General features: G+C 36.8%; 12 protein-coding genes and 2 long non-coding RNA genes across 29 annotated transcripts; 10 read left to right on the top strand and 4 right to left on the bottom strand.

Annotated features, from left to right (window-relative positions):
- The first annotated feature begins 3,995 nt into the window (after positions 1-3,995).
- Positions 3,996-26,706, top strand: tasor2 (transcription activation suppressor family member 2). 5 transcript variants are annotated; one of them, XM_048211245.1, is made up of 23 exons: positions 3,996-4,738; positions 6,110-6,258; positions 6,343-6,438; positions 6,541-6,613; positions 11,130-11,221; positions 11,333-11,470; positions 11,556-11,683; positions 11,830-11,843; positions 12,055-12,154; positions 12,305-12,399; positions 12,514-12,614; positions 12,702-12,774; positions 13,927-13,998; positions 14,126-15,013; positions 15,113-16,369; positions 16,732-17,494; positions 19,049-19,484; positions 19,782-23,585; positions 23,672-23,794; positions 24,428-24,581; positions 24,686-24,791; positions 25,019-25,200; positions 26,328-26,706. In XM_048211245.1, exons 1-23 carry the CDS (start codon positions 4,699-4,701, stop codon positions 26,423-26,425), a joined length of 8,982 nt encoding a protein of 2,993 aa, XP_048067202.1. In that variant the 5' UTR covers positions 3,996-4,698; the 3' UTR covers positions 26,426-26,706. The 5 variants fall into 5 exon arrangements, with proteins under 5 accessions (XP_048067202.1, XP_048067204.1, XP_048067205.1 ...); XM_048211247.1 differs by having other exon boundaries at positions 14,126-15,871; positions 15,971-16,369; XM_048211248.1 differs by having other exon boundaries at positions 14,126-16,369; positions 17,146-17,494.
- A 2,566-nt stretch (positions 26,707-29,272) lies between these two features.
- On the top strand, positions 29,273-37,599 carry plekha2 (pleckstrin homology domain containing A2). The gene is made up of 12 exons (XM_048211249.1): positions 29,273-30,089; positions 30,611-30,772; positions 30,933-30,989; positions 31,073-31,121; positions 31,193-31,290; positions 32,840-32,971; positions 33,054-33,170; positions 33,347-33,415; positions 33,504-33,574; positions 34,089-34,152; positions 34,623-34,700; positions 35,733-37,599. The coding sequence occupies exons 2-12, from the start codon at positions 30,632-30,634 to the stop codon at positions 36,018-36,020; spliced, it is 1,164 nt and encodes a 387-aa protein (XP_048067206.1). The 5' UTR covers positions 29,273-30,089; positions 30,611-30,631; the 3' UTR covers positions 36,021-37,599.
- A 2,430-nt stretch (positions 37,600-40,029) lies between these two features.
- On the top strand, positions 40,030-49,053 carry asb13b (ankyrin repeat and SOCS box containing 13b). The gene is made up of 6 exons (XM_048208724.1): positions 40,030-40,229; positions 42,370-42,569; positions 42,650-42,800; positions 45,392-45,526; positions 47,497-47,688; positions 48,049-49,053. The coding sequence occupies exons 1-6, from the start codon at positions 40,178-40,180 to the stop codon at positions 48,189-48,191; spliced, it is 873 nt and encodes a 290-aa protein (XP_048064681.1). The 5' UTR covers positions 40,030-40,177; the 3' UTR covers positions 48,192-49,053.
- A 2,203-nt stretch (positions 49,054-51,256) lies between these two features.
- Positions 51,257-58,874, top strand: nras (NRAS proto-oncogene, GTPase). The gene is made up of 5 exons (XM_048208725.1): positions 51,257-51,539; positions 53,715-53,846; positions 55,686-55,864; positions 56,974-57,130; positions 57,303-58,874. Exons 2-5 carry the CDS (start codon positions 53,736-53,738, stop codon positions 57,420-57,422), a joined length of 567 nt encoding a protein of 188 aa, XP_048064682.1. The 5' UTR covers positions 51,257-51,539; positions 53,715-53,735; the 3' UTR covers positions 57,423-58,874.
- A 418-nt stretch (positions 58,875-59,292) lies between these two features.
- On the top strand, positions 59,293-76,569 carry ampd1. Of its 3 annotated transcripts, XM_048208721.1 has the most exons (17): positions 59,303-59,447; positions 61,047-61,055; positions 62,288-62,293; positions 64,222-64,387; positions 65,597-65,702; positions 66,184-66,349; positions 66,698-66,917; positions 68,762-68,891; positions 68,995-69,189; positions 69,479-69,610; positions 69,690-69,853; positions 69,920-70,046; positions 71,291-71,454; positions 72,499-72,619; positions 72,761-72,934; positions 73,041-73,151; positions 76,072-76,569. In XM_048208721.1, the coding sequence occupies exons 1-17, from the start codon at positions 59,426-59,428 to the stop codon at positions 76,225-76,227; spliced, it is 2,169 nt and encodes a 722-aa protein (XP_048064678.1). In that variant the 5' UTR covers positions 59,303-59,425; the 3' UTR covers positions 76,228-76,569. The 3 variants fall into 3 exon arrangements, with proteins under 3 accessions (XP_048064679.1, XP_048064678.1, XP_048064680.1); XM_048208722.1 differs by lacking the exon at positions 61,047-61,055 and having other exon boundaries at positions 59,293-59,447; XM_048208723.1 differs by lacking the exons at positions 61,047-61,055; positions 62,288-62,293 and having other exon boundaries at positions 59,328-59,447.
- A 1,212-nt stretch (positions 76,570-77,781) lies between these two features.
- On the top strand, positions 77,782-113,703 carry dennd2c (DENN/MADD domain containing 2C). Of its 2 annotated transcripts, none has more exons than XM_048209086.1 (19): positions 77,782-78,371; positions 81,230-82,268; positions 85,304-85,428; positions 86,754-86,866; positions 87,436-87,603; positions 92,213-92,285; positions 92,368-92,412; positions 92,531-92,718; positions 93,134-93,243; positions 93,598-93,667; positions 93,881-93,958; positions 94,061-94,201; positions 95,090-95,238; positions 95,333-95,510; positions 97,474-97,515; positions 99,207-99,315; positions 112,458-112,700; positions 112,795-112,881; positions 112,985-113,703. In XM_048209086.1, exons 2-19 carry the CDS (start codon positions 81,400-81,402, stop codon positions 113,014-113,016), a joined length of 2,820 nt encoding a protein of 939 aa, XP_048065043.1. In that variant the 5' UTR covers positions 77,782-78,371; positions 81,230-81,399; the 3' UTR covers positions 113,017-113,703. The 2 variants fall into 2 exon arrangements, with proteins under 2 accessions (XP_048065043.1, XP_048065044.1); XM_048209087.1 differs by having other exon boundaries at positions 77,782-78,375.
- LOC125279424 lies at positions 102,185-106,290 on the bottom strand. Its single transcript, XR_007187383.1, has 5 exons — positions 106,005-106,290; positions 104,958-105,061; positions 104,454-104,553; positions 104,021-104,186; positions 102,185-102,459 (listed from the first exon to the last, which is right to left on the bottom strand). It is a non-coding gene; the product is annotated as an uncharacterized LOC125279424 (long non-coding RNA).
- A 2,723-nt stretch (positions 113,704-116,426) lies between the features above and the next one.
- On the top strand, positions 116,427-120,199 carry bcas2 (BCAS2 pre-mRNA processing factor). Its single transcript, XM_048211236.1, has 7 exons — positions 116,427-116,589; positions 116,810-116,902; positions 116,983-117,053; positions 117,457-117,618; positions 119,292-119,342; positions 119,472-119,552; positions 119,653-120,199. Exons 1-7 carry the CDS (start codon positions 116,497-116,499, stop codon positions 119,777-119,779), a joined length of 678 nt encoding a protein of 225 aa, XP_048067193.1. The 5' UTR covers positions 116,427-116,496; the 3' UTR covers positions 119,780-120,199.
- A 2,823-nt stretch (positions 120,200-123,022) lies between these two features.
- Positions 123,023-152,631, top strand: trim33 (tripartite motif containing 33). Of its 4 annotated transcripts, none has more exons than XM_048211230.1 (20): positions 123,023-123,624; positions 128,997-129,115; positions 129,447-129,594; positions 129,987-130,119; positions 131,132-131,248; positions 131,459-131,573; positions 137,589-137,735; positions 137,996-138,113; positions 138,932-139,251; positions 139,609-139,782; positions 141,029-141,238; positions 141,657-141,783; positions 143,448-143,511; positions 143,698-143,848; positions 144,388-144,755; positions 145,773-145,896; positions 147,147-147,221; positions 148,715-148,867; positions 151,632-151,682; positions 151,884-152,631. In XM_048211230.1, the coding sequence occupies exons 1-20, from the start codon at positions 123,084-123,086 to the stop codon at positions 152,100-152,102; spliced, it is 3,474 nt and encodes a 1,157-aa protein (XP_048067187.1). In that variant the 5' UTR covers positions 123,023-123,083; the 3' UTR covers positions 152,103-152,631. The 4 variants fall into 4 exon arrangements, with proteins under 4 accessions (XP_048067187.1, XP_048067186.1, XP_048067189.1 ...); XM_048211229.1 differs by having other exon boundaries at positions 143,448-143,526; XM_048211232.1 differs by lacking the exon at positions 151,632-151,682.
- Positions 145,514-187,952, bottom strand: LOC125280593. Of its 5 annotated transcripts, none has more exons than XR_007187662.1 (6): positions 187,489-187,952; positions 186,354-186,414; positions 185,309-185,484; positions 147,898-148,014; positions 147,124-147,287; positions 145,514-145,906 (listed from the first exon to the last, which is right to left on the bottom strand). It is a non-coding gene; the product is annotated as an uncharacterized LOC125280593 (long non-coding RNA). The 5 variants fall into 5 exon arrangements; XR_007187663.1 differs by having other exon boundaries at positions 147,928-148,014; positions 187,489-187,950; XR_007187661.1 differs by lacking the exon at positions 147,898-148,014 and having other exon boundaries at positions 187,489-187,937.
- Positions 153,150-161,164, top strand: slc66a1 (solute carrier family 66 member 1). Its single transcript, XM_048211234.1, is given in 10 exon segments — positions 153,150-153,294; positions 154,561-154,626; positions 154,797-154,877; positions 154,880-154,967; positions 156,149-156,278; positions 156,438-156,525; positions 156,840-157,000; positions 158,179-158,271; positions 159,649-159,834; positions 160,417-161,164. Coding segments are annotated over 8 exon segments (912 nt in total). The 5' UTR covers positions 153,150-153,294; positions 154,561-154,626; positions 154,797-154,798; the 3' UTR covers positions 160,504-161,164.
- Positions 166,419-185,689, top strand: nr1h5 (nuclear receptor subfamily 1, group H, member 5). Its single transcript, XM_048211233.1, has 11 exons — positions 166,419-166,575; positions 175,150-175,288; positions 177,798-178,151; positions 180,989-181,129; positions 181,304-181,446; positions 181,565-181,660; positions 181,747-181,831; positions 181,909-182,025; positions 184,575-184,670; positions 184,808-184,921; positions 185,267-185,689. The coding sequence occupies exons 2-11, from the start codon at positions 175,192-175,194 to the stop codon at positions 185,476-185,478; spliced, it is 1,455 nt and encodes a 484-aa protein (XP_048067190.1). The 5' UTR covers positions 166,419-166,575; positions 175,150-175,191; the 3' UTR covers positions 185,479-185,689.
- Positions 187,953-189,568: 1,616 nt separating the features above from the next.
- On the bottom strand, positions 189,569-209,841 carry brpf3b (bromodomain and PHD finger containing, 3b). 2 transcript variants are annotated; one of them, XM_048209198.1, is made up of 13 exons: positions 209,473-209,839; positions 204,843-206,379; positions 201,185-201,341; positions 200,631-200,762; positions 199,089-199,217; positions 198,218-198,530; positions 197,690-197,971; positions 194,430-195,005; positions 193,518-193,596; positions 193,327-193,421; positions 193,157-193,245; positions 191,100-191,254; positions 189,569-190,954 (listed from the first exon to the last, which is right to left on the bottom strand). In XM_048209198.1, the coding sequence occupies exons 2-13, from the start codon at positions 206,342-206,344 to the stop codon at positions 190,771-190,773; spliced, it is 3,693 nt and encodes a 1,230-aa protein (XP_048065155.1). In that variant the 5' UTR covers positions 206,345-206,379; positions 209,473-209,839; the 3' UTR covers positions 189,569-190,770. The 2 variants fall into 2 exon arrangements, with proteins under 2 accessions (XP_048065155.1, XP_048065156.1); XM_048209199.1 differs by lacking the exons at positions 189,569-190,954; positions 191,100-191,254; positions 193,157-193,245; positions 193,327-193,421; positions 193,518-193,596 and adding an exon at positions 193,603-193,778 and having other exon boundaries at positions 209,473-209,841.
- A 4,059-nt stretch (positions 209,842-213,900) lies between these two features.
- mapk13 (mitogen-activated protein kinase 13) lies at positions 213,901-231,444 on the bottom strand. The gene is made up of 12 exons (XM_048209592.1): positions 231,060-231,444; positions 226,025-226,154; positions 225,557-225,615; positions 225,237-225,342; positions 223,989-224,018; positions 222,272-222,319; positions 222,070-222,184; positions 220,233-220,304; positions 218,268-218,347; positions 217,930-218,008; positions 214,459-214,632; positions 213,901-214,363 (listed from the first exon to the last, which is right to left on the bottom strand). Exons 1-12 carry the CDS (start codon positions 231,170-231,172, stop codon positions 214,284-214,286), a joined length of 1,086 nt encoding a protein of 361 aa, XP_048065549.1. The 5' UTR covers positions 231,173-231,444; the 3' UTR covers positions 213,901-214,283.
- Positions 231,445-257,397: the final 25,953 nt, after the last annotated feature.

Here is a 257,397-nt window from a genome sequence, read left to right as displayed (position 1 = left end):
AGGTCAGGAGTCAAAGACCTCTGCAGAAGCACTTGGCCTGCTTCATCCGTGTGGTGAAAGGTTTACTCGCAAGGGTCGTGCTGTTGTTCTTCCCTCGTCAGGTCAGAAACTCAGAACAAGGGTCTGTTCACTCGGGAAAACTTTTATTCCCTCTTGTTGGGGAAGGGATTACTAATCCCCACCTTTCCTGATGTGGTGATGTGATTGGGTCACAGCATTCCAGGTGTCCGTCCCTTAACACGCCCACCTTTCATCCTGTGAAACTTGTTGTATTGTTCCAAAATACACAGTTAAATAAGACAATGTCTTTAGGACCTTGGAAATGCTTTATTTCTTTTTCGGACCTTTCTCAGAGTCCTTGTGGCATTGTTCTGAACTCGTAGAGTTCAAACTTGATGTGAATTGGTTGAAGTATCACACTTCTGTCTCAGTGGGTGTAGTTGCATTGGCTTTTATTCCAGGTGTGGTTTCTACTGTGTGTACACAGTTTCCTGGATGAGTACAAGGACACATAGGACATGTTCCTTACAGTATTCCTGTCCATTTTTGGTGATTTCAAGCCAATATGTTTAGAAAATGTCTTCCTTTCTGAGCATTTCTTTGTTCTTTCTGTGCTCTAGCCAGAACCGGTTTGGCAGCCCTAGGAGTCCATGGTCATTCGCACCTCAGGCATGGAAGCCTGAGGTGAACAAAGGCAACTCGTGATGAGATTAGCCTATCGTCAATGGGCCGTTGAGGTCATCTTTCCTGTCTTCCACCTTTGGCAGTCCTGATTACAATAGTCATTTACTTGTCGTTGAGGGTCCTATCACATTCTTTTGATTAATCAAAGAGGGACAAAAGAATGTCTGTTGTGAAGCTATGGTGCCATCATGTCTGTTGTTCACTACAGGAATCATTCATAATTAATGGTCATTAAAATGTTGTAGGCTATTCCTAGATTCTGATGAACTGACATTAAATTAACACAACCTGTATAAATAAATGCTGTAAAATAATTATTGTTAGTTCATGAATGATAGGGGAGAGTGGGGTAAGATGAGCCAGTGGGTAAGTTGACTCATCCCCTGTATCTTGGCAACAGTACGCTTTTACTGTCATGTGATTGTGACCATATATTTTGGAACCACCCATCATTTCTGCCAGACTGTGAAAAGGAGAAGCACATGGGAGGAGTGGAAGTCGCTTATTTACTTTAAAAACTGTTTTTGGCTTGTCAAAGTAAAATTTTAACATAACAGATGGCTGTAATGGCTGTTTCATCAAAGCTAATTTGTCCAGGTCTAAAAATATTTGTGATGCATATTGGTGATTTAGCAATGTATAAAACCATGCAAGTCATTTAGCTAAATTTCAATGTAATATTATGCAACTGGTTTAGCTTATCTTTATTTTCGAGTTTATTTGATAGGAATAGTGTACAAGTACACCAAATCCTTCTCTGATACGAACCAGAGGAAGTTTAATCATATATATCTTTTCACCTGTTGTGTCTAATGGCCTAACATTGGTCGACATTGCAGAAAAACTACCATGTCAAGAACCTTTTGACTAAAATGTTTATTAATTTCAGTGACATTTATTTATTCTTATTTAGTTTTTATTTAATTTTATTCAACAAACTCTCTGTTTAGTATGTTTATGGAAAGGTTACAACTTTGGTGTTCAACATGCTTCAGAAATGCAAACAATTAAAGATATTGAAATTTCAACATCATCTGGGCAGCATTTCCCAAAGGCATCGTAAGCTTAAGTTGATCGTAGCTCCATTGAAACCAGTGGAGCTACGATCAAATTAGGCTTACGATGCTTTTGGGAAACGCTACCCTGGTTGGTTTTATGTTGTTTAAGTTAGCTTTAAAAAAAAAAAAATGAATATTTGTAAAAGGAAATTTGATTATAAAATTAGTTTTTAAAATAGGTACATTATCTTTCAAATTTCACATGGGTTTGATTCAGATTCAGTTAGATGGTCAGTTTACACCCACCTACTGACTCGGCTCAACTTACCCCTAACCTGGGGTAAATTGAGCCAGAGGAACACTTTTTTTATAAGAAGCCATATTTTTAGAACCCTTTGTCATAGATGTATTCTGATCATTTAAAATGACAGTAAACATCCTAAAATTACTTTAAATACTTTCATTGTACTTCTGCCTCATTTTCCCTAATCTTGAGAACCACATAAGTAAAAAATGGCTCATCTTACCCCACTCTCCCCCTACCTTGTAATTAATGTTAATAAATTGAGCCCTGTTACAAAGTATTACTTTTCCCCAATTATATATACAGTCAAACCAAAAATTATTCAGACACATTTTTCATATTGGATAAAAGGTCTAATTCATATCACCATTGTAAAATTTTAACTAAATATGGGTTATTAAGTTGGGAAAATATGATTACATTTGCAGATATATAAAATTTTGCATGGTATGGCCCCACCTCCACTTAATGAATTTATTAACCAAAATTTTGACTCATCTACTGGAGGGGACTGTATAATACCTCATAGAAGAAGTGCTTTTGGGCAGTCAGTATTTTCTTATAGAGCAGTACATACTTGGAATACTATACCCATAGAACTAAGAAATATTACATCTCTTGCTTCTTTCTCTAAAATGATAAAAGGGTGGTTGTTGGATAATCAAATATGTCTTCATAAATAGTGGTTTCTTGTTTGCTTCTGGTTTTGTATGTATTTTTTTATTTTTTATTTTTGGTGTGTGTGTGTTTACCATCAACCTGCCAGGGACTGCAGATGAAAATAAAATCTGGCACATTTACATAGGAGACTTGTTTCTTGTAATATATATATATATATATATATATATATATATATATATATATATATATATTATTTTTTATATTAGTGGGTGCAAAACACTATTGTTCATTTATGTTAGTGAGGATAGCAAAATAAACTAAACTGTGACATATTATACCCAAAAATTATTCATGCAGTGGACAACAGTAAAACTGATAAACATTTGGAACCAAAAATTATTCAGACACTTTGATCTGACCATGTTTTGCTTAAGTGTTTTCTGACATAATTAACATTCATTTTTTTCTGACACAGTTTAACTCTGAGATGTTGTCATATTTTATTACCATTTTTTAAACTGAAATGTTCAAGGTGTCTGAATAAATTTTGGTTTGACTGTATCAGGGATGCAAACAGGTAAGTGGGGAAAAAAGGTGAGAACATTGCATGGGGTGGGGGCATGCTTTTTTAAAAAAATATTTGCTTTACATGCTCATTTGTCGTTACTTTAAGGGATTTTTATTTATTTTTAATACCGTATATATCCAAAACTGTAATGCAGGATATTTAAGACAATATTGGCTGATTAGATGGCAATACTCAGCTAAACTGCAAACTGTTTGCCCTCTCTCTTCACCATTCCCACATCTCAGACCTCAAATACATAACATATTCCCCTTTAAAGACATCAGTTTTTAAAGTAAGAGTAAAGGAAACAATGTACAGTACTTATTGAAACAACCAAGTACCCTTGTAACCAAGGGCGTAGGTTTGGTTTCAACTTTGGGGGGGTTGAAAGTTGGTATGGTTGTATTATATTGAGGGGGGGTTGTAACTGATGGCTTTGAATATTGGGGGGGTTACCTCCCCCCATCCCCCCATAACCTACGCCCCTGCTTGTAACACCCCCCACCCCATAAAAACACTTTCTCATTGGATCTATGCAAATCCCATAAGTGACCTATTTTGATCTAAAAAGGTGAGTTGTCACTGAAAGGTGAGGAGTTTGCATCTATGCTGTATATATAATTTTATGACCTCAAATTAATATATATATATATTTCTACTTTAAAATAAGTTGATTCATAGTTCATTGTTCATCGAAGTTTGGCAGACAAAGCAGGACAACACAGTTTTGTTTTGCTCTAATTCACTCAGTGAACATTTCGTCCAGAACTGAATGTTCTTTTCGGCGCAAGATAGGAGTTCAGGAATGCAGAAAACGGAAGAGCTCCACCTAGAGGCCGGAAGAGTTACCGTGGCTTTTTAGAGCAAGAACTGTTGTTTGTGTACTTCAAGCTACTGATGTCTACTCATTCTCGATATATATATCCACAGACACCGTCCTTTTAATGTTTAAATCGACATTCAGAGTTAAATCCGCGTATAATTAGCATCGAACGTCGTCGTTTCAATTCGCTTGTGTTGGGACTACTAGCGACGCCAAACGGAACTGCACGAGGGACACAAGATGGACGCAAACTTTTGACTTTCTGTTTCTATTTCGTTTCGCCTTTACTCGCACGAGAAACGCTTGTCTAGATATTGCCGCATCCCTCGAGTCGACAGCGCGTGCTGTCGAGTGAATTATTATCATTCCAGTCAGAAGTCGGTTAAAATCAGGCCTTCAGACCAACTCGCTGGCAGCCATTCGTTTTCACAGCCCAACCTTTGCTGTCTTTATGTGGATTCGCTTCCTGGTTGCAACACAGTCACACAGTCCAAGTCCTTCAAAACGCATTTCAGCCTGAGAGACTATTCGTCGAACTTATTAATTATCCTTAAAGCTTTCAATAAACATTTCATGACTATTTTACCGAAAAGACCGTATCTTTTTATTCGTTTACGTGGAATGTCGTGAGCCACCGAGTACTAGAAATATCTAATATATCGAGTCCAAAGCGAAAACCTGGGATCTATGCCTCGTCTTCATGGAGAATGTGACTACACGATCAACACAAGGTAACTGGGGTTAGTGGACTCGTCTACACGTTTAGTTTCTGTTTTGACGTCAATAGTGTTGGTATAATTTATGCAACAAACATCTGTTTATACGTTTTTATAGGCCTATATCCATTCAAAACCCACTCTTATTATTATTATTTTTTTGGTGCTATTTTTGTTTGTGTTGTTAGCCAAAGAAACTGTGCTTTTCTTTATTTCTGAGTTTCAGTTATGGGAATTTAAATATAGCAACACCTTTGCAGCACTTGTGTAAAATTTTTAAACCACTGTCCTATTCTGGTTGAAGACACGGGTACTGGTTTGGTTGGTTGCCCTTAACTCTAAACCAGTTCTGCAGTCGAGTCAGCATGGGCCTGGTAAATCTACACGTGATAGTCTTACCTTTGCTCCATGCTTTTTGAATAAGGGATCACTACAATCATGTTTTTAGTTCACTGCTTTGCAATGTCATCTATTAGACCTGGCCTATATTTATTTATTATATGTGCCCATTATTATAGATATTTGTGCATGATTTAGCTATAATATGTAAGGTCTTCTTATTCTGTGTTTTGAGATTTGCAAATGTAAATTATGACATAATTTGACAAAAATTAAAGACAAATAAGGCTTATATACAGCGTTGGTTATGAATCCCACTCCTCCATTTGTGTTGAGTTTGAAATATCCATCAAATATTAGGTGGTCTAAAATGATTAATAGCTGGTTGAGAGTTGTCATGTTTCAAAAACCAGCTTTACCACCTTAAATTGGTATGATTTAAGGTGGTATGATTATGATTTTTATGATTTGATGTAGTAGTGGATAACAGGCTTTTTGCTGGTCCATGATGATCTACTGGTACCAGCTTAGACCAACTAAAACCCAGCTACAATTTTAAGCTGTATTTTCCAATTAGAAATGATGGAAATCCATCATGTTTAGATGACAGACTGCATAATTTAATGAATTCATTTTTGTCAATATGGTTATTTGGTACATTTGGGAGATTAGTGTGGTAACACAACAACTGTTACAGAAGTATTGCACAATAATCACATAATGAACGTGTTCAGCAGAAGAGTTGCGTAATGTCTTTTCTTTAATGCAGAATATGTTTTATTTGGTTGTTTTAGATTGAGAGTTTGTTCAACCAGTTTTTGAACCTGTTGTATCTTTTACCAAGCCATTTGTTCACAAAATGAGTTCTCTACCAGAGTTATTGCTTTTACTAAATGTTAATCTCAAAATATGCTCAATGACCTTCAAATGCTTTGAAAACATGCTCTCTAGTTGCCATTTTAAAACCTTCAGTTTTGTTTGTTGTTGAAAAGACTGAATGTTTTCAAAAATTGTGACACAGTTAGTATAAATTAGACATGTGTCCTGTCTTACCAGGTCTTCTGGAGCCTGTGCATCCAGGCTCAGTAACCTTTAACGAGAGTATTCTAGCTCCACTTCGTAACAACTATTTGTATGAGGAATCAAAAGAATGTTTCACGTACAACTCTGCCCATTTGATCAACAATGACGCTTTACAAAAAAGGGTAAGTTTTATACTGTTTTGTACTTAATATACAATGATTTAGTGAGATTTGTGTCATGTTATAACGATTTGTTTTTCCCAATAGTATGCTGCCTTTCGGTCCGAGAAACGGGAAAAAGGTTATTCTGAACAGGAACTTGAAGAGACATTTGGCTTCCTGTTGCTTGATGATGCAAACAGGGTAAGAAGTACAAAACTCAATGAGCTTATTGAATCAGCCAGATTTCAAAACTGTACTCTGTGTGTCGTCAAACCCATTAATTCAACATTTTTTTTCCCACAGGCAAGGAAAGTTGGTGAAAAAGGCTTGTTGGTTGGAAAAGCAAAATGCACTACTCTTGGAGACCCGTTGAAAGGTAAAGAAAGTAGCCATTGCATTATTTGGTGATCATTTCAGCATAACAACCTGATGTGTTTACTTGCATGCACAAGATAATATTTCACATGTGACTGCAACAAGATCAGCCAAGGGGAGGTTCTGAAGCCTTCATTCTTGCCTGACAGGACTTGATTTGTATGTGCTATTGTCGATGACAGTTACTTGGATGATTTTCATTGGACTGATTCAGTGAATGTCCTATAATGCAGATTCAGTAGTGGCCAAAAGTGATGTCCAGAGAGGATATTTGTTTTTAATGACTCTACAACTTGGTTAAGTTGTTTATCTGACAAAATTACAGGTTTTATTTAACTATGCAACAAAAAAAAAATGCATTAAAAAAGGCTCACAGGAAAAGCATACATTGATATACATAATTAATATTTTGTTGGTTCTCTCCTGTTTTTGCACGTTCATAATTTCTTTGTATGACAGCTTGGCCAAAAATGGTCTGCACAATTTGGCATGTTTCATTGCTTTATTACAAATAAAACAATTGACTCCACACTGTAAACTCGAATAAGTTGGGCTAACTCAAAAAAATTGAGGTAATCAGTTACATAAAATTTGAGTTATGATGTTCCCAATTTTAAGTAAGCAGAACTATCAAGTTTTGAGTTTGTTGTACTCATGCATGTTAATTGCTTCTAACTTGAAGTACTGAGTTAGCTAACTCATACATTTTGATAGCAATTAACATAAAATATTTAGTTAATTTACTTTGAGTTCTTGCATGCTAGAACACAAATTCTTTTTTAGCATTTACTCTCCCATTCAAGTGCCATGGGCAAAGCATGCTGGAAAATAGAAATCCCAGCCCAGTTTCAGTTCAACTTGTAACTTCAGATAACCGTATATCACAGTTTTTAGTTTAATTTTTTAGAAATAGTGTTAATTAAATACTGTTACAACTATTACTCTAAATAACTTTGCTTGAAATCAGGTTCCTAAATATGATACAGTAACCAAAGCTCAATGCTAAGGTTATATTTCTACTTGTCCGGTCGAGCTCTGCTAACAATAGTATACGACAGATTGTTAAAACATTGCCTTTTAATAATAATAGTGTTCAGGAGAACTGCATATTTTCAAGTCCATAGTCTATTATCCTACATATGAAAGGAAAAGTGAAAGTATGAATTGAACTTCTACTTAAGAGATGTAATGAATCTATAGAAAGGGAAAGTGAAGGTTAGCCTTTACCCAGGCCTTCCCACTAGTGTATGATATCAAATAGCCTAGTTACTGAAGTATTTACTGCAGTCTAAATTAAACATTTGACTCCCTTCTCAAATTTACTTGAGGCTACGGGGCTATTATAAACTACTGGTGGAAGATTTTATCATGATATGGAGAAGTGAATCACATTTCTAGCTAAGGAAACTGTCACAGTCCCATGGTGGGTGTATCATGGCTTGAGGATGAGCAAATAATTATTAAGGAGTAATGCATTTTGTATTGCACAAGTACATTTAAGCTGGAAGATCTGAGTGTTTGGTGGACAACAATATCACAATGCAATATGGGTCATACAGAACTACTACAGCTACTAATAATAGACATAATCTTGGATTATTATTGACTTAAAGCAGGTTTGAGAAGACAAATGGGCCATTTGTTTAACCATATAGTGAAATTCAACACACATTCTTAGTCAATTTAATTTAGGCCTTCAGATGATTAAGGGTTTTCATATTTCATTTTATTACTATTTTTATGTATGGTGTGACTGGTAAGTTAGGCCAAGTTTATGTGGTTATTTGTGCTACTTCTGGTTCCTGAGAGGGGAAAGTCTTGAAATACACACAGCTTAGAAAGTGTAAAAGCAATGTCTCTCTTTACAAATGTTAAGCAACGAAATAAAGAGTAAAGTTTGTGATATTTATTGACTGTAAGTTGTTGTTGTATTGTATTATTTTTTGTTTATGCAAACATATTTTAGGGCCCAGCAAATGTTGGTGTGTTGTCAGGGATTTAGTCTCAGCTTTTTATATCACTGACAGTCTGTTCGCTGACATTCTGATGTACACAAGAATATCGAGAACTTGCTGTAATGTGCTTTGCTGGCTTTTACTCAACTTCTGGCACGCACCTTTGTCAACCAGCCTGGAAAAAAAGTCATGCTTTCAGGGTCATGCTTACATAGGCTGATACAGTTTGTTAAAGAAATCTTTGCTGGATTTACCATAGTTTCTCAATAAATCTTTGAAAAATACTTGTTTTTAAGCATTTTAGTAGCAAGTTAACTGGATATCACTTCGTAGAACAGTTTATTCTACTTTTCTGAATTGTTATTATTGTCTATACCAGATTTTATGCTGTTGGACAAAAGCCTGGCTGTGTGAGACTAGGACTTGTTGGCTTAATAATTAGCAGTACTAGAGAGATTAAACTTGTTCACTGTAGTTGAACATGTTGAGGCAATCAGATCTTTCTAAGAAGTCCTTGCACGACACCTTTTTCTCATCTACAAAAATGCAGAAAAACTAGTTTTTCCAGTTTTTGACGGTCTGTTAATTGCATGTGTTGGGTAGGAAAAACATTTCTCAAGAGTTTCTGAGTTACACCTTCAACTAAGAGATGTTTGTTTTTTTGTTTGAGTTTATATTCAGACAGTAGTTTTTGTAACATACAGTGGGTACGGAAAGTATTCAGACCCCCTTAAATTTTTCACTCTTTGTTATATTGCAGCCATTTGCTAAAATCATTTAAGTTCATTTTTTTCCTCATTAATGTGCACACAGCACCCCATATTGACAGAAAAACACAGAATTGTTGACATTATTGCAGATTTATTAAAAAAGAAAAATTGAAATATCACATGGTCCTAAGTATTCAGACCCTTTGCTCAGTAGAAGCACCCTTTTGATCTAATACAGCCATGAGTCTTTTTTGGGAAAGATGCAACAAGTTTTCACACCTGGATTTGGGGATCCTCTGCCATTCCTCCTTGCAGATCCTCTCCAGTTCTGTCAGGTTGGATGGTAAACATTGGTGGACAGACATTTTTAGGTCTCTCCAGAGATGCTCAATTGGGTTTAAGTCAGGGCTCTGGCTGGGTCGTTCAAGAACAGTCACAGAGTTGTTGTGAAGCCACTTCTTCGTTATTTTAGCTGTGTGCTTAGGGTAATTGTCTTGTTGGAAGGTAAACCTTCAGCCCAGTCTGAGTTCCTGAGCACTCTGGAGAAGGTTTTCGTCCAGGATATCCCTGTACTTTGCCGCATTCATCTTTCCCTCGATTGCAACCAGTCATCCTGTCCCTGCAGCTGAAAAACACCCCCACAGCATGATGCTGCCACCACCATGCTTCACTGTTGGAAGGTGACAGGTGATGAGCAGTGCCTGGTTTTCTCCACACATACCGCTTTGAACTTTTTGGCCTTAATTCTATCATGGTCTCATCAGACCAGAGAATCTTATTTCTCACCATCTTGGAGTCCTTCAGGTGTTTTTTAGCAAACTCCATGCAGGCTTTCATGTGTCTTGCACTGAGGAGAGGCTTCCGTCGGGCCACTCTGCCATAAAGCCCCGACTGGTGGAGGGCTGCAGTGATGATTGACTTTCTACAACTTTCTCCCATCTCCAGACTGCATCTCTGGAGCTCAGCCACAGTGATCTTTGGGTTCTTCTTTACCTCTTTCACCAAGGCTCTTCTCCCCCGATAGCTCAGTTTGGCCGGACGGCCAGCTCTAGGAAGGGTTCTGGTCGTCCCAAACGTCTTCCATTTAAGGATTATGGAGGCCACTGTGCTCTTAGGAACCTTAAGTGCAGCAAAACATTTTTTGTAACCTTGGCCAGATCTGTGCCTTGCCACAATTCTGTCTCTGAGCTCTTCAGGCAGTTCCTTTGACCTCATGATTCTCATTTGCTCTGACATGCACTGTGAGCTGTAAGGTCTTATATAGACAGGTGTGTGGCTTTCCTAATCAAGTCCAATCAATATAATCAAACACAGCTGGACTCAAATGAAGGTGTAGAACCATCTCAAGGATGATCAGAAGAAATGGACAGCACCTGAGTTAAATATATGAGTGTCACAGCAACGGGTCTGAATACTTAGGACCATGTGATATTTCAGTTTTTCTTTTTTCTTTAATAAATCTGCAAAAATGTCAACAATTCTGTGTTTTTCTGTCAATATGGGGTGCTGTGTGTACAATAATGAGGAAAAAAATGAACTTAAATGATTTTAGCAAATGGCTGCAATATAACAAAGAGTGAAAAATTTAAGGGGTCTGAATACTTTCCGTACCCACTGTAAATGCCTCTTTGAGGGCTGTTTTTTCAGTTTTTTAACCCATAGTTTATATTTAACACCATTTAAATCTAAACCCTTTATATGTTTCTTTACGTCAGGCCTTGTATATAGCTATTGTCTTTAGAAATGTGTGTCAAATGCAGCTGCAGTGAATTGATTGTTGTGGAGTTGTTTTCTGTTATTGGTTGAGGCGATTGTCATCACATTATATTTCTGTTTTTTGCACTTAAATTAGGTGTCTATATCTCAAAATACTCAGACTGTCTTGACCTGAAGCGCTGGTACGATGGCAAGACTGGCTACATTGTCCTTTTGAAGCTGACCAAGGTACACATTTAACAAAAAATTGTTATTCTTCCACCCAAATTCTGTTGCTTAGTGCTGATTTATCGTAATGCACCACATGCAAACATATTTTCTTATATTTTTTAACATCAGGGGAGAGTGAAAGAAGTTACAGACAACTACACCCAGAATTTTACTCCTCCAACACCTGGCTTTGACTGCCATGTATCAGATCAGCTTGGTGCTGTGTCTTCAACTACTAGTTCTTTCTTGGCTTATGAGCGAACACAGGTGATGCAGCTCTCAAAAGAAACGGTTTCCTTCCTTCCTTCCTTAGTATCAAACTGTATATCAACAAAGTTGGTTTGTCTTGCAGTACTATATGTATGAACTCCGTGATGGAAGCAGTAAAGCAGAATCATGTCCAAGACATGCTTGTCCATTTGCCATCGTGGCATTTTCATATGGGAAGATGAGTACCACGTCAGAGTTGGAGCAAAAGAGGTTTATCACTTTTCTCTTTGAGATTTTATATACATTTTTATGACTAAACAACTTTTTCTGAATTTTATTAAACCAGACATTAAGTTTTACTTATGATGATGATTTTGGCAACTAATGATCTGTTTTCTTTACTGTTTCTTTTCAAGCCAAGACAAAACAGGTAAGAATTATGGATTGTTTTGCATGTTTTTTTTCTCTTTATGTGGTGAAATTGCAAATATGGCAAATAGCGATTGTTTTATTCAAAATCTTATCCATTGTCTTTCTTTCATTTGTTTTATAGCATTTTAAACTTGACTGTTCCATGTTTTGAATAATATTCAGTGTATTTAAAGTGTGTAATTACGAATAAGTGGTATCTTGTATTGTAGTATTTCATTACCAACCATGGATTGGCCAATTCAAGATTGAATCCACTGTCTATGATGTTGGTCTTCAGTCTGCGAGTGGAGCCTGGTTCCCAGCAAAACTGTATGTTTTATGCAAGGACCCTCTTGCTCAGATTCTATAAACCAGATTTCAATTGATAATGCACCAAAAAAAACATCAAAGGTGGATTATTTAGAAATACTATACATCTTCTTATAAGCTATAGGACTGAAATGCAAACTGTATTTTCAGGCCAAAGACAGTTCAAATTGACCATGCAATTGGTGTGTCTGAACTGAAGAGGACCTTGCCGCGGGAAATCTTTGAAACTTGCATTGTGGGTGAAGGTGTGTTTAAAATTTCATTTTGGTAATTGACATTATCACCCATTTTGGTGCTAAAACTGTAAATGAGCACTTGGGCAACACCTTTAAATTTTTTTCCCCTACATCTCTCCACAGTTTGCATAGATGGCAGATGTTTCAACTTGTATGATGTTGTCTCCTCTAAGGCAAAAAATGATCTTGCTCAGATAGCCCACGAGCTAAAGGAAAAAGACATGGTAAATATGGAGAAGAGGGAAATATTTAATCAAAAATCACTTAAATTTCTAAACGAATCTTGTCTTATGATCTTTTCCATTGACCAGGCTCTTGTTATACCACTGGAAGATTCTGGTTTCCTTATACTGTTACATTCTTCACACCTCTTCTCTTATGAAGGTAAGACGTTGCCCAGTGGAGTGCAACTCCAATTCCAATCAAATTAATTTTTAACACCAACATATAAACCTTTAAAGTCAAACCTGCCATGAGCTCTGAGGTTGTTAATCAGTGTTAAAAAGCTGCTTTTAATACTGTAGGTCTGTACATTTAAACATATTTAACAGCACAAATCCTGGTAAAGTACTACATTACCAAAAATCCTAAATGTACACTTGGTTATATCTGATTATTTAGCAATAAACTTTGAAAAATATTATTTTCTGTACTTACAATAGCACATATAAATGAATATTGTTATATTTTCCATTTTAATTTGATTGTCATTCACAATACTTCATGGGATTGAGTTAATTTCTTCATTAGACGTTAAATGCTAGTGCTGCCCTCAACTAAAGATTTTTCTAGTCGACTGAGATGGCAGAAAGTGCGTTCTGTTTGTTTTATTTATTTTACAAAACCACAACTTTTGTTATTGTGAGTTTACACACACAAAAGTAGACTCTTTACAGTTTTGGATGATGTATTACTCTTGTGCAAGTGATTGCGCCAGTGCCTCCACTTCATGCAGTAAGTGCGCTGATATTTTAGCTTCTACACTCCTCACAAACTTAAATATGCGTTTAATAATAGCACACATTTATCTAGGTTAATGTTAGAGTGAGCAGCCATGTAAAGTTGTTACTACTTACATGTTTCAAATGACAAACCATATTTGAGGTTGATGGATGATAGGCGAACATTTGGATTTCCTGCCCGAAATACTGTAATTACCACAAGGACCCGCTGTCCCTCACTGGCTTCACCACTTCCTGAGGTTTTTTTCTGCAACTAACAGACTACAAAAAATTTGGTTTATTAAGCCTCCTCTTGTCGACTAACAATTAGTCAACTATTAGGGGGCAGCCCTATTAAGTACATAGTGTTGTACCTTTATCTTTTGCTATTTTTTTTTTTTTTGCTTCAAATCTATGTTTGTAATGTTGTGATTTATCTTAAAGCTGGTAAGTTTGGCTCTTGTCTCACTGCTCTTTTAATCTCTATGGATAAAACAAACAATGAAAAATACACCTGGAGCCAACTTAAAAAGTGGACAGAAAATCTATCTTGATGCTGTTTATCTTGTGAAAACACAATTTCTTTTATTTGTAGATGCAAAGTCGGGTAAGGCAGCTGCACTTCAAGGCATGTTTATATTCCCAGACTCAAGAACTGTGCCAAGAGGTAACGAGAAGAAGAATAATTTGACTTATTCATTTTTTTTTTTTAAATCGGTGTACTTTTATGTATCTGTTCATTTGCAAGTCTTGCACATCTTAAAAGCATCTCTTTTGTGTGATTTTATGTTTAGATGCCAAGTCGGACCTGACAAATACTAAAGTGTCATCAGAAATAATGCAAGTCATTCCAGCACTCAACTATGCAGAAACAGAGATGGGAAAATGTCCTCCAAACCAGCAGGGGTGCTCTAAAAGTTCTTTAGAGAAGTGTTTGCAAGAATATGGCACTCTTTTTCACCCAGGACTGTTGGATGTTCCCACAAGGGAAGCCAGTATGTTTCCAGACCAATTTGATGTGCCTGGTGGTTTTACTCTGATATCACCTAAATGGTCACAGGAGACTGGCACTCGGTTAAAATCCTATTTTGATGAGCCTTGTGGCTTTACAATTCCAGTAGTGAGAGCACTGGAGTTACTCACTACTGGTCGACAGCAGCGTGGTGATGATCATGACGATGATGTCTATTATTGTATATCATCACCTGAGGAGGTCCCACAGACTGATGCCCCTGTTGAAAGTGAGACCTCTCACAGGACTGTTGAAAAAGTTGAGAACCAAAAAGATGCAAACAAGCATTTGTCTACAGAGCAGCCTCAACCTGCTTTGCCAGATGGCCTTGGAAAACTTGGAACAGCTGTAGTTACAGTAGCTGACAGTGTGTTGGAGGATCCAACTTCCACAGTGTCACCCAAATTGGGTGATGTCCCTACAGAGAATTGTGTAAGTATTGACACTGATGTTGATAAAACATCTCAAGGGAGTACTAAAGGAGATGCTGATGGAGTCTGTGTAGATTTATCCACAAAAGAGTCTCCCATCCACACAAGCAGTACACCATTAATCACATCAACAGAAGAAGGTGGTACTGCTGGGAGGATGGAGGATAATATACATCCTGAGAAAACAATGGCTGATCCTGCCAAGAAAGTAAATCGGAGGTCCTTTTCAAGGCGTAAAGGTAGGAAGCGCAAAATTCATTGGAGAACCATGAAGATCAAAAAAGGAGTTAAAAAAAAGGTTGATTTACCAACCTCAAGTTTGCCTCTCGTTTTGCCAGTGAACTCCACAGATGACTCTACAAAAGAGCAGACTCAGTCTGAGACCATGCATGCTGATGACATCAATCAGAGGCCACATTCAACTAGAAGGGGCAAGGGGCGCAGGCAAAGGAGAGTGAATCGAAATCTGAGTGAAGCCAAACAAACACAAGAACCTTTAAGTGTGTCAACAGAAACTATACATGATCAAAGTATAAAAAATGAAACGAGTCCTTCAAAAAGAGACTGGCGGTCTCTTCCAAGGCGTAAAAGATTATGGAATACTGATGCCAGTCTGAAGCGTTCTTTGAGATCAGCTGCTGCAAAGATTGATGAGACTATAGTGAACGCACAGGCTGATACCACAAAACAAAGTTTGTCTAGCGCACCCAAGAGGAAGATGGAAGGATTTAGCTTGAGGGAACGATATGGTCTAAAAACCATAATCACAACCTGTGGCAGAGTTTTTGTCCCGCATGGTTCAGATGTTGATGTACAATCTGCAAACAAGAGACAAAGTGAGAAAATGCATGTTGAGATGAGCATGGACACAAATGCAGAAACAATTTCTCCTGTGGAAAACAAATCCACAGAAATAGTGGAAAGTAAGGGAGAATCTCCCTCGATGGTGATGGAAGAATTACCCTGTAAAAATCCAGTGGGCAGTGATGGCGAAGACTTGTCGCACAGTCCTTCAAGTGAAATGCCAAGTGCTCTCTTGTCAGCATTAAATATATTGAGAAAACTTCAAAAAAACAACCCATTAGAAATTGACAAAAGTAAGGATTTATGTTCAGAAAAGTCCATGGATGCTACATCAAATGAGAATGTAGGCTTCCAACAAACTAACAAAGATCATCCTGTTACTGTTCAAACAGATGCAACTTCCAGTCCTCCCAGAGAATCTGACCAATCCATGCTCTCGGACCCTAAAGTATCCTCCCTTGACAAAATCAAAAAGAAAACAAAACATAGTGTGTACAGTGCAATATCTATAAGCAAGTTAAAGACTGTACTCAGAAGGGGAAAGAGGGCGAAATCTCCTTCCCCTGGTAATGGTGCAAAATCTGAGCCAGATAAGGCAGAGCCAGAATCAAAAATAAGAAAATTGGACACCGTTGTGGATCTGAAATGTGATATTATCAAGAATGAGTCGAAAGACAAAGGATCACAGCCCATGAATGATAAGGAACAACATGCGCCAACGAAACCTGTGGAGATAACCAAACAACCTGTGTCTTGGAGAGGTCTTATTCACAAGGCCTCAAAAGAAAATGGTAAGAGAATTTTTAGTTTATATATTCTGTTATTAAACAAAAGTTCACATAGCAAGAGTGAGAAAGTGTCCAGAAAGAGCTCTGTGTATATTTGCTACCAGTTTCAAACCTCAATCCTTTGTGAATGTTTCATTTTCTGTAGTAGCCATTAAAATAGACTGGCTTGAGACATGATTATGCTGGTGTATTAAAATTGGCCCCATGTGTTCTTCCTTCTCCAACTTTTTTCTTCTGTCTGCATGTCATTCTGCTTCTGAGGGCTACTGTCATACTTCCTCTTATTCTTTTGCAAGTCTGCATTACTATGAGCCTTTGCTACTGCTATTTTATGCTTTGTCTTTGTTTTTGTCTATTTCTTACAGGGTCCCTCAATTTTGACACATCAGCACCTTTTGAAATAGCTAAACACACTGACCAGCAGCTCATATCATCGCTTGGGGATAGGGTAGGAAGGAGAAGAATTAGCGTTGATGGCAAAGCCAGCGCAGAGAGTGTGAGCATGGGTGCATCTCTGCCCTCAGATGCATTGAGTTTACTGGCTGACTTGGCCCTCGGTTCAAGTAATGATAAAGTGTTATCGAACTTAGAAGCCAAACCTGGACAGGAGGCTAGCGGCTCCCCACAGTCAGTCCTTCATGCTCTTCTTCGTTGTCCATCCACCAGATTTAAATTACCCCCCAGGTCTCCTTTCCCAGAAGGTCTTTTAGTGACTGGGGAACTGATTTTGGAAATATCAAAAGAGCATTCTTACTCACAGCCCACCTCTCTGCTGTCAGGTTTGTCAGGTCCACCCCCCCAGGTTTCTTCTCCATCTGGATGTGTAGATTCACCTCTGTCATTGAAGACTGGGCTTCATCTGAACCTACCCAAAGATGGAGCAGCCTCCTGTCATCAAGAGGAAGGAGGCAAAACAGAATGGAAGCATCTGATTTCTGCAGATAAGCCAATGTCATCGATTCCCAAGACAAAAGCGCGGAAATCAAGATTTTTACGAAACAGACGCATAATTGAAAAGGAGGGAAAGATCCAAGTGATAAGGATTTGGGAAGAAGATTATGATTTTAAATTTGACAGCAAATTCACCAATGACAGTATAGACAAAACTGTCACACGAGCACTTCATGGGTAAGTACCTCTTCTTGTTGTAGTGAAAATGTAATATTGTTTTTATGTTGATTTGTGGTGACAAACCATTCACACAAGAAAAAAATCTGAACATTGCTTTTAGTTAAGTTTCTGATTAGTGACAATATTAGGAATAGTTCACCTAAAATTAGAAATGCAAACTCAAAAATAAGTTAGTTTTTTTACTGCAACAAGCTAGAAATTATACAGCTATAATGTAACTATATATTCATATACACACTTTTGCTATAAAAAAAAATGAAAACAATTACTGATTGGTATGTAGTTGTCAACATGCTCTTACTGATTCTATCAAGACTATTACAAGTAGGGATGTCCTGATTTTTGTGCCCACAATCCAGAGTAATATTGATACCGAGTCTGTGTAGATTTATTTATCGTTTATATATATATGTAAACCTAAAATGACGGTGCGTTCCAAACGGGATATATCGCCCTCCGAAGGGCACTTCAGAGTGAAAACAATCATGGCCGCCATAATGAAGGGTGCTCGACGTGCTCAAAACTGGCCACTTCAAAGGGCCCTTTGGAATGAAGGATTTCGAAGGGTACAACTGATGGACACTTCGGGCCCCCATGATCCTTTGCACAGGGAAGTTGTTTTGCATCACAGAATGGGTAGGCTCGGAGTTTGATTTCGGCTATAAATGTATGTATAGTATTTTTCTATACTACTGTAATATTTATACGAGTTAGATTTGGCACATTATTATGGTCAAAACGACATCGTACTTCAACAAAAATACTTTACAGCTCCCTTCATCAGTCCATTCAAATGTTTCAAATACATAGACACAGTATACATTATATTTAACGTAAAAAGCCTTGGTGTGATTAACCAAAAATAAATAAAGAAATAAACTACCGTTAAACAAAAGGCGCAGCTTGCACAATCTAGCTACTCATTGTTTCTTGGGGGGTCAACCAGCATACAAAATGTGCAATGAAGGTGCCTCCTTGATTGTCTCATTAAGATGACGCAGAAGTTCGTTCCAAAAAAAGAGTTTTTTTGACCCCTACACCCTTCATCCCTTCGAAGCTCTCACTCCGGAGGGAAAACCCTTTGAAGGGATTAGGGCATAGGGATCAGCCCTTCCGAATGGAACGCAGGGCTCTTCAGCCTACTGTTCTTGCGCATTTTAGCTTCTTTTCCTTTTAATGGCGGTTGGAAAACCAACTTAAGGGTGCATACCGCCACCTACTGTACGACACCTGCGTGACAGCTGACGTAAAATAAAAGATCAGGCTCAGATCAGGCTTCAGTTTAAAAAAAATGCTTAATTGGCTGGATAACATTTTTATCTAGGTGGTGACAAAATTGCAAAACCAATGTAAAATATTTCAGAAGACCAAACGTCTGAGTTTGGCACAAAAAATATATGCCACATACTTAAAATATGCTGAACAATTTTTGTTGTCATAATTTGAGTTTTACAGCAGTTTTTGTGGTAATCATTTGAGTCATCATAACCCATATATAGGCATTCCAAAAAGGCTCCGTTAACAATTTTTTTTCTTACCTAATATTGACAGGAAATGGAACTTCAGCATTGAAGACACCTTTGAGGATGTCCATATCATTTTTCACATGTGGATTGGTCTTTTCTATAGTAAACACACTTCCAGGTTATTTCATCTTGAAAATAGTACTGCACTTCCAAAGGGGAAGGACGTTGAAAAGGTTCATCTGGACATTAACGCCATTCAAAATGCTGTGTCATTGCTCAATGTTGAGTTGAGCTCGAAAGAGGACTCGTCTAGGTCTGTGCCTCTTTCAACAGAGGTTTTGGATCTTTCTGTGAAAAATGGCGAGCCTGTGAATCTCTGTTCAATCTCAAATCAAAGCAGAATAAAAGACACTGCATCACATCCTGGTGGAATATCACCAACTTGTAAGCATGAAACGGCACCAAGCCATTCACCTTCTGGGAGAAGTCTCTCCCTTAATCCAAAAGTTACAACAATGATGGTAATGTACTCAATTTTACATGATTACAATTGCACTGTATTTATCTCTGAGCTTTTAGTTGCATAGTTGTTAACCTCTAAAATGTATAGAATTTCTTTAAACAATTTTTTAAAAATATATTTTTAAGAAAATTCATTATTGTTGGCTTTTAGCCTTCAGTTACTTGTCATGTTTATATGTTTATAAGAAATTTATTCTTTTGGACATTCTCTGTGATATTCTCAGTAATATTTTAGATTTTTGCTTCTTGTACAGTGATTTAATATTGATTTATTGATTTTCATTTCTCTGATACAGAGTTATAGATCTACTGTGGACATACCAGTGGAAAATTCAGTGCCTGACAGTGACACTGAAACTGATGATGAAAATGAAATCACCACTGACTGCTCATATTCTCAGCTCTTGGAAAGAAATAGTGCATACAACCAGTTGTGTGAGCAAGCATCAAATATGAGAATAGGTATTCGGTTACTACTGCCAAAGGTCAGAAATGTTACAAATACTGAAGCATCCACAAGAGTGCCCACTGTTGATCTGAAAAAGATTGGTGTGTTCCATCAAGTACTTAGTCCCGTAAAACCGTCAGCATTCTCAAAACCACATCGTCTGATTTTGGGTAGGAAAAGTTTTGATCTGAGTTTAAAAAATGAAACTGGCCATGTAGAACATGCAGTACTGCAAAAGGAGAATGTTTCTGTCAATGCAGAAAGTAAAGAGATTTCGAAAACAAATAGAAGCAAAGATAAGTGCCCAGAAGCAGTGGTTGATGGAAATGTTGACGATACCGGACACGGAGCATCCATTTCGGTACAGGAAAAGAGTGTATCTGTAAGTGAAGAAAGTAAAGAGGTCTCAGATGAAGATAGCCAAGATGGATGTCTTACAATTATGGAAGATGGAAATGTTGAGGAAAACATGACTTCTAAATCACCTAGCCAAGAACAGAGTAGTATTGCTGAGCATAAATGCTCTACTCATGCAAAGGAAGATCTTAAACCTTTAGAAGATCTCAAAGGTCACGCCAACAAGGTAGATGATCTGAGAGATGCTTCACTACATGAGGCTAGTGTTGAAGAGCATAACGAGACTTCTAATGCAAAAAAAGAACTTCAGCCTTTACTAGATGACACAAATCTAGTTGAGCATGCTGATGTGCTAAGCGATATTTCATCAGATGGGACTAGAGTTGAAGAGTATAATGAGACTTCTAATGCAAAGGAAGATCTTAAACCTGTGCATGACCTGAAAGATCAACCAAAAATGGTTGATGAGCTGAGAGACGCCACATCGGATGAGACTAGTGTTGAAGAGCACATTGAGACTTCTCATGCAAAAAAAGAACTGAAACCTTTACTAGATGACACAAATCTAGTTGACCATTTTGATAAGCTGAGCGATACTTCATCAGATGAAACAAGAGTTGTAGAGAATGAGACATCTAATGCGAAAGATCTTAAGCCCGTGCATGACCTGAAAGAACACACAGCTGATGAGCTAATAGATGCTACATCAGATGAGACTAAAGTTGAAAAGTGTAATGAGATTTCTAGTGCAAAAGAAGAGCATGATCCGAAAGATCAGTTAAACTTGATTGATGCATCATCCAATGCGAATGAAGGGAATGACACTAAAGAGCCTGTGGAAGAAGATGAAGGTTATACAGGTGAGGAACTGATGCAAGAAGGTGAAAGTAAGTCAAAGGAATGGAATAACCTGGATGGAGGTGATACTGAACATGAGACGTCCATAGTGATGGTGGACCGCCTAGATGAGATTGTTTCGGGTCTAAAGGATGATATAAACAGTGTTGATATGGAATTCAGTGATGATGATGATGATGATGATGATGACGATGATGATGTGAAGACACAAAAGAGTGAAACACAACCTCAGACACCAGAGGAGGCATACCTTGAAGATTATGCCCTTGAATTAAGCAGTGATTCATGCTCTGATGATGAGCCCATGTCTGTGCAAGAGAAACACACCCCTGTTTCTGATATTGATACTTTGGAAGGAATGCAAGATGAGATTGAAACCAAGACCCTTCAGCAGAGTTTAGTGGTCCAACAAGAAGCTCTTGAAGTATGTCAGAATGAGTTAAAACCAGCAAGTACTGTTGAACCCACCAAATTAGATATTAGTAAATCAGAAAAAGACGATGAAAGAGATTTAGGCCAACAGGATACATCTAAAGTCAGTGCTGAGGTTGATACACTTGTTGATGAGGAGACAAAAAGTCAAGGCTCTTGTGAAGATGAAGTCATCAAAACATACCAAGAATGTGCTTTGCCTCCCAATATCCTGACTGACTCTCGTAATGAAATGGTTGCTCCTCATGCTCTGACAGTTGACAAACCCTCAGAAGTGGAGGTAAACAGCATGTGCTCTACTCCTACGCAAGATGAAATGGCGTGTTTTTCAGAAGTACACGAAGACCTTTACTTTCCTCACAACACTGTTCGTGTTGACATGTTGCCACCTAAAAATTCTGTAACTCCCCACACCCAAGTTTCTACCACAAAGCCATTCTCTGACTTTATAGGACATAATGAAGAAACCCACAATGATGAACTAAGGTGGAAGAGGAACAAATACCCGGGGACAATGGATTTCAAAGATGAATCTGCATTAACTATTAAGTGTTCACCCAGTGAGGACCCTTTCCAGTTAAGGCAAAACAAACTCTGTCCCACCTCCCAACAAAAAGATGACGAGAACAGTAACTTCATAGAGGCTGCAACTCAAAACGACTCTGAACTATTTTACAGAGAAGACAATGTAGACGATTTGCATGGATATTACCAGGGATCTGATGAAGGTTTACAGTGGCCTGATTACCAAACAGAGAAACCAGTTGATCACCAATTGTATCCATGTGAAATCGAATTTAGTGGGGACAATGATCAACCCATTTGTTCCAAGTATATTACATCTGAACACGAGTATTCCTACAGGCACAAAAAGCGTGCAAAGAAAGAGTTGGATAACTATTGTTGGGAAGAAAAGAAATATAAATTAGATCCTCTGTCAGTTACTTTTACTGCTGGATATACCAGGGAACAAAGTCCAAAAAAGAAATCTAGAAAGAGCAAATTCACAGTCTCCCGCCAAATTTCTGCGTGGGATGAGGAAGGCATTGTAGACTACAGCATCCAAAAAACGTCATGCTTTGAAACTTGTTTAAAGCCGACTAGGGAGGTCACTGTTAGTTCCCTTCCACATGTTAAGACAAGCAAACAGCAGTTTGACTGGAGCAGGTATTTCAAAAGGGAGGCGGCTTCCAGTCAGCTATTAGATGTGAGTGAGAGGGATGACAAATTTGACATTCCACCCTCATCTATTGTCACCATTTTGGACCGAAAAGGAAACCGGGTAACATTCAGTAACTCTCCCACCATGAAACCATCTTTCATTGGACTTGAAAACTCTTTAAATGACTGGCAGGAACAACAAAGTATGGCTGATGTGACCCGGTCTGCAGTTGATCTCGAGTACCTTATCTTCTCTAAAAAAATGAATCAGGTTCTCAAAGAGAATAAGAAAGTCAGAGCTCAGAACTCATCCAGTACCACATCACACTGTTGGTCAAATCCTAACCAGGCTACATGTCCCATGACAATTCAGTTTTCAAATCTCAGTGAAGTTGAGAACTCTGTTGAACTTAGTAAAGCACAGTCATCAATTACTGATTTTAAGATTAAAGTGGACATGTCTGACAAGAGAGAGATGATGGAGCCTGCAAGAAACCGCAAACCACACCTTCAAAGACTTTTCTTTGAAAAAGGCAACGAGGTTGAGTTCGCCGGGATTTCGGAAATAACAAAGCAATGCGCTGTTGCATACAAGTCCATGATGAATGATGTCTGCAGCAGGAAGACTCTCCCTCGTCCAGTTGAGGCAAGTGGAAAGGGCATCAAGAGGAAGTACAATCGAGAGAGCGTTGGCCAACATCCTGGATTCTGTGGTCGGATCAAGAAGGACACTTTCAACAATCCTCATGACAATCTAAAGTCATTTGTGCGGCAAGCTTCCAAGACTAAGTACAGGTTCTTTATCCTTGTCACATCAACAGATACCTTCTTTGAAGAAACCAAGGTAAGAAAGTTATGCATAAATAGAATCTTATGAAGTAGTCCAAAACAGTGAGGAAAAATTTTCATGGGAATTTCTATGATTTGTAGCACCTGTTGGAGATTGAAGGCCACATACCGGTTGAGCCAAACGAGTTTAACCTTAGCGACGATTGTCAGTCACCTCTTCTTATTATACTGAGGAATGAGGACATTGCAGAGCACATATGTGAGGTAAGTGAATGAGTGAAGCTCAAAAAATATATTAGATATCACTGTATTTCAGTACCATATTTGCCAATATTAGAGATTTTTTGTTTCCATTTATTTGTTAATTGGTTGAAATTGCATGTTTGATATTGGATATTTAACTGTGCATGCTCATTTCCCCTTTTTTACATTTAGATCACCTTTGTCGTCATCTGACATTCTAAATATAAAGTGAAAGTGAACCTTAAAAAACATCATTTAAAATAATTATTTAATGGCACTACTTAATATAATCTTTAGCAAATCTCTTTTTTCACAGTGTACATTATGTAGTGATGCCTTAGTTCACTTTTAGCATTTATTTATTTTACAGTATAATTACAATATTGATCAATACAGAGAATTAAAAGAATCTTAGTCTTTTCCTGAGATGGAGTTTCACATCTGTTCACATCTCTTTTGGGTTGAATTAGAAGAATGAAATGCCTTTGAATTTTTTTTCCATGTTTGTTTGTTTGTTTGGGTTTTTTTTTTATGTAGTTCAGTCAAACTGATATAAGTAGCAGAAGTTGGGAAAAAAAACTTTGAGCAATTGTTTCAGAAACTCTTTCTCTGTGAACTTGCCTTTTAAAATGGCTGTTTTCCCCATTCAACCAGGTGCCTTGTTTGCTGGAATTAAAGAAGTCGCCCAACGTCCTGTTTGCTGGCATCGACCGACCCGATGACGTGGTGAACCTCGCTCACCAAGAGCTTTTTGAAAAAGGAGGCTTTATAGTGTGTGATGAATTGGCTCTTGACACACTTACTCTAGGTACTGATCAAGTTGCTAGAGAAATTTTGCATGTTGTTTTACTGGAGATGGACTGATATACAGTATGACATTTTCATTGGACTTGTATTTGTTACATTTATAAGATGACATGAAGAAAGTTGTGGGGATTCTGGAGGAGTTAGACAAACAAGGGAAATGGAAATGGTTTCTGCACTATAGAGACAGTCGCAGGCTTCGGGAAAGTGCAAGGTAAGATCACAGCTGTGACTGAAACAATACCAGCTTCTAGTTTCGCCTTGACACCTTTCTACCTCTGAACACTGCCTGATAAAGCAGAATTTAAAGTATTTTTTTATTTAAACATTAGCTACTTTTGTTAGTACTTGCTTACCCAGTTGTGGGCACGGACTAATTCCCACTCTCCTTTAACATATGAAAGGTAAGTCTTATAATCTTACATATAATCTCCTCGACAGGTCCAGTCCTGAGGGCAGTAAGAAGCAGCAGTTTATCGATTTCTGTCAGAAAGCTGGCATAGTCGAGGTCTTGCCCTATCATGAATGTGATGTCATATCACGGGACCGACCGGATTACCTCTTCTGTTTGACTCGTCTCCAGATCCAAAACGCATCCGTACGGTTTCCTGTGTTTATTACCGGTGAGAGTTTTTATTTTTGTTAAAAGTCCTCATGTCTTACAGGTTAGGGCCAGTTCACTTCAGTTCAGTTCACACCAGCCTATTGAACTGCATGATTAAATAAAAATTAAATCACCACAAGCCCATATAAATGTTTTGTAAATCATATTAAATTATTCAAATGTATCAAATATTTTCATATTACTTCTGCACCTTAAAAACATTGTATGTTGAGTATATGATTTATCTGATATATTTGTGCTTTGTACAGTTTTTCAATTTTTTTTCACCATAATCTTCTACATAGCCATCTGTAACAGATGAGCAAACTTTGATTTTAATTACACTGCAAAGTTACCAACTCGTACAGTTAACCTGTATTCTCCTTTCCTCTCTGTCTTGTGGTTACACGTTATGGCTGGAAAGAACTAGTGAAAACTTGTTTCCTTTTATTTTAAGTTCTATTTCTCTTTCTTGGTTCCTGGTTCCATTCTTGCTTTGTAACTGATAGCGAAATCAGACACACTGATCTTTAGCACTTTTTTGGTCCGAAAGCTTCAAAAGTGACATTTTAAAAGGGGAGAGTAGACAACCCTAAAATTATACTTTATATTACTCATTGCTTTAATCGCTGGTTTAGTGATTAAAGCAATGCGTCTCTCCTTAATAATATTCAAAATGTTGATAAATTCAGTCTGGTAATATTGGAAAAATGGCATTATCGCATCACAAGTTTAATTTCCTCTACATTCTCTGGCCTACCATATTAAATATGACTGCTGACTTATCCTGCACCTGATGTCTGAGGCTATTTACCTCTAATTGCACCATTTATTTTCCACTTACTAGTCATAGAGGGAAAAAAGGTAATAATATGTGAAGTTCATTACGTTAAGTATTAGGTATATAGGTATAGTCAAGGCTTTTTCCTTCATTAAATTAAGTTTTTTTTTTTTTTTTTTTTTTTATATTATTTATTTTATACAAATATTATATAATGAAATAAAATGAAAAAAAAAATGAATTGTTTCATTTGTGCATATTGTACTTTAGATTTTTCTGTAAACAATGCATAATATTACCAGATTTAGGGAATATGAGAATATGAAATGATGATTTTTGATGACTTTTGTTCTTTTGCGTTGCAGACACGCCTACTGAATCTTTTGGAACAAATGGGATTTTAACCATGAACATTTACACATTCTCACGGATTCTTTCAAATGATACTTGTTCTGTGTCATAAATGTGTTTTTTGTTTTGTTTTTTTATCAAAATCCAATTTCTTACCATTGGTAAGTACCTTTGTTCATAATTAATTTATTCTTTATCGTAAATGTTAAAGCATATATCTTTGTTATTCATATGTAATTGCTTACAATTTATAAGCTTTCCAGCGAGAACTTTACCGTTTATAACACAGTAAAAATGTACAAATGTAGGTCATGAAAATGTTTTAGTGTGTTTTAACCTGACTGTTTTTTATCTATGAAATTGACTGAAACTCTAATAAATGAGCTGATTTAGTATGGTTGTTCATTATTCAGCTTTGTGTATTTAAAACATATTATATTATTATTTATATATTCATTGTAATCTATTGTGGTAAAAAGCGAAGGAATCACCTGAGGGAAAAGGAGTCAAGGTAAGCTACTTCCTTATAGATTCTGGATTTATTTGTTCTTCAATTAGACTTGTCTCCATCAGTGGTTTTATTTTTCAGATTCAATGCATTAATATTAATATGTAGGGGGAGACCGGAAATTGTTGTAACACAGGGTCAGTTGTAACGCTGTCCAGTTTAACAAGTCAGAAAAGTGCTATGGTGATGTCATCAACATCATACACTCCCATCACCTTTTTTTGTTACATTATATATTTTATAACCGGAAAACAGGAAGGAAATTATTATTTTTTTAAATCAAGATTATTTTTTGCCTAGCAATCATTGTATTATTGATACAATTATTTGATTTGCATAACTTAAATTGGCTGTTTCTCTAGTTTAATTTGATGCTTTGCATTCACATTAACTTCAAACCCATAAGCTAAAACTATGTTATGGTTGTTTGGAGGGAGATAGTTGTAACAGTTAAAAATGTTACAGCTAACCCCTTATATTGACTCCAGTGAGTCCAGTTATCAATCACATCCTCTGTTAAAGTAGGGTAGGCAATTGTGGAGAGGCTAGCTTTGAAAGCATAAGATCTTGATAAGAAATCAGTTCAGTTTCATCATTGCTCAATACTAAAAAAAAAAAAAAAATACAGTTTGCGAAGTTGGGATAACCTGATCAAATATGTAGATGTTTTATGTTTAAGGCTATACATAGCCTGACTTCACTGTATGTGAATATTAGAACAACTGTCTACAAGGGGTGGAGAAAGATGGGACTGTTTTATTCCTCTCAGAAAATGTAAATTTAGTCAGTCCATATTTTCAGTCAAATCTGCAAGGGAATGGAATTCCATCCCGTCAACAATTAGAAGACTGGATACATCTTAAAAAATGGTTTAAACTCTGCACTGCCAACATTAGTACTGTATCTTCATATTTTGATTTTAGATTTCCTTGTATTAATTGCTCTTGTTTATTTGCTTTCTCCTGTCGCTATCTCTCTCACCTCTCAATATTGTTTTAGATAATTTCCTATTATTGTATTTTAGTATGATTTCCATGTGTAATCATGTACTTGTATTTTTTTAAGTATTTATTAATTTTCTCTGTGTGTGTATATATATATATACATATATATATATATATGTATGTGTGTGTGTGCATTTATATAAGATGCTTTGTTTTTAGGGTGACCCATTCTGTCAAGGGTCTACAGATGAAATTTTTTTTTTTTTTTTTTTTTTTTTTTTGGCACATTCACAGCCATGTTTATGAATGTGCATTGCCCCTGTAAACGAATAAACTAACCTTGTATCAAACCACATAACATTACAATAATAATGAAAGTTAACTTACAGAGCTCTTACTTGTACCACCTGACTGCTGCAGATTCAGCATAGATAAGTGTTGACAGAAACGCATGAGGACGTGAACGTCACGGGTTGCCATCTCGTAATTAAAGTTAGGACATAGTGTGTGAACATGGCATAAGCTCGTTGTTGTTTGTGGCGCTCGGTGACTGTCTGTCTACAACTCTGCATAGCCTTATGGAACGTCTGCACGAGCAGAGTGCACGGAGGTATGGAAATGCATATATTAACGGGCAGGTAAGAACATAGGCTATTGCATTTGGACCAAATGCAATGATTGGACGAACATTTTTTTTTTGGTCCTGAAACTTCCACAGAAGATATATGTAGTCTATATGTTTTAATATTTAGACCACTTCTATTACTGTTTGCTATCAGGATGTGAAGAGAGTTTCAACCAGTATAACAAAAAGTGTTTATAATGCAAATTGCCTACCATAGCTTTTGGGCAAAGTCACTTGAGTTTTGTTGTTGTTGCATTCTTTGTGCACATGCAAATCTTGGCGTTTCTCTCCAACGTTTTTTAATGTGATGTCGTAAAATTCACATAAATGGATGTAAACATAACTAATTTGTGGCTACCGTGTATCAAATATTGAGAGATCTAGCACAAACAACCACCGAGTTACTGATGCTCAAACAAAAAGTGTTAGGCTTCTACCATCCCCGGTCTCCCCTAAACAAAATGTGTGATCAAGGAAAACTCTGACTTATTTAAATCGTTATTTTGGCTTGGCACACTTTCAATTGCCTGTAAGACCTTGTACAGGTATCAGATATTGGTAGCTGTGCCAAAGGCAAAGCATTAACAAAACAAGTACAAACCTGTCTATTTTACCAACCAGACAACTGTACAGTCTGAAGAACAGGTATAAGATTTCAATTTTGCCTATAGTGTATTTTGTACAGTCAAAGGCTTTAATTTTCCTTTGCATTTGATAGGGTTGGTGTTTTATTTAAAACCAAATACGACAAGACGTGTTTATCTACATGAACAAATGTTCTTATTAAATATTTTATAAATAAAACATTTGACAAAAGTCTGACAGCTGTTGAAAAAAAGGCTATTTTATTTGGGATTATGCCTCGTTATAAAAAGTTGTGCATATAACATTTTAAAATAGGTGCAAATTTCCGATCGGTATAGTGTAGCCTACCCTACTTTTCAGAGAGCTGCACACTTTATGAAAGGGGTGGGGTGGGGATCGACTGTTCGAGGAATTCTGCATTTTTACAATGTATTTTAAACCTCTAAATGTAAATGTTATTTTCGGAGCGTAATCTGAGGAGATTGATCTCGCGCAACCTAACATTTTTCGTCATCAAAATGCCAATTATCCAAAACACTTTTAAAATAAAGCACCAACAGATTTTGTGACAGCCTATATTAACACTTTATTTACTGGCAGAAATGAATTGCAATGGAAAGCGCTGGAGCAGCGAACTTTTGCTATGAATCCATAAAGTGAACGCCAGGTCAGTCAGATGATTACGCGGTCTGACCAAACTGTAATCTAGCTTTATAATTACTGGAACGTTTGAAAACCTATTAAATGTACTTGTTAAACTATAAAAACATGAACTCAAAAAGAACAATGTATTGTTTCGCACGCCCTCTCTGTTAAACGCTTGCCCATTGCGTCGTTTCTGACACGGCGTCTACTGGGTTCCGCTTTCCGCATGTGAAAAAAAATAAAGATCCACTACCGGATGCGTTTAGTTTTGGTTTAACTCAACTTGCTGTCAACCCGGAAAGAGGCTGCGCTAGAAGCAGAGGGCTCGGCTTTCCGCGCGGAGCTTTCATCAGTTTTCGCGTATAAATGAGCGCGCATTGTGCTTGTATCGTGTTCTAAGTGCGCGCTGAACAATACACACACAGCGGAACGCGGATGAGTCACGAGCCTTTGGGATTCTGGAAGTGAAGTAAGTTGATATTAGGTGTGGCAGTTATGCGCAATACCGACTTCCTCTCCTTGATCTCATACTCGTAATACAGTTTTCCATTGGGAGTTCATGAAAACCTGGTCCAGGTGAAGCACACCTGAATCCACCTGTCATGAACACTCTGAAAACCTGTTTTTGTTCTACTTATGTTGGATTATCAGGATTCCCACGTTCATGGAAAGTCCTGTAAACTTTTATAGTCATTCATTTTTCTAGCTATGCTTAGCTCGACAATTTTTATTTGCTAAAATTACTCTAAGTCCAGTCTCTGTAAAAAGATTAAAAGACTACTAGATTTTTTGGCTAGTAATCACACTGGGAAAAAAAAATCATTGTTCAAAAAGTGTGGGAACCCTGAATCTAGTATTGAGAGAGTAAAGATAAAAATATCCATAATGATCTTTAATGAGTAGTGATGGATACTGGTTTTTTTATTATTATTAGTCTATTTTTGTAAATATTTGTGTGAAATACATATATAGGGATTATCTCTTTTGCAGTCATTTTTGTAGATCTGGGACATGCCTTACCTGGACAGACAAAACCGGACCTGTGGATTCCTGGATATTGAGGAAAATGAGAACAGTGATAGGTTTTACCGGCGTTATTTTATCTTGGATACTCATGAGAATTTTCTCCTATGGTATATGGACAATCCACAGGTATTGCTCTTTGTGTTTAATTGCATCTTTAAACAAGTTTTACATTATGGCATTACAGAGGATCTTCTTATTTACCTACACTCTAAACCTCAAATTTGCATCCTAAAAACTGTAATCCTGTTTTTGCATAACTATTTTTGCCTGTTTCCTTTAAAAACAGAACCTACCTGTGGGAACAGAGGCTGTTGGAAGTTTGCGACTCAGTTACATTTCAAAGGTATCTTATTTTACCGTAATATAAAAAGAAATATAAGACTCTTTTGTTATTACTTATTTAAAATTGATTTCACATGATTGTAGGTTAATGAAGCATCAGTAAAACAGAAACCAAAGGCAGAGTACTGCTTTGGTAAGTACATTATATTTTTTGTTAGTATTTCACAGTATCAATCACTAACCATTGTTTTTTTCCCCTTCCAGTAATAAATGCATTGTCTAGACGGTACTTTCTGAAGGCTAATGATGCTGGGGACTTGAAGGACTGGGTCATTGCTCTGAATAATGCCACCAAAATTACAGTATGTCAAGCTTTTTGTATACTCACTTCACTTCTGTCATTTTTTTGGAGGGGGAGGGGGTATTCTTCATCATGTCTCATTTATATATTCTAAGAAAAGTGACAACCCTGGACTTCAGTTATAGACGGAAGATGAGATTATACATGGCTTAATGCAAAGTCTATATTTGTTTGGCCAGTTTGATTTGAATAAGCTTTATGCATAAATATTAAAGAGGACCCATAATGCCCTTTCTAATAATGCCCAGTCTTGATTTTGGTTTTGGGGTCTACTAGAACAGGTTTTCATGCTTGAATGTTCAAAAAACACACATTATTTTTATATATTTTACACTGTTGCAGCACCTCTCTTCCCAGTCTGTCACTAACACTCTGTTTAGTTCCTGTCTCTATGAAGCCCCTCCTTCCGAAAAGCACAAAGTGCTCTGATTGGTCGGCTGGATCAGTGTGTTATGATTGGTCAACTGCTTTGAGCGTGTCACTTCCCTTAACATAACTGCGAGTTTCAGCACACTACTAACGCAGCTCAACCAGGCCACACCCCTTTTTGTGTATGCCTTGGGTGGGAATTATTTAAAGCTGCAGTCTGTAACTTTTTTTGGTTAAAAATTATCCAAAATCAATTTTTGAGCAAGTACATAACCAGCCAGTGTTTAAAACTATCTTCTTACCTTAGCTCGATTCACAATGGTAAGCTTGTAATAATGTTTTATAATTCAGATGGTACTGGTAGGTTTCCGCAGAAAATTCGAGCATTACTTCACATCTGTTTACATAAAGAAGGAGTCCCAGCTAGTAGGCTATATCACATGTAAGGCGGATCATGTATAGCCTTTTCTCACAGCAGCTCAAATAATTAAACTTATCATTTTGATGGCGGATTGTAATCCAAAAAGGTCCAAATGACAATCATCAGTTGCAACTGGAGATCCACCCGTAGTCAAAAGCAAAAAACTTGCGGATTGCACAGTGGCTACAGAAAACGCTAGTATACACTAAATACACATAGTCACGCAATGCTGATGTTGTTAACATTAACAATTTGAGTATAACAATAATAATAATTTGCAGGGTTTGACATGATCTGAGCTAAGCTGTCGTTAGATTTAATCACCATTGGCAGCACGGTTTATTGTAATGCTTTTTTTCTCAGTCAGAACAAAAGTGTGAAAATTCTTGTTTTGGTCATACTTTCAAGATGTAGAATCTGTGTTTCCGAAGTACAGTATCCACACCGAAGTGGTGACTAACAGCAAACATTAGATTCATCCGCGCTGAGGAGCCGCTCCGATGCACAACCCACGTAAAGATGATAATTCCACAAATAACAGCAATTGCAGGTTTCAAACAGAGATGGCGACAAAGAGGCAAAACCTACACACTGCAGCTTTAAATTAGCAATATTGTGATGTGTATGTTTGGGAGTTCAGAAACAGTGCTTACTCATATAGAGAATAACTCCCTTTGGAGTGACTTTGTGCTTTGTAACTTTGTAAAATGTAAAAAAGCCTAATAGGTCCTGTTTAATCAGTAAATATCTTTTTTTTAAGGTTCCAAAAGTATCACCGGTGGCTCAAAGCTCTGATGTCACGAATGTTTCAAACCCAAGTCAGTCAACATCTCGACAGGCGTATAAAACAGAAATTGTCGGAGGTGTGGTTGTGCACACGCCAGTCCAACAGGTATTTCTGTGTTCTTCTTTATTCATGTTTTTACTTTAGTTGAAAGGAAAATCTATGAACATAAATCTGTTATGTTCCTCAGAGCGATTGTGATGATGTCTTCACGAGTGAACCTGGGTCACATGTCACTTTAAGAAGATGCCAGAGTGTGCGTCCAAATGTCGTGAGGTCTGGCTACTGTGTCAAGCAAGGCAATGTGGTAAGACCAGTGTCTTGTGATTTTGGGTAATCAGTATTTGCTTATGCAGTTCATTTTTCTGATAAATGTAATATTTTGTACAATATGTCCAAAGAAAAATCTGGGCCCTGCAAAACTAGAAACAGGGCTTTAAGTTCATTTTGACATCACCACACTTGAATCAAATGTTCTTTCAGAGGAAAAGCTGGAAGAGGAGGTTTTTTATTTTAGATGGCCAAACTGTGAGCTACTATAAATCTGAAATGGTGAGACGCTGGAATGGAAACTCTTTAACAGAATACAAGTGGTTTATATTTATATCATGAACAGATATGTAAACCTGTCTCTTTTTAGGATAAGGAACCGTTGCGCAGCATTCGATTGCGGGATGTGTTGAAAGTTAACGAGTGTCTTGTGAAATCAGGGTGAGAAATTTTTTTTATTTGGTTGTGGGAGGTGGGGTTTCTTGTTGGTTTTGGTCACAAACCAACAGGTTGTTCACATTTCTGTCATTTCTGTACTGAAGTTTTCAAGCTTTAAAAGGGTGTACGTATATATAGTTTGGGGTCGGAAAGATTTTTTGATGTTTTTGAGACGGTTAACGGTTTATTTTAATATGTTTTAAAATGTAATTTATTCCTGTGATGCAAAACTGAATTTTCAGCATCATTACTCCAGTCTTCAGTGTCACATGATCCTTCAGAAATCATTCTGATATGCTGATTTGATTCTCAAGAAATATTTCTTATTATTATTAATGTTGAAAACTTTTTTTTTTTTTTTGATAAATAGAAAAATCAAAAGTAGAGTATTTATTTGAAATATATATTTTTTGTAACATGCATGTCTTTACTGTGACTTTTGATCAATTTAATGTATCCTTGCTTGATTAAAATATGTATTTTTTTTGTCATTTATTAATTGTGTTGTTTGTTGTAGGGATCTGCTGTCTCGTGATAACCTTTTTGAAATCATCACAAGTACCAGAACCTTCTACATCCAGGTAATTCTAGGCTAAATTGATTTCATAATAATGATCCAGGTGTAAGTGATAAAAGGTATAAAAAAAAAAAATCAAGTTTGTGTAGGTAGACCATATAATGAGAACATGGTTCATCTCATTGACTAGCATCCAAATCTGCAGCTGTGTGTGAATGTATTTTAAGATGAACTGTTTTTTGAATTGTCTCTGCATAAATGCTCTGCCACTCAAGCGAAACATAAATAACTCATTATAAATGCTTTTCAAGTATATGACAGGTGTTTATGTGGCTGCTGTACTGCTGAGGGAATGTTGTAAATGCAAATGGGCTTATGAAGATCTTTAATACTTTAATCCATCCTTTAATCCAAAATTTTAAATAAAAATAAAAAAAACGCAATAAAGTGAAAAAATAAGTTATACATATATATATAAAAGAAACTAAAACATCTTGTCAACCTAACCTGCTCATGTTCTGTGTGTACATGCAGACAGACACTCCAGAAGACATGAAGGGCTGGATCAAGGATATTTCCTCAAAAATTGAAGACTTTAGAGGGCCATCTAAGGTAAAAATCTTCTTGAAGTGTTTTTAAAAAAAACACACTTTATCATCCGATATTAAAATCTAATATCAGGTGATATGGATTAGATCACAGTCATCATTGACGTCACTGATCTTGATCTTTTATATTGTACAAGCAAGACAGTTACAGAAAATCTTTAATTCCCATCATGGGATCAGTTTATGGATTTAGTATTAATTAATTAATTTTGTTTTATTTTTTATTTTGAATAAATGTTATGAATCGTAAACACTTTATTACTAGAAAAAAAATGAAAAATGAACCCATTAACCATGAAAGTATTATGCAGTCATTTAGGACATTTCTCCTTATATTGACCCTTTCTGGCATAAAGTGTTCTTTAAAATTGAGTCAAAAACCCCGTAATAACTAGAAATTGTAATTATTAAATCAAATATTAATACTATATGTGACACTGGACCACAAAACCAGTCATAAGTCGCAGGGTTATATTTGTAGCAATATAGCCAAGAATGCATTGTATGGATCAAAATTATTGATTTTTCTTTTATGCCAAAAATCATTAGGATGTTAAGTAAAGATCATATAACGTGAAGATATTTTGTAAATTTCCTACTGTAACTATATCAAAAATGTATTTTTGTAAGTAATATGCATTGCTAAGGACTTCATTTGGACAACTTTAAAGACAATTTTCTCAATATTTTGATTTTTTTTTTTTTTTTTGCACCCTCAGATTCCAGATTTTCAAATAGTTGTATCTCGTCCAAATATTGTCCTATTGTCATTACAAACCATACATCAATGGAAAGCTTATTTATTCAACTTTCAGATGTTGTATAAATCTCACAAAATTGACCCTTATGACTGGTTTTGTGGTCCCAGGTCATATGTATTTTATGTAAAACGCCTTAACATCAGACCAGCTTCTACAAAATTAACAATTCTAGCTTCATTTTGTAAATAGATTTTCAGTTCTCTCCAAAAAATTTGAACCTTAGAACATTCCTAAAAAAAAAATGCATGAACATGTTGTCTTCTCTTGATTGACAGTTCCGCTCTTCCGGCAAAGTCTTTTCTACGCAGAAGAAGCCTCAGCTTACGAAGTGCTGCTCCACTGTAGATTCGTGGCAACCGTGGACCCCGGTGCCCGATCAGGAGAAGCATTTGATGGAAGAGGGTCAAAGAGAAGGGCCGTACAGCTCTCTCCCCTCACTTTCGCACACAGGCCACCCCTCTCAGTCTATGGCTCGACAGCGACACCATTCCCAGCCTCAATTCACTCCCAGCGACACAGACTTTTCTCACAGTCTTGACCATATCCGCACCACTGACGTTTAGTTGCTTTAATGGATACTGCTGGCCAGCACATGGATAGTGTTATGATTTCAGCCCTTTGTTGTAGAGCTGCACGATTCTGGATAAACTGAGAATCAGGATTGTTTTGTTTCAAATATCGAGATTACAATTCTCCAATGATTCAGAACAGACAACGAAACAAAATAACTTGATTAACTAGAAGTTCTGACAAAATGTTAATTGCTGCAGTCTATTTAAAAATATTTAATTGAATGAATGATTCAATGACTCGCTCATAAAGACTTCACTTGTTTCATTACTGGATGAATCGTGTTTTCTGAATTAATTTCTTGAATGAATGATTCAATTACTGACATTTTTAACAGTCACTTGTCGCCACCTTCTGGTGAAACGACGTAATTGATGCAATCTTTATTTGAAGCATCAAGTTACTTGTAAATGGTGATTCTGATTGCTACCGTAGACATCAGCGTTTATATCCGAACTATAAATTTTTATCCCAGTACTTCTGTGAAAATTTGAATTATTGTAACACAGAAATAATGATACTGTGTGGTTGAAAACACTGACACATGACAGCTGCAGCGTGAACACAGATTTGAATGCTCGATGTGATCGTAGGCCTACTTGGAGATTCGTTGTCATTTAGGAATAAGATTGTGTGGGTGTATGAATCGAAATTGTGATCTTTTAACGATTAATCGTGCAGCTCTACTTTGTTGCTTTTGTTGTTCAGTGGTGCATACAAGTGCTTCGGTCATTGCAATGCTGCTCCCCCACTATAAATGAATAGCTCACCCAAAAATGACAATTCTGTCATTATTTACTCACTCTCATGTCAAGTTCCAACAAGCAATGTATGGCGATTGTGTAACAATTCTTCAAGCAATTGAATTTTGTGTTCTACAGAAAAACAATGACATTCTTTTGGAACAACATGAAGATGAAAAATGAATGTCATTTGGGTGAACAATTCCTTTAAAAGAATGTGTCTTATTGTAGGAATGTAAAATCAGGAAGGATCAGCTGGTGAAAATGTGTTACATTTCATTATTGAATTTCAGCAAAATGTCTTTATTTTCACACTGCTATGGGCACATTTGCTTTTTTTTGATTAGGATCTTGATTTATCTCTTCTTCGTTTTACATCATAAGTTTGTTTTAAATAAAAAATAGGTCTATTTACACTTCTGGATCCAAAGTCCTAGATTTTCAATGTGGTCTCAAACTTTTTGACCCACTTGTACACTTGAAAGCGTTGTTGGTAGGCTATGTCTGGTAGACTTCCGTCCAGTTACCTGAACTTATTTTGAAGACATTTCTGTTGTATTATCACTGATGAAGCCGCTTGAAGGATTGGGGAAACTGACTAGACATTTTGTTGTGAATTTTGAGACTGAAAGCAGAATAATTTCATACTGATTGCTTTGAAACGCCTGAAAATGCTCATACAATTCTTTTGTTGTTGTTGTCTATGTGAATGGTACTAATGTCTAGGTAATGTTTCTGTTGCTCAAAACACATTTTATATGCATCTTTGCTTGATATGCTTTGCACATGAAATAAACCAGCTTGTGAAGGAAAGGAAAATATGCCAAAAGCTTGTTTAGTCTTTCTTTGCTCCAACAGTCCAATGGGTGAACGTTTTCTCTAATTGGTCAGAATTGATGGGTTTCAACCGGTTTCAACAAAGTCCCTTTAAGACAAATCATTTCAATCGGCGGCCATCTTTGAAACGCCTCTCGGGCATTCAAGTGCAGCTCCTATCTCTTTGAATGGGGGAACATCGAGCTTTCGATTAAATTTCATATTTGTAATCACTAATGAATTCTGACAAAAACTGTCTCATAATTTTTGTTTCTAAACGCTCGAATTGTGACAAAAAAAACGGTATTTTCAGACAGGATCAAGCTAATGCGCATGCGCAGTCCTAAATGCGCGTCTCTTGTGCCTCATTTCGGAGGCGCGAGTCTGACTGTTTCTATAGAAACCGGAGCTTCTAACGGCCGCTGCAGTAACGCGATGACATTACCAGTCGGCGATTGGCTCTTATTGAGAAGGCAGGACTTTCTCCCATTCAAAACAATACGAATGATGCGTCTTGTGTTATTCTATAGTCTTTGGTTTCAATCTGCTCCTTGGTCTTAATAAAAATCTGCTATTTCAAGAATGGACGTGTTATTCTATAGTCTTTGGAATGGACTAGTTGCACGAGGCCGCCATTTTGGATTTTCGATCAGTGAACATTTTTAACTGTAGCACAAACAGTTATAGGTAGCCTAAGTTTATTTTTTTACCCGTAGTAAAATACGTTTTCTACGGAAGAGGATTAGGGCCAAGCAATAATAAAAAAATAAAACCATCTCGAAATTAAAGTTGTTAAATTTCGAGAAAAAACACGTCAAATTTTGAGAAAAAAGTCGAAATAAAATGTTGAGAATAAACTCGTTAAATTACGAGAAAAAACTCATTAAATTTTGAGAAAAAGTCGAGATAAAATGTTGAGAATAAACTCGTTAAGTTACGAGAAAAAAACTTGTTACATTTCGAGAAAAAAGTCGAGATAAAATGTTGAGAATAAAGTCATTAAATTGTGAGGGAAAAAGTCGTTAAATTACGAGAACAAATTCGTTAAATTACGAATTTGTTCTCATAATTTAACTACTTTTTTCTCGTAATTTAATGACTTTATTCTCATAATTCAATGAGTTTGTTCTCGTAATTTAACGACTTTTTTCTCGTAATTTAATGACTTTATTCTCAACATTTTATCTCGACTTTTTTCTCGAAATTTAACGAGTTTTTTCTCGTAATGTAACGAGTTTATTCTCAACATTTTATTTCGACTTTTTTTCTCGAAATTTAACGATTTTTTTCTCGAAATTTAACAACTTTAATCTCGAGATGTTTTTTTTTAATTATTATTATTGCTTGGCCCTAATCCTCTTCCGTAGTTTTCTGTTGCTTAGACGAGACAGATTTATGCAACAGATGCTCTTTACTCGTCTCACTTGAACTAAAGAAATGCAGTAATTAATAGAAACGCACAGGGGACATACAAAAACACTGAGAATTATGCATTTAAATTACATTGGCTACTAATAATAGCCTACAGTTAACGATAATAATGTTACCAAATAAAGTTACTAAAGCATGCACTGAGTCCATATCATATTCTCATGTTTATCTCTTCTGAGTATTGATGCTTCGGTTGACAATAGCAAACATTAGATCTTCACGATGGTCCAGTGTTGTTCCACGCAGAAAAAGAAGGCAGTTTTGAGCCATTTAGTCCACCAGCTGTCAGAACAAAATCAGGAGATATTACACACTTGAGTGTTTTGTGTGGATAAAGAGATCCCTGTGGATCACCGCTGAGCCTGAACCACATAATCAACAGGAGTTTAAAAGTCAAAGATCGCGTATCTCCGTGTATCTCGTTGAATTTCCACAAAGCGGTAACGTTACACAATAATATAACAAGGATTTCTTTCGTCTCTGATAGACCACCATATTCTCTTTAATTAAAAAAATCTATTATATCTAGCCAACTTTCATATGTAAGTTTCCTCCAGCACCAAATGCAAGCGTCGCTAAGACCAGAAGGGCACGAGCGGAAGTAACCATGCGCACAGTCGCATCGCCGCAGCTCACCATTAGTCCATTATCTTTCTCTTTCCCTATTCAGTTGATAGTAAATTTTATGTATGGCATTATTATTCAGATGGATTTGATCCATTAGACCGCAGCCCATGTAGACGTGAGTTATCACGTGGTAACTATTACTTTTCTCAGCGCTGGTGAGAATAGACCAATCAAAGACGTGCTTATTCGATAATAATTTTTATTTTCACATTTTATACAGATTGCTGGCGCGGCTGCGCATTTATATGTCAGATACCAATCCTTGCAATTAACTTTTTTAAACTATCACAAGTTTAATGTATAAACATATCCAAAAATCCTTGAGATTTCAATGCGGCTTTTTGAGCCACATTGCGCCCCCTGCACGACAACAACATTATGTCTCCAAGGAAACACATACCACACGATACCACAGCGTCATTGGGTTGGATTGAAAAAAAAGGTCGAGTGTTTGTAAACTATGGCTGACTATACCGTCATGCCTCTTAAATATGTGACGCATGTATTCTTTATTCTCTTATGATAAGGAATAAATGATGGAATTTGAAATAACGCGCACAAGGCCTTCGCTTTTTGGGGATATTGGTAAGTTAACATGCTTGCAAGATGTCTGTTCTCTTATATGATACTTGTTACACTGCAGGTAACCAGCAGTCAGGTGATTATTTGACTCTGCAGGACAGAGTTCACTCTAACTATATGACACATTTTCATATAATTGTGGAGATGAAGGCTCGATGACAAATATCGCTGCCAGAACTGTTGTGTGATCACATGCTGTTTGGCCTTGAATCAGTCACCAATGACAATTAGCAAGTTACCAAAGCCCTGGATCAGTGTGACCTGAGTCAACACGTTGATGAGTCAGTTTCACTGTCCTGTGCATGTCCTTTTTAAATCTTCCTCTTCTGTTCACTGTAATAAATAAATGGTTTTGATACCAGGCTTTTATATGATAATGTCCACAACTTCCTTTTCCAGAATGCTGTAGTTTACCTCCACATATTTTACTTATATTACTATATAAATACTATATTACTTATATTGATATTTTGTAATTCCCTTTTGTGTATAAATTGCACTTTTTACCTACTTAATATTACTGCTGCATTATTTGGAAATCACTTATATCTGCCATAAACGCCTATCTAAAGCTACACTATATTGCCAAAAGTATTGGGACGCCCCTCCAAATCATTGAATTCAGGTGTTCCAATCACTTCCATGGCCACAGGTGTATAAAATCAAGCACCTAGGCATGCAGACTGCTTCTACAAACATTTGTGAAAGAATTGGTCACTCTCAGGAGCTCAGTGAATTCAAGCATGGTACTGTGATAGGTTGCCACCTGTGCAATAAGTCTATTTGTGAAATTTCCTCACTACTAAATACTCCACGGTCAACTGTTAGTGGTATCATAACAAAGTGGAAGTAATTGGGAACAACAGCAACTCGGCCATGAAGTGGTAGGTCATGTAAAATCACGGAGCGGGGTCAGCGCATGCTGAGGTGCACAGTGCGCAGAAGTCGCCAACTTTCTGCAGAGTCAATAGCTACAGACCTCCAAACTTCATGTGGCCTTCAGATTAGCTCAAGAACAGTGTGTAGAGAGATGCAGTGGTGTAAAGTAGGGATGCACAATTATTAATCGCGATTAATCGTGTGCAAAATAAAAGACTGTGTTTACGTAATATGTGTGTGTGTTATGTGTATAATAATTACGTATATATAAATACACACATACATGTATATCTTTAAGAAACATATACATGTATAAATAAATATATATATATATATATATACAATTTATATTATATATAAATATAAATATTTTATATATAAATATAACATTTTTCTTAAATATATACATGTATGTGTGTGTATTTATATATGCATAATTATTATACACATAACACACACACATATTACGTAAACACAGTCTTTTATTTTGCACACGATTAATCGCGATTAATAATTGTGCATCCCTAGTGTAAAGCACGCCGCCACTGGACTCTAGAGCAATGGAGACGTGTTCTCTGGAGTGACCAATCATGCTTCTCTGTCTGGCAATCCAATGGAGGAGTCTGGGTTTGGCGGTTTCCAGGAGAACAGTACTTGCCTGACTGCATTGTGCCAAGTGTAAATTTTGGTGGAGGGGGATTATGGTGTGGGGTTGTTTTTCAGGGGTTGGGCTTGGCCCCTTAGTTCCAGTGAAAGGAACTCTTAATGCTTCAGCATACCAAGACATTTTGGACAATTTCATGCTTCCAACTTTGTGGGAACAGTTTGGGGATGGCCCCTTCCTGTTCCAACATGACTGTGCACCAGTGCACAAAGCAAGGTCCATAAAGACATGGATGAGTGAGTTTGGTGTGGAGGAACTTGACTGGCCTGCTCTGAGTCCTGACCTCAGCCCAATAGAACACCTTTGGAATGAATTAGAGCGGAGACTGTTAGCCAGGCCTTCTCGTCCAACATCACTGCCTGACCTCACAAATGCGCTTCTAGAAGAATGGTCAAAAATGTCCATAAACACACTTTATTGTTCAATCTTCCCAGAAGAGTTGAGGCTGTTATAGCTGCAAAGGGTGGGCCATATTAAACCTTACGGATTAAGACAGTGATGTCATTAAAGTTCATGTACACGTAAAGGCAGACATCCCAAAACGTTTGGCAATATAGTGTATGTTTTGAAATTCTGTCTGTCTCTCCATTTTACCTACAGCACATGGCCTGGGGTTCTGGACTGATCGTTCAGCAGTGCATGAGGCCGCGGCTCAGGGCAGAGCTGTGCAGCTTCAAAAACTGATTGAGAATGGTGCATCTGTCAACATTGTGGCCGTGGACTCCATCACACCCCTCCATGAGGCCTGTATACAGGGCCAAACACAGTGTGTGAAGCTGCTCCTGGAAGCTGGAGCTCATGTAAGGAACTCCTCCATACTGTAGGTCTCATGAATCTGTCAGTGCATCAGTTGTTTATTTGCTGGTGTCATTGTTAACAGGTTGATGCTCGTAACATTGACGGCAGCACTCCGTTGTGTGACGCCTGTGCTGCTGGTAGTCTGGAGTGTGTGAAGTTGCTGTTAGAATATGGAGCCATGGTGAACCCTCCCCTCTTCACCTTCTCACCCCTGCATGAAGCCTGCATGGGCGGTAAGGTGACCTGATGCTCGATTTCACCTAGGGTCAATTATGTATGTTTATTAGGGCTGTCAATAAATACTGCATATATACAGCATACTCATGTAAAGCGATACTATATAACAAATACAGCTATATAGAGTTGGATATATACACTCACTGGCCACTTTATTACACTTTGCTAGTACCCGCTTTTGCCTTCAAAAGTGCCTTAATTCTTCATGGCATAGATTCAACAAGGTGATGGAAACATTCCTCAGAGATTTTGGTCCGTATTGACATGATAGCATCATGCAGTTGCTACAGATTTGTTGGCTGCTTATCTATGATGCGAATCTCCCGTTCCACCACATCTCAAAGGTGCTCTATTGGATTCAGATCTGGTGACTATAGAGGCCATTTGAGTATAGTGAACTCATTGTCATGTGCAAGAAACCAGTTTGAGCTTTGTGACATGACGTGTTATCCAGTGCTTGAAGTGGAAAAAATAAAAGTCCCGGTACTTCCAGTGATCGGTACGTGCAACATGTCGGAAGTGCCGGTACGCAAGGAAAACTGGCAGTATGCTAAAGGTAAAAATAGAGAAGCAATTCAAGCACTGGTGTTATCCTGCTGGAAGTAGCCATCAGTTCACTGTGGTCATAAAGGGATGGACATGGACAGCAACAATACTCAGTTTGGCTGTGGTGTTTAAAGGGTTAGTTCACCCAAAAATGAAAATTCTGTCATTAATTACTCACCCTCATGTCATTCCACACCTGTAAGACCTTCGTTCATCTTCAGAACACAAGATATTTTGATAAAATCTGATGGCTCACTGAGGCCTCTGTCTACAGACAGCATTGCCATTGTAACTCTCAAGAACTCTCGAATACTTTTTGTGTGCCAAAAAACCACAATAACGTCTTTTCAACAATATAGTGATGGGCCGATTTCAAATCACTGCTTCAGAGCTTTACGAATACGATCAGTGATTCAGAGCGCCAAAGTCACGTGATTTCAGCAGTTTAGCCGTTTGATAGAATATCCAAATCCCTTATTTGATTCGTAAAGCTCCGAAGCAGTGCTTTGAAATCGGCCCATCAATAATGTTGTAGTCGTTATTTAGTTTTTTTTGATGCACAAAAATTATTCTCGTCGCTTTATAATATTAAGGTAGAACTACTGAACTCGCATGAACTGATTTAAATATGTTTTTAGTACCTTTATGGATCTTGAGAGTTACAATGGCATTGCTGTCTATAGAGGCCTCACTGAGCCATCGGATTTAATCAAAATATATCTTCATTTGTGTTCAGAAGATGAACGAAGGTCTTACGGGTGTAAAACGACATGAGGGTGAGTAATAAATGACATTATTTTCATTTTTGGGTGAACTAACCCTTTAAATGATGCTCAATTGGTGCTAAGGGGCCCAAAGAGTGTCAAGAAAATATATGGCCTCCAACATTACACCACCAGCAGCCTGAACTGTTGATACAATCTTCTATTGTCCAATTTTGGTGAGCCCGTGTGAATTTTAGCCTCAGTTTCCTGTTCATAGCTGGCAGGAGTGGCACCGGTGTGTCTTCTGCTGCTGTAGCTCATCTGCTTCATGGCTGGACGTGTTGTGCGTTCAGAGATGCTCTTCGGCAGACCTCATTGTAACGAGTGCTTATTTGAGTTACTGTTGCCTTTCTATCAGCTCGAACTAGTCTGGCCATTCTCCTCTGACCTCTGGCATTAAGAGGACATTTTCGCCCACAGAACTGTCACTCAATGGATATTTTCTCTTGTTCAGACCATTGATGGTGAAAATCCCAGTAGATCAGCAGTTTCTGAATTTCTCAGACCAGCCCGTTTGGCATCAAAATCCATGCCACGTTCAAAGTCACTTAAATCACCTTTCCTCCCCATTCTGGTGCTCAGCTTGAACTTCACCAGCTTGTCTTGGCCATGTCTGCATTCCTAAATGCATTTAGTTCCTGCCATGTGATTTGCTGATTGGATATTTGTGTTAACGAGAAGTTGAACACATCTGTTATCTAATAAAGTGGCTGGTGAGTGTCCAACTTGTTCCACATACATACAGTAAACTCACATAAGGCAATATACTATATAGTAAATCTCAACTGCTTGATTGCTTGTACTTTCGCAAAATGTAAACTACATGATCACCCAGCACTAATCTGCTAAATATGACTACAAGTGAATTTATTAAACGCAAATTCGTGAGTACGCCTATCTAATCTTCCAATTAATAACAAGGTATAAAAACCAGCATCTTACCTCTTCCTGTTGTTAGTTCTTTCGGCATCCTTCTTCCTCTCCTTCTCCTCCTTTTTGTACAATTTATGGGGGGGGGCAATCAGAGCTCATGTAAAATATCCTCTCTGAGCCCCTCTGAAGCAGACAGCAAGTCAAATATGTTTACCACTTATGCTGAGATTATGTAGGCACACAAACTTGTGAAGGCATGAAGGAATTATAAACAACGTGTACTGTGAAAAGCAGTCTACAAATAAATTTGACTTGACTTGATATTTTAAGAGAGAATAATAATGAATAGAATTCAAATACAAATTCTTTTAGAATGATTTAAAATGACTTTTTTTGTCTGCCAGGTAACTCTAAATGTGTTCAGCTCATGATTGATGAAGGTGCGTTTATGGAAGCCCATGACTGCCACTTCGGCACTCCTCTGCATGTGGCGTGTGCAAGGCAGCATCTCGACTGCGTCAAGGTTCTGTTGAATGCAGGTGAGTTTCTGCATTTCCATTTGTTTATTTTTTATTAGCTATACTGGTAAAATTTTACAATAAGGTCTCATTTGTTAAAGTCGGCATGAAACAGAAGCTGTGATAGTCTTTTCTTCCATATTGTTACACATATCCGAGTGAAACGGCTTCTCAAACAAGAAAAAATGTAGGGCAGGACTTGATTTTGTCCATGTGGAATTGATTAGATGGTTGTGGTTTGCTATTGGTTGATCTCATGTGAGTGACAGGTTGTCCCACACTCACGCTAATAAACACCTCATCAGAGAAGAGAAGAGATGTAGCTGCAAGAGCGAGGGGAACTTTGAGAGAAATTTAATTTAAAAAAAAATGATATTATGCATGGATAAATCATTTATGATAAATACTGCAATATTCCATAAAAATGGGAACTGTCAGTTTTGATTTCATGGTGACTTTAACATTGGTCAATGCGTTAGCTAACATGAACAATATATTTTACAGTGTTTATTTATCTTTGTTATATAAAATACAATTGCTCATTGCTTTGTTCATGTTAGTTCACAGTGCATTAACTAATGTTAACAGATACATTTGATTCTAAAAATGTATTAGTAAATGTTGAAGTGAACTAAGATGAATAAATGCTGTAGAAGTATTGTTCATTGTGAGTTTAAAGTAGTTAACTAACATGAACAAATTAAACCATATTGTAAAGTGTTTTACTGTGATACTCACTAACTTAAAGGTGCCCTAGAATTAAAAATTGAATTTACCTTGGCATAGTTATATAACAAGAGTTCAGTACATGGAAATGACATACAGTGAGTCTCAAACTCCATTGTTTCCTCCTTCTTATGTAAATCTCATTTGTTTAAAAGACCTCCGAAGAACAGGCGAATCTCAACATAACACCGACTGTTACGTAACAGTCGGGATCATTAATATGTATGCCCCCAATATTTGCATATTCCAGCTCATGTTCAAGGCATTACACAAGGGCAGCCAGTATTAACGTCTGGATCTGTGCACAGCAGAATCATCAGACTAGGTAAGCAAGCAAGGACAATAGCGAAAAATGGCAGATGGAGCAATAATAACTGACATGATCCATGATATCATGATATTTTTAGTGATATTTGTAAATTGTCTTTCTAAATGTTTCGTTAGCATTTTGCTAATGTACTGTTAAATGTGTTAAAGTTACCATCGTTTCTTGCTGTATTCACGGAGACAAGACTGTCGTTATTTTCATTTTTTAAACACTTGCAGTCTGTATGATTCATAAACACAACTTTATAAAACTTTATAAAACACATTCTTTATAAATCTCTCCAACAGTGTGTAATGTTAGCTTTAGCCACGGAGCACTATCAAACTCATTCAGAATCAAATGTAAACATCCAAATAAATACCATACTTGCGTGATTAGACATGCTGCATGATGAACACTTTGTAAAGATCCATTTTGAGGGTTATATTAGCTGTGTGAACTTTGTTTATGCTGTTTAAGGCAAGCGCGAGCTCCGTGGGCGGGGAGCACAAGAATTTAAAGGGGCCGAAGCCTGAATCGGCGCATATTTAATGATGCCCCAAAATAGGCAGGTAAAAAAATGAATAAAAAAATATCTATGGGTTATTTTGAGCTGAAACTTCACAGACACATTCAGGGGACACCTTAGACTTATATTACATCTTTTAAAAAGACATTCTATGGCACCTTTAATCATCATTTACTCACCCTCAAGTTGTTCCAAGGAAACAAGGAACAAAGGAAAATATTTTAAAGAATGTGGGGAAACTGAACAGTTACAGGTTTGGAACAACTTGAGGGTGAATAAATGATGACAGGATTTTCATTTTTGGGTAAACTATCCCTTTAAGGTGAACATAAATCAAATCCCTTGTTCATTTGTTGTAGCACATAATAAAAAATATAATTTTTTGCACATTCTTCCTATGATGTCTGTGTATTCTTTTCATGTTTTTAGGTGCAAATGTAAATGCTGCTAAACTTCATGAGACCGCACTGCATCATGCTGCTAAAGTGAAAAATCTGGAACTAATTGAGCTTTTGGTAGAATTTGGGGGAAATGTTTATGCCAGAGACAACCTCGGCAAAAAGCCCATTCAGTACACCAGAGCCGGCTCAGCATCTGCCCTCTGCCTAGAGTTTTATGAATGTAAGTACTCATTTTATAAGTTTTGGATGTTATGATGATAGAAGGTTTTGTTTTTAAAGGGGCCATATTATGAGACATCAGATTTTCCTTGCTCTTTTGAGATAAAACAGTTGAAACATACTCTAACATTCAGAACTCCATTCAACAATCAAAACTTCCAAGTCCAACCAGACCATTTATTGATACTAAACTGCTAAAATGAAGGGATGTGTGTTTTTCCTTTTGTCACAAGAAAACCTAATATTAAATAATAAAAATGAATAATGTGACTGATTTAATGTCATAGTAAATTGTAATAAACATGTTTTTTATTCGTTTCGCTAAAGCAGAAAACTGACAACTTGTTTTGCCATCTTTCAGCCACACCCCTCAGTCTTCAGCAGTTATGCAGAATTGCTCTCAGAAATGCCCTCGGGAAAAGGGTGCCGGGGGTGTTGACTCAACTGGGCCTCCCAAACCGAATCATCTGTTTCCTGTCTTATTTACCAGCCCCTTCGATCTGACACGCTGCTTCTGTCTAGGTCATCAATAATGAACACAGCAATGACTGTGATTAAGAATAAGGGACTTAGATCATTGCTTTCCAGGAAGGAGATTTCTCATTGAGAAGCGCAGCTACTGTAACAGCTGCACTCAGTATTTGTCATGTATTTGTTGATATTTTTCCCCCTGCAGGGAACCAATAGGGAACCATACCAACCATTGTCACTTGGTATGGATGCAGTGTACTGCCAAAATTCCTAGAATAATTTGACTAGGAAAGAAGCACCTTTCACAAGAAATAAATGTGTCTGTCTTGCATCACATTTTGACTGCCGAAATAAGATTGTTTTCATGCACTTCATCCAACTATAATATTAGTTGTATAATTAACTTTCGTGATTTTATTTGTTATAGATTTGTAAACGCACTGTATATAAATAGTCTTATTTTAATTCAGGTTTTATATGAATTATGCAAATTGTATTTTAGCTAGTTCTTATTTATGTGAAATATACATTGTGCACGTGCTTTATAAATGATTGTTTTCTGATGTACTTTTTTTTTTTTTTGGGAAAATGTTTCGGTTTTACTTCAATTGTGTATATTAGAGAATAATTGTAACAGAAATATTCCATTTATGTTTTACTTAACTGGTGGTAAGAATTGACCAGACTTACTCCTTGCAAAGATAGAATGGTTTTGACTTTCAGCCACTGCTCTAAAGTTTTAATTTTGCTGCAGTTTGTACATTCCAAACAGATCACTTTAAATCACTTTAACTAAAGTTTTAATAATATAATTTGCTTTCTCTCTGCACATCATTTTGCTGAATTAACATTTATTACAGTACCTTCATTTCACATTAAAGTTGTCTTTAAAGTCCCCCTGGAGTCAATATTTTTATCCCTTAAAACTTATCTTTAATCATGAATGATATATTTAAACATATATTCCTGTGAAAAAAGCCTTAAAATAGCTTGAATGTAACTCTACACCCTTGCCTCATTTAATATACGTGGATCAATGAATATGCAAATTAGCCCCGCCTCCACTCGCTCGCGCCAGCTCGGAGAACCACTCGGTCAACTTACTGAGGTAAACGCTGCATGGTATTGTATGTTACAACGTTGGATATATAGTAATTAATATGATTAGCCTTTTGCTAGACTATGTTATCAAACAGCTAATAATGTGTTGCTAATGCTACTCAAACCGTGTTCCTGTTTGCTGTCTCAGAGTCAGACAGCTGCCTTCTAACAATCAGTTTCCTTACAAATGCTTTGAACAACTCAACATCAGTGGAGAAAGACATATAGTTCATTATAACATCGTAATATACACGATTTTTCATATCAACAGAAAACTATACCGGGATAACCTGTTTTCCTTTGAGACTTCCATGCTAGTTTGCTGTTAATGATATGCTAAGCAGGGCTCTCAAGTTTTGAACTGAGTTCAGAGTGAGATTTCGGCGGCGGCAGCGACGGGGGTTTGGGTGGGGATGGGGGTCTGATATGAAAAATGACACAAATTCGTACAAATAAAAAAATATTTATTTAATTCAGCATTTTAGTGTGTATGTGAGTGAGTGAGTGAGAGAGAGATAATGGTAATATAATCATACACATTTTATTTATTTATTTTTCCTCAACATTATAATGTGAAACAATATAAACATGGTAACCATATTCTGACTCTAGGGTACATTATATGTACATTACGTTCTGCGGTGTTTTTCACCATCAGAAATGGTGATGACAACTTGAATAAAAAAATGTTTAAAAACGTCTCTCATTTTCTCAAAATAATCGTAATTTAAAGCTGCTGTCCGCGATTTTTGGCCCTCTAGCGGTTAATAAACAGAACAGCACGCGTCTTGCGGAGGAACATTCTAGCCGGAGCTACTTTTCTCCATGGCGAGTCACGCAGTTACTGTGATACTCTGCGGCGGGTCCTACCAGTCAGGTCTGAAATAGTCTGAATATAAACACTTATTATAAGTGTACCATAATGATTCAGGATAAGACAAAAACACGGTTTGGAAAATGGATTCATGTTGTATATTCTCATTATATAATTTTTGTAAATTTTTAACACAAAAAAAGTTGCGGACTGCAGCTTTAAATACATGAATATTCGTTTTTTTATTAGCCCAAATATTTGAATACAATATTTTGGAAAAATGCCCATCCCTACTAGCTAGGAAAGTTAACGTAAAGTACTCTAGACAAACTGTTAACTAACCTACCAGCTGCCTGGACACAAAGATGACTTACTCATAGGATATGGTCCCATATCAATCACGTTCAGTCTGTAGCCAGATGTCCTCTTCTAACTACTTAAGCGAGCATCTGAATCAGTGAGCGAGCCCGTGAATTACAGAATGTATCGTTGGAATCAGAACGTAAACGTTGTTGTGGCGGGAATATCTAAATTTTACCCGGATACAGCAATTCTATTTTCTGATTGGCTGTCCGGTAGCTATTTTTTTTATTAGATTAACTGGTGCGTGGCAGGGCCTTCTGAACTCTATGGGGAACTCGCTTGATTCCTCTAATAGCGGCGCAACTTGTTGTGCGTTATCCTGAAGATTTCTCTGCGTGAGAAATACAAGGTGTGGCGTGTGAGCGTGTGAATGGGTTGAAATGCGTGTGTCTCATGCCCAATGCGTGAGACTTGAGAGCCCTGGCTAAAGCCTACCTGCAGATTGACATTATTGGCTACAAGGTAGTTTGTGTCGTCAGAAACACCAACGATTTCAAACCACGGGTTTGAGACTCTTTTTTTTTTTTTACTGCAGTTTTTAAGAGAAAATACTCAGCAATGGTGTTGACATATGAATTTGCACATGGTTTGCCTTAAATCATATTTAAAACACCACATAGACATATAAACAACATTATAAACTTGATTTTCACCACAGGGGGTCATTAAACTTTTCAAGTTAAATAAAAGTGCGCAAAATACAACATTTTCATATACGAACATAAACCCTACTGTTGCACTTTTATTATGTTACTTTTAAATATTTACATCATCAGACATGGCAGCCGCAACGGATGGACTTTTATTTTGACATGATTTGTGGAATTCTGAAGCCGGAAGTCGCTCTGAATCGTGAAGTTCTGGGGGAAGCTGCTTGGTCAACTCTTATTCAAAACTTTAGACAGACTTATTTAACTGCTGTTTTTACAAGCTGAATCTATAGTCTCCCAACTAATCCTGTTCGTAGGGTTTACGTCGCTTCCAGACGAGTGTGAAGTGACTTTTAAAGTGCTCCTCATGGCATTATTTTGGGCGAGAGAGCAGTAATTAGCGAAGCCCTGTTGATCAGATCAGCCAGAGGTCGCAGAACTGCAGAGTAAGCGGTGAGTTTCCTTCTCCACGCCTTATAAACCCTCTGCTTCATATTTATGACCATCCTCGAGTCTTTACGTGATTTTCGTGTGTACTGGCACTTGTAAACACAAAATATAAGGGCTTCTTTGTCCGACATAAAGGCTGTGCCTCAAATCCCAGTGAGCTGTCTACATAGACAGCATTTTGGCACATGAAGGATAAATGTAGTCTATGTGTCTTTAATGGGCAGATTTGATTTCTTGTGACTTGTTGTCTGTTTAATAACATGTCAAATGTATACTTAAATGATCTTTTAAGTTTCCTGTATCAGGTATTTACTATTGAGCAACATATTGATCATGTTTTGATGGTTTTGACCTAATTTGATGTTTTATTCCACCACAAACATCTCAATACTGTTAGTTTTAAATCACTATGTTAGTTTGAATATATTAGTATATGTCAAACCACCAGGGAAACATTATTTTTTTGTTATGAAAGCATAAAAGCCACAGCCAGGGTAGTGGGATGGTATGGGACATTCATACCAGTTGAAAGTGCATATTTACATAAAGCAAAACAACATTCAAGTTTAAAATTGCTAATTTAACCTGTGTGACTTTTGAGTACAAAGCAATGAAAGTGAATGGTGACTTCCATTTTGCTTAAATGACTGTGAATATGGTGAGCTGTTTCTTAATGGGGGAAAAAACTATGATTGATATTTGTCCTGAATTAGTATCCTGTCATTTAAAGCCAAAATTGAAATAAATTTTGATCAGTTATGAAATGAAAATGGGCAATTCTTATGTTTTATGAAATATTACAGCATAAATGATTTATCCGTGTACACATGAACACATTCCCTGCTGCTCACAGCTCACTTTACTTCTATAATGTGTATTTGACTTTTATATTATTCAACAAGAAAGAAGCTGTTGGTTAATATTATCCAGTAGCCGCAACAACACAAGTGACGTCAATGGGAAAGGAAAGTTGTTGAAGAGGAAGAGCATGCTATTTAATTTTCAATGAATGATTACAAAGACAAACAAAATTTTTTTCCCCCTTGGAACATGCGCAGATGAATCACAAGTTTTTATTATACGTGTAATTTTTTTGAATTGTTGACAGAAAAATAGATGCTTTGACCTGAAGTCTGTGTCTCAGGTTTAAGTTGAGCAAGTAAAAACGGTTCAGAGGTCAGTGACCTCTGCTCTGCTCTTAGGTTAATTTTTTTCCCTGGCTGTACTCCGAGAATGACTTTGACATTTAGCCATTCTATAAATAGATTGCAGGGGTAATGTTTGCAGACAGGGATGCTTTCTCAGAGAAACGGTTATTACTATCCTGAGGTCAGTGGTCACATGATGGTGGAGAAATCACTGAATAGCTTCCAATATGAGTGATACAAATTTGGGAAAGTATATAATTATATTATTCACTGTGCAATACGCTGTCTAGTGCAAGTCACTCAGACGGCTGTCAAGTGCAGCATGTTACTTTTTTAGGGCAGTTATTTGATGCAGTACTGTTCAATAGTTTGGGTTCAGTAAGATTTTTTCTTAAAAATAAATTCTTTTTATTCAGCAAAGATGCATTAAATTGATCAAAAGTGACAGTGAAGGAATTAATAATGTTACAAAAGAGTTCTATTTCAAATACTTGGAACTTTCTGTTCATAAATCCGTAAAATTAGAAGTTAAATAGGAAGCTTCTTGAATCAGCAAATCGGCATATTAGAATGATTTCTGAATGATCATGTGACTGAATACTGGAGTAATGATGCTGAAAATCCAGCTTTGCAACACAGGAATAAATTAAATATATTCAAATAGAGAACAGATATTTGAAATTGTAGTAATATTTCACAACATTACTGTTTTTACTATATTTTTAATCAAATAAATGCAGACTTTGTTGGCAAAATAGACTTAAAAATATTTTAAAAATCTTACCATCCCCAACCCTTTGAACGGTAGTGTATCTCATTTCTTATTGTCTCTTTTCTCTCTCTCTCTCAAAAAAAAAAAATATATTGCCAAAGCAGTAATTAACCAACACATACACACTAACATACATACAATATGTTTTTAATGATATAGTTACACATATGTTATTAAATATTGATTTGGACATCAGAATGTTTTGTGAATGTTGTGTTATTAATATATGCACGTGCAATCTCTCTGTCTTGATCGCAGGTGGTCTCTCAGGACTGTAAGATGACCGAGTATAAGTTGGTTGTTGTGGGAGCAGGTGGTGTCGGGAAGAGCGCATTAACCATCCAGCTCATTCAGAATCACTTTGTGGATGAATATGACCCCACTATTGAGGTACTCAAAAAAGACCATCTAACCTAATCTTACCTTAAAGGTGCAATAGGACATTTTCAGAGAGGCTAGCAATAGTGAGCTAGCTTTCAAATCATAACATCCCACCCTCCCTTCAGAGGATCTCCAAAGCCACGCCTCCTCCAAAACACATGAAGGCACACACATACACACAGCTGCTCTCGGCAAGAGACTGCGTTAAACTACCTCATGTCTCAAAGCACATAACATTACAATAATAATGAACATAAACAGCGTTTGGATCTGTAAAATGTGGCTGGAACAGGGTGTGGGAGGGTATGTAAAAACGTGCGTTGACAGGCAGGTAGGACATTGTATCATGTCATTCGGACTAAATATAATGAGTGAATGAACATTTTATGGTCCTACGCCTTCCACAGATGATATGTATTTATAAAAATACATTTAGACCATTTAACATAGTGATTGCTGACGGGATATGTGGAGACCAGTATAACAAAAAATGTTTCTGTATAGAATCACCTATTGCACCTTTAAATTATGTCTTTACATACACTACAGTTCAAAAGTTTGGGGTCAGTAAGAATTTTTAAATGTTTTAAATGTTTTTTAACAATTTTAAATATCTGTTGTCTATTTTAATGTATTTTAAAATGTAATTTATTATTGTGATGCAAAGCTGAATTTTCAGCATCATTACTCCAGTCTTCAGTGTCACATGATCCTTCAGAAATCATTCTAATATGCTGATTTGCTGCTCAAGAAACATTTCTTATCAGTGTAGAAAACAGTTGTGCTGCTTAATATTTTTGTGGAAACCATTTTCTCTGGATTCCTTGATGAATCTAAAGTTCAAAAGAACAGCTTTTATTTGAGAGAGAAATCTTTTGTACATTTGATCATTTTAAAGGTCCCGTTCTTCGTGATCCCATGTTTCAAACTTTAGTTAGTGTGTAATGTTGTTGTTAGAGTATAAATAAAATCTGTAAAATTTTAAAGCTCAAAGTTCAATGCCAAGCGAGATATTTTATTTAACAGAAGTCGCCTACATCGAACGGCCAGTTTGGACTACATCCCTCTACTTCCTTCTTTAATGACGTCACTAAAACAGTTTTTTGACTAACCTCCGCCCACAGGAATACACAAGAGTTGCGTTTGTAGAGTGTGTTTGTCGCCATGTCGTCAAAATGCTGTTATTTTCATCCCGCAGTCCAATCACCGGGTCTGATTCCGGCTCAAATTGATAGGGTAAAATTAAAGACATGTTTACAATAACACTGAGCGCATGTATCTCCACGTTATGGTAAGAGGCGTGACTTTTCCGGGTACGGTGCGCTAAGCTGCTGTCGAATCACAACACAGGAACCGCTGGCACAATCAGAACTCGTTACGTATTTCTGAAGGAGGGACTTCATAGAACAAGGAAGTCATCAGCCCGTTTTTATGACAGTGGAAACAGCGGTATACAGATAAGTAAATTATGTGAAAAATACTGTGTTTTTTTTACACGCGAAACATGAACACATGTTATATTGCACACTATAAACACAATCAAAGCTTCAAAAAACCACGAAAAACGGGACCTTTAATGCATCCTTGCTCAATAAAAGTAATAATAGTAATTAAAACAAAACATTTTATTTCCTGACCCCAAGCCTTAGAACAGTAGTGTACTTGACATTTAACGCATGACCATCACCATTTGACATTTCCATTTGTTCTCATGACCTGCGCTGAATACTTAATTAGAATAGGATATATATATATCCATTACACATTATTGTCTAGGTTGATTCATGTAATCGTGAGACTGTCAGGCTCAATGCAAATATATAGTGCTGATCATGTCTGTCCCTGCAGGACTCTTACAGGAAGCAGGTGGTGATTGATGGTGAGACGTGTCTGTTGGACATCCTGGACACTGCAGGTCAGGAAGAGTACAGCGCAATGAGGGACCAGTACATGAGGACAGGAGAGGGTTTCCTCTGTGTCTTCGCTATAAACAACAGCAAATCCTTTGCCGACGTGCATTTGTACAGGTCCGTGAGCTGATGAATATGGTTTCAGTTATATTTTATAAACACTCTGGATTTTAAGTAGCGGTAGATGAACCATATTGAAAGCTTTTAAGTTTAAAGGGGACCTATTATGCAAAATGTACTTTTTATAAGGTTTGAACACAGATGTGTGTCCACAGTGTGTGTAAACAACCAGCCTGTGATGGTAAAAATCCACCCACTCCTTTTTTTTTTATAATCTCCATAAATCATGAACAGTCTCTCCAAATGCGTGATTCCAGATTTTTCCAAATTTTCCTTACTCTTATGTAAGCCCCACCCATGACTGGTATTGATCTGCCCTGTTAGCATATATACCGCCCTGATTGAGCCGCAGCAGTCCGCCATTTCTGTTTACTCGCTGTAGCAGCTGGAGATATACAATGTCTGTGCCAAAAACATTAGAAATGTTCTGTTATTGGATGTACCAATGAACATAATAGTCTCCTTAGACTCCTTAGAATCATTTTACAACGGACTGCTTCACAAACGAGGGTCAGTTCAACACCGGATTCGCACAAATGATTAACATGACGGCACATGCTAGTCGATGAGTTGAATCAACTCCACAGCAACTACATAAATTTATCCACTAACCATTCAGAAATGTCCAGTTTCATTCTAAAAGTTGTATCTTCTTCCTGAGTCTCTCCATCAGTGTCCAACTCTGGTTTGAACAATGTTAGGCTGAACACCGTTACTGACAATCCTCATTTTGGCTGCGTGAGATTCTCCAGCTTTGTTGTTGTTGAACAACTGAAGCTTGAGTTGTTAAAGCTCCAGACTCTTCTGGAAAGGGGGCCAGGAGCAGCAGCTCATTTGCATTTAAAGGGACACACACACAAAAACGGTGTGTTTTTGCTCACACCCAAATAGGGGCAAATTTGACAAGTGATAATAAATATGTGGGGTATTTCACAGACACTTTCTGGGGACACCAGAGACTTGTATTACATCTTGTGAAAAGGAGCATAATAGGTCCCCTTTACATGCCAACAATATTATAAATTATATTTATATATATATATGAAGGAAGGAGAATTTGTAATATGTGGTGTACAATGTCTATAATGATACATGGTACATTTTAGAGAGCAGATCAAGCGCGTGAAGGATTCAGATGATGTTCCCATGGTCCTAGTGGGGAACAAATGTGATTTGGCCAGAACAGTGGACACCAAGCAAGCTCAGGAACTTGCCAGAAGCTACGGCATAGAGTTTGTAGAAACTTCTGCCAAGACCAGACAGGTGGGAAAAGACTGATAATCAGTTCTTGCTTTTCATAATACAAACTTTTGCTTATGTTCACTTCTTTTTCAAGCGATTGCTTTTACTTTAATGCCAAAGCTTAGCATAAAGCTTCACACACAGCATATGTGTTAATGAAATATCCTTTGTCTGTTTTCCTTATGTTTTTCAGGGAGTTGAGGATGCTTTTTACACCCTCGTCCGTGAGATCCGGCATTATCGCATGAAAAAGCTCAACAGCAGAGAAGATAGGAAGCAAGGCTGCCTGGGCGTGTCCTGTGAAGTCATGTGACTGCACTGTCTCCCCCTTTGTTTTTTGTTTTTTTGTTTTGAGCAGTTTCTTGACCAGGCAGCTGGAAGCCTCGTGACCATGTGTGTGCGTGTGTGCAGAGTTCGCCCTCTGCTGGCTGAAAGGGATTAATGCACAACTGGTCATCTTTCCTGTTGGCCTGCTGTAATAGAAAAATGAGGCCATTGGACATTACGTGTTTTCACTGAGGCTCATTTGTCTCATTTAGTACTTGGGTTTTCCCTCTTCCTTTGGAAGAAAAACTTAAACGGGCATTGAGATTGGGCATTGAGTTCTTCTTTCTTCACTTCTGACCCCTTATTGACATTGATTAAAGAAATTCTTCATTGCAGAAGGGTGCATCTCATAAAATCATGCCTAGACCATGTTTCACCACAAAATTTAAAGAATAAATAATTAAGGAATTATATTTTGAAGCTTTTTTTTTTTTACCCATCAAAATCTTATCATAATGCATCTGAAATTTTATTCTTTATTTTTGATTCCCCCCCCCTTTTTTTTTTTTTTCACCCAAGAATGCTTTGATTATAAGAAATGCATATTTCACGGAAGGAAAGGAACTGCATTTTTAAATGTTATTTAAATTGGAATTAATGTAGATAATTACCATATATCTTAAATTGGAAGCTGTTATTTTGAAGGTTTTAGAAATCTCAGCCCTGATGTTTTAAAGGCCTCAGAAGTGAGAAAGTGAAATGTCCTTTAATCTTAATCCGCAGGTTCAATGCTCAGGAATACTGTGAACACAGAAGATCTTCAGAAATGTGTGGGATTATTTCTGTTTATATCTTTCCCTTTTTTTGTAGCCAAAGAGTTTATTTAGCATTTACTTTTACCGTTTTCTGTCGTATACAGTAGTTCCATTCACTCTAGAATATCACCTTTTTCTTTTATTCTCTTTGCTCTCAGATGTTAATTGTATATTTTGACATATAATACATAATGATTAGAATGATTTAGCTTAGATACAGAAAAGTCAATCGGATTTCAACCATGGGGTGTGATGGATTTTACTTAAAGGGCCTTTTGAATCATGGTGCTGCTGGTGTACATGCCAAATCTATGTGCCGCCTTTGTGTCCTATATAGCATGACATCTTTTAGCCCATGTTAAATAATGTCTTAAATCTTCCAGTGAAAGCTGCAAAAATGTTTTTTGTTGGGATTGTAACAGATCAGTGTAAGGTTTGTTGCTGTTATTTTCATGCCTGAAGTCTCTTCTTGAGAGCCAATGAAGGTTTCTCAAGAAGTTAAAGCGATTATTCGTGTTGACTATCATGTTATTTATATGGCATTTGTCTGAAACTGTGCCTGATTTCATCAGTGAAATCTGCAATATGTTCCATTATTCGTACTGCGGTTGTGTTTGGCCTTCTGTCCTCGCTTTAACGGAGGCAGGATGTTTTCTTAAAAATACAAACTAAGTTTGCCATTACATTAACAATCCTTTCTTTTTCAACATTATCAAGACTTGATTTATGATGTATTTTCAGTTTTAGCACAATTTATTAGTGTCACAGACTTTTCTTAATCAGAAAATCATGTGACAATGGACATTTCTTTTTTTGGGGGGGGGGGGGGGGGGGGTATTCATGTGTAACAGATGTTTAATGTGCCTACCATATTACAACACGTTTTACCAGTAAATTAATTGGAAACTGAGCATATTGTGTGTAATTCTCCTACATGTACATGGATGTTCGTTTTTGCTTGTGTATACTTGCATAATATCCTCTTTCCCATGTGTGAGCTTGTCACTTGAAACGGTCTGTCTGTTAAAACTTAAAATAGAGTTGAACACAGAATCTGGAGTGTCAATCCCCTCATGTCCAATGCGGGTACACGGTTCTGGTTACACTGGGCAACCACTGCTTAATATTGCACTGGTGCAGTGTCCAACTGCACACTTCCCCGCTACCGAGGACCAGTGTCGGACCGGCCAGCTTTCTACAGGAAGAGTGATAGTGTCAGAAACCAAAAGGCAACATGCCCAAAGTCGCTGTGCCCGGTGAGTGTACATTCACCACCTGATTCCAACACACATAAGATAAGATTTCATTTGAACATTTCACATATGAAATTCATTTTACATCATAGAAAATGTTAAAATTAGCATTTAATGGCTTATAGATGTGTATGCAAAGTTAATTGAAGAATACAAAAAATGTTGGATAAATTCTGGACACCACCATGGTCTCTGGCGGAAACTGTAATCTAGGAACGGCAGTGTTCGAATAGTTATTTGTGCCGATCAAGTCTTAGAAATTTGTACAACAAATACAGTAAACAAGGTTAGATTTTCCAACAACTGCAGTTGTTTTTTTAAAATCTGGTAGTGGTGGTATTTAAGAGTACTTTGAGGGATTTTAATTCAAAGACTTGAACAACTATCAGGCATTGCATTCTTCAACTGTGTCAATGCCTCTGACATTTTAACAAATGGAAGCAGAATGAAAATAGAGGTGTTAGTGTTTGATACTGTGCCTCATTAACACCTGTGATGAACTCATCTGCACCTTTTAGATATAGACTGAAGTGCAATCTATGAAAATGATGTCAAATAGGCTGTATCTTATTATGCATGCATGCAGGAGCTCTCACTGATGTTTTTTGCAGCTGTGGTAATATGGAAGATTTTTTGGACTCCATCAGCGAGGTTTTGAAGTCTTATGAGTTATGACTTAGTTACAGCTCACAGAGGCTTGCCTAAAAATGCAGTCTAGTCGGTGGATTCTACTGGCTCAAATGTCATGCTGCTGCTTGACATGCCATCACTCACCTAACATTTATTTTTACATCGTCAATGTTCTAGCCAGTACAGTTGTACTCATACATTTACATATACCTGGCACAATCTGCAAAATGTTAATAGTTTTAACTAAAGAGGTAACATAAAACAGCATGTTTTTATCATCCCTTTTATTTTGTTAAAATTATTACCTTAATAACAGATTCTTCAAGGTGTATGTAAACATATAACCACAAGTTTATATGTGCATTAGGAGAGATCCTTTTAAGATATTGAGTTGATTTGAGACTTACATTGTTAGACATGCTGCTTTCCATGTGCATGCTAAGAATAATCAGAATTTGAATTTGCAGACTGTGATAGGATATCAGTCACTCATATCATCAAGTTTAAAAATAGAAACACTATCATTTCGAGACAGCAGGGAAGGCCAAGTACTGGCTGAGCTTCAGTTATTGAGCAGGATAGACAGCAGGCTGTTATAAACACATGGTTAATGAGTTCACACCTAAAAGACCCTTGAGTCTAATACTCTGTTAAACATGTCGTCTCTGATATTAAACATGTTATTTCCGATATTAAAATACTTATGTCTCTGGATGTTATTAAGCTGGACAGGAGAAAGTTATTTGTAGTTGATGGTGTGAGTTTAGGGCAGGACTATCCGTTTGCCTGACCAATGGTGGATTCAGTTTAGTTTATTAAGAAAATAACCCTTTTCCTGATGTCTTCATGTAATGACCTATTGTTTCTGTTGTGGTCACTATGTGTTATTGTCCTTGTGTGTGACCATCATGTTTCCCCTCTTTCCATGAATCCTGTCCCATATCTGATGGGTACATGTTACTAACCCAACAGAGGAGAAGAGTAAGTATGGGGAGGAATCATAGGCGGATGATGGTTTGTGTGTTTGGAAAGAAGGGTGAGCATGACCTGGTAGATATGGGAATCTCAGAACCCATCCCATGGCATATCCAATGGATTTGCCATTAAACTCCAAGTGGATACATGTGTGTGTGATTTTTAAGAAAGTTTTAGAGTAAAGGAATGTGGATTAGGGGAGGTTGAATATTATTTAGTATAAACAAGTTGTTTATTTGTTAAGTGTTTACGATCCATGACATTGACATTGGCTGCAGCCGAAATCACATACTTCCTTATAATATAGTAGGGGAAATACAATATGTGACAAAAGAAGTATGTCTGAATTCACAGAACTCATAAAAGGGTAGGCAAATAGATGAAACTTAAAATTGGTACATACGATGGACACTTTACTCTCCCATGAGTCCACGGGAGAGGATCTGTGAGTGGCAGTGAAGCGACACAACTGATGCTGGTGGGTCATGTGATTAATGACAACACAATAATGACATGTAGTACATCCAGATTGCATTCATACTACACATATTCGTACTATATAGAAGGTACTTTTCAGTGGTTGTGACGTAATTTCTTTTTCTAAATAATTTCGGACACAACCCTTGTGTATTGTGGTCCGGGCCAATGGTGTGGATGCTTTGGGCATCTTACTGAGCTTCAGTTATTAAATATGTGATGAAATTTATTTAATAATTATTGCAATTGTGACGAGAAGGCCCCACAGGATCAATCCATCTATGATTAGAATTACACCAATTAAAAAAAAAATTGTATGATCATGGAAAGTGAACAATAACAAATAAAAGTTTGCCTCTATGTGAGGAGAACAGATAGTGATACACTGTTTGTGAAATGTCAAGCCTTGTTTGAGTTCTTTTGAAGGTGTCTTCACAATCTTGGGATTGTGAAAAAATGAGCATGTTTTTTTTTTTTTTTTATGGTAATTTTGTACTTTTCACTTTACCCCATCCGTCACTGCAAGTTACAAAGGTTCATATTGATGATGTTATTGTAAAATTCGGTTGCCTGCAATACAGAGACATTTTATTTAATATTAGAGAATTGTTTGTTATTCAGGTGGCATGTGTGATCCCTCAAATGTGAGTAAAATGGGAGTTCCGATGTATTACTTACTAACCCAGTCTAACCTATAACCTCCTTTTTCTTTCCAATGTTTTGGATCTTCCTCACCCACTCTGGGGGAAATGAATAATCAGAAGGGAGTAAGTATAAAGGAACCCGTCCAAGATCGACATGTCAAAATGGCAAAACATCTGTCTGTATGTTTTATTCATTTGTTTGTTTAGGTGAATATATACATTGGGGTCCAAAAGTCAATTATATTGAAAATCTGGCATTCATAATGTGACTTTTTATAGTGTCCTTTGTCACATGTAGCTATAGCAATTACTATAATTTGTGCATAATTACATGCAACTAACCCAAAACCTATATTAAGTAAATGTAGTTAATTATTATTAGTCAATACACCTTAAAATAAAGTGTAACTATTTTTTGTTGTAGGAAAATTTAAAAGTAATGCTATAATGTAAAACAAATATATTTAAATTTGCAACACTGATGTTAATTTCTGGGCAGACGGACAGATTTTCTTGCTCGAGTGTCAGAGCAAAAGGTCGACATGCTAAATAATAATAAGTCATGTTATTCAGTTAAACAACAAATTGTTGTGCAGTGCTAATATAATTTGTAATTAATATGTGTATTCAGCTAAAACATTTGCACCTCATTGTAGTTCATCATAGCAAACAAATGAATAAATTGTGTACTTCTGGCTTAGACTGAATCTGTGCATGTTTAATGTAATTATTGAAAGCTTTTAGGGTGTAAGCCTGTTTTCAATTAGACATTTCTAAGTTATGATTTGGGTTGTGCTGTTAGTTTTGTGATTTGTGTCTTGGCTTAATCAATTTGTCATAGTTTTGTTCATCTCTGCATGGGCGAATTTGCTCATTCACTGCTAGGGTCACAGTGACTCAGTAGCTGAATCATTCTGAAAAAGTGTTTTTCTTGTGCCAAAAGCATGTTCTGGTTAAAAAGTTCAATAAATGTGTAAGTTCTTAAAAATGTCTAAAGGACAACAAGTTAGATGCTTTATATAAGTACAAGCTGCTTGTTCACTTATTGTGCCTTATGGCGTTTACCATATAAAAAGTATTTTTTTATAGCCTACTTAAAGGGAAAGTTCACCCAAAAATGAAAATTTAATGTTTATCTGCTTACCCCCAGGGCATCCAGGATGTAGGTGACTTTGTTTCTTCAGTAGAACACAAATGATGATTTTTAACTCCAACCATTGTAGTCTGTCAGTCGTATAATACGTGTCAATGGGAACTTTGTCTATAAGAGTAAAAAAAACATGCACAGACAAATCCAAATTAAACCCTGCAGCTCGTGACGACAAATTGATGTCCTAAGATATGAAACGATCGGTTTGTGCGAGAAACCAAACAGTATTAATATCATTTTTTACCTCTAAAACACCACTATTTCCAACTGCCCTGCACATCCAGTTGGTGAGGTCAGAAAACGCGCTCTGATGCCGAAAGTGATTTCTCGCTCTTTGCCTCAATGAGTGCGAGCCATCACTTCCGTTGTCAGAGCGCGTTCAGACCTCACTAACCGGATGTGCAGGGCAGTTGGACATAGTGGTGTTTTAGAGGTAAAAAATTATATAAATACTGTTTGGTTTCTCGCACAAACCGATCGTTTCGTATCTTAGGACATCAATTTGTCGTCACGAGCTGCAGGGTTTAATTTGGATTTGTCTGTGCATGTTTTTTTTACTCTTATAGACGAAGTTCCCATTGACACGTATTATACGACTGACAGACTACAATGGTTGGAGTTAAAAATCATCATTTGTGTTCTACTGAAGAAACAAAGTCACCTACATCTTGGATGCCCTGGGGGTAAGCAGATAAACATTAAATTTTCATTTTTGGGTGAACTATCCCTTTACATGATGTCCAGACATAACATCATCTCACTTGATGCATCCTAACATCTTTGGGGCTTTTTAGTCATGTTCTCTCTCTCTTTCTTTTTTGCTTTTGTAGACCGCCGTCCCCTTAAATAATGATTTTGCATTAAAACCAATGTGGTGCTTCTTTTTTTTTTTTTTTATCAGAAACGGATGATCGTATGATTGCGATCGCAGAACGTGTATTTGCATCGGAAACCAAAGATGAAGACATCCGTGAGGAGATATCCCTGTTTGATGTGGCTGACGATTGCCCTATCCTCAACGAGGAGCTGGCCCTACATGTAACCGAGGATGATGACATAGAGAAGCGGTCAGTGCAGTTACACAATTATATTAACTTTTTTAAATTAAGTACACTGAAGTCGCAAACAAATGGAAGTAGCAACAGATCTTTTCTTCCATATTGTGATGTGCAACTGAGTATAACAGATTAGCGACTTATATGCATTGGTTGTTGATTTTGAGATGTGGGCATTGCGCTCAAAAATGGGGGTAGATGAACATGAGCGTGCAGGGGCAGGGTTTAAGTGGATTGATTGATTGGAGAAGTCCTGCATACCTCACCAGAGAGAAAAGTCAGTCGTCAGATCAAATTATGACATTTTGATAAAAAAAAAATAAGGGCAAAAACATTTTTTAAATAATGAAATGCAGACATGCATTTAGAAAATAGATTTACATTGTATGCTGACTTTGACTGTGTCCCAATTCAAAGGCTGCATCCTTTGAAGGACTTCAAGACTTAAAACGCCTTCGAAGGTCGCGAAGGTCTTTCTGAGCATTGTTAAATAGAGGTTTTTCTGTAAAATAAAACCACTTTTTCTCATGTAACTCATCATTTAAACACATTTATCAGAAGCACTATTAATTTATTTAAATGTAAAACCTTTATTTACTTAAATTTTATTTTAAAGGTGCCTATTTTCCATTGGCAACCTCTCTGAGGTTCGTCTCGCGCAAGCCATATTGTCGTTTGGGTTTGACGAACCTAGAACAGTAAGCCGCCAACTGTTTAAAATAGGTTTTAAACAAAACGTTTTGACAAAACAAATACCAAAAATGAGATTTAGTGATGTGTACATCTATAACAGAGGGACAAATAATGACAGTACTTACGTTTTGTCGCTGTACTGTCTTGAACTGACAGGACAAGGTTAGAAAAGCAAGCAGTTACTATGGTTACGTCTCGCGCCTCAGGAAAACGCAGGAAAACGCGGGAATACGCGACTTCATTTCGTGAATCTTGAGCGTCTTTTATAAACGCTTTGACTGAATTTGGAGGTTACTGAAATCGTTGTTTGAAAACGCTATTGAAACGTTCATTATATAAAATTATTTTAAAGTCTATTTTTTTCTTGTAGTATATCCTGCAAAACCAGGCTTTCATTGGTGGGTTCAGTCCTTAACTATTTGCTCCTGGAAGTGGTGGTTGATTTAATTTTTAATTTACTTGTTTTTTTTCCTTCTACAAAGTATACTCAGAATTAACCAACCTCATCTTTAACCAATCTCCACACAGTAAGAAGTTTCTCAGCCGCAGTCACCTTCTGCTAGAGGAGAAACCAACTTATTTGGAAGTGCCTCACTTCCAGAGAGTGTCCATCACTGGTGACTATGCTGCTGGGGTATGTTCCAGTTCATAACTTCCAGGAACTGAATGGGATATGCACATGTTATGCAAGTTTTGATTTATACCATACTACCCTTTACCAAGACCATTGCATGTAACTGACCAGCAGAAATAGATCAGCCAAGGGGTCTCTCCATCTGAGCAGGTGGAGCCCCGCCATGGATTTGGTTTCTGATATCTATATCTGACATTTAGAAAGGGGGTTTAAGAGAGTTAAGGAATACATTTTCACCTGTAGTCATCAGTTCTTGACTTATCTAAGAATCAAACTCATATGCCTTGGCCTGGCAGGACATCAGGGAGATGAATGCTTTTAAATATAGTGTTACTCAATCAGCGTAATGCTCTCATAACTGTAGTACATCTGCATTTATGTTAACAGCACTTTGCATATTAGAAATATAGGCATTTCAAACACAATCAGAGCAATGCACTTGGCATTTCACACAATCACACTCTTCCAAACTGTACTGCAGGTGACCATGGACGACTTCGAGCTGGCCTGTAAGGGTCTGTACCGTGCCCTGACCATCAGAGAGAAGTACATGAAGCTGGCTTTCCAGAGATTTCCCAACACTCCATCTGAGTTCTTACGCAAAATTGAAGGAGAGCAGTGGAAACCAGAAGATCAGGTGGTTCCAGGTGATGAATACCAGAATACTTTCTTCCCTATAGTGTCATATATCCAAGTGAAACAACTTCTCAAACAAGACAAAATGTTGATTTTGTCCATTGCGAATTGATTGGATAGTTGGATTGTTGTGGTTTGCTATTGATCTTGTGTGGTTAAACTAGACAGGTTGTCCGTTCTTGCGCTTAGAAACACTTATATTAATAATGACATTAGCTCTGTCATGACAACTCTCTGAGGGTTTGACATAGTAATGAATATGACAATGTTAATGTTTGGTAACTGAACAATGGAAAAACAAGTTGTATTTGTTAAATTCAGTGAAACATAACCACATAACAGTCTCTGTTGTGTTGCAGTCTTTACCCCTCCTCCTAAAGCTGGTGAGGATCCTTTCTGCACAAAGAACTTCCCACCTGACCTTGGCTACGTTGCTCGCATGAAGGATGGCGTTATCTACGTCTACAAAGATGCAGCATCTGCTGATAAACACCAGCCTCTGAACCACCCCGGTCCAGACCTTGCCACTTTCATCGACGACATGAACTTCCTCATTGCCTTGATTGCTCAGGGCCCAACGTGAGTGCACGAAAGCCCTGCATGATGCTTAATATATGACCTCTAGTAGTTCTGTAGTATATTCTCTCATTTTCCATTTAATGTTTGGGGAAAAAAACCAAAGGGCCTTATCATACAATGCAACGACAGGTGCGACGGAAGTGTTTTTTGTTAGTTTCAGCCTGACACAGTTATCATTTTCATGTCCAGCGCCATGTTGTTTAAACAGCAAATGCACCCGTGCCCATTATACTTTGGACACTGTTTGCCCATGGGCATGTTAGTCTGAAAATGAGGTGTATTCAGGCGCGTTGTTGGCGTGTTGTGGTTTTCAGGCAACTGAAATGACTGTGCCATTGACCAACAAAAACCTGGTCTAAAGTCAATGGCGCAGTATTTTTTTGTTATTTAAAGGGCGCATTAGTAATATGCACCTATACGCACCTACACTCTGCGTACACTCTTTCTAGCATGTTTGATACTTCAGGGCATATTGAATTGTGTTTCTGGGAGTGAATTACAGTGCAAAGCATGCCGTTTCCTGTTGTAAGAAAGTGGCGCTATGACTAACTGAATATTGTCATATAGATGTCTTTAGGCCAGGACTCTTATCACACATGTGAAGTTTGGAGCAGATCAGACACTGTATGCCTGAGTTACAACAGCTTCCTCTTTCATGGCGAAACATCAGACTTTGTCGGACCGCCACAGACACGCCCTTCAGTGAAAACTCAAGATCTTTGCAATTTAACATCGCTAAGGCCTTAAGATTAGACTGACCAAATATGATGTTGATCTGGTTAAATCTCTATGAGGAGTTAATCAGTGTAAAACATGTCATTTCCTGTTGCCCACAGGTGGCGCTATGACTAAATGAATATTGCCAAGTAGACGTCTTCAGGCCGGGACTCTAATAAAACGTGACATTTGGGGCAGATTGGACATTGTATGCCCGATTTACAACAGATCGGACATTGTATGCCCGAGTTACAACTTCCTGTTTCATGTTTTTTTTCTTCATTACTTTGAATGTACTCAATCGTTAAACTAGCAAAAGAAGATTCAGACACACCCTAAGTGCACCTGCGCCATGCGTTTCAGACCATGTGGGACCAAAATAGGGCCCAAAGAATTTAATGTGATAAAATGTCAATTGAATGTATAAAGGAGATACATTATTATACCAACATTTCGGCAAAAAAACTTTTGTCAAGGTGTTTTAAAATGTCAGTTGAAATCAATGTTACATATTAAACTATTTGTTTATGATATACACTACTGTTCAAACATTTGGGGTCAGTAAGATTTTTTTAATGTTTTTGAAAAAAAAGTCTCATGCTCACCAAGCCTGCATTCATTTGATCAAAATTACAGTAAAACAGTAATATATTATTATTTAAAATCACTATTGTAATTTACTGTAAAATGTGTATTCTGTGATGGCAAAGCTGAATTTTCAGCATCATTACTTCAGTGTTCAGTGTCACATGATCCTTCAGAAATCATTCTAATATGCTGATTTGTTCAAGAAACATTTATTATTAATATCAATGTTGAAAACAGTTGTGCTGCCTAATATTTTTGTGGAAACCGTGATACATTTTTATTAGGTTTCTTTGAAGAAACTTCATAAGAACAGCATTTATTTGAAACAGATATCTTTTGTAACAATGTAAAAGTCTTTATTGTCACTTTTGATCAATTTAATGCATCCTAGCTGAAATAAATATTAATTTATTGGTAAAAAAAAAAGACCTCAAACATTTGAAAAATAGTGTATAATATTAAACTTAAAATCTAAAGAGAATAAGAATAGTGTGTTTTATTTTGTAAATGCTAATGGATCCTTGTGGTTTTTTCCTCAGAAAGTCGTACACTCATCGTCGTCTGAAGTTCCTCATGTCAAAATTCAATGTACATGAGATGTTAAACGAGATGGAGGAAATGAAAGAGCTGAAGAAAAATCCCCACAGAGACTTTTACAACTGTAGAAAGGTATGACTCAAAACAGCCGTATGTCATTTATACTAAAATAATTTACAATCAAACTGATCAAATTACCTAAAATTTTGACATTGATCTGTTCTCGCTGGTGTAGGTGGATACTCACATCCACGCTGCCGCCTGCATGAACCAGAAGCACCTTCTCCGCTTCATCAAGAAGACCTACCGTGTGGATTCAGATCGGGTGGTGCATGTTTTGAAGGGCAAGGAAGTTACCATGAAGGAGCTTTTTGAATCTCTTCACCTGCACCCCTATGACCTGACTGTAGATTCCCTGGATGTGCATGCTGTAGGTATCACACAACACATCATACAGGTTCTTCAGGGCCTGCTTACCCACAATCACCACAGATGTTCAGGACTAAAAAATAATATGTTGAATCCTTACAGCACTATTCAGTGCTCATTATGCAGTTGTCATGTGCTCTAATTTTAAACCATGACATGGGTTACAAAATCCACCGGGTGTATCCTCAGCTGTTTTGACAGTATTCTTAGCACTTCAAACTGCTCACAAGAGCTGTTATTGTGATGACTGCAAAGTTATTTACAGTTATTCCTTGCTCGACTTCATGCAGGGCAGACAAACCTTCCAGCGTTTTGATAAATTCAATGCCAAGTACAACCCTGTGGGTGCCAGTGAGCTGCGTGATCTTTATCTGAAGACTGAGAACCACATATCTGGAGAGTATTTTGCCACCATTATCAAGGTAAGACTAGGGTGAACCATGGCATTACTCATGTACACGAACAGGAAACCAATCAGCCTTAATCTCTGAAATCTCACAGGAAGTTGCAAGTGACCTGGAGGATGCCAGATACCAGTACGCAGAGCCTCGTCTGTCCATCTATGGCTGTAACCCTAATGAGTGGACTAAGCTTTCTGGCTGGTTCAACAAGCACAGAGTCTTTTCTCCTCAGCTCAAGTGGATGATTCAAGTGCCCAGAATCTAGTACGTTTCACTTCTCACACTCAGTCTTTGTGAAAAGTGTACTAACTCTCTTATTTCTCCCTGTAGCGACATTTTTAGAGCCAGGAACTTTGTGCCACACTTTGGGAAGATGCTGGAAAACATCTTCCTCCCTGTTTTCCAAGCCACCATTGACCCAAACTCCAACCCAGAGCTTAGTGTCTTCTTGAAGCATGTGAGTTAATCTGGCAAATGCAATAATAGAGAATACATGTGCATAGAAACAAGTTCTGTCTCATATATCCAGTATATTCCAAAGTTTGTGGTTGGCAAGATTTTTTTAAAAAGAAATTAATACTTAATTGACGCACTGAGTTGATCAAAAGTGATAGTAAATACATTTATAATTTTACAAAATATTTCTATTTTAAAGGCACATTGTGTAAGATTTTTGGATTAAAATGTCCAAAAACCACTAGAACAATGTAATATATTTTGTTGACTTGTGTAAATTATCCTAAATGATTCCAAGAATGTTTAAATCAAGCAATTTTAACCAGGACATGGACCTGTCCGTGCATCGCCTATCAATGACATCATACCCACGTTACCACATTAATAGTAGTTTTATTTTGTAGAAACCATGGAAACACCAAAGATGCTTTAATATATTATTAGTTTTATTAGACAGGTGAGAAACTGTTTAGATACATTAATCGACAAAAAAATAATCATTGTTAAATGGCTCAACACAGTAAGTCTTGTTTAGATCTCATTTTCTCATTAAATCTTTAACTTATCCATGAATATGATTTCTTCCTGAGTTCAGTCCAGATTCTTTTCCACCGGCTGTAGATGTGAAGACAACACCTCCCATGATTCTGCGAAATCAAGCCGTCATCAAGCTACGCCCTTTGTTTTGAATAAGTGACCTCTAGTGGTGAAAAACTACATATTGTGCCTTTAAATAAATGCTGTTCTTTTGAACTATTCATAGTTTTATTATCAAAATATTCATTATATTCCTCAAATAATCCTGGGAAAATATCATGGTTTCCACATTAAGCAGCACAACTTTTTTCAATACTGATAATAATAAGAAATGTTTCTTGAGCAGCAAATTGTAATACATGCTTCATTGACTCCATCATCATCTTGCTTGTTCTGAATCAGATCTGAAGTAACTAGTAACTCACTATTTGAGTAGTCTTTTCATTGGATACATATGTAATAAATAATTATTAAAATTATTACTTTTACTTCAACTTGAGTAATTATTTCTTTAAGTACTTGTACTTTTACTTGAGTACAGGTTTTTTTTTTACTCCACCAAAGTCTGCAAATCAGCATATTTGAATGATCTCTGAAGGATCACGTGACACTGAAGACTGGAGTAATGATGCTGATAACTGTATTAATATTTCACAATATTACTGTGGTCTGTTAACACCTCCATCCCTGTGTTTTGTCTCTCTGCAGGTGACAGGTTTTGACAGTGTGGATGATGAATCCAAACACAGCGGTCACATGTTCTCCAAAAAGAGCCCCAAGCCGGAGGAGTGGGACATTGAGAAGAACCCCTCATACACTTACTGGATTTACTACATGTATGCAAACATTGCCCGACTCAACCAGCTGCGCAAGTGAGTACTTCAATGACACCAAATGTTTCTATTACAATGAAGTTAGGTGTTTATTTCGATGCCTAACCCAAAAGTATGAAACTTTGGTTTATAATACATCCCACACTGTTTGTCCCATTGACATGACTAATACCTCAAATTTTACAGCTTGCAAGGAGAAGTATGCTATTACTTTTTTGCTTGCTGACAGTTAATATTTAGCAATATATTGATTTGAGCTGCTTTGTAGCTGAATTGAACTCATTCATAATTGATGAACTTTACCCAGTTATTGAACTGAATCAACACTGAACTGACTTCAGCTGAATAGTGAAACTATTATCTTTTTAGAGCTGAATTGAATTCTGTTCACATAATTGATCATTACTTTCCTTTTTATCACTGTAAAACTGCTTTGAAACAATCTGTATTGTATCAACCGCTCTTAAATAAAGGTGACTTGACTAAGCAATTGGAGTCAAAATTTTAACTTAATTATTTTGGACAATAAAATTGGCAAAAAAAAAAAAAATTACATTACAGTTTACATTTTTAAAGTTTGAGTATCTTAAGTAAGATTTTTTAGTATCTTATGCCCACCAAGGCTGCATTTATTGGATCAAAAATACAGTTGAAATAACGGTAATATTGTGAAGTATTATTACAATTTAAAATAACTTTTGAAATTTTGAAATGTAATTTATTCATGTGATGCAAAACTGAATTTTCAGCATCATTACTCCAGTCTTCAGTGTCACGTCATCATTCAGAAATCATTCTAAAATGCTGATTTGCTGCTTAAGAAACATTTCCTATTATTATCAATGTTGAAAACAGTTGCACTGCTTAAACTTTGTGTTTTTTAGGACTCTTTGATGAATGGAAAGTTCAAAAAGAACAGAACATGTGTGGCTTTACTGTCACATTTGATTATTTTAATGCATCCTTGCTGAATAAAAGCATTACTTTTTTTCTTTTTTTTTTTTGTAAAGACAAACTTTTAAATGGTAGTGTTTATATAGCCCAGAGTAACTGTATCTTGTGTGTTTGTGTGTTTCCATCCAGGGAAAGAGGAATGAACACATTCCAGTTCAGACCTCACTGTGGAGAGGCTGGAGCTGTCACTCACCTGCTGGCCTGCTTTATGACTGCAGACAACATCTCTCACGGCCTTAACCTCAAAAAGGTTAATACACCATTTACCCTGACCATTAGGGGGCATCCTTCACCTTACCACTTCATCTTATCCTCATGATTCTCTCTCAGTCTTCGAAAAATAATGATGTTGACACAAACACAACAGTCACTGTCTCCTCATGTCCCACAGAGCCCTGTCCTGCAGTACCTGTATTACCTGGCCCAGGTTCCCATTGCCATGTCCCCACTCAGCAACAACAGTCTGTTCCTAGAATACAACAAGAGCCCTCTGCTGGAGTTCCACAAGAAGGGACTGATGGTCTCCCTGTCCACCGACGACCCCATGCAGTTCCACTACACCAAGGTGTGAGGCTTCTCCCCTTTCCATATGTGCAAACTGCAAATCTTCTCCCTCCACTTCCTTTGATTTGATGATGTCTTTGCGTTTGTCTTATTTCCTGCATCAATAGGAGCCCCTGATGGAGGAGTATGCCATTGCAGCCCAGGTGTTCAAGCTCAGCACCTGTGACATGTGTGAGATTGCCAGGAACAGTGTCCTCCAGAGCGGCCTATCTACTGAGGTGAGGTCACTTGATCCAACACATCACTGAAACACAATCACAATTTTTTTTTTTTTTTTTTTTTAAAGTGAATAGCACATAACTGGCATAATAGCTGTATAAACATGAATATCTGTTCTCTAAACTTGTGTCATTGTTTTCAAATACCTGAGTTTTCACAGTCCACACTACAACGTGAAAGTGGCCTGAAACAAGGCCTGAAACTTTTAAAGGTCCCGTTTTTCGTGTTTTTTTGAAGCTTTGATTGTGTTTATAGTGTGCAATATAACATGTGTTCATGTTTCGCGTGTAAAAAAACAGTATTTTTCACATAATCCAACACATCACTGAAACACAATCACAATTTTTTTTTTTTTTTTTTTTTTTTTTTTTTTTTTATAAATCATATGCATAATTTCACTGATCTAGACACAAGTTTTTTCTGTTAAAATATAGCAACTTTTTCCATTTTTGAACTTATATTGTGATTTAAAAATGTTGATGATATGTCTAATCTTTTCTAAGTAAAAAATAATGTAATTACTATTTATCTATAGTGGTGCTAAAATTAAATACACACACATTAATATATATTAAAAATATATTAAAATAACACTGATTATATATATATATATATATATATATATATATATATATATATATACAAAATTTAATATTATTTATATACTATTATAGTATTTATATTTGGTTGTCATTTTAGTTTAAGTTTTAGTAATTTTGTCAATTTGTAAATTTTATTAGTTTTTAATATTTCTTAATTCAGTTTTAGTCATTTTAGTACTTAATCTTATTTAAATTATTAAATTTATTTATTAAATTTATTTCAAGGCAACATTTTTGTTTTTTAAGTTTTAATATTTATATTTTATTTTTATAACTTCAATTAACAATAACTTTTTTTAAATAGATTTTACTTCAGTTAACAATAACAATATTGTTTTTTTTAAACTTCAAAGCAAGAATATAATTTCCATATATCTTTGGCCCCGTTTACACTAGTGGGTTTTCGTTTTAAAATGGTGTTTTAAAATGGTGTTTTAAAATTAAAACGATCCTCATCCACACTGGCGTTTCCACAGTGTTTCAGAAACGATCTCCGTCTACACTATACGACTGAAACGCACATCACATGACCGTTCATGCATGCGCATACAAGTGTAAACAGTTGCCTCTTCCGCATGTAAGTAACTGCAGTATTAAAAAATGCAGTTTAACTGCACAATGGCTGCTAAAAATGACAACAAAGCCAGCAAAGATTGCAGTTCAGTCTCCATGTTATTGTTTACATGATCGCCAAGGAAACAGAGCAAACTTGTGCTGCCACGCCATCGTTTTCAATAGTCTCTGTTTTGGTCCATTTACACTGACTACATCTACATTAATCTGGATACATCTGAAAATGGCGTTTTCGTTTCAAAACGCTCTCCGTCCACACTAGCGTTTTCAAGCATTTAACAAACAAAAGTTTGTAGTCCACACTGACAGGTCAGTGTGAATTCACCTTACTATGCATGCATAAACCCTAATAAAAGCTCACTAATGTGATACAGACAGAACAAGACATAATAAAGTTATCACACAATTTTTCTGGCAGGATCATTTTATTTAGCAAAATATCTCACCATTCACTGATTCATCCAGGTCGCACTCACTCACCATCATTTTGCCACAGGACAGCAAGTGCAAGTAAATTTTTGCAAGTAATTGCTAATAAATCTTTGCAGGACTGTGTATATGAAGAGTGTGCAAAGTAACATATTTTAGCAACAGTGTTAAAGTGAATAGCACATAACTGGCATAATAGCTGTATAAACATGAATATCTGTTCTCTAAACTTGTGTCATTGTTTTCAAATACCTGAGTTTTCACAGTCCACACTACAACGTGAAAGTGGCCTGAAACAAGGCCTGAAACTTTTAAAGGTCCCGTTTTTCGTGGTTTTTTGAAGCTTCGATTTGATTGTGTGCAATATAACATGTGTTCATGTTTCGCATGTAAAAAAACAGTATTTTTCACATAATTTACTTATCTGTATACCGCTGTTTCCACTGTCATAAAAATGGGCTGATGACTTCCTTGTTCTATGAAGTCCCTCCTTCAGAAATACGTAACGAGTTCTGATTGTGCCAGCGGTTCCTGTGTTGTGATTCGACAGCTCTGAGCGCAGCGTGCCCGGAAAAGTCACACCTCTTACCATAACGTGGAGATGCATGCACTCAATGTTATTGTAAACATGTGCTGCACATAGTTTTACATGTGGATTATAATTTTCTGGAACCAAGTTAAACATAAATTGTAACCATTGATCTCTAAGTACAGCGTCCCTGGGAAGGCCAAACAAAGGTGATTGGACTGCTGGATGAAAATAACAGCGTTTCGACGACATGGCGACAAACACACTCTACAAACGCAACTCTTGTGTATTCCTGTGGGCGGAGGTTAGTCAAAAAACTGTTTTAGTGACGTCATTAAAGAAGGAAGTAGAGGGATGTAGTCCAAACTGGCCGTTCGATGTAGGCGACTTCTGTTAAATAAAATATCTCACTTGGCATTGAATTTTGAGCTTTAAAATTTTACAGATTTTACAACAACATTACACACTAACTAAAGTTTGTAACATGGGATCACGAAGAACGGGACCTTTAAAACTAAAACAGGTTCTGCAGCGTTTTTGAGGGTCGAAAATGCCGGAGTAGTGTGAACAACAGGCGTAACTGTAGCAAAAGTTATGCGCTTTAAAATGAAAACGCAATAGTGTAAACGGGGCCTATAATAATATGGAATTAATCATTCCAAATGATGGAACCACCAGGGTTAAGCAATGTTTTTTTGTTGGAATTTTGGTGTCTAATAATCTATCTATACTTTTCATTCTTAATCATAATCACACGGCAACATAATCTTTTTCTCACACAAACAGGAAAAGACTCACTTCCTTGGTGCCAACTACTTGAAGGACGGTCCAGCGGGCAACGACATCCGCAAAACCAACGTAGCTCAGATTCGCATGGCCTACCGCTATGAGACTCAGTGCTATGAGCTGAACCTCATTAGAGAGGGTGTGATGGGTGAATAAACAAGCATGCATACATGCAAAGTGTTTGTTTTGCACTGTACTTAAATTGTCAGTGACAACAACATTTCTGCTATCATTATTGTGAAGCCCATGTGATAACATCCATGAGACTTATATCTTAATGTGAAATGACACTCCAGAACAGAGTCTTCCTGTACACAGGTGTCTGTCAGCTTGTGCAGTTTGTCTTATGTCTGACCTTTAGGTCTTACTGCAAGTTTGCAGTTTACCAAGTTTACATCCCCTTTGTGCCTTTATTGTATTATGTTTTTTTTTAGTGTTCATGCTTTGGAAAAAAGCCTGTTACAGTTGACTCAATAAACAAAATCTATATTTAAAATATATACTGTTTTGATTTTTGTTCTAAACACTATAAATGTGAATTGAACTGAACACAAAATGGACAATTCTGCCATAACTGACTCAACCTCATGTCGTTTCTCATGTATAAGATGTTATACAGATGCTGGCCTTTTCCACACACTGAGACCAAAGGTTGTCAAGTCTAAAAAGGACATCAAAACCCCCAACTTCTGTAAAAGTAATACCCATTCATTATATTCCAAGTCTTCTCATCTCATACAGAGCTTTGTGTGAGCAACCATTCACCCTCTCATTCCCATCTGTAGCTCTCAAATGTCATTTGGACTTCTGCATATTAAAATTTTTGTGAACCTGACATGAGTACATAACAAAACCAGTGCCATTTGTTGTCATTGTTGCAAAACCAGGCATGACAGGTCACACATCTTAATGTACACTGCCCTCCAAAAGTTTGGAAATGCCCTAGAAAAGTGGGGTTTTGGACAATATCGGCATGAATCCTTTTTAATTTGTGATAATTTTGCACTGATAAGGGACAACACAAACTACGAAAACATATTTTATTATATAAACAGATTATACATAGAAAAAACTTAAATTTTCGATTCATCAAAATATCCAGCATTAGCAGCTATCTGACCTAAACTGGGTTCTAATTGGTTCATTTTATTCTAAACTTAATTGGCAATCAATTGTTGAAGCTATGAAGGTGTGCTGACCCAAAAAACTTTTACAAATCTGGGCCAAGTTTAAACCAGTAACCAGGCATCACAGCTGGCAAAGGGGCATGTATGACTTTGATATATTTATATTGCCATTATTATGTAATCAAAATGAAAATTATTATTGCTGGTCTTCAATGATAATGTCAAGTTACTTTAATCTATTTGCACCAAAAAATGATAAGGATTTATGCTGATATCGTCCAAAACCACACTTTGCTAGGGGTGTTTCCAAACTTTTGGAGGGCAGTGTATAAAGATTGGGGTGCAGTTTGAGAGCTTCTCTGTATGGAAAGATTGCCAGTGAATATAATTTAAATGTTGTTGTTTCTCACACCTGTTGTATGACTTTATATAGTACATAATGTGTATTATTATGATATGTAAATAACTATTTTAAACAGTAAAATAGTTAGTAAAATTATATAAAATAGTATTTTATGTATATATAAGAATTCCCATAACTCAATTATTCAATTCCAATTATTAATTTTCATAGTGCTTTGTCTCTCAATGAAATATTATCAATTCATTTTAACATACAGCATTTGTAACAATAGCCTATTTTTCTCTCAAGTCACTAAACAGTTAAAACAATGGAATCAAAGCATCATTTCCGTTTCAAGTTAAGTTTTGACTCGAATGGAGTTACTAGGAACACACATTGGTCATTTTATGAAGACACTTTTATTGCAGCACCAGTTCGTGATCTGATTCATCCACTCAGAAGGAACCGAAGCTCAGAGGGGGAACTGACAGCACAGGAGGAGGACTACACGAACACATCCACTCTTTAAGGAACACCTATAACAGCTTCTATCGGGAATATAAATAAAACCAGGCGTAACATTGTTGCTAGGAATTATTTGTACTTTGTGACCCGCTGGTAACGCGCGGTGAAAGTGAATGGATACAAAGTTTCTCTCGAGGAAGTTTTTAGCCGACTGGCTAACCAGTCATGAGAAATGAAGACTTCGGGTCCACAACAGAGTTACAGACTCAGTATTTACTCTAAATGAACTCTCGTGAGAACTTTTATTTCGCTTTTTTTTTTAGCTGAGTCGAGCATATGTGTTGTGAAACGGCGGACAAGTTTGCGTAAGTAAGCTGATATTTCTTCATAACAAAAGATCTGAACTGGCTTACATGAACGAGCTCTGGTCGCTGCTTTTAATTATTTTTTATTTAATTGAATTTAATAATATTGTAAAAATTATGTATTGTTTTATTTTCATAAATTTTAAACTCTTTTATTTCAATTAATTAATTTTCATGTATTGTTTATGTTATTTTTCGTGCCTGATTTCAGAGCCTTTAATAATAAATACTCTCTTCCTTTGTTTAATTGTTTTAATCAAGTTTCCTTATAGACACCTTTTTATTTACAGTTATGCCGAAGTCCACCTTTCAAGTAAATATGCTGATAAAAAATTAATGTATTCATATTGGATAAAGTCTTCTGCCTTTCTCATTTCGCCTTTGGGTGAAAATATCTATAGTATTGACACCATAGTTGAGTTATTTATGAATTTCTATAACTCAGTGAGCTGGGCAGTATTTGACAGAATGTTTTGTCATATATAGACATGATTATGTTTAGTTTTGACAGTGAATTCACTCACTTTCCCACCCTCTTAATCAACCCCACCCAGAAGCATGTCCCCTCATGCACAAGCACCTGGGGTGGGTGGATCACCTGTCAAACGTAATATTATAGTTTATTTATGTCTTGATTGTCGACCATTTGAGGACTGGTGTAATACTAGTGTCTGGTTGATTTTGGCATTGTAGGGGTGTTTTGTGTATGTCTGCGGTTGCTGATGACTCTTTTGATCACCAAACCCCAAACACAGAGCTTTGTCGGCGTGCGGTGGCATATCTGGAAGCAGGTGGCTTGGAGAAAAGAGAGAGAGGATTTATTACGCCTCTCAGGTTGTGGGTTTGGTGCTGGGAATGTCATGAGAAGTTCCTCCTCTCATGCATTTGGGAAGTTTAAGTCAGGATGATTGGAGTTAGACGGCTTTCCGCAGACCCTGAAAGTTGTAATTAACCGCTGATTTGGCCCGTCCAAACCTACGCAGACCATCTCCACCATTTCAGATTATGCGTCTGTGACCTTTGTTGTGTTAAAGAGTTAGTTCACCCAAAAATTAAAAGTATCCCAGAATTTACTCTCCCTCAAGCCATCTAGGTGTATATGACTTTCTTCTTTCAGTCAAACACAATCGGAGTTATATAAAAAAAAATTCTGGCTCTTCCAAGCTTTATGAATAGTAACTGATATTTTGAAGCCCATCCATCATAAAAGTAATCCATACGGCTCTAGGGGTTAATAAAGACCTTCTGAATTGAAGCAATGGGTTTTTGTAAGAAAAATATCCATATTTGTAACTTTATAAACTAGAATCTCTGGCTTCTGTATGCAAGTCGATTCTGGCAGAAGAGTGAACTTTGATCTGAACGTGGAAGTGCAGAGGATAGAGCAAAACAAAACACCGGTCACGAATTAGAAGTCTAAAATTAGAATTTTTTTTAAAGAGAAATGAGAAATATAAGAGAAGAGGAGCTTGAGTTTGTTGCCCAGACCTATTTGTTTGAACCGTGAGAGGCGTCTGCTCTCACCTAAGCTTATGTTACACCTATATCCTACGTCATATGCCGGAATTCGTCTCTTGTGAACGCATGGACGGACGTTACCGGAAGCTAGTGATTATAGTCTATAAAGTTAGAAATATGGTTATTTTTCTAACAAAAAGGCATAGCTTTGCTTCAGAATGCCTTTATTAACCCCCTGGAATACTTTTATGATGGATGGATGTGCTTTTTTTGGGCTTCAAAATATGGTTTACCATTCAATCCCATTATAAAGCTTGGAAGAGCCAGAATATTTAACTCCGATTGTGTTTGACTGAAAGAAGAAAGTCATAAACACTTTGGATGACTTGAGGGTGAGTAAACTATGGGATCATTTTCATTTTTGGGTGAACTAAAGTTTCACGCCACAGTAAAACTAACATGGAAATACTACACCAGATTAAATTTGTAAAACCATCATTATTGGAGATTCTGCTGCTCCGATCTTCCTGTGAATCAGGAAACACAGGCCTTCCTGCACACGCTCGCAGACACAAGTGGGTCAGTAGATGTGATGATCCTGTAAGGGGGATGGGATCTGGCTCGAATCATGGAGAGATTCCAGTCCGTACGTTAGATGTAGGTCATCCAGAACAAAGACATCATTTTCGGGTCCGACTGATCAAATGTGGTCAATATACCAAATTATTATGTCGTTCAGTCCCAGTGCCAAGGAATTTCAGCACGTCTCTCATAGCGTAATGTGCAACGTGTCCAAAACACTTTGGCTGCAGATGAGGGCTTGTGTTAGAGCTGCCAGATCCATCCAGGCTACAGTAGACGCAGGAAAGAGGAATTTCAAGTGGCCTCTTTTTGTTGTCAACTTTGTGCATAGAACACCAGCGTTTATTAACGTGCATGAAATTGTGCATATTTTCCTCATTGATGTGTTGACTACTCGTTCTTGTGCCACAAAGAAGGCCCTTCTATTATGTGCACATGGATGTGGAAATACTTGGAATGCCTGTCCTTTTCGTGCCGCGGCTGAAAGAAGCTTTTGGAGAGGAGTGAAATTGAATTGCATTATGCTCAAGTGTGTTAATGCATGGCAGTGCTTTGGACGGGCCCAGCTGGAGAGGCTGGGAGTGGGGGGTGGTGGGTGTTCCTGGGGATGGAGGCCTCTACAATGCTTTGTCCTCTCCCATGTTCCTGTCGTTGTCATTCTCCTCTTTGTTAGGGTTTTTATTTTTGGTTTTGCTGCTGACCTTGACAGTGACTATCTTTGGTTTCCTGCATTTATACAGCATGCAGAGACCATCACCTTTTATGTTTGCAAAATGTGCTTGTCAGTTGTACCCACTTGTGTTTTTTTTCCTTTGCAGTCCCGAAAGTGAAGGAAGAATGGCAGAGGAACTGAAGACATAGCTGTCCTACAGAGGTTCATCGGTGAACTTTATTAACCTATTTGCACCGCAAAGGAAGGGTTTCTTCCTTGATAGTCTTGCTGTTGCAATGCCAGACAGTCCTGCATTGTGACGACATCCTCGTCGTCATGCTGGCTCCTGGAGTGGACCACAAAAAAAGAGTCACAGGAGGACCAGGAGGGAAGACGGCGACGACAGCGGCGGCATGGCCACTCTCGCGAGAGCCTGGCGTCAACATCAAGCAGAAAATTTCCCAATGGGAGGGACTCAGCCAGCAGGAGGATGTCCGGAGTGGGAAAGTTCAGACCCAGCGGACTTTTGCTTCTCGTAGGCTTTCAGGGGATCTCCTTGGAAATGGACTTGACAGCAATGATGGAGGTAATAAAGTGACTGTATCAAAAGCCAAAAGCCTGGGTTTGGATTTCAGAGAAAACCAAATGACTTTTAGACCGGTTACAGGTGAAATCCAGTCTGATTTCCCAAGAAATCACACACATTTGAATAAATTTGTAACATCAACTCCTACAACTAAGCCTTTAAGCACTGTAACCCAAGTCCAAGTGACTAAACCGAATGTTAAAAGCAATAATTCTAAGTCAAATCATTTCCCAGATGTCGAAATTACATCTCTACCTCAGTGTGTAGATGATCCAGAGGCGTTGCTGCCTCCAGGGAACTTTTACACCTCCAGGGGTTTCTGGAAACGACTGGAGGCAGATGAATCTTTCTGGGAGAGAGAGAAAGATTCCTCAATGGTGACTAAGTGTCTTGGTGAAATTGGACCTACTTCCCCTCCACCTAAACCACAGCGTACATTCCAATACAAGGGTGCGAGCAGTCCACCCGGCCAATGGATCCATTTGGAGAACCAGACTCCGTTAGTAGGCAAATCGGATCAAGTCCGGAAGAATGACATCATATTAAAGCCACCCAGCTGTCCACCTCCTCCTTGTCCAATCAACACTTTCAACGGGTTTTCCAGAAACAGAAAGAACAGGTGAACATTTTTCCCTTAGTGCAGATCACATTACACAGTTAATCCCAAACATAAAAAAAAAGAAATGAATGAGGTTTTATATGCAGCATCCAACAATTGTAAGTACTTAAAGGGTTAGTTCACCCAAAAATCTTCGGATTCGGAACACAAATTAAGATATTTTTGATTGAACCCGATGGCTCAGTGAGGCCTGCATTCACAGCAATGACATTTCCTCTCTCAAGATCCATAAAAAACATATTTAAAACAGTTCATGTGAGTTCAGTGGTTCTACCTTAATATTATAAAGCGACGAGAATATTTTTGTGCGCCAAAAAAACAAAATAATTACTTTTCAACAGTATAGTGATGTGCCACGCCAAAGTCACGCCAAAATCACGTGATTTCAGCAGTTTAGCCGTTTGATTGGAGATCCAAGTCACTGATTCGATTCGTAAAGCTCAGAAGTAGTGTTTTGAAATCGGCCCATCACTATATTGTTGAAAAGTCATTATTTTGTTTTTTTGGCTCACAAAAAGTATTCTCGTCACTTTATAATATTAATATTGAACCACTGTACTCACATGAACTGTTTTAAATATGTTTTTAGTACCTTTATGGATCTTGAGAGAGGAAATGTCATTGCTGTGAATGCAGGCTTCACTGAGCCATCGGATTTAATCAAAAATATCTTAATTTGTGTTCCGAAGATGAATGAAGGCCTTACGGGTGTAAAACGACATGTGGGGGAGTAATAAATGACAGAATTTTCATTTTTGGGTGAACTAACACTAGGGCTGGGCGATATATCGCATGCGATTGTCACGCGCATTTCGTCAGTAAAGCCGGTTCCCTGATTGCCGCTAAATCGCCATCACCTGCTTTTAAATGGAGCGGCGTTTAATAGACAGAGCCGTAGATCACTGATAAGCTACGTAATATCGCGTTCATTAGCGAAGACGATTCATCTGCGATAATGAACGCGTTATTGCGTAGCTTATCAGTGAACTACGGCTCTGTCTATTAAATGCCGCTCCATTTAAAAGCAGGTGATGGCGATTTAGCGGCAATCAGGGAACCGGCTTTACTGACGAAATGCGCGTGACAATCGCATGCGATATATCGCCCAGCCCTAACTAACACTTTAAAATCAATTTCTTATTCATGAATATATCTTGTCAGATGTTGCATTTATTATATTTAGGTAATCACTTATTATTAAATATTATAATATTTAAAATATGTTCTAACATTTTTTTTTCATTGAGTCTTTTATTGTTTTTTTTTGTTTTTTTTGGAAGGTTGGTTGCAGGCTCAGTTTCTTGCATAGTACATAAAGTATAAAGAGGAGGGAGGGAGACAAAAATGAAATCCAGAAAAAGTATAAGATCAAAATCATAACTGAGATCTATTCATTTTTATCTTTCATTGCTATGTGCATCCAGAACTCATCCCAAAGTCTCTAACACCATTTATTCTAACTGAGCATAGATTCATATGATGCAGTTTCCACTATTAGTATTTTAATTTTGCTGCACTAGTGCCATCAAATGAGTCATTAAATAACTGGGTTGATAAAAAGGCAAATGCCAGAAACTAGATAATTGAGCACCCCTCTCATGTAATTATATTGTACAAAACAAGTCGATAACCCTTTATAAATAGCGTTTTGCTGGCTTTCAAAACCTGTTAAACCTGGTTACAAATGATATATCCTCACGAACAATAGGTGTTGGCCTAAAACGGTCTCATAACGACATGCCTGATCTTGATTGAATGTTCAAATCACGTGGAATGTTGAAGAGAGGTGTGCTATTTCTTTACTAAATTATCAGATTAAAAAAAAAAACCCAAACTCACATTGAATGTCCCAAGCCAGAATACCATAGAGGCTTACAGTGACAGTTCACCTAAAAAATGACATTTACTCACCCTTATGTCCCTTTTTTTTCTGCGATACACAAAAAAAAATATTTTTAAGAATGTTAGGGTCCAAATCCCATATACTTTTGTAGGAAAGTCTGTTCATTCGGCGGCCATATTTGTAATGCCTCTAGGCAGTTATCTAAGGCATTCAAGGCCAAGTCTTATCTTTTTGAAAGGGGAAATCCTGAAATGTCAAAAACCTCTTTCCGAGCTCACATTTAAAAAACATATTTGAAATCAGCAACAAAACCTGACATTTATGAACCGTTCATAAATGTTGTTTCTTATGTTCAAATTGCGTTAAGAAAGCTTGTATTTCAGGCTGGACCTGCCAATGCAGATGTGCAGTCTTAAGCACGCGTCTCAAGACACTGACAGTTTCTATTGCATTTGGAGCTTCTGAAGGCAGCTGCAGTGATGCAATGACTTTACCGATTGGCGACTGGCTCTTTTATTTACAAGGCGGGGCTTATTCTGCCATATTGCCCATTGCACCAGCCTCAATGACATATGCGCCAACAAATGCGACCTCCGGAGACGCAGCCTTCGAAATGAGATGGATAAAGTCTTTGAAAAAATGCAGAACATATTAGCAATTGCATAGCAATTCCATGGCAACCACTGACAACACTCTAGCATTATTCATGTGTAAACACCACTCACAATTTCCTAAGAAAGTCTAAAATTCATCTTCTTGTAATTGTTTATTTCATTCTCTTGGACAGCTTTGTGTCAGAGGACAGTGAGGAGAGTTTAGCTGTGAGTGTGTGATAGTTGTCTGGCCTCATCCCCAGCTGTGATGTCAGCTGTTCTTTGGCAGAATAGCAGCCCATTGTCCACATTTGGCCTACTTCTGTTTCAGCAAAGACTTTAGAGGTCACGCAAGGGCTTTCTAAACACTCCTATGGTCACGTTGTTGTGTTTACTCCTTCCTCTAATTGTTTTTCTTCTTGATCATTTGGAACCCGATGTCAGTTCCAGCCTTATTATATCATATCTATATCATGTCTATAATTTTAACTTTGTGATATGCATTCTAGTGCATTCCTTTTGGAGACCCAAAACCTCTTGTTATATAACAATACAGGGACTGTTCCTATCACAGACACTCTTGATCCCCTTCTCCACAGGAAGTCGTTTGAGTTTGAAGATGTGGTACGGCTGTCAGCCCAACAGGCCTCTAGAGTAAAGGAGGGCCGCCGTTCGGGTCTTTTCCACGCCCTGTCTGAAGACAGCATCTATGAGGACATCAGCTGTGAGTGATTCTGAGAACGCCAAGACACATGCCGTTGATCAGATATTCTTGTGAAGTATGGTCAAAAAAATGTCTGCATGGAATGAAACTCTCATCTTGATATATTCCGTTTTTCTCATACACTATTATTCAAAAGTTTGGGGTTAGAAAGATTGCAATGAAAGCAAGGATCCATTAAACTGATCAAAAGTGTCAGTAAAGACTTTTATAGTGTTACAAAACATTTCTATTTTAAATAAATGTTTTTGGTGTGGAAAAAACTATTATGATTTCCACAAAAATATTTTTCAACAGAACATCATTTTTCAACATTGATTATAATAATAAATGCATCAAATCAGCATATTAGAATGATTTCTGAAGGATCATGTGACACTGAAGACTGGAGTAATGATGCTGAAAATTCAGCTTTGCATCACATGAATAAATGACATTTTAAAATCTATTAAAATAGACTGTAATAATATTTCACAATATTACTGTTGCTACTGTGTTTTTGATCAAATAAATGCAGCATTGGTGAGCATAAAAGACTTCTTTCAAAAAAATTAAAAAATCTTACTGACCCCAATCTTTAAAATGGTGTTGTACAAGTTTATTTTTAGTGGTGCATTAATTATCATGCTGTGGTTTAGTAGACAACTGACATGAGAAAATCCTCTCAAAATGTTGCAGCTTTAAATTCATTTCCTTGAAAGCATCGACACTACATCCATCCATACACAGTCAGTGGTCTTTTTAGATGGTACGTGTTAGTTTAATTTTTAAAAAATGCATCCAAAGACAGCTGCATTAGACCATCCAGAAGGCTCATAAACACCCTCTAAGAAACAAGCCCTAATTATAGAGGGCTTCCTTAAGACAGACAACCCACCGACTTGTTGTTTTTGAAAACATGTTGTTTGGCACATTCCTAATTGTATTGGAGCCAGTGTAGAGAACACTAAATTTTTTTTTTTTTTTTTTTTGGCATTACATATTCTTTATTTCAATGGTTCACTATAGACAATGTACTAACTATAAGTAACTTTGCAATGACATATCAACTAACTCTCATTAGAGTGTTAGTAGACTGTAGTAGCCTGCTAGTAGACTCTGTTAGGTTAGGGTTCGGGTTAGTAGAATAAGTTGACATGCTGTTGCAAAGTTACTTCTAGTCATTAGAATGTCTGTTGGGGGAGAAGCAAAATAAAGTGTTAGCAGACAGTCTTCTAATACTTTAATGACTGCTAGTTGACATGTAGTTGCAAAGTTATTTAGGAGAATGTCTAAAGTGGACCATCGAAATAAAGTGTAACTATGTTTTTTCAACCAATCTTCTACAGCGGATATGCCAAAAGAGAACCCATATGAAGACATCAAGATTTCTCCCATGTGTTTACCTATAAGACGTCCACGAAACTACACCATGGGACAGAGAGAGAGCCCACACCTCAAGGTGACTGTCATTTTAAATGCATATTAATTTTGTCATATTTCAGTAAATAGTATGTGCACTACCATTCAAAAGTTTGGGGTCAATTAATGTTCTTTTGAACTTTCTATTCATCAAAGAATCCTGAAAAAATGTATCAGTTTCCACAAAAAAATGTTTAGCACTAAATCTGCATATTCCAATGATTTCTGAAGGATCATGTGACACTGAAGACTGGAGTAATGATGCTGAAAATTCATCTTTTTCATCACAGGAATAAATTGCATTTTAAAATATATTAAAATAGACAAATGTTCCTTTAAATTGTAATAATATTTGAGAGTCTTCCTTTTTTTACTGTATTTTTCATTAAATAAATACAGCCTTTTTCTCAAAGCTAATAGACATAGACTGAAAGCTTGAAAGGAGCTTTAATTAGTAAACTCATATTCACTATTTTCAACCTAGCAGCCATTTATTCCCACTGTTTATTTCATCAAGAATGAAATTTTACATTAAAGCCACTGGCTAATTGTGGAACTAAACTGTGTGTTTTCTAATCCACTTCTTCTCTTGTCTGTGATCTTATGCAGCTCTCACCGAAACCCTTCACTCTATTACCTAATGGCGACAGGCTGCATAAAGTGGGACGGGATCGCAAAGAATACGTAACGTCACCTACACGTACCTCCACTACAAACACTCCTAAATCATCAGCAGCCAAACCTGCTACTGCATACAAGATAAACCAACAACCCCCGGTAAACCCACGAGCATAAACATGTGCCTCAGACGTCATTAAACATTACGCAATGTGCCAGTCATCACCTGTTTCTCTGATTGTATGCATGATGTGAACTTTAACCACTCTTTTACATAATAAATTCTTAAGTGTTTTATAAACTGAAGAAGAAGGTGCTGCACCCAAACGCTGATCATTTTTTGATACATAAACTTTTTTTTTTTATATACAAAACCACATTTCTCTAGCCTGTTTTGCCCCAGATGTCAAAATAAAGCAGTGGATATATGAAGAAAGAGAACCAGACATGAAACATGTATAAAAAACATAGTCTGAGAAGAAACGTCAGCTTTGATGCATAAAGAAAGAAGAGGGAAAGAGAGGGAGGAAGTGGTGAGGAGATGGATGGATGGCTACAGGAAATGTTTCCTTTTTGAGCATGAGAGGTTGAGGATTATCATGAAGTGCCTGTGCATCATACTGGACACTGCTGACTAATCAGCTATATTCAGCTTTGTGCCAGTGTGATCCATATTGTTATTTTGGAAAGGCAGAAATCAGCAGGCTGAGGCAGCGTAGATGAAGCTCATGGAGGAATGCTGTTTTAATAATGAGAGCGAGCAGAAAGGGGTGGGTAAGAGCCCTCCTCTCTTCAATAGAAAGCACTCATTCTAACATCAAACAGCATGTGAAAAACGTGGAAGTTGTTCTGTCAGTTGTCCAGTTCTTCTGTAGGTTGTGTTGAGTGGTTTGCGCAGATGTTATCTCATGTGTGAAATATCTGAAGATGCTACCAAAAATTTATTTTAGTATTATTCTACGGGGGGCTGTTGAATGCTTGCATCTGATTGGTTGACGAACGTTCTAAGGTGTGCAGTTATTTTCAGGCAAACGCACAGATAAAGTAGTTCCAGGCAGGTTTTGACCGCATTACAGTTCCATATCACTTCGCCAAATGATTTCAGTTATTTTAAAGGTCCTTCCAGCCTACTACCGCAAAAGAAACAAAACCCACAACGACACTGACCGAGCACATAAATATAGTAAACAATAGGATAAAAACAACAAATTATTTTCATGTTTTTTGCCACAAAATTACGTTTTGTTATATATGGAAAAGCACATTCTCTCTTTCTCCCACTCTCTCTCCCTCTCAAACGCACACACACTCACACAGAAACGTGTTGTCAGCACTGCTGTGATGATTTTGTCATTAAAATAGTTTAGCAACTTCAAAGCTACATGACTGTTTTTCATTAGTGAGGTAATAACAGTGCTGTTCTTGAAGCAGATAAACTTACAGTTTCACTATTAGTAGAGATGCTGCTGCCGAACACTGTTGAAAGATGCACAGACTCAGGTAACTCACACATACTTAATCTCTCTCTCTCTCTCTCTCTCTCTCTCTCTCTAATAACTGCATTAATAACTGCATTAGTCTGTTATCAATGGCTCAAGCCTCTGTTACTAGCTCTAAAATGACGTTTTGGAATTAGCAACGGAGGTGTGGGATGAGATGCATAAGAAATTAGTCCTACACACTCTGCTTCATGTTATTTTCTAATAATTCAACATCCTGTCTTTAATTATTGCTTACTTATTCATATACTATTAAAGTATTTATTAATATTTTGAATAAGCTTATGTTTTAAATTTTCATTTCATTTGAATTTTATTTAAACTTTTAATAATTTTGATTTGTTGTTTTTTTGTTAGTTTTTTTTTTAAATATTTCTATTTAGCTTTATTTTTATTTCAGTTTTATTTTTTAGTAATTTTAGTACTTACTTTTTTTTTTCAGTTAGTTGCCAAGGCAAGATTTTTAACATTTTTGTTTAAGTTTTTCATATCATATTTTTATTTTATTTTATTTTATTTTATTTTATTTTATTTTATTTTATTTTAGCTGTTAGCAATTAACGAAAAACTTTTTTTAATAGTTTTAGTTCTAGTTAACAATAACAACACTGGTTTGGACACATCAATAACAGCAACCCTCTTTACTTGTCTCTTTCACACACTTCCAAAGCTTTTTCCTATTTTCCTCCCATCAAATGTCTATTTGAACTAAAATAAAACTAAATATAAAATAACAGATTCTGTATTTCTTAAACAGCTTCATTCTGAGAGGAACCTACTTCCCGAGTCTGTTTTTTAACCACAGTATTAATTGTTTTTAGTTTAAAGTGATGGCGTTTTAATAAAATTAATATTGATAATGCTATACGATACTATATAGCTAAAGCCCTGCCCCTAGGTATACTTCGTTTTGCAAAGCATACTTCATTCAACTTGGAGTCTTGGACGCATGCACAGTTTTGAGCAATCTTTCGCCACGAGTTATAACCCATGTAAACATCTTTGTATTCTTTCATGAGGGTACTTTCTAACCTCTTCGCACAATCTCTTGTTTATGTAGGCCTCTATCGTCGCTGTAGCTTGCATGTGTTCCGGTCTGTTCTGTTTATGCAGGTTTTCTTCGACTACCTTGTGAATCGACACCCCCAGGCACGGTTATCACCTGGTGGATAAATGAATTACTGCAAAAACAATTAAATGCGCATGTGCGACCTGTGTGTACAAAGTACATCTGATGTTTGTTTGGCATACTTTTCTTCTAACTTATAATTGTCAACATTTGTATGCCACAAATTAAAAAAGTCTAACTTTGACTGGTTGTTAACGAGCTTGAAATTAGAAATTCATGTCACCATGGTGCTTCAGTTCTTGAACTGACACAGAAAAGCTTCATGAACCCATATTCAAGTCTTTTTTTCTTTCTGTGATTAATGGAAGTCATGACTTTTTCAGTTCTATGCTCAATTACATGATCATATTGTTCACTGTTTATACTTGCATTCTGCTACATAGCAACCTAAAATCATCCTTCCGTGACTCTATTTGAAACTCATGTGGAGGTCAAAGCATTGAGTGGTGCTTAAAAAGGCCTTAACCATCTCCACACATGGTGAGCATTATGTTTTTATCTGGGGGGAAGCACCACCACGCTGTTTCCGCTCATCATGGGCAAATGCCACAACTGTGTGCTGTCTCATTGCTCTCACTCTGTGATGTGGGTAGACCGCTGTGGTCTACATGACTATGAATCATAATTAGCATGTCATGTTCTGCTCTGACCAAAAGAGAATAACAGGTCTGACATACACATGTAGATGCAGGTCATTGTGACACATCTAGTCACATGATACTGTTTAAGCATCTTGGTTATACTTTTGTGTATTGTTTGCATGTGTTTTGTATTTTAAGCATTTATTTGCAGGGCTTCCAATGTAATGTGTAAATGTGTTTAACTACTGTTCAAAAGTTTAGGACATTTGTAATGTTGCAAAAGATTTCTATTTCAAATAAATGCTGTTCTTTTTTTTTAAAGAAAGTAATTTTTTTCAACAAAGATGCGTTAAAGGGTTAGTTCACCCAAAAATGAAAATTCTGTCATTTATTACTCACCCTCATGCCGTTCCACACCCGTAAGACCTTCGTTCATCTTCAGAACACAAATTAAGATATTTTTGATGAAATCCGATGGCTCAGTGAGGCCTCCATAGGGAGCAATGACATTTCCTCTCTCAAGATACATAAAGGTACTAAAAACATATTTAAATCGGTTCATGTGAGTACAGTGGTTCAATATTAATATTATAAAGCGACGAGAATATTTTTGGTGCGCCAAAAAAACAAAATAATGACTTTATATAGTGATGGCCGATTTCAAAACACTGCTTCAGGAAGCATCTGAGTGTTATGAATCAGTGTGTCGAATCACCAAAGTCACATGATTTCAGCAGTTTGACACGCGATCCGAATCATGATTCGATACGCTGATTCATTATGTTCCGAAGCTTCCTGAAGCAGTGTTTTGAAATCGTCCATCACAATATAAAGTCATTATTTAGTTTTTTTGGCGCACCAAAAATAATCTTGTCACTTTATAATATTAATATTGAACCGCTGTACTCACATGAACTGATTTGAATATGTTTTTAGTACCTTTATGGATCTTTATAGAGAGGAAATGTCATTGCTCCCTATGCAGTCCTCACTGAGCCATCGTATTTCAACTAAAATATCTTAATTTGTGTTCCGAAGATGAACGAAGGTCTTACGGGTGTGGAACGGCATGAGGGTAAGTAATAAATGATAGAATTTTTCTTTTTGGGTAAACTAACCCTTTAAATTGGTCAAAAGTGACTTTTATAATATTACAAATTATTTAAAAATAATTGCTATTCTTTAGAATACTGAAAAAATGTATCCCGATTTCCACATACATTAAAATATTAAGCAGCACAATGATTTTAAACATTGATAATAATAAGAAATGTTTCTTGAGAATGATTTCTGAAAGATCATGTGACACTGAAGACTGGAGCCATCACAGGAATAAATGACAAATATATTAAAAATAAAACAATTTGTAGCAATATTTAACAATATTTTAGTTCATATTTTTGGTCAAATAAATGCAGCCTTGGTGAGCATAAGAGACTTCTTTCAAAATGTTTTAAAAATATCCCAAACCTTTGAACAGTAGTGTACAAAGTTTTATTTAACCTGGAATATTGTGTACAAAATCATGAGGAATTATTATTTGTGTGTTTCTCATGTAGCTCGTAAACAGGATCCAGGAGATCTTTGATGCCAAAAGAGGAAGGAAACGAGTATGGGCAACGGCAACCAGAGGTGAGAGGATGCATATTTCATATTTACCTGTTTCACCAAGAAAAAAAGTGTACTCAAGCAGTAAATGTGTGTTTTATGGCAGATGAATTGAGTGGAACAGAGAGTGACCCCGAGGAGAGCTCTAAAGGTCAGTGTCTCCCTCAGGCCTCGGCACAGAGAACTGTTGTTTATTCGAGTTTTACTTGTATATCAAACCAGCAGGTTTTATAAACCCATCAATGCTGTTTAAATTTTTTCCCTCATAGATCGCTCCCAGCGCACAGTGTACGTTCAGTCAACGTTAAAACGGCGTCCGGGTTACCGCACTTTAGAGAGGGACTTGATCCAACTTCAACAGCAGCAGCTTTTCCAGCAGTTTGTTGTGGTGTCGCTTAGAAAAGTTTCCCCTGGAAACACATACATCCCTGAGATCACACAACAGTTCCCTACGAAGGTAGAGACCTAATGACAACATTTTGTAAATAGGATGTGTCCGGAAATAATATCGGACAGAGTTTGATTTGAGAATTCCATTTTCTTTTTAAATAATAGTTTTTTTTTTATTTTATTTTTTTATATATGCTTTTTTACATTATATATTATAATTAAAATGTATTTTATATAACATAATCATAATAAAATTTATTTACATTTTAATTATAAATAAATGTTAATTATAATGTATAATTATATATAATATATTTATATATTCAAATTTAAATGCATATTATTATAATAAAATTATTTACATTTTATTTTTAAATAAATATTAATTATAATTATGCAACAAATTTAATATACAAAAAATGCAATTATTATATGTGATTGATTATATAAAATAATATTTTTCTGTCTTTATTTTATTTTAGTTTGAGAAGTCTTCTCGTCTGTCTCGTGAGGCTGAAGATAGATTAAGGGCGATTCCCAAGTTTTGTTTTCCTGACTGTAATGACTGGTGTCCGTCCTCTGACCACAGCAGGTAACATGCTGATATTTTTATTTTCAAATTAGTTAGCAGATTATTTTGTTTGTTATTTTTGGGCTCCCATTTCCTGAGACAATTTGTATTGTATTTTCACTAATTACACTTTATTATTTGCTTCTCTTTTTGTCTGTTAAATAAAAGCTTGCTTTATGGCTATCATTTTTGAACAACAAAAAGGTGTAGTGTCTTGACTCTGGGTCTGGAGATAGGCACATCAACGTCTTCTCTAATTTTTATTGTTGTTTCTATTTTTACTCTATATTATAAAATTGGAAACGTAACAACAGTTTTATGTTAGTTGGCTAACTAATTCACTCTTCTAATATGATCCTTGATTATCACCCACAGTGAAACATTTTCTTTTGTCCTGACGGGGGAGGACGGGAGTCGCTTATTTGGATACTGCCGCAAAATCCTGGTGAGTTTGTAATTGTATGTGGTCATATTAATTCAACAGAAAAATTTATTTCTTTGCCCAAACATGCAAATTCATCAAGTCATTCCAAACCTCACATAAATCATCATGCAGGTTTGGTACTACATGAAGGTGAATAAATAATGTGTAATGAGAGTATATTGTGTATTCTCAATGGTAAATATGCACTTGACCTTTGACCTGTGTGTTCTGCAGCCCAGTGGGAAGGGGAAGAGACTGCCTGAAGTTCACTGCATCATCAGCAGACTGGGCTGCTTCAATCTCTTCTCAAAGGTCAGGGGCATTTCAGAGATCAGATATGAATTTCCTGTTTTATCAGCACTAAACCTTTTAGACAGATGCTGAAGTGTAACTGCCTGAAATGTTTGCGAGTAGATCTTGGAGGAGGTGGAGAGGAGGAGAGAGATTTCTCCTGCCTTGGTTCATCCTTTCATGCACAGCGTCATGGAAGCGCCCTTCCCTGCTCCTGGACGAACCATCACCGTCAAGAGCTTCCTGCCAGGCTCTGGCAATGAGGTAAGGTATTATTTAACTTCGCTAATGCAGAGAATTTTGTACCATTAGTTTGATTTTTCTCTGAAACATTCTCAGAAAATGGAGATTTTTTTTGGTAAAATTTTTAATTCTGTCATTTATTACTCACCCTCATGCCGTTCCACACCCGTAAGACCTTCGTTAATCTTCGGAACACAAATTAAGATATTTTAGTTGAAATCCGATGGCTCAGTGAGGCCTCCATAGGGAGCAATGGACACTTCCTCTCTCAAGATCCATAAAGATACTAAAAACATATTTAAATCGGTTCATGTGAGTACAGTGGTTCAATATTAATATTATAAAGCGTTGAGAATATTTTTGGTGTGCCAAAAAAACAAAATAATGACTTATTTAGTGATGGCCGATTTCAAAACACTGCTTCAGGAAGATTCGGAGCACAGATGAATCAGTGTGTCAAATCTGCTGTTCGGAACGCCAAAGTCACGTGATTTCAGCCGTTGGCAGTTTGACACGCGATCTGAATCATGATTCGACACACTGATTCATATATTCATATATAATATATTATTATATTAATTAATACTGATAAATAATGCAATAATTAATTAATCAATTTTTAATTAATACAGTTTTATTTATAGTTAAAATTATTTTAAAAAATATTTTACAAATAAAAAGGGTTTTTAGGCACTTTACACATTCAAATGTTTTTTTTTTTTCTTGTAAAAAATTTACAAAACAATATACACTCTGTTTTCATATTATTTGATAAAATGTTGTTATAGAATTGTGCCTTTTACATAGGGTTTCTTGACCATTTGAAACTTTTTTAATCACTCATATGTCAAGCTACAGGTTTCTTACTATATTTGGAGAATCACCCATGTGTCTCTGTCGTATGTGTAGGTTCTGACTCTGTGCAGGCCGGTGGACTCTCGTTTGGAGCACGTGGACTTTGAGAGTTTGCTGACATGTCTTAGTGTGACCAGACTCCTGCAGGTCTTCGCTTCTCTGCTGCTGGAGAGGAGGGTGATCTTCATCGCAGACAAACTCAGGTACAGACCGTCAACCCATGCTGAGACCCAAATATACCATTCTGAATGGCAACTAGAATTAAATCCGAACCTAACTCTCTTTGTCTCTGGCCAGTGTCTTATCCCGATGTGCTCACTCTGCCTTGGCACTACTGTACCCCTTCACGTGGCAGCACACGTTCGTACCAGTGCTCCCTGCCAGCATGCTGGACATATGCTGCTCTCCCACTCCTTTTGTAATGGGGGCGCTGTCTCCATCCCTGCCTGAGGTGCTGGATATGCCCATTGAGGAGGTCAGTTGCCATATTTAAAGGGATAATTCAACCAAAAATGAAAATTCTGTCATCATTCCAAACCTGTATGTATTTCTTTCCTCTGAAGATATTTTGAAGAATGTGGGTAGCCAAACAGTTGATGGGCCCCCAAAACTATGGAAGTCAATGGGGTCCATCAGCTGTTTGGTTACCCACATTCTTCAAAATATCTTCTTTTGTGTTCAGTAGAAGAAAGAAATTCATACAGGTTTAGAACGTCACGAGGGTGAGTAAATGATGACAGAATTTTCATTTTTGGGTGAGCTAACCCTTTAAGTCCACTTATAATTCTAATCAAGGTTTTTTTGGCACCAAAAATGGCAAAGATCTTTATGTAAATGATCTGTTATGATTGGCTATGCTTTTGAACACTGAATAAGTGTTGATGTGTAAATATTGGTGATCATGTGTAAATATTGGTGATCAAGGGTTAGTTCACCCAAAAATGAAAATAATGTAATTTATTACTCACCCTCATGTCGTTCCACACCTGTAAGACCTTCGTTCATCTTCAGAACACAAATTAAGATATTTTTGATAAAATCTGATGTCTCAGTGAGGCCTCTATTCATTGAGAGCAAAGTCACCGAACCTCTCAAGATCCATAAAGGTACTAAAAACATATTTAAAACAGTTCATGTGAGTACAATGGTTCAACCTTAATATTATAAAGAGACGAGAATATTTCTGGTGCACCAAAAAAACAAAATAATGACTTTATTCAACAATATGTATATGGGCCGATTTCAAATACTGCTTCATGAAACTTCTGAGCTTTACAAATCTTTTGTTTCGAATCAGTTATTCGGATCGTGTGTCAAACTGCCAAATTGCTGAAATCACATGACTTTGGCGCTCAGAACCACGGATTTGAACAAAATTCGCAAAGCTTCGAATCATCATGAAGCAGTGTTTTGAAATCGCCTATCACCAGATATTGTTGAAAAGTCGTTTTTTTTTTTTTTTTTGGCGCACAAAAAGTATTCTCGTTTCTTTTTAATATTATAGTTGAACCACTGTACTCACATGAACTGTTTTAAATATGTTTTTAGTACCTTTATGGATCTTGAGAGATTCGGTGACTTTACTCTCAATGCAGGCCTCAGTGAGCCATCGGATTTCAACTAAAATATCTTAATTTGTGTTCCGAAGATGAATGAAGGTCTTACGGGTGTGGAACGACATAAGGGTGAGTAATGAGTGACATTATTTTCATTTTTGGGTGAACTAACCCTTTAATGTGTTCATTAGTTTTAGTAATTTGACTGGGTTATGATCTTGAGAGTGTTTAACTTCAGAAGAAAAAAAAACATTTAGTTTTACGTGAACTTTTTTTACTCATCTGGCCTGTGGAAAACAGTCTGCCAGAAAGGGATTTTGTAGGATGCTGTCATGGATATAAGATGCTTCTAAACAACAGAGGAGAGCTCTGAGATTTGATTATGACCATGACCGGAGTTTAATTTAATAACAGTCATGCCTTGAATTGTTTCCATTGTTTAACAGCTTGAAATTCCCCATGCCGGCAATAAAGTACTATTTGACGGAGGTATAATGTATTAAATCATATCTACAAGATGGTCCAAGTTTAGTCTACTCTTTGACTTGGCGACAAAGCAGTACTTGTTTCGCATTTGAGGTGCTATAAGTGTTATAAATAAAAATATTCTTAAATTCAAAACTTTTTAGTGAACACAAGATTGCATTTGTCTTGCTTAAAGAACCTGATGAACTTTGGAAAACTATACAAACTTGCTGTATGAGGTTCCTGTCTGGTCCATCTAGTGACTTTTATGTAATTGTATGCATAGGATATTTTTTCTTATGCTTTATGTTTTGAAAGAGCATTAGAGAGACATACGTTTGTACAAATGGGTTCTTGCATTCTGTTATCATTCTGACTTTCCATCCTTCTTTTTTCGTTTTTGTCTCATTCTTTCAGGTGCTTATTGTGGATTTGTGTGCGGACAAGTTTGTCGTTCAGGTGTGTATGCAGGGTTTAGTTTTCTAATAATACAAGGGTGTGTCCTTTTGAAAGTGTGTTTGTGAGGGTGTGTTCTGAAACTCAAGTCAGGGCCTGAGTAGCAGAACTTTATTGTCAGTCAAAAACATAAATGTGACAGTTTTATTGCTTCTTGTCCATATTTTTCTGTTAACGAATTCAAGTTTATTTTTCCCTCATACACTACCTTTCAAAAGTTTGGAGTTGATAAGATTTTTTGTTTTTGAAAGAAGTCTCTTTTGCTCACCAAGGCTGCATTTGATGGTGAAATATTATTACATTTTAAAATAACTGTTTTCTATTTGAATATATTTAAAAAAAGCAAAGCTGTATTTCAGCAGTCATTACTTCAGTCTTCAGTGAGCATGTTTACATGCACGTTCTTAACCCAGTTATGCTTAATAAGCCGACAATGCATGTGGTCATGTAAATGTGTTAACCCATTTTCCTTTATTGGACACAGCTATGTTTTTGCCCCATTACCCCTGATTTCCCCTGGCAAATAAACACATTAACATGCATTCTGTGGGCTTATTCACTTTAAAAAAAAAATGGTGTAGGGTTTATTTTGAGAAAATGTACTCAAAAATTGCTAGTAAATTTCACAAATAATTACGGTTGTCAAAAGTACCGACTTCGGTACCAAGTTGGTACTGAAATTTTAAAAATGTGATGATACCAGCATTTCCCCCCAGCATTTTGAGCGCTGTTGAGTGGATTCTTAAACACCTCTGATTGGCCAATGTGTTCACACACTCAACAGATATGTCTGTGATTGGCTACAATGATCAACACTTCAAAAACATGTTTCACACGGGAGGTTTGCTTTCAAACTAACTGTGTAAAGTGCTCAGTGAAGAGTGTCAAAGATGTATTCCCTACTAATAATTGAATAAAATGGCAAGAACATTTTGAATTAAACATGAATTTTTGAAGTAGAAAGACTAAAATAGTATTTTCTTGTAAAATGTACTCCAGTCATCTCTTATGTACTACTTCGAAAAATCATTATTTTCAGTGTTGAAGTGCGCATGTGTGATATGTGACAGGAAAGCATCCTTGGATTTAAGCACATCCAGACAGAAGGAGGAGGAAATACATTGCAAACTTAGACTCAAGAAGTTATAAAAAAGTGTTCTCGTTTTATGCAGCTGAAGTAGAAGTGATACAGTTAAAATGCTGCAGCTGTAACTGCATGAGAGGAAAATATGAGTCTGTGAGTTTCCCTCTGACATGTTGGAACACTCTTCGGTTTTTAATGGTTTATTTAACATCACAACCAACATATGAAATACTCAGAGACAGATACATGAATGATTATGCTTTGATTGTGTTTTTTGGTCATAACCAGGAAATGCCTGATGTATCAATAAAGTCTTTTTAAAAAAAAATCTTACTGACCCCAAACTTTTGAACGGTGGTGTACTGTACATCAGACACAGATCATATCTATATTTTTGCATGCATGGAAACAACAGAAATACTTGATTAATTATTATTCATATTTTTTTTTTTTTGGCTTTTAATTTGCACTTTCAGTTTCTAATTGCTGACAAATTTTGTTTTGTGAAATGCAGTCATGGGTGACTCGTCCATCTGGTCCCTATATCAATATTTGTTTCTTTCCTAAATTTGCTCTTACATTCATCTTTCCCTCCCCTCTGTTGTCGTAGCTTGGAGATGAGGACTGTATCTTACCAAGAAAGCTGCAGGCAGCGCTTCAGGAGATACTGGAGAACAGGGAGGAGATACTAGAACAAAACACAAGAGACAGGAAAGGAGGTTAGACTCATCACGCGTGCCGTTGTTCCCTTCACAGCCGAACCCACAGCGTCTGACACAGTTACATTTTAAACTGGTTTCACTCATGTGATTGAAGGTTTGGTCTATTGTCTTATTGTGTCAAATTAGCTGTTCACCTTTTGAAATCTATTGTCTGTTCATTCATGATGTGATGAGCAACCAACCGTTAAACAAGGCCAATGAGGTCAGGAACATAACGACTCGTTTTGTTAAGCTGGCCCAACGGTTAATGGTTACATGGGCTGGTTATACTAAATACTAAAGGACCAATGCAATGCTTGATGAGCAGTTTTCTTTCCTGTGTTGACATATTTCCTATTAAAACAAGAAGTTTTAGGTCTCGTTTTGTTAAATAGCCAATCATTTTAGACATTCTCATTCTAGAGAGCATTTGATTGAAAAACATTTGAATATGAACCAAAAATCCATTCTCAATATTTTAGTTTGTTTTCATAGACGAAAAGGTATACATTTCAGATCTGCTAAAAATTATTTTTAGAAGTACATTAGCATATAAATGGCCTCAAAGCTAATAGAGATGGACCAAAAGCCTTAAAAGCTAAATTTTGGGCTCTTTAAGTATGTTTAAAGATCTGTTTTCATTATGCTTTTTTACATTTTCAACTTTCTCCAGTATGTAATGTTGCTCTTTGAGCATGAAAAATGTCTGCAAAGTTGCAAAGCACAAAGAGAGTTATTCTCTATATCATTAAGTACTGTTTCTGAACTCCCTGAAACACCTTGTTTTGTAGTTTTGAGTTTTCTTCTGGGAACAAACACAATATTGCTCATTTAAATAATTCCTGCCCAAGGCATACACAAAGAAGTGGCGTGGCCTGGTTGACTTGTGTTAGTAGTGTGTTGAAACACAGTTATGGTAAGGTGTGTGACATTTCTAAAAACACGCTGGTAGCGGTTCACCAATCACAACACATTGGTCCAGCTGACCAATCATGTCAAGTCATCTTCATTTAGGCTATATATCGCTTTTTACAATATAGATTGTTTCAAAGCAGCTTCACAGTGATAATAGGGAAATGAATGGACAGAGATTATTTTGGCTTTACAGCAGCTCTAGGAAAAAGTTATTATCGAGCTAAAGTAAGTTTTTGATTGAATCACTTCCGTTGTAAAAATCGTTAATTATTATCTTAAATGACACCTTTTTAACTGAAAACAGAAGACTTTCAATGCGTTCTTGCCATTCATTTACGTGTTTAGTCTATAGACCTTGTGTAGCCCCGCCCCCTTTTCAGCGCTGCGCTCGTTGTCTTTTGACTTCCGGCTTGTATTTCCACAGCGATCTTATGTATTTATGAATGAACTGCTCATTTTAAAATCTTCCCGTTCTACTGACATTTGTTAAGACATCTGATTTAAATATATCAATGCTCATGATAACTTTCATTAACTCTACAACACGTAAATCCACTTCACCAGCTAATTATTCTTCAACAGCGATGCCATAGAAATATACAGAGCTACCGCAAAAACGGAAGTTCAAAGACAATATTCTAAAGATGGCGGCGTGCATGTTTCTCAGGTCTATGGGTGTGTCTCAACAGTGCCCAAGGAAGTCGACCGGAAGTTGAAGTCGGCCGCGTGCTGCCATCTTGTAGCAGAACTTCACTTGCGTTAGCATCCCCATTGACTCCCATTCATTTTGGCGTCACTTTGACAGTGAATAACTTTACATCTGAGGCGTTTAAAGAATCCATTTGTCCATTATTTATTTCCAAAGATACACGACAATGTATAAAGGGCTCCATTACCTTCTATGTTACATTATGGCCCCGTAGAAACAGTTTTTGTAAAAATAGGCTAACGATTGCGTCATAACCACTCGACTCTCTGTCGCACAGTACAGAAATTACCGTATAGACATGAGGAGAAGCTCGCAGACAGTCGGGGAGATTATCTTAATATGGCGTACTGGCGTTACATTTTAAAATACTATACAAACTAATTAATCAGAATACTTACTCCTGCTCACTCACGCCAAAGAACTCCCCGCTCAAGCTCGCCGTCTCTGCAAGATTAACCCCTGCCAACACACCCATGTGGGGCCCATAAGGGTTGGATATGGGCTGGTGAGTGGGCCCCATCTGGGCAGCCCAGATGGGGCCCAGTTAATTTTGTCCGGGGGTTCCATGGTGGCCCCATGTGGGCAAGCCCAGATGGGCTGAAGTTGGGCTTCACATGGGCCCTAGCTAAAACCCACACGGGCAACCCAGGTTTCTCCCATCTGGGGCCCACACTTACCTGTGGGCTGATCATGGGCCCCTGCTATTCTACCTAAGGGTAATAACCATTATTATTATGGGCTAACAAATTCATTTTTGGGGATTTATTTTACTGTCAGCCCATACAGTTCTGTAACCTGTGTTCATATTTTTTTACACAGCCAATTTTACCGGGTCTGGTGGACCCACCACATTATTAGGCTTTTAAATCAACACAGCCATAACAATTCATGTAAAAAATACTTGACAGATGTTTACTTTAGCCATTTACCCCTGTGAGATCGCATTTATGATAGTTTGTTTTTTGTGAGAAACCAAGGAAATTCAATAAAAAAAAAAAAATTGAAAAGATTTTATCATTATTAGTGATTATTTCTTAGAACTTAGTCAGAATAGGTGAAAATGCTTGAAATGTAACAATTTTGTAACTTTGTGTGGGAATAGCAGGTGCAGAAAGACAACACTCCCGCACACAGATGGCCAATGAGTTTGTGTTAGAAAAAATAATAAATAGCATATTTTTTTCTTTTAGCAACCTTTAAAACGGGTCCCAAAGACCCAAACACCTTGGGTTAAATGAGCTACAATAATAACAAGACCAGTAATACAATTAATGACCTTTTTATTTAAGTAAAATTAAGAAAAACATTAAGAAAACTCTCATTAAGAAAACTTTTGCTCAGTGTTCCCTCACTGTTAGAGACAGGATTAGCTACTTTCCACCTCAAATGAACCCGAAGCCTGAAGTCCTTGTTAAGGGGTTGCCTGTTGGGCCTGTCTATTACCCCCCAGTCCCTAGCACCAATGAGCCACTTGGAGACCGCCTTCTCTGCATCTTTACAGGTGATTTGGCTGGTCATGGTGCTTTTCTTTAAGCCTCCTGCAAGAAACAAATATAACAGTCACTTACTTTATATGTGCCAACACAACTCTCAGCCAGGACTGTAAAAACCACTATGTAAAGAAAAGTGCTATATAAATTAAGATTATTATTAGAACTACACACATACTCTTAAACACACAAGTTAGGCAACTTACTTGCAACTCCATACACAGTGGCTACGTTTACATGCACCAATTTTCACCAATCCGAATGAATTGAATCTGATTGCAGATCTGTTTACATGTACTCTAAACATTGTAATCTGATTCAAATATCCGTTTGTATGTGTTTTATATACATTCTGATTAAAACGTTTGCGCACGCACTGTGCGTGTGACGTCATATCAGTCACACATGCGGTAACCCAGGTTGCGTCAACAGACGATTATCATGTATCGACAATAGCAAGAGATATTGTCAACAGCTTCAAATCTTGGCAATATTAAGAGGATTTGGTATTTCCAATTAATGTAGGCCTGTTACATTCTTCTAGTCTTATTATAACTATTAGGTTCAGCTTCTTTTATTATTAAATTAATATTATATGTGCTGTGAGGATAATAAAAGATTAGGCTATTAGCTATCTTTAAAAATGATTTAATATTTTTTTAGGTCTATTATTACAATGAATTATAGCCTATAATTAAAATTATTTAGAGTGTAGGCTATAATACTATTTCCTAACACTGCAGTCATCAATGAAAATTAAGTGCAGCGTTACTTCAAGCACCGACTTAAAAAAAAAAAAAAAACTGTTTAACACGAAATAATAATAGACAAATAAACTGGCGAATAAACAAAGAAGTTACCCAGAACTCAATGTGGCGTGACGTCAGATTCGTATTCTCTATTATTCTCACTTGTTCCACTTGCCTATATGTACAGCCACCAGATAAATAATGGAATAAATTATTTATTTATATACCGTTACCAGCATATTATATTGAAATTCATCTCTGAGAGAATATGCTCCGTTAATGCAGCGTCAGACAGCTCCGTCACTTTTTACTTTCACTTTCTGTGACTTTTTCACCAGCAATAACTCTTGCGCAAAGTTTGCACGTTGCTTCTTTTATGATATCCATTGGCTCCCCTTCTTGTTTTTAAACGGAAAGATTTCCAATATTATGACGAAGGGATACAACTATGCCACTGCCTGTTGGCATCTTTTCAACTCAAGACGTGAACGTGACTTTGTGCACTGCGTAATGCGTGTCAACATTGCACTGTGCATGTGCCCCAGAGTCTTCTGAGAACGAATGAGAAAGTAGTCGGATTCAAGCGTTTACATGGTCATTTTTTGCTGTTGGATTGGATTAGAAAAAGAATAAACCACCCCTTCCAATCCGATCTAAATTTCATTCGGATCAAGCTCAGTCGGATCGATTAAGGTGTTTACATGAACATCTTTTAATTTGATTGAGCTGTCAATCCGATTACAAATGGATTATTTGGGTGCAAGTAAACATAAGCAGTAAATAATGTTTATAAGTTTGGGGTATTGTGACAGCTTTCTAGTATCAGTACAACTTAAAACATTATCCACATGCACACCTACCATTACTTCATACAGTTTTAAGGCCTTGAACTCTCTCTTCCCGTTTCGGCCCACAAAGTTGTACTGCCAGTTGGATGGAGGCCATGGAGGTGTCAGCAGAGATCTGAGGGTGGATGGAGCCGGTGGAGGTGTCGGCACAGATCAGAGGGTGGATGCAGCCGGTGCGCTGTAAAACAAAAAAACAACACAACTTTGAAATGAATAATTTTGTTGTGTTGGTTCAGCAAAAATCCACACTGTAAAAATCTTGTACAACAAAAAAATCTTTTAATACACACATACATATACATACATATTATATATATATAATTTAAATCCTTAAGTACTTCTGTATCCAATAGACATTAAATGTTGAATTGGCTCAACTACAAAAGATTTGGTACAGAATAGTTTTCTCCAGAAAACAAATAATGTCAAGTTGAATCAACCTTACATTTTCTTTTTTTTACAGTGGAGGTGATGACTTGAGGGTGGATGGAGGTGTAGGCCTGATGGGGCTCATCCTCACTGGACAAAATCACTCGCCTAGAAATCTATAATATACAAGCACAATCAATGAGTTTAAGTGTTTTAAAAACAGTTGGTTAAAAAATATATACATAAAAAATATATACAACTCTGGTATCTACACTCTAGATACCAGAGAGACCCTCACATTGATCCTTAACATCTGTTCCAACACCCCATGCTCCCTTCAGGCATGCACACATCCATTTGTATACATCTCTTTTCCCCCCAAAACATGTGATTGTTACTTTTATTAACTGATTACATTTAATATTATTTATTTCTTAATCGTATATCTGTTGTCTACCTCCCTCGTTTTGACAGCTTTGAGCCAAATACACTTAACAAAACTCCCACAAAACATGTCCTTCCTGTGTCATTGGGAAATTTTTCACCATCCATTTAGTAGTAGTAATTCAAATAGCCTCACCTCTTTCTGCGCTTCACCCTTCCCATATTCTCTGTAGAATCGGACTCGGTTGGTACATCTGTGTTCATACTCGACTAATTTTGTGCAGGCAATTTCATACGTTGCTGTGGGAGACATAGTGGCAATTAGTTTCACTCAGAGCAAATTTTACACTTCTAATGACACCCACAACCTACAAACAAAATATATATATTAAATTAATTATTATCAGTAAGTGTATAATATTTAAAACACATTGGAATAAATGAATAAACTTTTAATAGAAATAGAAGATAACTAACTTACTTCTCTTGTTAGAGAAGAGTCAACATTTTTTGAGTGCACACCCACAAAATTGTCCGAATGCGCCATGTGCAACATGGATTGGGTCTTCTGACCTTTTGATTGTGATTAATATGTGAAATATGAGAGAGTTAAGACTGTGCTTATTTTGAAGAAAAAAAAAAGGGGGGGGGGGGCTCTCTGCTCGTTCTCTCCGTCACTCAGTTAACATGCGCTCTATCACAAGCGCAGCAGTCATCTACATCAGTCATAGATCACAATAACTGATCAAAACCAGGCTTTGGCGGGACAAAAATTTGTTTTGTCGGCCGCTAAAAAAAATACACGCAGGAAAACCCTGTTAACGTATGGTGATTTACGGTAGAAATCTAAAGGCACAAGTTGACAAAATATAATGAAATAACCACCTTAATGTGTAATGTTGACATTTGTTTTTTTATTTTGACATTAAAGCTTACATGTTAAGGGAGCAAACTGGCCCAAAATCTCAAAATTGATCACTGCATGAAAAAAACGATGTTTTCACCTGCCGTGTCTCGAAGTGCAGCAGAGTGCACGCACAATATATTTAAGTCAAACACTCAAAACAAGCTCAAATGCTACTGACTTAATAAATTAAAGTCGTCTGTTCTTTAACCAGGTTTAAGCTACATTTGCTAATGCACAAACATTTGCTAAAAGCTATCCTCGTAACTAATACTTTCCAAAAAAGCTTTAGGTTAACATCATGCGGTAAAATCATCCCCAAGTTTATTATACTCTTACCTGCCTTTTGTCCACACGACGACACCGGTGAACTCGAGGATCCTTAACGGACAGCAGACTACTGAAAAGGCGGCAAAGTTGTTGCTGGGCAGATTCTTTCGCTCGGCGATGGGGGTGGAGCTTTCCAGATGTGCGCTGCACAGAGTGCGCACTGCTTACGGTTTGAACATTTTGTGGGGAAACCGTTAGCAAACTTGTCTTTTTGAAACTCGTACAACGTTCTTAAGACAATTGTTTAGCTGCAGTCTGCAATTTGGCGCTCTAGCGATTAATAAACAGAATTCTTCTTGCGGAAGAACACTGCAGCCGGAGCTACTTGTTTATGTCTATGACGAGTCACGCAGGGACTTTGCTCCTCCGCAGCGATTCCTACTTGACCGTCCTGAAATAGTCCCAATATAAACACTTATTATAAATGTATACTGATTCGGGGTAAGACAAAACACGGTTAGGAAAATGGATTGTTAGATGGATGGATTGAAAATGAATGTTGCACATTTTCATTATAAAATTTAAAACACATAGATACTGACAAAACAATCTTAAAACACACAAAAAAGTTACAGACAGCAGCTAATCTAATAAAATTTGTATAAAAAGTGGACCTAGCCCAGAGCCTATATTGTTAAAAATAGCATCCATGTCTGACACAGTCAATTTTGAATGGAGCCCTTTAGCCTATCTACTGCCCATGTGGGGCCCAACAACAACAGCCCACCCTGAGCCCATGCCCAGCCGAAGCCCAACTAGCCCAAGCGAGGCCCATGTGGGCCCCAACTGGACGTGTTTGCAGGGACGATGGCAGTTTGCACGCACAGCTACTAGAAGATTTACATCTGTCAGACAGGTTGCTGACGTCATCAAGCCTAGTGTGAGTCTGCGCGTCAGAAACGGAAGTGCTAAAAATCGCTAAAAATGGGCTTCACTTGACTCAATTGAGTTCCAATGGGGGTCGCTGTGTCCATTTCTTTTACTGTCTATGTGTCTCAATCAGTTCCCTAGCTCCCGAGCTCGTGAATCAGTATATCGTATACACGAATTCGGGCACTGATAAGGACAGTAAAAGATGCTGGTTCACTACACATTGGGACACTTACGACTCTATTTCCGGCGACGTGACAACGTCCTCATTGTACAACATCACTACTGGTATTTATGAACAACAACAGAGCTGATATTTTCTGACATTACTTGTAATGTTATTTAAAGTACATTATGATTAATTATTTCCTTGTTACATATACGTGCAACATTTCAGCCGTGAATAAATTATAAATGTTAGCTAGATTATGTTCATTACCTGTCTAGCGATGTATGTTTATGCTGAAATATAATAAAATAACGGTTTGTATTTTTTAAAAACATCTATCGCGTATCGTCATGTGTAGTGAGTTGGCTCACGTGATTCAAGTTTCGCGCTTCAGAACTTCCGTTAAGGGAGCATAGTGAGCATCGATGCTCCCTGGTTTTCACGGTGCATTGTGGGACTTTTCAGGGAGCGAACGTTTCAGTGCCCTGGAAGGATTCTGCGATTGAGACAGCCCTTAAAATGGCCGACTCCCTGGTCAGTGCCCTGACTACTGAACTAGGGAGCTGATTGAGACACAGGGGCTGCGTCCGAAAACCTAGGTAGCTGTCTTGCTGCCTCGCTGTCTTATAAGAGAATGACTTGTACGGCAGCGTTTGTACATGAAGGTACCTCACGAAACTGATTTCGGACAGACTTCTGAGGCAGCGTAATAGTTAAATGATCTACAGCAGTGTTTCTCAAACTGGGGTACGCGTACCCCTGGGGGTACGTGAGGTGACAAAAGGGGGTACGCGAACAAAATGCGGAGTAGTTAATTTAACTCTACCATACCTTAAATTAATATTAAAACCGAGCATGTATTTCTAACTGGCAAAATGCCGTAAATCCATTACGTTTAATCAAATTACCTCATGTTTTGCAGTCTAAAATGACTGTATCCACACAAGCAGCATGCATATGATAGATTGCGTGCCGAATGCTGCCTTAAATCGCGCTAAATTACTGCCGTTCTCGACAATGCACCTTATGTAAAAGTGGGGATTTAGCACTTGCATTAAGAACAAATATAGACACAGATAGTGAATTTATATCAATTTAAGACTCAAACTGTCTTCAATACAAAAACATACCTTGTGTGAGTTCTTGTATTTAATGTTGATAACGAGGAAGAATGCAATTGTACCCAAATATCCACATGACTGCAAACGTGCATTATTATACAACAGGTCAAAAAACAAAACGTACATTTTAAACACAGTACTGTCAGTATTTACTCTATTTTGCAATGAAAAAAATATTTCTAACGAAAACGAGAGCAGATCTACAACACACGAATACGGCTTTGAACGAATCGTGAGAGTCAATGATTCAATGATTCATTCACAGCCATTCATTACTGAATGAATGACTCGATGACTCACTCATAAAAACAGTGACTTGCTGCCACCTACTGGCAGTTTTAGTTTAATATTTAAAAGTATCACTTTGTTTTACCATCATTGCATATTTCTCTATTAAACATTTTTTATTTAAAACATTATTTATTTTATAAAGTTATTCGTAAACGTAAAAATATGCACTGGAAAATCAATTTAGGGGCAAATATTGTCCCTTAATGGAAAAGGTGTGACTGCAGTCGAAGTGGAAGAGAGGGGGTACGCAGAAGGATGGTAATCCCTTCAGGGGGTACTCCACGCTAAAAAGTTTGAGAACCACTGATCTACAGCAATATAGCGCGAGCTTTGGTGAGAACTAAACAAATATTTAATTATTACAGTAGTAATTTCTCGATAGAAATGATATCAAAATTGAAATATGTTGGTCAAAATCGTACATTTATACACAAACTGAGCAGCAAACGCAACTTTCGGACACCATCTTTATTTTTCTAGCTCGCTCAACTGTCACAGAATGGAAAGCACAGGATTGTGGGATATCAAAGGCAGCTAAGGATACATCTATGCTTCCTTCAAAAATCGATCAGATGAAGATATCTCAGGAAACAGGAAGTGAAGCTAACATTGGATTCGGATGTGCCTTGATGCCTTCCTACCTTGAAATGTATCCTCAGAAGGCAGCATTTTACAGTTTTCGGACGCAGCCAGGGTATATCAGTGCCCAAGGAAGTTGACCGGAAGTTGAAGTCGGCCGCGTGCCGCCATCTTGTAGCAGAACTTCACTTGCGTTAGCATCCCATTGACTCCCATTCATTTTGGCGTCATTTTGACAGCGAATAACTTTACATCTGAGGCGTTTAAAGACTCCATTTGTCCATTATTTATTTCTAAAGATACACGACAATGTATAAAGGGCTCCCTTACCTTCTATGTTACATTATGGCCCCGTAGAAACAGTTTTTGTAAAAATAGGCTAACGATTGCGTCATAACCACTCGACTCTCTGTCGCACAGTAGAGAAATTACCGTACAGACAGGAGGAGAAGCTCACAGGCAATAGTATGCATTCACTTAATATGGCGTACTGGCGTTACATTTTAAAATACTATACAAAATAATTAATCAGAATACTTACTCCTGCTCACTCACGCCAAAGAACTCCCCGCTCAAGCTCGCCGTCTCTGCAAGATTAACGATGGCAGTTTGCACGCACAGCTACCATAGACAGTAAAAGAAATGGACACAGCGACCCCATTGGAACTCAATTGAGACAAGTGAAGCCCATTTTTAGCGATTTTTAGCACTTCCGTTTCTGACGCGCAGACTCAAACTAAGCTTGATGACGTCAGCAACCTGTCTGACAGATGTAAATCTTCTAGTAGCTGTGCGTGAAAACTGCCATCGTTAATCTTGCAGAGACGGCGAGCTTGAGCGGGGAGTTCTTTGGCGTGAGTGAGCAGGAGTAAGTATTCTGATTAATTATTTTGTATAGTATTTTAAAATGTAACGCCAGTACGCCATATTAAGTTAATGCATACTATTGCCTGCGAGCTTCTCCTCCTGTCTGTACGGTAATTTCTCTACTGTGCGACAGAGAGTCGAGTGGTTATGACGCAATCATTAGCCTATTTTTACAAAAACTGTTTCTACGGGGCCATAATGTAACATAGAAGATAATGGAGCCCTTTATACATTGTCGTGTATCTTTAGAAATAAATAATGGACAAATGGAGTCTTTAAACGCCTCCGATGTAAAGTTATTCACTGTCAAAGTGACGCCAAAATGAATGGGAGTCAATGGGATGCTAACGCAAGTGAAGTTCTGCTACAAGATGGCGGCACACGGCCCACTTCAACTTCCGGTCGACTTCCTTGGGCACTGACAGCTACTAGAAGATTTACATCTGTCAGACAGGTTGCTGACGTCATCAAGCTTAGTTTGAGTCTGCGCGTCAGAAACGGAAGTGCTAAAAATCGCTAAAAATGGGCTTCACTTGTCTCAATTGAGTTCCAATGGGCTCGCTGTGTCCATTTCTTTTACTGTCTATGGTCTATAGGTATGCATGTGTGAATGTGTATGTGCGCAGACGCTTAAGCCCCGGGTATACTTCACTTTCCACGTCCGCGCGTCTTTCAAAGTATAGAGGGTATACACGTGACGCCACCGTCGACCGTTAGGACTGCGGTTACGCACGCTGAGTGGCAAAAGACTGAGCAGCAGCAATTGGTTTTCAGCGTGAATGTCGCGAAAAACACATTCAAAACGGGAAAGAGCTTTGCGACTGACTGTACAAATAGATTTGACACAAACCCTGAGGTATATATTTAAAAACTAGAGAAAGCATCAGAAAAAGAAGCAAATGGATCACTGCAAGTCACAGAAACAGCTGGACTCCAGGCAAAGAAACATGGATTTGCAGTTATCATTTTGTGTCGAATTGTTGGATTTTGAGGTAAAATCATACCTTATATATTGTATTGTTATATATTATGTTGACGACTCATCAATTAAATATTTTCCATCTTATATTATGCATAATTGGGTGTTTTAAATAAACAACACTGTCAAAAGCTATACTATAGAACTATATATGTTTTAGGGCTGGACAATATGACGATATAACATTGATATAAGTGATTAAGCAGATTTAAACATAACGATATTGTAGTTATATAAAATATTCTCAGCCAAATTTGCTTTATGTATTTCCCCGGCGTCAAATCAGGCACATATAATGTCAGGAAACACGACTCCTGGCTGCATGTCAATATCCATGGATTAGTTTTATTTGACAAACCTGACTCAAACCTGAGTCCAACCTTTTGGGTAATTCGTTAGTTTTACTTGCGTTTTCGCCGTTTCTCCTATTAATCCAGTTACGCAGCAGGTTCTTTTGCCACTCAGTCCAGCTGAGGGAGCGCGTTTTCGGCGGTAAAGTGACGTCGATGCATACCCTCTATACTAGTGGTTTCCGGGGATCCATGCGATCCATTGTCGTCGTGTCTAGGTGCAGGTCCTTCATCTCATCTGGATACGGCCTGGATCTGGCAGACTACGGTCAACCTCGGAATAAACGGAGAGAGACTAATATTAGCATAGACTGCATTCTTCTTATGATGTAGCGAGTACATCAGGTGTTATGGGAAGTGTTCCTGGTTCCGGCTGACCTAATTTATGCAGAATAACAATTTACATGATTTGAATTTTATAAGTAGATAATGTATTACGTGTATGCCAGTTTAAAGAGACTTGTTTTTAGTCTAGATTTAAATTGACAAGAGTGTGTCTGCTTCCCGAACAATGCTAGGAAGACTGTTCCCAAGTTTAGGTGCTAAAAATGAAAAGTGGTTGATTTTTGATATTCTAGGTATTATAAACTGGCCAGAATCTTTAGATCACAATTGACTTGAAGGACTATAATGTGTTAAGAGCTCGCTCAGGTACTGGGGAGCTAAACCATTTAGTGCTTTTTAAGTAATTAGCAAGATATTAAAATTTATACAATGTTTAATAGGGAGCCAATACAGTGTTGACAGAACCAGGCTAATATGGTCACTTCCAGGTTCTAGTAATAACTCTCGCTGCTGTGTTTTGGACCAGCTGGAGTTTGTTTATTAGGCGTGCGGGGCAACCACCCAGTAAAGCATTACAATAATCTAGCCTTGAGGTCATGAATGCATGAACTAAATGAATCAGAGCACATTGTGCTTTTCGGAAGCAGGGGTTTCATAGAGACAAGAACTAAAGCGTTTCTCAAAAGCAATGTAAGCCTAAGTAGATTGTACTTTACAATAAACTTAGATGAGAAATGCAGCCCAGATCATCACAGACTGGGAAGAGAGGTGCTGCAACATTGTAAAATATGTGAAAAAGTTTTTTTTTTTTTTTTTTTTTTTTAACATTCAAGCATGAAGACCTATTCTAGTAGAGAACAAAAAACAAAATCAAGACTTTAATTATATAATAGTTGCCTTTTACACTATACATTATCTGTGTGTCAAATTGTGATTTTATTCTCCCTACAGACAAGTCGGACCTGAGCACTTTGGTGTCAGAGGCGTTCGTGTGGTTCTTTGTTGAGCTGGTCGGACATTATTCTCTCAACATGAGTGACGTAGGACCCGGTGGGACCCGAGAGCTGCAGAGAGACGCTTTCAGGAAATCTCATCCATCCCGAGGAGTGCGGCAGTTTCTTCAGCTCTTCATGGACACGCAGATGTTCGCTGGTTTCATTCATGACCGAGAGCTCAGAAAGGGAGGCGTTAAAGGTGAGAGAAGGGATATTCCTGGTTAAAGTCATAATTTTTAGGAAGAACTGTTCCTTTTAAGTAATGAGAGGAATGTGTCGTTGTCATTTAACAGGGTTGTTTGAAGTAAGAGCTGCAGATTATCTGGATTCATATCCTGAACCTGAACCAAGTGGAGTCAATAAATTTCTCAAGGGGCTTGGTAAATCTTTTTCTGCTTTTACATTTGTCTTGAATGAAAAGATAAAGAAGGAGAATGACTGACTTATTTTTGCTGTTTTATTCACAAAAATGTTTGTTTGCAGGGAATAAAATGAAATTCTTACAGAAGAAATAGAGAACTGTGTCAGACGCCAAGTATGAGTGGCCACAGCTTTTTTCAGAAGCATGTGATGACTCCACCAGCATGTCAGTTCCTCTCCTGTAGCGAACGCTCGAGGGCGGAGATGAGGTCAAGACTGGAATCGGCTTGATCTGCCATGAAAACTCTTCCCTGTCACAAAAGAGAAAAGGCTGGAAATGAGTTTATAAGCACCAGGAACAAAGACGACTGAATTAGAACAAAGAGGAAAGGGAGGAGTCTGTCATGTTATTGTAATTTTGATAAATAAGGAAAAAAAACTGACTATGAATGCATAAGTACAAGGTTTGGGTTAATGGCCATTTCAGATGTCTTACATATTTTGTCTTTAATGTATTTTTTATTAAACCAGACAATTAGGTAAGCTTATGTTTTAACCTTTTCCAACTGGAATTTTTTTTTTAAGTTTAAAAGAAAATATGATGAAGGATGGCTTATATTCCCATTTAATAATTAATTTATGATTCTTCATATGCACAGAAATCGCTTTTGAAGTTAAATGTCAAACATTTATTTTTTTTTGCCACATATGCTCTTTGTGAAATATCAATGCCGATGTTTGATTTCAGAGGATTTTACATTTTGTACAGTTTGTTTTTTGTAGACAAACAAGACTTTTTGTAACGTTTGAAAATAAAAACAACTTTCAGATGCAGAGGTGGACAGGCAGTGTGAATCAAACAATGTGATCTTGTTGTGGAAATTAGAAATTTGAATGAATGTCTAGAAAATGAGAATGTCCAGAATCCATGGGTTTGAAATATATGGGAAACTTAAAATGAAAGGAGTATATTATTAAAAATAACGAATTATTTTGAATTTGGGGGCTACTTTGAAGAAGCAAAAATAGCTTTAATGTAGTTTTGGCCATTTGTCTGTGACATTACATGAGTGCATTTGTGTTATTTCATAGTTTTAATGACTCTACTATTATTCTCAACCCTTTCACACAAAGAGGTCACTACAGTGGACAGCTATTCAAAAAGCCATTTCTTGCATATGCATGCGTTTTGATTGCACATTTGCACATCAACCACTACAGTAGACTAGTGCATCATCTTATACACTGCCACCATGTGGCAAGCTATTGTATGTGGATTTTTTTTTTCTTTTCCAAACCAAGATGGCTAAAGGCCAGTCAGAAATGCCAAGTTGCACTGAAATATCCATCCATTCCTTCTATCCTAGGAGACTCTTGCAGGAAAAAAAAAAAAAGTTGTAACATTTAAGGAGTTGTATTGATTATAGATTGGGAGGAAATTCTGATTCATCATCTGTCCACTAAATTGGACATTATGCATCACTAGCTATATTTCAGCTACAAATCATACTACTACTTGAAAGTACTTCATCTGCAGTAACTTAGTATGAATGAGAATTAGAATGTAATTTGCAGTCAAAAATAATCTACGTAATGTGTTACATTACTCGTAACATCAAAAAGTAATCTGATTACGTAATGCACGTTACCTGTAATGCCCCCAACGCTGCTCATTTCAGACTGAAAACATCAACAGATCAATGTAGATTTCAGTATGAGGTTTTCTCACAGAGGAGAGCTACAGTAGAAATTTTGAATGAGAATTATCAGCTAATAAGTGTAAATCGACATACTCTCATTTCTACATAGTCTGAGTTGGGTTTCCACAGAGTTGTACCTCCACCAGGCACCAGATTGATGGAATCATCCATCCGCATGTTCATCAAAGACACGCAACGTTCACCTTGTATTATAGGGATAGATCACCCAAAAATGAAAATTCTGTCATTTATTCACCCTCAAGTTGTTCCAAACCTGTATAAATGTATTTCTTCTGCTGAACACAAAGGAAGATATTTTGAAGAATGTTGGTAACCAAACAGTTGATGGGGCCCCATTGACTTCCATAGTCCCACCCACCCCCCATACTATTGAAGTCAATGGGTGAACCTTTTTGGTTGAACTATTCCTGTAGGTTCTTCTCCGTCTGCTGGTCAAACAGGAACAAACTCAATTGCTTTTGCAACAATAGAAGCTGTATTATATTTTTTACTTTATAGATTTCACATGATTTTATATCATTTTATTCATTGGTTTGTTAAATACACAGTATTATAATAATACCGAGTAAATACACTGTATTATGTTTAATAAAGTGTTAAAACCAAAAACGCATTCGAGTGAAGTGACATCTGAAAATCTCTTTGAAAAATTTGTAAATAATAATAATAATAATAATAATAAAAAGTTCAGATCTTGTTTTTCATGCCATAAGAGCAATAAAACACAGAGAAAAAATCTTGACAAAGGTTGTTTTAATAGACCTTTTTCACATTTCTCTCAGAAGCGGAAGTCGTCATAGTTGGGTAAACTTTTATAGCGGTGAATGCAGTGTTGCCAAGTCTGCGGATTTTCTGCAGAATTGGGCTGCTTTTACACTGTTGCCATGGGTTGTTTTTCATGTCCGCAGGTTGAACAGAACCAAAATAATGTGATATTTAGACCCTGGAATGCAAATTTGATCAGGGAGCCCAGCCAAAAATGCTAATTTTAACCCCCAGAAAGGGACCCCCCTTAAATGGGATTGGGCTAGTTTTGGGCTAGTTTTGAGGAGCAATTGGGCGGGTTTTGTTGTGAAAACCTGGCAACCCTGGGTGAATGAGAGGCTTCGATAAATATATAGGCTACACAAATAACAAAAGAAAAACTCCACAATAGTGTTTTCCTAACTTTAAAAAAGAGGAAGAAAATAGATAACGGCAGTCCAAAGGAAGAAAGATGTCATTTTTACCATCACTTCCAAAGCCGTTGTATTAGAAACACCCTCACAGAAGCGTTAACTATTTTTTTTTTTTTTTGTAATTTGATGCAACGGTAATATAATACTAAGTATAGTGTTATAAATGTACATACATTTTTTTTTAATGAAAATATAAAAAACTGCAGGATTTAAGATATTGATGAGCGTTAAAACGCGTCATCAAGTGAAAAGAGTCATGCCACAGTCTATGGGTCATGCTTCACATTCATAAGTGCAAATTTACCAATAAGAAACCAAACTTTATGATTTTGTTGACTGAAATATCTATATTTATTGACAGTATCAGAGACTCTTTGTATACGTATGTATATGTGTGTATATATGTATGTATATGTGAATATATATATTCTATCTATGTTTTGAACTTTTATATTTACTTCCCCCTGGCACCCTGTTTTATTTGTTGTAATTTGTTCTTTTCTTTCTTTTTTTCTCTTCTTCCTTTTGATATTGTTTCATTTCATCCTGTATGTTATTGTTCTTTGAATAAATAAATAAATAAATAAATAAATAAATAAATAAATAAAGTCTATGGGTCAAGCATTAAAGGGTTAACTACGCATATATCCTCCGGTACACAACGGGGCGCTGATGTTCATATGTCATTCGATCCAATCATAATAGAAGCAGAGCGCGAAGCGTGTGTTTGTAAAGGATGGCAGGACCGGCTTCAGTCGCTGGTGATGTTTTTGTTGATGCTCTGCCGTATTTCGACCAGGGTTATGATGCTCCAGGGGTCAGAGAAGCCGTAAGTAGACTGAATATTTACTTTTGTACGTTCTGTCTATTTTAAATTACGATAAATAATAAGTATTTGACCTGCTGCCACAAGGCAGGCAGCTAACGGCTGCATCTGCTTCTGGTTTTTAAATGAGACAGTTTGGCTGTTTAATCTCCTATGTTTCTGAATTACGTAGTGCATTTATCCTCATTAAGGGGGGACATTAATCGGTTTTGATCAATTTCAGGCAGCTGCTTTGGTGGAAGAAGAGACGAGACGATACAGACCAACCAAGAACTATTTGAGTTACTTGCCCACACCAGATTTCTCTACCTTTGAGGTACAAGACGCTTTCTGCTACTGTTTTACCATAATCTACATGTTCACTCCATAATTTTAGTGTTTTGTTGTTTACTTTAGACCGAGATCATGAGGAATGAGTTTGAAAGACTGGCTGCTCGTCAACCCATGGAGCTGCTCAGTATGAAGAGGTTAGTTTACTCAGCAAAACTTCTGTTACAGGTGGTGAAATGTTGTCTTTTTGTGTTCTGCTTGTGTACATAACCTGTTTAAGTTAAAAAAAAGGTAGGAAATTAAATTGCAGGAAATCTAAAGACTTCTTTGGGAGGAGAAACTGCAGTAATATTGATAGTTTAAATCTTAAATATTAAGATAAACATTTCAGTTTTATTTTAAAATGCTATTGTTCATAGCCAATGTCCCACTTAAGTATTACACTAATCATAATCCTGCTATTGTGAGTTATTGCACACATGTAAATAATAGAACTTGAGTGCTATGCAGATAGTTTTGAGTTCACATACAGTAAAGGGCTCATCCAAATATTCCTAAAAAAATGTGTTGTTTGCTGTTCTCACATGTTTGTCTTCTTAGATATGAGCTTCCTGCTCCATCGTCTGGGCAGAAGAATGATATCACAGCATGGCAGGAAAGTGTTAACAACTCCATGGCTCAGCTGGAGCACCAGGCAGTGCGCATTGAGAACCTTGAGCTCATGGCCCAGTATGGAACTAATGCATGGAAGGTGTCCAATGAGTAAGTGAAGAGACTTGAGTCAGTCTATTCAAGATTTAAACTTAGTGAAAGGGTTCGTTCACCCAAAAATGAAATTTCTGTCATTAAGTACTCACCCTCATGTCGTTCCACACCTGTAAGACGTTCGTTCATCTTCAGAACACAAATTAAGATATTTTTTACAAAATCTGAGAAGTTTTTTTTTTTAGTCCTCAACTGAAAGCAACAAAATTACCACATTCAAGGTCCAGAAAATTAGTAAAGACATTGTAAAATAGTCAGCGTGACTACAGTGGTTCAATCTTAATGTTATGAAATGACGAGAATACTTTTTGTACGCAAAAACAAAACAAATTCATAACAAATTATTCAACAAATTCATCTCTCCCCTGTCATTCTGCTACGTTATTTTGTTGCTTTCAAATGAGGGTAAAAAAAATCTCTCGGATTTCATCAAAATACCTTAATGTGTGTTCTGAAGATGAATGAAGGTCTTGTGGGTGTGGAACGACATGATGGTGAGTAATAAATGACGGATTTCATTTTTGGGTGAACTAACTCTTTAAGGTATTTATCTGACAAAATTATTTGGCAAAACTGCAGCTACAGGTTTTATTTCACTATACAAAAAAAAAATGCATAGAAAAACAAAAAGCTCACAGGAAAAAGCATACATTGACTACAACGTAATCGGTTAATTATTATTTAATTGGTTCTCTCTTGTTTTTGCATGTTCATAATGTCTTTGACAGCCTGTCAAAAAAAAAAAATGTCTGTTTCATTGCATTATCAGAAGTAAAACAATTGACTCCAAGCACAACTAAAGAGTACCTGAAAACCATACTTGAGTAAAAGTACAGATACCTCAAATCGAAAATGACTCCACTACAAGTTAAAAGTAACCAATTCCAATTCGACTTGAGTAAAAGTCTTAAAGTATCTGATTTTAACAGTACTTAAGTATTTTACTCATGCTGCACTAGTCCTCAACACCTGAGAGACATGCCGGTGAAAATAAGAAACAGTTGATTTGTAAGATGAGAAATCATGTTTATTTTCTAAAATCAAAATAAAACTGTATTGCAATAAATCAAGGTCGACACAACAACATTTTAAACGTCTACAATCTCTCAAGTCTCAGTTGAGCTCAAGTGCACAAAAAGGTCATAAGTAAACCAATGTCTTTCAAAAAGGTCTTGTCAATATAGCGGATAAATAAAACAATGTTAAGTAAAATTAAATAGTCAAAGTCTACTGAATGTGTAAATAAATCAAACACCTGCGATCAGCAACTACCTGCTAATGCACTCACATTCACGTAAAGTAGCCTTGTTGACAAGTTTTGGGGGAGTAAAGGCAAAACGCACAAGATATAGTACCTTCAATGCCCTTAGATGGTGATAAAATGGTGATAAAATGTTCAAAAATGTAGTCAAGTAGAGAGTAAAAGTTGCCAATATCTTTGATAGTACAAAGTAGCCAAAAAAATACTTAAGTGCAGTAACTAATTACATTTACTCAAATACTTTACACCTCTGGTGAACACTGTTTGCAGTCTCAAGGCTTTGGTTTAAAATGCTATTTAATTCCTCTTTGGTGCAATATTATTGGAAAATGAAAACAATTGTGAGGTTTATTTGTGTATTTGCTGGATTTTATGTCAATCATAATTGGTTGTCTTCTCTGTGAAACAGTAACTTGGCCTTAATGATTGAAAATGCACAAAAGGAACTGCAGAAGGTTAGGTAAGTTGAAGGTCAATGCAATTTCCTTTACATATGGCTGTTGTATATTTTAGCTGTGCACAAACAGTTTAATTAGCTTTTGAAATGAATCCTAATTCCCCACCTAATGTGCTTTTGTTCTCATTCCAGAAAGCAGATACAGGATCTGAACTGGCAGCGCAAAAACGACCAGCTGGCTGGAGGAGCAAAACTGCGAGAACTTGAGTCAAAGTCAGTACATTGTTATGTTCCTATATGAAAACCATTTCCAGAATATGTTATGAGCAAATCTGAATGCAATTAGTTGATGTTTCTGATTCAATTTCCGCAGTTGGGTGTCCCTCGTTAGTAAGAACTATGAGATTGAGCGAGCCATCGTCCAGCTGGAGAATGAAGTGGCACAGATGAAACAGCAACAGGGCGATGAGAACAAAGAGAATATTCGACAGGACTTTTAAATATTGAAAACCGTTCAACAGCGTCTTGAAACTGTGCAGACTTTGCAAAAGCAAATGATCACCAAAGTGTGACATTGTTTTTTTTAATGATCGCTTTGTTCCGTTTTCCTGACGAACAGGGAAATGATTCTTTATAAAACACAAATGAGCAATAGTGTTGTAGTGCAAACAGAGGCTCTGCTGGCTCGTGATTTTGCACCAAAAATAAACAAGAGGTCCATTTTGACTCTGGGAATCATTAACTCACTTTTGTGTTCACTATATACATAAAAATAGTTTGGCTGTAATGTCATTTCTAATCTTTTTTTTTTTTTTGTCTTCTGTATGATTACCTGATGGACATTTAGTTCATCTTAATGGTCATGTTTTACTCTATTTGTAATATTTTTTTTTTAAATACACAATAAAATTACAAAATCATGTCTTGGACTGTTCATTTTCTCGGTCAAGAAGACTCCTCTCTGGCTAAACAGCACACTTTTGGTCTTGATTTGGTCACTTTTCATTCCTGTCTTATGTCATTCATGTTGTTATGCTACATTAACAAACTGTAGATGTAGCTGTAGGGACATGTATTAGACAGAAAATAGAATAGTAAAAAAAAAAAAAAATCTTATGTTGAAGTTTAGCTTAACTTTTGCTTTACCTTGAACGTTTAACTTTTGTTTTGAGTAATTTAAATTTGTTCAAAGTAAGCTACTTGTGTTTTACATTTTTACATTCAACCGTGGTTGTTCAGTTGCAGTTAGTGGTCTGTTTCTGGGTCTTAAGGTATTTTTAATATCTTGCTTAATTGGGTGTTATTTACTCCAAAAATACTTCACACTGCTTATTAGCATGACATAAAAAAAGACTGATTCTAACGTGATTTAAATGAACCTTTGTTGGTTACTATCTCCCCCATCATGCTTGGGACAATAATATTTTAATATTCCATATTTCAGAATCTAAAAAACTTTAACTTGTCTTGCTCATGAAGAAAGCTCCCAACTGATAAATAAAGTTACATCAGTCTCGAAGTAAACTTTCAATTCTAATGTATTAAAGGGATAGAACCTGTATGAGATTCTTTCTTCTGCTGAACACAAGAAATTCTGAAGAATATGGGTAAACAAACAGTTGATGGGCCCCACTGACTTCCACAGAATTAACTGTTTGGTTACCTTTTTTTTCCATCTGCAAAAGACATGATCACGTGATCTCAACATATCTGCCCCCATGAGGCGACCTGCACCATGTAAAATAGAAGAGCTTTTATTTTGTTACTGATGTGACTGGAGACAACATCTCATGAATGATAAAGTAAATGAATTTCTATTCAGTTATTTTTCTGTAAAAAAAATTTAACGAGGAAACAATGACTGAGTGCAGCTTTAACACAAATAGTGAAAGACGCAATAATTGCCTACAAACAGCTCACTTTCGAAAGAGATCAAAGAAAGAGAAAAATATGGTGGCCGAGAGAGCTCAACGTGCTGCAAATGAAGAAAACACATGCAAATAGAAAAAACACCAGCAAATAAAGAAAACATCTTCAACAGTTTGACAACACATGCGCTGCAAAAGTCCACAACACATGCAAATACAGAAATGCACTGCAAATAAGCCTCATAATACACATACGATCATGTTAAGATAAACAAAATATATTGCGTTAAATATATTATTAATAATAAATAATATATTTTTTATTAATTTACTTGATTTTATGTCTGAAATCCCAGTCAATTATTCACTGCAGAAAGTGAAACTAAAAACTCAGCAATGAGAGCTCTACTTCAACATGTTCTGATAACACTATTTAACCTTAATTTATTTCTTAATATTTCTCTTGTGGTCCATACATAGTGAAAAAAATGAGAAGAGATGTAGGTGTTAAACAAATTATTTTTTTTAAATGAGTTGTTAGCTAATCTTATTACAGCGCGTCGGTTATGCATGATGCGCTATAAATTATTGCGGGGCAAATTAAAATATTAATTTAATTCTAAAAGTAGCCTAATCATCATCCTCATCCTCATCATCATCATCATCATCATCATTCAGATCATCACAGAAGGGGCTTGAGATCGCCAGGCCTGGTATGTGCTATTTGCAGCGCATTTCTGTATTTGCATGTGTTGCGGACTTTTGCAGCGCGTTTCTGTATTTGCATGTGCTGCGGACTTTTGCAGCGCATTTCTGTATTTGCATGTGTTGCGGACTTTTGCAGCGCGTTTCTGTATTTGCATGTGCTGCGGACTTTTGCAGCGCGTTTCTGTATTTGCATGTGCTGCGGACTTTTGCAGCGCGTTTCTGTATTTGCATGTGCTGCGGACTTTTGCAACGCGTTTCTGTATTTGCATGTGCTGCGGACTTTTGCAACGCGTTTCTGTATTTGCATGTGCTGCGGACTTTTGCAGTTTAGACTTGAAATGTAAGAAATATTATTATTTTATATTATATTATATTTTATTATATTATATTATAAAAGACTAAGTACCCATGACCCCCCCTCCCAAAAATAATAATAATAAAAAATAATAATAAAACTTTCTGTTTCATCATCAGGTATCTGTGATATAGTTTTTTATTGATTTTCAGAATATAGCCATTGCACAGCATGCGATTAATGCAACTTATAGCAAAAAAGCGACAATATGAAATAGAAATACAGAGTATAGAAACATTTATAAAAAAATTTTTTTTAATAAAAAATATTTTATTGTAATTACAATGTAAATTTACGTATATAATATGAATTGACGCCAAATGCAACCTTATGATATTTCTTTCATTTAGTAATTCACAATATGGATAACGTTACTTTAATTTTTTTTCTTTCTTTTTTTTTATTTTTTATTAATGAAAATAGAACAATTTACAAACAGAGCATAGCACAAGACAGAGCAATACAAAGTGTGATATTAATTAGTAACAGGGGATCCGAAAATAAAATCAATATTTTAAGCATGTTAATGATTTTTTGTTTTTTAACAATTTCAGAGATTTCATATAAAACAATCAAATTCAACTAAAAATACCTTAAATATTGGGGATGAATTTAAGCATTTTTGTTTATGTATATAAAATTAGTAAGTTAACGATGTATTCAAGAGCTTTGTTAACATTGTTTTCATAGTACACAATAATATCCTTTAAAGAGAAACAGTATTTATCCTTTACTAGATTAAAAATAAATAACGTTACTTTAAAAAGTCTAGTTGGTCATTCTCTGTGACGAACATGAGAGCGACGGAATGACGTCAAACACATCGGATTTTCTGAGCGCGTCGAACGTCAGGCGGTTCAAAGAGGAGCAAAGATGGCGGACAACAAAGGCCAAGATTGTACGGAGAGCTCCGCAAATATGGAGGTAGAGGCTTCGGGAACAGAAGATAACGGAGACGGCGGCGCAAAGGACCCCGAAGCGATCATTTTAATCGACGCAGACCCGAAGGAAGGAGCAGACGAGCCCAAGTCTCAAGAGACCGTTCCCGAAGCTCTGACGACATCCAGCGGCAGCGGCGGCGCTACAGACGGAACCCCAAATGCCGAGAGCACTGAACCACCGCCGCCGCCGCCGTCGACGTCCTCGTCAGCGGACAGCACCGCTGCTGGTCCATCACCCGCTGTCGTTAACGAGATGTCGCCTCCTCCAGCAGCATCCTCCGCCTCTTCGACCCCTGCCGCCCCGTTAAACCTACTGGATACGTGTGCTGTGTGTAAACAGAGTCTCCAGAACCGTGACTGTGAACCCAAACTCCTTCCCTGCCTGCACTCCTTCTGCCTCAAGTGCATCCCGCAGCCGGAACGGAAGATCACCGTCCCGGTGCAAGGGCCCCATGGGCAGGACACTCGTATTGGTAAGTTAGGAAAAGGGAAGTGAGCTTTGTCAGTTCTGTCCCCAACAATCCAGAAACAATCCATCGCTGTTTAGCAACTGTTTACACGTGATGATGTGCAGTCACATACATGTGAGATCATCAGGTGCTGTTTGGTGTTTAACCCATGCGTTTGGTTTTTATTTCAATACACTGATAACTGTCAGAACTTAAGTACGGTTCAGCAAATCATGTGAAGTTAGTTGAACACCAGCAGTATTTTCTCTGTGTTCATATGGATGCACAAACCCAGGGGTTTTCAATCTTTTAGATGCCACAGACCCCCAAATATGTGCAAGGGACCCCTATCCTAAAATCTGAAAAGCATTTATATATGTTTATGTGCAAAAAACAAATATATACTGTAGAAAAATTTATATGATAAATATGTATAAAATATTATTTGGAAAATATTTTTCTATTATGTTACATTATTATTTTTTTGTTATGCTCACTATAGTACTATACTGTTAGATGTTTATTTATCTATTCATTCATTTTTTAAATCATTGATTTAATCTTAATTTTTATGTTTATTTTTACTTTATTGTCAATATTTACTATATTGCAAATGGCAGTTGCTTCATTGTTTATTTTGTCTCTCTCTCTCTCTCCCTCTCTATATATATTTATATAATCAAAACAGTCTCGTCTATATACAAGTATATCCAACTGTATTCTCGTACATACTGTATACTCACGTAAAGCAATATATTCTATATAGCAAATCTCGGCTTTGTGATTGTCATCGAAAATATTATTGTCCAGCTCAAATTTGCTAAATGCAACTGTAAGGCATGAAGATATTACTAACATTAACATTATAAGTTTCTGTGAAGCTGCTTCAAAACAATATATCATTTTATATAATTAAAATGTACTTGACTTTACACTGTGTTTTTCTAAAATTTCCACAGATGTCTAGCCCCCCTTTGTGACCTATTTTGAAAACCCCTGCTCTTAACCCACCTTTACATGCTAATGATGGATTCTCTAATGAACTAACCTTTTAAAACAGTCTGTCTCGCCTAAATTCGTTTTGATTTGAGTTATATTGAGTGTATAGATGTTGCAGCCTCTTGCATGCTCTGTCAAATTATGTGACAGGTGTCAATCAAGAGTGATGGGCTCAGTGGACAAGCTCATTTAGTTGCTGATCCAGTTTATTAGTCAAGTGGTCCTGATATTTTGACACATCATTGTCTATGTATTATTGATGATCAGATTTAGTGCTGTCACTATATTTGTGCCACCAGTGAACTAATGTGGTCAAACACGAGGTAACTAGGATTAACTGTCCAGAGGAATTGATAATGCAGGGGTCATGGCTTGTGACCCCAGATCATGTACTCATTCATGCACAATGGTTGTCTTTGACAATACACACTGTCATCCCCAAATGCTGCATTTTTTGCTGGTAAATCAGTCTAGAAGCGCTGCTGTGGTGATCGTTTTTTTTTTTTTTGATGCATAGTTTTTAGCATTGTGTGTTGGAGTGTTTATCTCTGATTATTGATGCAGTGGAGAGCAGATGATCAATCTGAATATTGTTCAGTGCACTTGCTTTGCCATTGAGTCAGTGCAGAGTATTATAATTTCGTTATGCTTGCGTTTCTTGTAATAAGTTAGCACCATGCATTGTAGTTAATAATAAATTAACTAGATTCAGCATTAGCTGCAGCATGTAAAGCTACTTTCTTTTTATTTTGTGTGTGGTTATTCACCCACATCAGCGATCACTGATGCATATTTACCTCTTCACTTCTCTAAACCAACTCTTCACTGTTATCGCAGAATGCCATCAGATCAATATTCTCATATTGCATCAGCGCTCATTACACTGCAGAATATTTTGCTAGGCTTTTTTTTTCTTTTTGCATTGTTAGGTTTGTTAACTACTAGGGTAGACTTTGGTGTCACATTACTTTTTTTAATGCATGATTACAGGCATGAATCCCATGTTTTTCATAGCAAGAATGATTAGACAAGGTTAACTATTACTATCTAACTTAATGGGTTAGTTCATTCAAAAATGAAAATTTTGTCTTTAATTACTCACCCTCATGTCGTTTCACACCCGTAAGACCTACATTCATCTTCAGAACACAAATTAAGATATTTTTGAAAAATCCGATGGATCAGTGAGGCCTGCATCGCCAGCAATAACACTCCCTTTTTCAATGTCCAGAAAGCTAAAAACATATTTAAAACAGTTCATTCTACAGTGGTTCAACATTAATATTATAAAGCTACTAGAATGCTTTTTTTGCGCCAAAAATACCAAAATAGTGACTTTATTTAACAATATCTAGTGATGGGCGATTTCAAAACACTGCTTCATGAAGCTTCGATTGTTTATGAATCATTTGTTTAGAATCAGTGGTTCAGAGCGTGAATCAAACTGTCACGTGAACAATTGAAGTTTCAAAACACTTATGATGTAACGAAGCCTCGTTTACTAAAATCATGGGATTTTGGCGCTATGAACCACTGATTCGAAACAAATGATTCGTAAAGCTTCGAAGCTTCATGAAGCAGTGTTTTGAAATTGCCCATCACTAGATATTGAGGAATAAAGTTGCTATTTTGTTATTTTTGGTGCACAAAAAATATTCTCCTCGCTTTATAATATTAAGGTTGAACCACTGTAGTCACATGAACTGTTTTAAATATGTTTTTAGTAGCTTTATGGGCATTGAAAAAGGGAGTGTTATTGCTGGCAATGCAGGCCTTACTGAGCCATCAGATTTGATCAAAAAATAATTTAATTTGTTTTCCGAAGATGAACGAAGGTCTTACAGGTGTGGAACGACGTGAGGGGGAGTAATAAATGACAGAATATTAATTTTTGGTTGAACTAACCCTTTAAGATTCCCAATTCAGAAGTCTACCTTCTCAAATGTATCCAAAAATTTAAATCCTTCTATGTCAGAATTTAGACTTACTCTGTTGAATATGAAATTCTTTTTTTTTTTTTTTTTTTAATTAACCAATTTTAATAGGCAAAAACAAGTAAATAATCTGTTTTTGCTGGGGGGGTTTGGGTTTTTTTTTTTGCACAAATTGTAATTTTGACAGAATTCCACAAGCTCAGTCATTCAGCCATGTTCAAGTTGTTGTATGGAAAATTATCAATGAAAATTCTGTAATTTTGCACTTTTCTGCAAATTGCAGAGTGTTAGTGTAATTTAGAATTATTCTGCAACAGTCATGTTATTTGCAACCCTGTTTCCCTTCATTAGAATTCCATTCCATTCCATTCGAATTATTCTGCAACAATCATGTTATTTACAACCCTGTTTCCATTCCATTCCAGTCATATTTCATAATTTGCGATCCTCCTCATGTACGAAAATTAAAATAAATCAACTAATTAGTTGATGATCAGAATTTTCTAAAAGTCAAGCACCTAATTTTACTGACATTTGCTGGAAAAAAAAAAAGAGATATTATTAAATATTTATGTAGTTTAATGTTTTGTAAGAGTCAAATCATTTTGCAGTTTTTTTCAAAATAATTGCATTTTAAAGCCCTAAATTTAGAATGTTATTTGGTGGTTTACTCCTTTTTTGGTATCTGTAATTGAAGGGTTTGTTCACTTGCCAGGTTTGTTTTGGGCTTGTCGTAGACATTTAATTAAAGTTCTGAGGGAGGTAACTCAGCGTTTACCAGAGTGACTCATCACAGTAACCCGACTGAGAAAACTACGTGTGACACACTCTGAATCTCAACAAGCACTTTGTTGTATTCAAGCATGTTGTCTAACTAAAGTTGTCAAACTGTTATTCTCAGCTTGACTGTAGCCGTCTGGTCTATTTGCTTTGTTTCCAGGCACTTTTCTTGGCATCAGCAACCCGTTTTTGTAGACATACATAAACCATGTTTATGAATTTTAACGGCTCTTAGCTAGCTAATATTTTTTCAATAATGTAGACTAGTTTGTCAGTACTGTTATGTGAATATTGTGAATTTTGCCAGACTGAATCTTAAAATGTCAGTTGTGTTGTAAAATTTAACGATCTTGGGTTTTATAAGACTTCAAACATAATTTAAATGCATCATAAATATTGAAGAAAGTGGTTTATAACCCTCTGTTTGAATAATAAGGCATTCTGATTGCATTACAGGGCTCTGCATGTGACGTGTTGTGGAATAGATGTGCCTCAGGCAATGCATCAATGGCTCCAGTTAATATCACTACAGAGTAACTCAGCTGTGAGGTGCACTGTGTTTCAGTGCAGTGTTTCTCCAGCTGCTCTCACTAGCCAATCATTTGCAGGGTTTTGCAGCTGGGTGCTTAGGGGAAACCGGCTGAAAGCGGTATGAGCCAGTGCAAACTGGCTCAAACTGGTTTGGACTAGTTCTAGCCATAGCTTTGTAGGGGATTGATGGGCTGTCAGGGAAAAGAGGTGGGGGGTGTTGCATGTGATGGATGGAGGAGGGGCATGTCCAATCACTCAATATGTTTTCAAATTAAATTAAGACGAAATTAAATTAGTTTTATGAATAGATCATTATTTGTGGTGAAATGCTGCTGCATGACGCACACAAAGAGCAGACTATTATTGCAGTTATTGCAGCAGATGGCAATAATAGTTAATAAAACCATATGAATTATTAATTAATCAAAATCCTTTTTGGATTTTAAATGCTTAAGAAGCCGTCATTACTTTGTGTTTATTATGCATGCACCCTCAGTAAGAAATTCAGCGTTCCCTATAGGAAGATTTTTTTCCTTCCTTTCCCATAATGGAATTTAAATGAAGACATTCTCCAGTTTTACGACATCCAGTTGTAAGACTGCAAGTAGTTTTCCTGGTTACATAATTCATGTGTGTATATATATACATCACATGAATGCATACCTTTGATCTTAGGCTGCATGATTTATTTTAGGTAAAAACAGTGATGTCGCTGAAGGAAATCGCCCATTCACATGTTTAAATTTGGTCAATCCAGTCAGTTATGAAAATATCAATGCTCCTTCTCAGTTGTATTTAGGGATGTGTCATAGTAATCAATCAATCTACTAGTCTAACTCCAAGTAGTTCCATTCTGTGTAATATAGTTTATTAAAAAAATTAAAATATCTCCATTTATGGGGAGTAGAACCTGGGTCTCCTCACTGTACTGCTGGACAACAGTTTTTTTTCTTTTCTTCAGTATTATGAACCAAGTTGTTCAGTGTCCTTTTTTTTTTTTTTTTTTTTTTTTTTTTGTCCTGTCATGTCAGTTATAGTCTAGGGCTTCAAGTGAGCACTACTCAAAAATAGATGCATGAATCTCCTGTATCACTCTTCTATTTGTTTCCAGGCTTTGCTAACTCTTTGTTTCTTTTTTATGTTTTTATGCAGTGAACGTCATGCGTTGCTCGGTGTGCCATCAGGAGTACAAACAGATTGACATGGTGGACAATTACTTTGTCAAGGACACTTCAGAGGCCACAAGTACATCAGTGGAAAACTCTACACAGGTCGGTATCAGCTCTGTGATTTTGATTTAACTAGAGCATAACAATCTTTCAATCAGTCCTACTAATTTGGCATTAGTGAATAATTGATTTAAAATGCTTCAAATTAGAATAAACGCTGTTAGCCCATAAATGTATTTTAGAGAGTTACTGAATCGCATTGCTCTTCATTTTGTGAAATCAAATTAAGCAAAAAATTGATTTAGAATCAAATTCGTTGGTATTCACACCCCTATTATCTTGGATGCTATCATTCATCATTGTTTGTGAACCAATACTTCAGTCCTCTAGACATTATTTGAAAAGATGTCATCCTTTATTTGCTCTATAACAGGTTTGTACCAGCTGTGAAGATAATGCCAGCGCCATTGGATTCTGTGTGGAATGTGGGGAGTGGCTCTGTAAAACCTGCATTGAAGCTCATCAAAGGGTCAAATTCACTAAGGACCATAAAATACGCAAAAAAGAGGAAGTATCTCCTGGTATGTGGTGTAGACCAATTCATTTCCATATTCAATTGCTTAGATTTGCAAGGCAGTTGTGATATGATTGTTTTCATTACGCTAGAAGATGCTTTGGTCTAGTGGTCTTGTTGGAGTTGGGATGTTTCACTAACGGTGTGGAGCATCTGTTTTGCACGTTTAGCAGGCTGTCGTAGTACAGTTGCTATGGCAACAGGCAGAGTTTTGAGTGAGTGGCTTGCTCGGCCTGCACTGTTTTCATTAGAGCTAACCCACTTAGTTTCCCTCTTTTCGATTGAGTTTGGCAAGGGGCATATGAGAACATATGGCAGTCATAGACTGAGAGAATAGAGGGTCAGGGGAAGAAATAAACAGCAAAAGATGAATTTGACTTGGGAGGTTCTGTTTTGTAGAATCGGTTGGGACGTCAGGCCAGAGACCTGTCTTCTGTCCAGTGCACAAACAAGAGGCCCTCAAGCTCTTCTGCGAGACATGTGACACTCTAACCTGCAGAGACTGCCAGCTGCTTGAACACAAAGAACACAGGTCAGACGGACCACACTGTTTACAGTAACCATACACCATCATCATCTTCATAATGATCATCTTCATCTGCACTGTATTAAATCAGTTGGCAATATATGAAAGAGTTTTTGAACAAGAAAATCAAATGAAGAGAGAATAAGTACCTAGAACAAAAACATGCCATTAAAGGAATAGGTCAGCCACAGTTTGTGGCTCCAAAAAAGACCTCTAGTTAAAAAACCTATACCAAAATCTATTTAAAATACATTTATTTCATACTAAGTATACTTCAAATCCATTAACATATTTATTGATGCATCACCTAAGACTTACTGATATAAAATTTCAATTAAACTTTATTTGGAGTATTTCTTTATTGCACAATGCACATTTCTAAATATTATGCCAAAAATGTGTTTTAATATCACTATAAATAAGGATTGTTTGATCTTTGTATAATATCAGTCTTTAAATGCAAGATATTTAAAGTGTACCTAAGGTATATCTTTACTTGGACCTCAGGACTACTTGTGCACAATTAAAGTGCATTAAGTATAAAATTAGTTGTTCCAGTTTAGCAGACTTCCCCCCGGTTTCACAGACTAGGCTTAAGCTCGTCCTAGGCTAAAATGCATGTTTGAGCTGTTGTAACTGAAAGTAACTTGTACTGACGGATCTTAAAATATGTCAGTGCCATTGTTTTGTCTCAGTAGCACAAGAGTAATGCTTTTTTCTAGTGAACGTTTAAAAGCTACTTAAATGCCCGAACTGAACTAAGGCTTAATCCTGGCTTAGGCTAAACCCTGTCTGTGAAACTGGGCCTTTAAGTATACCAGTTTAGTATACCAAAAGTCCAATTGCAGGGTATTGTTATTTAGCACATAAATATGTAAATGTATTTGTAGTATACTTGGCACAAAATAAATGTATTTCAAGTACATTTTAGTATATATATTTTTCACTAGGGACAGAAGAACATAAAAGCACCGTATAATATAATCTTCACCTCCACCACCTGTTTTTTTTTTTGCAGGTACCAGTTTCTAGAAGAAGCTTTTCAAAACCAGAAAGGCATAATTGAGACATTCATGACTAAGTTGCAAGAAAAGAGGAACTTTGTGGAGTTCTCTGCATCTCAGGTGCAAAACAGGTAGGACTTCTGTTGCTTTATAGTTTTTATAGTTTTTTTAGGTTTTATAGTTGATGACATTCAAATTCGATTGCCAAGTCTTCTAGATGGTTTTTTTTATTAAAGAAAAGTAGCTGGACATGATTGAATGTTTGGCAGAATTGTATTAATTTATCGTTTCATGAACTACTAAGCCTTTTTAATGTCTTTTGTTCCCTTTTTTCCCTTTAGAATCAAAGAAGTTGCTGAGACGCATAAGAAGGTGGAACATGAGATAAAAATAGCAGTCTTTACTCTCATCAATGAAATCAACAAGAAGGGCAAATCTCTACTGCAGCAGTTGGAGGTAAGTGTACAGGCATCAATAAAGCAATAAAAATGAAATGGTCTGAAATTCCAATTAAAAGATGTTGGTACAAACAGCAGAGATGATCTTAAAATAACTGAGAAAATGGTGGCCGATTATGTTACTGCTTATTTCTGCAGACATACAGTGGGTACGGAAATTATTCAGACCCCCTTACATTTTTCACTCTTTGTTATATTGCAGCCATTTGCTAAAATCATTTAAGTTCATTTTTTTCCTCATTAATGTACACACAGCACCCCATATTGACAGAAAAACACAGAATTGTTGACATTTTTGCAGATTTATTAAAAAAGAAAAACTGAAATATCACATGGTCCGAAGTATTCAGACCCTTTGCTCAGTATTTAGTAGAAGCACCCTTTTGATCTAATACAGCCATGAGTCTTTTTGGGAAAGATGCAACAAGTTTTCACACCTGGATTTGGGGATCCTCTGCCATTCCTCCTTGCAGATCCTCTCCAGTTCTGTCAGGTTGGATGGTAAACGTTGGTGGACAGCCATTTTTAGGTCTCTCCAGAGATGCTCAATTGGGTTTAAGTCGGGGCTCTGGCTGGGCCATTCAAGAACAGTCACGGAGTTGTTGTGAAGCCACTCCTTCCTTATTTTAGCTGTGTGCTTAGGGTCATTGTCTTGTTGGAAGGTAAACCTTCGGCCCAGTCTGAGGTCCTGAGCACTCTGGAGAAGGTTTTCATCCAGGATATCCCTGTACTTGGCCGCATTCATCTTTCCCTCGATTGCAACCAGTCGTCCTGTCCCTGCAGCTGAAAAACACCCCCACAGCATGATGCTGCCACCACCATGCTTCACTGTTGGGACTGTATTGGACAGGTGATGAGCAGTGCCTGGTTTTCTCCACACATACCGCTTAGAATTAAGGCCAAAAAGTTCTATCTTGGTCTCATCAGACCAGAGAATCTTATTTCTCACCATCTTGGAGTCCTTCAGGTGTTTTGTAGCAAACTCCATGCGGGCTTTCATGTGTCTTGCACTGAGGAGAGGCTTCCGTCGGGCCACTCTGCCATAAAGCCCCGACTGGTGGAGGGCTGCAGTGATGGTTAACTTTCTACAACTTTCTCCCATCTCCCGACTGCATCTCTGGAGCTCAGCCACAGTGATCTTTGGGTTCTTCTTTACCTCTCTCACCAAGGCTCTTCTTCCCCAATAGCTCAGTTTGGCCGGACGGCCAGCTTTAGGAAGGGTTCTGGTCGTCCCAAACGTCTTCCATTTAAGGATTATGGAGGCCACTGTGCTCTTAGGTACCTTAAGTGCAGCAGAATTTTTGTAACCTTGGCCAGATCTGTGCCTTGCTCTTCAGGCATTTCCTTTGTGTGGCTTTCCTAATCAAGTCTGATCAGTATAATCAAACACAGCTGGACTCAAATGAAGGTGTAGAACCATCTCAAGGATGATCAGAAGAAATGGACAGCACCTGAGTTAAATATATGAGTGCCACAGCAAAGGGTCAGAATACTTAGGACCATGTGATAGTTCAGTTTTTCTTTTTTAATAAATCTGCAAAAATGTCAACAATTCTGTGTTTTTCTGTCAATATGGGGTGCTGTGTGTACATTAATGAGGAAAAAAAATGATTTTAGCAAATGGCTGCAATATAACAAAGAGTGAAAAATTTAAGGGGGTCTGAATACTTTCCGTACCCACTGTATTCCATCAAGTATCATTGAGAGAAGGAACAATGTGCATTAATGTTATGTACTGTGTAAGCTGGTGCTATCTCATAATGTGTGAACCGAATCAAACGACAAAGACTTGCCAATCAAACTTTACAATAAAACAAGGGGTTTAAACTGCAGGCTTACTATGGCTTTAAAAGAAAATCTAATACAAAAAAAGCCCTTAATATCATCATGCAGTTGCGCAGACACTTCAAATTAGATGAAAGCGTCTGCCAAATTAACAAAGATAGATGTGAAGTTTGTAGATCCAAAGTTCAGTTAATACAACTGCTCAGCTAAAATAACGAGTGTCATGTTTGTGGTGAGTCAGTGTTAATTTTGACAGCAAATCTTGATTTAGTTTTAGTCATAGTCTTTTGACTAAAATCCCATTTAGTTTTAGTCATATTTTAGTCATCTGAATTGTTTTAGTTTTAGTCAACTAAATATTGTAAGATTTTAACTAAACCCATTAGATTTTACTACTGTAGATTCATTATATAGGCTACTCCTGTAGATTCATTATTAGTGATCGACCGATATTGATTTTTTATAACCGATACCGATACCGATTATTTGCATGTTTATGTACCTGATAACCGATATGCAGAACCGATATTTATTTACTGTTATACTTCTGTTTTTGACAATTATTACAACACAAATGATAAATGTATTAACTAAATAATGGTTATGTAGTAAATCAAATGATTATATAATCTAGGGTGTTTAAACGAGATAATCTTGTCAAAAATTTCATGCAGTGGCCGTGCTTGAGGCTTCCTGATCATCAACCCATTCAGGTGCTGAGCAATATGAACGAACTTTTTTTTCGAGACTATATAAAGTTAAACAGCACTTGTCAGTTGGCATTTTATGATCTAAATTTAATCTAACGTTAAATCATGAAATGCCAACTGACAAGTGCTGTTTGACTATAACTTAATCAACCGCGATCGCGCATGGAGATAATAAATAATTAATTTCCGCAAAGCGGTAGGCTATATTTATATGTGTATTAGCGAAATAATTGTTATGTAGTAAATGATAATATAATCTAGGGTGTTTAAACAAGATAATCTTGTCAAAAGTTTCATTCAGTGGCTGTGGTTAAGCCTCCTGATCATCCGTCAGTTGCTAAGCAATATGAACGAACTTTTTCTTCTAGACTAATGGTGAGCAAATACAACAGAGAATTAAATTCAGCGCTTTTATTTTCAACATGCACTCATTCATGTCTGTTTTATTTAATTCATGTAAAGTTACGTCTTTATTGGGGCAGGACATGAATAATTACACTACGTGACTCAATGAGTTCGTCTCAATTGTTTAGAAACAAGCTGCATAAATTAACTATATCAGGAATTTATGTCTCAGATCTCATTTGTGCATGTCTGTTATGTTAAATAAAGTTGATTAATTAAAGCAAACCAAGTAGAACATATACTTTACCTGTGCACTGAGTTGTTGTTGACTGATCTCCTCAGACGCCCGGGCTGCAATGGCGGAAATCTCAAAACGGCCACAAGATGGCGCCGTAAATCGGCGAATCCGATATTACAAAACCGATACCCGATTATGGAAAAATGCTTAAATATCGGGAAAAATATCGGTAAACAGATACATCGGTCGATCACTATTCATTATATAGGCTACTCCTGAAGAAAATATCTGTTAACCTGTTAATATGAATGATAAAAATTTGAACATGCAATACAGACACACATTTAAATGCTGTGACCTAACATTATCTTAAATAAATCTCCTAAAGAAGAACATATGGTGGTCTTTTCAATGAATGATATATTTATTCTTTATAACAACTTGCACACATTATTCTTTCAAGCAGACATATTTATTTGTATAAATTAAATATAATAAATCAAAAGCAGTGAGTGATTTTTCTGTCTTTTGTCGTTTGATTAATATTAAGGGCACAGACAGCAGCATGTTTATTAGGCTGCTGTCACTTTAAGACCGAATGCTGGGATAAAATACACTGATGCACATCCGATATTCTCACAACTATATATGTTTTCTTAAGACATAACTGACTGTGACAAGACTGTTTACTTGAATACTCTCCAAAACGTACATTTTGACATAATGTTGTGTGTATTTGTCTGTTCAGGTGTCAAAAGACACAAAAGAGGGCTCAATTCCATACTTGTGCACTGAGATGCGCTTTCTGTGTGCATGGCTGTGTGCGCACAGAAAACTGTACCTAATAGAGCTCTCTTTTGTGTCGCTTTTTCAGATCTATCCATATGTCTGCTCTTCTCTTTCTCCCAGACGTTTACAGCTTTGAACGTTTTATGAGACATGCAATTCAAATTTGTGCATCTAACACGCAGGACATCAGTTCTGACTGGCTCTCTTCCCAAATCGTCCCTCCCTAACATTTTAGTCTCGTTTTTATTAGTCGTTCTCGTTTTCCTCTGTGAAAAATGTCATTGACGAAAATGACACAAATTATTTGTCAACAAAATTAACACTGGTGAGAGTAAAAAGTATACGAGTGTATATTTAACATGCAGTTAGTGATGCATGTATTGAGACACAAAATCTACTTGCAAGTACTCGTAGCAGATGCTTTGGAGCTGCATGTTAATTCTAGATGTAAACAGTGATTTGTCTCAGCTGACCATTTGTGATCAGATCACCTGAGATGCATGTTAATACCTAGTAGAATAAGGTCATTGTTTTTTTTTTTCTTTCTAGCCACCACACTGTGTGAATCTTATCACATGCCATAAACTTTGCAAATTGCTGTGGGGGAAGCTTTACTGATTGTTTGAATTGGAGCAAAACTGCTAGTGTAAGAAAGAAAGGACACCAGTTTACAAGTGAATGATGCAAGACATAAATACAATCCCCTCCAGGCAAAATTCAACAATGTATCAATATCTGAAGGACAAGGATTGCATGTTTAAGGATGATTTTGGTTTGTGAGAGGCCAAATGTGGAAGTGCTGAATGTCTGAAAGGGGCAGTGCTGTTTATCAGACACCTACAACACTGTGCTTCAGGGCTCAACTCAAATTAGCCCCAATTGACACCTTTGACTGCGATTCACACCAGTCAGTGATGAATCGAGCCCGGCAGATGTCACAGTGTTTAATGGTGTTTCATCTTCAGGGAGTCTTCACTGTTGAAGCCCCTCAAGTCTAGTGAAACTTTAAGCAATAGAGACCATGTTTACACCTGATGTTAACGTGTCCAACTCTGGTGATCCAATCACAAGCGGTGAGCAGGGGACAGATTTCCACCTGGTATTAAGATGCGTTTTGGTCGATCGGATCACAAGTAGACAACAATAAATACAGGGTGTAAAACGTTTTGTGCCTGAAAAAAACCATTTACCCGCCCACAGACCCTCCCCTCAAAGAAATCAGGACAGAAGTGGTTGAAAGTGGACAAAAGAGATGGATTAAAACACCAGGTGTAAACAAGTATGCGTCTCTCTCGTCTACATGTGAGCCGACTGACCAAAACGCATCTTAATACCAGGTGGAAACAGGGCCGTAGTCATCGATACCTGGTATGAAATTTCATGAGCGGGGTCTTCTGACTACATGCATCAGATATTGCAGATGGCCCACATTTCCACTTGAGAACTAAACAATGACAAAACTGGCTACTTGAGTTCTTTGATGCAGTGGTTGTCATTTTTTATGTTTTGTTTTAGATGGATGGGGAATATGAAGTAGCTGGAGGCACTGTGCATTGTGACATAGAAACAGGATGTCCATTTAAATACGTGTCATATTACCACATTGCACATTTCAGTGTAAACCAGTGTTGTGGTTGTTGGAAACTAAATCTTTTATCGATAATTAAAATAAAGCTGAAATAAAATGAACTATAAATAGTAGATGAAAACCTTAAACTTAAAAACAAAAACAAAGATCGCCTGACTGAAATGTGGTAAAATTAATAAAAACGAATTAAAGCTGAATAGAAATATTTAAGATAAACAACATCTAATAAAAATTACAAAAGTGCAAAACAAAATGACTAAAACTTAAACTAAAAATAAAAATAAAACTGAAAATATAAAAATAAAAGCTATTCAAAAAAGGAATACTATAATATAAAAATAATACTAAAATAACATTGTGTAAACTGCTGTATTGACTATAATGGGATCTGGTTGTGTGTTATCTAGTTTTGTTTTGTATTAGTCTAACAAAGTTTTCGACACGTGAGCACATTATCCCTCGGCCTCTCAAGTTTATGGTTTGACACTTGCAAGTCCAGAATTTGTTTCATTTCAGTCATTCTTAATATTCTTCTCTTCCCTCTTCATTCATATAAAGAGTGTGACCAAAGAAAGGAGTATGAAGCTGCTCAGCCAACAGAGGGACATCAGCATCCTGGCCCAGCAGATCATCCATGTGCTTAACTTCACCAACTGGGCCATCAGCAATGGAAGCAGTACAGCCCTTCTCTACAGCAAGAGACTGGTCAGCCGCAACGCTTATTTCTCTCACAAAAACACTGTTTCCTTTTCTTTTAGGTACCATTTTTGCAAATGTGTAATCTGTACTGGCATTACACCAACTGTGATTCCAACAATCACAGTTCTGTCTTTGGAGATTCCATTTATATTTCAAACAAAGCTTGTCAGCTACTTAAATGACAAAAAAGCATTGCTGTTGTAGACTTAGATTCTCTCCTTTGTGTCTTTCCTCATTTGCTTTTTTGGGCTTTCTCAACTCTGTAGATCACGTACCAGCTGCGTTTCATTATGAAGGCCCGTGTGGACCCAGTACCTCAAAGTAATGGAGCAGTCCGCTTCTTCTGCGACCCCACCTTCTGGGCCAAGAATGTGGTTAACCTTGGTATTGACTCAACTTTAACTTAACTTGCAGCTAAAACCTGTTTTTATAGCACACAGAGAAGCCATGTCCAAATTTTAGTGACAAACATGCACAACCAGATTTTAAAATTAAACTTTGTCTGAAAATATCATACTGTTGTTATTTTATTTTGTTTTATTTTTATTTAAATGCACATTGTGTCTGAAAATATCATACTGTTGTTATTTTATTTTTATTTAAATGCACATTGTGTCTGAAATATCATATTGTGGGCATTTTATTTTTTTTATTTAATTTTATGTTATTTTAATTTATTTTATTGTATTGTAAGCTACTCAAATGTCCTAATTGGTCTAATTCCTAATCCAGGGGTCAGTTGCATAAACTTAGTCACTATATTAAGACTGTGTCTTAAGAACTAGTTTGACCGACTTGCAGTTAACCAAGGGGTAATCAATGTTATTTTTCTAATTCAAATTACACCAATCTACCTTTTTATGTAACAGGCTTTAAAAAATTAGGACCACTCTTCAAGAAAAACATTAGTGTCTTAACTTTTAAGACTAGTCTAAGTGGTTTATGCAACCGGCCACTGGTTTAATCTAAGCCCTGTCTGTGAAACTGGGCCTATGTCTGAAATCATAATGTGGTCATTATTTATTTATTTAATTTTGTTTAATTTTGTAAAATTAAACATGTCCTCCAAAATATCATACTGCATTATTTTATTTTTGTTTATTTGGTAAACTCTTCAGAGAGTGACATAAATTCAGACTTGGTGTGAATTAGCATTTACATGCTTCAAGATGCATTGATCCCTGCTTTCCTTTTTCGTTCAGGCAATCTTGTTATTGAAAAAGTGCCACATACTGCTCCTCCACCTGGCATGATGGTCAATCAGCAGATTTCTCCCAGTCACAACCACCCTGGTAAGCACTCAGGACAGATCAACCTGGCCCAACTGAGGTTGCAGCACATGCAGCAGGCTGCGATAGCTCAGAAGCATCAGCACCAACAGCAGCAGCAGCAGCAACAACAACAGCAACAACAACAACAACAACAACAACAACATCAGCAACAAATTCAGCAGCAGATGCGTATCGCCTCACAGATGTCCCAGCATCCCAGACAAGGAGGTCCACCACAGATGATACAGCAGGTAAGTTAGAGATTAGATCTTTCCTGCTTTCCATGTATATCTGGTTTATTCTGGTCTAGGTGGTAGACCAGCATTGTCTTTGGGCGGAAGTTGATGACCAATGAAGTCTTGCTGGTTAAGCTTCGTATTTGTCAGATGACACCAACATTGTTAAAAGTGGTACATCTCTCCTTGAATTTTTTCCTTTCTCCAGAAAGGGAAATTTGTTTTTGAATTAACCTTATGATTGGTTCAGAATATATGTCAGCAGAATTATATTTGGTTTATTCTAATAAATATTTGTTGATTTATTCCTGATTGTACGATTTGTTCATGTAAGTACCAGGACATAATTTCTTCCTCTTTCTCACTTTTTAGCCTCCGAGGCTCATTAGTATGCAGGCCCTCCAGAGGGGTGGGGTTAATGGCTCCTCCCACATGTATCCACCTCATCACCTGCGCATGGTATCAGCGCAGAACCGCATGCCTTCGGCGCAACCCCGACTCAATGGCCAGCCGTATCCCATGATGCAGCCTCAACTTCAAAGACAGGTCAGTGCAGATACTCCAGCATGTCACGTGACAAACCCAAATGTCACACTCTTTTCTTTACTGTTATTGATTTCTATTAGAACAGAAGAAGTGAAAGAAAATTTAAGATGCTTTTTTGGATCTGTTCTGATCGAGTATCTGCAATTATTGTGATCTAGGAGAGTGAGCATTTCTGTTATTGACACCAACAAAGCGTGACATCACACAGTCACTGGCCCACACTGGAGATAGTAGGGAAATAAAATTGCAGGTTTTTAATATTGTCCTCTGTCCTGAGATGGGAAACTTTGCCTGTGACCAATGTTTAGTTATGAAAAAATATTAATTTCTGCATATTAAATAATGGTTGGACTGTGGGTAGAAACTATAACAATTATGTAACCATTATATGGGACAGTGGGACTGATGTTAAACTGATTTATTAAAATGTGTTTGTTTATTATATCAAATATATATTTGTATAATATATATATATTAGGACTGCACGATTTATCACGATTTGGCAAAGGCTTCGATTATTTAATGCGCATACCAAGACATTTTGGACAATTTCATGCTCCCAGCCAGGGAGCCAGGCCTTCTCGCCAACATCACTGCCTGACCTCACAAATGTGCTTCTTGAAGAATGGTAAAAAATTCCCATAAACACACTCCTAAACCTTGTGGAAAGCCTTCCCAGAAGAGTTGAGGCTGTTATAGCTGCAAAGGTTGGGCCAACTCCATATTAAACCCTAGGGATTAAGAATGGGATGTCATTAAAGTTCATGTACACATAAAGGCAGGCGTCCCAAAACCTTTGGCTATATATATATATATATATATATATATATATATATATATTTAAAATAAAATATTAATCTTTAAATAATTTATTAAACTAATAAAATGTTTAATTTTTAACATTAGAGTGTCGTTATTTCAGTAAGTAGTGAGTACTATAAAGTATGGTTTTCTTTAGTATGCAATTATTTCTTGGAGCTGCTAACACATTATTTTTATTCATATTGTAATTATTTTAACATGCAGTGTGTTTAACATGGAGACTGGAGTGTAAAATGCTTTTCAGATGTCAGACTAGATATCATATTTTTTTCTCATTTTTTGCATGAGAGAAAAAAAAAATTGTTGCATTTTACCTATGACTCGTATACATACCATATTCCACATTCAGAAAAGTGAATATGCCTGCTTTGTGAAAGTGTTTTTGCCGTTTTCCAACACCTTTCCCTTTTTCCTCCCCTCATAGCACTCTAATCCTGGGCATGCTGGCCCCTTCCCTGTGGCGTCGCTACACAACATTAGTGCTGCCAACCCCACCAGTCCCACCAGTGCCAGTATGGCCAATGCCCATATTCACCGCGGCCCCACCAGTCCAGTTGTCGGCCCCATAGAGCTCATACCTTCAGTCACCAACCCTGAAAACCTGCCCTGCCTGCCTGAAATCCCTCCCATTCAGGTAACTTTACCGATGCATTTTCTTAAGACTGATTGTCAGATGATTAGATGCTGTTGTGAGATTTAGTGGTTATAGATCTGGCCTGGTAACCCAAAGGTTGTAAGTTCAAACCCCAGAATGCGTGATCATGAGGGCACAAATCTAATAATTGGGTGGAAATGTAATAAAGGACATAAATGTAATAACTTTTGGGCCTAAATGTAATAAAGCATTTAAATGTAATAACTTTTGGGCCCAAATGCAATAAAGGTTCTAAACATAATTACGTTTACGGCACCTAAGGCAACGAGACAAAGACAATCCCTATACTTGGATCTGCTATTATTGTTCTTCATATAACAGATGCTTCATAACCAAAGCTGAATTGTTTTAGAGCTCTTGTGTTGCAATAAACTGACTTTGTTTTCATTATCACCAGCTTGAAGATGCCGGTTCGAGCACACTGGATAACCTCCTCAGTCGATATATTTCTGCTAGTTCGTATCCTGTTGTTGGCCCCACCAATCCCTCACCGGGACCTTCTACACATTCCCCAGGATCATCAGGTACTCCAGCATGTGGCAATTTTTGCAACAGACCTTTGACATGAATTTTTGACACGTTGTTTGGCATCCAAATGTCAGTGTAGATTAGCATACATTTAAATAATGTCATGCAATATTCATGCAGATTAGTATTTTATATGTATAATATTTATATATGCCATACTCTCCGTGCCTTCAGTACCGTATGGCTGAAACTCCCATCCAGCCATACACGCCAACCGGAGGGGCTAAGGCTGTGCTGGCTCTGCTGGCACATTAATGCATGCTCAGTGCCTCTGGCTCCGTATGGCATTATCTCCAGTGCAACCATACGCACCAACCCTGGAGCTAAGGCTGCATTAGCCCCACTGCCAACGTTAATGCGCGCCAAATGGTGTACTACCTCACCACACAACCAATCTCACCAACAACTCTAGCTAGCATATATATATATATGCATTTCACTTCATCATGCTTATTTTATTACCATGATTGTTGTTGTTGTTTTTATTTCAAAAAAGGAAATTAAGCGTATATAGAAAGGCAATAAAATGTGCCTTTCTATAATTTTTTATTTTTTTATACAAAGCCTTAAATGAAATACATTTGTAAATTATTTCTATGATTCAATGTGAATAAGTAAGTTAAGGTCATTAAATGCAATTTCTTATGACACTTAATTGGCATCCATAGTTTCATCGTCATGTCAGCAATAATCATCATCATATATTAAAGTGATAGTTCACCCAAAAATGAAAATCATCCCATGATTTACTCACCCTCAAGCTTTCCTAGGTGTATATGACTATCTTCTTTCAGACAAACACAATCGGAGATATATTTAAAAATATCCTGGCTCTTCCAAGCTTTATGATGGTTGTGAAGGGTGGCCAGATTTTGAAGCCCAAAAAAATGCATCTATCCATCATAAAAATAATCCATATGTCTCCAGGGGGTTAATAAAGGCCTTCTGAAGTGAAGCGATGGGTTTAAATATCCATATTTAAAACTTAAACTAAAATAACTAGCTTCTGGCAGACAGCCGTGCGCATACTGTGCAAGTCGACTTGAGCAACAAGAGTAACCGTGTGCGATGTATGACGCAGGATGTAGGAGTATCGTCAGCTTGGACGCCTCTCGTGGTTTAAACAAATAGGGGCTGGGCAACAAACTCAAGCTCCTCTTCTCTTATATTGAAATCCTCTGACATTTCTCTTTAAAAATGATCCTTTCAGACTTTGTGACCAGTGTTTTGTTTTGTGTTATCATCTGCACTTCCGCATACTCTTCCGCTGCAAATTGGATGCATTCAGCTGTCTGCTGGATGCTAGTTATTATAGTTAATAAAGTTTTAAATATTGATATTTTTCTTAGAAAAACCCATCGCTTCGCTTCAAAAGGCCTTTATTGACCCCCTGGAGCCGTATGGATTATATTTGTGATGGATGGATGCATTTTTTGGGCTTTAAAATCGCACCTCCCTTTCACTACCATTATAAAGCTTGGAAGAGCCGGGATATTTCTAAATATATCTCCAATTGTGTTTGTCTCAAAGAAGACATACACTTTGGATGGCTTATGGGTGAGTAAATCATGGGATAATTTTGATAATTTTTGGGTTTTCATTCCCTATAAGTTGATTTTTAACGTTTTAACATTCTCTCTCCGTGTCTCTTCTTCATTAGGTTTATCTAATTCTCACACTCCAGCTCGTCCGTCCAGCACGTCAAGCACGGGCAGTCGGGGCAGGTCAGCATTCAATGTGTAATTTACCTCAGTCCTTTAATATTTAAAATTGACTTCTTTTTTTTACAGCTGTTAATTATAGCTTAGAACTATATCTGAACAAAGACAATTATATATTTGATTTCAGAATATTGTTGAGACTGCATACAGAATTGTTATGGTGTGTCTTTCGTTTGTTTGTGTGTTTAGTTGTGGGTCAGCCGGTAGACCTGGAACGGGGAATACGACAGTGGATCAGGTGAAGGTCAAACAGGAACCGGGAGTTGAGGAAGAGTGTAGCTATTCTGGAGCAAACGTCAAAACAGAACGCTGTAAAGATGGCAGACGGAGTGCTTGCATGGTATTTATCTTCAGCTTGCAGTTTTCACTCGTCACTTAGTCCCACATGTTTCCATTTGTTTCTTTTCTTTAATCTCCTTGGACTCAAAAAAGCTTGTTTTTGTAAAGAGACCCCATATAGCACAGTTGTTTTTTAAGGTGTTCTTTTTTACAATGTGTTTACAAAAATAAGTACTGAGTAATATTAATAAACAGAATGCACTTTTTATAGGTTTAGAGTAAGGGTTTATTTTAGGGTTAGTTGCTTTTAATAATGTAATTAATTTACTGTTATTACTATAGTAAGTACATGTAACAAGGACACTAAAAAGAGAATATTTAAGATGAAAATTAGCTGAAACGTTAAATTAAATTGTGAATGAAAAGCATGATTTTTCTCTGCAGTATCTAGCTTCATTTTTTGTACATTAATAAAAAAAAGTTTAATGTGTGAAATCTGATCCAAAAAAAAACAAAAAGCTAAACCTGTTCTTTCTGGATCTGATACAGTTTGTTTCATGTTGCACAATATCTGTCTTGTTCTTATTCCTCCTTAACCAGATGAGCAGCCCAGAAGGAAGCTTAACTCCCCCTCTTCCCATCCTCGGCTCTGTGTCCACCGGTTCAGTCCAGGACATTTTAAGAACACTAGGTGAAAATGTTAAATCTGAACCACAGAGCGATCATCTCTCATCCTGTACGAACCCAAACTCCAGCGCACCTCTAACCAATGGGAACACAGGGTCAAATGGAAGTCAGCGGGGAAGCACTGCTAACGCCAACAGCCAGACCACTGTAGGAAAGGAAGACGACCCGAATGAGGACTGGTGCGCGGTGTGTCAGAATGGAGGTGAACTGCTGTGCTGTGATCGCTGTCCTAAAGTCTTCCACATGACCTGCCATATCCCAACACTCAAATCTTCTCCCAGGTAAAGAATGTGGCTTTATTAATACAAATGATGCAACACATTTAGTCTTTAAAATCTTATGACTTTTATTGTATTTTTAGCATTTCTAATCATAAATTTTAATTTTAATTTTTTTTAATTTTATTTTATTTTGTTAATATACCATATTATTGCATTCATAAATTATTTTTATTTTATTTTTGCTTTTTTATTTGATGTAAAAAGTAAGATGCCATCAATAGCACATTATTTTATTTTATTTGTTTTTTTATTTTTTATTTTATGAAGCAAGGGTTGTACCACCAGTGGCAAGTTGTCTTATAATTTTCTAAGGACCTATTTACACCTGGTCACTTTATGCATTTTTTACTGATCTGATGGCTTTTGTTGGATTATTACGTCATTATAATGTGACAAAATCCAAAACATCCAAAATAAAAGCTAGTTTTTGGACTCACGAGGAAGTTTTGAATTCTGAAACGTACAGAATATTTTTATAGTATAATGACCTCTTGTATGTCAAAAGATCAAGGAAAGTTTGATTTCTCAATTCATGACCCCTTTAACTGCCGGTGGGGCCAGCTTTACCTTTGGGTTGGCATGTACGGGGTGTGGTGGAGTCTGAACAAGTCTTTTCAATTCTTTTTTTTTTTTAAATTGTGTTAATTATTTTGTTAGACCTTCAACTAGCACTTAAACTGGGAAAACAAAATGAGTACTGAAATAAATAACTGCAAATGTCATAGAAATAGTATAACAAATGAAAGAGATGAGGGATTTTCAGGCACGTGCATGTTTAGCCAATCATAATAAAAGTAATTTACATAATGTGGTAGATAAATGTTCAGTAGCATAACAGAGAGAGAGAGAGAGAGAGAGAGAGAGCAGAAAATGTTCATGGTGCCAGAAACCTTGACTTATATTTATAAATGGACTTAGTGGTAAAAACCAAATATTTATGATCTGTTCCCTTTAGGTTTTAAGGCTTTAATTCCTGATTTTTGTGTTAATCATGTGTTGTACCCTCTTCTGATGCAGTGGAGATTGGATGTGCACATTCTGCAGAAGTCTCACAAGTCCAGAGATGGAATACAACTCTGATGACGATCCACCCAGTAAGAAGGACAAAAGTGAGACAGCAATGAGTCCAGAGGACCAACGAGTGAGTCACACTGAGAAACAAACACAGTAACAGTCAGAAAATCGGGAACCCTTATTACTTACCCCAGATTCCTTTTGAGGAATCTTGTGTCATTAAAGGTGCCCTAGAACCAGTTTTTACAAGATGTAATATAAGTCTAAGGTGTCCCCTGAATGTGTCTGTGAAGTTTCAGCTCAAAATACCCCATAGATTTTTTTTTAATAAATTTTTTTAACTGCCTATTTTGGGGCATCATTAACTATGCACCGATTCAGGCTGCGGCCCCTTTAAATCTCACGCTTCCTGCCCCCCTGAGCTCTCGACTATAATACTGTGCATTTACAAAGTTCACACAGCTAATATAACCCTCAAAATGGATCTTTATAAAGTGTTCGTCATGCATGCTGCATGCATGCGTCGGATTATGTGAGTATAGTATTTATTTGGATGTTTACATTTGATTATGAATGAGTTTGATAGTGCTCCGTGGCTAACGGGCTAACATTACACACTGTTGGAGAGATTTATAAAGAATGAAGATGTGTTTATGCATGATACAGACTGCAAGTGTTTAAAAATGAAAATAGCGACGGCTCTCTTGTCTCCGTGAGTACAATAAGAAACGATGGTAACTGTAACCACATTTAACAGTACATTAGCAACATGCTAACGAAACGTTTAGAAAGACAATTCACAAATATCACTAAAAATATCATGGATCATGTCAGTTATTATCGCTCCATCTACCATTTTTCGCTATTGTTATTACTTGCTTACCTAGTCTGATGATTCAGCTATTGTATAATTGTATAATAATTGTATAATGCCTTGAACATGAGCTGGCATATGCAAATATTGGGGGCGTACATATTAATGATCCCGACTGTTACGTAACAGTCGGTGTTATGTTGAGATTCGCCTGTTCTTCGGAGGTCTTTTAAACAAATGAGATTTATATCAGAAGGTTGAAACAATGGGAGTTTGAGACTCACTGTGTGTCATTTCCATGTACTGAACTCTTGTTATTTAACTATGCCAAGGTAAATTCAATTTTAATTTATCCCAATACTTCACGACACACTATATAATATGCATGGAAAATGCATACAGTATATTGTGAGATTATATTTGGCTCTAAAATACTAACTTTGCTAAAACATGAACCTGAGTGACCCAGCATTAGATATAATCTATAAACTTTTTTCACCAAAGTCAATGTTTTTGCAGAGTTGCAGATCCTTTAAGTACCTTCTTCTCTCTTCTCTCTGTAGCGATGCGAGCGTCTGCTGCTGCATGTCTTCTGTCATGAGCTCAGTACGGAGTTTCAAGAGCCTGTTCCTACATCGGTGAGTTTCCAGCAAGACCACAATATCCTCATTTCCCATAAAAGCAGACTTTTCTGATGAATTGCTCTTAAAGGGAAAAGCACATGTGTGTAATTAGACCATTGTTCAGTATGATCTGTAGTATTTAATTTGCTGCCTTTCTGCTAGGTCATTAACACTTTTGCAATAAAGCTTATAAAACGGCAACATCACTCACATGCACTTCTGTAGCGACACCAGTCATCAGTTTTCAAACATGTATTGAGCCTCTGGGCCATTTCCTGCTGTTATTTGTCATAGCGGGAATATGATTCTTGCGTAATTACGTTATTGTGTGAATGCAATAATGCATCAGGCTGACGGGTAATAATGTTGTCTTATATACCCCCCTCACTTTGTTCTTACGTGACTACTTCACTTCTTTCTGTAGTCCATAGTTCAGTTCCAAAACAGTTAGCTATCCTGCTGTCTTCATAGGGACCTGCCTTCTAAGGCAACACAATTTATGATGTCATTGTTGTCAGGTTTTATTCCTGATATAAAATGTAATTTAAATGTCACATTGACTACATTTACATGTGCACCAATAATGTGATTTACATGACACGAGCAAACCTCTTTGCTCCCGTTTACATGGAATTTTCATTGTTCTGATCTCTAAGAATTGTGGTTATTTATACCTCTGCTATTCACATACCTCAATGCACAGCACAAATGATGAACTCACATAGGTGTGTTACTGGTCAAACTCTTCCAGCAGTTACTGATTTGTTCGTCGATTCTTTGGTATTGGGCCTCAGTCAGTTGGATGTGCCTAAAATGTTTCAACATTAATATACTGCATTATATTCATCATGTCGCACAGTGTTGCCAATATGAACTCAGTTTCTTCAGCACACCAAAAATGCACATATGCACTTTGGTCAGAGTGGAATAGATGCCATAAAAGTATTTACCTGCGCATTTATTGTGATTTAAAATTGGCATACCACATGTTCTACTGTGATTGTCTTTGCTAGGATTATGAGCTTAATCAAAGTTTTGTTTACATGAGGTAAATTTTAATCGCAATATTGCCTAAAACTCATTATAATCGCATTATGAAGGTGCATGTAAATGTAGTCATTGACAAACAGAAATCAATCTTTCCCCATTTATAATATGAGTTGTACTTGCATGACTGGAAGGCGCTACGAAAATGCCAGCCGAGTGAACTGATTTTCCTTATGAAGGAGACTGTTCAGAATCTAGATATTAGGAAAAGCTGTAATAAGCAGCAAAAACTGAACATTTTAATTAGATGGAACCATTTTCTGTCTATATTCTTGAAATGTTTCTTTTGAATCACTATTTCCCTTAAGAGCTGAGCAATATTATGATATTATGTACTATTATAGTATCTAGTGATTAGTGCTTTTTCATTGGGATGCGCATATGATACCTTGAGTCGATGGGCAGATTATTTGGTTTTGCAACATTATAGTTTTAATGCTGAAGCCTTGATTTCTCTCCAGGTACCAAATTACTATAAAATAATAAAGCATCCAATGGATTTGACCCTGGTAAAGCGGAAACTACAGCGGAAACATCCTCTGCATTACAAGAGCACTAAAGAGTTTGTGTCCGACGTGCGGCTGGTCTTTAGCAATTGTGCCAAATATAATGAGGTGAGTTCGGGGAATGTCCTTAACCTGTTTGGGGGGTGTGATGGGATGTTGCATGTAAGAAATGAGTATTTAGAGAGTATGAAACACACTAAAGCAACACAGCATGAACATGTGATGGGTTGCATGTGTTTACTTCCTCGTATGTTCACCAGTACTAACTGTTAAAGGAATGAATTCAGTCAAGCTGAGCATTAATCAGCAGTGCTTTTCTTTTTTTGGATGTTGAGCTAGTGTTTGTCAAAGGGCTAACACACTTTTTCACTCCATTAAAGGGATGTTTATTTTAATGTTGCAAACAGTGTTTTTGTTTGAGACATTTAATTATTGTTCAGCACTTTTATTTGAACAATAAAAATAAAAATGACAATCAAATGCATGATATGAATGTCAGTTTTGCAGTCGTTCATGCCTTCTGACATTCATTCCAGACCCCATGAAGCAAACTTGACGAGTGTAACTTTATGTATTTCATATTAATACTGAAAGTTTGGGTGGGTCTTGACGAGGGCTGCACGATTTATCACATGATACGAAAAATAACACTGAAATCGTGCTTAAACGGTAATTCTTAGTGCGATTTATGAAATCGCAAAGGCTGCTATTATTATTTTTATGTGCAGCTTGTCAAAGTATGGCTCCAAATGCTAATCCGTCTGAGAGCACTGCGAGTTTGAGTCGCTTATAATGTACATTTGAAAAGGCAACACGCGTCTAACATCTTTCCAGACATGAGAAGCATTTAATAACATCATTTCCAACAAAATACAACATTTAATAACATGTTTTTACTCCAAACTCACTTCATAACGACAGTTGAGCGTCTGTGAGATGATGTGGCTTCTTACACAGAATAAGGCAGTCATGTGTTTATTAGTCATGTTTAATCAAAGCGTTTCAATCTTCTGTTTATTCAGCTACAGCAATAGTATGATGCCCATAGGGATTTCCTGGAATGACATGCGTTATCTACTTCTACGGCAGGGCATATTTGGAGTTTCTGCGCAAGAGCGCCCTCTGGTTTTCAGATGGACAGTGTTTTTAAGTCCTGTCAGTTTAAACATCAAGCACAAGAAGACTGATGTTTTCTCTTCTTTTTGAGCTAAAGTGGACATGTGCATGCAAAATTAAGACAAAATGTCCATCTTGATGAGTATCCTCGTAAGCACAGTAGGTTATGTGTTATAAACAATTGAGAAAGAAAATGGATGGGTATCATTGCATTGGATCCATGCATTCGTCTTAAAGTGACAGCAGCCTAATAAACCTGCCAATGTTAATCAAACAACAAAAGAGAGAGCAAATCAGTTTTTGTAGCTTTAATGAAGATAAATTGTATTTAATTATATTAATTATATTTAATTTGTACAGTAAAGACTATGCAGTGTTATTTTGATTATATGTAGCTGTTTATCTGAAAAACGCAAAGCACTGCTTATTTCATTTGTATCTTTATTCTGTTGTATTTATCTATATATTTTTTTATTACGCAGATGCACTCCACTAAAAAATCATTCCAGTCATCCTAGAATGATTAATTCTTTACAAACAGAGCTATTCAAATCATCTGGTGAAATTGTTTTCATATCACAATATATATTGCAGAAAAACAAAATATCGCAATGTCAGTAGTTTCCAATATTGTGCAGCCCTAATATCGATAACTTGAACTTTAAAGCAAGCATACATGGACTAAAAGCCACAAAACTCTCATTTCCATTTCATGGGGTCTTTAAAGTGTGTATGTAAAGTGTTTAGTGACTGTGAAACTGTAAAATAAAACTAAAACTGGCTCTTCTGCATTTAAAATCACATCCCATGTATACAACTGATTTTTAGTTTTACATCCCTTAGAAAGTCATTTAAGGTGTAATTTTTAGCATTTAGTTGATGTGTTTTGAATGTTGTCACATGAAGTTTGTTATTGAAAGCACGTCAGTTAATTTTACATCTGTAACAGCTGCAATTTTAAATACAGTGGCAATACATTAATAAAATTAAAGGTGTGATTTTTGACACATGAAATTTTTATAGGGATTTTTGTTTCTGTTTCACTAAAGGATGTGTACATTCCTTGTCCACTTTAGCTGATTTAAGTGGATGGATTTTATCTGGGTGTTTGGGTTCCTCACAGTGGCCTCAGAATGCTTAAAGTGCAAAAATGGGGTGTTTTTTTTTTTTTTTTTTGTGGGGAAAAATAACTGTAACTATAGTCAAATCCTCTAAGACACCCATGTTAAAAACTGTAGCACTAACACTGTCATTGTGATTTAATGAGGTTACTGAAATGTTTATTCCTGTCTAAAAACACTGCAAAATGTGGGAGACATTTTACTGTCTTCACAAGACTTGATGACTATGGCGTTCATGTCAAAGAAGCACGTTATTATTAACTATTTTGGGATTTTCTGTAATTTTCCCCTCCAGTTTATCTCCGTTGCATTTAGTTTGGTCTGTCAGCATAACTGGCACCAATTTTCTTTCTTTTTTTTCCTTTTTTTTTTTTTTTTTTTTTTTTTTAAGAGTATTTTAAGGCAAATCCCCTTCTAGTTTTCATGTGTATATATAGAGAGAAAGAGAGGCAATATGCTTAAGCCTTATAACGGAGAAGGCATTTATTATGAGCAAACCGAAAATTGTGCTCCTTGGACATTTTTAAAAACAGATGAGGTTGTGACCTCACTGTGTGTATGTTATAAAATCTTTCTTCCCCCCTTTCTTTTGTATTTTTTTTTTTCTTTTTTTGTGCTGTCGTTGCCCTTTTTAGATGTCTCGAATAATCCAGGTTTATGATGAGGAGAAACAGAGTAATGTTCAGGTAAGGTTTTGTACACCACACCGAAGGGTTCAGCAGTGCTGGCACCCAAAGCAGCCAAAATGGGAGTTTTAACCCTTTCTGTGATTCTCTCCTCCTCCTCCTCCTCCCCTTCCTCCTCCTCACCCGTTCATCCCTGGACCTGCATTCCACCTGCTTTCTCCTCACCTTTCCATACTCTTTCCCCTCTCCTCCCTCTCCTAGGCCGACTCGGAAGTGGCAGAGGCGGGCAAAGCAGTGAGTCTGCGCTTTGAGGAAAAACTGCTGGAGATTTTTCCCGACCAGACGTTCCCGGTAGTTGCGGAGAAGGAGACACGAGTCGAAGCCGATAAAGAGGATTCGGAGGACTCCGACGACGATGTGGTACAACCAAAACGCAAACGTTTAAAAGTGGACGCTGAGAAACTGATGCACATCAAGTGAAGAAACCGAGGAAACTTCTTCAGCGAGAAATAAACTGTCTTCCTCTCAAGCTCAGTCTTATTCTGCTCTCTGAAGGGTGGGATAATACTGGAACTGATGCGATTCAGATGCTTCATTTATTTCATGTTCTCCCCACCCCTGACGATACATTGTACATACTGCGTGAGAACTTTCAAACTTGCATTGTGGCATTGTCATCGGAGGACGAAGAATGAATCGTTGAGTGTCGATGAAGACACTTGTACAGATTTAAATAGTCTTGCTTTGGTCTGATTTAGTAAATGACATTCTTTTCTTTTTTTTTTCTTTCTTAAACTGAGTTATTATTATTATTATTATTATATTTGTAAATCTATTGTGAATGATACTTTATAAATGATACACTCATCTCTCCCTCCCGTTGTATGATAAAGTTTATCATATATGGTCCAGCAGCTTCTTTTGCATGTGTATTTTCTTATTTCTACAGTTCAAATCCCTTCAATAGGGGAAAGTTTGATCTTTATTTTCAATAAAACGGTGACCTCTGTATTGTTTTAAAGTTTAATCACAGTCCCTTTTAGTTCAAAAGCTGCATATTAAATGGGTGTTTGTCTGTTGCACCTGACAAAATTTACATTTTATTTTGCCAAATTAATTCTCAAAACTAGAATGACTTTCCACAAGTGAATGCAATAGAATCACATGACATGCATTCAGACAATTCAACTATATAATGAAGTTAGATTTTAACTGAAAGGTTGAACTGTGTTCTGTGCCAAAGGTATTTGTATAGGTGTTAGATTGTGACACAAAGTAAATTTAATATTTGCAACATTTCAGAATGGTTTGATATTTATGCATTTTCCATTTTCAGTGACTTATTTGGTGAGTCACAGTTGATTTAATCAGTACATAATTGATAACTGTCAGGTTTTATTTGTTCATCGAGACATGTTTCCACTAATGCTCAACCTGTGTGTCTTGTTTCCTGGGCAATAATAGTGAACATTTTCAAAATCTTTAGTCAAAACTATACAGGTAATGGCTTAAAAACCGAAATGACTCCATTGCTTTAGGTTTGATCCTCTTTTTGCGTCACGGTTGAGCGTCATGTTTTGCTGAATGGGCATTTGTGAAGTCGAGCGTGATGATCAGCTGATATGACCGGAGCAGTTTGTGTCTGGAGGTGACGGAGCGTTACTTTGCCAAGGTAAAGAAAACGTTTAAACTGATTTTTTTTAAACCTCTCTCTCTATATTGTTTAGACGCATGAAGCTTTTAGTTTTAAAAATGTACATACGGCTCGAAGCTGTAATCAACAGTGTACTGCTACAAAAACAAAAAAACACCAACTTCACACCGATCTGTGAAAATGTGAGACATGCTGAGGACAATGTTTGAATTCAGTGGGAAAATGACTTTTACAGATGTACTGTTACTTAGGTCAAGCATATTTATTATATGATATTTATCATCAAATCATAGTCAGACTTTAAAGTTTCTTCCTTCATTCAGTGATTGCGAAAATAACAAGCTTCGACTTGCACATTATAGGGTTTGAAATGGCTGAACAATTTGAATGGATTAGTAAAATGAACGAATCTGAATCATTCGAGCTGTTCTTCTGTAACTCAGGAGTAGAAATGATACTAATACATGTTTGCAGCTTGATTACATGACAGTTTATTAAAACATATAGGAACAGCGCTTATTTTAATAATTTATAAAAACGTACAAAATGTTCCACGCAAGATATAATTTGTAGAACAATTTAGAATCGCATAATGTAATTTCAGAATTACATTTATGATTTATATAGATCAGCGGTAATATTTAATTGACCACGTGACGCGTTTACGTCATGACGCAAACTAAAGCTGAATCGTTCTTTTAACCGGATCTCCTAAACGAACTGTTCAAAAGAATCGATTATCAAAAACGAGTCGCACTTGCGCGAGGCGTTTGGTTTTGTGAAACGCACCTCAATCATATACAAATGCAGAAGCGCAACGGTTACAGCTGCGGTCGCAACGGTCACAACCGCAGAACGGAAGTAAGGGGCGGGGCTTAAACAGTCAACAGTTTTCACATGGATTGGATCAATATCAACAATATTTAACAACAATACCTTTAAATAAAGTGACTTTTCTGTTCATTCATGCATATGATATCATAATGTACAATGAGCATTTTTTTTATACAAACATTTTTGCCTCGCCATTCACTTCTTTGGCTGAGGTTCAGTGATCTTAACCGTATACATAATAAATACTTATTTATTTAAATAAATATATTAAATATATTTATTATGTCTATGATCTCAACCCACTAACAACGCAAATAAATAAATAAATAAATAAAAGCCCTCTAGCTTCCGGTTTCTTTACTGCATGATGACGTCGCGCTTCAACCATCCAATCACAGCGCTAAGCGATTACCTCGTTGTTTTGACGACTGGTTTGTTTTCCTTCTCTAGGTGACTGCGGAAAAGATCGACATACTTCTGTTATTCTACCTCAGCGGCCGAAGATCTACACTACAGGTAATGAGCTAGATGTGTTTGTATTTATTAAAGCATTTTAACGTCTTCTGCTTCAGCTCAGTGTTTTAACTGCACTGTACCTTTGTGTTGCTATCAACACATTTGTTTTCATAAGAATGCCGCCTGGGCTGTTTGCTTAATTATATGTTTCATTTCTGCCGTTTTCCAAGTGATGTCGGGTGGGCTTGTGCTCGGTGGAGATGGAAACTTCAGCTCTCTCTGCCCACATGGCATCGATTGGATTTGGAATGGACTGGGGAATGTGCCCAGGATGGCTGGGACGTCGCCAGTGTAGTTCTGGGATTGCTGTCAATAGTTTGCTTCATGGTGTCCTCACTACCGTAAGTACGCCAATTCTTAGAAGAGGATGCTGTTGCTCTGTGGATGCCTTAGTTTTGCCATATTAGAAATAAAGTGTTCATTCAGGCACTATCATATCATACCACTCAAAAAGTTGGTGTCAGTAAGATTTTTTCTTTTAAATTAAATTAATACTTTTATTTAGCAATGATATATTACATTATTCAAAAGTGACAGTAAAGACATTTATAATGTTACAATATATTTCTATTTCAAATAAATCCTGCTCTTTCTATTCATCAAAGGATCCTGAAAAAATGTATCATGGTTTCCACAATAATATTAAGCAGCTGTTTTTTCTTTTTCAACACTGATAATAATAAAATGATCATAAGAAATATTTCTTATTAGAATGATTTCTGAAGGATCATGTGACACTGAAGATGCTGAAAATTCAGCTTTATATCAGGAATAAATTACATTTTAAAAAATATTCAACTAGAAAACAGTTACACTGCCCTCCAAAAGTTTGGAAACACCCCTGGCAAAGTGTGGTTTTGGACGATATCAGCATAAATCCTTATCATTTTTTGCTGCAAATACATTACAGTAACTTGACATTATCATTAAAGACCAGCAATAATAATTTTTATTTTGATTACATAATAATGGCAATATAATCATGTCAAAGTCAGACATGCCCCTTTGCCAGCTGTGATGCCTGGTTTAAACTTGGCCCAGGTTTGTAAAAGTTTTTTTGGGTCAGCACACCTTAATAGCTTCAACAACTGATTGCAAATTAAGTTTAGAATACAATGAACCAATTAGAACCCAGTTTAGGTCAGATAGCTGCTAATGGTGGATATTTTGATGAATCGAAAATTTAAGTTTTTTCTATGTATAATCATAATCTATGTATAATAAATTATCAGTGCAAAATTATCACAAATTAAAAAAGATTCATGCCGATATTGTCCAAAACCCCACTTTTCTAGGGCGTTTCCAAACTTTTGGAGGCCAGTATATTTGAACTGTGTGTACAAATATTTACAGTATTACTGTTTTTACTGCATTTTTCTATCAAATAAATGCAGCTTTGGTGAGCATATTTAAAAAACATTTAAAAAAAAAATCTTACCGACCCCAAACTTTTGAAAGGTAGTGTATAAATGTAAAGTGACATTTTCCACATGATGAGAAATCATCCTGTCTGTTAATGTAGGCAATACTACAGTTCCTGCAAGACAGGAAATATGGACAAAGCTCTGTCTATTTGGTTTCTGTTATTGTGGCTGGCAGGTGATTCGTGTAATCTTATTGGATCGTTCTTGGCAGATCAACTTCCACTACAGGTAAGGAACATTTTTCATTTGTCGATTTGGATCAAATCTCTGCTAAATTAATTAATACGTATATTCGGGAAAATCACCCTAATTGATTCATGATTGATCCTAGTTTTTCTGTAGTTTTAAGTGATGCCTGGTTTTATTATCATCTTGTTTCTCCTTTAGAAATACACTGCAGTTTACTACGTCCTGGCAGACTTGCTAATGCTGTTCATGTACATGTACTATAAACTAAAGAATAAAGCATCTAGGGGTGAGTTGGAAACCATACCTTGTGACTTGTAATGTTGGTTAAATGTATTGTAAGTAATTGGTTGCTTTCAAGGACATACCTTGCTTTAATTCATTTTTATTTAATATAATATTAATATTTATATTTTATTTCAGTTTTATTTAAATTCCCAAAGACGATTTTAATAGCTTTAGTTAACAATAACATCAGTGCTCAAGAACGCCTCTGACAGTATCACTGTATATTCCTCCCTGACCCTCGGCCTTCACAGTCTGTTATGAGAATGTGCTGATGCCTGACACACTGATTCATGGAACTGTCTTTCTCCTCTGTAGACAGTAACAGTGCATTGCTGAATGCAGTTAGCATGCTGTGTCTTCTGGGAATTACATCTCCCCTCCTTAGCCTCCCCGGCTCCACCCTAGAAGATCAGATGCCAGCGGGGTTCAAGGGTCGGGCACTGCTGGCCGTGGAGGGGGACAAAAGTTTGGTGCAGGTGACTAGAGTTCTTTTATCGTTGAGTTGAGTTGCACTTAATTAATAGTGATCGACCGATGTATCTGTTTACCGATATTTTTCCCGATATTTAAGCATTTTTCCATAATCGGGTATCGGTTTTGTAATATCGGATTCGCCGATTTACGGCGCCATCTTGTGGCCGTTTTGAGATTTCCGCCATTGCAGCCCGGGCGTCTGAGGAGATCAGTCAACAACAACTCAGTGCACAGGTAAAGTATATGTTCTACTTGGTTTGCTTTAATTAATCAACTTTATTTAATATAACAAACATGCACAAATGAGATCTGAGACATAAATTCCTGATATAGTTAATTTATGCAGCTTGTTTCTAAACAATTGAGACGAACTCATTGAGTCACGTAGTGTAATTCGTCATGTCCTGCCCCCAAAAAAAAGACGTAACTTTACATGAATTAAATAAAACAGACATGAATGAGTGCATGTTGAAAATAAAAGCGCTGAATTTAATTCTCTATCTGTTGTATTTGCTCACCATTAGTCTAGAAGAAAAAGTTCGTTCATATTGCTTAGCAACTGACGGATGATCAGGAGGCTTAACCACGGCCACTGAATGAAACTTTTGACAAGATTATCTTGTTTAAACACCCTAGATTATATTATCATTTACTACATAACAATTATTTCGCTAATACACATAAATATAGCCTACCGCTTTGTGGAAATTAATTATTTATTATCTCCATGCGCGATCGCGGTTGATTAAGTTATAGTCAAACAGCACTTTGTCAGTTGGCATCCACCAATATGTTATAATCATTTTTGTGCTTTATTTTTTTACCTCAAAGCTTTTATTTTAAAACAAAGACACTTAGTAACAGTGCACTTTAATTTTTTGGACTCAGACCCCTCTATTTATTTGTGTATAAATATAAAGTTTTTTTTTTTTGTATGCAAAGAGGGAGTGATTGTTATAAATAAAATGGTTTGTTCAGCTCATTTGTGTTGTAATAATTGTCAAAAACAGAAATATAACAGTAAATAAATATCGGTTCTGCATATCGGTTATCAGGTACATAAACATGCAAGTAATCGGTATCGGTATCGGTTAAAAAAAATCAATATCGGTCGATCACTATTAATTAATTTACGTGGTTTCAGCATTGGTTTGGGACTTGATGTTTTCGTGTTTTTCAGCCCTTCACCACAAAGGAGATTATAGGTTTTGTCATCGGCTCTTTGTCTTCAGTACTCTATTTATGCTCCAGATTACCACAGATGTACACTAATGTAAGTATTACACTGATGTTGATTCTCACATGATCAATCAAGAACATGTCCAGATCATAATTAAAAGAAAGACATCTCAATTGATTTATAGTTTAATTATAATGAATTTATACTTTTTTTCAAAAAACAAAAATAGGCTTTCTTCTTTTTGCAAAACAATTTAGTATATTTTTAGGACTATTAAAGCAGGGTGAGTCCTCATATTCCTTTCTGTGTCAAGATTTGAGCATTTAGAAACAAAATATGATTTATGAGACAGTTGTTGTCAGATTTCATTGGTGATTTCAAATATGACATTTAATTAAGCTTGGTGAACAGCTTTGGAGAATTTGATATTTCCCCATTCAAAGAGATAGGAGCTGCACTTGAATGCCCAAGAGGCGTTTCAAAGATGGCCGCAGAGTGAAATGACTTGCCTTAAAGGGACTTTGGCCTAACTCTTTCCCTGGCATTGATGAGATTTTCTGTCATTTGTGACTTAATACTTCCTCTCTATTTTTCTGTGAATCTGTGTTTTCACTGTTATACATTAGGGGGCGCTGAACATGATTGCCAATCATTCAACAGCATATAAGCAAAGACTATAGAATTAACACAAGATGCGTCACTCGTATTGTTTTGAATGGGAGTAAGTGCAATGCACAATATGGCGGACTAAGTCCTGCCTCCTAAATAAGAGCCAGTCAATTGGTAAAGTCATTGCGTCACTGCAGCTGCCATTAGAAGCTCCGGTTGCTATAGAAACAGTCAGACGCACGCTTCCTATTGAGACGCACACTTAGGACTGCGCATGCACATTGGCTTGATCCAGCCTGAAAAATGCCATTTTTTTTTGTCATGATTTGAGCATTTAGAAACACAATTTATGAGACAGTTGTTGTCAGATTTCATTGGCGATTTCAAATTTGAAATTTAATCGAAAGCTTGGCAAACGGCTTTGGAGAATTTGATTTTTCTCCATTCAAAGAGACAGGAGCTGCACTTGAATGCCGACTTGTCTTAAAGGGACTTTGATATAAGACAAAACTGCCTAAAGTTACTGAGAAAAATGTTGAACCCATGAAGAGGAATATGAGTCAAACTACTCCATCTATATTTTGATCATAGTTCTGATCCAGATGAAGTCCTTGACAAAAGCACAAAATAATGTACCCACATTCAAGTGTTGATAATCGAATAACTGAATATGATACAAAAATGCTGCCGCTGGCAACTTAACAAACGCTGGCAGCGAAAGTGTTATTTGATGAATGCATTTAGTACAGCTACAGATATTATTCAAACATTTTCATGGTTCATATGCCCTCAGATCTGTAAGTTAAAGATATACATTTGTTGCTTCTTAGTGTAATGTAAATATATCTTGCTGTCTTGCAGTTTCGGAGGAAGTCAACAGAGGGCGTGTCTTTTTTCCTGTTTGCTCTGGTAATTCTGGGAAACACAACGTATGGCATCAGTGTGCTACTGAAGAACCCAGATCCTGGGCAGGGAGAGGCCAGCTACATCGTGCACCACCTCCCCTGGCTCATCGGCAGCCTGGGAACGCTCTCGCTGGACCTTATAGTATCCTTTAAAGCCACATTTACACCACTGAGCTGTTAGTGAGGTGCTGGGAGAGGATCATACAGCTACGAAAAGATGTGAAATGTCTGCATGCATTATAAACATAAGAATATGGAGGACTTAACAGACTCATGAAATGCTGTGAGAATAGTGCCATACAAAAAATCATAATAGTCCTAAAGCAGGCTTTATTTTAATAGCTTATTTTAATATATTAATGTTTTATTTTTATAATATAATAATGGATAAATGTTTTATACAGTGCACCAGGTTTAACTGTGTTGGTTAAATTTCATAAATTGATTAATTGATGAAAGTTTGTTTTGACAACATGCAGTCAAAGGTCACATGCCTCAAAATTGCATACATGTTTGAGCCACTGTATGTTTGACATTCTGGATCACTTGAGGTCACGTATATTGACAAAACTCTGATTGTTGCCAAAGCATCCAACTACATTTCTGAGGTCATGTGACTTCCTTTCATGTGAAGCACATTTGTCAGAATCCCATGAGCACTGAGCCTTGTTTAAATTCATTCAGGAATAATTTTCCAAAATTTTGCCTTAACACTTTTCTTCAGATATCCGTGCAGTTCATGATGTACAGCAAATCTCCTCGGGATTCTGCAGATGGAGATGAAGAGACAGCTGCTCTCCTCCAAAACTGAACTATTTTCATTCCTGCTGTGATTGGATGAAATGCTGGAGATGTTTTTGAGCATCACATTTCCACAGCCACAGCTGACAGACAAAAAAAAAAACTTTTTTTCCCCCTAATAGTTTTAAGATTTTTTTTTTTTTTTTATCAGTAGGTTTTATACCTCACAGTGTCAGTGGTTAAAGATATTTTTGGTCTGATGGTAAATAGTTAACATTCTTAACTGGTTCAATGTTTGGCACCAAAGGGACTTATTAAAACACTTTTGTAATGTTTGTACTGTACTTCAGAATTCACAAAATCTTTTTTTGTTTTTTTACAACTCGTGCAATCATGTAAATTTTCTTTTGTACAGTGGAATAAACGTTGCATTCAGCGGCTCTAGCAGTCTTGACAAAAAAAAAACTGAAAATGGGCCGCTGTCAATCTGTGTACTGTAATGATAGGCTGTTTTCATGTAATCTATTGTAGAAATGTTCTGGTATTGTAAAGATTTTAATCTTTATATTGTGGCCTTTGATTTGATTTTGTACTGCATTGTCCGTCACTTGGTAACTTCTTTTATTGAAGTTCTTATTTTTAAGTCTTATTTGACTTTGTGCCTTTTGTTTTTGTTGTTCTGTATCCCAGCCACAACACTCACTAAAGAATTTTGTTTTTCTGAGGCCAAACTTGCTTGATCTGTTTCTTCTCTTGGTGTGTGGTTCAGGTAACCCTTATGTTATGAGGACAAATTGTCCCCACAAAGATGGCAATATCTGAAATACTTTTCCTTATGGGGACATTTTTTGATCCTAATGAGGAAAAAAGCTTATAAATCATACTAAAAGATGTTTTTTGAAAATGTAAAAATGCAGAAAGTTCTCTGTTATGGGTAGGTTTAGGGTTGGAAAATACAGTATGATAAAGCATTAAGCTACAAGAAGCAGTGGTTCACATTGAATTTAGAGCAGTTTATTAAAAAACCCTTTTAGCTGTTCTAAATTCACTGTAAATTACGCTGTAACAGGGCTGCTTTTATAAACCGGTTATTCCACATACCTGGTAAGGTTTCATAAAATAAACACAGACACAAAAATTTATGCTATTTATAAAAAAAAATATTCTTCCACCAAACAATGTAGTTCTTCAGAAGCTAAATGTTTGCCATGCAACACAGATGCAGTGGCGCAGTAATACTGATGTAATTAGGTCACAGGTGTTTGTAGAGTAATTTACAGTGGTCTCGAATGCAGCTCAACCAATCACAATCAAGAACCAGAATTTTTTTCTAAAAATCATGTCTAAGGAATATCCCCATAAATCAATCTTTACATCTTCATATTTTTCTTTTTTTTGCAAGCAAATAATCAACATAAAACTGCTTTTGCAACTCATTTTGCTTCAGTAATGTGATGAATGAGAAAATGCATAATCTTTCAGGAATTGACTAGATTTTGACAAGTGGGTGTTAAATAAGGAACCGCAGTCAGAGCTGAATGTGAGTTCAGTGGATTGCACATCACAGTTAAAGAAGCATTTCGACGAAAGCCAAAGGTCATGTTCATCTGCTGGAGAATCTTGAGGTATCTCAATGATAATGCTTAGTTCCAAATATATTACATATTGTAGGATAGATTTAAAGTTAATGAAACCTGAGATTTATACGTGACCCATGCTGGCAAAATGATTCAGAATGCACACGGGCTAATTTCAAGCTACAGGCGAAACAAGTGAAAAATGTCAAGTTTGGTCTATTTTGAGGTTTTTACAACAATTAGTTCATTAAGCCCTCGTCTAGCGATCCCAATGCTCCAAATAGCAATTAAACATCTAAAAGTATTTTTATTTGTACGTATTCTGACAGGAGTACCATTCGTTTAACCATGAAAAATGCTGCTTTTCTCTGCTCGCTTCTTGACGACTGACGCTTCCCTCAGCACAAGTTTGGTATCTTTGTGAATATTCATAGCGAATTCTCGATGGCATGAGTCTGACCAATATAATGTGTTTTTCAAACTCATGCTGATGTACACAAAACGATCTAACTCATGCAGACTGACAGATCCAAAGTGTGCGCACAAAGACACCTCAGACAGTGTGCAATCCTGATATACACATATACAGTGGGTACGGAAAGTATTCAGACCCCCTTAAATATTTCACTCTTTCTTATATTGCAGCCATTTGCTAAAATCATTTAAGTTCACTTTTTTTCCTCATTAATGTACACACAGCACCCCATATTGACAGAAAAACACAGAATTGTTGACATTTTTGCAGATTTATTAAAAAAGAAAAACTGAAATATCACATGGTCCTAAGTATTCAGACCCTTTGCTCAGTATTTAGTAGAAGCACCCTTTTGATCTAATACAGCCATGAGTCTTTTTGGGAAAGATTCAACAAGTTTTCACACCTGGATTTGGGGATCCTCTGCCATTCCTCCTTGCAGATCCTCTCCAGTTCTGTCAGGTTGGATGGTAAACATTGGTGGACAGCCATTTTTAGGTCTCTCCAGAGATGCTCAATTGGGTTTAAGTCGGGGCTCTGGCTGGGCCATTCAAGAACAGTCACGGAGTTGTTGTGAAGCCACTCCTTCGTTATTTTAGCTGTGTGCTTAGGGTCATTGTCTTGTTGGAAGGTAAACCTTCGGCCCAGTCTGAGGTCCTGAGCACTCTGGAGAAGGTTTTCGTCCAGGATATCCCTGTACTTGGCCGCATTCATCTTTCCCTCAATTGCAACCAGTCGTCCTGTCCCTGCAGCTGAAAAACACCCCCACAGCATGATGCTGCCACCACCATGCTTCACTGTTGGGACTGTATTGGACAGGTGATGAGCAGTGCCTGGTTTTCTCCACACATACCGCTTAGAATTAAGGCCAAAAAGTTCTATCTTGGTCTCATCAGACCAGAGAATCTTATTTCTCACCATCTTGGAGTCCTTCAGGTGTTTTTTAGCAAACTCCATGCAGGCTTTCATGTGTCTTGCACTGAGGAGAGGCTTCCGTCGGGCCACTCTGCCATAAAGCCCCGACTGGTGGAGGGCTGCAGTGATGGTTGACTTTCTACAACTTTCTCCAATCTCCTGACTGCATCTCTGGAGCTCAGCCACAGTGATCTTTGGGTTCTTCTTTACCTCTCTCACCAAGGCTCTTCTCCCCCGATAGCTCAGTTTGGCCGGATGGCCAGCTCTATGAAGGGTTCTGGTTGTTCCAAACGTCTTCCATTTAAGGATTATGGAGGCCACTGTGCTCTTAAGTGCAGCAGAAATTTTTTTGTAACCTTGGCCAGATCTGTGCCTTGCCACAATTCTGTCTCTGAGCTCTTCAGGCAGTTCCTTTGACCTCATGATTCTCATTTGCTCTGACATGCACTGTGAGCTGTACGGTCTTATATAGACAGGTGTGTGGCTTTCCTAATCAAGTCCAATCAGTATAATCAAACACAGCTGGACTCTAATGAAGGTGTAGAACCATCTCAAGGATGATCAGAAGAAACAGACAGCACCTGAGTTAAATATATGAGTGTAACAGCAAAGGGTCTGAATACTTAGGACCATGTGATATTTCAGTTTTTCTTTTTTAATAAATCTGCAAAAATGTCAACAATTCTGTGTTTTTCTGTCAATATGGGGTGCTGTGTGTACATTAATGAGGAAAAAAATGAACTTATATGATTTTAGCAAATGGCTGCAATGTAACAAAGAGTGAAACATTTAAGAGGGTCTGAATACTTTCCGTACCCACTGTAGCTACACAGAATTACACTATTTCAAAACTTCTGTCTTGGGAGCATTCATACAAACATTATGTCTTAAGTGAACGTTTGGTTAACTGTTGGAAAAAAAAAAAAAAAAAAAACATCTGATGTGTAACATTATATTCAGTAGGTCTTATTATATAGGCTGTCTGCTTCATTAATGTTAATCAAACAATTGTAAAATCATGGAAAAAAGTTGAATATATATATTTTTCCCATAGATATGGGTTTTGTCTTGGTTTGTGCCAAATCTGGTGCTATTACCAGGGATTTTAAGGTATAGTTGTTCGGTGATTTTGTTTTGGAACCTTCAGAAAACTTTAATTTGGTTTTTCTCAAAATTGACTTTGTTGACTCTATTGACTTCAAACAGGTGTAGCTCAGTCATTTTTTTGTCAGATTTCAACAAATCATACATAATTTTTTAATAGAAAAAGTTTTTTTTTTTTTTTTTGCTTATTGCAACTCATTTTGCCAGCACAGGGCACACATTTTTTGTTTGTTATAAATGCAGGATTCAAAAACCTAGTGGGTTACCCTACTATCTTCTAACGCAGTTAAAAAAAGAACCTCATATAATATCCATCAGTGTTATTTTAGGCTTATTTATATACTATTATAGTATTTATTAGTACTTTGAATTTGCTTTTATTTTCCACATTTTCAGTTTTCATTGTAATTTCAGTTTTTAGTTTTAGCAATTTAGCAATGTGTTTTTGTCATTTTTTTAATACTTGAACTTGAGTTAGTTGCTCCAGCAACATTTCTAATATTCATTCATTTATTTTATTTCAGCTTTATTTCAATTAATGAAAATGATTATTAATTATTAACACAGCAGACCAATGTTGTGTAAAATTGAGCTTGCAATGCATTATGGGATTTTTAGTGATATGTGCAGGGTTGCCAAGTTGAACTGGGCTACGTTTAAACTGTTGCCACAGGTTTATTTTTCCCCCTTGGGTTAAAGGATTGACATATTGCATAAATTATATTTGACTGAAATGCTTGTATTGAAATATTTTATCTTCTAGTACCAAAGATAAAACTGTGCTACACGTCACGTTTTGTGAAGGAGTGTCACCAGGATCCTTAATTTGTGCCGTGTTTGTGATCATTACAATATAGTGGTTTTCAGTTTGCATAACAGTGACTGTAAAATATGTATTTTAGGTACGGGAGTGGCATATTTTGAGTTTTGATATTTATGGTATGGTCATTGAGCTACTATTGATTGGCCTTTGGGCTAGTTTTGTTACGAAGACCTGGCAACCTTGAATATGTGTGATGCCTTTGAATTTGGCTAAAAGAAGGTTTTTTTTGTTTGTTTTTTTTTAAAGCTGTGTAATTGTGCCGCCTACCTTTCGGAACAACCTTTGCGTGGCTTTTGTGCTAATGCTTCCTTAAAATCCTGCCTATGCTTTTTTGAGTCTCTGACACATTTTTTCATTTCAGGAAGCTCCTCATTCTACCCCATGGTTCATATCAGCAGCCCTGTTGTTCCTGGAAAAACACGTCTATGTTGTTTTTCCTCATTACAACAGTGGCTGTCATTAGTATCCTGTGAGTTAAGAGCATCAGGGCGGGATCTGCAACCCGCAGAATGTCCCCTCTGCCCCCAGTGAAGGACATGAAGGGCCCACCCATGGAGCAGAAGAGAGGATGGGGTCTCTGTGTGTGTGAGAGAGAGAGAAACAGATAAGGGGGTCTTGAGTTGCGTGCATCCAGCTGAATTGTGTAGTGACACGTGGGAGTGTGTCGGGGTGGTTGTGAAACCCGGGCTGAGCAAGTACGTTCTCGGAGGAGTGGCAGGAAGAACGGAGAGATAGCAAGACCTCATCCATCAGTTAGATGAACTAGGGCTGTTTATAAACACTGGGCTGCTGGGAATGTTCTAATGAGCCCACTGATTCACGTAGTGCATGTCCAGAAATCAGTCATTATTTCACTTAAACAGCTCCTCACTCCCATCACTGCCCTCTCTGATTTTGTTCAACAGGTTCAAACCTTTAGATTTCCTAACTCCTTTCCGTTCCTAACTTTTATGCTGACAGTGAAGTTGATCTTAAAAGCTCTGGTTGCCCTCATCATGGTTGCAGGGCAATGTTAAACTTTCCTTTTTTGTGTATTACCGACTTTCCGTGCCCCCATGTTTAAACTCGCACACATATTGGTATGTGTTTGAATTAATGGTTTGAGTTGGAGGGACGCGCTGTTTGTTTTGCGCATGTGTGTTCCAGTGTGTTTGGCAAGTGTTGGACGTCAGGGGCTGAACTGCTGTCAACATCACAAATGCAAGAGACACATCAAGCTGAGATCCAGCACACGCAACATCAGCACTGGTGAGTACACTAAATCTGATTTCTCTAGATACTGTAAGCGCTACTAGTCGAACAGTTCGTTAAATGCTTAAAATATCAATTCTCGCATATGAATTTCTTCATCGGAATTTGCATGTTTTTAATAATGGATTATTTGGACCGGATCGTAAAGTAAAAGCAGCCAGTAAGTGGCCAGCATACACAAAGTCTGCTTTGTTTAAAATGTATCCCAGGATGCACCTCTTGAAGTTCTTTCCTTATCTAGATAAGGAAGAAGCTCAAATATATAAGTTTTTATTTGTTATTTGACATTTTCTCACATTTGTGTTCATTTCATAGGGTTGATGACTTTCTATTTTTCTAAAATGTGGATATTAGTAATAATAAAACAATGAGTTAATGTATATATCAGGCCTATAGTGGGAGGAATAATTCTGATGAATTAATATATTAGTATTTTATAATTTTTATGTAGTCTACTAATAAAATGCTTGGGGTTGGTATGATTTTTTTGAACGAAATCTCTTATGCTCACCAAGGTTACATTTATTTGATCAAAAATACAGTAAAATCAGTAATACTGTAAAATTTTATTACAATTTAAAAGAACTGTTTTCTATTTGAGTAAATATTAACATGTAATTTATTCCCGTGATGGCAAAGCTGAATTTTCAGTATCGTTACTCCAACTTCAGTGTCACATGATCCTTCAGAAATCATTCTAATAGGCTGGTGATCATGAAACATTTCTTCTTATTATTATCAATGTTGAAAACAGTTGTGCTACTTAATATTTTTTTTCAGGATTCTTTGATGAATAGAATGTTCAAAAGAACAGTGTTTATTTGAAATAGAAATCTTATGTTATAATATAGAAGTTTTTACTGTCATTTTTGGCCAATTAAATGTGTCTTTGCTAAAAAAAAAAAATTCTTTAAAATAAAATCTTACTGATCCTAAACTGTTTAACAGTAGTGTAATGTAGACTTAGCATTAATAACACAAAATATCTCTTTAAGTGAGAAAGATATTTTGTTGAGTTGAACAAAGTTCCATGAATACCTTGAAATTCTGTAAATCAGTTTATACCTTTCCAGCTTCCTTTGCTTAGTAATTGTTCTTCTTTTTTAGTTCACTCTCACACAACAAACATCATTATCTTCAGTTCTTGGGTTTGTTGGGTTAGTGTGAACATGACATTTCTGTTTCCCAACATTATAAATCCAACAGACAACTTAAGAATGTTTGAAATTTTGGCATTTGTTGAGCAGTCATTTAGACATTCTGTTGCATGTTTATTCTGTCTGTGAGTTGCTACACAGAAGTCAACACCACAGACAGAAGTCAATGAGAAGTTGCCATTTGATCAATATACACTGTTTTTAATAGACTAGACTGCTTCAATTGCGTTATCTATGCAGATAGCATTTAGATAGTTGAGTTAACTAGCCTTACGTCAGTCTGTCATGATCACCTACATTCAAAACATTACAAGCACCTCTGGACTTTGGTCCAACACCCCCAAACTGTCCCCACGCAGGGCCGTCTAATCTAAGAGTCCTGTTTCCTGCTTAAATCTGTAAACAGCCTGGCTACAAGCAGATAGCTAACATCAAATAATATACAGATGGATAAATGAAGACATGCTGGCAAAAACAGTGGATGCAGTGCTTTAAGGATGTTTCTAGATGTTTAACATAATTGTTCACCATCTTCTAATGCAAATTGTACTCCCTGTACTCCTTCACACGCAAAACCTTCATCAAAAATATAAAAATAAATTCTTCTATTGCGGGGGTTTTCAAACTGGGGTCCGGGGATGCCCAGGGGGCCACAAGAGAGTGCTAGGGAGTCCGTGGAAAAGTTTAGAGTAAAACAATATAAAAAATAATAAATTTATGAATGCTTTTGATTTATAATAAATTAAAAGTTTTATTTAAATAATACAAAATTTGATACAGAGCCCCTGAAGTGTCATGGTGATGGAAAAAAATATATGATGTGAGGAAAATTATATGTCAATGCTTTTGCATTCACTCGCCAAACATTTGCGTTCCCCTGAGAAACTTTGTGTTCACTCACAAAACATTTGCGTTCCCCTGGTAAACTTTGCGTTCACTCGCCAAACATTTGCGTTCCCCTGAGAAACTTTGCGTTCCCTTGCCAAACATTTGTGTTCCCCTGGTAAAATTTGCGTTCACTCACAAAACATTCGCGTTCCCCTGGTAAACTTTGCGTTCACTCGCCAAACATTTGCGTTCCCCTGAGAAACTTTGCATTCACTCGCCAAACATTTGTGTTCCCCTGGTAAAATTTGCGTTCACTCACAAAACATTCGCTTTCCCCTGGTAAACTTTGTGTTCACTCACCAAACATTTGCGTTCCCCTGAGAAACTTTGCATTCACTCGCCAAACATTTGCGTTCCCCTGAGAAACTTTGCGTTCACTCACCAAACATTTGCGTTCCCCTGAGAAACTTTGCGTTCATTCGCAAAACATTCGCGTTCCCCTGGTAAACTTTGTGTTCACTCACCAAACATTTGCGTTCCCCTGAGAAACTCTGCGTTCCCCTGAGAAACTCTGCATTCACTCGCAAAACATTTGCGTTCCCCTGAGAAACTTTGCATTCACTCGCCAAACATTTGCGTTCCCCTGAGAAACTTTGCGTTCACTCGCCAAACATTTGCGTTCCCCTGAGAAACTTTGCATTCACTCGCCAAACATTTGCGTTCCCCTGAGAAACTTTGCGTTCATTCGCAAAACATTCGCGTTCCCCTGGTAAACTTTGTGTTCACTCACCAAACATTTGCGTTCCCCTGAGAAACTCTGCGTTCCCCTGAGAAACTCTGCATTCACTCGCAAAACATTTGCGTTCCCCTGAGAAACTTTGCATTCACTCGCCAAACATTTGCGTTCCCCTGAGAAACTTTGCGTTCACTCGCCAAACATTTGCGTTCCCCTGAGAAACTTGCGTTCACTCGCCAAACATTTGCGTTCCCCTGAGAAACTTTGCGTTCCCTTGCCAAACATTTGTGTTCCCCTGGTAAATTTGCGTTCACTCACAAAACATTCGCGTTCCCCTGGTAAACTTTGTGTTCACTCACCAAACATTTGCGTTCCCCTGAGAAACTTTGCGTTCACTCGCCAAACATTTGCGTTCCCCTGAGAAACTTTGTGTTCACTCACCAAACATTTGCATTCCCCTGAGAAACTTTGCGTTCACTCGCCAAACATTTGCGTTCCCCTGAGAAACTTTGTGTTCACTCACCAAACATTTGCATTCCCCTGAGAAACTTTGCATTCACTCGCCAAACATTTGCGTTCCCCTGATAAACTTTGCATTCACTCGCCAAACATTTGCGTTCCCCTGGTAAACTTTGCATTCACTCGCCAAACATTTGCGTTCCCCTGATAAACTTTGCATTCACTCGCCAAACATTTGCGTTCCCCTGATAAACTTTGTGTTCACTCACCAAACATTTGCATTCCCCTGAGAAACTTTGCGTTCACTCGCCAAACATTTGCGTTCCCCTGATAAACTTTGCATTCACTCGCCAAACATTTGCGTTCCCCTGATAAACTTTGCATTCACTCGCCAAACATTTGCGTTCCCCTGGTAAACTTTGCATTCACTCGCCAAACATTTGCGTTCCCCTGATAAACTTTGCATTCACTCGCCAAACATTTGCGTTCCCCTGAGAAACTTTGTGTTCACTCACCAAACATTTGCATTCCCCTGAGAAACTTTGCATTCACTCGCCAAACATTTGCGTTCCCCTGATAAACTTTGCATTCACTCGCCAAACATTTGCGTTCCCCTGGTAAACTTTGCATTCACTCACAAAACATTCGCGTTCCCCTGGTAAACTTTGTGTTCACTCACCAAACATTTGCATTCCCCTGAGAAACTTTGCGTTCACTCACCAAACATTTGCGTTCCCCTGAGAAACTTTGTGTTCACTCACCAAACATTTGCGTTCCCCTGGTAAACTTTGCGTTCACTCACCAAACATTCGCGTTCCCCTGGTAAACTTTGCGTTCACTCGCCAAACATTTGCGTTCCCCTGGTAAACTTTGCGTTCACTCACCAAACATTTGCGTTCCCCTGGTAAACTTTGTGTTCACTCGCCAAACATTTGCGTTCCCCTGAGAAACTTTGTGTTCACTCACCAAACATTTGCATTCCCCTGAGAAACTTTGCATTCACTCGCCAAACATTTGCGTTCCCCTGATAAACTTTGCATTCACTCGCCAAACATTTGCGTTCCCCTGGTAAACTTTGCATTCACTCGCCAAACATTTGCGTTCCCCTGATAAACTTTGCATTCACTCGCCAAACATTTGCGTTCCCCTGGTAAACTTTGTGTTCACTCGCCAAACATTTGCGTTCCCCTGAGAAACTTTGCGTTCACTCGCCAAACATTTGCGTTCCCCTGAGAAACTTTGTGTTCACTCACCAAACATTTGCGTTCCCCTGAGAAACTTTGCATTCACTCGCCAAACATTTGCGTTCCCCTGAGAAACTTTGCATTCACTCGCCAAACATTTGCGTTCCCCTGAGAAACTTTAACGTTCCCTTGCCAAACATTTGTGTTCCCCTGGTAAAATTTGCGTTCACTCACCAAACATTTGTGTTCACTCGCCAAACATTTGCGTTCCCCTGAGAAACTTTAACGTTCCCTTGCCAAACATTTGTGTTCCCCTGGTAAAATTTGCGTTCACTCACCAAACATTTGTGTTCCCCTGGTAAAATTTGCGTTCACTCACCAAACATTTGCGTTCCCCTGAGAAACTTTGCGTTCACTCACAAAACATTTGCGTTCCCCTGAGAAGATTAGTATTCTCTAGCAAAATGTTTATGTTCCCTGAAAAAATTTGCATTTGCTCGCAAACAAAAAGTTTCTTAGGGGAATGCAAATGTTTTGTGAGTGAACACAAAGTCTTTCAGGGGAACGTAAATCTCATATTTATATTCTCCCATCTCGTATTTTTTCCCCACCACCATATCCCTTTAGGGGCTCCGTAATTTGATAAATAAAAAGGTTTATTTAAATAAATAAATAAAATAATACATCTAAGTACAGTACTTTAGTAAGTAGAAAAAGAGTAAATGTACGTAACAGAAGCTAAAAATATTTTCGAATAATATTGTACACGCTTATATTTGTTTATATATATATGGAAATATATAGCTGTCTCTCAAATTTTAGGATTGAGGTCTGCAGTATCTAAAAGATTGGAAACCCCTGTTCTGTGGCATCACTGTAAAAAAAAAAAACTTTTTGGAACCCTCATTTTTATGAGTGAACAATTGTTATGACATGCTAAAGGCTTGTTTATTTATATAGTTGCTATTTATGTTCTTGTGAAAACTGTGAAAAATTAATGAGTGTTCAAACTCATTGGAGTTTTGCTCCCTCTAACCTCATCTGGAATGAAACCGTCCATGGGGTTCAAAGAAGTACGTTTTGTTAATCATGCACATTTTTTTAAGTAAAGAACCCACAGTCATTGTGATGGATGGCATGGGAGCGATAGCAAAAATTCCCCTCCCTTGGGTCTCAGAGGCACTAATAGTATCTATATTTCGACACTGCGAAACCGAGGTCAGCCTCTTTGAGATGCTACCACAATAAGGCTGTGGAGGATGTTCTATGTCAGCGCAACAAGGAGGATACGAGAGGGTACGTGTGAGCATCTGTGTCATAATTTAAGGGGTTTTCAGGAAAGCCCACCCCCTTTAAGGGGTATAAAGTATAACGGGTGGGAAGGTTAGAGTCCTGCAGTCCTCAATCTTTTAAATGTCAAAGATTAACTGTATGACAAACAGAGCCGTGGCAAACACGGCATGTATAAACACTCCCTAAAGCTCTAGAGATGAGCTGGATGTCACTCTGTCATTCCTCTTGGGAAACAGAGATTGACCCACATTGCCACAAAGAACACAAAGTTAAAGTGAACAAGAACAAGAAGAATTATTATTCAGAGAACATAGGTGAATATTTGAAAGATATTGAATTGTCACCGATTAATCATATGTATTTTTTTGTTTTTGACATCAGCATTGAAAAGAATTTAGTATGTCACTGGAAACTGAAATATTGAGCATTATAGAGTTTCTGAGAACTCATGAGTCATGCAGGTGATGTTGAACTTTGAATGATTGTTCAAAGCATGTTGAATGCATAGTAAAAAAAAGTGCTTCTGAAATAAAGAAATAAGTTATTTTATATTGGAATATTACACCGATCAAGCATAACATTATGGCCACCTTCCTAATATTGTGTTGGTCCCCCTTTTGCTGCCAAAACAGCCCTGACCTGTCGAGGCATGGACTACACCAGACCCCTGAAGGTGTTCTGTGGTATCTGGCAGCAAGATGTTATCAGCAGATCCTTTAAGTCCTGTAAGTTGTGAGGTGGGCCTCCATGGATTGGACTTGTTTGTTCAGCACATCCCACAGATGATCGATTGGATTGAGATCTGGGGAATTTGGAGGCCAAGTCGTTGTTGTGCTCCTCAAACCATTCCTGAATCAGTTTTGCTTTGTGGCAGGGTGCATTATCCTGCTGAAAGAGTCTACAGCCACCAGGGAATACTGTTTCCATGAAAGGGTGTACATGGTCTGCAACAATGCTTAGGTAGGTGGTACGTGTCAAAGTAACATCCACATGGATGGCAGGACCCAAGGTTTCCCAACAGAACATTGCCCAAAGCATCACACTGCTGGCTTGTCTTCTTCCTATAGTGCATCCTGGTGCCATGTGTTCCCCAGGTGAGCGACGCACACGCACCCGGCCATCCACGTGATGTAAAAGAAAACGTGATTCATCAGACCAGGCCACCTTCTTCCATTGCTCCGTGGTCCAGTTCTGATGCTCACGTGCCCACTGTTGGTGCTTTCAGCGGTGGACAGGGGTCAGCATGGGCTCCCTGACTGGTCTGTGGCTGTGCACCCCCATACACAACAAACTGCGATGCACTGTACGTTCTGACTCCTTTCTATCAGAACCAGCATTAACCTCATGACCCTGTTGCCGGTTTCCCACTGTTCCTTCCTTGGACCATTTTTGATAGATACTGACCACTACAGACCGGGAACACCCCACAATTCGTCTCGCCATCACAATTTGGCCCACGTGAAACTCGCTCAAATCCTTATGCTTGCCCATTTTTGCTGCTTCTACACATCAACTTTGAGGACAAAATGTTCACATGCTGCCTAATAAATCCCACCCACTAACAGGAACCGTGATGAAGAGAGAATCAGTGTTATTCACTTCACCTGTCAGTGGTCATAGTGTTATGCCTGATCGGTGTATTTTACATTATTACTGTTTTTACTGTATTTTTGATCAAATAAATGCAGCCTGGGTGAGCAAAAGAAACTTCTTTTAAAAACATTCAAAAAATCTTACCAACAGCAAAAACTTTTGAAAAGTATAAAGAGAATACGTTAAGTCACTCATTTATATGCAGTGTATCATAGCGCGTAACTAAAAACTGTGCTAAATATTACTATATCTATGTATTGTTGCAGACAATAATCAGCATTGTGAACATTGAGTTATTGCTCAGATCACTTCTATGTTCTAGCAATGGTGTAAAACAAAACTTTCTCTTTCACTTCTCCACCGTCCACATGAACATAAACAATAAGTCCTGTTATATAAATGAAACTGAAAATGTGTCATGTGATTTTGTTGAACTAGTTAGTTCACACAGCTTCTCATATTGCATACTTCTCCATGATCATGCCATTCTTGAAGAAATCTCTAAATGACGACTGTGATTTTGTCAAGAAGGATGTGTTCCTAAATCAACATAATTGACTGGAATATTGTTCCAGGACTAATCTGATTTTTAGTGGATAGGATTCAGCAATGGGCTGAGTTTATCATTTTTTCTTATAGTAGTTCATTTTTAGGGTTGGGTTAGGAATAAGGTTAGGACTATGTTTGCATGCCAGGAAAAGGTGGACCTACTTGGTAGCCTACTTGTTGAAAGCTTATGTATCCAGCTAATACTAAAATGAGTAAAATGAGAAACTCATTTGTAAGTTGTTTTGGATAAAGTGTCTTCTGAATGAATAAGTCAACATAATCCTGCACCAGTTTCTGAGCAAGAAAATTGCTTCCAGTGGATGTGATCAAGTAAGAAGCCAAAACAATTAATAAAAAAAAAAAATAAAAAAAAAATTAAAGTGTGTTGCAGTTCTTCTTTTGAGTTAATGGACAAGGGTTTGAGCCCAGGTCAGCTACAGGCCAAACCTGTTGAGAGCGATTGGGACAGACTACTCTTTGTGAGGCCTTTTCTGTGAAACTCGTGCCAGAGCAGCTGTTTGGACACATGGGCCTCATCTCTTGTCTTATTCTCACAGTCGATGCTCTTCAGATCCTCTCAGAGCCCCAGAGGAGCACAGACGGAGATCTCCGCAGCCTTCACTGTGTTCTGTCATAACCTTTTCGTGACAATGATGATGCCTAAAATAGCTAATCTTTCTCTGGGGTTGGAGCGCTTGCTAAAGAAATGTTTGAAGGCAGTGGATTATGATAATCAAGTAGGGTGAGTGAACATTTTTGTGCTCTTTTATAGATCCAGATATCCTCTGTGAAGAGCAAGAATCCCACTGATCAGATGAGAGAGGGCACAGATTCTGAGATGAGCATGTCAGTCGGTGGCTACCTCTCCGCATCAGACACGTTTGACATCACAGAGCCGCCGCAGTACTACGGTAAGATTACACTTTATTACAGATACCAATATATTTAATCAATATATTTATAGAATTACACACACACACACACATATATATATATATATATATATATATATATATTTAATTTATTTAAATATTGCTAAAGGGACAGTTTACTCAAAAATTTAAAATAAAATGAACACAAAAGATATTTTGAAAAATGTCAGTATGGACCAATGTTGTTTTGGACCCCATTGACTTTCATTGTGTCAGTGTTATTGTTAACTAAAACTATAAAAAATTAAATTGTTTTAAAAGCTAAACGCTGAACTAAAATTGCTAAAACTGAAGTAAATCTAAATAGAAATATTTGAAGAAAACAAAAAATAATAAAAAAAGCTTATAAGAAAATTACTTAAACTAAAATGAAAATGAAAACTGAAAATATAAAAATAAAAGTTAATTCAAAATATGAGTAAATACTATAATAGTATAAAAATAATACTATTTTTTTATGGCATTATAACTGCAATTTAAAAAATACATGTTAAATATGCATCAATCTTTTCATGGGATGGGGCCTCATTTATAAAATGTTGAGTAATTGAAGAGTAGTCAGGAACTCACCACATCTTCAAACAAGTCCAAATGAGGTTATTAGACAAAAAAAATCTTCAAGAGAGTCCGCACACTCTACCAAAGAAGTCGTCATCGAGTGTGAGATAAAAACAAAACTTTACAGTGTACGTTTGGCATTGACAAAGGTCACATCTGACCGAAACGTTTGCTCTTTTTTTCAGTAAGGTTTTGTTTTTATCTCACATTGATGACTTCTTCTTTGGTAGAGTGTGCGGACTCTCTTGAAGTGTTTCACTAAAATGTTGCGTAGAAACCGTCCTACATTTGATCTTACATTCATTTCTCGAATGTGTGTACATGTGACTCAGAGAACGAACATACACACAAAAAAAATAATAATATCGCAAATGAACTGTAAACGTCACCTAATTAATGTCATTAACAAATAAAAGAGCACCAGTAAATGTCTAAATTTCATTTCAATTCAATTCACATTTATTTGTATAGCGCTTTTCACAATACATATAATTTCAAAGCAGCTTTACAGAGAATGCATGTCAATATTACAATTTAAAGAATGCAGTTAGCAAATTCTTTACTTGAGAATGGCGAGCAGCGAGAATTGCTTATATTTCCAAATAGCTGCAGTATTCCGACTCTTTGCTATAAGGAAAAGTGTGTACGTCTGCTTTAAAGACCGTTTTTATAAATATGAATGCTGGCGTGGATTTTAGTGTTCGCACTTGTTCACACAAGTTCAAATCTGTGTGAATGCATGTTTTATAAATGAGGCCCCTGGACACTAGGTAATTTTAGTAGCATTTTAGTGTTGTCCAAATAATTCTAATTTTCCTCTGACTAATCAGGTGAATTTCCCAGACAATTACAGCTGTTATTGTTATTTTGACAAACACCAGGGTTATATGGTTAATTTGAACACTAATAAAAAGGATTTGTAAATTGCATGAGGCATAAACGTTTTAGACAACTATTTAAAATAAACTACATGAATAATTACTTTAAACTGGATGCCATCACTGATGTTGTGTTGGAATATGGTCACGTGACTCATCACGTATTATTCACAGTGGTCTGCCTCCATTAAATGTCATCTGAATGTCCAAATATTATTTCTCAGGCATCACCTTGAGAAACAATTACTGTCTGAATAGTGCTTTGTTCAAGTCTCAGTTTCATTTTGTCATTTAATTCACAGTGTTGTCTTGAAAGCCAGTCAATGCTAGTATTTTGGCAAAGTTTCTCACCGACATGAATGTTTATGAAGAACTCCAGCGGTTTACAAACAGATACGAGCTCCGGAAAGTTATGCTCTAGCTGAAACGGGACATAAAACATCTGTGAGAAAAACAGGATTGAAGGCCAATAAAAAGACCACCGCACAGCAGAAGGATATTTATGAATGACATGGAAAAACAGAGATGGATTTGCTGGAATTGGTTTGATGAAATGAGTTTTACTCAAATATTAAGTTTTTCTCATGTGAAATATTTCTCTTGCTTATTGTCGCTATTAGTTCTGAAGTGTCCGTCAAGATGGGGGAACAATATCTTGTGCAGATGTGCTTCAGAAATGCTGCCAGCTGTGACATGTGATTCCTCTATGGGGGAATTCAAATCTAAAATCCATCTCCATAACCTTCCCTTCTGACAGAAAAAAAAAAAAAAAAAAAAAACATCAGGAAGGCTCCATTCTGTACGGTTATAAAAACCCCATAAGCTACAAAGCAAATAAAAACCATAAACAAAACTGTAACCTCTTCAGCTGCATCCTGTTTCCAGAGACAGAAGAGATTCAAAAGGTCTTGCTCTGGGTTTTTTAAATTGCATCCCAATGGTCTCATAAAAGTAATTCGGTAATTCAACAATCATGCGAAAAAGGAGCATTTTTCTTGTGAAACATTTTCAATAGTTTAATTCATCAAGATGTTCTCCTATCCTTGCTGCAGATGTTCTTGTGGATCCACTGAGCTGCTCTTACCAAGAACCAGATCTACAAAGTCCTCTCTATGGCCAGCAGCCGTTCAGCCCTGTTAATGTGCAGTTCTCCATGTACGGAGCGCCAAACCCTCAAGCGTGCAACCCACCGTACCCCTACAGCCATCAGTGCTCTGAATACATCTGTGAGCCTGAGATGGAGGTCCAAAGCCCAACAAGAGGCAGCATTATTGGTCTTCCAGTGCTGAAAAGGTCCAGGATGGGCCATGGAGCTCGGGTGAAAGGCCAGGATGAGCTGTGTGTGGTGTGTGGAGATAAAGCCTCGGGATATCACTACAATGCCCTCACCTGTGAGGGCTGCAAAGGTTGGCTGTTCAAAAATTGCAGTTCTGAATTTAAGGACAACATTAAAAGGATAGTTCACACAAAAATGAACATTTTATCATCTACTCTCCCTCATGCCATCCCCGATGTGTATGACTTTCTTTCTTTAGATAAACACAAAGAAAGATTATTAGGAAAATAATACTACGATGAAAGGGCCCTCGCACCAGTGCAACCGCCACCTGGTGGCTTTAGAAAAACAGAGCATGGTGGGCAATATGCATTTAAGTATATAAATATAAGAGGACTACTTCAGCAGAGTTGGGTATAACGCGTTACATAGTAACTGTAGTCTCAACACGTTACAGCTCAACACGTGATAAAACTAGGCCTACTTTTATCCTACATGTTATTTTATAAAATAATATTAATAATAATCTTGATGACTTTATTTTGTAATCATACATACCTGCCAGCTTTGTAGTTTAATCGATTGAATGGTTTGTCATGCTTAATATGTGTTCATAATCATTAAATACTATTAAAAAAAACGGCAAACAAAAATAAACATTAACAAGTGTACAATATTTCATATATTTATTAATTTATATTTCATATATTTATAAGTTATTTTTAGTTTGTTAGAATCTCACACTCACAGATGACGTGAATAAGCTACCTATAGATGATTAACGAATATTTTTAAGTCAAGTTGCTGTTTTCATACTTCTGTAATATTTTTCAGTCAATATGAAATTACAGAAAGAACTATGAGTTTCAGTTTGTTGCGTATTTTTGTAGGTTTCAAAGTAACTTTAATGTAAAGTAATTAGTAATCTGATTACTTTTTACATGCAGTAATCAGTAATGTAATCTAATTACAATTTTAATGTAGTAATTTGTAATTTGTAGTGGATTACTTTTTTTGAGTAACTTACCCAACACTGTACTTCAGTCATTTGTATTTGCCACACTTCCTGCTACCAGCTGGTGGCGATATGACTATAACTAAATTTTGCTGTGTAAATTTCTTCAGGCCAGGGCACTTATCAAACATGAAGTTTGAGGCAGATTGGCGTTAATCTCATACTTTAGCACTTAGTCATGTATTACATGATTTAACGTGTTTCTAGTATGTTCGGTAACTTCGTGGCATATTTAAATGTGTTTTAGGGAGTGAATTACAGTGTAAAGCATGCCATTTTCTATTGCCAACAGGTGGCGCTATGAATAATTGAATATTTGCATGTAGATTTCTTCAGGCCAGGACTCTGATCACACATGTGAAGTTTGGCACAGGTTGGACATTATATGCCTGTCTTACAACAGCTTCCTGTTTCATGGCGAAACATCAGACTTTGTCAAGCCGAGAAAAGTTGCAGAGAAAATTCTAAATATCTCACTTCCTGTTGGGTTTTCAGATTTTGCACCCAGTGTAGGTATTGGGCTGTTACATGTGTCTACCGAATTTCATACTTGTATGTGAAACGTAGCGCAAAGGGCGCTTAACTGAAATTTTGTAGGTGCCGCTATCGAGCCATTTTGCCACATCTAATTCTGAAACCCATATCAGATGTAAATTTTCACCACTTCTGATGCGTGTGCAAAGTTTCATGAGATTTCGAGCATGTTTAGGCCTTCAAAAATGTGATTAATTTTGGAGAAGAATAATTGACTAAGCAATTACAATAGTGTCCTCACACCATCTGTGCTCGGGTCCTAAAATACTAATTTTTTGACACGTAATATAAGTGCATTGTGAAGTAACGCTGAAGCACAGAGAACTACAAATTCTCACGTGAGCTTCACAACGCACTTACGCCACACATCCCTCTCATGAATGCCGGATCATGAAGACCGGAAGCAATTATTTACAGTTAAAATATTGTTGTAATATTAGTATTTTTCTAATACACTCCTATCGTTTTGCTTTAGGAGATGGGGTCATATCACTGCGTCAACCAAGCAGCACCCATTCACTTGCATTATATAGACTCAGAGAGGTGGATTGTTTTCCTATAAATATGTTTGTGTTTGTGTTTATCTTAAGAAAGAAAGTCATATACATCGAGAATGGCATGAAATGAGGATGGCAGTAAATGATGAGATAATTTTAATTATTGGGTGAAGTATAATCCTTGATATACTTCTTAAATGTATTTACTAGTGTCTAAAATCCATATTTGAAAGATTCTGTGTAATGGCAATTTTCTTTCGTGTTGACATATTTCGTTTAAAACAGGAAATAGAGAGGGGAATATCAAAAAGCTTTTCCTATTTTTAAATAACTAATAACAATGAAACAAGATTTACTACTTGCTATTGATAGTTGCTTGGATATATATCCCCAAGTCATCAAAATTTCTGGTCTGTTTTCCTGGACAAGAAATTTTAAGGATATAAACTACCATTCAAAAGGTTTAGTAATTTATTTTTTTTTTTTTTTGAAAGAAATGAATACTTTTGTTTGGCAAGGAGGCATTAAATTGATCAAAATACAGTAAAATGTATCACTTTTCCCACAAAAATATTAAACTGTTTTCATCATTGTTTTCAACATTATTATTAATATTAAATGTTTCTTGAGCAGCAAATCAGCATATTAGAATGATTTCTGAAGGATCATGTGACACTGAAGACTGGAGTAATGATGCTGAAAATTCAGCTTTGCCACCACAGATATATATTATATTTTACAATATATTAAAATAGAAAACAGTTCTTTTAAATTGTAAGTATATTCCACAATATTACTGTTTTTGCTGTATTTTTTATCAAATAAATGCAGCCTTTTGAGCACGAGAGATTTTCAAAACCACTGAAAAAAATGTATTGACCCAAAGCGTTTGAACAGTAGTGTATATCTCTCTTGGTTTAGGTTTCTTCAGACGCAGCGTGACTAAAAAAGCTGTGTACCGCTGCAAAAGTGGTGGAAGCTGTGAGATGGACATGTACATGCGGAGAAAGTGTCAGGACTGCAGACTACGCAAATGCAGAGCCGTCGGGATGCTGGCAGAGTGTGAGATTGACGTAAAACCTTCTAGAATGATTTAAATCTTTACGTGTTGCTTTGAGTCAGTAATTTCTGCGAATCAGAGAGTTGCTGCTATGTGGAAAAACAGTCTAATTGGATGTTGAGTTAACATCAAAAAGGGCTGTCAACATTAGCTGATTGCTGATGTCTTTTTGTCAGGCCTGCTTACAGAAGTGCAATGCCAGTCGAAGAGACTGAGGAAGGGCTACAAGAACAAAGGACACAACGGGTCAACGGGAAGAGCTGAAGATGACTACTCTGAAAGCAGAAGCGTCTCGTCCACCAGCAGATTCACCACACGGGTAAAATCTACTTGTTTTATTTAGCTTTTCCAAGCATGAAATTGGAGATTTTGTGAGATTTGAAGTCTGTGTTAAAAATTCAGAACAAGTTTCTTATCTTCAAAAATATTGTTGGCAGGTATCATCTAGTTTCTCCAAAGAGCAGAGGTGCATTCTGAATAGAATTGTTGAGGCTTATCGTAGGTACATAATTCAAGACAACACGCACTGCTCGGTAAGTCAAAGAAGTTTGTTTCTTTTTTTATTAAAAATGAAAGAAGATATACTGCCCATAATAAATAATTCTTTTTCTTTCCCCAGGTGCCTCTGTGGTCAAGTTTAACAAATACAGATCTGACTCCTCCTCAGACGGAGAAGCTTTTGCAATTTTTGAGGAGTGTACCTGGTCAGTTTCCTCTTACTTCTCTCAGATCACACCCCACACGTCTAAAAGCAACTAATTTGTGGTCATCTGCTGTTTAGGGTTTGAGCTTTTGGATAATTCTGACCAGAACACACTTCTGTCCAGTTCTTCAGTTGAAGTCATGTTCCTACTCTTAGCTCAGCAGTTCTCCGAGAACCCCACTAGTGTTAGCACTGGTAATGAATGACATACATTATCACATATTCTGCTTGTTAAGTCTGACGTAACCGCTTTGGGTCCAATCGCTCTATAGCCGCGTTTCCACTGCAGGAACTTTCCCCAGGAACTAGGGGCTTTGGGCTGGTACTCGGTGTGTTTCGACCACAGAAATCAGGGTCTAAATGAAGTTTAAAAGTAAAAATTTCCCCCTCAGAAAGTCCCTGCTCACGAGGTTGTACTTTTTCAAAGTTCAAGAACTTTCGGGGGGTGGGACTTGGGCGCTGAACATGCTGATTGGTTGATTTCTCACTGCATTTTGATTGGTTGACTTTGTTTTATTTCATCCAATTTGGACTGCAGTACTCATTTCAACCACTAGCTGTCAATATTACATACAGCACCTGTAATACGCTCAACAACAACAAGAACATCAAAAGTTACAAAAGGGGTGTAGCAGCGATATCATAGAAGAACCATTTTAGGTTCCCCAAAAGAACCTTACAGTCAACAGGGCCAGTTGCAAAACAGTATCTTAAAGGATTAGTCCACTTTTAAATAAACTTTTGCTGATAATTTACTCACCCCCATGTCATCCAAGATGTCCATGTCTTTCTTTCTTCAGTCAAAAAGAAATTAATGTTTTTGATGAAAACATTCCAGGATTTTTCTCCATATAATGGATTTCAATGGGCACCAAACGGTTCAAGGTCCAAATGACAGTTTCAGTGCAGCTTCAAAGGGCTTTAAACGCTACCAGACGATGAATAAGGGTCTTATCTAGCGAAACGATCGGTCATTTACATTTTTTTTTAAAAAGTTTACGTTTTAGAACCACAAATGCTCACCTTGCTCTGTTCTGTGATGCGCGTTTGTGACGTCACGTAATATGCAATTATGTTGAAAAGGTCACGCTTGACGTAGGCAGAAGTAGCGATTCGGTGTTTACAAGTGCAAATACTAAGTCAAAAAAAGGTAAAACAACAATGTCGGAAGATTTTGAACTTCGAGGAGAAGATGAGTTTTTTTCCTGCCCTACCTTTTTGAACCGGAATACACAGAGGAAGAAATCAGACAGATGGACGAGACTACTGTGGCGACATACACCTCTCAAGCATCGGGCAGACGAAGATCTAACGAGACGTGGTGGTGCACATGTGGCAAATGCCAACCATTGCCAACAGAGGAAGAATCTCAATGCTTCCTCGACTGGAACATTTCAATCCCGCCATTAGAATCAGTCTGTGAGTCAGCTGGTGAGACCCTGTTTCCATCTCGCTGCATTACCGGACAAAATGGATTTCCACCATTACTGAGCAACAGCGTTTTAAGGGGGTCGCACACCAGACGCGAAGCTCAGCGCAGCGCCACGTCTTTAAAATTCGAACGCATTGTTTTCTATGAGTGTACACATGCAGCGCCTGTCCGCGGCGCCCAGCTACAACTCAAAATCCTGCCGCGCCACAGAGCGCCATGTACATTGTTTTACATTAAATGTATATTATATTTCTCTCAAGTTGTCGTTAATGTACATACTGACTTCACCCTGTGCTGCAAGATACATTCGTTTTACACTTTTAGTTTACCAGCTAAAATAAAGTCTAAGAAAGACATGGACATCTTGGATGACATGGGGGTGAGTAAATTATCAGCAAAAGTTTATTTAAAAGTGGACTGATCCTTTAAAGGATTAGTTCACTCCAGAATTAAAAATTGATAATTTACTCACCCCACGTTATCCAAGTTGTTCCTATCTTTCTTTCTTCAGTTGAAAAGAAATTAAGTTTTTTTGAGGAAAACATTCCAGGATTTTTCTCCATATAGTGGACTTCCACGGGGACTTCCACCCTTTGAAGCTGCACTGAAACTGCAATTTGGACCTTCAACCCGTTGTACCCAAGTGAAGTCCACAATATAGAGAAAAATCCTGGAATGTTTTCCTCAGAAACCTTACTTTATTTTCGACTGAAGAACGAAAGACATGGATCTGACATCTTGGATGACATGGGGGTGAGTAAATTATCAGGAAATGTTTAATCTGGAGTGAACTAATCCTTTAAGAACTAGTCTGACCAACTAGCAGTTAGACAAGGGGTAATTAGTCTTATTTTTCTAATTCAAATTAGACCAGTCTATCTTTTTATGTAACTGACTTAGAACCATTTTTTTCTTAGTATTTATAGTGTTCTTAGTGAATATTTTAATAATCTAAACAACCTTTTTCCATTATAAAAAAACTTTTTTGCAATGGAAATGTTCTGTGGATGTAAAAAGTTCTTCAATGAATCATCAATGCTCCTTAGCAAAATTTCAGTTGGCCAGACAGCAATTCATCTTTTATGAATTATTAAAATATTGGTGACCAGGACAACGTTTAAAAGTGAGCAATGAAAGACTGTCGTGTTAATATTATCATTTGAAACAGGGTAGAGGCTTGGACCATTTCAAATATTTGAAATGTCACAACTTACCAAGCAGATTAGATGCATTATTAGTAGTGTTGTTGTTCGTTTCAACAACTCAACACATTATGGATCAATTATGACTCTCTGATGTTTTCTATCACCAGCTTTATACCCAGCAAATTCAAATAACTCAAACCCTGATTGGGCGAAAGCTTTAGAGTCCAAGACTGGGAACAGCCACAGGATACTGACCCACTCAGGTGATCTATAATGCAAAATGATAACCATAGTAGAAAAATCTCTCATTACATGCAGTGACAATGAATTGATGTATCATCATTATATGGTCTAAAACGTTTTTGTCTCTGCTAATATTGTGATTTTTATCTTTGATCAGGGTTGAACGATGAGCTCTTAAGGTCTGTGGTAAATTTCCTCCACAGCATGGTGAATATTGCGGTAACCGAGGCTGAATATGCACTTCTAACGGCGACGGCAGTGTTGTGTTCAGGTTTGTGCATTATGATTAACACAGTTGTGACTCATTTCCATGTGAACTTCCACATCATGATCACTGTATTCAGAACATTCATTTATAGGTCTGAAAACAAATGACATCATAAAAGTTTAGCTTATCCACCTTTTTTAATGTAACAGATTTGTAACTTGAATTTTATATTGCAAACTGGTATTTTTGTAGAGAAAATTTACCGTTCACTGCACTTTATTTACCCATATAGCGACTAATGAATCGGAAGTCTCCCACATTTAAAGAAAATATCTTACTTCCACAGTGCAAAATAAGGTGCATAAAACTGTTTCAAATGACCACAATTTGTTTTCTAATGCCAAGCAGACAGGCCATCTCTGCGTGCAGTGAGCTGTGTTGAGAACTTACAGGAGTTTGTTTTGGAGCTCCTGTCCCGAGTTTGCTGCTGCTGTAGTCAGGGGACAACGCAGGACCCGCGCCGCTTCGCCAGGCTCCTGGGACGGCTGACGGAGCTGAGAACACTACGACACAACCACCTCACCCTTCTCCCACAGCAACCCTGGGACATGCAGTCCTGAGACAGCCTTCAGGGAGAGAGATTTATGACATCTGATCTCTGTTGCAATTGCAATACACATTTAATTTTTACCCAAAACAATATCCCAGGTCAATGTACTGTAGGTTACCCATGCACAAACATAGTTTAGTTTAATAATAATAAAAAAAAAAAAGAGTAAGCCTCATGATGTGGTTTTCTTATATGCATTAAATAAAAATGTTTATTTTGTGTTTCTTGCATTTTCATTCATGGTATACATCAACTTGCACTTATTTTATTAACATGGATCTGACAATTAATAAATGAAGAGAATATGTAATAATTTTCTCATGCCCATTCAGATTTTAAGCCAAGTACATTTTGTTTTAATTATGTTAAATTATTTATGATATGTATACGTATTATATGATTATTAAGCTTGGTCAAACACGTGCATGAGTAAAGCAGCTCAGGTAATCTGCTTTGGTTTATTATTCAAAACTAGTATATGATTGCCTGTAATGACCTTTGGCTGTTTCAATGTTAGCTACTTTCTCACCATATCATTAAGAAGATATCTATAAAGTTAATTTTCATTTATAACGGCAAAGTCTGTCAGACATCCTACCCTCAAGTTGCATCAGGCATTCAAATCCAGCAGGTGTTGACAATCTGTCAAACAAAAGCTGGAGTAAGACCTGCCACTGTTTTAATTTCCCTATGACCACAAATGAAACTGTGATACAGTAGATGTATCATATGAATGTTTGCATGAATGTTTACCTTTTCAAATTTTAAACTGAACATTAGTCGGCTTGCAATGTTAGAGAGATACACAGTAACGGTTTCTCTTTTGCATGTATCAGATCACCTTCCAGCCATTTAAAGGACCAGCAAGAATCTTAATGTATTCACCTTATGAAAGTCAAATAATGAAGGGGTTCTTCCATCATCAATACTGACTCTCTGCTGCCCCCTACAAGAATACACACACACACACACACACACACACACACACACAGAGAGGAAAATGTCGTTTCAGCAAACCATGAGCCACCAACAATATGTTTGCAAGACAATATAGGCCTAATTTCGATTACCTCACCACTTGTAAACGTTTCTAATGTTCCTTAATGAAACATCTACCTCGTGACCTCTCACAAGATGCACGTTTGAGCATATATAGTTTGAGTTAAATCATTTTCAATTAATTACACATTTTTCATATCACTTACTTACACCATCTTGAAAAGATAAAATGTGTCCCAATGCTATTGGAAATAAAAAGGAAAATATTGGTGCTGCACGTGACTTTGGACCTTTTGCTTGTTGACTTCACGAGCTTTCGTGTTTCCTAGTTCGAAATTTTCCCGATCAAGTCACTACTGGGAAATTCGGAGATCATTTTGTTACCCGAGTTTCCTGACAAAAAGTAGTGCATATTTACATGCGAACAGCCATTTATTGGAGCATTTTGTGTTTATGTTTTAATACACAATGAAAACGCATTTGACCGAAATTCCAGAATAGTCGGCATTGGTAAGCTATCTAGATTTCGCGGTGAATTTGTCAATGGACGAACGGAAATAACATGACGTTGTTTTGAATGGGAAGAAAGTGCAACGCACAAAATGGCGGTATAGTTCGTGTCTTCTAAATAAAAGCAAAGACTTTAGAATAACACAAACACTTAATAAGATTGGTAAAGTCATCGCGTAACTGCAGCGGCCGTCAAGCTCAGTCAAACGCGCGCCTCCGAAATGAGGCAGAAGAGACGCGCTTTTAGGACTGCGCATGCGCATTAGCTTGAGCAAGCGTAAAAATAGCGTTTTTTGTCGTGATTCGAGCGTTTCGAAAAAAAAAAAAATTATGAGACATGTTGTTAGATTTCATTGGTGATTACAAATATGAAATTTAATCGAAAGAGATAGGCGCTGCACTTGAATGCCCGAGAAGCGTTTCAAAGATGGCCGCCGAGTGAAATGACTTGTCTTAAAGAGACTTTGATTTTATTCCAAATTAAATATAACCAATACATTTCGGCTTTTACCAAGAAATAGGCACGAATAAACCTGTTGTCCTCCTCCAAGATTCCTATTCTTTCCGACAAAAAAAGCAATAGAACTCGAGTCGAGGAACTCGTACTCGCTTCACTTTACTCAACGCCAACCTTTGCAAAACCCCGCCCTCCAAAGATATCAGCCAACCCGATGCCAAGAAATTCGCGCGCACGCAAGATGATTGACAGACAGAGTAAGAGCGCTTCTACGGGACACTTTTTAGTGATAACGTCCAGGTAACATTTTGTGTGATTTTCCATTCCTTCATTTTACAATTCTGCTTCACCTTTACATGATACGAAACAAGAAAAATATTAGAATATTTTCATACAAGTATGTCGATACAAATCTGTATAAAGCTGATTGTTATACAGTTGCAAGAAAAAGTATGTGAACCACTTGCAGAATCTGTGAAAATGTGCAAAATTTTAACAAAATAAGAGAGATCATACAAAATGCATGTAATTTTTTATTTAGTACTGTCCTGAGTAAGATATTTTCCATAAAAGATGTTTACATATAATCCACAAGACAAAAAAAATAGCTGAATTTATTAAAATGGCCCCATTCAAAAGTATGTGAACCATTGGTTCTCAGTACTGTGTGTGGTTACCTGGATGATCTACGGCTGTTTTTTTGTTTTGTGATGGTTGTTCATGAGTCTCTTGTTTGTTCTGAGCAGTTAAACTGAGCTCTGTTCTTCAGAAAAATCTCCAGGTCCTGCAGATTCTTCAGTTTTCCAGCATCTTTTGCATATTTGAACCCTTTCCAGCAGTGACTGAATGATTCTGAGATCCATCTTTTCACACTGAGGACAACTGAAGGACTCAAACACAACTATTAAAAAAGGTTTAAACATTCACTGATGCTCCAGAAGGAAACACGATGCATTAAGAGTCAGGGGTGAAAACTTTTGAACAGAATGAAGAGGTCCAAATTTTTCCATCATTTTTTTTTTTTTTTCATTTAGTACTGCCCTTCAGAAGCAACAGAAGATATGTTAATGTTTCCTGGAAGACAAATTAAATACAATTTACCTTGATCTTCAAATTCCAAAAGTTTTCACCCCCGATTAATGCATCATGTTTTTTTCTGGAGCATCAGTGAATGCTTGAATCTTTTTAATAATAGTTGTGTTTGAGTCCATCAGCTGTCCTCAATGTGAAAAGATGGATCTCAAAATCATTCAGCCACTGCTGAAAAGGGTTCAAATATGCAAAAAAATGCTGGAAAACTGAAGAATCTGCAGGACCTGGAGATTTTTTCTGAAGAACAGAGCTCAGTTTAACTGTTCAGAACAAACAAGGGACTCATGAACAACCATCACAAAACAAAAAAACAGCCATAGATCATCCAGGTAATCACACAGAATTAAGAACCAATGGTTCACATACTTATGAATGGGGTTATTTTAATAAATTCAGCAATTTTTTATTATATGTAAACATCGTTTATGTAAAATATCAGTCTATTTAGTAGACAGTACTAAATAAAAAAAATAACATGCATTTTGTATTATCTCCCTTATTTTGTTAACATTTTCACAGATTCTGGAAGTGGTTCACATACTTTTTCTTGCAGCTGTATAATAAATACAAGTTTCCTATAGTCAGTCCTATTTACTACTAGGAAACTGAGGAAATTTTGCGTTCCGAGTTCAGGCGTGTCATACATTTTAATATGGCGGAGGGCAGAATGATTGCATGCTGTGACTGGTATTCCATATTGGTTCCAAAAAATAATAATAAAAAAATTCAACAAACAAAAATGTATCTCTAACAGCACTTATAAGGCTATAGTATTTTCCAATGTACAATACATATGCATCCTACCAATTTACCTTTCTGCAGCTTCACCTTTACATGATGCCAAACAAGGAAAATATGAGAATATTTACATAGAAGTACACATTCCATATAAAGCTGCGTGTTATATACTGTTAAATGTTATATATATATATAAGCAAAACATTGATATTGTTCATACAGCTCCATATAAATGACCTAAACACAATCATTATGGTCTTAAAAAAAACATGTTTAAATCAAACTACAATGGCGACAGGCATAGTAGACTTTCAATAGAACATTTATTTTCCCACATGAGAAAATACTGTTTGAGACAGGTTATTTGGTGGGTAGGTAAAATCTGCAGTTTATACAAGCTTAAAATTTTTCCATCTTATAAACAGTGAACAAAAGCTACACAACTTTCTACAATAAATACAAGGTTCTGTGCTTGATGGTGAAAAGGGATTTTTACTGTCTAACAGCAAGTGTACAATACATCATCATTAACCATCCAGCATTCCACCTTGAAATCTTAAAAAGAACTAAACCAGAATCTGAAAGCACATGTGAAGTAAGATCTTAAAAGCCTATTCAATAGTTTATCATCTTAAATAAGAGATCTGATTTCCATCTTGAACCAATATAATTTAATTCCTTTATCTCTTTACGGTCCATAAATAAATTACTTTTTTGTATCAAAAAATGAGAATATATATTTAACCATAGACAACTGTGAGTTGGTACATATACACATACATACATGATTGTATGCCGGTAATGTACATATATATGAACACACTCACACTATCTGATATCAAAGACAAGCAGGATACACTATGTAGGAAGTCAGTTCATCTGAAAATCTTTTTACACATTTATACACAACCTTCATTTCTTCATTCCTCCAGGCAATTTATTTCACAATAAAGAGAAGAAAGAAAAAAAAAAAACATTAAATTAGATACTATATGATAAAAAACATACCTATTTACACAAGTGTCTTTACAATATACAAGAAGTGGTTTGTAAAACTTTAAAAAGTAAAAAGCTATCTTAAGAAAATGGCAGTGATTCATTCAAACGTTTATATTCTTTAAGTTCATTCACTGAATCATTTAAAATGATTAATTATTCAGAAATTAATTGCTCTGAATGTACCCAAATGCTAAAACTATGGGTCTGGGTGGTTTAGACTCGTCATCACCATAAAGTGACACCTCATAAAAACACAAATCATCATAGAAACCGCCGCCCTTTCGTGACCCCGTCCTAGGAAACATCCTAAACCTGGAGAAAGAAAAAAACTGGACTGAATCTGAAATGACTCAACCATTGCAGAGCGTTGTGTCTGGATCACATGGATAAACTAAACTGACTGATCAGGAGTCTAGTACCTGGTGCACTAACCAAAATGGCTCTGAGCCTGCCTTAGAAAGCCCATGTGAGTGGTACGTGAGGACAGATGTGGTTGGCGTTTCTGTTCTACATGAAGTTTGAGCCGACAAAACCATGATCTCCTCGAACTCGGCTCAGATGGATCATAGCTCGGTCGTAGGCCACCTGCACAGACTTCCGGATACTGGTTTTCTTGCCCTCCATCATTCGCAGTTTATCAGCCGTGTCGTCAACGCCAAGAGGGATAACCTTATCTCGTGGCAACCACTGCCTGCAGATACAGACACAAGAACATCACTGACAGTTCCTTCTAAAATCCTCAAATCCAGTAGATACTTACAATGGATATTTGGAAAAGCAAAGTCTGGTGGATAAAGCTAAAGGAAAACAAAGTAAATCTCCAGTGCTGTGCTCACCAGGTGCGTTTGTTGTCGAAGAAGAGAACCAGGAAGAGTCTCTCGCCAGCTTCTTCCTGTCTCTGGTCCCCCAGGCGCAGTACATCGAGCGGAGGCACAGGGATGGGCACACCGTTATGCAGCAGACCCTCCTGAGGCATGTCTGGATCTATGATCTACAAAACAAGAGCAGTTTCAACCATTTATTTAACCTTTAAATGTCAGTGGTTTGCTACTACACTGCGCTAAACAGTTCACAACCCATTTGATTTATTAGACATTTGCAAAAAAAAAAAAAAAAAAAGGAAAAAGAAGTAGGTTATTTCTCACCAAACTTTTTTTTTTTTTTTTTTGCAAAAACGTAGGGCACTCACTTTTTTGAGTACCAGACTGAAAAGTTGAAGAGAGGGATTAGTAGTGTTATCATAAAAATGTAACACTTAAATAATTTATTTTAATAAAATAAAAACCGTAAATGTATAATAAATAATAAAAGTATTCAAAATAGAACATTATTAACTAGAAAATTATTTTCTTTGTTTATCTACACAACTGCAAGAGGTTTGGGAGTATTAGTTATATCATAAAAATGTAAAATCTGAATCAAATAAAAACAAATCAAAATCTAATAAATAATAGCAATCAAAAAACATTTACGGAAAAAAAAAATTGTTTACCTGCATTTTCATGTGACCACTCAACAGAGAACCGTGAACATGTAATTATGTTGTTAAATGATGGCATTATTAAACATGAATTTCTCAGGGGTGTTTTAGGTCAAATGCGTTCGGCTGACAAAAAAAAAAGTTCAGGAATGAATCATTTAGAATGAAACCGGGAATGTGCATTAATGAAGTAATTTTTATTTTAGGCTCATCTCATCATTATAGTGAAGGAATGATAAAATTCTCTCAAGCCTAAAAAATGACTTAAATTAATATTAAAATGCTCTCATTTTTTAAAAAGTGGACCTACTATGCCCCTTTTTACAAGATCTAATATAAATCTCTGTTGTCCCCAGAATGTGTCTGTAAAGTTTCAGCTCAAAATACCCCACAGATCATTTATTATACCATGTTGTAAATGCCTATTTTTGAGCGGAAGCAAAAACATGCTGTTCACATGCATGTATCTTTAAATGCAAATGAGCTGCTGCTCCCCACTCCCCTATCCAGAAGAGGGTGGAGTCTGTACAACTCGTGCTTCGGATACTCTGCCAAAAACTAAAACATCTGTTTGGTTTTGATTATCATCTCTATTGCGGTCACACTCACGTGACATTGCAGTTCTTCAGCATCATTAAAGTTTATTATCTGCATGCGTTTTAAAGCCATATCAGTTTAAACTTCTGATATATGGTTTTCTGAGCGCACACATCTGAAGCACGCGCACAGAAAGCTGGGAGACGGCGCGTCGCATGAGTATTAAAAATACTCTCATGTATTATTATTGAGCTTAAATACACACAGGGTTATGTCAAAAAAAACACACAAAGTTCACATAAACAGTTATGTCTGTAAACGTAAACAGCAGGGAAGGAAATTGCATGTGTATATTAGATCTGTGTATTAAAGTAAAAGCAGCGTAATATTGCTTTATATGCTGTTAATATGAATCAAACAAAAGAAAAACAAAACAACAAAATAACTCACTGCTCTTGATTGAATAACTTTAGTAGCTTTAATAAGAATACATTTCTTACATAAATGCTGCTGTTAAATGCTCTGGCGAGAAGATAAACATGGCGGACTGTGTACAGCTCACTCAGAGGAGGAGCTAAGCTAACAGGACAAATTCGGTGCCAGTTGTGGGCGGGGCCTGTTCCAATGTGAAGTAACATTGGAGTAGATTCCTGAATGGCTCATTTTAAGACACTGTTTCAGATTTATGGGGAAAATAACAAACGGAGCAATGGATTTTTACCACAGTAGGGTGGTTGTGTACACACTGCGGTATGTACACAAAACCAATACAAAAGTGAATTTTGCATAATAGGTTCCCTTTAAAAGATAATGACTCTGAATAATGGTCCAACATGCAGTATGAATGTAATGTGAGTGTAGAGTGCCCTCTCTCACCAGAGCAGGATAGGATGGATATCCTCTGCTTTTGGCCCACACCAAATCCAGAGGTTCAGGTTCAGGCGCGTCCCCGTTCGACAGCACATCTACATAGAACAAGAATCATAATAACCATTTGCGCACTCGAAAACAAATATATTGACATTTCATTTGGATTAATTTCTTACCAGTCCCAGTGTAGTCACAATCTCCGTTAACAGTTTCTAAGAATGGTACTTTGGACAAAGCAGGTTTCCCTCTGCTCTTTTTAGGAGGTGAGACACTGAAACCAACAGAATTTTTTTTTTTATAACTGCATAAATAGAGTTAACCGAGCTATATGATGCAGAGAGATTTTAGTCTTTTCTTTTCCTCTTACAGTTCTCTGAGAGTCGGAGAGGAGCTGCATTCTGAGTCAGAGCCACCATCTTTGTGCTTTCTGAATCCATTTGTGAGAGCTAAAAAAAAATATATAGAGAAAAGGGTGTTTAGGAAAGGTTAAATAAAAACGAAATACCCATACCACAATTTCAGTTGTCATGAAATATAGGATTGTCTATGCTTTCTAAAATTAAAAAGATAAATAAAACAAAAATACATCCCACCAATCTCCCTCCAGGCCTTCACCTATTTATGGAAACTGAGATAAAAAATGTGTTTGTCATGGTTATGTTGATGCAAGCATGAGCACATTTACATATTGTGTAAGGTCATTAACAGATGACAGCCATAAAGGTGCAAGAAACCTTGACTAAGTGGAAAAAACAATAAGGTAAAAACCATGTAAAATAACGACTATTCCCACTGTAAATGGCACAAGTAAATAAAGCCTGATTGCTAAACATCTCAAAATGAAAAAATTGAAACAAAAATTTCTATTGTAATTTTGGAGTTCTTCTAAATATTACTACAAATGTACTCATACAATAGTAATGTTTCTTATTTTGTTTAATATTTTATTTAGTAATAAAAATAATTTATTAATATTTTATATCTAATAATATTTTTATATATAATAATAATATTTTATATATAATTTATATATATATATATATACATATATATATATATATATATATATATATATATATATATATATATATATATATATATATATATATATTTTTTTTTTTTTTTTTAATTTTTCGTAATTGCATTTTAAATCACAAATGCAATTTTCAATTTTTATCAGAAAAATACCAATTACATTTTACCCCAAGTTGTGCAGCCTTACAAGTAAACATCATAAGATCAGTTGTAATGGAGCATGTAACGCAGTTGTTTTCTTTACCAGGCTCTAAAGTGAGTCGAGGGGGCGTTCTCTCACGCTCTGGACTACAGCTGCGACTTCTCGCTCTCTGTTTGGCCAGGGTTGATATGGGCGGAGGTGTTGAAGGTTTTGGCTGGGCTGAAGTTTCAGCCTTGACGGTGGCGATGCAGTTTGGTGTGCGTGCAGGGTCTGGGTCAGTGCTGATGGGCTCCTCCCTGTTTCCATTCTGCATCTGATTGTCTCTCTCACGTTGGAGCTTTGCTCCATTTTTTGCTTTTTTGAAGAGGACGGATGTTCGCCGCCCGACTCCGCCCGTGGTGGGCCGGGCCAGTAACTCTGTGGTGGAGAGGCCATTGATCAGTTTGTTCTCAGGCGGGCGGTCCTCAGGTTTGGTGCAGCTGATCACAGGTGCGGCTTCTGAATCGGCCTCTTGGCTCTCGCTGTTGAGTTTGAGGCGCTTGGGTGGGCATGGGGAGGTCCTGGGGTCGGATGTCATGGGTCGGAGGGTCGGTGGTTCTTGGGGTGTATCTCCTGGTGGAGGGGACAAAGCCAGGCCTGTGGGCTCCAGAGTTGGTGGGGGAGTTGATTTACAGTCATCTGGATAAAAACAGGGACAGACAGACGTCAAGAAAATCTGGAATAACACTGGCATTGTGGGGGACTGTAAAATGTTTATTATTTTTCCTAAATACCCAAATACCCCATACAATATACTAGTACAACAGTAATTTTTCTTGTTTTGCTTAATATAATTTCTAGTAATAATACAAATAATAACGATAATTATTATTTTACAGTCATACATATATATAATCACAAATTTTTTGCCGTGTGGCGTGTGAAAAGAGACATCTAAAATTGATCTCAAGGAATGGAATTAAGCAATTCTGACTACACTTTATGATTTACGATAGTAAAAGTTAATTTTGAGTTATACATGACGAAAGTAATGACTTGCAGCTCATGAGTAGGTCAACAGCTCATTACATTATAGTTACTTGATTAAATCAGAGTTCAAGACTGATTTGTGACTATTTTTGACCAATTCAGTGACGTTGTGATGTAACAGAAGTAGCAGCAGATCTTTTCTTCCGTATTGTGATCTACATCCAGGTGAAACAGATTATCAGGTGGGGGGGAATGTAGGATGGGGACTTCAATCCATCGATTGTTGAATGAATGAAGGTGGATCTGAATGTGAGCTTGCAGTTGATTATAAGAAAGGGGTTTAAGCAGGCCAAATGATTGGTTGGCATTTTGATTAAAAATTACAAGGTTAGTTTTTTTTTAAATGAAATGTGCATGAATTAATTATTTACAATAAGATCAATAACATGATCTTAGAAAATAGGGTGAATTTTCATTTTATGGCTGACTCAGGAAGAATCAGGAAGAGTGTATATGTTCAAATACCATTTATAGCATTTTCATTTTATGGCTGACTCGGCAAGAATCGGGAAGAATGTACAGGTGATGGTCATATAATTAGAATATCATCAAAAAGTTGATTTATTTCACTAATTCCATTCAAAAAGTGAAACTTGTATATTATATTCATTCATTACACACAGACTGATATATTTTAAATGTTTATTTCTTTTAATTTTGATGATTATAACTGACAACTAAGGAAAATCCCAAATTCAGTATCTCAGAAAATTAGAATATTACTTAAGACCAATACAAAGAAAGGATTTTTAGAAATCTTGGCCAACTGAAAAGTATGAACATGAAAAGTATGAGCATGTACAGCACTCAATACTTGGCTCCTTTTGCCTGAATTACTGCAGCAATGTGGCGTGGCATGGAGTTGATCAGTCTGTGGCACGGCTCAGGTTGCTCTGATAGTGGCCTTACGCTCTTCTGCATTGTTGGGTCTGGCATATCGCATCTTCCTCTTCACAATACCCCATAGATTTTCTATGAGGTTAAGGTCAGGCGAATTTGCTGGCCAATTAAGAACAGGGATACCATGGTCCTTAAACCAGGTACTGGTAGCTTCAGCACTGTGTGCAGGTGCCAAGTCCTGTTGGAAAATGAAATCTGCATCTCCATAAAGTTGGTCAGCAGCAGGAAGCATGAAGTGCTCTAAAACTTCCTGGTATACGGCTGCGTTGACCTTGGACCTCAGAAAACACAGTGGACCAACACAAGCAGATGACATGGCACCCCAAACCATCACTGACTGTGGAAACTTTACACTGGACCTCAAGCAACGTGGATTGTGTGCCTCTCCTCTCTTCCTCCAGACTCTGGGACCCTGATTTCCAAAGGAAATGCAAAATTTACTTTCATCAGAGAACATAACTTTGGACCACTCAGCAGCAGTCCAGTCCTTTTTGTCTTTAGCCCAGGCGAGACGCTTCTGACGCTGTCTGTTGTTCAAGAGTGGCATGACACAAGGAATGCGACAGCTGAAACCCATGTCTTGCATATGTCTGTGCGTAGTGGTTCTTGAAGCACTGACTCCAGCTGCAGTCCACTCTTTGTGAATCTCCCCCACATTTTTGAATGGGTTTTGTTTCACAATCCTCTCCAGGGTGCGGTTATCCCTATTGCTTGTACACTTTTTTCTACCACATCTTTTCCTTCCCTTCGCCTCTCTATTAATGTGCTTGGACGCAGAGCTCTGTGAACAGCCAGCCTCTTTTGCAATGACCTTTTGTGTCTTGCCCTCCTTGTGCAAGGTGTCAATGGTCGTCTTTTGGACAACTGTCAAGTCAGCAGTCTTCCCCATGATTGTGTAGCCTACAGAACTAGACTGAGAGACCATTTAAAGGCCTTTGCAGGTATTTTGAGTTAATTAGCTGATTAGAGTGTGGCACCAGATGTCTTCAATATTGAACCTTTTCACAATATTCTAATTTTCTGAGATACTGAATTTGGGATTTTCCTTAGTTGTCAGTTATAATCATCAAAATTAAAAGAAATAAACATTTGAAATATATCAGTCTGTGTTTAATGAATGAATATAATATACAAGTTTCACTTTTTTAATGGAATTAGTGAAATAAATCAACTTTTTGATGATATTCTAATTATATGACCAGCACCTGTATATGTTCAAATACCATTTATAGTATTTTCATTTTATGGCTGACTCGGGAAGAATGTATATGTTCAAATACCATTAACCAAACTGAATGTCATGAAAACCATTTGTTTCCAGTATTAAAACAAACAAACAAAAAAAAAAAAAAACAGAAACAGAATCCTGGAATAATAACTAGGAAGAAACTGAATTCTGAATACCCAATTCTCAAATCCTAGTCAAGTTTTACCCTTATCTGATGACGACGAAGACAGGTTATGTTCACCATCCATCTCTTTGTCTTCATCCTCCTCCTCATCTTCCTCTTTGAGGTCTCCATTGAGCATGTGCGAGTTCCGCGAGTGCTGCTTATAGCGGACGTTATTGATTTCTCGCCGCAGCAGGCGGATGCGGCGTGTACGTGCGCCACTCGAGCGCATGGACGTCACCACGTCTAATTTATCTAGCAGCTCCCTCAACTGGTTTTCCGTCGTCATGTGCAATCGATTATCAGGGTCTAGCAGCGTGTCGACTACACACACACAACAAAATCAAACCATTAGTAACAAAAGAAGCTAAATTACTATTACACTGTAAGTCAAGTTACTATGATAAAATTATTTACAGAAAATGTTTTTCTAGAAGAAAACATGCCATGTCGTTCTATGCAGCTGCTAAGGTGTTGCTTCAAGAAATCTCACCCAAATGTATGAACTTTACCACTGCCAACAAGTTACTTTTTTAGTAAATCTTATATGATTTCTTGTGAACTACTCACCATCTTCCAAAGTGCAGCGGTAGTAGTCATTTTTGTGTGGCGATTCTGCCAGGTGCATTCCCGTGTCCAGGTCAAAGCCTGTACTCTGGGCTTGTCTCTGAGTGTGCCTCAGGATAGCGCCCCCTAAGTCCCTCAGACGTATTGCAGCTTGGTAAAACACAGTGTCTTTAGCATTGTAAAGCAGGCAGTTGGAGATCATGAGGTTGAAATCAGCCTCCAGGTCAGCGACAGAGCGATATTTGTGAGCTTCCAATTTGGATTTTATGGTGGAGAAGTCCATGGGGTGCGTGATGAACTCCAGGTAATCTGGGACCTGAGAAGCCAATAGCACAGTTTCTGTTTAAGGCTTGAAACTTCCATTAACATAAATGACTAATTAAGATATTAGGATTTTAATAAAAGTAAATTGTTATTTTAGAAATCTGAATGGATCAATCTGTTTGAAGCTGTTGTATAATAGCAATATTGTTATGAATGAAATTGATCTAACATTTATAATATTACAAGACATTTCAAATTCAAATGTTTCAAAAATTCAGTAAAAATCATGAAAAAAAAAAAAAAAAAGTAGTTTCCACAAATATTTCAAGCAGCACAAGTTTTAAACATTGATAGTAATAAGAAATGTTTCTTGAGCATCAGCATATTAGAATGATTTCTGAATGATCATGTGACACTGAAGACTGGAGTAATGATGCTGAAAATTCAGCTTTGCCTTCATAGGAATAAATTACATTTTAAAATATTTTAAAACAGAAATCACTTATTTTAAATTGTAATAATATTTCACAATATTACAGTTTATACAGTAAACTGTGAGCATTCACCTTTGAATGGTAGTGTCTATGAATGTATATAAATATAGACAGACCTCTTTCAAGTTGACAGGTTGTGCAAATATGTTTGCTGTATCCTTCTCCTGAAGTTGGTCTAAAGTGGACCGCAGCAGTACCAGGACCGGAGTTAACTTATGCTCAGTCACAGCCTGGTGAATCTTCACCTACAGAAGCAACACTTGGTTATAGTGAGACACCTGGCTAATTTTATATGGTCAAGGTGACATATGAGGCAGCAGATGTCATTAAACAAATCAGTAACAGGTCAAATTACTTCATGTCTGTGAGCTGTCTGTCCAATAAAATGTTCTTCCCAATGTGAACATCTCCTTCCCTTTTAAATTATAATAATATTATAATAGCAAGTAGAAAATCACGGTGTTGTCAATGTGTGTTCAGTGGCACTAATGTAGATTATTTCCTTGTCAACCACCAATTAGGTGAAAGGATGTGGTTGATATGTATTCACCTTAAAAATGTCTTCATCGCTTCATCCATTGTATAAGATGTCACATGTGGTTTTGCCAGGCTGAAAAAGCAGCCAAGTCAAAACTAAAGAAATGACTAAGTCCAATCGAGCGTACAATATTTGCCAAATCAAGTAACAGTCTGAGACTTTGGGTCGTTTTACACTGCGGCGTAACGGCAACAGCAGGCTGGTGATGGTTTCACAATGACAGAGCTTCGACTTTCGACAGCAAGAAAGAATTCTGGGTTGCAACATTGAGTATTCTCTTTGATAACAGCTATAAATTATGAAATAGATATTGGGAGTGAGTAACTGAGAATTTTTTCCAAAAACCAATCAAGAACTAGTACAAATTTGATCCCCACGGATTTTAATTTTCATGAGAAGGGGTGACACATTTATACCCAAATGGTAATTTACATTTAACAAATTGTTGTATTAACTGCTTAATCATCTGGATTTAGTAAGATTTACTGCCAATTGCACCAAGCCAAATGTGTGTCTTTTTTCATTCAGTAGTTGACTTCAGCATTTTATGTTGCAAATGACCATATTCATTGATAGTTTAATGGTGCATTTTCAATTCAGCTTGCTACATGGGGCAAAAATAGGCTCAGTGCTGCTAAGGCATGCATTTTGAGTTCTGGAAACTGTAAATATGAGTGCTGGTGGTTTAGTCCAAATTCTGAAGAGACACGATCGCTTTAGATTATGAACAGATTGAATTTAGGCTTTCCGAAGATGAATAAAAGGCTTACAGGTTTGGAGCGCCATGAGGGTGAGTAAATGACAGATTTTTCATTTTTGGGTGAACTAATCCTTTAAAAACATGACTCGGGTTCAAAATAAGCTAAGGTGCTAAGGACTTCACGAGTTAACTGGTTATCATTATTTATTTAAGATAACTTCATCGACTTCATTATGCAAGAATACACTATTATATTCCTAGTGTTAGTCCCACTCATTTGCAGTGTCCGCTTCATTATCCGCACACACACATTGGACTTGGCCCAGGTTTTACACACTCACACTCTCACAGCCAGTTTGACACATCCAATCCACCTAACAAGAAAAAACTCTAATCATATGAAATGTTTCAGTAAGTTACCTGCTCTCTCTTTAGTTTTTCTCTCTTGCGGATGAGCTCAATCAGAAGTCGCGCTCTCTCCAAATCATGACGAAGCTTCTGCCAGTATTTCAGCTCTTCTCTCACAGCATTCAGCTTTTCATCTGGCTCCGCCTATACACAGTTTATAAGAGCCAAAGATAAGCACAAAAAACACATAATATTGAAGTTGTGTTTATGGAGTGTTGCTTATGGATAAAACTAGGGCTGCACAATTAATCAGATTTATTAATAATATAGTATATCCTATATTATTATATAGTATAGTATAATATTGTATAAAAATAATAGTTATCAATAATCATAATAAAAAGAACTTATTATTGTTTTATTTCATATCAATATATAGTAAAATGTTTGGTCAAATTGTGCAGCCCTACAAACAAGCACTGTCAACCTGGAGCTTTAAACAAATAAATAAAACAAAGATAATATCGCATTTTAAAATCATGAGTTTTATCACAAAAATGCAATTAGATTTTTCCCCCAAATCATGCAGCCCTACCCACAACATTTAAATATGCATAAACACTGACCTGTTCTGCACTCCTCTGGCCCTGCAGATGCGAATGTAAACGACGAATGAGAGGCACTCCGTTGCGTGACTGACGCTTAAGTAACCAATAGTTGTGAAGTCTCTGCATGAACTGATTCTTCTTCTGTATGATCACATCTTTAGAAATTTTGTTCAATCTGTAAAAAACACCAACAAAATAATTACATAATTATTAAATATTTATCAAGCGTATTGTTTAAAAAATATTTTAAATATGTATACTTGCATATATTTTTTATTTAGCTGACCAAAAAACAAAAAAAAACAAAATGCTGTTTGGATTTATATACGCAAATGCTTTAGAGTCTATGACTGGATCAATATTGCAGGGATTATTATGTTTCTAGCATGTTATATTTTTGGCAACGGTTCTTCTAACCCTAAAAGATGGAGTGTGTAGATTTTAATTTCTTAACCATGTAGGAAGACACATCATGGCCATATTTCAGGATGAAAATATCAAGATTCATCAGGCTCAAAAAATTGATGCACCTCTCGATGGAAATAAATGTTGTGATGTTATTTCCATCAAGAGGTTCGTCAATTTTTGCTCAAGATCTTGTATTGACAGTGCAAGAGGTGAGCACTCTGTAAAGTCTACTGCAGCACATCCCAAAGACTTTCAGTGAATTTAAGGTCTGGACTGAGAGGCGCCAATTCATGTGTGAAAATGATTCTTCATGCTCTCTGAACCATTCTTTCACAATTTTAACCCTGATGAATCTAGACATTGTCATCCTGGAATATGGCCATGATGTGGTTGTTGTTTAAGAAATGAAAAGCTACACACTCTATCAATTAGGGTTAAAAGAACTGATGCCAAACATAAAACATGCTAGAAACATAATAATCACTGTAATAATGATCCAATCATATACTCTTAAGCACTTGCCTATTTAAATTCAAACTGCAACTCTTTTTCTTGGCCGTGCAGCGAGATATATATAATATAATATAATATAATATATATATATATAATATAATATAATATAATATAATATAATATAATATAATATACACACAGCCCAGCCAAAAAAAAAAAAAAAGGGGGTCGCTGTTTGGATTTTAATTGGCAAATACATAAAGGGTTAGTTCACCCAAAAATGAAAATTCTGTCATTAATTACTCACCATCATGCCGTTCCAAACATGTAAGACTTTTTTTAATCTTCAGAACACAAATTAAGATATTTTTGTTGAAATCCGATGACTCAGTGAGGCCTCCATAGCCAGCAATGACATTTCCTCTCTCAAGATCCATTAATGTACTAAAAACATATTTAAATCAGTTCATGCGAGTAAAGTGGTTCAAAATTAATATTATAAAGCGACAAGAATATTTTGGTGCACCAAAAAAAGTAAATAACGAGTTATTTAATGATGGCCGATTTCAAAACACTGCTTCAGGAAGCTTCACAGCATAAATGAATCAGCGTATCGAATCATGATTCAGATCGCGTGTCAAACCGCTAAACTGCTGAAATCACGTGACTTTGGTGCTCCGAACAGCTGATTCATTTGTGCTCCGAATCTTCCTGAAGCAGTGTTTTGAAATCGGCCATCACTATATAAGTTGTTATTTTGGGGTTTTTTTGGTGCACCAAAAATATAATATATAATATTAATATTGAACCACTGTACTCACATGAACTGATTTAAATATGTTTTTAGTACCTTTATGGATCTTGAGAGAGGAAATGTCACTCCCTAAGCAGGCCTCACGGAGCCATCAGATTTATATCTTAATTTATGTTCTGAAGATGAATGAAGGTCTTACGGGTGTGGAACGGCATGAGGGTAAGTAATAAATGACAGAATTTTCATTTTTGGGTGAATTATCCCTTTAAGAATCTATGAATAGATCATTATTACATTGACTATTATGTTTCTAGCATGTTTTATGTTTGGCATCAGTTCTTAAGTGATGGAGTGTGTATCTTTTAATTTCTTAAACAACCATGTAGGAAGACACATCATGGCCATATTCCAGGATGACAATGTCAAGATTCATCAGGGTTAAAATTGTGAAAGAATGGTTCAGAGAGCATGAAGAATCATTTTCACACATGAATTGGCACCTGAGTCCAGACCTTAACCTCAGTGTAAGTTTTTGGGATGTGCTGGATTAGACTTTACAGAGTGCTCACCTCTTGCACTGTCAATACAAGATCTTGACTAAAAATTGAAGCACCTCTTGATGGAAATAACATCACAACATTTATTTCTATCGAGAGGTGCATCATTTTTTGGTCAAGATCTTGTATTGACAATGCAAGAGGTGAGCACTCTGTAAAGTCTCCTCCAGCTCATCCCAAAAACTTACACTGAGGTTAAGGTCCGTGCCAATTCATGTGTGATAATTATTCTTCTTCATGCTCCCTCCCAACAATTCTTTCACAATTTGAGCCTGATGAATCTTGACATTGTCATCCTAGAATATGGCCATGATACATCTTAATACATGGTTGTTTAGGGTTAAAAGAACTGTTGCCAAACATATAACATGCTAGAAACATAATAATCACTGTAATAATGATCCATGCATAGACTTTTAAGTATTCGCCTATTAAAATCCAAACAACGATTTTTTTTTTGGCCAGGGAGTATATATATATATATATATACAGTACAGTCCAAAAGTTTGGAACCACTAAGATTTTTAATGTTTTTAAAAGAAGTTTCGTCTGCTCACCAAGGCTACATTTATTTAATTAAAAATACAGTAAAAAACAGTAATATTGTGAAATATTATTACAATTTAAAATAACTGTGTACTATTTAAATATATTTGACAAAGTAATTTATTCCTGTGATGCAAAGCTGAATTTTCAGCATCGTTACTCCAGTCTTCAGTGTCACATGATCCTTCAGAAATCATTCTAATATGCTGATCTGCTGCTCAATAAACATTTATGATTATTTTCAGTGTTGAAAACAGTTGTGTACTTTTTTTTTTTTTTCAGGATTCCTTGATGAATAGAAAGTTCAAAAGAACAGCATTTATCTGAAATATAAAGCTTCTGTAGCATTATACACTACCGTTCAAAAGTTTGGGGTCAGTAAGAATTTTTATTTTTTTGAAAAGAAATTAAAGAAATGAATACTTTTTTTCAGCAAGGATGCATTAAATCAATCAAAAGTGGCAGTAAAGACATTTATAATGTTACAAAAGATTAGATTTCAGATAAACACTGTTCTTTTGAACTTTCTATTCATCAAATAATCCTGAAAAAAAATATTGTACACAAATATTTTGTACAACTGTACACATTAAATGTTTCTTGAGCAGCAGATCAGCATATTAGAATGATTTCTGAAGGATCATGTGACACTGAAGACTGGAGTAATGATGCTGAAAATTCAGCTTTGCCATCACAGGAATAAATTACTTTGTCAAATATATTCAAATAGAAAACAGTTATTTTAAATTGTAATAATATTTCACAATATTACTGTTTTTTACTGTATTTTTAATTAAATAAATGTAGCCTTGGTGAGCAGATGAAACTTCTTTTAAAAACATTAAAAATCTTAGTGGTTCCAAACTTTTGGACTGTACTGTGTGTATATATATATATATATATATATATATATATATATATATATATATATATATATCATTAAACATTATATATTTACCTGTGAGTCGGTATTTCTGGGACAGTGACCAATGGTGTTGTGACTTTTTTGGACACCTCTTCCTTCTTTCCTTTCTTCTGCTGCTGCTTAGAATCCAGTTTATTGCTTCGTCGCTGCTTCTTCAGCTGTGGCGTCTGCGTGTAGGCACTGCGACCCCTATTAGCCCTACACCCCAAAACCCTCCCCCCGGTTTCTTCATCATCCGACCCGTCCTTCACAGCCGGCGAGTGCGCCTCACAAAACGCAGTCTTTTTCACCGAAAACGTAGACCCATTCACAGTAGTCTCTCGGACTGGCTCTATTTTCATAAAGAGTCCCGCCCTCTGTGCACAGGTCACGTGGAAGGCCGTGTAACAGTTGGCCTTGTGGCACTGGATGGACGCTCCGCAACCTTTCTGCTTGCACAGGTAGCACGTTAGCTTCCACCTAGCCGGTGGAATGTTGTCCACACCCTCAATGGGCTCAAGGAAGACCGTATTGGCAAAACACACCTCAGGGATCCAAATAGCGCAGACCACATGTGCCCATCGTCCGTCGCTGGTCTGTTTAAATGCTCCGCCCCGGTTCGGGCAAAGCACGCAGTCCACCGGCCGAGAGGGCGATTGCAGGCAACAGCGGCAGAGCCACTGGCCCTCTGGGATGTAGGGAACTCCATAACACTCCTGGTGTACAGCCAGGTTGCAGATGTCACAGAACAGGATGACGTTACTGTTGAGACATTCGTCGTCGAGACAGACGCAGCAGAAGGCGTCTTCGTCAATGACGCTCTGCGAGGGCGCTTGGCTTCGTGACTCCAAGAATGACTCCTTTTCCAGACGGTCTATCAGGAGTTCGAAAGTGTCAGGTGATACTTGAGGCTGGCCTTCTGATGCTCGTCTATCATTCACCAGCTCCAGCCACGCCATGTCCTCCTCGTCCATGTCATACTCCGCATCCGTGTCCAGCTCTTCACCGGACTTCTCAATATAGCGGTAGTATGCCGAAGGGCGAGGAGGCGCCTCGACCGGTTCATATGACTCCTGTTCTCTGAAAGTAGGCTTGGGTAAAGCACTGTGGTGGCTGTTCGCACTTGACTGCGTCTGAGATTGTCCGTGAGAGTTGGAGCAGTGGTTTTGTGATGAAGACGACGACAACTGTTTCACATCCTTCTTTTTACCCCTGTGGGCCGTCGATCGGCGCGGCGAGCTGACAACGGCGGTCACCGATGTTTGCTCACTGTTTTCTTTGTTGCTGTTGCATTCTGCAATATCCTGAGCTGTCATCTCATCTTCAGTGATCACAATCAAGGGGTCAAAGATGCTGATCCGATGCAGCCTTCCATCCAGGTCCACTTCCACAATTTTCTGAGCCTGGGCGTACGTTAGGGTTTCTCTGGTGGGTGAAACTTTTAGCCGGTAGGGAGAGGGTGAGCGTGGCTGTGATGCCCCCATACTTGATGTACCCGTGTCCGCGGCATCACTTTGGCCCCCGGGCAGGCCTACCCTCCGTCGTGGTTTTCTCATGGGCACTCACACCACGCAGCCCCTTGTACCTTGACCTGTATAAAAAAGAAAAACAACAAACATAAGATTTCTTATTTACAAAACATGACAATACCAATGTGCAATTTTCACTCAATGTCTTGCCATGCCAAATAGTCAACAGTGAGAAATTTTCATACCACCCTTGGTTGTGTGTCTGTAAATACAGCATGCTTTCATTTCCTGGAAGTGGTCACAACCTGCATCATGACACGCTAATGATGTTCTTTTTTATACATGACTTTAAACAACACTGATATTGATAAATATAATATTGATAGATAGGCACTTTTTGTTGTTTTATCATACCATCTTTTTATTTTTACATCTTTGCACAATTTAAAAACAGAAAAAATTTAATTGTTTGCACAAACACATTTGGTTAAAGCTGCTGTCCATAACTTTTTTTGTGTTAAAATTTTACAAAAATTATATAATGAGAATGTACAACATGAATCCATTTTCCAAACCGTGTTTTTGTCTTACCCTGAATCATTATGGTACACTTATAATAAGTGTTTATATTCGGACTATTTCAGACCGGACTGGTAGGACCTGCCGCAGAGTATCACAGTAACTGTGTGACTCGCCATAGACATACACAGAGAAAAGTAGCTCTGGCTACAATTTTCTTCCACAAGACAGGTGAAGTTCTGTTTATTAACCACTAGGGGGCCAAAAATCGTGGACTGCAGCTTTAATTATATATTGTGAGAGAAATGTTCTAATTGTATTATGCTAATATGCATTATGTTAATAAAATGTATACAAAAATGTAATAATTTTGTTACATACTAGAATAAATATGATAAAAAAATTACAAGTTACAAACTATTCAAAGGAGCAAATAAGCCAATTAAACATCCACACAGTGTTTTGTATAAATGTAAAAAATAAAATAAAAAGATATTATGCCCTGTAATACTATTATTAATACCTATTATTCTTAAAGGTGCAATATGTAAGATTTCTGTCCGCTAGAGGTAGCTAGAGGCCTATTCAAAACAAATGCGTAACTTGACAGCAAGTTTGAGCGTGGAATCTTGGGACATGTGGTCTTCACCTCACAGCCGGCGGAAAAGAATTGGGATAGGACTCGGGCAGAAATCATGTTCATGGATGCGATTATTAACGTTACTGTAGTATGAAGCAGAGCAGGATCGAGTGTTGTGGGAGCTGAACAAGGCCGATGGAGCGATTGCGCAACACACGCCTCACGAGCAGCGGGACTTTTATTATGCCACAGTCGCCGGCGCGGCTTCTACTTTTCCGGTCATGAGTATGAGGTAACACAGCTCTGTTTATCATATTAGATACATTTGAGAGTGTTGAAAGTTATGTTATAATGTTACTCTGTGCATTCGCTCGGTGGCTGCTGTGAGACACTGTTGCACACTGCAGTAAGATAGATCAATATTAGAATATCATATTAAATGCTGGATGGCTTGTGTTGATAAATGGCATGCAATTCATTTTAAAACGTATTGTATGATGGAGAAAATTCTGTATTACTGTTACTAAAAATAAAGCTGCATCTGATTATGCTATGTTAGCCACTTGACAAAATAGTGTTTTTCTCTGAGGCATGGTAAAGCATGGTACTCGCAAAAAATCAAGAAAATTTGATTTAAACAATAAGACTAAATGTGTTGATCTATATAACAACAATTAGTTTTCTGTCCATAAACATAACCAAACCCTTGTCTATTAAAACATGTTAATATATTAAAGCATCTTTGGTGTTTCCATGGTTTCTACAAAATAAAACCGGAAACCGAGGGTAACGCGGGTATGACGCAATCGACAGGCGACTCCTCACACGTCCCGGAGCCTTGGTTAAAATTGCAATTTTCTCACGATTTACAAATAGTTGGAAACATTTGGGATATTGTAAGTACTCAAGTGAACAAAATATAACACTGGCCTAGCGGTTTTGGATATTTTACTGCAAAAATATTACATATTGCACCTTTAATATATGTTATTATTATAGTCTGCCACATTTTTATTTTTTTACATCTTATTTTTTTGTTTGCATAATTTAACTGGTCACTTTGTTGAAAGTATATGTTGTTTGTTTATATTTTATGAAAGAACATTGGTATTTGTTTATCACAAAAGAATATAGAAAAATGTTTACATAGTAGAATAAACAATACCACATAAGAATTAAACGAAAAACTAAAAAGTATTCAGGAGAGAAAATAAATATTTCAATTTTTAAAAATAGTAATAAGTTCTGTCAACCATCACGTGCTATTCACACTTATAAATCCATACATTTCACAATGAAATCAATATATAGGTACGCAAATATATCCATTTCTAGTTTAATTCAGTATACGACATTTGATTACACAAATTCATTGGAAGGATTAAGTTCAGGCCACTCGCCAACTTAGTGTGTTTTTATTTTTGCTGTCCAATGGGCGGGACTTTTGATCTCAAGGCCTCTAGCAGTTCGCCCTCTTTCTTTTAACGTTAAACCCACATTAAAACTGTATTTCAGGATCACGTCGCCGTTATACATCCTTAACAGCTGCCTCAAACACTTTAAGAAGCATATTACAAAACTTAACGTGGAGTTTTGAGGAATTTGTCACTGAAGTGAGACGACCACCAGAGGCTGCGAAGTTTATCAACCCCACATACTTAGACAACCAATCACAGCCGTCCACCCCCTCCGTCTAGCCAATCAGCTGCGAGAAAAAGTATAACACAAGCTAATAGTTAGGTTGAGCGTCCTCGATTCTAGAACGAAACGTCAGCCATATTTACAGTCCAAACAGAACTTCAGATTCAGCTAAGTTTCCCCGAGAACCCCTTACACGAAAATAAACAATGACAACACAGTTACCACTTCAGATTATAAAACTGTTACTCTGAGACAGAGTATACACGAATAAGCTCACTGATAAACTCCGAGGCGATCGAAACGCCGAGGCGGCTAAAGCTGGCGGGCTAGTTAGCCGCTCGAGCCCGGGTAATCAGCACTATAACGCCGCGTGCGGTAACCAACCAGCCGGCTGAGCTAAGCGACCGTTGACATTGACTTCACAAGTTGAATTGGTAACATACACAAAATACACCATTAAAAACAGACAAATTACCGTATTTTCTGACCACAACTTCCGTAGAGAAGCAGAATCTTTTTTGCGAAGGCTGTTTAAGCTGGCGGCTTGGCCGAAAAGCCGGTAAAAATTCGCCGATAAAATGTCTCTCAGTCCTCCATAATTTCCTCCTGCAAATATCTTCTGCGCACTCATGAATTTGGATTAATTTTCAGCATTTTAACTTCTGATCGACTCTCAGTTGGATTAGACGGGAGCAGCAAAGCTAGCTGGCTATTTTCAGCTTCGACTACTACAACCGTCGCTGCCTGGGTAGATAGTTAGTAGCTCGCCAGATACACAGGCAGAGCGGAGCGGAGCTTTCTGTCGAGATAGTAAGAACACGCCCCTTCGGAAAAGCAGGCCATCTACTCTGTCAGCTATACATGGGTTTCAAAGACGTCACTTCCGCTATGCCCACCGCCATATTTGGGACCGGTCACAGCTGCGCGCCCTGTTTAAGTCTATGGTGACAGCAGCTACAACTACCAGAGGAAGGCCAACAAAACGCTCTCAGAAGGTTCACAACAAGTTTATAATATATCTTGGATATGTGGTGCTGTTAGCCGTTTCAACAGTCGTCAGAACTTCAAATTTATTTGATTTATTTGAAAATATTATGAATTCTAGTTGCTGTGTTTCGGCGTGTTACAGGATGAACAAATTCACGACACCAGCTGACTACATTACTTAGTTCAAGTACATGCGTGCATGATTTTGTGCAAATATAAGTTGTAATTTTATGTATAGCTTGTATAAATATATATGAATTACCATAGGATGTGTCCTGTTGAGTTAATTAACCTTCTAGCAAAGCGCTTCAGTTTACGGGTGTTCATTCAGCGCGCGCAGCTCAAATAATACTGTTATCAAAATGAATCTGTTATTGATGTTATTGTATACAAAAAAAAATCTGTTATTGTTCATGATCCTTATTATTAATCAAACTATGTGTTGATGAAAATAATACTAGAATATAAGAGCTAGTTATTAAAAATAATGCATTCATTTTCTAAAAGAAATATTAAAGTTAATAATACTGTGTAGTAACGTTAAACATTTTAATGACTTAATCATTGCTGTTTGAGCTGCGCACGCTGAAGCTGAAGAGAATAAAAAAACCCATAAACTGAAAGTTAATTAACTTTCAACTTTTTAATTAATCAACGGAACACATCCTATATAAAATAATCCAGATATTAATACAAAATAAAAATATTACAACTAGTATTTGCACAAAATCACGCACAGATGAACTTGAAGTAACCTCATTGAAACTCCGAAACACAGCAAATAAGCCCAAATAATTCACAACGTTATTTTACAAGTATATACGATTATAATATCATGTATAAGAAGACAGTCCCAATCATATTAATGTTTTGTCTTACTTTTTGAGCGCTCGCACTGAAGCTATAGATGATCATCAGCTCTGTGGGTTATTTACCTCAACGAAACATCCTTTATGAGAATAATCAGATATTTATACTTAATAAAATTAATAAGTTTTATCTGTACAAAATGATGCGAATGCACAAGTGAAGTTTGAACAAGTTATGTAATCAATGTTTAACTCAGTCGACGCGCTCTTACCACAACAACACGCTGAAACAACAACACAGAGAATTCACAACATTTTATTACAATAGTGTCCTCGTTATAATGTTACGTAAATGACAGTCCCAGCAGTTATTAATGTTGTGCATTGCTGTTTGGCTGCCAGTGGTGTGGTCCCTTCTGAATGAAGCCAATAATTCTGCCGATCTAACTACTTTGGGATCAAATAAATTTGTAGTTCTGACGACTGTTGAAACGGCTAACAGCACCACATATCCAAGATATATTATAAATTTGTTGTGAACCTTCTGAAAGCGTTTCGTTGGCCTTCCTCTGGTAGTTGTAGCTGCTGTCACCATAGACTTAAACAGGGCGCGCAGCTGTGACCGGTCCCAAATATGGCGGCGATAGAATACAGTGACGTCACATGAAACCCATGTATACGACTAAATTAATAAAGCATCACGTTAGTGTTTATTTAACTCATAACGGGGGGTGGAAGTTTGTGACACTTGAGTGTGCATAGATGCAAGTGTGCTTCCCACACAGTTCATGCTATGGTCAGAGTTCACCACGACTTGTCAGCCGTAATGCATACAGCTCGAGTGGTTGGAGAAATGCAGATATTAGGCCAGTGAGCAAAGAGGAGCTACATATTACTAGATCAACGAAACAGGAGTATTTCTGTCAACAAACAGGATCAAGAACCCAGGCGTGTACAAACAAACAGTCTGCATGAGAGAGAGACAAATGACATTTTCTGTATTCAAGACAGGTATATTTCAAGTACGTTTGAGTTAAAGCATGCATTATCACATACAACAAACAATTAACGACATTAACCGTTTGATGCACAACATGGGTCAATTTTTTATTTTCTTTATCTTGGCAAGAAATTAATTTCATCATTCAGTATTCCAGGTATTCATCAATCAGCAAATCCTCATTTTCATTTTTTCTTTCTTTTTGAATAAAACTCAATTTTTGTATCACTACCCTTCTAATGCACAACATGGGTCTAAAATGACCCGTATTCTGCAGCATCTCTACTACAACCATTTCAGCCATTTTAGTATGGACCAGCCATACTAATACTCTAGATGATATTTTCAAATACACATCGAACCGTTGATCAATATACTTATTATTTCACTGTTGGACAGCAACCTTGTCCAAAACTGTTACTTTTCAGGAATACTGACGGACGTAAAGGGTGACCAATAGCATTGATTTATGACAAAAATTAAAAAAGATGAAATATATTATATAGTATATTATATGAAATATAATAAGACTTACATCCTTCAAATATACAAAAGCAGCTGAATAGTTTAGAATAGTTTTCTGCAGTAAATATGTTCCAACTTGCAAAAAAATTGCAAAGGTTTCTATATGGGTCATTTTGGACCCATGTGTGAAAAAATTGATGTAGAAAAATACAAAAACTGTTTGTTTATAAAGTAAGAAAGAAAAAAGAAACATAATGATTTGTGAAAATCAAAAACAAGATATTTAAGGAATACCTGGAATTAATAAATGATAAAATAAATTTCTTTCAAAGATTCAGCAAAGAAACACTCAGCCATGATTCAAATAACATAGGAAATTAATACGGGTCATTTTTGACCCATGTTGTGCATTAGATGGCGTTTTCATAGCTTGTGCATCAAAGGGTTAAAGCAAAAAAAAAAGAAAAGAAAAATAAGTCGACAAGTCTTTACATAAGATTCCTTATTTTATAACAGCTTCTTTTATCTCACACCAATGTGCTACTCAATACCTTGATGGTGCCATTTGTCATGGCCAATCAATCACTTCCACAAGCTAAGCATCCTGTCACACCTTTCAAAGGATTTGAAGGTGCAAAAACAAGCCATAAAGTCAACATGAGATTACAACTGACCCTCTTAATGCACATTGTTGGTCTTAATGTAAATAATTAGTCTGTGCATGTTAGTCCAAATGTTTGTCTCGGTAATCTTTCAATAAAATCCGATAATTGCACTTACCAGTACACCCACCCCCTCTTAACCATCTGTCTTGATTATGGAATTTAACTTTTACACCATTTTCACTATTCATTTAATTCCCACTGGATAAAAATCCCACTAGAAAATCAGGCAATGCCAGATTTTACTAGTAGCACATCCTGTTTTGCTCAGAAATACACCAGATTATTTAAGTAAAATGGGTTGTGATTTTTATTTCATGTTGACTTTAAGTAGGTAAAAATCTTACAATACTAAAGCTTTCTTTAAGTGTTTAACTGAAGTCAAGTCAGAAACAGTGGTTACAGTGTTTGAAAGCACATACACATATACAAAAAAAGACATATACAAAAAAAAAACTAATGTTACTGACAGAAGTCTCTTATGCTCACCAAGGCTGCATTTATTTGATCAAAAAACAGTAATATTGTGAAATATTACAATTTAATACATTTTAAAATGTAATTTATTCCTGTGATGCAAAGCTGATTTTTCAGCATCATTACTCCAGTCTTCAGTGTCACATGATCCTTCAGAAATCATTCTAATATGCTGATTTCCTGCTCATTTCTTATTATCATCAATGTTGAAAACATTTGTGCTGCTTATAATTATGTGGAAACCGTAATACATTTTTTTTCAGGATTCTCTGATAAATAGACATGTTAAAAAAAAAAAAACAGCATTTATTTGTAACATTTTAAATGTATTTACTGTCAGTTTTGATCAATGTAATGCACCATTGCTAAATAAAAGTATTAATTTCTTTAAAATAAAAAAAGCCCAACATTCAAACGGTATACAGACTGAGAAATACTTGAATTTTAAGACCCATAACACTAAAATATTTAAAATTGTATATGGCTGTCATTTTATAGAGCAATTTTAACCTGATAGTACTTAGGGGATAGTTTACTTAAAAATAAAAAAAATCTGTCATCATTTACTCACACTCATAGCATTTGAAATTATTTTCTTTTTTGTGGAAAGCACAAGAACATTTAGCAGAATGAAAGTTTTGCTCCCCACACAAAGCTATTGTACGACTTTAAAAGAAAGACATGACTAAAAATAAAATGCTCATTCACCAGAAGCCCAGAAAATATCCCACATTTTCCAAAAGGAGTTGGTTATTGACAACATAATAATACAAAATACTGCTATTCGTATACTTTTTAAGGAGTGAATAAACATTCTAAACTGTTTCGAGGCGGAGACTAAATCGCATAATTGCAATACAGTACAGCGTTAATGTCAGACCCACTATCACATTGTGAGTGTGTTTCTTCTCTTTGAGTCTCTTCTTGGGAAAGGAACAAAGCTCCTCACTTCTTTAAATGATAAACCTGTAAAAAAAAGAGTCACATTACATTTACATACACAATTTATGTCAATATAAAGTACAGCAGCCATAACAATATGTGTAATATCTGTTGCTCACGTTTCCACTCTTCTAAGGGCAACGTGGCATTGTCGTAGCTGTCATCGTATGACGTGGGCTCTGGCCAGTCCTCTGGATCCCTCAGGCCATCGAAATAACTGTGAGCCAATGCACCATCAGCAGTGAGTCGAGCATCAGCATCTAACACCAGCATCTTCTCAAGCAGATCTACCGCTGGGTTAGTTACCAGTGCAGTGGCAATTAGGGACACAATGTGTCAGAAACAAAGTGACAGCATTAGAATAGCAAGAGTTGATACATGTATTATTATGTAAGCATTACTGTATTAGTACAGGGCAAGCTGAGCTATTGTTTGACATTAGAGTGCAACAGTGGCCGTACACTTTTTCAATGACGTTTGGCATTCGGGAAGTATTTTTTCCATTTCTTTCCCCATAGAGATTTCAAAAAAGTCTTAAATAACTCTGAATTCTGCATTTAAACATGATTATTTTAATATGGCATTTTAATTTATCTCATTATTGTAAATACAAGAAAAAAGTCAGTCAATCAATTAAATATTCTATTAACCCTTAAAGGGATAGTTCACCCACAAATGAAAATTATCCCATGATTTACTCACCCGCAAGCCATCCTAAGTGTATAATCTTCTTTCAGACGAACGGAATCGGAGATATATATAATAATGTTTTTTGCAAAATAAGCATATATATTCAAATATTTAAGTATTTTGAGAGTGTAAAAAGACTCAATTACGTCATTTGCTGTGCTTCATGAGAGTGGGCGGAGCTAATGATGTCTTTTGGCATGTTTTGCTTGTTTCGACTCTGACTGGTGTAATTTTCTGTTAAACACGATTATTTTAAAATGGAGTTGAAATAATGCAGTTTGGCAGCTTCAACAGAAGCAAATACTAAGACTAGTAAGGCTGTCTTTAAAGGTTTATAACTTATCGTTAAAAATCTTTTTCCCTATGGAGAAATTAAATGGACTTTTACTTCTGAAACTCAACAGTTGCACTCTACAGTTATTTTGACATTTTTATCCTTGATTAAGACTTGTTGGGTCTGATTAAGGTTGGTTTAAGGTACTAGAATATGCCGGTATAAAATTAGAGTCAAGTTTTAAAACACATGATGTGACTACCTATTGAAATATGTGGAAAAACTTATAAATAATACAAACCCGATTCCAAAAAAGTTGGGACACTGTATAAATTGTGAATAAAAACAGAATGCAATGATGTGGAAGTTTCAAATTTCAATATTTTATTCAGAATACAACATAGATGACATATCAAATGTTTAAACTGAGAAAATGTATAATTTTAAGGGAAAAATAAGTTGATTTTAAATTTCATGGCATCAACACATCTCAAAAAAGCTGGGACAAGGCCATGTTTACCACTGTGTGGCATCCCCTCTTTTTTTTATAACAGTCTGCAAACGTCTGGGGACTGAGGAGACAAGTTGCTTAAGTTTAGGAATAGGAATGTTGTCCTATTCTTGTCTAATACAGGCTTCTAGTTGCTCAACTGTCTTAGGTCTTAATGTTTTCTATGGGTGAAAGATCTGGACTGCAGGCTGGCCATTTCAGTACCCGGATCCTTCTTCTACGCAGCCATGATGTTGTAATTGATGCAGTATATGGTCTGGCATTGTCATGTTGGAAAATGCAAGGTCTTCCCTGAAAGAGACGACTTCTGGATGGGAGCATATGTTGTTCTAGAACTTGGATATACCTTTCAGCATTGATGGTGCCTTTCCAGATGTGTAAGCTGCCCATGCCACACGCGCTCATGCAACCCCATACCATCAGAGATGCAGGTTTCTGAACTGAGTGCTGATAACAACTTGGGTTGTCCTTGTCCTCTTTAGTCTAGATGACATGGTGTCCCAGTTTTCCAAAAAGAACTTCAAATTTTGATTCGTCTGACCACAGAACAGTTTTCCACTTTGCCACAGTTCATTTTAAATGAGCCTTGGCCCAGAGAAAATGGCTGCGCTTCTGGATCATGTTTAAATATGGCTTCTTTTTTGACCTATAGAGTTTTAGCCGGCAACGGCGAATGGTACGGTGGATTGTGTTCACCGACCATGTTTTCTGGAAGTATTCCTGAGCCCATGTTGTGATTTCCATTACAGTAGCATTCCTATATGTGATGCAGTGCCGTCTAAGGGCCCGAAGATCACGGGCATCCAGTATGGTTTTCCGGCCTTGACCCTTACGCACAGAGATTGTTCCAGATTCTCTGAATCTTTGGATGATATTATGCACTGTAGATGATGATAACTTCAAATTCTTTGCAATTTTTCTCTGAGAAATTCCTTTCTGACACTGCTCCACTATTTTTCGCCGCAGCATTGGGGGAATTGGTGATCCTCTGCCCATCTTGACTTCTGAGAGACACTTCCATTCTGAGAGGCTCTTTTTATACCCAATCATGTTGCCAATTGACCTAATAAGTTGCAAATTGGTCCTCCAGCTGTTCCATATATGTACATTTAACTTTTCCGGCCTCTTATTGCTACCTGTCCCAACTTTTTTGGAATGTGTAGCTCTCATGAAATCCAAATTGAGCCAATATTTGGCATGATATTTCAAAATGTCTCACTTTCAACATTTGATATGTTATCTATATTCTATTGTGAATAAAATATAAGTTTATGAGATTTGTAAATTATTGCATTCCTTTATTATTCACAATTTGTACAGTGTCCCAACTTTTTTGGAATCAGGTTTGTATATTTATTTGAAGTGTTTTAGAATATTTCTCCAGTTGCAGGAATTACATTTCCATATTCGAGTAGAATTGCAATTCTAGAAATTTCCTGGTTAACACTTTACAATAAGGTTCAAATAGTTAACGCAAGGTTTTTTTTACAGCATTTATTAGTCTAGGTTAATGTTAATTTATAAATATACTATTGTTCATTGTTAATTCATGTTTGTTCATAATGCAATAATTTGTACAGCTTTAAATATTAAAAATGTATTAGTATAGGTAGAAATTAACATTATAATAGATTATTAAATGCTGTTCATCATTAGTTCATAATGTCCAATGCATTAACCAACTAATGTTAACTAATTGAACCTTTATTGTAAGGTGATACCAAATCTTTAAATAACTGCAAAGCTAACAAAGCTTGTTACAGAAAACTAACAATGTAATTAAAATGCTAGGCTGACTGGGGATACCTATTCAATTCTAATTAAAACTAGAATTAAAACTAATCTAGAAGTTTCCACTGCTGTGCAATAGTATAGAATATGTGTGGCAATATTTTCTACCTGAAGTTTGGTGTAAAATGTATAAACTTGCTTAAATTGCTCTGTTGCAATTGCTCAGCATCTTGTCATTTTTGTCAGAAATAATGACACATCACATTGACAAGCAGTAACTATGCAGTCAAACTAAATCATAAGTTTTACACTGAAAAAAGTCTCTTGCTAAGCAAGAAATGTGACAACATGACAAAGGAGTAATTTTATTGGGGTATTACTTACCTTTTTTACTGGCTCTGGGAAACAATGTAGAGAAATCTTTGTGTGGGTAGTGGGGCAGGGATTTTATATAGCTCTTAGCCTATTTAACAGCAATGAAGAGATATTGACATTGATCAAGAACAAGGATGACAGCTGAGCACAGTAGCTACAGCAACTGTCACACAATATGTTAATAATTAAAGTTGAAATTTTCCCCAAAATATTCAAAGCCATCTTATTTCGCATCGCATTAACAATTCATTCCGAGTTGCATCAGAGATCAGTCTAATTTTTAAATCAAGATTCAGACACACCATGTATTAAAGATACTATCTTTGGTTGCATTGAAAAAGTCTTACCTCTGGGCTTTCAAGTTTCTCAATAAATTCTGGACCTGGCGTTCCTGTTACTTTCATTATCTGAGTTAACTGATCCATGTCTGAATGTCAAAAGTTAAAGGCATGTAATTTCCAAGTTATTTCTGTTCTTGACAAGCAAGACAAAAGGGAATAAGTAGGCACAGCATTTCTAAATGCAATCACAATTAACTAAATGACAGTACTGTACATCAGTGACAGTGAAATTTAAGAAACAGAATGTTAAAAAGATAGTTCACCCAAAAAAAGAAAAGAAAATTATTTCCAAACCCTTATGTCTTTCCAAACCGGTATGCTATTATTTTTTCAAAAGTAGAATATTTGAAGAGCTACATAATGATTATATTTTATATAAAAACAAAACAAACAAACATATATGTTTGGAAGGACATAATGAGTAAATAATGTCAGAACTATCCCTTTAAAGAAGTATTAAAGGTGTCCTAGAATCAAAAATTGAATTTATCTTGGCATAGTTGAATAACAAGAGTTCAGTACATGGAAAAGACATACACTGAATTTCAAACTCCATTGCTTCCTCCTTCTTATGTAAATCTCATTTGTTTAAAAGACCTCCGAAAAACAGGCGAATCTCAACATAACACCGATTGTTACGCAATATTTGCATATGCCAGCTCATGTTCAAGGCATTAGACAAGGGCAGCCAGTATTAACGTCTGGATCTGTGCACAGCTGAATCATCAGACTAGGTAAGCAAGCAAGAACAATAGCACAAAATGACAGATGGAGCGATAATAACTGACATGATCCATGATATATTTGATATAAGACAATATTTGTAAATTGTCTTTCTAAATGTTTCGTTAGCATGTTGCTAATGTACTGTTAAATGTGGTTAAAGTTACCATCGTTTCTTACTGTATTCACGGAGACAAGAGCCGTCGTTATTTTCATTTTTATAGTCGAGCTATATTTCTGTTTTATAGTCAAGAGCTCGGGGGGGCAGGGAGTGCGAGATTTAAAGGGGCCGCAGCCTGAATTGGTGCATAGTTAATGATGCCTCAAAATAGCAGTTAAAAAAAATAATTAAAAAAAAAATCTATGGGGTATTTTGAGCTGAAACTTCACAGACACATTCAGGGGACACCTTATGCTGCATTCACACCGAACGCGTCTGAGGCGTGAAATTCACGTCAGACGCGTCTAGTTGGACGCTTGAACATTTTGAAGTCAGAATCTTCAGACGCGCGTCAAATTCGCTCTATTCGCGTGTCTAAACAAAGTGTGTTCAGACGCGAATTCGTGTCATGGGAGGGGCTTCCATCTCTTTCTGCACAGATCCTCTGAATAAACACATCATCTCGTCAGTTGGAAACCAGTAGCTGCAATTTAACTCAGTTATGCCGGCCGGCTTTTGCTAGCTAGCAGGTGGGTTAGTATCAACGGCTAAAATCATGCAAAGCATTTTACAACTATCCAGATTGTCCGATTTCTTTGCTTATCCTCTTCCAGGCAAGGTCCTTTTTATTCCTGTCCCGATAAAAATATGATGACACATCATAGAGCTCAGGGTGGCCACACACAGCGACTATTATCTTTGTTCTGGTCTCCACCGCTTATCACGTCATAAACACGTTACTACCAAAGCAGAGTCTCTGATTGGTAACGCACCGCGAATTTTCGCCAAAGTTCAGATTTTTCAACTCGGGCGTCTAGGGCGTCAGACGCTCAATTCGCGCGTTGAATGCATGAATGCTCAATTCGCGCATCAACGGCCGATTCGCGCCGCAGGACGTCTAGACGCGTGTTTACATTGAATTAACATGTAAATCAGACGCCCCAGATGCGTTCGGTGTGAACGCAGCATTAGACTTATATTACATCTTGTGAAAGAACATTCTAAAAATATTTTTAATACAGCCCTCAGAATGTGGCCATTTAGTAAAAACTGGAAATAAATTAGGCAAATTGAATGCTGAAGGATACAGTCTTTTCCTTTAAAGAGTGTTTTTCCATTGAACATTTCACCCATGATGCACCCAACAGACCAGATGTCCACTAGAAAGGAGGAAAAAGGCAACAATCACAAATATTGAACTATAATAATCACTACAACTACCATTCTTTGAAAAGGAATAGTAGTATTGATCTTAGTAATAAAAAAATCAGAGCACATTCAGACTAACTTGCAATTAAAGACTGATATCTACATTTAAGTGTTATCATTATTTAGCACAGTAAATATTAATGTTATCTCATTATCATTCATATGGAATAGTGATATATGGAGTTCTAAACGAACGGTTAGGAAGAGCTTGTTTATACAGTTCTGTCAATCACAACATAAGAGCACATATAAGTGTAGTACTGCCACAGTTCAGTACTTAGACAACAATCCCACAACCAGCAAATGCACAGCATTTGACTTTTTTCATTAATTACAATTCATTAACATGCGTTAAATACATTTAATGGCATTTTAATTTATATCATTATTGTAAATACAAGAAAAAAGTGAGTCAATCAATTCAATACTCCATGAACCTTAAAGGAATAGTTCCCCCAAAAATGAAAATTATAGCATGATTTACTCACCCTAAAGCCATCCTAGGTGTATATGACTATTTTTCAGACGAACACAATCAGGGATATATTTAAAAATATCCTTGCTCTTCCAAGCTTTATAATGGTAGTGAAGGGGGGCCAGATTTTGAAGCCCAAAAAAATGCATCCATCCATCATAAAAATAATCCATACAGCTCCAGGGGGGTTAATAAAGGCCTTCTGAAGTGAAGCGATGGATAGAGCAAAACAAAACATGTAAACATCGCTTACACCTACAATCTGTGTCATACATCGCATCAGGGGTTACTCTTGTGGCGCAAGTTGACTTGTGCAGTATGTATACCGTTGTCTGCCGGAAGCTAGTTATTTTAGTTTATAAAGTTTTAAGTATGGATATTTTTCTTACAAAAACACATCACTTCACTTCAGAAGGCCCTTATTAACCCCCTGGAGCCGTATGGATTACTTTTATGATGGAGAGATACATTTATTTGGGCTTCAAAATATTGACCCCATTCACTATCATTATATAGCTTGGAAGAGCCAGGACATTTTTAAATATTTCTCAGATTGTGTTCGTCTGAAAAAAGATAGTCATATACACCTAAGATGGTTTGAGGGTGAGTAAATCATGGGATAATTTTCATTTTTGGGTCAACTATCCCTTTAAGAGGATTGGTAAAGATTTGCGTATGTAAATTTGTTAGAAATAAACTGTATGCATTTGATTGGAAGATGGCCATACGTTGATATTGCATGTCTATCCAAACAGTTCTGTGTTACTACAGTAGTCGCCAAAAGTGATAGCCAGAGGAGATATTTTAATCCCACAAGTTCGATTAAACCATCAAATTATGAAAAATTATTTTATATTTTTTAAATAATTTAAATATGAGGGAAGAACAAAAAGCTCAACTTTGCAATATGCTTACAAATTCTTTAACAAATTTGTAATAATATTGGAATAAAGGATGTAGATATCAATTCGCCTAGGCTTGACATCACTTCTGGCCACTACTGTATACCTATGAATTCTAATGCGGTGTTATACAGTAAATGCTCATACAGACCAATAGAGGTGCTATCGGACAGATTTCAAGAACTAACTGGACTATAACAGATGACTGAATGAATAATTATTTACCTCATATTTATGAACAAATGTTTTGTCTAATCTGAAACACCTCTCACCTCTTGAGTAGCTCTTGTTAATAATTTGAATAGGAATGTACATCTTAATGAATGACAAACATCTTGCCTGTCTGCGTGTAGTGCATCCAGTTTAGAATGACCTCAGGGGCCCGGTACCACCGCGTCACAACATAACCTGTCATCTCTGCTTCTGCGTGACGCGCCAGGCCGAAATCCAATATCTGCAGTCAGAGCAAAGGAGTGTGTTACTGTCAACTGTCTGGGGTTTACACTTTCCTCTTTTATGGTGAAAGAATGGTGGCACAGACCTTCAGCTCACAGTCTTGGTTCACAGCCAGGTTTCCTGGTTTGAGGTCCTGCAATGCATGAAGGTGTTAATCTTGCTACAAAGACATTGTTCTTGAACGATTACACAAGATCTTAGTGGGTTTCTTAGCAAATCTTTAATCTGAATTCCATTCTATTTTTCACATTCAAAGTGAGCTGGGTTGCTTCAAACAGTTCTGAGCGTGTACAGGCACGGCCTCACTAAACAGGAAACCACTGGCATTACCTCATAGGACAGTGCACGATAGGAAACCCAAAGCAAAAAGCCTTGAACTCACTGATAGGAATAGAATTAGAGAAACAATAAAGCACACTTCAGAAAGGACATTTCAATCTGGCAATAAGGTTTGTGCATCTACTACTTAAAACATACTGTTAGACTGTCAAAAGAAAAGCACATGTGTGTCTGTCTGTCTATCTATCTATCTATCTATCTATCTATCAATCTACAGTATATATATATATATATATATATATATATATATATATATATATATATATATATATATATATATATAATATGTGTATCTATTACAGGTAATATAGGTAATATAATCTGCTACTTTTTAATTACTGATTACTTTGACCTTACTTTTAGTCGTAACTTGTTTATTACATAGATTTGAATAGGATAATCTTCTATTATAGTGATATAAAAAACAAAGAGAAAAAAAAAACTTGAAAATTTGTCATCAACAAAATGAAGGGAATTAAACATTACATTACATCAGGGTTTCCCAAACTGGAGTTTGTGAAGGAACTGCAGGGGGTTTGTAAGTTTATGAAAAGATAATAATTAATTAAACCAAAAATGTAACATTTAAAACAACCAAAATAAAATCCAAAAAAGATTAAATATTTTGTTTGTTATGCTGTGTGGCCTCTGACTGGTGTAATTCCACAAAACTGGTAGACTTTCTAAACATACATAAGCAATAGGCTGTTTTAGAAAGGATGATTTAAAAGATAAAAAAAAGAATTAGTGAGAATCAGTAAATTATGAATAACTGCCATTTTGTGAATATTAAGTAATCATGTAATCAATAAAAATGTAACTAATCTGATTATGAGTACTTAAAAATGTAATGCAATCTAATTACAAATATATATATATTGGAATCTGATTATGTAATACAGATTACATTAAAATCAGTTACTACCCAGCACTGTTCAAAATATTACTGTTTTTACTGTATTTGTAATCAAATACCTCGCAGCTTTGGTGAGCAAAAGAGACTTTCAAAAACATTTAAAAATCTTACTGACCCCAAACATTTGAAAAGTAGGGCATATGTTATGTAATGAGTAAAAAAACAAGAACTCAAAACAGCAATACATTCTTTTAAATCTAATTGGATTAAATCTAAATGTCTGAAGCTGTTGTAAAGTAGTTATTAATAAATACATTAATAAATATAAGTTACAAATATATTTATTACTCTTAAACTGAGAGGGATTTTCTCAGAGGAGAGGAAGTGTAGTTAATGGCTGTTGATAGTCCACTGATCAATACATATTAGCGAATTAGCTGCAAGTAAATGTAATTCATGGAGATGAAATCTCCCTCACGGATCACATTTGCATCTCCCGGCGAAGAGCTACAACGATCCCAAGAGATGCCATGTGTCTTTAATTCAGCTCTGTGTGGAAATGATAATTATGAACAGATGCTGTTTATTCACTGCCAGTCTCACTTACTCTGTGAATGATGCCAGCGCCATGAATGTACTGTGGAGTGAAGAGAAACAGAGGGACAGAGAGAAAAAAGAAATACCACAAATCAGTATTATGAGATTCTTCACAGTGTTATGTTTTAGTATTTGATTACACTAATAGGATTGATCTGAAAGATTTTATTAACATTCCTACTGGCAATAATCCTAAGCCTAAAGTATATTTCTGTTTTTACACATACATAAAATTCACTGAGCGCATGCAGAACAAATTTTCTAACCAGGCATGCAATGTACATTTTGTTCACGCACACTATCAAATTAAGTATACTTTGAAAGTTTGCATTCGATTGTACGCATATGCTGAACATTAACGTGAAAACTGGTGTATGCTTTGGTTTTAAGTGCATGTCTTGTTTCTTGCAGCACTACTGCTTTGCATTAATTAAAGGGTTTGCAGGTGGACGTGTTTCTGTTCTGACCTAGTGAATGCCTGATGTGATTTACAATGCCAAGTATTTGGTCATTTTTCTCAAATATTCAGTTACTTCAGTATTGTGAGACGTTTACCAACATAAAGTCAACAGGAAACTGCATTCGCAACGCATTTTACTTCCATTTTTTTTGAGTAAAGTGCAGTGATAAGTCATGCACAGTAAGTCCACAAACATGTTTGGGGTCGGTAAGATTTTTAAAAAAGTTTTTAGAAGCCTCTTATTCTCACCCAGGCTGAATGTATTTGATCAAAAATACAGTACAATTAGTAATATTGTGAAATATTTCAATATATTTTCAGTTCATTCTTGTGATGGAAAAGCTGAATCAGCAGCCACTGCAGTCACATGATCCATCAGAAATCATTCTAACTAGCTGATTTTGTGCTTAATAAACATTTCATAGTATTGTCAATGCTAAAAACAGTTCTGCTGCTTAATATTTTTGTGGAAGCCATGATACATTTTTATTTAAAACAGAAATATTTTGTAACATTATAAATGTCTTTACTGTATCTTTTGATCAATTTAATGCATTAATGCTGAATAAAAGTATCAATTTCTTTAAAAAAAAAACTTACTGGCCCCAAACTTTTGAACGGAAGTGTATAAACAGTAAACTAACATGAACATTCTCAGTCAATTACAATTCTGTTCTTATTGGCTGTGTTGCATCACACAGCATTTATTTTCCATGAGGAAAGAAACTATTGGAAACTTGTTGCATCATGCCTGGTTAGGAAAATTTGGCCTCTCTTTGTGAGATGTTTTGGTTTGACCTTTAGTCCGCACAGCATCTGATAGACCAGGAACTGGATACGGTCTTCTGTAAGGATGCCCTTGACTTTAGAGAGATCCGTGTACATGTACGGCATCACCAGATAGCTAAAACAAAAATGAATTGCTTATTTCTCTCTCTATTAAGGAACAGTTCTTTTACATCAGACTAAAATTAAAGTCACTATTAACTGTAGTTTTAATAAAAAGAGATAAAGGTTAAGTAAATAAAGACAGAATTCTCATTTTTGGCTGAACTACTTCTTTAAATATGTCTCGGGACATATGGCTATCAGATAGATTTCACACACACAAGACTTACAAGTCTTGGAAGTCATCCAGTCTGGAGGCAGGAGTGAAGACGTCTAGCAAGCCTATTACCTTGGGTTGGACAGCAAAAAACACAGCAAAAAGGCAAGAAGTGAGTCACAGTCTTTTCAAGATATTATAATGGTATTAGATGGACAGACTGACTGAATAAGGCTGCCTGGGTTTGAGTGTTCTGTGTATCTTTTAGATAGTTATATAAGACACAGTTTATGACACTGCAATCAATCATCATCATGTCTCCAGGCGCCACAAGTATCCGCTCAGTCCACACACACTCAGTCCACTAAGCTAAACATTTGATACTCGTACCATTCTGAATGAAAACAATGAGTATGGTGTGATACAAGCCCTTTGTGCCTTGCAAAAGCCACTCTAATTTCTGGTTGTGCTGGAAACTAGCACTAACAATGTAAGCAACAAAATCTGACCTCGAGGCATGTCAGGCACAGATGACACTTACATTTTCATGTTTCATATGCTTGAGTAGCCTCAGTTCACGATAGGCTCTCTTTGCAAAGATCTCCGACTGAAAGGGCCGGTGCAGCTTCTTGATGGCCACCTTTTCTTTGGTTTTATTGTTGATGGACGAACTAAGATAAGGAGAACAATCACTATCATACCCAAACATTATGAACTGAGGTTAAAGATTCAAGAAGCAACTGTAACAGATTCAGGAACTGATACAGAAAGTGCAATATTCAAATAAGAAAATACACAAAAATGTTTTGTGATACTATCCACACACATTGCTTTCTTGCAAACTGACTAAGTTGTCAGAGCATGTGGGTTTCACAGTCCCCCACTTTTACCAGTGTTTGATCTTAGAGCTGTTGTGAAGGTTTTGTGGCATCAAACCCTCAACAGGAAATGTCAATGCTGCTGGGATAGATCATATCATGACTAATTTTAGCATTAATGTGACTGCCATAGTAAATACACAATACAGTAGCACAGTTGATCATAAACGTCCATTGCAAAAAGCCTGCAAAATTAGCAATGCATGATATATTGGTGACATAAGTAGCAAAGTCAGTATGATTTGGCCTTTACTGGATGTTGAAAATATCTAACTATCGTTAGCAGTGTTTGATTAATCTTTTCAACTGCACAGTACATTTGACAGCTGTGACCAGGCTTCCACTTAACGCATGTGATTTCACTTAGTATGAAAAACAGGCTTTTCTATCATATCAGATTTCTAACATATCAGTTATCATTCATAACTGAATTTGGTTGCACTTTACTTTACAGTACGTGTACACTTACCGAAGAAAATACTGGGTAATATAAGGTAAATACAGGATTTAAAGGTGCCCTAGATTATGTTTTTAAAAGATGTAATATAAGTCTAAGGTGTCCCCTGAATGTGTCTGTGAAGTTTCAGCTTAAAATACCCCATAGATTTTTTTTTTATTAATTTTTTTAACTGCCTATTTTGGGACATCATTATAAACACGCCGATTTTATGCTGCGGCCCCTTTAAATCCCGTGCTCTCCGCCCTCAGAGCTCGCGCTTTCCTTGAACAGTGCCTTAACAAAGTTTACACAGCTAATATAACTCTCAAAATGGATCTTTACAAAGTGTTCGTCATGCATGCGGCATGCATGACGAATGCACGATTCGCCTGTTCTTCGGAGGTCTTTTAAACAAATGAGATTTATATAAGAAGGAGGAAACAATGGAGTTTGAGACTCACTGTATGTCATTTCCATGTACTGAACTCTTGTTATTTAACTATGCCAAGATAAATTCAATTTTTCATTCGAGGGCACCTTTAAGGTTAGGTTTAGGGGTAGGTTCAGGGTTAGTACCTAGTTATTACCCAGTTATTGTAATTACTGTAATAATACATTGTATGTACATGGAGAACATAACTGTAAAATAAAGTGCTACCCTACATTTTTATTGGTTATCGTATCAGCTCAAAGTTTGATACTATCAAGGCCTGTTCACACCGGGACGAATATCGCGCGCGATTTTCGCCGACGTTTAACGCCTCGCGACTAAACAACGGACGCCAATGTGAGTATGCACACCGACGCGAAAAACGCGAGGCGTAAAAGCGTCATTTTTTTAAAAACGCCTCGGGTTCATTTTTTTGGTTTGACGCGCCGCGTTAAAAACTGGCCGACCAATGAAATGTGTGTTTTTGTTCACGTGCCTGGACATGCTGAAGTTACAGTAAAACACGACTTGGTGGCGCTCAAGCACAAAACGGTCTTGCCGAGCACATAAGACGACGAAGAGAAAGTAAGTAGGCGAGGAAGACCCATACAAACTATCCCTGCGTCTCAAACAGCTCAAACACTCTGCGCATCGTCAGTGAAAATCGCTTGGGTGTGAACACAAAAAACGCCTCGAAAAACGCTGGCGATAAACGTGTGCAATATTCGTCCCAGTGTGTACAGGCCTTCAGACTGCCCCATAGATGTGTACTCCACATAATATTTTTTAAGTTGATCAATTAAGATTTAAGCTATAACCAGGCTATAGGAAGGAAGTTCTGCACAACATTACAGTACCAGGATTAGAATGAATAAATCCCTAAGTGATTATTCACAAGATATTAGTTCAGGGCTTTTCACACTGCGCTTAAAGGGTTAATTCACCCAAAAATGAAAATTCAGTCATTACACCCGTAAGACATTCGTTCATCTTCGGAACACAAATTAAGATATTTTTGAGAAAATCCGATGGCTCAGTGAGGCCTGCATCGCCAGCAATAGAACTCCCTTTTTCAATTCCCAGAAAGCTACTAAAACATATTTAAAACAGTTCATGTGACTACAGTGGTTCAACCTTAATATTATAAAGCGACGAGAATACTTTTTATTGCGCCAAAAAAACCCAAAATAACGACTTTATTCAACAATATCTAGTGATGGGCGATTTCAAAACACTGCTTCATGAAGCTTCGACGCTTTACGAATCTTTTGTTTCGAATCAGTTGTTCAGAGCGCCAAAATCACATGATTTCAGTAAATGAGGTTTCGTTATGTCATAAGTGTTTTAAAACTTAAATAGTTAATGTGACTCTGGCAGTTTGATATGCACTGAATCGAAACAAATGATTCATTAAGCTTCGAAGCTTCATGAAGCAGTGTTTTGAAATTGCCCATCACTAGATATTATTGAATAAAGTCGTTATTTTTGCCGCACAAAAAGTATTCTAGTCGCTTTATAATATAAAGGGTGAACCACTGTACACATGAACTGTTTTAAATATGTTTTAAGCCCTATTCGGACGGGATTAGTTTTACGTGGGGAGGTGGAGTAAAGTAATTTTACCTCATAATGTCTGTAATATTAATTGGCCAATTCGCACGGGACAAGACATCTCAGTAAAACTAGCAGAAGTGGGAGGGGTAACTCGATTTACGCACTGCCGTCATATCCCTGTCGTCATGTGGGTATACGTTGCTTCCTGATACAATGTGCGAAAACACATATAATCTAAATATATAAACTATAAATAACAGTTAGGTCCGATTTATTAATTAAATTATGATTGGATTATGATGGTAATAGGCACTTAGCTAAAGATAAAATTAGTTTTGTGCCTTTGACAAGTGCTTCGATCTTCTTTTTGCTTTGAATGGTATGTAGAAAATACTTGAGGTTTGCCACAGACTTGTCCCGCCACCTACAACACAAATGAATGTTTCTTCAAGTGCTTCCATGCTTAAAAAATACGCAGAAAACTACTTTTAAACAGGAAATGACGGAATTTTACTGTACATATTTACAGCGGGTCTATTCTAACTGGATTAGTATTACCTGAGGTAATTTTTACGGACCTTTTTACAGAAGGTAAAAGTCGCCGTAATCTTTACTGACATTGTCCGTAATGATTACCGAGATGGCACATTCGGACGGGACTAAAATCACTGAGAAGCTCTGGTTACTTTACCCCCACCTCCCCATGTAAAACTAATCCCGTCCGAATAGGGCTTTAGTAGCCTTCTGGGCATTGAAAAAGGGAGTGTTTTTGCTGGCAATGCAGGACTCACTGAGCCATAGGATTTTATCAAAAATATCTTAATTTGTGTTCTGAAGATGAACAAAGGTCTTAATGGTGTGGAACGACACGAGAGTGAATAATTAATTCCATAATTTTCATTTTTGGGTTAACTAACCCTTTAACCCTGGGTTATCGTTGTTCTAAACACCAATTTAAACCCCGGGTAAAAGAATGTTCAATACTTGTAATTTAGAAGTGGGGTTAGCTAGCACCGCTTTTTACCTGGGGTTATGAAACCCTGCTTCGAAGCAGGGTTAGTACCACTTTTGAAACTTGTACAGTATAAAACAATGCAGTGTTAGAATGTTACAGCTGGACGCTTAGCAACAGACAACCAATCGCATACTCATATTTGCCTGCTTTGGACAGTCATGGAAACACTGCGCATTGTATATAAACAATAAATTCAGCATTTGAGAATAAAAATGTCAAATACTGAGAGAAAATGCGACAATTTGAGTGAAGAAGAGACTGTTTCATTCTTACATTTATAGTCTTAAAATATCCATTCAGTAAACTCGATAGTACAGTGAGCAATAAGAGGATTTGCGTAATGCTAGAGCTTTTATGTAAACAGGTCGCGTGCTGCATTTATCCAATCAATGACACTGACATCGCAAATATGCAAATAAGAACATTAACCCAGAGTTTAGGAATGTACAATGTGAAACTTCAGATTATGAATACCCAGGATTAATCGATAACTCCGGGTAAATTATGAGCAGTGTGAAACATGAAGTAAGATAAACCAGGATTCCACTTACCCAGGGTTTAGAATGACCCAGGGTTCACCATTTCAAATGACCCAGGGTTAACCATTTCATATGTGAAAAGCCCTGATGTTAATCCAATAGTGACTAGCATCTATTAAGGATGCCACTAGTACTTATTACAAGTAACTATTCCATTGTTACGCAATTAAGCAATTAAAGGTAACACTTTACAATGAGTTTCCATTTGTTAACACATTAGTAACAGTTCACTTGAACAATGTTGTTAAGCTATTTGTTAATAATAAAAAACAAAGTTAGCATGCTGCTGCTCCCACAACATTTTTTTTTTTTTTTTTTTTTTTTGGTCAACAGTTTCAGATATTTTTGGATTTGCATGCTTTCTATGTTTTTAATATTATTGAATGGACTTGAGTTAACATGAATTAACATTGAACATTTGCAGTTTTGTAAACTAATGTAAACAAAGATGAACTAAGATAGTAACTAGTACTTATTATTTAAGTATTTAGTAATGAGTAACTAAACATTACGTATGAAATACTTAAGTATTGGGATAGTGACTAGTAAAAAGTACTAAAGACCATCGGAATTAATACTAGTCACAAAAAATACGAACACAACAATAGTTAGTTGAAAGCAATGAATGCTAATACGGCTTGCCACACAGCGTCCTCCTGCTTCTTGTGGGAACCTGTTGAGATGCAGCTCATGAGCGTCTACCTGTCTGTAAGGAACTCACCACACGCTGCCATACGCTCCAGTTCCGATCTGCTTCAAGCAAATGTACTTTTCCGGAACTTCCCATACCGTACTGTTGATCTCCTGTCGACTGAATTCCACCCGTGACTCCATTTAGCTGTGAAGGAAAACAGGCAGAAATCAAACGTTCACCGCGCACAGCGACTCCTACGCGATATTCTGCATTCGAGCACCAAAAGGTCACTGCGTAGGAACGATTCTAATTCACGCCAAAATAGAACGGACGTCTATCTGGTTCTATGTAGTGCGGATTGGCCGCGGAATCGACGTTTTAAATCACGAGCCATTGAAACTTTGAAAAGGTTGCTGTAATCGAACGCGCTGAGATCTGTCTGACGCTGACGTCATGATCCCCCGCACACGCCCACTTTCGATTCAAGCAACAGCCGCTTTGATTGACACACTGCTGCTCATCTTCATGTAAACACATATCTGGGTTATTCTTCAGTTCAGTTAACACAACATGTTAGCTAATTAACTTTGAATGAAAAAAATAATAATTAAAAAAAATAATATAATAAAAAAAAAGAAAGGGATGGGTTCAACATTCGCTAATTCTTACAAATAAATAAATCTTAAAATAAATGATATTTGTGATCCTCAAATTTTCGATGAATGACGTTGATGATCAATCATATAATCATATAAACTCTGTTGAAGTATCTATCTTGTTCTCTGAAAGAATCTTTGAAATAATTCTTTGTAATAAAACAATAATAATCAAACCGAAAAACAATAATCAAACCGTAATTAATTAAAAGTATGATTTTTAGACTCTTATAAAAAGTATGTTGTCCATTTTTATAAATGTATTTGAGGGGAAACAAAAAAGTAATAGAGAAATTCAGCAAAAACTTTTAAAAATTAGGAAAATAAAAAGGTAAAAACAAAATATATGCTAGGCCTATATATACACTACCAGTCAAAAGTTTGGAAACATTACTATTTTTAATGTTTTTGAACAAAGTCTCTTATGCTCATTAAGGCTGCATTTATTTCATAATAAATTCAGAAAAAAAAACAATCATATTGTGAAATATTATTACAATTTAAAATTATGGTTTTCTATTTTAATATACTTTAAAATGTAATTTATTTCTATTTATTTTCAGCATCATTAAATCCAGTCTTCAGTGTCACATGATCCTTCAGAAATCATTCTAATATGCTGGTTTATTATCAATGTTGTAAACAGTTGTGCTGCTTAATATTATTTTATAACTTTTTCAGGATTCTTTGATGAATAAAAAGTTAAAAAAATATCAGCATTTATTTAAAATAGAAATGTTGTGACAATATACACTACCATTCAAAAATTTGGGGTCAGTAATTTTTTTTCTTTCTTTTTTTTTTGAAAGAAATTAATACTTTTTTCCAGCAAGGAAGTGTTAAACTGATAAAAAGTGATAGTAAAGATTTATATTGTTAGAAAAGATTTATATTTTGAATAAATGCTGTTCTTTTTAAACTTTTATTCATCAATGAATCCTGAAAAAAGTAAAAATAAATAAATAAATAAATTAAGCAACACAACTGTTTTCAACATTGATAATAACTGAGTATCAAATCAGCATATTACAATGATTTCTGAATGACCATGTGACACTGAAGACTGGAGTAATGATGCTGAAAATTCAGCTTTGATCACAGAAATAAATTATATTTTAAAAGATATTAAAATAGAAAACCATAATTTTAAATTGTAATAATATTTCACAATATTGTTGTTTTTTCTGTATTTATTATTAAATAAATACAGCCTTAATGAGCATAAGAGACTTCATTCAAAAACATTTTTGACAAACTTTTGACTGGTAGTGTATATATATAAACTTGGACAAACATAGCTAAGTGAAATGGTTAAAAATGTGCTTAATTGATATACATATTAGCCTGCATATTATTCATTCAAAAGCAAATCTATGAGGCCCAAATTCACTCATGGGACATCAGAAGATACGGAACTAATATTCGGCTTGGCTGTAATGGAAACTGGCACGTCCTATTGGTACATCAGGACAGTTATACCAATGTGATGGATAGTACAGTAAAGGTTATAGTGAGCCATCACAAAATTAAATGCAGTGGAGAATCTGGGAGCAGTATTTCTTGAATATTCCCTTTGGGGCATATTCATCTCTCTACCAGTTTTATGGGCACTGAACCACTCAATTATTTGAAGGCTATAACTGTGAAAGACAAAAATAAATTCTTACAGGCTCTGCACTGGCCCATAAATGAAAGCTTATTTATTTAAACATCTGTTGGCCACTAGATGGCACTGTCAGACAGTCATAATGTGAGCAGCATCATTGGTTTAAACGTGACAGCAGTGTAACATTAGTCATAACGCCATCATTGCAAATATATTATGTGAGATTCATGAACCAACTCTACTGCATTTTCCATCTTTTAGGTTGTGAACCAATGAAAACTTATAAGGTCACTAAGTTTAATATATAAATATTAAGATGTTTTGGTAAAAAAAGTAACATAAAAGCATTAAAAACTTGCCTTGTCTAATAAGCCCTTCTAAAACCATCTAAGATTTTCAGTGTCAGAGAGCTGGCTGACATGCTCTTGTAAAAATGATGAATAAAAAGTGACTTTTTTTTTACGGCCACGACTTCCTGTGTTGCAGTGCAGAGATAATTGGCTCATTAGCAGCAGACTGCGTTGTGGTGGGCTCTTCCTTCCTGAACTAACGGTTGTGGGGGGGCTTTGGCTCTTTATCCTCTCTGACTAATCACACCAGATCTAAATGTCAGTAGTGTCGCTCTAATATGTATTCATAACACGGAGGGTTTTATTTATTAAAAGATCTGGGTGGTGATGTAAACCGCAGCTAAAATACACATTTAAACCTGGACTGACACTTTTGCAAATCATTTCAAATGAATACATTTAGGCTTTTCTATCTTGTTTATTGGAATAATGCACTATTATAATGCATTCAGAAGTCTAAATAAAACATTCAGCGTAGGTTTTAATGCATTTAAATCTTGCAGACTGTTTTGAACAGAAAATTTGACAGGTATAAGATAGTGGTTCCTAACTGGCTTTTATCAGGATTGAGATTTTACATAGACAACAACTGGCTGACATTGTCATAGCTTTCTAATTAGTAACGAATTACACCCCAAAACAAAGTTTGATTGCCTTCTGACATCCACAACATTTCTCTTCCCTTTTAAAAGCATAACTATGTATTATTATATAGTTGCATTTCATTTCTACCCTATCAGAACAGACATGCAACACATTTTTGGGTCATGAACCACCAGTTAAGGACAATTTAATGGACTGAAACTAAAATGCAGTGCATTCACTATATATTAAGTTTTTTTTTTTCTGTATAAAACCGTATCAAATCTTTGTCTTTTTTTCCAACAACCCAATTTACTCCACTTTCTCTCTAAAGAGAGTTCGGAGAATGGAAGAAGTGTGTCAGGTTAGTTTGCCTCTCAACTCATGAATAATTTAAAGAGCATGAGATTTCATATTAGAGCATATTTAGACATTTTCTGTGTTCTGCCGTAAAAGAAGGACATTGAAGATGACTGGCTGCTTGTCTGTGGGGAACTGCAGTCATATAGAGGGGTTAGAACAAACAAACAAATCATTCATTATTTTCACTTGTTAAAATCCCTCTTGTAATCAGATCAGCAGTTCGTTCTGCGTCTAGAAAATTACACTGCTTGACTGGCATTTCTGATCCTCTTTTCAGTTCTTGCATATTTAGATGTGATGTGAGAGAGAGGAAAAGCTGAGGGATGCAGGAAACAAGTGGAGGGTATGTTGGGCTGTGTTCCAAATACCTGAGAATGCCCTGAGAAGTGGACTTCAGATGCTATTCGGTCTAGTGAGATTTCAAATCTAAGGGAGTTTTTATGCTCAGAAAGACACGGCATATGGAACAAATGTATTGAAACTAACAGGATATGATGTGGGAAATGTACCCATCAGTCATTGCGCTCATTACTGCATGAAATTTGGCTGAACTTCTAAATGACAATTGGTTACATAACAGTTAAGAAGATTCATACATAAGATTAAACATTTCAACTTGAATATGTAAGGCTTCCGGGGTCAAAAACAGTCTATTATGCTGCTTGATGTTGTTTGATATTTTATTTAGATTTATTATAGTAATCATAATAAAACTGGTTTGTAGCGCAAATAGTTTCACCATTTACTGCATGTCGTTATTCTTCTAGTTGTTTACCAAAAGCGGCTAATGAATCAGAAGTCTTCCACATTCAGGACACGCTTGTTTTGTTCTTGAATTCATCATCGTTTTGGAACAAATCGGTTGAATGAATGATTCAATAACTCACTCAAAGGCAAATCGCTTGTACTGTTCCTGAACGAATCAGTGCTGTTGAGTCAATGACTGGCTCATGAAGACAGTAGCTGCATCCAAAATTGCATATTCTCTTGAGTATGTACTTAAAGAATTAGTCCACTTTTAAATAAACTTTTCCTGATAATTTACTCACCCCCATGTCATCCAAGATGTCCATGTCTTTCTTTCTTCAGTCGAAAAGAAATTAAGGTTTTCGATGAAAACATTCCAGGATTTTTCTCCTTATAGTAGACTTGAATGGGCACCAAACAGTTGAAAAGAACACTTGATTAACTGTTAATTAATAAATAGCCTAATAATAATAATAGCCTATTAAGTGAATAATTGAACATCATTATTTTGTTTTATATATAACTTAAATATTTGGACATTTAACCCTTAATTTAACACATAATTACATTAAAGATGATTGAGAATATATGTAGGGTTAGTGCAAATGTGTGTATAAACTAAGCTATCAGGCTAATCGCTTATCTGTATGCTATGCTAATATATAAGCTAACTAATACAAATAACTAATACTAAGACATAAATAGGCTGCGTCCGAAAACTGGAAAATGCTGCCTTCTGAGGACACATTTCAAGGTAGTAAGGCATCAAGGCACGTCCAAATCCAATGTTAGCTTCACTTCCTGTTTCCTGAGATACCTTCCTCAGATCCACTGTTGCCAACTATTTTCAAAGGAATGTAGCTAAAGCCTGCCCAAAAAGTAGCTAAATGTCGCTAGATGACGTCATGTGTAAATTAGCATATTCGTGACGTCATCACGTCGGTTGCATTCTGCCTGGCTAATGTGTTTTCTCTCCTAATCCGTGCTCACATACTGTATTTTAATACAATATAATATAGCCGAATGTCAAATAAAGCTGTATATATATATATATATATAATATATATATATATATATGTATATATGTGTGTGTGTGTGTGTGTGTGTGTGTGTATGTATGTAATATATATATATATATATATATATATATATATACATATATATATATATATATATATATATATATAAAAAATATATATATATATATATATATATATATATATATATATATATATATATATATATATATATATATATACCCTATATAATTTTTTTTTTTTTGTCCGGCAAAAAAACGCGTATGATATAATAAATGACATTTTTATACATTTGGAAATTACATGAATTCAGAGAGTTCGGAAACTGGATGAACTAAAGCTCTGTGAGTGAGTAATATAGTGATAATAAGCACACGAGAAAAATGGAAACCATCAAACTAAATTCTTTAAATATAAAACAAAGGATAATCAGAAATAGTGTTTGGTCCGTGGCAACACTACAGTGTGCTCGTGTGTAGCTTGCTCATTCACGTCTGTCAGATGCCATGCACTCGTGCTGCTGCTGCTGGTCCTCTCAGCCACTCAATGAACAGAGTAGACGCCGAGAGAGGTGTGACGGCAGCGGGAAACCAAGACCTCGCGCTCACAGGACAGTGCTGGGGCCTGATGTATAAACGTTGCGTACGCACAAAATGGGCATAGAAATATGCGTACGCATTTTTCCACGCACATATCGGGATTTATAAAAAATAAACTTGGCGTAAATAAGTGCGCACCGTAAGGATGCTCTTGACCGTGCGTACGCACTCTTTTAGAAGAGTATGTGTTTTGGCGACACCAACTGGCCCAAATAGCAATAACTATTTAAAATGAAAAACTTCTAAATTATCCTATTACATCACCCAATAAATCAAATTGCATCAACCTGAATTATCATTATCAGCATTCTTAACCAGGTGCAAATACTTTGAATTTACAATTTTTTTTTAATGAATGGGCTATAAAAAGGTATGTGCGTATATAACATATCATCATAGTGGATGCTCCCCCCCCAGGGGAGACAAAAGTGATATGAATTGAGATAGTAGATGTGCTGCTTTTTATCACTTTTCACGCTGTTTTAATGACAGCGAGGAGCGCTGGAAGCACAATAATTCCTCTTTAAACCACACTGCAGATGTTATGACAAAATATTTTTTCGAGAATGACGATCAGGGATGCACACTTAACTTAGATATTATGGAAGACACTGCTGGATTCGGTGGTCGAACGGTCCGTTGTCCAGTTTGAATAGGTCCAATAATATCTTACTGTACAACCACAGCTGCAGGAGGTGTTGTGTGAAGGATCTTCAAATAATTACCATTTGAAGGATATCATTTGAGGAAAACGGTAAGATTTGCATGTTTTCTTTTAAAAATACTTTGTCAGTGACGCGCCGTTTCAGACAATTGTATTTACACTGCAATAAATAGTAAGTGCCTATAAATAATAGCCTATAAACTTCCTAAAAGATATGTTCACCTTATCAGCAAAACTGCATAAATTTGATTTGAATTGTTTAAAACTATTCAAATACTATCTGGCCAGTGGAAATGAATGAATCATCTCTATTCTAAAACCTTTATCTGTATTTTATACAATTTTGTTTTATGGATATTTTGATATATTTATTCTAAAACAAAGAGGATATTGGATTATCTTTATCAACATAATGTGTGGCACAAATTGCATTTATAGTCCATATCTAATATTTTCCAATGTCTTGTAACTTTGACGGTGTTAACCGTGGATGTCACGTGGATGGGAACATGTATGGAAATTATATGCAGATGAGGTTATGCATAGTAAAACTAGGCGTCATAAGCTCCATATATGGTGATTTCGGGGAGGAGACAGGGTGGAGATGCAGGTACGCACAATCTTCCACTCACTGGGATTTATAAAGAGATTTGTGCGCAGGATCTGGCATACGCATGGTTTTATAAATCAGATTTTTTTTGTGCGTACACAGAATCTAGCTTTTGCGTGTACGTACACTTTTAGGATGAAATCTACGCAAAGTTTTATAAATGAGGCCCCTGGTGACGTTTGGAAAGTTCCTGAGGTTTGTCCAAAAAGTCGCTAGATTTGTCGCTAGGCGCTTTTTTGAAAAATAGTCGCTAAATGGGTCTGAAAAGTCACTAAATCTAGTGTTGGCAACGCTAAGTTGGCAACACTGCTCAGATCGATTTTTGAAGGAAGCATAGATGTATCCTTAGCTGCCTTTGATATCCCACAATCCTGTGCTTTCCATTCTGTGACAGTTGAGCTAGAAAAATAAAGATGGCGTCCGAAAGTTGCGTTTGCTGCTGTTTGTGTATAAATGTACAATTTTGACCAACATATTTCAATTTTGATATAATTTCTATCGAGAAATTACTACTGTAATAATTAAATATTTGTTTAGTTCTCACCAAAGCTCACGCTAAACTGTTACGCTACCTCATAAGTATGTCCGAAATCAATTTCGTGAGGTACCTTCATGCACAAACGCTGCCGTACAAGTCATTCTCTTATAAGACAGCAAGGCAGCAAGATAGCTACCTAGGATTTCGGACGCAGCCACCGTCATAACCTAGTTGAAATAGTATTTGCATGATTTTGTATGAATTGTAATCAGGCGCTAAAGAGAGTACCTATTAAAAGCAATTTGAACCAAGTGGATCCCAAATTTGTCACTATGGTCACTACACTGGTCTGTTCTGTTTATGCAGTTTTTCTTCGACTACCTTGTGAATCAACACCCCCAGGGCACAGTTGCCACCTTGTGGAGAAACTAATTACTGCAAAAAAAAAAAATTAAATGCGCATGTGCGCATTTAGTATATGAATTTGGACATGCTACTCTTGCCACATAGTTTTTCGCCTACTATATAGTAGGGAAGTATGTGATTTCAGATGCTGCCTAAATAACACATAAATCAAGTGAAACTAGATATCTCTTGCTTGCCATAGGAAACATTGAACACTTCTCAGGGATGCTATGAAGCAGAACACAGCTTATCACAAGGAAGACATTCATCCTTTTTTGTGAGTCCTGGATGCCATGTGACCATCCAGGCAGTGATTAGAAACAAATTAAAGATGTGATTTCACAAGTTCCACCTGCTTTACCGAGGAATTAATCACTGGCCTCAATCAATGATGCTATCTGGGACTGGCGGTAAAAAGACTCAAGCATGATTAATGACGATGACCTTCTCCATGACCCAGACTCCTCTTCTCAAATCTCTTCCATTTAGATGTGACCTCAGGACAGGAAGTTTTATAAGGAGCCCTCAGCATGCTAATACTACCAACAATCCACAGGAGATCAGGCAACAGCACGCTACGGCTCACTAACTGCGCTGTTCGGTGCTGTCGGAGCTCAGCATGTTCTTTTTAAGACGACAAGGCACCTTGGGAATGATGTTTCAAACATGAGAACGAGTAACTGCATCTTCATGATTCAGAGATTACGTGGAACGTACCGTGATCCAAACCGTTCTGCTAAGCAACAGGTTTCTTGTTTAATTCGCCTCATTTACGAGCTGATTTGCTCGGCTTTGGCAGTGTGACCTGCATGGTAAAGGCTATGTAAATGCCATTTGCTAAGTTCAGATTTCTCCTGCCTCTAGCTCTTCATTTCCTTTCGTTTCACCTCCACTTCCTCCTTCGCTGGTGTTTAGTCACTGGCAGTAAAAAGGCTCCTTTTAGGGCCGAGAATAGAGATAATGAAAAGTCTCTGGTCTTGTGAATGTTTCATTTGTTTTAAAGAGATTGAAATTGGATGGCAGATGGGTAATAAGCTTTCTTTCTATTCCCCCACAGACACATGCACGCATCCACACAATCATTTTTTCTTTTCCTTTTTGCAAACATACACACACATTTTTAATTATGTTCGACAGTGCCGGCGGCCCTGCACTGTGTGACCGGTCAATGTACATTCGGGCAACAGTAAGCACCGTCATTACCATCCATTACATTAAGAGATGGACCTGACGAGTCTTTTACCTCACCGTTGCTAGGGTCCCTCTCTCTCTTTCTTTTTCTCATTGTATCATTGTTATAAACACTTAATGAGACACTATTGTGCTGCAGAGGCTGCTGCGCTGGTCATTTATGTATCTCAATTATTTATGCATGGGTTTATTTACTCATTAATTTGGATTCATTGGGAAATTAAACACGAAACATTTTGGGTCCTTCATTATTCGACTACAGCTCTTACCCCTCATTGTCATGTTTTTCTGACAGAGAAGATGAAACACTCTACAAAGCAAACAAAGCTATAATGAGCCAAAACTGATAAACACAGAGGGCTGAATTTCATCCAAGATCACAAAAATGAAATGATATGGCTCAGCCAAGCTTATAAACTTGTGTCAGACTAAACAAAAGAGGTCAGAATTGTGTGATTTCTGCATCTCTAGGGTCACCAAATGGTATTGGGAAAAATAACGGTTTCAAACAGGTTTCCTCGAATTCTCCATTGGTCAAACTAAGTCACAGCATAGGTTAAGCCAATGACAGGCTAGTGCAGATGCTCAGATTAGTAATGGAAAACCCAAAGCTTTTCGAAACGCTGAATCAATATAACTAATTGCTTTGCAAAATGATTCACTGTTTCGAACACTCATGACCAGACACGCTGATAATACCTGCTGGTCAAAATGGTATAAATACAATGAGAACTCTACTCAAACATGCCAACAGACACCTTTAACAAACCAAAAACAAAAACACTTTTATTAAAACACTTTTATTAAATGTAAAATCATTCAATATATAAAGTGTTCTGTATAATTTGTTTTTATTTAATTGAATTTGTAGTTGGCCAACTCAGATGGCTATTTAGGCCACTGTCCACTTATAAAAAGGTTAGTTCAGCCAATAATGAAAATTCTGGATGGACACTTTACTATCCCATGAGGCCACAGGAGAAAATTTGTGAATAGGTGCGTTCGACTTGAAGCGGTGCTGCTCAGACCGATCGGTGTATGATATCAAAGTACCGCAAGAGCGATTCAAAAGCATACAAAGCCGTCTGCACTCTAATCACTCTCGTGATACTTTGATGTCAAACACACCTAATGGCAGTGAAGCCTTGTTTGCTGAAATCATGTGACTTGGCTCCAAACCACTGATTTGAAACAGAACATTCACAAAGGTTTCAAAGCTTCATGAAGCAGTGTTTCAAAAGCAAAATGACCATTACTAGCTCAGAGGCAAACAAGGGCTTTTCACACTGCGCTTTAACCCCAGGTTATCATCGTTCTATACACAGCTTTAACCCCGGGTAAAGGAGCGTTTCACACTTGTAATTTAGATGCGGGGTTAGCATCGCTTTTTACCTGGGGTTATGATACACTGCTCCGTAGCGGTGTTAACTCTTCATTGTGGAGCTAAATTTGTTGCGTGAAACGATGCAGTGTTAGAATGTTACAACTAGATGCTTAGCAACCGACAAGCTTTGGGCAGTCATGGAAACACTGCACAATGTATATAAACAGTAGTTTTTGCATATGATAGGAAAAATGTCAAACGGCGATGGAAAACGTGACCCACCCCCCTTAGTTACTGTTGCTTTGTCCAACAAGCCATGGTGCTGTCATGCCAAACGCAGTGTAAAATACATCGTGGAGCAAAGAGGACACTGACAACACGTCAACAGACAAGACAGAGCAGGTTATTTATGATATTAAACAAAGTCCCAGCTTTCAAATTATGTAATTTTTAAAGAAATTCGAACAATAAAAAACGTTTTGTGGCTCTTTAATGTGTCGTGACAGATTGCTGTAGCGCCTCAGCTCAAGCAGCTCGTGAACCGATCATCTCTTCCTACTAGTTAATTTATAGCATCAGATAAACATGAATGAATATGAGAAGGAATGTTGTTTAAAATGTGGAAAGACGTAAATACACACCATTTTCCAAGTTCAAGTCCACCGAGGTTAATTTTCGAACTCCTGACTGTTTTGTCAGACAAATTATGACTGGTTAGACGTCATAATTATGATAGACGTTATGATTGGTTAGATCGCTTGTCAATCAAACTCCCGGCAAAGGGTCAATTGGAGTGAAGAAGAGACCGTCATTCTTACTTTTATAGTTCGAAAAGTTAATTCGGAAAAAAACTTGATATTCCAGTCAGCAATGAGGACACGCATTGTTAGAGCTTTTATGTAAACAGGTCATGTGCTGCGTTTGTCCAGTCAAGTAACACTGACACCACAAATATGCAAATAAGGACTTTAAAGCAGAACTCAGTAGGATTTGCGAAGCTCCCCCTACAGTTTCCTTCAGTGAATCACATGGTCGTAAATACTCCAAGCGCAGCTCTGGACTACAACGACTACAACGCTCACCAGCGCAGTAGTTTTGCAAATACAGTACAAGAAAGAGGAGGTGGGTAATTTGCAAATACAGTACACTCGATGGAGGTGGGTAATTTTCGAAATTGTCTTATAAAGTCATAATATACATTGTTTTTGAATTACCGTAAAGCATTTTGTCACTCTCGCGTGAACGTGAACATGAGGCGAGATTGTTTCGGGTCGGTGCAGCTCAAGTTGCAAGTGCTGTATTCTGGCGTAGACGTGCCAGAGGGGGTTAGTGCACGCCTCAAACCTATGCCTCAAACACACCACTACAAGTCAATTAACCATCGTAAGGACTTAGAAAACTTTTTATGAAGGTAAAAAAAGTTACTTAGTTCTGCTTTAACCCGGGGTTTAAGAATGTACAGTGTGAAACAGCACCTTATGAATACCCAGTATTAACTGTTAACCCCGGGTATAGTATGAGCAGAGTTAAATGTGAATAAAGATAACCCAGGATTCCATTTATCTGGGATTTAGAATGACCCAGGGTTAACTATTTCAAGTGTGAAAAGCCCTACAGAGCAGAGTTTTGAAGTGCAGGAATCATGGTGTTTACACTTTTCAGGGGAATTAGCCAATGAATTTATAGTTAACTTTGCATATTATAGAAAAAGACAAGTCAAATCTTTTTACTGAATTAGCTGATCCAGGTTCGTTCAGGAATCAGACTGATCCAGTTCTCAATCCAGTGCTCTTTGACTCACTCAAGGATCTGGTCTTGGGCTCACATTTTAGACTACCTTTATGGTGTGTTTGCATCCGTTTTGCAGCTTGAAATTTCAATTAACTATTCATTATACCAGCATGGGGTGAAAAAAACGATACTCAGTAGGGTGAGTAAATAAAATGACAGAATTTTATTTACACACACACTGCTATTCTACAGATATGAGTGTCCATCAGATGTCTGCATATATTTGTCTGTACATAAATAGAATGCATATGTGCGTTTTAGTTTTCGGGTGGGCATTCAGATGTCTGTTTCTGATTGAGTGAATGTGGGCACTGCGTGTCACTATATATTAAAGTCAGTAAAAAAAATAATGTGTTACTCACGCCTGTCATCCCCCAGCCGGCTCCGGACCGTTAAGTGACAGTGATGCTCCATGCCTGACAGTGGGGCCCAGGAGGCCAGCACCTGTGAGAGAGAGACAGGGACAGAGATGGAAAGAGACCCTTCCTGTCTTCCATCCCAGCCGTCAGGTCCTTGACTTCATGTCTCACATCTGACCTGGGAGAGGGTACATAAGACCTACAAGCAGGGCTGTATAGCTAAAATTCAAGTTGATTGACTTTGATGCAAACTTGATATTTCAAATGGCTCATACCATTTTGCTAATAAATGTAATGCGCTGAATCAGTATTGCTAAAATGCTTGGGGACAAGTGACTTTCTGCAAGTTTTAATGCAAGTAAATGATCAGTAATCAAATAAGTAGCCTACCTGGACAAGCTTAATGTCGAGCCGTGCTTTTTGATTGTGCTCAAAGTGCTTTAACTGCCAGTGCAAAAACAAAACCTAATGGTTGTGTGATTCTTCTAAATAGCACTACTAATGATTACTTCTACTTCCTTCTCAGCACTTTGTGCTACTTCCTGTCTGACTCACTCAGCTATTTTATATATATATATAATTTTAATATTAAATAATATTTCTATCATGAGAACTCTTGGAAGATTTTAGCATGGTATGGATATGACAATGTTAATGTATTTGCGGTCTTGGCGGAATAGGTCTGCTACGCTGCTGCTGTTGATTATTGCTGCTGCTGCTGCTGCTGCTGCTGCTGCAGTGCAAGTACAGGAACTTGCTACTACCAATACATATGCTGATACGCTGTTGTGAGCATGTAAGACATACTGGTGCTGCACAAATAGCATATATCAATTACCCATAGCAGATCTATACTGGGGAAGGAGCTGGGGAAGTTGGAGGGTTTTGGACGAATTCTAAAAGCACTTTTAGCAGCAATTGCTATAGTGAATGATAACCAGCCATTTAAATGTTGTGAGCAGCAAGCTCATTGGCTGCAGATGCAACATGAACCAATCAGCTTGTGCCAGTAGTTAACACTGTAAGTATCATCAGCTTGTGTTAAAGGGTTAGTTCACCCAAAAATGAAAATTATGTCATTAATGACTCACCCTCATGTCATTCCAAACCCGTAAGACCTCCGTTCATCTTCGGAACACAGTTTAAGATATTTTAGATTTAGTCCGAGAGCTTTCTGTCCCTCCACTGAAAATGTATGTACGGTAGACTGTCCATGTCCAGAAAGGTAATAAAAACATCATCAAAGTAGTCCATGTGACATCAGTGGGTCAGTTAGAATTTGTTGAAGCATCGAAAATACATTTTGGTCCAAAAATAACAAAAAGTACGACTTTATTCAGCATTGTATTCTCTTCTGGAATCCTTTCCATTGAATTGATTCCATTGAATCCTTTCATCTGTCGGCGTTGGTAATGCACTTTTACGTCGCCATGGTTGTTTTTGGCGATTAGGACATCCGCAACATTTTGAAGCATCGAAAATACATTTTGGTCCAAAAATAACAAAAACTACGACTTTATTCAGCATTGTGTTCTCTTCAATATCAATTGGAATTGGAATCAATTCAATGCAATCAATTCAATGGAAAGGATTCCGGAAGAGAATACAATGCTGAATAAAGTTGTAGTTTTTGTTACTTATTAATTATTTTTGGACCAAAATGTATTTTCGATGCTTCAGCAAATTCTAACTAACCCACTGATGTCACATGGACTACTTTGATGATGTTTTTATTACCTTTCTGGACATGGACAGTATACTGTACATACATTTTCAATGGAGGGACAGAAAGCTCTCTAATCTAAAATATCCTAAACTGTGTTCCGAAGATGAACGGAGATCTTACGGGTTTGGAACGACATGAGGGTGAGTCATTAATGACATAATTTTCATTTTTGGGTGAACTAACCCTTTAAGGACCCATCAGCCTGCGCCATCTAGAGTTTCATGACAGAACTAGGCATATATATATATATATATATATATATATATATATATATATATATATATATATATATATATATATATATTAAGTTGATTAATTGAGTTTATGGAAATCATTCCTATGCTAAAGTGTTAGTTCACCAAAAAATTAAAATTCTGTCAATTATTATTCACCCTCATGTTGTTCCACGCCCGTAAGACCTTCGTTCATCTTCAGAACACAAATTAAGATATTTTTGATAAAATCAATGTCTCAGTGAGGCCTCCATTGACAGCAAGATAATTAACACTTTCAAATGCCCAGAAAGCTGAAGACGTATTAAACAGTTCATGTGACTACAATGGTGAGTAATTAATGACAGACTTTTCATTTTTGGGTGAACTAACCCTTTAACATTTATTTTATATAATAAAAAATGTACTGAAGTAAAAGTCACAATAAATTATTGAAATGAATAAATAAATAAATAAATAAATATATAAAAGGGTCCACTTGAACTTCATTTCATATGACACCTGACTTGCACCTATAGCTACACCCCCCCATCCCCCCCTTTACAAGCATATGCGGTTTTTGCAACATGCTTTTGTAAAAAGCAACTGGCAGAAACAGACATTCTAACTATATGTATGAATAAAAGGTTACCGGTGAATGTGGGAACTTTAAAACTGTGATGTGGGAGGGAAGGTGATGTTTTCCTTAATGAGAGAAACACTGATTGCTATGTGTTAAAAAAAAAAAGTGAAGAACAAAGACTTTGCTTGTGTTTTATAGTTCACAGCTTTTCTGTTTGTCACGTTTGGGGTGCAAATTAGCACTCACAATCCTGTTTAATGTCACACCTATAACAAAGTGCCTGCGTGCTATGTACACACACACACACACACACACACAAATGGAGGAAGAGAGAATTACAGTAATGTGGTTCTTGCACATTGCTCTTGAGTTACAGCTTCCGCCGCAGTATGTCTAATGTGACATATTACGTTGTCAAGGCAGACTCTTAAAAGCATTTCCTAATACAGTTAGCATTACACAGAACATGTTCTAGGAAGTGCAGAAAAAGAACTTGTTTGGTAAAATAATGCATCTTTTAGGAATTGCATGCTCTGGCTTACCTTTATATATACATTTTTCTTAAATACCAACACAACAACACTGACATCATTTGACATGTAGACTAGAGTAAAGACATGAGTATAGCTGAAATGTAAAGATATGGGTGTATCTCAAATGAATAAATGTCACTTGAGTACAATCACTCCTAGGAAATGTGATTAAATACAGACAGTTTGTTTACCATTTGCTGTCATGGTTATTTAAAAAAAATATATAATTAAACATTATAATATATTGCTCAAAATTAGTTGCATAGTGACAAATGTTACCATATTGTCCCTGTATTCACACTATCAGCCAACCAGGCTTTTTTTTCCTATATATAAACATGATTTTTAACTTCTTTTACCATTCTTTACACAGATTATTTTGATCCATTCATTTTCATTAAAATTATATAATGGTATACATAATATATATATAATATAATATAATATAATATAATATAATATAATATAATATATATATATATATAATATAATATAATATAATATAATATAATTGTACCAAAAACAATAACATTTCCCATAAATTTCCTGTTATTTTGTAAACACATGCACACATGCATTAAACAAATGCACACATGCACAATATTAATTTCACAAAAAATTAATAAAAATTTCACAAATGCACAATATTTATTTCACAAAAATGTTTTTCAACATAAAGGGCCAAAATGTAAGAATTTTCATGTATTCATCGCCTTTTATTGCCAACGTGTGAACAGCTTGTAACAAAACTTAAAAAAAACAGACCTTCCCTGACTTTGTAGGTTATCTATGAAAGCCTGTAGACTGATTTTTATGTGAAGGACACAGGACATTTTTACCGAGAAAATCAAAAAGACGTTTAAGCACAGTCCTGAGAGTCTCTCTTCCATTCAGGGACACATGAAATGAATGCTTTTACAATGTTCAGGATAATGCTGAAAGAGCTAATGTGTACTGTAATGTCATGTCGTGCAAAGAGATTAATTTATAGCCAGATCTATAGTCACAAATATATTTTATAACCAAACTATCATGTGTAATTTTGTGAATTGAAATTCAGTGAATTGCAGATGTGCTATGCTATGTGCTAGGATCAGATGCATTAACTGCTGCTTTCTCATCGCTGTCTATTTTTGTTGTGTGTTTATTTTGTTACTGAGAGGAAAGCGCAGCACATATTTAGCCTACATATTTATTTCAGCAGCGTGGATGGTGTCAGGCAATTTCTTTAACTGTCTATCGCTGCAAAGGCATTTCCAACTTCTTTTTACCCAAAGAACGAAAAGAACTTCGCCGTGAGAATATCGGGGCATTGAATCATGTTCAGTCTCTTGTTGCCCTGTTTTCTATGCACATCTGCGAGCTTGAGCAGTTGTTGGCTGCAGTTCACTTAATGACCACTGGTGTTGCTAATAACAAAGTTTTCTGAATTCTACATTTAGTCCCTTTAAAGGTTCCCTAGAATTAAAAATTTTATTTACCTTGGCATGAATATCAAGAGTTCAGTAAATGGAAATGACATACAGTGAGTCTCAAACTCCATTGTTTCCTCCTTCTTATATAAATCTCATTTGTTTAAAAGACCTCCGAAGAACAGGCGAATCTCAACATAACACCGACTGTTACGTAACAGTCGGGCTCATTAATATGTACGCCCCCAATGTTTGCATATGCCAGCCCATGTTCAAGGCATTATACAAGGGCAGCCAGTATTAACATCTGGATCTGTGCACAGCTGAATCATCAGACTAGGTAAGCAAGCAAGGACAACAGCGAAAAATGGCAGATGGAGCAATAATAACTGACATGATATCATGATATTTTTAGTGATATTTGTAAATTGTCTTTCTAAATGTTTTGTTACCATGTTGCTAATGTACTGTTAAATGTGGTTAAAGTTACCATTGTTTATTACTGTATTCACGGAGACAAGACTGTCGTTATTTTCATTTTTTAAACACTTGCAGTCTGTATAATTCATAAACACAACTTCATTCTTTATAAATCTCTCCAACAGTGTGTAATGTTAGCTTTAGCCACGAAGCATAGCCTCAAACTCATTCAGAATCAAATGTAAACATCCAAATAAATACCATACTTACACGATTAGACATGCTGCATGACGAACACTTTGTAAAGATCCATTTTGAGAGTTATATTGAGAGCTGTGTGAACTTTGTGTATGCTGTTTAAGGCAGTCGCGAGCTCGGGGGTGAGCTCGTGAGCGAGAGCATTTAAAGGAGCCGCAGCCTGAATCAGCGCATATTTAATGATGCCCCAAAATAGGCAGTTAAAAAAATGAATTAAAAAAATCTATGGGGTATTTTGAACTGAAACTTCACAGACACATTCAGGGGACACCTTAGACTTATATTACATCTTTTGAAAACACGTTCTACGGCACCTTTAAGCACTCGAATTCAATGGCCTGGTTTCACAAACAGGGATTAGATTAAGCCAGGATTAGGCCTTGGTTCACTTAGGATATTTATAGCTTTCATAAAAATGCCTAGGAAAAAAAAAAACATTATGGTGTGCATTTTGAGGCAAAACAAAGCTGCTTTCAGTTAAAACAGCTCAAACATGCATTTTAGTCTGGGACTAGGCTTAAGCCTTGTCTGTGAAACCGGGGGAATATTAAATTCATACCTTGCCATGTAAAACCGTTTTCTTTCAACCATCATGTCGAATGAATAAAACTTTATGGGGGTTGTAATTCAACATTAACTATGGTTGTTACCCTGATTTGAAATGTCCTTAGGGGACTAGTTTTCTTTAGTTCTCTCTCTGTTGGTTAGATCTGAACAGCTCAGGCCTGGACTTGAAACAGAAAATAATTCTTAGAATCAGGGCACGCCTGCAGGATGATGACAAATTTTTTTCCCGTTCTTTCTTGCACTTTGTCTACATGTCAACGGCATTTTCCCCGGGGTACAAAGTGTACAGAACAGTCTGAATCATTACACTAATGCCTCTATGTGTGCCAGCATGACTCAAAAACTTGTTACAAATGATCAATTCCACCATTATTTAGTATTAATTATGCAAGTTCCAAAATTTCAGTTTCACCTTAGTACTTCACATTATTTTGGGCTCATAAAGTATGTAGCAAATATGGCTTATGCATGATAAAGTTCCCAAATTTCAGTTTGGCCTCACTTAGTACTTCGTACTCACATAGGATATCCAAAGAGAGTAATACTTCAATACAGTAGTCAGTACAACTGAAAGCCAAAACAACCAACAGCACATAGTGGTATTTCACCTTGCTTGTCTAAGAGAGTTAGTGAAGGCTTCTGAAGTAAGAAGGCAAAGTTTCTGAGTTTGTGTTCTTTAATCGAAAGTAATTTCATATTTTGTTTAAGGGTTAATGGAATATAGAACAATTTTTACATGAACCTATCAACAAAATGCAAAGAACATAAACTGTAGTTTTGTGTGCTTGTATTGAAACAAACTTTATATTAAAAACAGGTTTCAATTTCTATTTATTTTGTATCCACCTTATTTTTAACATAGGAGTTGCCATTTTTAACCGGTGTCATATGCTTCCAGTTATTTTAGCCTGGTCTGTTATATTGCTTGATGTTGTAAACTGGTTCTTGTTTTCATATAATTTTGTTTACACTTTCTTGTTCTTATAGTTACAAATAGCTTACTTCTGCATTAAAACAAAATAAGGTGGGTAGCGTTCACTGTAAAAAAAATCCCAGTAAAATTTACGGTAAAAAACCGTCAGCTGTGGTTGCCAGAACTTTACTGTAAAAAATACAGTAGTAACGTAAAAAAAATCTGTTAAATTTACGGTAAAATAACATATTTCATTAACTGATATAATGTTAATTTACCAATCTAATGAAGTACTAATACCTGTTTTGTACCTTTATAATACACTGACAGTCACCAAACACAGTGGTGATGAGAGTCACATGATGAATCAAAGTTCATCACAAGCAGATTTTCCACAAGCTGAGAAGGACAACACTAACATATAGAAGGTGCACACAGTGTCATTCACACACACACTAAACACCATCATGGTAACATGCATGAAATTTTAAAAATGCAATAAACATTAATTTAACAACATTAGATGTAACATAAAACCCTAATGTACATAACTGATTAGATAAAAATGAGAAAAACTAAGAAGAAACAGAGTTATTTCAACGAAAATATATCAAATGTGAAGTGTCACGCAGGGAATTGTGGGAATGTCAATTTATGTTTTTTTTTACTGTAAATTTTACAATGAATTGTTATTTTTCACTTCCAAAAACTGTGAATTTAACGGTATTTTACCGTAGAATTACATTAAATGTACCGTTAGATCTATTACAGTTATTCACCGTATATAGTACGGAAACTTTCTGTAAACCAATTGACAGTTTTTCACCGCAGCATTTTTACAGTCTTTTACTGTTAAAATCACAGTCATTTTTTACAGTGTTTTTTACAATACAAATTGTTCCAAAGCAGTCTTTCAGAAAATATAAAAAAGTTAAAGGAAAATAAAACCCTTAACCTGTTAGCATTCCACTCTATTGCCTATAGTACACATTCCTTCAAAAGAGACCAAAACCATGCATACTTGTATGGTCTTGAACCATGGTTCAAGAACAGCATTCAATTTACTTTGGGTATGTCTTTTTTAGGCATTTTAGGCAAATTTTACAGGAATGCTAAAGGGTTAATTGCGTCAAAAAAATAAAAATAAAAAAATAAAAATTCATGTGTCTTTTATTTGTTACTTCTGCCTTTTATTCATTATTAATAGTCACCTTTTTATATTCAGTGTTGGGGAGAGTTATTTTAAAAATAATGCATTACAATATTGTGTTACTCCCTAAAAAAGTAACTAACTGTGTTACTTTTTATGAAGAGTAATATGTTTCATTACTTTTGTGTTACTTTTTCTCACCTGGGATGGCTTGCCTATTTTTGGCAACTGTAAAGGCCCTGAATAAATGAATAAACCTCAGGCTGAAGGGAAATGCTAATTCATGCCTGTAAATGCCTGTACAGTAGAGGCCACAGCTCAAAAAAAAGAAAGAAAAAGACACAGGTGAATAAAGTTCAACACTATTACTTCAGCAAAAAATAAATAAATACATAAATAAAAATAACAATTGTGACAAAAATTATTAGTATGGCTGATCTGGATCATGGAAGGTCAGCAGCAAAGATATTGGTTAATAAAGTGAGATTAAATACATAAAGTATATTTCTCTCAACATGGCGACAGAAGTGGTGTCAGTCAATGAATGGGAAAACATATTAACTTGCATTGCTTATTTGAAAAAGTAACTGAGATATTTAGTTGTAAATTTAAAAGTAATGTGTTACTAGTTACTTGGAAAAAGTAATCTGATTACATAGTGTTACCTGTAATGCGTTACCCCCAACACTGTTTATATCATTAATTATCAAAACACTGCAGTTGTAATGATGGTCATGCACGTGCAACTTTAATTTATTCGGTATAAAAACGCCTCACTCGCCCATTATTAAGTTTTATAAAATTCAGGCACTTTCAAAAGTGCTGGTGTCCGATTAGGGGACTTAAAGTTTAGTGCGACCCATTCAGGCTGATTTATGCAGCGATTATGAACGTGGTTATACCATTATCGCACTGACAGAGTAATCAGCCAATCATAGCCACGTAGAGGCGTTGCTTCCTCCTCCTCCTCCTCCTCCTCCTCCTATGACTTCTCCACATCTATCAGACTCAGCAGTCATCTCATAAAAACGGCACCTTCTTTGCCCAGGCCTGTACTTATATCTCTATCAGTGCACTAACATGCGCAAAGCATCCCGTCCAGATTTTCTGCTGATCTGCGTTGCACACGCCCATGAATGACAAACAGTCTTTTTATTATGTGGAATTGACGGCATTCTAGTCACAGCCTCTTTATTACTTTTTTTCTTTCTTTTTTCACTGCTATTAAAGTGCTGCATCATTAAGCTGGATAATGCCATTTTTAAAAAGGCTGACAGTCCCGGGGTTTTTATGAGCGGCAGCGGAGACCGCCGGAATAGTGATGAAACCATATGGGGAGAACCGGTGTAAATGACTTCTTAGTGGCGCAGCGGTTCGTGAAGGACACGTTGACGGGCGCCTGGCAGGAAACTAATGATCTACACACTTCGCACCACCCTAGACACGAGGACTGGAGGAAAAGAGACGTAATTAGAAAACACAACATCGAAAAAAAACCTCTCAGTGTTTGTCACGGTTTCTATCGTGTCTGGCCTAACAGCACATCGCAGTGAGGTTTAAAGACCCTTGGGACCTGTCAGGGAATTACATGTGTGGGATTTGTGTGCTTGTTGCCAGGGTCTGCAGTGCAGATGACCATAATAAAATGGGAGAATGTTCATATGACTTTATGAATGTTCATATTCCTCTGGGAACTGCACTGGATTCACGCTCCTAGTGTGGTCCCTGGTGTAGTCAGTCGGCTATGAAAGCAATGGCACTGCCTGTCAAAAGTATCTTTGTGAATGTCTCTGGTTGTCTGTTGTTTACATCACATACAAAGAATGAATCTCAGTAGTAGAAGCTGACAATTGAACTAAATCTTATCTGTCATGGCCTAATTTGGAGACACGTTTGGTTGATAGATAAACAGCTTCATTGGCAAGGAAATATCATAGCATAAGCATAACAAAGAAAAACAGCGCTCTTTTTATATATCAGCATCTTTGACCCTAACCAATAGACAGGTTTGATAACGACGGTCTGTAATTAGTGTTCTTTCCTTTGTTTGTGTCTCATTCCACCGAATAATTAGGCTGCCTTGTTTATTTTCCTCGCTAATTAGTGTATGCTAATGATGTAGAGGTCGCAATGTGTGATCTCGGCCAACCATGTGAATCACCTGGCACTGGCGCTACACGGAAAATAGAACTTCAGACTCAGAGGAAACCTTCTCTTTGACTTCAGACCACAGATATTGAGTCCTTGTGCCAAAATTCAGATTATTTATCGCTCCCTTGTCCCGTGGAATAGGTTCATAAAATATATTTCCAAGCAAACACTTCAATCCAGACTGCTTGATTATGGAAGAGATATTAGCCTGCCAGCAAATACACAGATGTCCAATAACAGTTCCAGTAGCCTTAATGTAGCATCTAACTCACAGTTTGACGTAAAGTAGCATATAATTTAATACAGTGTTTGTTTTTTACTATTATATTACAGTATAAGGTAGCAAGGGAAAAGGCACAGATCAATGGTGTGCGGTTTAAAACATTTTACATATTCTGTGTATCTTTAAAGGGTTAGTTCACCCAAAAATGAAATTATGGTCATTAATTACTCACCCTCATGACGTTCCAAACCCGTAAGACCTTCGTTCATCTTCAGAACACAAATTAAGATATTTTTGATGAAATCCAAGAGTTTTTTTTATCCTCAATAGAAAGCAATGTAATTACCGTCATTCAAGGTCCAGAAAAGTAGTAAAAGCATTGTTAAAATAGTCCATGTGACTACAGTGGTTCAACCTTAAAGGGGACCTACTATGCCCCCATACAAGATGTAAAATAAGTCTCTGATGTCCCCAGAGTGTGTATGTGAAGTTTTAGATCAAAATACCCTTCAGATAATTTAAAACTACTAAAGTCATATTTAAAACAGTTCATGTGACTACAGTGGTTCAACCTTAATGTTATGAACCGTTGAGAATACTTTTTGTGCACCAAAAAAACAAAATAATGACTTTATTCAACAATATCTAGTGATGGGCGATTTCAAAACACTGTTTCATGAAGCTTCAAAGCTTTACGAATCTTTTGTTCGAATCAGTGGTTTGGAGCGTGAATCAAACTGCTAAAGTCACGCCCCCCAGTGGTGAACCACTGAAATTTCAAAACACTTATGATGCAATGAAACCTTGTTTATTGAAATCAGGTGATTTTGGCAGTTTGATATGCGCTCCGAACCACTGATTCGAAACAAAAGATTCGTAAAGCTTCGAAGCTTCATGAAGCAGTGTTTTGAAATCGCCCATCACTAGATATTGTTGAATAAAGTCTTCATTTTGTTTTGATTTTTGTGCACAAAAAGTATTCTCATTGCTTCGTAACATTAAGGTTGAACCACTGTAGTCACATGAACTGTTTTAAATATGACTTTAGTAGCTTTCTGGGAATTGAAAGTGTTAATTATCTTGCTGGCAATGGAGGCCTCACTGAACCATCGGATTTTATCAAAAATATCTTAATTTGTGTTCTGAAGATGAACGAAGGTCTTATGGGTGTGGAATGACATGAGGGTGAGTAATTAATGACAGAATTTTCATTTTTGGGTGAACTAACCCTTTAATATCACTTTCCTTTCAGATCATTGGGTGAACCTCATCAAGAGGTGGTCACATTTATCCCAAAAATCAGCAGGAAAAAAAAAAGTACATTTTGATTATTATTTTAAGAAAATGTAATATATTAAGATATATAATCATATAACGAAAATAATATTAATAATATAATATGATTATATTAAGTGTTCTTTTAGGACCTTTTGCATCATGAGTCATGACATTATTAAAAAATAAGAAATTATATTTTGCGTGAATAAAATGCTTTTTAATTTTCTTTTTTACTTTATTTGTCAGACAATTAAGCACGTTTACCCCTCAACTTACAACATAAATTAATTTAAAAATATGAATATAAACATGAATATTTATATATCACTGTAGTATTTGCACTGCCTTTAATAAAAAAAAAAATTTAATTATAAAAATGATTGCAAAAAAAACAACAACTGTATCTTAATCCTATAATCCTCATTAAAAATAATGACAAAGACAATAACAAACACATTACACTAATGAGAAGAACTGGGGGTCAAATGTGCCTAATTGTCTGAAAAATAATGCAACAAACAAATTTACAAGATCACATTTTCTTTATGCAAAATGCTTAGGTTCTGAGGTGAAATGTGACCAGATAGGTAATTTTCTTTACTTTTTAATTAGTAGAGTTCAGCTCTCACATTGATGCCATTGCCATCTCAATGAGAAACAGTGAGCTCAAAGAGATGCTGCTGAAAATTCATCACTGTTGGATACAGTTGCCTTATAAAAATAGTGATTTATACATTATTTGATCTCTCATTTGTACTGTGGATTATTTTCTCATACAAATATTTTGAAGAGGCACTGCCTTCATTGCTTAAAGAACCGGCCCTGCAATGCATTTAATAAACAACACAAAAGACATAGATATTGGCTAGATTTATCACTGCTCAGATGTAAGAAATTTGGCTCAGTATCAGCAATATGAAAACGTGGAACATGCTGAATATCTAAATCAGTTATAGTCTTCTTTTACCATTTTTGTTCTGGCACACAGTTCAGTATGTTCCTAGTGCTTCAGGCAATCAGGCCATAAATGAGCAGATGGTTGAAAAAACACATAAAGCTACAGGTTTTTTCATCATCTACTTCATCTTACATCATTTACTCACCCTCATATCATTCATCAGAAACCCGTATGACTTTTAGAGAATGTCTAGGCTGCACTTATTCATATAATAAAAGCATGCAGTGACGAGAAGCTGACAAGCTCTAAAAAAAAGAAAGAAAGACAGACAAAAAACACCATTAAAGGAGCAAAATAATATTTCATATTCCAACAGTATTCCCTACCCATGCATTATATAAGTCTTCTGAAGTCATAAAATTGCTTTGTGTGAGGAACAGACCTTCAGGGCATTTGTGCTGACAGCTTAAGTGTGCAATAATTAACACTTGTTTAATGTGAGGCAGGCAATGCCAGTCCATCATTAAACTGTCAATTAGAGGCCGGGAGTGTTTACCAATAAATAAGAAGTGCTCAGCTACAGTCTAGTAGAATTACACCCTACACAGATCAGAACTTTTTATTCCAGCAAACAGGGCTTTCTCATTAGTGACTGGTCATATGATTCATTTTATGTGTTTTTTTAGTGGAAAATTCCAAGTATTTATACCCACAAATTGGGCAAAAATGAAGGATTTTTTAAAGGTGCTTGGTCAGGGTTGCCAAGTCAGTTTTCCAGCAAAATTAGGCTACTTTTATACTGTTGCAATGGGTTGTTTTTTGTTTTTCCACACAAATTAGATTTGAAGGGTTTTTTGAGTAATCAACAGCCAATCTTCTGCAATTCAAAAGAAGCAAGAAACTGTAGATAATACACTATGGTCTAACTTTTGTGGACACCCTCTTCTATTTGAAAGGTTTGGCTATCCCAGTTTTTATGATGAGAACTCTGAAAGGTGCCCCTATTATGTTTGTTTCATGTAGTGTATAATATACCTTTTTATGAATGTATAAGTTCTGCAAAGTTTCAAAGATCAACGCGCAGAACTGCCTGAAACGTGTTGTCAGTAATTCCAGTCTTACTTCCTACACTGCACTGCTTTGACACACCCTCAAACACTTGCACTTCCAAAGGTTAAGAACTTGGGCTCAAATTGATATAGTAAAACCGAGGCCATTGTTACTTTTCATATCACTGTGCATCAAGTGCTGAGAAAGCCTCTGGAGCTGAAATTCAGATATGGTAATGGACATTCTGACATGCCCTGTAAGCGGTAGACCAATCACAACACATTGGGCC

Source organism: Megalobrama amblycephala, linkage group LG12 (genome assembly GCF_018812025.1).
Source record: "Megalobrama amblycephala isolate DHTTF-2021 linkage group LG12, ASM1881202v1, whole genome shotgun sequence".
Taxonomy (NCBI): domain Eukaryota; kingdom Metazoa; phylum Chordata; class Actinopteri; order Cypriniformes; family Xenocyprididae; genus Megalobrama; species Megalobrama amblycephala.
The sequence above is the reverse complement of the archived record's forward strand: the minus strand, read 5'-3'. Positions and strand labels throughout refer to the sequence as shown.

What these genes read in the sequence shown, in the direction of transcription:
- trim33 (XM_048211229.1), top strand. Translation starts at nt 123,084, where the DNA reads ATGGCGGACAACAAAGGCCAAGATTGTACGGAGAGCTCCGCAAATATG. An exon ending in TTCTCTACAGCAAGAGACTG is followed by an intron (nt 137,736 to 137,995) that starts GTCAGCCGCAAC and finishes TCAACTCTGTAG; the next exon opens with ATCACGTACCAGCTGCGTTT. An exon ending in GGCAGGTCAGCATTCAATGT is followed by an intron (nt 143,527 to 143,697) that starts GTAATTTACCTC and finishes TTGTGTGTTTAG; the next exon opens with TTGTGGGTCAGCCGGTAGAC.
- plekha2 (XM_048211249.1), top strand. Translation starts at nt 30,632, where the DNA reads ATGCCTTACCTGGACAGACAAAACCGGACCTGTGGATTCCTGGATATT. An exon ending in GACTCAGTTACATTTCAAAG is followed by an intron (nt 30,990 to 31,072) that starts GTATCTTATTTT and finishes ACATGATTGTAG; the next exon opens with GTTAATGAAGCATCAGTAAA. An exon ending in AAAGGCAGAGTACTGCTTTG is followed by an intron (nt 31,122 to 31,192) that starts GTAAGTACATTA and finishes TTCCCCTTCCAG; the next exon opens with TAATAAATGCATTGTCTAGA.
- ampd1 (XM_048208721.1), top strand. Translation starts at nt 59,426, where the DNA reads ATGCCCAAAGTCGCTGTGCCCG. An exon ending in ACTTTTACAACTGTAGAAAG is followed by an intron (nt 68,892 to 68,994) that starts GTATGACTCAAA and finishes TCGCTGGTGTAG; the next exon opens with GTGGATACTCACATCCACGC. An exon ending in ATTCAAGTGCCCAGAATCTA is followed by an intron (nt 69,854 to 69,919) that starts GTACGTTTCACT and finishes TTCTCCCTGTAG; the next exon opens with CGACATTTTTAGAGCCAGGA.
- brpf3b (XM_048209198.1), bottom strand. Translation starts at nt 206,344, where the DNA reads ATGAGAAAACCACGACGGAGGGTAGGCCTGCCCGGGGGCCAAAGTGAT. An exon ending in AACCTGTCAACTTGAAAGAG is followed by an intron (nt 198,531 to 199,088) that starts GTCTGTCTATAT and finishes TTGGCTTCTCAG; the next exon opens with GTCCCAGATTACCTGGAGTT. An exon ending in TCGACTCACTTTAGAGCCTG is followed by an intron (nt 193,597 to 194,429) that starts GTAAAGAAAACA and finishes ATTTTTTTTTAG; the next exon opens with CTCTCACAAATGGATTCAGA.
- nr1h5 (XM_048211233.1), top strand. Translation starts at nt 175,192, where the DNA reads ATGAGAGAGGGCACAGATTCTGAGATGAGCATGTCAGTCGGTGGCTAC. An exon ending in CGTCGGGATGCTGGCAGAGT is followed by an intron (nt 181,130 to 181,303) that starts GTGAGATTGACG and finishes TCTTTTTGTCAG; the next exon opens with GCCTGCTTACAGAAGTGCAA. An exon ending in GACGGCAGTGTTGTGTTCAG is followed by an intron (nt 184,922 to 185,266) that starts GTTTGTGCATTA and finishes AATGCCAAGCAG; the next exon opens with ACAGGCCATCTCTGCGTGCA.
- nras (XM_048208725.1), top strand. Translation starts at nt 53,736, where the DNA reads ATGACCGAGTATAAGTTGGTTGTTGTGGGAGCAGGTGGTGTCGGGAAG. An exon ending in GCCGACGTGCATTTGTACAG is followed by an intron (nt 55,865 to 56,973) that starts GTCCGTGAGCTG and finishes GGTACATTTTAG; the next exon opens with AGAGCAGATCAAGCGCGTGA. An exon ending in CTTCTGCCAAGACCAGACAG is followed by an intron (nt 57,131 to 57,302) that starts GTGGGAAAAGAC and finishes TATGTTTTTCAG; the next exon opens with GGAGTTGAGGATGCTTTTTA.
- tasor2 (XM_048211243.1), top strand. Translation starts at nt 4,699, where the DNA reads ATGGAGAATGTGACTACACGATCAACACAAGGTAACTGGG. An exon ending in AACTTGCATTGTGGGTGAAG is followed by an intron (nt 12,400 to 12,513) that starts GTGTGTTTAAAA and finishes ATCTCTCCACAG; the next exon opens with TTTGCATAGATGGCAGATGT. An exon ending in CAAGGCCTCAAAAGAAAATG is followed by an intron (nt 16,370 to 16,731) that starts GTAAGAGAATTT and finishes TATTTCTTACAG; the next exon opens with GGTCCCTCAATTTTGACACA.
- dennd2c (XM_048209086.1), top strand. Translation starts at nt 81,400, where the DNA reads ATGCTGGCTCCTGGAGTGGACCACAAAAAAAGAGTCACAGGAGGACCA. An exon ending in TCCAGAAACAGAAAGAACAG is followed by an intron (nt 82,269 to 85,303) that starts GTGAACATTTTT and finishes CCTTCTCCACAG; the next exon opens with GAAGTCGTTTGAGTTTGAAG. An exon ending in CAGAAAGGGAGGCGTTAAAG is followed by an intron (nt 112,701 to 112,794) that starts GTGAGAGAAGGG and finishes GTCATTTAACAG; the next exon opens with GGTTGTTTGAAGTAAGAGCT.
- bcas2 (XM_048211236.1), top strand. Translation starts at nt 116,497, where the DNA reads ATGGCAGGACCGGCTTCAGTCGCTGGTGATGTTTTTGTTGATGCTCTG. An exon ending in CTCCAGGGGTCAGAGAAGCC is followed by an intron (nt 116,590 to 116,809) that starts GTAAGTAGACTG and finishes GATCAATTTCAG; the next exon opens with GCAGCTGCTTTGGTGGAAGA. An exon ending in GCATGGAAGGTGTCCAATGA is followed by an intron (nt 117,619 to 119,291) that starts GTAAGTGAAGAG and finishes TCTGTGAAACAG; the next exon opens with TAACTTGGCCTTAATGATTG.
- asb13b (XM_048208724.1), top strand. Translation starts at nt 40,178, where the DNA reads ATGATGGAATTTGAAATAACGCGCACAAGGCCTTCGCTTTTTGGGGAT. An exon ending in TCCTGGAAGCTGGAGCTCAT is followed by an intron (nt 42,570 to 42,649) that starts GTAAGGAACTCC and finishes CATTGTTAACAG; the next exon opens with GTTGATGCTCGTAACATTGA. An exon ending in CAAGGTTCTGTTGAATGCAG is followed by an intron (nt 45,527 to 47,496) that starts GTGAGTTTCTGC and finishes TCATGTTTTTAG; the next exon opens with GTGCAAATGTAAATGCTGCT.
- mapk13 (XM_048209592.1), bottom strand. Translation starts at nt 231,172, where the DNA reads ATGGAGTCACGGGTGGAATTCAGTCGACAGGAGATCAACAGTACGGTA. An exon ending in CTGGATGACTTCCAAGACTT is followed by an intron (nt 225,343 to 225,556) that starts GTAAGTCTTGTG and finishes TTTTTGTTTTAG; the next exon opens with CTATCTGGTGATGCCGTACA. An exon ending in ACTCTTTAAAGGAAAAGACT is followed by an intron (nt 218,348 to 220,232) that starts GTATCCTTCAGC and finishes TTTGACATTCAG; the next exon opens with ACATGGATCAGTTAACTCAG.